Below are 248,234 nucleotides of genomic sequence, written 5' to 3' on the forward strand. Positions count from 1 at the left end.
TCAGGAAGGGGAGGCTTAGGTAGGCAAAACTAGAAAGCAGGGGTCCTAAAACTGGACAGACATACAGACAAGTGCGTGGTGTGCTGGGAGCGGTCTGGAGTCAGACAGCCCTGCATCCAGCTCCTGGCTCCTCCATGGCTGTGTGAGCCTTGACAGTCACATTAACCATTGATGCCCATCTGGGAAAGGAGAGTGAGGTGCTGGTCACATGGCAGTGGGTGAAGAGAAGACTTGGCTCCAGGACACTGGAAAGGGTGTCACGGGCTGGAGCCTCTCACCTGGCCTCTCCCGGTCCCCAGCCCCACAGGCCCCTCCCCCAGGGAAAGCCTTCTTGTGCCCTTGGCCTGAGAGGAGGAACAGATGCAGCACCTGGTCCTCCACCTGGGGAGCCCTCAGTTGGGGTTTTCCAGTTTGGGTTGGGGACCAGTCTACCCTCTCCCGGCCTTATCCCAAACCTTGGAGACCAGCAAGGGAGAGGGCTGAGGCAGAGGTACCAGTGAGGATGGGGTTTAGAATTAGAGCTGTAGGTTACATGTCGGGGAGCAGGTCTTGGCAATGTTGAGTGAGGGATGGAGCTGGAGTCAAGGTCAGATCTAAAATTGGGTCTAAGTGGTGGAACCCTGGGGTTTGGGGCTGGGAGAAGCCTAAAGAGAGCTGAGGCTGGAGATCAGGGCGAGGCAGGGGTTGAGGTTGGAGGTGAGGGGCTGAGGCTGCATGAGCCGATTATAAGGTTGGGCTACGGTCGTGGGTGGTGGTGGCCCTGGCACTGGGTTTCTATTAGGGTTAGGGGACTGCAGGGAGACAACAGTGGGATCCTAGTGTCAGAATCTTCCCTCTTTTCTTGCCGTTTTCTTTTGATTTGTACTCAGCTGCCAGCTGGGCAGAGGGCACAGAGAGCGTTGGGTGGAGAGGCCTGACGGGGGATAGCAGTGAGCTCAGGGCCTCCAGCCATCCCAGGAGGGAGTCTGCTCTGCCTTCCCTGGGCAGCAATCCCACGACACCCTCGGGGCCTGCTCTCCCAGCCCAGGGCCCAGCCCTCACAGAGGCCTGGCTGGGGGTGAGGGAGCACGCATCCTGCATCCCACTCTGACTCGGGGGGCCTGATCTGGGTCCCCATCCTGTCCTCAGTGTATCCACTGAATGGTCTGGGTGAAAGGGAGCCTGGGAGAAAGCTGGGGCTCTGGGCTTGTTCTGGAGGGGATGGCGGGGGAGGCTAAGCTGCACAGGAATGCTGCTGCAGCTCGGAGGTGCCTGGTGTGACCACCCCCTCCCATCTTGCGGCAGGAGGGCTCGGCCTTCTGCCTAGGGGAAGACAGCACCCACTGTGGGGTGAGGAGTGGGAGGGCAGCTGGGGAGAGGCCCTCTGGGCAGACAGACAGACATCTGTCTGTCCCTTGCATCTAGAATCCTATGAGTCTATGTCCTTTCAGAGAGGGACAGGGCCGTCCCACTCCCCTTAGCCCCCTCTGCAAGGTGCACCTTCCTGCCTTCTTACCCTGGAGTGGCCAAGCCTTGAGCACCCCCTCCACCTCTCCTGAGGCTAGAGTTGTGGGCAAGGCCACTGCCTTCAGGGCTGCCCTCCATGGGCTCGTCTTGGGGCAGGGAGAGGGTCTGTCTGCCCACCTCCCAGCTTCCTCTACCTTCGTCAGCTCTTGAACAAGGATACAAAATCTCCCTCAGGAAGCTGTGGCTGCCTCACAGGAAGGAGACTCAGGCCCTGTTCCCGTGGACCCCCAGCACACTGGAATTAACAAAATCAGTATCCTAGGGTTTACGGACCCACCCCTAGGTGCTCCTGTCCAATCCCCAACCCAAGCAACATTAGGATACCCTCAATACAATATCCCTTGCCTGTCTAGTAATTACAGCTGAGAGCAACCCTACAGGACAGAGCAGAGCTGCCACATAGGGTTTCCAAGAAGCAGCTGGCGGATTTGAACTGCCAACCTTTTGGTTAGCAGCCAAGCTCTTAACCACTGCGCCATTAGAATAGCACCTATTTTTAAAGGTGGGGGGGGGCAGCCAGGCCCTAGGCCTCGTGCAAGGAACTTCACACCCATAATCTCAGCCGCTCCTCCCACCAGTGGAGTGGGTATTACCATCCTCCTTTCCTAGATGAAGGAACTAAGGCTCAGACAAGTAACTTGCCCAAGGCCGCACAGCCGGGAAATAGCAGAGCCTGGGTTCAAACCCAGTCCTTTCTAAAGCCCAGGCTTTTCCCCCGACACCACGCTGCCTCTGTTTGCACACCTCCAACATCAGGGAGCTCACTCACTAACAAGGCAGTTCATTCCACCTTCAGACTTTAATGATTAGTTTTTCCTTTCCTTGAGCTTACGCCCATCTCCTCGCAACCACCATTCTTATTTCTAATTCCATCCCCCGGGGCTGCCAGGACCAGCAGGCCAACCTCTCTCTAACTCCAGCCCACAACAGATGTGGGGCAGATGTGGGGAGCCTCAGATCTTCCAGTCCATACACCAGAGGGCTCACCCTGGGGGCTCTGGCACTCATGCCGGGCTCCTCGGTTGTCCCCCCCAGGTTGCTGAATGAGAGCGATAAGCGCCCCTTTATTGAGGAGGCTGAGCGACTCCGCATGCAGCACAAGAAGGACCACCCGGACTACAAGTATCAGCCCCGGCGGCGGAAGAACGGGAAGGCGGCTCAGGGGGAGGCAGAGTGCCCAGGCGGGGAGGCCGAGCAGGGTGGGGCGGCCACCATCCAGGCCCACTACAAGAGTGCCCACCTGGACCACCGGCACCCGGGAGAGGGCTCCCCAATGTCAGATGGGAACCCTGAGCACCCCTCAGGTAAGCATGGCACGGGGGCTGGTGACAGGGCCCTGGAGGGAGGAGGGGGTGCATGGCTGGATACTTCACCGCCACTACTCTGGGTCCTGGGGAGAGCTCACCAGTGCCGGCAGGGCCCCAGCAGGGTTGTGGGGCCCCTGGGAGCTTAGTAGGCTCTCAGGTCCTGGGGGAGGCAGTCAGTAAGATGGCTCTGGCCAGGGTGCTACTGCTGGGTGAAGAGGGCCATATAAGGGGCTATGGGGCCCTGGGGTGGGAAGGGACTGGGGCGGTCACAACAAGGAGAGGGGGGACAGGATGATTTGAGAAATGGGGAGAAGGGCTCATTGCCTCTGGTTCACCACCCAGTCCGATGGGGGAGACGAGACATACGATGTCGAGCACATGCCGTGGGTGGGCAGACAGGCTATCTTGTTTAATTCTCATTAATGATAGTGACAGCTGACACAGCTGAGCCCTGCTGGGTGCCGGGCACTGTACCAGTGGCCATATGGGTATGAATGCATGCAATCCTAACAAAATGTGTGATGATGAGGGAGCTGCTGCCTCATTTTACAGATGAGGAGACTCAGAGTAACTCCCCACACAACTGAGCTCTGAGCCCAGGCAGTTTGGCTCCGGTACCTTTGCTTGGCGCCAGAGAGAGTGCTGAGCACGGGGCCTGGCCCACAGGGCTCCATGCCTTCAGAGGACACGTCTGGGCACCCGCTGAGGGCCAGGCCCTGGAGGAGACACTAGGAATATAAACTAGGGACGCCATGGTCCCTCCCTCAAGGAGCCCACAGTCTAGAGGGAAAAGCAGGAATGAAACAAGTGAACTGTAGTAGACAGGAAGTAACAAGTGCACAAGGTCCAGGGCGAGATCCCGAGGTGACATGACCATCTGTCCATCCACCCAGTCAGGCTCTCCAGAAATATCCAGCTGCCTGCCAAACTCTGGTCAAGGAGGGCTTCCAGAAGGAAGCCATGGCTAGTTGGTATTGTTTCTGTTTGATCTATAAGGAAACTGGTTAAGAGAAGACAGGGATTTGCCCAGGGTGACACAGAAGTGACAGAGCTGGGATTCAAACCCTGGCAGGTCTCTCAAAGTCCAAGGCCTTGACCAGTGCAGGACTCGGCACTGCCTCTGGTCTGATGGAGGAGGTGTAGGCCTGCCCTCAAGAAGCTCCTGGTGTCCTAAGACCATGCGCATGTGGTCTCCGTGAAGGGATACGCAGTCCAGACATCCTGCCCCCATAGCTTCAGAGATCCAGAGATAGGCACATACCAGAAGGCCATGTATGTACAAAACCACCACCTCAGAACAAAACTGGAGGCCTGGGCTTTTTCTCACCCTCAAGGCCCAGTTCACATACCCTTCACCTACAAGACCTTCCCCAAACCCCCAAGGCAGAATGGGTGTCACCTCCTCTGTCCCCGAGTCCTTGTAGAGCCGTCGTCACAGCCCTTTCGATGCCACACTTCAGTCATGTGGCTGTCTAGGTCACCCCATAAACCAGAAGCTTTTGAAGACAGGGATCCGCGTTATTTATCCTTATATCCCCAGCACCTGGCACAGTGCCTGGCGTTTAGCAGCGCCCCTGCATGTTTGCTGAATGAATAAGTGAATGAGAACCTGAGTGATGAAGGCACATGGGTGGAAGGCATCGCTTACCTAAGTGCTTCCCTGTGGGGGCCACACAGCAGTTACGGAGATGGAAACGATCAGTGGGGCTGGAGCGAGGGGGCGCCGGAGCCAAGCCTGGGGAGGAGGACCAGGGCTGATGGGCATGGCACTGTTTGGGGCCAGCCTGGGGAGTAGACCCAGGCAAGCCGGCAACAGTGAAACAGGCGGCCAGAATAAGGAGGGTGGGAGAGGCTCAGCGAGGACGCAGCAGGCAGAGGCTGGAGAGAGAGCGGCAGGGCGGGGCTTCGGCAGCTAGGGAGGACAGGGAGGGAAGCCGGCTTCAGGGGATGTGCGGAAGAACTTCCCAACCGGAAAGGCTCTTCGAAAAAGCAGCAGGCCTCTCTGGGAGATGCGTGACAGAAGGGATTCCAGCGCTGAGTGGGAGGAGGGACCCGTTCCTGAGATAGGGGGTTTTGTAAGCAACTAGGACCACTCCAAGACGATTCTATAAACAAATGCCAACTCATGCAGCCATAAACACTTACAACGTGGTGACCCAACCTGAAGGTGAGCCATCGGAATCCATTTGTGCCACGTGCCTTCTGACCTGTACCCCCCCTTCTCTCTCTCTCTCTCCTTTCCCTCTCTTCCACCCAGGCCAGAGCCACGGCCCACCGACCCCTCCAACCACCCCAAAGACAGAGCTGCAGTCGGGCAAGGCAGACTCCAAGCGGGATGGGCGCTCCCTGGGGGAGGGTGGGAAGCCTCACATCGACTTCGGCAATGTGGACATTGGTGAGATCAGCCACGAGGTAATGTCTAACATGGAGACCTTTGATGTGGCTGAGTTGGACCAGTACCTGCCGCCCAATGGGCACCCAGGCCACGTGGGCAGCTACTCGGCAGCTGGCTATGGGCTGGGCAGCGCCCTGGCTGTGGCCAGCGGACACTCTGCCTGGATCTCCAAGCCACCAGGTGTGGCTCTGCCCACAGTCTCACCACCTGGAGTGGATGCCAAAGCCCAGGTGAAGACGGAGACCGCGGGGCCCCAGGCACCCCCGCACTACACCGACCAGCCATCCACTTCTCAGATTGCCTACACCTCCCTCAGCCTGCCCCACTACGGCTCCGCCTTCCCCTCCATCTCCCGCCCCCAGTTCGACTATTCTGACCATCAGCCCTCAGGACCCTATTATGGCCACTCAGGCCAGGCCTCTGGCCTCTACTCGGCCTTCTCTTACATGGGGCCCTCGCAACGGCCCCTCTACACAGCCATCTCTGACCCCAGCCCCTCAGGGCCCCAGTCCCACAGCCCCACACACTGGGAGCAGCCAGTATACACGACGCTGTCCCGGCCTTAAAGGGGACCCTGTCACTACCACCCCCTGCCAGGCCCCTCCTGGGTACCACATCCCTTCCCCAATCTTTGCGCTCTGTTCCTTGCCCATCTGGGACCTGGTAGTGGCTGTGGAGGAGGCTGCGGAGGCTGACTGCCGACAGAAGGCTGGCCCTCGATGACCCCGCCCTGCCCATCCGGGCTCCAGCCTGGGCAAAGCCCTGGGGTGCTAGGCTGGGCTGAGGAGGAAGAGGTTGATTGGTGTCCCTAGACTGAAAGACGAGGGGCTGTGCCTTCCCCCAAGAATGACTGTTGACCCCAGAACCTGAGAAGGACCCGCTCACCCTCTGCAGAGAGAAGGGGCATGCAGGGTTGGACGAGAATTGGAGGCTCTGTGAGTGAGGGGCTTGACAGGACCCCATGCCACAGTGCCTAAGGGTCAGGCCAACCAGAGACCACATCAGTGCCTTCAGCCTGCTCTGTCTGCCACTCGGGGGCCAAGGACAGCTCGGAACAGCCTCATGGGGTGTTGGGGGGCTGAGGGCCCAGTGGGGGTTCTCCGTGTCCCCTCAATGCCCCTCCCCTCCTGAACACAGGAAGGAATTGGCACAGAGGCCCCCCAGATCTAATTCTGTGCCAATAACCTCACTCTTTGCCTAATGGAGAATGAGAGCCCCAGCCCTCCCCGAGGCCAGCCTCCCAGGCCTTGGGGCACATCCCAGGAGGTGAGGCAGGGGCTCCGGGAAAGCATTCAGAGACAATTCATGGAGCTTCCTCCCCGGGCTCCTGTCCAACGCCCTTCTTCCCTTTGCCAGGCTCTCTGGCCCCTGCTCTGTCAGCCCCAACTCCCTGGGCTCCCCAAGAGTTCTAGCTGCTCAGGCCCAAACTCTGGGCTCCGGGAGGAGGCACAGGCCCCAGCACCCAGGTGGCCGGCAGCAGGCTGAAGATGCTAAAATCCTGACATGTACTTTCTGCCCTCGCCTTTTGCCCTTTGCCTCCCAGTGGTATTTGAATAAAACATGTAGCTATATCTGCCCCTACTTTCCTGTTCTGCAGCCCCCATGATCCACATGTAACACATTACTGTCCCCCTCTTATTTATCTCAGTAGCCCCCTCCCCTCTTCCAGCTACTCCAGCCCCTATTAACTCCGCATTAAGAATTCCACATAATAAAAGTAAAGGTTCCAGTTACCTGCTTGGTGGGCCTGGCCTGGCCTGTCTCTTGGTCTCTTATCCCTGCACCTGTGTTTCCTCAAACACTTTCTGGAAGGAGCTAGGGGCGGGAGGCAAAGGATAGGCGATCTGAAGGTCTCCTTTTCTCCCCTAAGAAGGTGGGGGCAGTGGAGTGGGTTAGGACAAGCGGGGTCAGTCTGTTCTCAGGGACTGAAGTCGCAGATGGGTGCCTTTCCCCTGCCCAGTTGCACCAGCTCTGCAGATGGCCGCTCCACTCCTCACTGGCTCAAACTGGATCTCAGTGCGAGCACCCTCCAAGCAGCCCCACTGCTCACCCAGCAGAGAGGAGCTGGAAGAGAATTCAAGGGGCAGGTATTGGAAGAGGAAGTCCTGGGGTGGTGCAAACGGTTAACAAACTCAATTGCTAACTGAAAGGGTAGAGGTTCGAGTCCGCCCAGAGGTGCCTCGGAAGAAAAGCCTAGTTACCTACTTCTGAAAAACTCTGGAGCACAGTTCTACTCTGACTCGCGCCAACTGACTCGACAGCAACTGGGAAAAAAATTTAAAGAGAGGAGGTGGGTCAAGTCTGCCATCTTGTCTGGAGCCAGCAGGCCTGGTCTTCTCTTGCTATACTCCTCCACTGGCTGCCTCCCTCACATATCATTCCATTCAGGGTCTAGCTGAGTCCTGAGACACTGCCCATGTCTAAACCAAGGATGTCAGATCAGACACACAATCTACTCTTAAGTGCTTACTCCCCAAGAGCGCTTTCCTCAGCTCTTTCCAATCTGCCACTCCGCCTCACAAGCACACAGCCCCAGGGACAGGGGAAGTCCCGTCAGCATCTTGCTCCACTGATAGACAACCCTGCTGCTTGGAAGTTCTTCCTTACACCCAGCCAGTATCTGTTTGCTCCTAACAGTCGTAACTACCATTTACTGAGTGCGCCCCAGGCAAGCGGTTTGCCAAGTGCTTTTATGTCATTTAGGCCTACGACGGCATGGGCCCGATCATTTGTTCCCATTTTCCAGGTAGGGAAACTGGAGCTTTGAGAGCTCAATGCTAAGGACTGCTGGTGCCACAATCGGAACCTGGCTGACTGACTTGTGTTCTTACCTATCATGTCTTCCCCCTGCCAATCATTTGTGGGCCCTACTTCTACTTTTGGAGTCCCTGGGTGATGCAGTTAACACACTCAGCTGCTAACCTTTGGGTTAGTCTGAGACCACCCAGAGGCACCTCGGTAGAAAGGCCCAGTGATCTACTTCTGAAATACCAGCCATTGAAAACCCTATGGAGTGCAGTTCTACTCTGACACACATGGGGTCGCCAGGAGTCGGAATCCGTTTGATGGCAACTGTTTTTTTACTTCTGCTTTTAACCTGGACCAGGGCTTCTTTCACGGCATCAGAGCGGATGCTTCCCTAGCCTCTTACTGTTTCTCCCACCCATGGTCTCCAGCCCCTCACTGCCTATTCACGACCCAGGGGCCACCAAGAGCTAGTTCAGTCCTCCCAGGGTGGCCAAACTGCCTTGCTCTGGAAACTGGACCACATGAGCTCTTTGGACAACCTCCCCAAACCTGCTGGCTCCTGTCAAGCTTGGTGATAACTGCAGACCCCTGTCCTTTCACACAAAAAATATCTGCTGCCAAGTCAGACCACCTCGAACCATATAAAGCTGTCAATTGCTCTGCAGCGAAATGCAGGATCTTCTGTTGGTCTTTAACAAATGTCATCTTGTCAGATTTGACCCATTTTCCCACCTATATTAGATCTTTAGGAATTCTGGACCCAACTTATTAGATTGAAATGAAGAGGGATCTGTGCGCACCACTAAATACCTCTCTCCATCACCATTTCTATTATCACCACTCTTAGGGAAGACTTGTGTGATTAGTTCTGAATCCACCTAATTATATCACCACATAGTGCACGTTTCTCCATCACAGCCATGTGGAAAGATGACCCAATGTCTTGCTAAAATCAAGATACACTGTATCTGTGACATTCCCCTGATCTGCAAGACCAGTAGCCACCAAAAAAAGGAAATTCAGTTTATTTGGTGCTGTTGTTTCTTAGCAACCCTTGCTAGCTCCCAGGGGTCTCCTCTTTAGATCTAAGTGCTTCCAAATGTGTAACAGCCCATTCTAGAACTTTGCCAGAGATCAGTCAGTAGTAACCTGACAGATTCCTGACTTTTACACGCCACCCTTTCCACTTTACTGAAAAGCAGGGCATCTGTCCATTCCAGCCTGTTCACTGCTCCTGGTCTCGGCAGGACTGTGGAGGTGGCACTGGCAGCGAGTGGGGGGAGGGGGTGCATCAAGAAGGCACTGCCTGCCAGGACCCTGCAGCCTGTGACTGACACAGAGATCACTGGCGGTGTTGGAGGAGGGTACCAATGGCCCCAGGACAGTCAGAAGATCTGGGGTGCACTCATCACTGAGACCAAAGGTCCCGCATGTGCAGAGGCCACAGTAACCTAGCCTCCTCTCGTAAGGCGAGAAGGGGCCAGGTGTTTCTGGAAAGGATCGAAGAGACTATGCCCACACCCTAAGATACAGAACCAGTGGTGGTTGCAGGTGATTGTTGCCTCAAGAGAAGTCAAAACCCAGGCCTGGTCAGCTAAGTGTGAGGGGCTCCCTGAAAAAGAGCAGAAGGGCAAGTGGGAGGTGAGAGGAAAACACCCCTTTTCTCTGTCTCCCCTCCACCCTAGCCCTAAGGGTTAACCCCATTCCCTCTCTCCCTCTCTCCTCCCCTGCCCAAACCCCATCTCCCTTTAATCACATCTGATACTGAGCGGCCCAGCAGGAAACAAAGAGACCATTTAGAGAAATGGGGCCGAGAAAATGACCCCCGCACTCTGGGGCGGCTGCCTGGATGCCGGCACAAAGGCAGCATTTCAGAACTGAAATTTCAGCACCCAACTTGATTAAAGGATTCCACAGGCTTGGAGGGGGGTGGAAGGGGTGCAAGTCCACTGCTCCCTGAATTAACCCTTCTCCAGACCAACAAGCACCCCAGCTGCTCCTCCCTGTGGGTACTTCTTGCCCCCACCCTGTCCAGGGCACACCATCACCAAGCCCTGCCTCGGGCAGAGGCTACGCAAGCCCTGGAAGGGAAGCTGACCATGGAGGCCCAGGCTAGACTCTTCAGGGAGCCCGCTCTCCCTTCTAGCTGTTGGTGCTAGTGTCTGTGCTCTCCCTGTCCCTCTGAGGGAGGGAGGGAGGAGCCAATGTGACCTGTCTTAACTCAGGTAGGGTAAAGGGAATAAAAAACAGGACCCATTAGCACCTCAACAGTAGAAGGAGGGAGAGCTCCAGCTGATTTAATGTAGACCGTGACCCCTGGAGCCCTTCCCTGCCCACTGTCATCCTGGCACCCATCCCAGTCAAGGCCTCAGAGGACTGGGGGAAAGGCTGGGAGAAGAGGGTATGGGTGTGGCCAACCAGAGAGGTGGGCCCAGAGGACGGTATGTGGGCAGTGGCCTGAGCAGGAGTGGGGACAGAGGGGGCAGGCAGGTGCTCCGGCCCTGCTCCAGCTGTGGAATTGCCCAGGAGGGCTCTGCCTGGGGAGGCAGGAGATAGCTTCGTCCCCAAGCTTCCTGCTGGGGCTCTGCTCCTGAAAGGGGATCCGAGCCCATGATAAGAGGCTCGAGGCAGGTCCTTAGGAAACAATGGGTGGCTTGATGAGACCTGCTCTGTGATACTCCTGAGAAGGGAGAAGCCCCTGCAGCCAGTCCCCACTGGAAAGGAAATTGGGGGTTTCCGTGGCAACCAGCTCCCTGGGCACAAAGGCTCGTCTGTCTGCTGGGAAGGCAGCTGAGGTGTCTCCCCTGCAGCAGCCTTTGCTCTGGTGAACCACGGAGATGGTGGGAAGGATGGGGTACGGGGATAAGGGCCCCAAGTGGTTCTTAAGGAGCTGACAGTACGGGGCCACTAGGATAGGTGTGTGCTCTAGGCAATGACAGGAAAGAAGGGGTCACAGACAGCTGGACGTGAAAGGGCTGAAAGGCTGAAGACTTTATTATTTACATGTAGAAAAAGACAGGCGAGTAGAAACTGAGGACGGAGCAGGGGCAGGGAGGCGACCGGGCTCAGTCGGTGATGATGAGTTCGTCCACCCCCCAGTCTTCATAGCTCCCATCTGGCAGGTAGCGGCGAATGATGATGGGGATCTTCCGGGCCCTGTGGCGGGGGGAAGTCACAGTGCATGAGGCTGTGACCCCAGCTCCGCAGCAGAAGACAGGTCACATGGGGAATGGGAGAGAAGAGAAGTCTAAGGAGCGACGTGGAATTGCAATACAAAGGAAGCTCCTGCACCCACAAGTGTGGGACAGTGAGTCTGGGATGGAGGACTGCCATCCGATGCCAGCTGGAAGAGGGAGCCATTGGTCAGCGCCCCCGCAGCAGGGAACAGGTACATCTGACAGCCAGGGGAGGACGTGTCTCAGCAGCACCACCCCTTTGCCTGCCCCTTCTCCCTCCCTGCCCCGTTGGCTGATGCTGAATGAGCTCAGGATCCATGGAATGAGCACCACGCTTCCCTCCCTGGCCAGGACACGGAGGGCATGCAGGGAACCCCGAGACGCCTCCCAGGGCTCTGGAGCAGTGAACTACCACTGGGCGACTTACTTGAGTTCTTTCATGGCGATGAGCAAGGGGTCTGTCTCCCCCTCCAGCTCCACCATCACAGGGGCACACATCCTGTGGGTACAGAGACAGTTGTTGGGGAGACTGCAAACACTGGGAGAAGGCTCAGGAGGAAGCAAGGCTGGAGAAACTTCACTAATAGGGTGGGCATCCCAGTTGTCACCTGGAAAGGTCATTGCCTAGGAAGGCAGGCATGGTGGGGAGGGGCAGAGAGGCACTGTCACAGACCAGCCCCAGTGAGGGCACAAGGGTGGGGGACAGAACTCAATTTTCACTTTCAAGTCAATTAATTTCTCTCTCAATCTCAGCACCCTCATCTGAAAATGGAGGAAACAATCCCTGCCTTGCTGACTCAGTAGTGATGCTAAAATAATCATAGCTAACAAGCAAGTGCTAACTAGGTGTTCTAAGTACATACTTTCTCATTTGAGGAAGGTACTATTTTTATTTCTAAGGCACAGACAGGTTAGCAACTTGCTCAAGGTCACAGTCAGTAAGTGGTCACACAGTCAATGTCACAGTAAGTGGTCACACAGTCAGTGCCACAGTCAGTAAGTGGTCACACAGTCAGTAAGTGGTCAGTCAGTAAGTGGTCACACAGTCAATGTCACAGTCAGTAAGTGGTCACACAGTCAGTAAGTGGTCAGTCAGTAAGTGGTCACACAGTAAGTGGTCACACAGTCAGGGCCACAGTCAGTAAGTGGTCACACAGTCAGTAAGTGGTCACACAGTAAGTGGTCACACAGTCAGGGCCACAGTCAGTAAGTGGTCACACAGTAAGTGGTCAGTCAGTAAGTGGTCACACAGTAAGTGGTCACACAGTCAGGGCCACAGTCAGTAAGTGGTCACACAGTAAGTGGTCAGTCAGTAAGTGGTCACACAGTAAGTGGTCACACAGTCAGGGCCACAGTAAGTGGTCACACAGTCAGTAAGTGGTCACACAGTCAGTAAGTGGTCACACAGTCAGTAAGTGGTCACACAGTCAGTAAGTGGTCACACAGTCAGTATCACAGTCAGTAAGTGGTCACACAGTCAGGGCCACAGTCAGTAAGTGGAAAAGCCAAGATCTGACCCTCATGCACTCCTAACCACTTTTGCTTTAACTCCTCCCATTAAGGAGAAAGATATTATGAAAGTGACAAATGTCTGCTATCATCACTATGCCACATGACATCCATCATGTCAGCTCTCCTGCCAAGGCCCTTCCCCAGGGCCTATCACAGGCTCCAGAGCCCAGAGCCCAAGGCAGAGCATGCCAGGCAGAAGGGACAGCATGTGCAAAGGCACGCCATTCTGACCACTTGAATCCAAGCCCAGGAGCCAGGCCTCGGTGTCCAGCTCTCATTTCTCTCCTAGCTCATCGGAACAACCCCCTCGGTGGTCTCGCACTCCCAGCCTGGCCCCCTCCCCAGCCTCCCCAGAGCGCCTGTGACCATGGGGCACACCTGCTTATGATCCTTCCACAACGCCCATGGCCACCAGGCCACAGCCCAACCTGCTCCCTGCTTGCCTTCCTAGCATCTTCTCATGCTTCTCCGCTGCTCCTACCCCATGTTCCAGCCTCACCAAACTACATAGTTCCCCGGCCACGTCATGCCATTTCCCTACGTGTCTTCTTACAGACTCCTCCTCTCCACAAGCCTGGGACAGGCTCCAGTGTCTCCATTTTGGAAGCCACATGCTGGTCCTCAGGGTCCCGACTCACTCTGCAGACGCATCTCCTGGCACCAGTCTCACTGCACACTACCTAGCTGCTTGAAGTTTTCCACAGCAGACCACATGTGGCTCAAGGCTAGGCCCAGCCCGTAAACCCCTGCTTAGCCCACAGCAGAGGCTCCAGAAACAAGCAAGGAGATGGCGATTCTAGGCCATCTTGATTTTTCCAGCTCAAGTTCACACTAATGGAACCCAAACCTGGCTAGTCATCAGAATTACTAGGCATGTATGCTAAAAATACAGGTGAAGGGGCCTGAGAACCTGCATCTGCAAAGCTCCCCAGGTGATTCTGATAAGCCAGTCTAGTCTGAGAGGCGCTAGTTTACACCAAATAATTCATTAATTTTATTATCAAATATTTTGATTTCTGTTACTACCAAAAGCTTGAAAATTTTCAAAAGGCAGAGACCAAGTATTTAACTTTCCCTACATTCTTCCTCAATAACCACTTAAAACAGCCCCAAAATATAAACCTTCAAAGAGTGGGGTAAGATGCGCTCCTGATCTGCACAGACCATGAGTAACCTGAGGAGCACCCACTCACTCAGCACCTGTGTGCACGCAATGTGTTCTGGGTCTCCGTGACCAGGACCACCTCCTCCACCAGACTGTAAACACGTGGGGGCTGGGGGGTTAAGTCTCTAATCATGCTCATGTCCCCAACAAAACCCTTAAGTAATCTGTCAATTACCTGGGCCTGCACAAATAAAAAATTTTTTTTTTATTTTACGTTGTCAACGAGTGGGCTGATAAACATCAGCCACCAGGTGGTGATAATGACCCAGACTCAAACTTCAAACATAAGCCAAGAAATGCTTGTTCAGTGCATACTAAGTGCAGGGTCACCTGCCAGCTGCTTGTGGTATATAACACACAGTTCTAGCCATCCATGTGGTATGTAACACACGGCTCTAGCCGTCCACGTGGTAGGTAACACACGGCTCTAGCCGTCCACATGGTAGGTAACACACGGCTCTAGCCGTCCACGTGGTAGGTAACACACGGCTCTAGCCGTCCACGTGGTACGTAACACACGGCTCTAGCCGTCCACGTGGTACGTAACACACGGCTCTAGCCGTCCACGTGGTACGTAACACACGGCTCTAGCCGTCCACGTGGTACGTAACACACGGCTCTAGCCGTCCACGTGGTACGTAACACACGGCTCTAGCCGTCCACGTGGTACGTAACACACGGCTCTAGCCGTCCACGTGGTACGTAACACACGGCTCTAGCCGTCCACGTGGTACGTAACACACGGCTCTAGCCGTCCACGTGGTACGTAACACACGGCTCTAGCCGTCCACGTGGTACGTAACACACGGCTCTAGCCGTCCACGTGGTACGTAACACACGGCTCTAGCCGTCCACGTGGTACGTAACACACGGCTCTAGCCGTCCACGTGGTACGTAACACACGGCTCTAGCCGTCCACGTGGTACGTAACACACGGCTCTAGCCGTCCACGTGGTACCTAACACACGGCTCTAGCCGTCCACGTGGTACCTAACACACGGCTCTAGCCGTCCACGTGGTACCTAACACACGGCTCTAGCCGTCCACGTGGTACCTAACACACGGCTCTAGCCGTCCACGTGGTAGGTAACACACGGCTCTAGCCGTCCACGTGGTAGGTAACACACGGCTCTAGATGTCCACGTGGTACCTAACACAGGGCTCTAGATGTCCACGTGGTAACACACAGCTCTAGCCGTCCACGTGGTAACACACGGCTCTAGCTGTCCACGTGGTAGGTAACACACGACTCTAGATGTCCACGTGGTACCTAACACAGGACTCTAGATGTCCACGTGGTAACACACGGCTCTAGCCGTCCACGTGGTAGGTAACACACGGCTCTAGCTGTCCACAAGCTTACAGCCCGGCTGGGAGCCCCCAGACAGCTCCCAGCTCCGCCTTCTAGTTACATCTCTTAACCAGAGGGCATATCACAGAAGGATTTGGACCAAGCCTCACCCCCAAAGAAAGGAAACCCCCTTTTATTTATTAGTGGTTAAACGTCCTCCTCAAAAACGTTTAAGTGCTCCACCACAAAGTGAACTCTGACCTTCAGCACTTGTCACTCAAGGCTTTAGTGACATCTTTCCCAAGCTTGTAGCCCAAGCCACCTGCCATCCTCATCACAATCCACACTTGCTGCCTCCACCTGGGCCTTTGCGTCTGCGTTTCTGGCACCTGGAGTACCTTCAAAACCACCTCCCTTTCCCTGTCCCCGCTTGAATTCTGATTCCTTCATGGGGCTTTCCCAGGGGCCCTGGAATTAGGGTTCTGGGTTTTGGGGTTTTTTTTAATACCTTTCATAAAGCGCGACCCTCATCTCCCCCACAGACTGAACACCTGGAGGACTGGGGGATTAAGTCTTTAATCATCTTCACATCCCCAACAGGGGCCGGCAGAGTGTTTTACTCAGAGTGTTCAATGACTGTTAACTTAATACGACCAGCCTATTTGTTTGAAAAATCGTTTATGAATGAGTTTTTCCCTGCTGGGCCATTTTTAGCCTAGACCAGCACTGCCCAATAGAACACTGTGATGACAAATGCCCCATGTCTGCACTATCCAATGTGGCTAGTGTGACGGAGGAACTGAATATTCAACTTGATTCAATTTGACTTAATTTAAGTGGCCACATGTGGCTAGCAGCTGGCATATAAGACGGTGCGGACCTAGAGACTCCTTACCCCAGTGGTGCCAAATGTCATCATATGGAGTGTTGCTAATTTCACCCAGAACAGCAAGGAGTGCGACCAGGCTGGCAGACTTCTATGGCTGCAGAATGGGTGAGAAACACTGTGGCTGCCATAAAACCCTATACCGAGGTGGACACAGTTGTCATCGGTACGCCCCAGGACCGGAAGAGATAAAGTCTGATGCTGTTTGAAAACTAGGGATGGGATGCCTGCCAGGATTTGACATCACTGCTCCTCCAGCACTCGTGACCCCTCAGGTCTGTACCCCTCCCCCACATACCTGCCATTTCCCACCCCGGCTTATAAGAGCTTTGGGGTGGGGGCTCCTTTCCTCTGCCCTGTGCTTTCCGACAGAGGACCTACTATTAGCATAACACCGCTGCCCTCTCTCGGCCCCCTTACCTACTCCTCCCCAGGGAAGGAGGAGTATTTCACCTGCCAGGTGAGCCTGCGGAAAAACCAGCATCTGTAACCCAGTCTCTTCAGTCCCTGCTTTTTTCAAAGCCACCTGCCTGCAGGGAAGGTGCTTTCTGGTCTGTTCTCCACTGTGCCACGACGTTGACAGGCAGGCTCTGGCCTGGCGGTCGCAGCCTCTGACCAGGTGAGATGCCTCCTGTTCAAAGCCCACATTCTCTGAGCCTCAGACATTTGGACTTCCACCAGTCTATGGTCTATTTCCTGAATCATGTTATCCTTCAACTGGCTCCGGACTTGGGAGAGGACGGGGGTTTTGTATAGAATCCCCAGAACCCCACACTGCTCTGTGCTTCCCCATATCTAGTATCCCCTCTATGTGGCGTGCCCTCCCCACTCCTCTGGGCTGGCCAGAGTCCACCCAGAGTCAAGAAACACCAGAAGCCCAGTGGGAGCTGCCACCTGACTAACCCAGCCCACAATGGCTAGGGCTCTTCTTTTGCCTCATTAACCTGACAGGCAATCATGGAGTTCTGTGTATTTTTTGTGACTTTACTGTACTGTCATTTGACTTCTCAGAAGCCCAGGTGTCATTTCTTCTATAGATCTAAACTCCCTGAGGGCAGGGGTCCAGCACACAGCCTGGCACACAGGGACAGCAACATCCATGTTTAGAATCTGAGCACAGGGACAGTCTGTTTCCAGGGCCTGGCTGGGCAGGATCAGCAGAGGACAGAAAACACACTCACGCAATCTGGAGGGCTCGGGTGCCCAGCACGCGGGCTCGCTCGTACTTGGTCATGTACGGTGTGGTGATCCGCTTCTGGTTGGCCTGCGGTCGCTCCCCAGAGGGCAGGATCTCAACATTCTCCTGGCCCTCCTAGACACCCAGATAGAAAAGAGTGAAAATTAAGTAGCCCTGGTAGTGCAGTGATTAAGCACTTGACTGCTAACTGAAAGGTCAGTGGTTGGAACCTACCAGCTGCTCCGTGGGAGAAAGATGCAGCAGTCTGCTTCCATAAAGACTACAGTCTTGCAAACCCTATGGGGCAGTTCTACTCTGTCTTACAGGGTTGCTACGAGTTGGAATCGACTCAACATTAAAGGAGGTTATCTCCATAACATGGCACATAGTCGATACTTAAAAAAAAAAAGTGTTGAAAAGAGGGAAAATCTCAGGGTGCATGCTTTGGGGAAGGAAGGGAGGGTGATGACGACAATGACCATAGCCATCGCTACCACTATTATTAACGCTTATTACAGGCCGGGAACCCTGCGACTGCCTTGTTAACATCTTATTTAGCCTCACAATAACCTTATGAGGCAGGGATTACAGTCCCCATTTTAGAGGCTCAGAGAGCTAGCTAAATCGGCCAAAGTCTCCGACCTAGTAAAAGGCAGGAATCACAATCAGGATCCAGGCCCGGTGGAGTCCAGAGCCAACTGCCTCATCCATGAGCAAGAGAAGCAGAGGGCCCGGAGATGGGACGGTCCCAGAATGCTGGCCCTATAAAAAGACATCCTGGAGCACAGAAAACAAATCACCCCAAGCAGGAAGCTAGGGACATGCGCCCCAACTTCCAGATAGGGTACTGAATCACTAGGTCAAGTGGCTAGAAAAGTCAGAAGGCAGAATACTTCTGTACGGTAGTGACATATTTAACAATTATTTATTAGGTACAGTTTTATTTTCCTGCCCTGTGCCAGACACTGTCATAGGTGCTGAAAGGGAAAGAGCTTCCATTCTTAAAAAATTCATGGCCTAGCTGGGGAGACAAACAGAGTTTAATAGAAGAGCAGGTGCTATGAAGGCAGCACAGTGTGCGGCAAAGTTAACAAAACGGCGAGGAAACCCAACTCACACTGGAGGTCAGGAAGAGTGTGCAGAGATGAGACCTGAACTCTTCTAGAAGGTGAACAGGAGCTGCCAGGCCAACAAGGCAGGCGAAGGCATTCCAGGCAGACTGAATAGCTATGCAAAGGCACAGAGGAGGGAGAGAACACGCTCGGCTTGAAAAACTAAATGTGGGGTCTGATGCGAGCAAAAGGTGCACATAGCGTCGTAGGCAGGAGGATAAATTCTATAATAAATAAGGAACTAATTCAGCAAATATTTACTGAGAGTTTACCATATGTCGGTTAGTGTTCTAAATACTTGGAATAGAGCAGTGAGTAAGACAGATAAAAATTATTTTCCTTCGACCCCTCTGACAAGGGATCACAATACAGGTTTCCGGACAGAGCGGGAGAAAAATGCAGAACAAAATTCAAATTCACAGAAGAAGACCAGACTTACTGGTCTTACAGAGACTAGAGAAACCCTGAGAGTATGGCCACGGGACACCCTGCTAACCCAGAACTGAAGCCACTCCCAAAGTCCGCCTTTCAGCCAAAGATTAGACAGGCCCATAAAATAAACAATAACACACATGAAGGATGTGCTTCTTAGTTCAGTCAAGTATCCGAGACCTAATGGGTTACACCTGCCCAAAAGCAAAGACAAGAAGGCAGAAGGGACAGGAAACCTGGACAAACAGACGCGGGGACCTCAGGGTGTAAAAGAAGAGGAGGAGAGTGCTGACACACTGCGGGGATTGCAACCAATGTCACAAAACAATTTCTCTATAAATTTTTAAATGAGAAATTAATTTGCTCTGTAAACTTTTTACCTAAAACAAAATGGAATTGAAAACATTCTGCAAACCAACTGTTCAACAGCCATTGCTAAAAACTTACGATTAAATAAATTATATATATATTTTTAATTTCTTTCTCCTACAAAGCTTACATTGCAACGAGATAGGCAATGAACAATATATAGTATAAAAACAGAAAAAAGACGGGAGTGCCTGGGTGGGCAGGGAGTGAGGAGGGGAAAAATGCTGCATTTTTAAGTAGGATGGTCATAAAGGCCTCACTGAGGTGATATGTGGGTATCTAAGGGAACAGCATAAACCAAGGCCCTGAGCCAGGGTCCACCTGGCGTGGACAAGGAATGGCGAGGAGAGAGGTCAGAGAGGGAGCGGTGACCAGAGCATGAAAGACCCTGCGCGGTTTTTTGGCGTTTACAAGAGATGGAAAGACACTGGAGGGCAATTCTGAGCACAGGAGAAATACATTTGACTTAAAAGGACCACCCTGGGTGCTCTGTTGAGAACATTCTGTGAGGCAAGGACAGAAGCAGAGAGACCACTTAGGAAACCCAGAGTAACTGGTGATGTTTGCAGTTAGAAAGATGACTGGCGGCTGAGTGGAGCAAGAGCGAAGGCAGGAAACCAGCAGCGCATTTTCTACAGTAGTGCAAGCAAAAACCAATGAGCACTAAGCCAGCCTGGCGCCCTAGGGATGGAGAATCGGAGACAGGTCTGAGCTATCTCTAGGAGCCTGAATCAACAGGGCAGGGATGGGAACGGGATCGGAAGGATGGGGGACGTTTCTGACTCAAGCGATGGGTATTTGAGTGCCATGCACAGAGAAGAAACCCAGGAGGAGGGGCTTCAGCTCCCCAGTGGACAAAAGGGAGCAGCACTCTCCCTCTGCCAGTCACACAGGAAAAGCCCTGTTTTATTCGTGGAGCTAGGAAACCATCCACCTAGTTGCTGGTGGTAGTCATCCTTGTCATCGCCCACCTTCTCAAGCCCATATCCAACCCCCCAAAATCCCTCTTTCATCTGTCTTCTTCACATCACCTCACCACCAGACCCCAAGTCCACGCCACGGTTCTCTCACTGGAAGTCCAGAGTTCCCTAATTGGTCTGCTTTTACTCTTGTACCTCTCCAAGCCATTCCTTGCTCTGCAACCAGAAGGTTCTTTCTAAAATGTAAACTGGATCATGCCACCCCTCCCAGCTCAAACCCTGTCAGTGGCTTCCCATTGTGTTTAGGCTACCAAAACCCTGCCTGATGTGGGCCCTGCTGACCTCTCCCCGCTGTTGTCACACCCGACAAAGCACCTAGCACACAGTGAGCATTCAAGACTTTATTGAATGAAGGAAGGTGATGTTTTACCCATCAGTGAACTAACTGCCCCAGAAGTCATGGACTGTGGACCAGCTGGACAAAGGTCTTCAGGTCCACCACGCAGAGCTCCTCCACCACCCAGAACCAGTACGCTGCTCCTTCTAACTAGGGATGCTTGTGGCATGGGCCCCGACCACGAAGAAGAGGCAGATGTATTCAGGCACCTACCTATCACCTGCAGCCTCAGCTACAGAGGCGGGGGCCCGTGCTAAATACTGACCTCCTCGGCGTTCTCCAAGTCATCTAGCCCTTCGTCCTCCTCCACATCGTCAAAGTCGTCACCATCAAAGCTGTACAGGAAGAGGCCAGTTAGAGCGTCAGTTACTAGAATCAAAGACAACAGAGATCAGTGTCCTACCCAATGTCTAAGAGGTGCTCAGTAAGTGTCTACTTAATAAATCAATCACACTTCTGTTCAATTGTACTTCCTCCATCTTCCCACATCAGCCTCCAGATTTTGCTAGGACGCACTCATCATCAGTTTCCCTCTCCACGCGATCAGTCCCGTCAGCGTGTAAACACGTGCCTATTTCCCCATCTTAAAAAACAAAGCAAACCTCCTACTCTTTTCACTCCACGCAGGGCCCTATTTCCATGCTCCCCTTTGGAGAAAAATCCCTGAAACAGTTGTTCATCCTCAGTGGCTCCAATTCCTCTCTTCCCATTCTGTCGTAATCTCACTCCAATAAGACTTTCAGCACACCAACCCGCAGCTCCATCAAAAGGACTCCTTTTAAGTTCATTAATGACCTCCATGTTGCTAAATCCAACGGACAATCCTCATTCTCATTTACCTTGACCTGTCAGTTGGCCCATTAGACCACTCCCTCCCCATCGATACATCTCTTCGCTTGACCTCAAAGACACTTCACTCTCTTGTTCATGCACCTCACTGACTACTCCTTCTCACTCTCCTTTGCAGGTTTCTCCTCTTCCTTCTCACCACATATCTCTCAGTTTGTTGTACTGTAGTGGCTTGTGTGTTGCTGTGATATTAGAAGCTTTGCCATCAGTATGTCAAATATAAGCAGGGTCACCCCTGGTGGACAGGTTTCGGGGAGCTTCAGACTAAGGCAGACCAGGAAGAAGAACCTGGCAGTCTACTTCTGAAAAAACTGGCCAATGAAAACCTTATGAATAGCAGCAGAACATTGTCTGATATAGTGCCAGAAAATGGGCCCCTTAGGTTGGAAAGTACTCAGAATATACTGGGGAAGAGCAGCCTCCTCAAAGTAGAGTCAACCCTGCTGATGTGGACAGAGTCAAGCTTTCGGGACCTTTATTTGCTGACATCATGCTTGGTAAAGTAGAGGGTCAGAGAAAAAGAGGAAGACCCTCAATGAGATGGACCTACACGGTGGCTGCAACAATGGGCTCAAACACAGCAACGAATGTGAGGATGGCACAGGACCAGGGAGTGTTTTGTTCTGTTGTACACAGGGTCGCTGATTTGGAACCAACTCAATGGCACCTAACGACAACCTCTTCCTCCAAGCACTCATGTTTGGAAAGCTCTAACACTCAGTCACTGGCTGTATCCTCTCCTGACACCTACCCTCCTGGTGATCTCACCTATTTCTTAGCTTTGAATCATATATATTTGCAGACAACTCCCATATTTTTCTCTTCAGAATCCTCTTCTCTACCCCACACATTCAATCCATGACAAAATCCTCTTGGCTCTACCTTCAAAATACATCCAGAATTCAACCACTTCTCACCACCTCTACTATCACCCCAGTTCAAGCTACTACCTTTTCTCACCTAGATTACTGCAATAACTTCCCAACTAAACTCCCTGCTTCTATCTTCGACTCCCTACAGTCTATTACCAACACAGTAGCCAGAGTGATCCTTATGAAACCTAAAATCCTATCACTTCTCTGGTCACAACTTTTTGATGGCTCCCCATTTCAATCAGAGTTAGAGCCAAGTCCTGACAGTGGTCCACAAGTTTATATAATTTGGCCTCCTATCACTTCCCTGACCTCATCCTCTACCACCCTCCCCTTGCAGGAGCCACACTGCTGGCCTCCTGACTGTTCTGCACACACTCCAGGCATACTCCTACCTTAGAGCCTTTGCTCTAGCTGTCCCATCTGCCCAGTGGCTAACACCTTCACCTCCTTCAACTCTTTGTTCAAATGACATCATCTCCACAAAGCCTTCTCTCGAGTAACTTTCCTATTTAAAACTGAAACCTACAGTCCTGCCCCCAGCTCTCTATTTTTACCATACTACTTTCCACCTCCTAACACACATTTACTTACTTAGCCTGTTACCACCGTGCTTCGCCCACCCCTTCCCCAATTCATTCCAAGCTTCTGGAATAGAGCCTGACACATAAATATTTGTTTAATAAATAACCCAATTCAGTCAAATTCAATATGACATGGATAAAACAGACTTCGTGACCTCAGTCTCTCACATCTGCCCTCTTCACCACTATTCTTGATCTTGGGATCATCCTACCACACCCAAAGAAGATAATAACAATCCGCTCTTTCTTCCAGGTTCTCTATCATGGCTGGAAGAACCACCCCAGTTCCTCAAGCTAGAAAATGCTCAACCTCCATCTCTCCTTTGCACCCACATCCTATCACCAAGTCCTGTCAACTCCATCTCCTAAAATCTCTCTGCACCCTCCTCCCTATTCCATGGTCATAATCTAAATTCAGGTCTCCATCCTCTCCCAGTTTATAATTTTGCAACAACTTCCTAACTGGTCTTTCTTTTCCAATCCGACTCTCCAAATCCACTCATCACAATGTATGCAAAGTATCTCTTCTAAAAAGAAAACCTAACTGTGTCGCCCCACTGCTTAAAACAACTCAATGTCCCCTCCACCTCAAGGATCAAGAATAAAGTCTTTAAAAAGGCACAACCACCCTCAATCATCTGGTCTTTATTGTCTCTCAGCTGCCCCTTCCTGACATGTTTTGCTTTCAGAACACAAGCTGGTTTCCCAAATTCCCCCCACATCACACCTTGTCATGTCTCTGTTCTTTAGGATACATTGTTTTCTCTACTTGCAAGGCTCTCTGCCTTGTCCACCAGGCCAATTCTTAGTCACATTTCATAGCCCTTCACCACCTCTGTGAGGTCTCACCAGCCTCGCCCCTCCGGATTATTCCCTGCTACATACTTCTACTGCTACCCCATATTATCTCTTCATGGGCCAGTTTCATCTCCTAGAAAGCAGTCGCCTGCAGACAGGGACTGTGCCTAATTCACCTCATATTCCCAGTACAAGGCACAGAGCCCAACTCAGTGGCAGTCTGTTGAAAGACACCTTATTCACTGAATAAGGTCCCCCAAGCCTGGGCCTTTCTGTGTCTACCCTCCGGCCTGGTCTGTGCTCCTGGTTTTCGGCCCTTCCCTTCTGCAGCTCTGCCAATCCCTCAGTATCCCCTGTCCCCTCAGACACTGTCCCTAGACCCTAGCTCCTCAGTCTCTTCCAACTCAAGCCCCCAGTATCCCTGTCCCCTCAAACACTGTCCCTAGCCCCCAGGACCCCAATATCCCCATCCCCTCGGACACTGCCCCTAGCCCCCAGGGCCCCAGTATCCCCGTCCCCTCGGACACTGCCCCTAGCCCCCAGGGTCCCAGTATCCCCATCCCCTCGGACACTGCCCCTAGTCCTCAGGCCCCCAGTATCCCCGTCCCTTCAGACACTGCCCCTAGTCCCCAGGCCCCCAGTATCCCCGTCCCCTCGGACACTGCCCCTAGCCCCCAGACTTCTCAGTCTCTTCTGACCCATGCCTTCGCTTCCCCGTCCCTCCCTAGGTTCCCGCAAAGGCCACTCCGCTCCTGCACTCACTTGTCCTCGTTGTCTGACATAACGTCACCGCTGCACAGACCCCGCTCTGCACTCCACGGCCGCACGAGAACACACAAGCAGCGCGCCTCGGCCTCCCGCTGCCACCCGTACCCTGCGCCTGCGCCGTGACCCAGAGGCAATCACTTCCGGGAGGCTGGCCAGTGAGTCAATGCTCATGCGCCGAATGGCTTACGCACGTTACCATGGTAGCCAGAGCCGCTAGGTGCCGGCTCCAGTCGCAGAGATCGCAAAATATTTCTGGGGGGCTTCTGCGTCGGGTGCTGCTGCAGAGTCGTGGTGTCCGTCTCCGGGAGCTCACCCGCCGCTCTCAGCAGGGAGGGGGCACCCAGACACGTCTTCCTTTAGGGTGAGATTTCAACTGGCACATCACCCCATGGGTACTGCCGGGACCACGGCGATTTTAACGCTCCCTTTCTCCCGAGGGGACTTCCCTGCCACAGGCGCTGGGTCCCAATGAGGACTCTGTGTGTGTGTGTGTGTGTGTGTGTGTGTGTGTGTGTGTGTGTGTGTGTGTGTGTGTGTGTGTGTGTGTGTGTGTCAGGGTCGGGATCGGGCACTGTCGCGATATTTACTAGAGTCATCACGATTCTCCTGCCACCCAGATCCTCCACCTACTCTCCCAGACTTTGGGTGGGGTTGGGGGCAAGGAAACAGAGACTGGGACTAGGAGACAGGGGATGTGTTTCATTGTGTCTTTCCCTACTCAGGGCCCTCCCATGACTTCCCAGGAGAGGCTGGGGACAGTAACCAAAAGAACGGGGTTCTGGCGCTGCCCCCAGCCAGCCGCTTACACCCCGGGGACCTGCGAACTGCTCAGAGGTCAGTGTGTTGAAGGACACGAAGAGACAAGTGGTGGTAACTGTTAACCTCTGTAACTCAGTTCTCCCCTACATGACCTGTGGCTTAGTAATGGCGATTTTCATTTTACAGATGGGAAGTCTGCCCTACAGCTAGCCGGTAGCCAAAAGTCAAAGAGCTAAGAATTTTTGAGTAGGTAACTCCTGTGCATTCTTCAGATCACACTTGCAACTTCCTCAGGGAACCCCCCCCAATACCACCACAACAGAAGCACCTGTTACTGCCCTCACATCATCAAATACCTTTGTCTTCATTGTGCATAGCCCAACCTGTTGTCAGATATCTAGCTGTATCCGTTAGATTAATGTTCATCTCTCTCTAGATCATTACCTCCATCAGGGCAGGGATCGTGCCTGTTTCGGCTCACTGTTGGAGCTCCAGCTCCTGGCTTAATGGATACTTGCTCGTACATTCACTCAACAATTTTTTAAAGAGACCAAAATGTCGGCAGTTCGAATCCACCAGCCACTCCTTGGAAACCCTGTGGGGCAGTTCTGTTCTGTCCTATGGGGTCGCTGTGAGTCGAAATTGACTTGACGGCAATGGGTTTGGTACTGCGTGCTGTAGAAGTCCCTGAGTCGCACAAATAGTGAAGCACTTGATTACTAACCAAAAGGTAGGCAGTTCAAACCCACTCGGAGGTATCTCAGAAGAAAGGCCTGGCGATCTGCTTCCAAAAGCTGACAGATTCGAAAACCCTCTGGAGCCTAGTTCTCCTCTGCAGCTCATGAGTCAGAACAAACTTGATGGCAGCTGGGTTGTTTTTGGTTTATATGTGCTTTAGACACTGTTTTAGGCGCTGGGAATATGGCAGTTAACAAAATGGGGGAAAAACAACAAAAAGTCTTGTCCTAATGTAGCTAATCTAGCAAGAGGGTAACAACAAATCAATAAGTTAAGTATCTGGAGCTTAAATGGTGACAAGCGCCACCGAAAAGATGAAACAGGGAAGGGAGAGCAGAGTGTTCAGGTGCAGAATGGAGGAGGTACAAATTTTAATTTAAATAAGGTGGGGTGAAGGCATCTGCCTGCAGCCCAGTAGGCCTCATAGAGATGCTTTATCTTGCAGTGATGATGAAGGAATCCAAACTAACCAGCTTCCAACAGCGCCACATCATGGACACCATGAAAAGTAAGAGGTGGTCAGCAGAGGCCTCCTGGGCAGAGGGGTTTGGGGCCACATTTTATATGCTCTTCTATATTAAGGGTTGTCGTTGTTAGGTGCCGTCAAGTTGGTTTTGACTGATAGCGATCATGTGTACAACAGAACAAGACACTGTCTAGTCCTGTGCCGTCCTCATGATCGTTGCTATGCTTGGGTCCATTGTTGCAGCCACTGTGTCAGTCCATCTCATTGAGGGTCTTCCTCTTTTTCACTGACCTTCTACTTTACCAAGAATGATGCCCTTCTCCAGGGACTGATCCCTCCTGATAACATGGCCAAAGTATGTAGGAGTGAGGGACCTCATTTAAAAAGACAAAGACTATGTAAATATAAGTATAAATATATATATATATATATATATATTAGCATGGTATCTCTGATCCTTGCTTCTGTGGAACTGACCTTGTGGGGCCTTGGTCTTTTCCCTGGACATGGATGCTGGCAAAATGACAAATCTCCTGCAAGTCTGGCTCTAGCCGAGCTTCCCAAGGGGTCACAACCCAATGGAGACTTTCTGACCAGCCAAATAGTCTCAGCACCAACCAAACCCAAACCTGTTGCTGTCAAGTTGATTTTCATTTACTTCGTGCTGTTAGGTGCTGTCGAGTCAGCTCCGACTCACAGCAACCCTACATACAACAGAATGAAACACTGCCCGGTCCTGCGCCATCCTCACAATCGTTGCTATGTTTGAGCCCATTGTTGCAGCCACTGTGTCAATCCATCTTGTTGAGGGTCTTCCTCTTTTTCACTGACCCTCTACTTGACCAGGGTCTGGTCCCTCCTGATAACACATCCAAAGTACATGAGATGAAGTCTCACCATCCTTGCTTCTAAGGAGCACTCTGGCTGTACTTCTTCCAAGACAGATTTGTTCGTTCTTCTGGCAGTTCATGGTGTATTCAATATTCTTTGCCAACACCGTAATTCGAAGGCATTGACTTCTCTTCAGTCATCTTTAGTCATAGTGACCTTATAAAGCAGAATAGAACTACCCCATAGGGTTTCCTCTTTCTTCCTTGGAGTGGCTGGTGGGTTTGAACTACTGACCTTTCAGCCAGCAGAGAGTGCTAAACTAGGCTTAATTATGCTACTAGGGTGCCTCAGTCTCAACACAGGCATATCTGTAATCTGTCCCACCCTGTCACACACATACCATGTGAACTCTCCAAAGGACAGGACCAAGATGATTGGCTGATTCCCACTTAGGAAGAATACACCAAGCCTTCCCACAGCTCACCCCTCAACACAGAAAGCCCAAGCTTACTGGGTGTAACTTAGATCTGCTGGAAGCTATTGCCTTCTCTAAGGAAGGCATGTGCCTACTGGGAGGACACCTGATCAACCACAGAAATGTAGGGAGGGAGAGTCAGAGAGGCAAATACTGGCAGCATCTGCCTTGCACTGGCTATGGGAGGGAGGCTCCATCAGGCCAGTTCGGGGGTCAGATCTGCTTCTTCACCATGGACGAGGACATCTCGGGCCACCAGGGCCTGGTACCATCACTTATTTGAACCACATAATTCAGTAATCTACTAATAATGTGGTGTCAACTCTAGCATGACAAAGGAGCCCTGCTAGTGCAGTGGTTAAAGCGATTGACTGCTGACCAAAAGGTTGGTGGTTTGAAACCACCAGCAGCTCCGTGGGAGAAAGACATGGCAGTCTGCTTCCATAGAGATTTACAGCCTTGAAAATCCTGTGAAGTCGCTGTGAGTCAGAATCGACTTCATGGCAGTGTGCGGGTAGCATGACTACAGAGAGAGTGTGCTAGAAATTCCACTAAAAGTAAGTACTAAGGACTGGGTCTGCCCTGTTCACCACGGTAGCCCCAACACCTAAAACAGGTGCTCCGTATTTACTGCATTGGTGGTTAGCCCCACACCCAAGTACCTGGTTTGCCTGGTTTTATTCTCCTTAAAAAGTTTTCCTTTCCCCCCAGCCCTCTGTTTTTTATCGGAATAAAATATACACAACATAAAATTTGTCAAGAGTACCCAGGCCATGGTATTTTCAGTCGCAACATACGCATGCCAAAGCTGGACAATGAATAAGGAAGACCAAAGAAGAATTGACGCCTTTGAATTGTGGTGTTGGCAAACAATATTGGATATACCATGGACTGCAAACAGAGCAAACAAACCTGTCTTGGAAGAAGTACAACCAGAATGCTCCTTAGAAGCAGGGTTGGCGAGACTGCATCTTACATACTTTGGACATGTTGCCAGGAGGGATCAGTCCCTGGAAAAGGACATCATGCTTGGTAGAATAGAGGGTCAGAGGAAAAGAAGAAGACCCTGAATGAGATGGATTGACACAGTGGCTGCTCAGTGGGCTCAAGCATAACAGTAGTTGTGAGGATGGCACAGGACCGGGCAGTGTTTCATTCTGTGGTACACAGGGTTGCTATGAGTCAGAACCGACTGGAAGGCACCTAACAACAACAGTTCAGTGGCATTAATCACACTCATGGTGTTGTGCTATCATAACCAGTTTGTTTCCAAAACGTTCTCATCACCCTAAACAGGAACTCTGTAACCGTTAAGCAGTAACTCCCCATCCCCCCATCCATGGTAACTACTAACCTACTTTGCTGTATGCATTTGTCTATTTTAGATATTTCACATAAATGGGATCATACAATATTTGTCCTTTTGTGTCTGGCTAAATGTTCTTTGAAAACAATTTCTTCCAACCTTTGGTGTTGAAGTCGGGTCTCTTCTAGAATCCCCTCTCTAGATCTCTCCACTTAACCAAATCCTCCTGGTTGTTTTGTGGCTTAGCTCAGATTCTGTTGCAAGCCGCAAATCCCGCTCCTTCACCTGAACTCCCACAGTTACTCAGGCCATAATTATTTGCTGAAAGGCCCAGAGAAAGAGGTGGCATTTGGCACTGGACAGGAGAAACAGCGAGGGCATGGGAGGGACATTCTGGAAAGCACTGTATCTCTTCAGAGAAGAGAGAGAAATCCGCTCATGGCCTCGGTGGAGGGTGAGAGAAAAGGAAAGTAATGGCAGCTCCGTCCTTGACTCCCTTCCGTCCTGGACTCCTCTCTTTCTCCCAGACCCGGCATCTGGCTGGTCAGCATCCTGTCTGCTTCACCTTCACACCAGATCCTGACACTGCCCACCTCGCCCCACCCTCACTGCGACCACCCAGCCCAGGTCCTCATCGTCTCTCCCTGACAGGTCTTCAGTAGCCTCAGAACTGGTCTCTCCGCCTCTGCCTTTGGCCCCCTACACTGTGTTTCAGCACTCCCCTGTGCAAAACCCTCCAAGGGCTTCCTGAGTCACACACAGTAAAGGCCAGTCTTTCCAGAGGCTACAGGGCCGTGCACTGTGTTGCCCTCCATGCCCTCTGACCTCTGCCCCCACTGCGCTCCCCTGCCTTCTGGCTGCCCTCAGATGCCCCAGGCCCATTCCCACCTCAGGCTTTTGCTCTGGCTGTTCCCTCCATCCAGAGTGCTCTTCCCTCAGATACCTGCACAACTGGCCTCCTCACCACTGTGGGGTCTTTTCACAGATGCCACTCTTCGTGAGGCCTGCCCTGGCTACCTCATTTAAACTTGTAAACCCCGCTATGACACTCCCTCTGTGCCATCCCTGCACTGTCACCATCTACACAGATAAGTTAGCTGCCATCAAGTCAGCTCTGACTCATGACAACCTTACGTACACCAGAACAAAACATTGCCCTGTACTGCATCATCCTCACGATCATTGGCATGTTCAAGTCCATCGCTGCACCCACTGTGCCAGTCCATCTCACCGAGGGTCTCCCCTGCCCTCACTGGCCCTCTGCTTCACCAAACAGGATGTTCTCCTCCAGCGGTTGTTCCCTCCTGATGACCCGTCCAAAGCAAGTGAGTCAGGCAGTGTTCTGTTGTGATCTGTAAGATTTTCACTGGCTAATGTTTGGAAGTAGATCACCAGGCCTTTCTTCCTAGTCTATGTTAGTCTGGAAACACCACTGAAACCTGTCCAGCATGGGTGACCCTACTAGTATCTGAAATACTGGTGATAGGGCTTCCAGCATTGCAGCAACGCACAAGCCACCATAGTACGACACACTGACAGATAGGTGGTGGGTCACCATTTAACATATGATATGTTGTTATTGGGTGCTGTTGAGTCGATTTTCAACTCAGCGACCCCATGTGATGCAGCAGAACTACCCCGTAGGTTTTCCAGGCTGTAATCTTTACAGGAGCAGATCACCAGGTCCTTCCTCTGTAGAGCAGCAGGGTACATTCAAACCACCAGTCTTTCAGGTAGCAGATGAGCACTTAACCATTGCGCCACCAAGTCTCCTTAACATACTTGTAACATACATGTTGTACTTATTTTATCATCCTCGCCCCCTACCCCAGGGAGGGGCAGGACTTTGTCTTACTAACACTTCATTCCCATCGTGCTGAGTGGATGATAGGAGGCTGGAAAGGCAGACAGGGGCCAGATCAAAACAGTGGATCACGCTGCTCTGAGCTGGGCTTTACAGCGATTGAGAGGAAGGGACAGTCAACCAGATTTGAGGTGACACATCTGGCTGGCCTGGAGGAGGAGCATCAGGGGCTGCAGCGGTGGGGGTGGTCAGCAGGAGGGACAGGTGTCTGTCACCATCCAAACCGTCCCCCCCGCCCTGGGACCAAACAGGTTTCAGGAATCAATCCTGTAGAAATAAAAGCACCAGCATGAAGGCTTGATGAACAAGGATGTTTATTGCAGCATTGTTTGAAGTAGTAAAAAAAAAAAAAAACCTGGAAACAACCTGAATTTCTAAAAGTAGGAGACGAGTTGAATAAATAATATATGCATTCTAATGACTAATAGCTATAAAAAATAATAAAAAGATGGATTGATCTGGAAAGATGTCCCTGATAAATTAAGTGAAAACAGTCTAATATTGAATATAATATAGTATGATCTGGTGTTTGGGAAAAAACCATATAGTGCACATCTGTCTTTGACCATGTTTGTATAAGCATTGAAAAGCATGGAAAGGGACCACCAAATTGTTACCATTGCCACTAGGAGAAGGTGGGTTGCAAGAGAGCAGAGAAGACTCTTCAGTACTGTTTGACTTATTTTAAGACACAGGTGTAGTTTTTATAATTGAAACAAACAAAAAGAAGCCAGGCAGACCCCCCACCCGACTCTGCCTTCCCCAGGAGGAGACCCACTGCCTCTGCACTGCAGCCCGACATTCAGCCAGAGAGTGTCCCCCACCAAGCAGCCGACCTCAGTCATCTACCTGCCTCCCATCCTGACTACCCGGCCCCACCTCCGGCCTGCCAGCATGTGCCAAGCCAATGGGGCCTACACTCGGGAGCAGTTCAAGCCTCAAGGCACCCGTGAGTGAGGGCCGGGGGAGCCTCTCCGACCTCCCTCCTGGGTTGGAGGGGAGAGGAGAGGGCAGCAGCGGAGCAGGTATCTATGGAATCAAATTCCCAGGCTTTTTACACTAGTGCTTTGAGCCTTGGCACATTAGCTTGGGGTGCGCAGGGCCCAGGCGAGACAGTTGGGCGGTCTCGATCCTCTTTTCCCAGACCTCCCTGATGTACAGCCGGCCGTCAGGTCTTGCAGCCCACTGCTCTCAAGTGCACGTTGTCCCTCAAATCCAGAGCTCCTCTGCACTCCCGCCCACTTCACAGAGCTGTCCCTCTGCTTCCCACTTGGCACCTGACCTAACATTTGGCCCAGAGCCCCCTAACAACTTTCTGCAGCCCCTACATACAGGCCCCCACTACAGGCATCGCCGAAGCCCCACGCACCTGAGTGGTCTTGGCCTTGCTCTGCACCAAAGCCATGTGGAGGTTTTGACAAGGGTCTTTTCTGTTCTTTCAACCCCTTCCGATCTTGACATGACAAGCTCAGGTGCCCCAGGGTAGAAAGTGTTGAGTCCGAAGAAGCCCTACCCAGGTTACTCAGGCACCCTGGAGCCAGCATGCCCAGTTGGGAACAGACCATGAATGGGGCTGCTTCACGCCTTAACAAGGCCATTTCTGGGCCCTATAGGAGATCTGGAAAAGGAGAAGCGAAGACTCCAGAATATCTTTGCCACCGGGAAGGAGCCAGGGGAACGCAAAAGGAAGGCCCCTCCAGTGCACCAGGAGGAGCCAGCCCCTGACCTGGACCGGTTTGAAGAAGGTAAGCCTGTGGGGGGTACAAACAGGCTGGTGGAGGGAGCATGTGGAGGGGCCCAGAATCCGGTGGCAGGAGGTCTCTGTGGGTCACCGAGTGAGAAACACCATTTGACTACAGAGCCGCTTCCCCTCCCAGAGAGACCCCACTGCCCCCGCCACCCCCCACAGGAGCCTGTGAACACTGGTGGCCTTTCTCTTCTGTCCAGTGGTGAAGGAAATCCAGGAGAGGAAAGCATTCCTGACTGCCATGGAGGCCCTGGGGCAGGGCAGACAGTATCGGGGAATCATCCTTGCTGAAATTTCCCAGGTAGGAGAGACCACCAGGGCCGTGGGGAGTGGATGCGCCCACCACAAGTCAGGGCAGAGAGGAGGTGGGTGGAAATAAAGGGTCAGCAGTAGCCACAGGTTTCAGAGGTCATGCTTTAGGCTCAAACCTGCAGTGGCTTAAGTCCCTACCCCTGATGTCCAGCTTTCTGACACCCTTTGCAGAAACTACGGGAAATGGAAGATATTGACCAGAAGAGGAGCGAGGAGCTCAGGAAGGCTCTTACCACTGCTTCATCTGTCTCAGGAGACAAGAGCAGGGTCACTCCAACCTCGAGCACCAGAACCCACCCCTTGGCTGAACAGGCTCATCCCCCAGTCAGCCCCCCAAACTGGCCTTCAGCCATATTAAATGGTAGCATCGCACTCCCCTAGCCTAGGGTACCCTGGGCATATCCAGTAGCCTAGAAAATGGGCTACATCTCAAAAGAATGAGCGGACTCCTCTGACACTGGGATGTTGGGTCAGCTGCTGGAGCCTCCAAGAGACACATACGTACACATATTTAGTCTTTTCTAGAAGAGTCCTACACGTTGAAAGCCAGGCTAGCTTTCACCATCCTGGCCATGTGTCTAAGGACATTCCAGTGGGCCCTCTTCCCACCCCCAAGCCTCTGTGCGTCCTGCACATCAGTCTTCTGAACTCTGGAATAAATACTTCTTCCCTACTTGCCGTAGGACCTACTTAGTGGACTTCTTATAGTCTCGGGCAAATGTTTAACTACAACGATTAAATGGCCAATAAAACACGTTGAACATAGGTCATTACACACACCTCTGTTTTCAGAGGGATAAGGCATATTTGTTCAGGGAGTTGGAGTTTTTTAAGCACAGGTGGTCTCTGGCTACGTTTGCATGTATCAAGTGGAAATACCAACATGATTAAGCACCTCTGGGCACCTGGGCCAGGCTGTGGAAGACACTTTTGTTTTACTATCTCAATAAACCTCTTCATGGCTGGAAATTCCTGTGAGAACTCAAGCTCACCAAGACACTATGACCAAGGACCTACTTGGGATCAAAAATTGCTTCATGGCTTTCCTCTGAACCCCCTGCCCACAGAAAGAAACACAGAGGGGTCAAGGGATCAGACTGTCCTAGTTTCTGACACATACCTCTTCCAGTATTCTGTCATCTTCCTGTCCCCCAAACCACCAAGAGTTTGGAAATTCCAGCCACCCCTCCTGGACTGTCTCCTGCACCTGGAGGGCCTCCCATCAGGTGGGTCCCGTAACTCAGCCTAACCCAACTTTTAGTTGGCAGCCACCAACAGATGGGAGGGCCAGGTCAAGGGCTGTCTCAGGAACATTCCACAGACCCAGCAAGAACCTGAGGGCAGGGGGCGCAACAGGACGGGGTCAGCTGGCCTCCACCTTGAACACCCCTCCACATGGCCCAGAGACAGCAAACTGGAGAACTGAGGACAAATTCAGCCCACCCTTGACAACCCCATATCATCCTGCCCTTGATTTAATTTCAAATTTGTTGCTAGCACAAATTTCACACACAAAAACCTCGATTTCTGGCTTCTTTTGAAAAGTGGAAAGATCTGGTAACACTGGGCCCACACTCCCGTAGGCTACAGGTGACTTAAGCCAGGAACAACTTACCCCTTTGGTTGTAGCAAAGGTACTCCAGTTCACCCCAGTTCCCACCCGTTTTGTCTGCTGACACTGCGACAGCCTGTTGGACACCGTCCATCCAGTTACACCCAGTCGGTTCATGTATGTTGCCTGCCTGGCCTCTGGAAGGCCTTTGAGTTGGGACCCCAGCTCCAGGTCAATAGACACATTCAGAAGATCACCAGGGTCTACAGAGGTGCGGGAGCCCCCTCTCCCTGCAAAGAAGGGAGTCCTGCCCAGTGGCAGGCAGTGAGGGCTGAGGCCCTATCAGTAGACAGCCCCAACATGGCCCCAGACCCTCCTGGGCAACCAGAGATGCCCAGCCGCAAAGCGATACGAAGGCAGGAAAAGTCTGACCTGGCCGAGGGAAAAGCACCACGTGGCGCAGGCAGGGTGCTGGTAACAGCAGCTGTCTCCATTTATTGTTGGTGAGGAAAATCCTAGTGCATTAATACAGTACTGTCTTTTCCCAGAGGCCTATTGAGGGAAGGGGCCCTAGAGGTGTCCCAGAGATAGCTTATGACAACAGTGCATCTACCAAGGGCTACTGGGCACGTTCCCTGTGGGGAAAGGTGGTTGTCCGCATTGGCTCCTTCTCTCCTGCAGCCATCCCAGACGGGGGAGAGAACTGACAACAGAGGAGTGTGAGGAGACAGGCCAAGGATGGCCACGCAAGGGGAGGGGCCGCTATCCTAGACCTGGGGTGGTGGACCTCAATTAGGGACCAGACCACAACGTGTTAAAGAACCACGATTAGCACCTACTCGAAGCACGCCCTCCCTAAGCTGATGACCCGGGAACTGCAACTGGACCTCCTCCCTGAGGCCCTCCCTGATGGCCACAGCACTAGGGGGAGCCAGAGACGGCCCACCAGCTCCAGCATGGCCATCACAGCCCTGTGTCCCAAGAAGTGAGGTTTCCATGAGATAGAGGAGATGAGATAAGCATCTCCTAGGACTTTGAGGACAGAGGGAGGCATTTGCCTGTCAGGTCCATTCATGTGTGAAGACACAGCACAGATCCTCATAACCAACTCAACTCCATAAATAGAGCTCCCGAGTGAGAGAAACCCAGACTCGGGCTGGGGTCCCAAAGTCCTGCACTGGGAGGCACGATAGGGGCCGCCCAGTGCTGGGGCTGGGCAGGAACCAGCAGCCAGTGCATCCAAGAGGGCAGACCCCTAGAAGCGGAGACCCAGACCAGAGGGCAGGCATCAGGGTTGGGGGAAGGGCCTTCCGGTGCTGAATTTTGATGGCTGAGAATACCACCTGGTATGGAAGGAAAGAGGGACTAAGGGGCGCTTCTTCCACCTCAGCGGGGGCTGGGCAGAGCACGGGGTGGGCGTGGCCAGCCATTACCCCTCCCAGGACCCTGCTTGCTCTTCAGATCAGTCACAGCATCCAGAGTCCACGGAACCTACTGGGCAGGGTGGAGCCATAGCTGCCTGGGGCTCAAAGAAGAGGGAAGAACATTCTTTGGCCCAGACCAGCCAGAGGACCCTGAGGAGGGGGAGGCTATCGCCCAGAGGCTCCCTCCCCAGAATTCATCTTTCCTCTCAGCTGCTTCCCACAGCAGAGCCAGGGATGAGCCAGGAGGGTGGTGTCTGTCCCCAGCCACTCCCACGCTGTTAGCTCTTGTCCCCAGGGGACTTGCTCTTGGTATCACGCTTGTTTCCCAGCAGCTTCAGCATCTTCATGGTCTTGAACTTCCCCTTCTTCTTGCCTTCGGTCTCAGCCTCCTTCTGGAACTCTGCAAAAGAGAAAGAGGAGTGCTTAACAGGAGTGGGGGGCGGGGGAGTCCTTCCCAGGCAGGCCTGGGGACAAAGGCATGGGAGAAACCACCAATGACAGGGGCTCAGCCCAGCTCCACACCTCCTCTCAGAGGCGCCCTTGGCCAGTGACTCACAGCCTGTTTCTTCATCCACAGAATGGGGCCATACCCCATTCTGAGTTTTGGCAAGAACCAGGAGACAAACATAAATGACAGCACTCTGGGAACTCTGAAGCAGGGAGTAAGTGCATCTCTAAAAGGCGCCTGCTGCCCTGGACTGGTACTCACAGCTCTGTGTGTTGCTGAGGCCGAGCGAGTACCAACTGTCAGAGCTGGAAGAAACCTCTGGGGACCGTCTGTCCAAGCCTCTCATTTTATAGACAGAAAAAACATGGTTCTTTGAGATGGACTAGCGCCAGCTAAGTACTTTACATAGCTGATTGCAGGGCTCCTCTGCACACCTCAGGTGGCTGTTATCATTCCAATTTTGCAGGTAATGGCGGCGGGGGGGGCGGGGGGGAAGGGGCTGGCTCAAAGTCACCCAGCTCATAAGTGGCAGCACTGAACAGGAAATGGAGCAGCCTGACTCAAGTGTCCTGATTTAACCACAAGATCACGGAGTCACTGGTGGAGATGAGATGAAAACCCAGGGTTCCTGACACTCTTCAGTATCCCAGGCACTATTCATGCCCCTGCATGAGCCCAAGGACAGCTGCAGAGCTCAAGAGGGGTGCACAGCTTAAGGCAAACCCACCCTGGAAAAGGTCCCCCCACAGTCCTGTGGGTGTCAGGGCATCCCACACCCATCCTCGGTACCCAGCCACAGGCTTCCTGGCTATAGGCCGGCCTGCCTCCCACACACAGCCCACAGCAAAACACAGGCTCAGGTGCTTGGGCACCTCCATCCCTACAGCACCCACTCCAACCCTCTGTTCAACCCGCCCCCTCACCCTCCACGCCCAGGCTGAGCACACACACGGGTTCATGTGAGTCAGAGCCCCCTGGCACCAGCCTCGTCGCCAGGAGGGGCCTCACCTTTCTTCTTTTTTTTTTTTTTAATATATATATATTTTTTAATTTTTATTGTGCTTTAAGTGAAAGTTTACAAATCAAGTATGTTTCTCATACAAAAATTTATACACATCTTGCTATATACTCCTAGGTTGCTCTTCCCCTAATGAGGCGGCAGACTCCTTCCGCCTACTCTCTATTTTTGTGTCCATTCGGCCAGCTTCTGACCCTCTCTGCCCTCTCATCTCCCCGCCAGACAGGAGTTGCCCACATAGTCTCATGTGTCTATTTGATCTGAGAAGCTCATTCTTCACCAGTATCCTTTTCTATTCCATAGTCCAATCCAATCCCTGTCTGAAGAGTTGGCTTTGGGAATGGTTCCCGTCTTGGGCTAACAGAAGGTCTGGGAGCCATGACCTCCAGTGTCCTTCTAGTCTCAGTCAGACCATTAAATCTGGTCTTTTTATGAGAATTTGGGGTCTGCATCCCACTACTCTCCTGCTCCCTCCGGGATTCTCTGCTATGTTACCTGTCAGGGCAGTCATCAGTTGTAGCCAGGCACCATCTAGTTTTTCTGGTCTCAGGTTGATGAAGTCTCTGGTTTATGTGGCCCTTTCTGTCTCTTGGGCTCATAATTACCTTGTGTTTTTGGTGTTCTTCATCCTCCTTTGCTCCAGGTGGGTTGAGACTAATTGATGCATCTCAGATGGCCACTTGCTAGCATTTAAGACCCCAGATGGCACTCACCGAAGTGGGATACAGAATGTTTTCTTAATAGATTTTATTATGCCAATTGGCTTAAACGTCCGCTTAAACCATGATCCCCAAACCCCCGCCCCTGCTACGCTGGCCTTCGAAGTGTTCGGTTTATTCAGGAAACTTCATTTTTGGTTTAGTCCAGTTGTGCTAACCTCACCTGTATTGTGTGTTGTCTTTCCCTTCACCTAAAAATAGTTCTTATCTACCATCTAATCAGTGAAAACCCCTCTCTCTGTTTAAACTATTTCTCGAATTCTTATAACAGTATTCTCATACAATATTTGTCCTTTTGCAACTAACTAGTTTCACTGAGCATAATGCCTTCCAGATTCCTCCATGTTATGAAATGTTTCACGGAGTAATCATTGTTCTTTATCGATGCGTAGTATTCCGTTGTGTGAAAAGTACCATAACTTATTTATCCATTCATCCAACAAAGGGCACCTTGATTGCTTCCATCTTTTTACTACTGTAAACAATGCTGCAATGAACATGGGTGTGCATATATTTGTTTGTGTAAAGGCTCTTATTTCTTTAGGATATATTCCAAGGAGTGGGACTGCTGGATCATATGGTAGCTCTATTTCTAGTTTTTTAAGGAAGCGCCAAATTGATTTCCAGAGCAGTTGTACCATTTTACATTTCCACCTGCAGTGTGTAAGTGTTCTAGTCTCTCCACAACCTCTCCAACACTTAATATTTTGTATTTTTTTGGATTAATGTCAGCCTTGTTGGACTGAGATGGAATCACTGTAGCTTGATTTCCACTTTTCTAATGGCTAACGATCGTGAGCATTTCCTCATGTGTCTGTTCGCTGCCTGAATGTCTTCTTTAGTGAAGTGTCTGTTCATATCCTTTGCCCATTTTTTAATTTGGTTCTTTGTCTTTTTGTAGTTGAGTTTTTGAAATACGTAGATTTTAGAGATCAGATGCTGGTCGGAAACGTCATAGCTAAAAACTTTTTCCCAGTCTGTAGGTAATCTTTTTACTCTTTTGGTGAAGTCTTTGGATAAGCATAGGTGTTTGATTTTTAGGAGCTCCCAGTTATCTAGTTTCTCTTCTGCATTGTTAGTAATGTTTTATATACTGTTTATGCCATGTGTTAGGGCTCCTAGCGTTGTCCCTATTTTTTCTTCCATGATCTTTATCATTTTAGATTTTATATTTAGGTCTTTGATCCATTTTGAGTTAGTTTTTGTGCATGGAGTGAGGTATGGGTCTTGTTTCATTTTTTTTGCAGATGGGTATCCAATTATGCCAGCACCATTTGTTAAGCAGACTGTCTTTTCTCCATTTAACTGACTTTGGGCCTTTGTCAAATATCAGCTGCTCATATGTGGATGGATTTATGTCTGGATTCTCAATTCTGTTCCATTGGTCTATGTATCTGTTGTTTTAACAGTATGTAGTACAAGGCTGTTTTCACTACTGTGGCAGAATAACAGGTTCTAAAATCAGGTAATTTGAGGCCTCCCACTTTGCTGTTCTTTTTCAGTAATGCTTTACTTATCCAGGGTCTCTTTCCCTTCTATATGGAGTTGGTGATTTGTTTCTCCATCTCATTAAAAAATGTCATTGGAATTTGGATGGGAATTGCATTAAATCTATAGATTGCTTTCGGAAGAACATTTTTAAAATGTTGTCTTCCTATCCATGAGCAAGGTATGTTTTTCCACTTATGTAGGTCTCTTCTGGTTTCTTGCAGAAGTGTTTAGTAGTTTTCTTTGCATAAATCTTTTACATCTCTGGTAAGATTTATTCCTAAGTATTTTATCTTCTTGGGGGCTACTGTAAATGGCACTGATTGGTGATTTTCTCTTCGATGTTCTTTTTGTTGATGTAGAGGAATCCAGCTGATTTTTGTATGTTTATTTTGTATTGTGATACTCTCCTGAACTCTTCTATTAGCTTTAGTAGTTTTCTTGAGGATTCCTTAGGGTTTTCTGTGTATAAGATCATGTCATCTGCAAATAAAAATACTTTTACTTCTTCCTTACCAATCTGGGTGCCCTTTATTTCTTTAACTAGCCTAATTGCTTTGGCTAGGACTTCCAGCACAATGTTGAATAAGAGTGGTGATAAAGGGCATCCTCGTTTAGTTCCCAATCTCAAGGGGAATGCTTTCAGACTCTCTCCATTTAGGATGATGTTGGCTATTGGCTTTGTATAAAGGCCCTTTACTATGCTGAGGAATTTTCCTTCTATTCCTATTTTATTGAGAGTTTTTATCATGAATGGGTGTTCAGTTTTTTCAAATGCCTTTTCTGCATCAATTGATAAGATCATATAGTTCTTGTCTTTTGTTTTATTTATATGATGTATTACATTAATTATTTTTCTAATGTTGAACCATCCCTGCATACCTGGTATGAATCCCACTTGGTCAGGGTGAATTATTTTTTTGATATGTTGTTGAATTCTACTGGCTAGAATTTTGTTGATTTTGGTATCAGGGATATACTGGCTTCGTAGAATGAGTTTGGGAGTATTCCGTCCTTTTCTATGCTTTGAAATACCTTTAGTAGTAGTGCTGTTAACTCATCTCTGAAACTTTTGTAGAACTATGCAGTGAAGCCATCCAGGCCAGGGCTTTTTTTTGTTGGGAGTTTTTTGATTACCTTTTCAATCTCTTCTTTTGTTATGGGTTTATTTAGTTGTTCCACCTCTGTTTGTGTTAGTTTAGGTAGGCAGTGTGTTTCTAGAAATTCATCCATTTCTCTAGGTTTTCAAATTTGTTAGAGTACAATTTTTCATTGTAATCTGATAAGATTCTTTTCATTTCAGTTAGGCCTGTCGTAATATCACCCATCTCATTACTATTTCAGGTTATTTGCTTCCTCTCCTGTCTTTCTTTTGTCAGTTTGGCCAAGGGTTTATCAATTTTGTTAATTTTTTCAAAGAACCAGCTTTTGGTCTTGTTAACTCTTTCAATTGTTTTCCTGTTCTGTATTTCATTTAGTTCTGCTGTAATTTTTATTATTTGCTTTCTTCTGCTGCCTGAGGGTGTCTTTTGTTGCTCTCTTTTTATTTGTTCAAGTTGTAGGGACAATTCCTTGATTTTGGCCCTTTCTTCTTTTTGCATGTGCACATTTATTGACATAAATTGACCTCTGAGCACTGCTTTCGCTGTGTCCCAAAGGTTCTGATAGGAATTGTTTTCATTCTCATTGGATTCTATAAATTTCTTTATTCCATCCTTAACGTCTTCTATAACCCAGTTGTTTTTGAGCAGAGTATTGTTCAGTTTCCAAGGGTTTGATTTCTTTTCCCTGCATTTTCTGTTATTGATTTCTACTTTTATGGCCTTATGGTCAGAGAAGATGCTTTGTAATATTTCAATATTTTGGATTCTGCTAAGGCTTCCTTTATGACCTAATATGTGGTCTATTCTAGAGAATGTTCCATGTGCACTGGAAAAGAAAGTATACTTAGCTGCTGTTGGGTGGAGTGTTCTGTGTATGTCTATGAGGTCACGTTGGTTTATTGTGGCATTTTGATCTTCTGTGTCTTTATTGAGCTTCTTTCTGGATGTTCTGTCCTTCATCAAAAGTGGTATGTTGAAGTCTCCTACTATAATTGTGGAGCTGTCTATCTCACTTTTCAATGCTGTTAAGAGTTTGTTTTATGTATCTTGCAGCCCTGTCACTGGATGCATAAATATTTAATATGGTTATATCCTCCTGATATATTGTCCCTTAAAATCACTATATAGTGTCCTTCCTTATCCTTTGTGGTGGATTTAACTTTCAAGTGTATTTTATCAGAAATTAATATGGCCACTCCTGCTCTTTTTTGATTTTTGTTTGCTGCTTGATCTATTTTTTTTTCCATCCTTTGAGTTTTAGTTTGTGTCTCTAAGTCTAAAGTGTGTCTCTTGTAGGCAGCATATAGATGGATCGTGCTTTTTTATCCATTCTGCCACTGTCTGTCTCTTTATTGGTGCATTTAGTCCAATTTACATTCAGCGTAATTACAGATAGGTATGAGTTCAGTGCTGTCATTTTGATGTCTTTTTTTGTGTGTTGCTGATAGTTTCTTTTTCCCACTTAATTTTTTGTGCTGAGTAGTTTATCTTTATATATTGTCATTTCCTCTTATTCGTTGTTGTTGATTTTGATTCTGCTGAGTATTTTTTTCTTGTATTTTATTTTGATGAGTAGGATTGTTAGTCTCCATTGTGGTTACCTTAATATTCGCCCCTATTTTTCTAGGTGAAAACCTAACTTTTATTTCTTTATATCACCTTGTCTTCCTCTCCATATGAAAGATCTATTACTACATTTCTTAGTCCCCCTTTATTGCTTTAATGTTGTCTTCTTTTACATAATGACATCGCTGTTTCCCTGTTTTGAGTGTTTTTTTAATCTTGATTTATTTTAGTGATTTCCCTACCTGGGTTGACATCTGATTGGTCTGTCCAGTGTTCTAGTCCTGGGTTGATATCTGGTATTATTGATTTTCTAACCAGCGAGCTCCTTTTAGTATTTCTTGTAGTTTTGGTTTGGTTTTTACAAATTCCCTAAACTTCTGTTTATCTGGAAAGGTCCTAATTTTGCCTTCATATATGAGAGCCAGTTTTGCTGGATATAAGATTCTTGGCTGGCAATTTTTTTCCTTCAATGCTTTATATAAGTCATCCCATTGTCTCCTTGCCTGCGTGGTTTCTGCCGAGTAGTCCAAGCTTATTCTTATTGGCTCTCCTTTGTAGGTGACTTTTTGTTTATCCCTAGCTGCTCTTAAAATTCTCTCTTTATCTTTGGTTTTGGCAAGTTTGATTACAATATGTCTTGGTGACTTTCTTTTAAGATCTTCCTTATGTGGAGTTCGATGAACAACTTGGATATATATTTTCTCATCTTTCACAATATCAGGGAATTTTTCTGCCAACAAATCTTTAACAATTTTCTCTGTGTTTTCTGTTATCCCTCTCTGTTCTGGTACTCCAGTCATTCGTAGGTTATTTCTCTTGATAGAGGCTCACATGATTCTTAGGGTTTCTTCATTTTTTTTAATTATTTTATCTGATTTTTCTTCAAATATATTGGTGCCAAGTGTTTTATGTTCAATCTCACCAATTTTGCCTTCCACTTGCTCAGTTCTGCTCCTCTTTCTATTGAGTTGTCTAATTCTGTAATTTTATTGTTAATCTTCTGAATTTCTGATTGTTGTCTCTCTATGGATTCTTCTGGCTTATTAAATTTTTCATTATGTTCTTGAATAACCTTTTTAATTTCTTCACCTGCTTTATCTGTGTGTTCCTTGGCTTGTTCTACATATTGCCTGATCTCCCTCCTGATCTCGTTCCTGATGTCTTGAAGAATTCTGTATATTAATCTTTTATATTCTGCATCTGACAATTCCAGGAATACACCTTCATCCAGAAGATCCCTTGATTCTTTGAGAGCCTGCTGAAGCAATCATGGTCTGCTTCTTTATGTAATTTGATATTGACTGTTATCTCCAAGCCATCTATAAGTTATTATATTAATTTATGTTTGCTTACTGTATCCTAGTTTCTTGCTTTGTTTTGTTTTGATATGCCCAAATAAGTTGCTTGAGTGAGCTGGCTTGATTATTTTCACCTTTGAAGCCCTAACGTCCTGTCACCAGGTAGCTAGAGCTGTTATCAGGTATATCAGTCTAGGAGTCCATTCACTTTTCTTGTATGGATTCTGCTCAGGTGTATAGGTAGTTGGTCATCAAGTGCGTGGTACAGGCTCTGTCCTACAGTCTTAGAGGGGCAGGGGTGATTGGCATAGGTACCAGTATCTGGTTGCAGCAGGGGGTCTCACTCTGAACAAGTCAGGGGGCTGAGAATCGTCCCCCGAGTATCTCTGAGGAAAGTGTGTCCCTCTTCCCTATGGCGTACAGGTGGGTGGGTTCTGTAGACGGACCACGGGCACCCAATGCTTTCAGTTGTAAGGACTAGGATGTACCAGTTATCCATGGACCCCTGTCGTGGTTGGCTGGGTGACTGAGTGGAGCCACTCAGGTGAATACCCTGTTTAATAGGCAAAGCAGTGTCAAACATCAAACACCCACCTCTCCACCGCACAGCTGAAGCAGATGCGGTCTGCCAACAAGGGCCTATTCTCCACACAGGTCCATGTACGGGGGAAAGGTATTCATAGCCCACAGACCATTTATGCCTGGGCAGGTGCTGCTTCTGTCCTGAGCTCCCCAGGTTAGTGGAGCTGGCAGATTATCTTTTTCCCCAGTTGTGAATTTATTCCTTCTCCAAGGCCAGGAGAATGGCCCAGAGCACTCAGCAGGACCCAGGGAAATCAACAACCACCGAAGCCAGCTCGGGGGCTGGGGGCACAGTAAAACATACCCAAGTGCTTAGCTTTTGCTGAGAGTGCCGTTATTCTCTGGCTCTGGAGGTGTGAGTAGGCTGTGCAGCTGGCTGTTTCTCCCTGAGGAAACTGCAGCCAAATGCTACCATCAGCCTGCCGTCGCTCCCAGGAATGGTGCCTGAGGGGTCCCGGTGATTCAGGTCCAGCAATTCCTCTCCACTTTTGAACTGTCTCTCCCTCCCCCTGCCATTCAGTCCATTTTCTAACTTTGCCTTTGATGTTCAGGGGTCCTAGCTTGTCATAAATACAATCGTTTCACTTGTTTTTTCAGGTCTTTGTTGTAAGAGGGTTCACCAGAAGCATGTGACTACTCTACCGTCTTGGCCCCACCTCTTCTTCTTTTTTTAAATAATTTATTTTATTTTTTGATGTTGAGAATATACACAGCAAAAACATACACTAAATAGTTTCTACATGTATAATTCAGTGACATTGATTACATTCTTCAAGTTGTCCAACCGTTCTCACCTTCCTTTTCTGAGATGTTCCTCTCTCATTAACATAAATTCACTGCCTCCTAAGGTTCCTATCCAATCTTTTGAGTTGCTGTTGTCAATCTGACCCCATATAGTTCCTAAAAGAGCACAATGCTCAAGGCAGACATTCTGTACTAGTTAAGCTAAACTACTGTTGGTTTTAGGAAGACTTCAGGGCATATTTTTGGTTTAAGGTTTAAAGATTATTTCAGGGCAATAGTTTCGGGGGTTGATCCAGCCTACATGGGTCCAGAACTCACCTTTCTTCTTGATCATGGCTTCCAACATCTTGTCTTCCTCTTCCTCCCTGAAACAAGACAGGAAAGCTAAGCCTCCATAGGAGGAAGGAACAGATGATTTCCAAGTCCCCTCCTGCCTCCAGTTCTACCCAGAATCCAGCAAGGGCACACTGGGGCTGTTGGTGGGGCAGCAGGGCTGGCCTGGCCCTGAGTGGGAACCACGTCTTGGGTGCTGCCCAACCCTGACCCTTCCCAGGGAAGCGCCCCTGACTGGAGGTCCCCCTCCCTCAGCCATGTCACCTTTGCCGGTCCTCATCCAGGCAGTTGATGATGGCATTGCGCTGCTCGATAAGGGTCACAAGTTCTTGCATCAGCACCTTCTCCCGTCCCCGGTCCTCCTCTGTCCAGTCCTTTTCTGTCCAGGGAGTAAAGATGGGGGGCGTGAGTGGTGGGAAAATCCTCCTGCCTCCCCTAGGAGGCCAGGACCCACCACCTAAGAGAGAAGTGCAGGCTGTGGGCCAGGCCCGTGCTGGGTATTATAACGGCAGAAAGGAGGGGCTCCAAGGGAGGAGGTAACAAGTTCTTGGGGAAATGAAGGTCTTTATATAAAAGAGCAAGAATACTAGACTGTTACCAAACAACTCCCTCCTAGGGGGCCAGTGCCACACATGATCTGAGAACACAGGCCAGCGTGAGCTCAGGGTTCCCCTGTGTTCACCCGCCCATCCCACTAATGTTTGCTAGTGGTTTTTGCAGGGAGGCAGGAAGCGTGCCAGGTCACCAAGGGTCCCCAAAGGTGGTCTAGCCAGCAAAGCTGGGCCAGAGATGGGAGGTAACAGGGAGCCCCAGGGATCCCCACACAGGAGAAGTGATGTGACCCAAGAAGCATACTGGGACATTCGTCCAAGGCCATGGAAGAGCCCCCAACTGCCCAAAAGAGACCAGAGGGGATGCTGGGGACAGGGATCCCAGCCAGGCTTCCCTGATGTTGTATACACCTACTGCCCCTCCTCTCAAGGCCCCGGGGCCATCCCACAGGACCATCCTCAGGGCCTTCCCCCCCAACACCTGCAGCCTCCTAGAAGTTGGGTGCTGTCTTGGATTGAATTTCATCCCCAAAAAATATGTGCCAGCTTGGCTAGGCCATGATTCCCAACATTGTGTGGTTACTCCTATTTTGTGATCAGATTTTCCTCCATTTTGTGATGTGATTTAAATCATAGCCTCCATGCTTGTGGTTATGGCCCCATTTGGGAGTGAGCTGTCCATTATGTTAGTGACACAGGATCACCCTGTTGCCATTGAGTCAATTCTGACTCATAGCGACCCTATTGGACAGTGTAGAACTGCCCCATAGGGTTCCCAAGGAGTGGCTGGTGGATTCGGGCCAACCTTTTGGTTAGCAGCCAGCTCTTAAGCACTGCACCACCAGGACTCTTGAGGCAGGATTAAAAAAAAAAAAAAAAAACAAACTCAGAGCTGATCCTATAGGGCAAAATTAGGTCATGTTATAGAGGATTAGGTTGTTTGTTATGTTAGCAAGGCAGGATTAGGGTGGGATGTAACACACTTTTACAGGTTACAGCCCTGATCTGATGTAAAGGGAGTTTCCCTGGGGGTGTGGCCTGCATCACCTTTTATCTTACAAGAGATAAAAGGAGAGAAAAGCAAGCAGAGAGGGAGGGACCTACTACCACCAAGAAGAGCTCAAAGCAAAGTGCATCCATTGGACCCAGGGCCCCTGTGCTGAGAACCTCCTAAACCCAGGGGAAGATTGATGCCAAGACACACAGAGGTCTCCAAGGAACACCAGGCCCACAGATGTTGAAAGGAGACAAAGACCTTCCCCCAGAGCCGACAGAGAGAAAAAGCCTGCCTCTAGAGCTGCCACTCTGAATTCAGACTTCTACCCTCCGAAACTGTGAGAAAATAAATTTCTGTTTATTAAAGCCATCCACTTCTGGTATTTCTATTATAGCAGCACTAGACTACGAAGACAGGTGCCCACTCTCAGCCTGCCCTCCACAGCATCTTCCACCAAGGCCTCCCTGTCTCCAGGCCTTCTCGGCCACTGCCCCCACTTCCCTACGTCCCCACCCCTTGCCGAAACATGGAGCAGATGGCCCAGCAGAGACTTCAGAATCATCCACCCAAGTTCAAATCCCATTCTTCCACTTCCCAAATCTGAGACCTGGGTAAATTATTGTCCCCGATATGTTGTTTTTGTTAGGTGCTGCCAAGTCAGTTCCGACTCAAAACAACCCTATAGACAACAGAACGAAACACTGCCTGGTCCCAGACCATCCTCAAAATTGTTGTAATGTTGTAAGCCTATTGTTGCAGCCACTGTGTCAATCCATCTTTTTGAGGTTCTTCCTCTTTCGCTGACCTTTTACTTTACCAAGCATGATGTCCTTCTCCAGAGGCTGATCCCTTCTGATAACACGTCCAAAGTATGTGAGACAAAGTCTCACCAACCTCGCTTCTAAGGAGCATTCTGGCTGTACTTCTTCCAGGACAGATTTGTTATTCTTCTGGCAGCCCATGGTATATTCAACGTTCTTTGCCAACACCATAATTCAAAGGCATCAATGCTTCTTCTGTCTTCCTTATTCACTGTCCAGTTTTCATATGAATCTGAGGCAACTAAAAATGCCATGGCTTGGGTCAGGTGCACCTTAGTCTTCAAGGTGACATCTTTGCTTTTTAATACTTTTTTTTTTAATATAATTTTTATTGTGCTTTAAGTGAAAGTTTACAAATCAAGTCAGTCTCTCACATAAAAACTTATACACACCTTGTTACATACTCCAATTACTCTTCCCCCTAATGAGACAGCCCACTCTCTCCCTCCACTCTCTCTTTTTGTGTCCATTTTGCCAGCTTCTAACCCCCTCTACCCTCTCATCTACCATCCAGGCAGGAGATGCCAACATAGTCTCAAGTGTCCACCTGATCCAAGAAGCTCACTCCTCACTAGCATCCCTCTCCAACCCATTGTCCAGTCCAATCCATGTCTGAACAGTTGGCTTTGGGAATGGTTCCCGTCCTGGGCCAACAGAAGGTCTGGGGGCCATGACCACCAGGGTCCTTCTAGTCTCAGTCAGACCATTAAGTCTGGCCTTTTTATGAGAATTCAGGGTCTGCATTCCACTGCTCTCCTGCTCCCTCAGGGGTTTCTCTGTTGTATTCCCTGTCAGGGCAGTCATCCGTTGTAGCCGGGCACCATCTAGTTCTTCTGGTCTCAGGATGATGTAGTCTCCGGTTCACGTGGCCCTTTCTGTCTCTTGGGCTCATAATTACCTTGTGTCCTTGGTGTCCTTCATTCTCCTTTGATCCAGATGAGTTGAGACCAATTGACGCATCTTAGATGGCTGCTTGCTAGCGTTTAAGACCACAGACATCACTGTTCAAAGTGGGATGCAGAATGTTTTCTTAATAGATTTTATTACACCAATTGACTTAGATGTCCCGTGAAATCATGGTCCCCAAACCCCCTGCCCCTGCTACACTGGCCTTTGAAGCATTCAGTTTATTCCAGAAACTTCTTTGCTTTTGGTTTAGTCCAGTTGTGCTGACCTCTCCTGTACTGTGTGTTGTCTTTCCCTCCACCAAGTTCTGATCTACCATCCAATTAGTGAATACCCCTCTCCCACCCTTCCTCCCTCCCTCCTCTCGTAACCACAAAAGAATGTTTTCTTCCCAGTTTAAACTATTTCTCAAGTTCTTATAATAGTGGTCTTATACAATATTTGTCCTTTTGCAACTGACCGATTTCACTCAGCATAATGCCTTCCAGGTTCCTCCATGTTATGAAATGTTTCACAGATTCCTCACTGTTCTTTATCGATGTGTAGTATTCCATTGTGTGAATATACCATAATTAACTTACCCATTCATCTGTTCATGGACACCTTGGTTGCTTCCATCTTTTTGGTATTGTAAACAGTGCTGCAGTAAACATGGGTGTGCATATATCTGTTTGCGTAAAGGCTCTTATTTCTCTAGGATATATTCCGAGGAGTGGGATTGCTGGATCGTATGGTGGTTTTATTTCTAGCTTTTTAAGGAACCGTGCTTTTTAACACTTTAAAGAGGTCTTTTGCAGAAGATCTGCCCAATGCAATGCATAGTTTGATTTCTTGCCTGTGTTTCCACGGGCAATGACTGTGGGTCCAAGTAAAATGAAATCCTTGACAACTTAAATCTTTTCTTCATTTACCATGATGTCCCTTACTGGTCCAGTTGTGAGGATTCTTGTTTTCTCTATGTTATAATCCATACTGAAGGCTGTAGTCTTTGATCTTCATCAGTAAGTGCTTCAAATTCTCCTCGCTTTCAGGTTGTGTCATCTGCATATCACAAGTTGTTAATAAGTCTTCCTCCAATCCTGACACAGCATTCTTCTTCACATAGTCTAGCTTCTCAGATCATTTGCTCAGCATACAGATTGAATAAGTACGGTGAAAGGATACAACCCTGATGCATACTTTCCCTGATTTTAAACCACACAGTATTCCCTTGTTCTATCTGAACAACTGCCCCGTGGCCTACACATAGGTTTCTCACGAGCACAATTAAGTGTTCTGGAATTCCTGTCCTGTGCAGTGTTATCCATAATTTGTTATGATCCACACAGTTGAACACCTTTGCGTAGTCAATAAAATACAAGTAAACATCCTTCTGGTATTCTCTGCTTTCAGCGAGGATCCATCTGATATCAGCCATGGTATCCCTTATTCCACATCCTCTTCTGAATCTGGCTTGAATTTCTGGCAGTTCCCCGTTGATCTACCGCTACAGCCACTTTTGAATGATCTTCAGAAAATTTTACTTGCATGTAATATTAATGATATTGCTGGATAATTTCTGCATTCCCTTGAATCACCTTTCTTTGGAACGGGCACACATATGGATCTCTTCCAGTCGGTTGGCTAGGTAGCTGTCTTCCAAATTTCTTGGTATAGATGAGTGAGTGCTTCCAGCACTGCATCCATTTGTTGAAACATCTTAACTGATATTCCATCAATTCCTGGAGCCTTGTTTTTCAGCCACTGCCTTCAGTGCAGCTTGGACTTCTTCCTTCAGTACCATCAGTTCTTGATCATATGCTACCTCCTGAAATGAACATCGACCAATTCTTTTTGGTACAGTGACTATCCCTGATATACATGTGGGGAAACTGAGGCTCAAGGAGGCTAAGTCCTGGTCCAGTGTCACACTGCTAGCAATGGTGGAACAAGTATTTGATCCCAGGCAGCCTGACCCCTCCAAGCTTTGGCACTAATGGTGACTTTATAAGGCCTCTGCAGCCTTATAAACTGGTCCCGCCCTCCAAGAATGAAGTCTGGGGCAGGATGACAAGCCTGGGATATGCTGCCGCCACAGAAAGGGCTGCAGAAGCAATACAAAAAACCCAGGGCCAGGCTGGCCAGGGATGCACAGGTGCTATTCCCGCTCCGGCCACAGGATGTCGCTGAAGTTCCTGCAGAGAGGCTGCAACAACAATCCAGCCTCCTGGAGATGTGGGAGTGACTTACGGAAGGCAGTGGAGGCTGGGACACTTCCGTGGCTTCCTCAGGGACACTCCTGCCTCTGGACCTCATCCAGCCTCCCCAATTCCCCAGTCAATGAGAGGCAGAGCCACCACCTCAGCAGCTGGAAGGGCCGTGTGTCAGGAGATAGCCCAGCTCAGAGACCTGGATAGGAGCCCAATTCCACTACCAGTGGCAAGTCTGTTAAGCTCTCTGGCCCTCCAGCTCCTCCTGTTAAATAAGGAACAATGATTCCTGCCATCTAGGGTTGGCATGAGGCCAAAACAAGGGAAGCCATGTGGAGGCACGACCCTGGGCCACAGGGAGTGGTCAGAAACCCTGGCTCCCAGTCCTGGACATGCCATAGCCCTGTGGTCCCGCTTTGCCTGTAGCTGCGGCTCAGTTGGTGTCATGGCCCCAGGCATACAAGACCCCAATTCAGCTGCATAATAACCACCAACCCCTCAGGAGGCACAGAGCCCTTCCACATCCACCATCTCCTTGATCCCGAGCATGCCCTAGGAGGTGGTACCTCCATGCCCATCTCACACATGAAACCACTGAGGCTTGGTAAGGCCCAGGAACCTGCCTAGGGTCACTCAGAAAGTGGGTGGCAGAATCCAAGACTGTGAGAACCCACGTCCAATCCTCCCACTGCGCCCTCTCCCCTGGGCCCTGTTGCCCTTCCTGCCCCTCGCTGCTCTGACCTGCTGGCTGTGAGCCCAGTGCTGCCCCTCAACAGGCATCTGCTGCCGCCCACTCATCTGAGCCACCCTGGGCCTGAAGGCTGCAGCCTGGCTCTGTCCGTGACCCTGGGCCTGGAGGCTGCAGCCTGGCTCTGTCTGTGACCCTGGGCCTGGAGCCTGTAGCCCATCTCTGTCCATCCCCTTCCCCAGCCCCTCTTCCATGTCATCAGGGTCCAGCCCAGGGCAGTGCTGGCACGCATGGGGACTGGACTCACCCGGCTTGTTGAGAAGGCACCGAAGCTCATACTCCACGTCAGCCTGGCGCTGCTCCAGGTTTTGCTGCTTGAAGCTAAAGGGTGGGAATAAGCTGACCATTAGCAATTCTGCCTCGAGTTGGAGGCTGCCCTGCCCTGCCAGTGATGAGGAAGATCAGGAAGGTTCTCAATTCTAAGCTCCATGGATTCCGCAAGAGGAGCCCAGGGCCCAGGGAGGAGCGCGGACTCACACATAGATCAGCTCAGACTCCCGCCGCACCAGCAAGTGCTTCTCGTGGATAAGCTTGAACCAGTCCACCAGCATGTCGTCCTCGCGGCTCTCTGCAAACCAGACGCCCTCTGAGCCCAGGGCTCGCCAGCCCTTCCCACCTTTCCCCGGGACACAGGCTGCTGCCACCCCGCAATCCCTCACGGCAGGTCTCCTCACCATTCGCCCCACCACGCAGCTTCTCCTCCAGCAGGACGCCACGGTGTTCAAGGGCATCCAGTTGGCGCTCAATAGTGTCCATCTCTCCGTGGATATCTTCCTCGGGGATGTACTGGTCAGCCTGGACCTGCATAACAGCGCCCCAGTCACCTAAAGGACAGCTGACCCCTCCCCCTGCCTGCCCTCCTATGGCGCAGGCTATAGCCAGGAGCTTTGTCCCTTTGTCTGGCCACTACTGGCCACCATAGGTGTGGCCAACATGGGAATATGTGGGGAAGGAGCTGGTGGGGGGATGGCAGACACACCCAGAGAGAGACACACACAACTTCTTGTTCCCTCATGGACACTCCTCCCTCTTCTCCATCACTCTAGAAACGATGTCCCAGTGTGAATGCATGACCCTGTTACAGAGGTAAGTGGAGAACACTCTAGTATCTTTAAGTGGAAGTATATCATATGAGGAAACCCTGGTGGCGTAGTAGTTAAGTGATATGGCTGCTAACCAAAAAGTCAACAGTTTGAATCCACCAGGCACTCCTTGGAAACTCTATGGGGCAGTTCTACTCTGTCCTATAGGGTCGCTATGAGTTGGAATCGACTCGACAGCAACGGCTGTTTTTTGTTTTTTTTTTTAATATCAAATGAGTATGACCCCTATGGTACTTGAACTATTATCAGTAACAACTAAACGCACCTCCACTGCTTCTGGTTGAAAACGCCTGGTCTACTCTAGATCACCTGGTTGCAAATTAAACCCTCCAGTTGGGCACCCAAGACCCTCTTTAGGACACTGGAGGGCAGCCGTCTCTAGCCTAGACAGCCCATCCCCTCAAAGAACCCCATGGGAAGCCTGAGGGTGCCAGGCCCAGGCGGCTGGTCCCTGGGGTCTCCTGACTGGTACCTTGCGCTTGATGAGCGGGAAGCCATGTCCTGGGGCAGGCGGCCTTGCTGGCTTGGATCCCTTGGTGGCCTTCCTTGTCGCTGGGGAGGCCGTGGGTGATGCCTTTCGGTTAAAAGGGTTCTCCTTGCATGAAGACTGAAGGCAAGGAGACATGACAGAGAATAAGCCTGGGGAGGGGGCACTGAAGGCCTCAGCAGCCTGGAGAAGATGGCTCATGTGGGAATGAGGGAAGCCAGCCTGGACCCAGGGAGAGGAGGGCTTGCCTCTGGGGAGGGGGTCCAGGTAGAGAGGATCTGCCAGCACACAGTCTCCAATGCATTTGGTCATTCAGCGGACATTTCTGGAACATTCCACGTGCCAGTGCTGCAGTGGAAGCTTTTTCTACATCCTGGTTTAATTCTCACAACCACCCTACAAAGTAGGTATTGTAATGCCCATTATGTAGCTGAGTAAGCTCAAGTTCAGGGAGGTTAATAATTCTCTCAAGGTCACCCTTCCCAAGGGCCTGTGCTAAGGGGAAAAGCTGTCTGTTTCAGGGCTGGGGCAGCCATCTACCACTGGCAGGCAGTGGTCAGGCCGTAACTCAGCCAGGAAGTGGGAAAGCAGGATCGCACCTCCATGTGGCTGGCAGCTGAAGGAGAAAGGGAGTCCTTCCCTGCCTGTGAAAGACCCCCTCTCTGTGGACTTGGGAACTCGCAACAAGAAGTCTCACCGCACCACACACACACTTAGAGCCAGGCCTTCATCATCTTGTCCCTCTGAGCAGACTCTGGCCTTCTCTGTGGCCAGCCCTACCACTGGGCATGGCAGGGCACTGCCTGCCACACGGGCAACGTGAATGTTTTCCAACCACTTTTCTCAGCTTGTTGGAAATAGAGAAACCTCAACGGGCCCCCGAGAGAGGCCTCAGGTGGGGCTGTGGAGTGTTCTGTGGAGTGTTTACCCAGCTTTCTCCAGAGCTGGGGGGCGGGGGGAGCTGTTCACCTCACCCGCCAGCTCAGGAAGAGTCTTCCAGGTTGGTAGCTACTCTGGGCTTTCTGAAACATAGAAGGTGCCAAAGCCTGAGACCAGGCACAGCAGAGGGTTTGTTCCCACAAGGCTGCAGCTTCTCAATGAGCCCCTCCCTGTCTTCTGCTCCCACTGCCTCTGCGACACTCTCCTAATCTTGGGGTTAGGGTGGGGGATGGGGGTGCCCCAGGAGGAAGCCCCCTTTGGGCTCTGCCCTTCGCCACACACACCCCAGAGGGCCCCAGCAGAGCCAAAGAGCCTTCAGCCACCGCCAGGGTTTATAGCCTTGGCTTGGCCACAGAACTCCTGCTTCAGACCAAATCGTTCATGGCTCTGCAGTGCAGCAAACAGGTGCTTACCAGGGAGCTGCCTGAAGTGAGGTGGGGAGCCAAAGCTGACCCCCATCTCCCACCACCAGGGAGCCCTCAAAGCAGCTACTCTCAGCCCCTCACTCTCCCTGGGAGCCCAAGGCCCAGGATGAGCGGTGGGGGGGGGGGGGGGGGGCCTTCTCAAGGCCACACAGCAGGGGAGCAGAGCCGAAATTAGCCACAAGTGGCTGTGGCTGGGGGCCAGAAAAGGGTAAATGAAATGATGTTGGAAAAGTACACCTTCACTGCCTGGCACACAGGTAGGAGCCGGACCAACAGCGTCAGGCCACGAGAATGATGACAGCCACCCCATGTGAGCATTTCTGCCACTCTCTGCCGGAGGGGGGCAAGCCTTGGGGCATGCCCAGGGTTGCTGAGTACAGGCAAGTAGACAGACAGAACCAGATGGCACAGAGGGAGGCAAAAGAACCTTGTGAACTCTGTCCCCACCCTGGCGGCCTCCAGGTTCTTGGCACGGGGCTGACAAACAAGTGAGCAAACAGCCTAAAGGGACCATACAGAAAAAGAGCTCCCTGGGATGGAGGCCAGCCAGGCCCTTCTCACTCCCAACTCCACAGCAGACAGGATACAGCTCAGCAACGGTCTGGGTGAGGCCTGGTGTGGGAGCCCCGGAGTGCAGAGGGCTGGGTCTGCTCTCCTTTGTAAACAGCCCCCAACTGAGCACAGCACAGCACAGGAGCTCAATGAAGGTGTTTCTTAGCTCCTTCTGCCTGTTGGCGACTCACCCTTCCTGCAACAAACTCAGTATGCAGTGAAGACCTGGCTGCCAGCACCGTGAGGACAGGGACCACATCTGTATCACCCAGGAGCCCAGGGCCAGACCAGGCACGCAGGAGCTACTCAATGAATGCTGCCTGCCCCATTTTACTGGAGGGGAGACTGAGGTCTCAGGAGAAGAAAAATGACCCTAAGAAGAGAGTCAGCATCTCCCCTGTTCCCAAGACTCCTCTTGTGGCCCAGATGGCCTTGCAGGACGCTCATTTATGCCCCAGCAGATGGGGCCCCCAGGGGGCAAGGGCAGGGTCTCACTGCAGCTCTGCTGAGGGTCTGGCATAATGGAACAGAAGGTAGACATAGGACGGTGGACGGTGGGCAGGACTGGACCCAGCGGGTGGGTGCACAGAGGAGAGGCAGGTAAGCAGGTGTCTGGATTCATAAGTACATGCACCAGTGGGTCGCTAGAGGGGCCAGGTGGGTGGACAGATACATAGATGAACGAGAAGAAAGAGATCAATTTGTCCTTTGTTGAGGGTGGAAGGGACACTCACCTTTACCTGGAGCTGGGGTGATGAGGCTCCAGCGGAAGGTGCAGGGCTCCCGTCTCCAACCAGCAGGAGAGGGGTGGGGGTAGCACCACTACAGGGCTTGGCTGCCTGGGGATCCAGGCTGACCCTAGTATTGGTGGTGAGGCCAGGACTGGCTTGAGGCATCTGGTCTGCGTTGGGCTGCCCCAGCTCCCCCAAGGAGGACAGGGAGGAGTCGGCAGAGCGGGCAGCAGAGGTGCCAGGTGGACCAGGGGCGTGGACCACAGGTTCCGAGGAACTCTTAGGCACAGGCGGTGGTTCCAGAAGCTCCTGGCTGGTGGTCTGGCTGGAGCTCTCGGATGACAGGCTCTCCACACTGAGGGCAGGCGATGGGGTGGACGAGGGGGGCTCTGAGTGCGAGAGGCGGGAGGTGTGAAGCACTACACAAACGAGAAAGTGGGCACCATGTAAGGGGGCCCAGTTAGGGCTTCCAGCCCCACCTGACATGCTCCTCCCTCAACAGAGGTGCATGTGGCCCCAGAAACCCTACCCCTTCCATGTCCAGGTGGGGAACCTGAGGCCAAGAAAGCAGCAAACGCATGATACAACCAAGGTCATAACATGGGTCACAGTATCCTAGTGTTTCCAACACTCCTGGCGCCCGCCTGCACTGCATGGCACATTTATGGTCCTGGGTTTCCTCAGCACGTCTGCCACCTCCACGCCCCACAGTCCTACAGCTCCGCCATATCCAAGCCTCACCCAAAGTAAAGCCAAATTTAAAAGGCGAAGCTGTCAGGTGAGGGAGACGTGACTGTGGTGCAGTGGATGGCCAGAAAGAAGTGAGGCCAGCCTCCCTCTGCCACTGACCCTGCAGCAGAGGGGGAAGAGAGGTAGCCCTTGCAGTGGCCGCTCGGAGCCAGGCAATCCATGTGCCACTTTAACCCTCACAACACGCTTCAAGGTACTGTCACTGGCGTTTCCAGGTGAGGCAGCAGACTTAGAGAAGGAATGCACCCCAGCAAGGGTTGGGTCTGACACCAGAGCTGATCCATGTCCACTGTACCCTGCACCCACAGCTAGTGGGTCCCAGGGCTCCAGACAGGGGTTGGGTTGGGGCCCCCAGACCACCTGTGACTGGTCATCACTAACATGCTCTCAGCCCCAGTGTCTGAGGGGTCCCACTGAGGTCTTGGAGCAACCAGACCCCAGCCATGGGAAAAAGGTGATGAGCCCAGGGCCTACGAAGACTGCAAGAAGGTGAGAGGCAAAACACACAAGCCTGGACAAGGGAGGAGGCACAGGACAGACAGAGGCTCAGCACCCTAGAGCCAACCCAACACACCATTTTACAGATGGGGAGACTGAGGACAGACTCAGGGTAGGAACTGCTCCAAATCCCCATGCTCAAGTCACACATAGCCAGGTCAGAGCCCAGGTCGGCTGGCAACTGGAGTGAGAGTGATAGAGTTAGGCAGGATTAGAGGTATCTCCTACCAGGGCCTTCTCTGAGCCCAACACTGCCAAGCACTGTACCAGATCCACACTCAGTTCTCACGACAGCCCTGTGAGGTGGGACTGAAGGGCTATGCGTATGGAAGCTGGAGCCAGACTGCCTGTGTTCAAATCCTGCCTCCACCACTGAAGCACTTGGAGGCCTTGGGCAAATTACTCCCTCTATGCCTCTGTTTCTTCACCTGCAAAATGGGGGTAATGACACCTACCTCACAGGTTTGTTCTAGGATTAAGTGGGAGAATACATACATGTAAAACATGTGGCACCTGGCCCAGAGAGGCGCTGTGGTACCACACCCCCTTCCCCAGCCCTGTGCTGGCCCTCATTTACACCCCCGGTTCCAATGGTTAGGAGAACTCCCAGGGATGATACTCACCGAGTGGGGACGCGCTGGGCGCTCGAGGGGCGGGGCGCTTCTTTGTCTTGGGGCTACTTGTGGGGGTGATGCCATACCAGGGGTGCAGGGACTTGGCTGTGGACTCCAGGTGGGCCAGGGAAGGGCCAGTGGCCAGGCTGGATGCAGCCAGGGACTCCTCCTCCTCCTCCTCAAAGGGGTTATAAGGCTTGGGCTCCAGGGCGGCCACTGGGCTCTGCGGGGCTACCTCTTCCATGTTGCCATTCTCCCCCCGCCTGCGGCCTGGAGGCTCGGGGCTGCTGCTCGGGGGTGGAGGGGCTGGCTTCTTCTTTGGCTCTGCCTGCACCAGTGTGATCCATGGGGGGTCCTTTCTGGGAGCCGGAGGCCTGGAAGGAGGCAGGAAGAAAAAGAAACCACTGTGAGGGGTGAGGGCTCAGTTTCCTTCTCTCTGGACACTTCTATGTCTATTTCAAAGGGCACCCCCTTTGAGAAACTGCCCCCTGCCCCTCTCCCCACCAGCCCAGCAGGGCCAGTCTGGTCCATTCATATCCCAGCCAGGCCCCTTGGAGGTGAACCTTCAAGTCACACAGCCATAGCCACCCTAGCCAAGGAAAGGACTGACAAGGGGCTGTACCACTTACAACCTGTGTGAGTTGGGGAAAGTTACCTGGCATGTCTGTATATCAGTTTCCCCATCCATTAAATGGGGGTAATAATAACACCCACCTCACAGCGTTGTTATAAGGAGCCAATGAGAACCCGTGAAGCACTGGGCACAGTGCCTGGCACTGTGCTTATAAACATCACCTACTACTACAGCTATGGCCACTTCTCTCCCTCGGTGACCATGCAAGGGAACCACAGATCCCAAAGAACAGCTGCAAATGGCTGTCCTCCCTGTCTAGTGGGGTCCAGGGGTAGAGGGGCTAAGAGCCAGGTATAACAGCTGAGCATTCCGGGCCTTTCTATCCTCCACTGCTAATCCTCACAACTGTACAAGGGAGGCCCAGGTCTCCCATGTAACAGAAGACAACAAGGCTCAGAGAGGTGAAGTGATTCCAGAGGCCAGCTTCTCCCCAGGCTCTACTGCCCACAAGTGCAGGGACCTGGGGACAGGTGAGGCGGTGGCTGTGGGGAGCCCAGGGTGAGCCCCAAGGGAAGGGGCGTGGGTACAGCTGTCCCGCCCCACACAGAGATGTGCCTCCTGCCAGGCCCAGCCTCCCCATCCTCAGGGGGACGTGCTGGTGGGTCATTGCCCACAGGAAGCCTTCCCCCCAGGCCCAGGGGTTCCGAATTCTCACCACCAGAGACCAACGTACCTCTCAGACAACTTGGGTGTCCCTCTCGGCTTGGGGACAGGCGGCTCGTGCAGCCTTCCTAGATGGGAAAGGAAGGTGAGACAGGCCTCCATGGGCAGCCAGGCACCGGAGAGCAGAGTGGGGCAGCCAAGAAGCCAGCCAGAATCACCCTTGCCAAGGAGCACCTTCGTTCTTACCCGGCAGGTCATGGCAACGTCCCACTCACCCTCACACCCCGCCCCTAGCACTGGAGGAGATTAGATAAGCACAAAGGTGGCCGTGACAGAAAACAGTCAAGTTCAAGGCCAGGCCATGGGAGACCTTCTGTGCACTTCAGTTGGCAAGTGGGGCCCCAATCCCCTCCGACACTTCCCCTTCATCTTAGCAGATTCTACATTTGACTGAAATCCTCATGTCTCTGTCCCCCCTCGAGACTGGCCATGCCCTGAGGGCACAACTAGGCCTGGCCTCCAGGAGTGCTGACAGACTGAACAAAGAGAATGTTCTAGTTCAGGTCTCAGGGGAAGGCCCTGGGAGACTCTCTCCCCCACACCTCCAACGCCTTTGCCTTCCCTGACAGAAATGAGAAGTCTTCCCTGCACATCTCAGGTTACAAGGCGCCTTCATCTCCATGAGTTCATGGAAGATCAGGGAGGTCATCTGCGAAGGTCCTGAGATGAAGGGGCGGGGAGAGCAGGCCCACAGGGTAGGGCAGGGGTCTCCACTGCAGTTCTGACCAGCCTGCAGAGAGCCCTCAGGCCCCCTGACTAGGGATACGTCATCCCCTCCCCCTGCCCAAGCTCTCTCTGGCCAGACAAGGAGAAGCACATGGGCTGGGGCATGGGAGGTCACCGGGACTGTGCATGCAGATTGGCCAGGACACAAGGAACCACCAGTGTGCACAGAGTCCCAGAGACACACAGGCGCACGTGGGTGTATGCTCACTACACACCCTGAAACTGAAGCACACGAGATGGACACAGGAGGCCACAAACACCCCAGACACACAGAGAACGGTGCAGCCTGGGGGTGGGAATTTGCAACTGTTGTCTTAGTTGCATCCCAGCATCTACGACAGGCATGAGGGAGACCCAGGTTTGATTCCCGCCTGGCCAATGCACCTTAAGCACAGCCGATACCCGTCTGACGGTGGAAGCTTAAGCATTGCTATGAAGCTGAAGAGGTTTCAGCTAGAGCTTCCAGACTAAGACAGACTAGGAACAAAGGCCTGGTGATCTACTTCCAAAAATCAGCCAGTGAGAACCCTGGGGATCACAACGGTCAGATTCAGAACCAGTCATGGGGATGGCTCAGGACCAGGTGGCATTGGGTGCCACGGTGAACAGGGTTGCCATGAATCGGAGGCCAATCCGACAGCAGCTAACAACAAGAGAACGGGCACAGCACAGAGAGGCGCTCAGCCAGCGCCCGTAGCGTAAATTAACAACCTCAGGAACACGGCTAACCCCCGGCACACACACAGCACACACAGGTACAGACGGAGTAAACCAGTCGCCGCATCAGTTGCCACGGAGTCAGCTGTGACTCGTGACAGTCCACGTGTGTCAGAGTAGAGCTGTGCTCCACAGGGTTTTCAGGGGCTGATTCTTCAGAAGTAGACTGCCAGGTCTTTCTTCCGAGGCACCTCTGGGTGGACTTGAACCTCCAACCTTTGGATTAGCAGCCGAGCACATTAACCATGTGCACCGCCCGGGGAATAAAGAGTATCCTCACCAAAATTCTCAGATACACATAGACTTGCAAACCCATGTAGACACAGACACGCTCACACACCACACCCATCAAGCACTGCCCACACTGACTGAACCTTGCTCACCGTTCACGAGGCCGCCACTGCCACCCTGCTCCACCATGTTCTCATGCTGCAGACTGGACCGGGGTCGGGGCGTCGGGGGTGTCAGGGCCGTGCTCTCAGAGGCCTTCCTAGGGGCAGGTGTGGGGCGACTGGGCGGAGGGCTGGCCAGCTCCTGGGGTTTGCTGGGGACGCGGGGTTTGGTGGGTATGTGGGCTCGGGCCTCAGGGCCGGCCTTGGGCTCGTCAGCGTCAGCCACTGCCGCCACACGAGGGCCAGAGCAGCCTCCCTCAACATCCTTGGCTCCTTCTGCAAGTTGCGGCTGGTGCTGCGTCTTTGACTGTGAGAGGGACCCAGGCCTGGTCCCCAACCGGCCCCCTGGGCCCAGCCTGGCACAGCGCTCTGCACACACAAAGGTGCCCTCCTCGGGCCCACTCCTGTACGCCCCAGGGAGCAGGGTGCTGGAGCAGTGCCGACACCTGCAGACACAGAGAAGGGGCTCAGCTCAGCCAGGCGCTGGCTACCCACCACCAGCTGTCCAAGGAGACTCCTTCCCTCCTAACTGCCAGCCTGGATCCTAGATCAACACCCTGGACTTCCCAGAGGAGGAAAAAAAAAAAAAAATGTAACCGTTAGAAACATAGTGCCAAAACCAAACCCAGTGCCATCGAGTCAATTCCAACTCATAATGACCCTATAGGACAGAGTAGAACTGCCCCATTGAGTTTCCAAGAAGCACCTGGAGCTTAGTAGAACAATATAATCACCCGAAATCTGCAACATAAATTATGCAACACGCATTCAGTTTCTACAGCAAGAGGAAGCAAGGGTCTCACCCCCAAGAGTACTTTCCAGGGTGCCAATAGCCACCCATTCGTGGTTCAGGAAGTCAATTTAGTTAGTGGTTTTCAGCCAACCAGTTCTGTTGATTTTTTTTTTCTCCACCATTTGCACCACCCAGGGACTCCTTTAAAGCACTGTATATTTAAAAAAAAAAACTCATTGCCATCAAGTAGAATTCTGACTCATAGCGACCCTAAAGGACAGTAGAACTGCCCCCTAGGGTTTCCAAGGCTGTAACCCTTTGTGAAAGCAGACTGCCACATCTTTCTCTGAGGAGCCACTGGTGGGTTCAAATCACTGACCCTTTGGTTAGCAGCCAAGCACTTAACCACCGCACCACAACAACCAAAAAGAAAAAACCCATTGCTGTTGAGTCGATTCCTACTCATGGTGACCATACAGGGAGAGAAGAACTGCTCCAAAGGGTTTCCAAGGAGCAGCTAGCAGATTTGAACTGGTGACCTCTTGGTTAGCAGCCGTAGCTCTTAACCACTGCACCACCAGGGCTCCTTAATTCATCAGCAGATCATCTTCCTGAAAGAGCTTGGGCACTGGAGGCAGAATCTCTGAGCTCTATCCCCAACTCTGTCCCTAACTGAGTGTCTGAGCAAGCCCTCAACAAACTCAGCCTCAGTTTGTTCATCAGTAAAATGGGGCTAAGCAAGATGGCCTGGCATAAAGAGTTTAATAGATGCCTGGCACACTGTGGGTGCTGAATTCATATCAGCTCATTTCCTGGCATTGGGAGTCATGGAGGGCAAGTCCTCTGCACCCCCCCACCAAGCTCCTCCTAGCCACTCACCGGAAGCAGTGCCGGTGGTACAGCTTGCCCTCCGCCAGGTACCGCTGAACCAGGTGTACGTGCTGCTGGCAGGCGGCGCATGTGCTGCTGGGGGTCTGGTGGGTGCCCTGCTCCGACAGGCTGTCTGAGGAAAGCTCCTCGCCCTATAGGAAATAGGTAGGCAGATTGGGTAGGAACGGCCACCAGCCCTCCGGTTTCAAGAACACTACCCCGTCTTCTTCCTTTAAAGACCACTGTCCCTTAGGTGTGCACAAAGCTTCACAGCTGAAAGGGACAGTCGATTCTCACTATTCGAAGTAGTTATGTCCTATAAAGCTGCCACAAACTGAATTAGCGTATACTGTCCCATCGCTCCTAGTGGAGATACAAGGTTAGGTTCCTGCGAGACTCTGGTCACAACATTTTTGTTAACCGATCAATACGTAACCTTGCTTTATATGTTTCTGTTTAAACCCAAAATTCTTTGCCCTCAAGTCTATTCTAACTCATGGCGGCACTATAGGACAGGGTAGAACTGCCCCACAGGGTTTCCTAGGCTGATCTTTACGGGAGCAGATGGCCAGGTCTTTTGTCCCACGGAGCAATTGGCTGGTGGGTTTGAACTGCAGCCCTTTCGGTTAGCACCTGAGTGCTTAACCATTACGCCACCAGGGCTCCTTTGTTTTTGTTTAAAGATACCTTATTCAGTATATGGAGCCCTGGTGGCACAGTGATTAAGAGCTATGGCTGCTAACCAAAAAGTTGGCAGTTGGAATCTACCACACAGTCCTTGGAAACCCTATGGGGCAGCTCTGCTCTGTCCTATAGGGTCACTATGAGTCAGAATCAACACAAAGGCGCTGGGTTGGATTATTCAGTATACACTGTGAATTCGTTAACATTGAACAAGCACTGTAACTGATGCCTGAATGAAGCTTATAACTTATCTACCACCTGTATCTTCTCCGTAAGGCACAGAGGGACACTGGACAGCACTTTAGCACTAGGCCTGAGGGCCATCTTAAACGGGAAACCACCAACAAAAAGAAGAAAAACGTGAAAAATGTGGCACTACTTGTTTACAGTACCAGAGCTGAAACAAGAAGGCAGAACGTCGCCTCATTTCACCTCAGCTGGGAACGTAAGTGCCCCATGACTCAAATTTTTCACCGCTCTATGCGTGCCCACGACTGAGCACAAAGGCTCACAAATATTGATTTTGGGGGGTTACTAAAAAATTAAGGAGCCTAGTAGTGCAATGGTTAAGTGCTCAGCTGCTAACTGAAAGTCGGTGGTTCAAACCCACAATGGCTCTGTGGGAGAAAAGACCTGGGGATCTGCTTCCACAAAGATTAAAGCCTAGGAAACCATACGGGCCCATTCTACTGTGTCCAACAGGGCCGCTATGAGCGGAATCAATTCCAGGGCACACAACAACAAATTTCAGCCGGTAGGTGAATTTGCAAATGAGGAATCCACACGTATCTCCTCGGAGTTCTAGGCAGGGGCAGAGGATGGGAGATTGCCACTGTTTTGTAAACAAGGAAACTGAGGCCCTGAGAGCAGAAGAGACTGGCTCAAGGTCACTGACTTCCAGTTTCTAAGGCACCCTTCCCCTGGGCTGCTCTTGTCCTTCCCCTAAGCCTTAGGGTGAACCCTCTCTGCTGGTCACCAGGTCACTATCCTCTTAGACTTGCCGCTTCTGTCCTCCCCTCCTCCAGCTGTGGCTGGCTTACACCATTTCTCTACTTGTCTCTGGGCCTTGTTTCTACCTGCCCATCTCAGCCCCACCCATGATGACTGGGCACCCACCCAGGGCCTGGCTCCCCACCACTCCAGAGCCCTCCAGCAAGCAGCAGATGGCAGCAGGTGGGAAAAGCCCTTTACAAACTGTAAAGTGCTGTCCAGATGTGAAGGGTTGGTATCATCCCCTCTAAGCTCCTTGGAGCAGGTGTGACCCCAAATGACTAAACCTTCTTGAACCTCAGTTTCCTCATCTGCCTATCAGGACCTCCCAGGGCTGTTGAAAGGATTAAACAAAATCAGGGAAGTTAAAAGCTCTGCAAGGAGACTTCCGAGGAGAATTTAACTCCTGACATCCCATAAGGCAAAGTCAGGTTGTAACTACCCTCACCCTCTCTCCATTTCCCAGCCCTCGTATCACCTGACCCCACCTGAACACTGGAGGAAGAAATGGGGCTCCATAGAAATGGGTTGTCTGACCTATTCCCCCCATCTCCAGGGGCACCTGAGAACCCTATTTCCAAACCCCATGCAGCAAGGACAGAAAACGACCTCTGCACACCTCAGGTCCTCCCTCCCCACATAACAGTTTTGGCAATGGCAGCTGTCTGCTGACCCACCCAATCCACCCCCACCCCACCCTCCGCCCCAGGCCTCTACCTGAGCCTTGTCTCCTGGTTCCACTGGAGTGGCTGCTTCAGAAGGTGGGGAGGCGGGTGGCAAGCCCTTTCTGGGTGGTGACACACCAGCTGCCAAGAGATAGGAAAGGGGCCCTGAGGCACATAGAGATCCCAGGGTCCCAGGAGGCCCTTCCCCACCCTGGTGTAAGATCTGAGCCATTGCCATCGCCTTTGAGCAGACTGCCCAATGCAGTGAGACAAAAGTAGGACCAGGGGGATGCTCCCAGGGATAGTAATTCTTACTGCACAGGGGCAACAGGAATGGCAATGAAACAGCACAGTGACAGGCCCAGGAGGGTACTCAGCAAGTAGCAGAACGGGGAGCTCCCTCCCACAGGGCATGGGGGTTGAAGAGAAGGACAAGAAGTGGAACCACATGGTGCTGACCCAAAGGTTCTGGAAAATGGGCTGGTTCCCTGGGTGGAAAGAAGCTGCCCTGCCTATGCCCAAGTGGGTAGGGATAGCACAGAACCTAGTAAACTGTCATTAGCACCTACTATACTCAGTGATGAAAATAAAATCCAAAAACTCAAAAGAACTGTATACCACCTAAAAAAGTCAATTTTACTATATGATAGTAACATCTTTAAAAAATAAATTAAAATCCAAATTCCTTACCATGGTCTAAAATAGCATGTGCCAAACGTCAGGTCACAATCCAGAAAAACACTAGCGGAATGCAACCAGCACATTTTAAAAATGAAATAACCTACTGCAGTCGAGTCAATTCCGACTCATAGCAACCCTATAGGACAGAGTAGAGCTCCCCCATAGAGTTTCCAAGGAGCTCCTGGTGGATTTGAACTGCTGACCTCTTGGTTAGCAGCCGTAGCACTTAACCACTATGCAACCAGGGTTTCCAAAAAAATGAAATAGAAGAGAAAATATCTGCATGTATCACATGTTGTCAGGGGAAGAACCGTTTCCTGAAACAGTTTCAGTCACGTATGTGTGCATGAACTTAGAGCAGTGAACTTGGTGGGAAATGTATCTTACCATGAGTCATGGTCAAAAATTTTGGAAGCCAAGCCACCTAATCAAGTCCATGCATAATCCTCTCCCCCCCTCCCCATCCTCATCCTCCTTTCCTGCCCACATTCCCCCCTACCTCCCCTGCAGCACACAGGCCCCCCTGCTGCCCCTTTGCCTGGAACGTTCCTCCTCAGATCTTCAGCTGGCTTCCTCCTTCTCCCAGGTCAAGGCTCAGCTCAAGCTCCTCAAAGAGGCCTCCCTGACCGCCCACCTAAAGTAGACTTCCTTCCCCCATTGCTTTTTATCCCATTACTGTTTGGTTTCCTTCCTTGCACTTATCTGAAATTATCTTACTTACTGACTTTTTCCATCTCTCTCCCTCCCCATCCACTAGAATGCAAGCTCTATGAGAGTAGGGACCAAGTCTCTTTTCTCAGCTGTCTCCCCAGCACCTAGTAGAGAGCCTGACACATAGGAGGGGCTCAATAAGTATTTAAGTGAATGAATCAATGCTGGGGGCTGAGGCTACATGGCAGTGAACCAGTCAGAGATGGCCTACAGAGGAAGAGAGATGAGCAATGAAGGTCTTACAACCAGTCTCACGGGTTCACCATGGGGTAGGAGGCTACAAAAGCACCTGGAGTATCAGGGCAGGCTGCATGGAGGAGGCAAAATGTGAGCTGAAGATGAGAGATGAGAAAGGAAGAATCTGCCAGGGGGTGAGGAATGGAGCAGAAAAGTTTCTGGACAGGAGGGTCAGCAAGAGGAAAGGCTTAGCAGTGAAGGAATGTGATGTAGTCAAAGAAGTGCAAGAGATTCATTATGACTATAGGTGTGGTGGGGGTCTGATTTCCAGCCAACGCGCCTCATGGGCAGCCACCACTGTCAGTGAAGGCTGGCCTGTCACTGAACAGGTTTCAGTGGAGCCTCCAGACTAAGAGGGGCTAGGAAGAAAGGCCTGGTGATCCACGTCTGAAAATCAAACAGTGAGAACCCTGTGGATCACAAGAGTCCAGTCCACAACCGATCATGAAGATGGCACAGGACCGGGTGGGATTTCATTCCACTGTGCATGGGGTGGCCATGAGTTAGCGGTAGACTCAAGAGCAGCTAACCACAACAGCTGGGGGAGTAAGAGGCTCGATCTAAGGAGGGAGAAGCCAGCAGGGGCCACCCGAGTCCTTAAAAGCTACAAGAATGATGACACCTGCCCTCCCACCTTCTGGGGACAGGTACACTTCTTCCGAGTCCCCAAAATTGAGGGGCTTCCTTTGATCTCATCCCAGTTCCCCGACACGTTATCAGCCTGATGTGCCTGGGGTCACTGGCACCCATGGGGTCTGGTACCAGCTGAACACTCAGCACAGGCTTCTCAGCTGGATCAGGTTCCAAAGGTACCTACCCGCCCCCCTCCCATTGCCATCAAATCAATTCCGACTCAACAACCCTGTAGGACCGAGAGGAACTGCCCACAGGGCTTCCAAGGCTGGAATCTTTATGGAAGCTGACTGTTGCATCTTTCTACTGCGGAGCAGCTGGTGAATTTGAACCACCAACCTTTCAGTTAGCAGCTGAGTGCTTAACCACTATGCAACCAGGTCTCCTTTAAAGGCTCAGGCCAGTGAAAATCAAGGCTGGCCAAAGTCACTCTTGAGATCCCTCCATTCGCCCAGAAAATACAGGACAGGGGCATCTGGGCACCAGCTTTTCCTCCGGGATTGAAATACGGCGTGGTGTTTTCTTTGGTTGAGCAGCAGACGGAACAAAAATGGTTTGCATTTAGGGGCCAAGCTGTATGAATAGCTGAAACTGTACCTTTATAAGCTGGAACCCCTGCAGGGCAAAGGGGTGCTCCACCTAGTGTTACCCCCATCTGACCCTGGGGCACCCAGTGAGGGCCAGGGATGGGCTCAGGCACCACCCAGGTCCCAGAAACGGTGGCCCTGCAGAGAAGAGCTTAGGAGAGAGAGATCTGGGCTTGGCCAAGAGGAACCCTCAGGGAGGCAAGATGGAAGTGTGATTTAAGTAAGAAAGCTTAACTCCAAAGACATAAAGAAGTAATAATAATTCTAACATTGGGCCCTTGATAAAGGCCAGATGTTTATACATTTCCTTGTTTATTCCTCACATCAACCGTGTGAGGTGGACACCTGTCTTATCCCCATTGCATAGGGAAACTGAGGCAGAGGGGTTAAGTAACTGGCCCACGATCACCCAAACAGCAAACAGCAGAGCCAAAATTGAGTCCGTGTTCCTAACCCCCACCCTAGACTTCTCCCACCAAGACTCTGTGGTCCAGAAATACATTTTTTTAATTTCTATTAAAATGCATATAATCTTATTTGTTCAATTATAATATTAATCCCTAGTGTTGTATCAAGGGGGTGTAATAGGTTATTGTGATTTTTAATGGTTTTTTCCTATGTTCTAAATTTTCTGCAGAAGCATGTTTTACTCTCAGGAAGAAAACAAGACCGATTTCATAAAACACCTTTTTTAAGAGCTAGGCTGGTGTTGAGAGTAGAGGCAGGAAGTAGGGCTAAAAAGGGACAGGAGTAAGGCAAGTCTCCCACCCCCTCAGAACCTGTGGACAGCAGAGACCCAGGAGGGTCAGGACACTGGGATTCTTGTCCAAGCTGTTGAGCTTTTCTGCTGTGTGACCTTGGACTCCTTGCTTCCTCTCTCTGGGCCTCTCTTGCTTTCCTCTCTGCAGAATGAAAGGGGGAGGCCCAGCTGCCCCCAGGAAAGGTTCCTGCATCTGTCAGCTCCAGGTGGCTTTGGAGCCCCACCCATATCCCCTAGCCTGACAGTTCTCAGACTTGAAGGTCACATTCAAGGGAAGACAGCCCTACAGGGCCACTTCCCCACTGGAGGGCAAAAACCAGGGAAGTGTCTGCAAACAGGAAGTAAGGGTGGGTGCCAGGGAGATGAACTCACAGACAGCAGATGAACTGAACCTGTTTTATCTCCTCTGACCTTATCTTGTTCATTTAATGCTTTACGTGGTGTGTGTGTATGTGTGAAAATATATATAACAAAACATATGCCAACTCAACAATTTCTGTGTGTACAATCCAGTGACACTGATTACATTCTTCAAGTTGGGCAACCATTCTCACTATCCTTTTTCAAGCCGTTCCATCATTAACATAACCTCAGTGTGGCTCACATGTTTACCATCTGCTGCCCCTGGGAGACTCTGAGCACCATAAGGGCAGGGATGGTGGTCACAGCTGTATCTCGGCAGTCTAGCCCAGTACCCTGAACAAGACAGGCACTCCACAAATATCTCAATGGGTGAATCAATGGCTAAGTGAATGACTGATATGCTGCCTCCCCAGCTGCCTGTTTGTAGCTCAGAAAAAGAGTAGCAAACCTCCCAGAGCCTCCATCCCTGAAGGGCTAGGCACCCCTCACCTTGGCCAAGGCTGGAAAAGTGGTTGTAATACTGCGACACGTAGGTCATGATGCTGAGGCAGTCGGGGACTCTCATGGAGACCATGTCATTGGGGTCCAGAAGAGCAGGGATCCCCAGCTCCTTCTCGGCCACCTCGAAGGCCTGGTGCGAGAAGGTAGAGGGATGGGGATGGGGCAGAAACAACCACAGCAGGAAGAGGAGGAGGCAGTGTGAGTGGGTGCCCCCTGCTGAAGCCCAGCTCCCACCAGAAGGATGAGGGGGACCAGCGGCAGGGGCAACTATGGGCTCCCTCAGCTCTCACCCACCCTGAGCCCAACAAGATGGGCTGGGGGAGGAGGAGCCTGGAGCTCAAGGTGTGGGGGAGGGGCAGCCGGGGCTTTCTCCCAGCCCCCAGCCTGGTCACCTACAGGCAAGGGCAGCTCCCAGGGGTGCTGGGTCCAGCAGCCCCTGCCTCAGCAACTACCCTGCAGGACCCACACCTTGCACACACATGCGTGCGTGCGCACACACCCACCCTCCCACCCCCACACACACACACACCCTTTTGGGCTTCCATCTGTCAGGGGACTTACCAAGCGGTTATTCTCAAAAACATTGTCCTTGGAAAGTGAATCGAAATCTCTGCAAGAGGCAAAAGAGAGAAGGATAAGTCAGAAGGAGGACCTGTGAGCAGGGGCTGTGGCAGGGCTGTGGGGTCAGGACAGAGCACAATAGAGGTGGTATCAACCTGGCCAGCAGCAGCCTCAGCAGGGGGAGGGATCTGTGGGCGGCAAAGGAAGAAACTGAGGCAACAAGCACTTGCTCAAAACTGGGGCCACTTGCAGGAACAGGATGAGCTCATGGCCCCTGGAGGCATTCAAGCAGAGGGGGCGGAGCTCAAGCCTAAACTTTCAAGTTTAGACTCTAGGATTCTAGCTGCCTTTCCATGGAAGCCAGCGCCTGGGCTCTAGGTCAGTGGCAAACACAAAACTAAGCCCACGACTAACCCAGTGCCGTCCAGTCGATTACAACTCATAGCGACCCTATAGGACAGAGTAGAACTGCCCCGAAAAGCTTCCAAGGAGCGCCTGGCAGATTCGAACTGCCAATCCTTTGGTTAGCAGCAGTGGCACTTAACCACTACACCACCAGGGTTTCCACGCCCACGACTAGTGCTTGTAATAAGAGGGGCATCTGATTGTTGACCTCACATCGGGCACTGCTGAGCTCCTCTCCTGCATTCATTTTACTGTCACAGCAACTCTATTTACCCCATGTTACAGATGAGGACACTGAGGCCCAGGGAGGGGAAACCAGTCAGGCTGGGAACTGAAATTCTGGCCCTCCACTGCAGGTCACAGTCCCGGAGGAGCCGCGACGACTCAAAAAATCCCCAACAGAGCCCCGACCAGAGATGAATGTATTCCTTTTAATGGGGCCAGGAATAGAAGAACAAGTTTGAACCAGACTGGAACTCGTACATATTCCAGACTGCTGGCACTGAACGGCTGGCTGACCCCGCCGGTGACATCTTCCCTTGGGGGAGCAGGAAGGGGTTCTGGGATTCTAAGCCAGGACAGGTGAGAGGAGGCAGGGCCTGGAAAGGGGGGTTCCCTGGGGATGGGACAGCTGGCAGGCCTGCTGGCTTTATTTATCACCCTCCTCCCCCTCCCCACGCTAGGTTACTGGAGTGGCTGACACCAGCAGAGGCAGCCCAGCCTCCCTCCCAGCAGCCTCCAGGGTGCACGGCACAGCTTTGCCTTCTACGGCTAAAATCGTAGCCTCGACTGCCTAGGATGGGTGGGTCCAAAGCAGTAGCGGACAGTGTCTCCAAGGCCCAGGGCCCAGGCCCTGCTCTTCCTGGCTGGTATGACCTTGGGGAGGTCAGCGGTCCTTCCAGCCCTCTGTAAACTGGGGAAGGCACCAGTACCCCCTCCCAGACTGGTGGAGAGGACAGAGTTGAGGCCTCACAGATATGAGGACGTGGGGCAAGCACCACCCCCTCCTCCCAGCCTCTACCCCTAACATTTTCTCAGGCCGAGTCTCAGTACAATGAACCTTGGGCAAAGGCAGGCAAGGGCAGCCTGGGAACCTCTGAAGGAGTCTGGCATTGCAAGTCTGGGTGGACTGGGGAGACAGGAGGAGATGGAACTCTGTGTGAGTGTCAGCCCCCTTTTTGCCATACCTGGCCGAGCCCCTTTCTTCTCCCCCAGCAGCCTCACTGACTCCCCACTGAGCAGCCTAGGCCTGGACTACCCCAAGGCTGGCCTTGGCCCTCAGCAGTGAAAAGAGCCCGGACCCTTGACTCTAGCCACCCCAATTCCCCATCACCCCCGGCTGGATTTCTGTTTTACCTTCAACCCCGCCTCTCACCTCTGGTCCCCCACAGCTGTCCTGGGGAAGGAAGGATCATGGAAGGAGGTGCTGTTTAGAATGCACTCTGGGCCAGGCTGACTAGGTTCAAAGCCCTGCTTTGCCACTGAGAGTGTGACCCACAGCAAGTTATTTAACCTCTCCAAGCCTCAGGCTCCGGATCACGGGAGCTATGTGGGGGGAAGAGAAGAGGAAACACCAGCCCAGCCCCCAACAAAGGCTGGTTCTGAGCTTAAATGAGACAAAATCAACATATCTCTGCCCCTTTACTCCAGTCTCCCCAGCAGTGCTCCTAGACGGCCAGGGTCATATTTTGTTTGCCCTGTGCCCCTGGCACTCCACACAGTTCCTGGTACTTAGACAAAAACCAAAAACCCACTGCTGGAGAGTCGATTCCAACTCACAGCAACCCTAGAGGACAGAGCAGAACTGCCCCATAGGGTTTCCAAGGCTGTAATCTTTACAGAAGCAGACTGCCACATCTTTCTCCTGTGGGGCAGCTGGTGGGTTTGAACCACCAACCTTTTGGTTAGCAGCCAAGCGCTTTAACCACTGCACCACCAGGGCTCCTTAGTAGGCACTCCCTAAGTGTTTGCTGAATGAATAAATGTTGAAAACCATGTGAAAACTGCATAAGTCTCTGGGAAACTACAATTCGTTTTCCTCCAACTTCTTCCCCACCCCGACCTCAGTCCCTAAACAACATCTAGCCTTTGGTAGCTCACATTATTTTTTGAGAATTTTCAAAAGGAGGGAAGTTCTTTTTGGCTCTGGGGGAAATGAAAGACACAAAACAAAACCAACAAACTCCCTTTAAAAGAGCTGGAAGAGCACAGGGAGTCCTTGGGTGGCACAAATGGTTAACATGTTTGGCTGCTAACTGAAAGGTTGGAGGTTCGAGTCTATTCAGAGGAGCCTCAGAATAAAGGCCTGGTGATGTGTTTCCGAAAAATCAGCCATTGGAAACCCTATGGAGCACGGTTCTACTCTGACACACATGGGGTCCTCAGGAGTCGTAATCAACTCCTTGGCAACAGGTACTGGTAAAGGTCATACACATAGATACCAGGATATGCGGGGAGGAACATGGACCAGCCCCTCACCACCAAAGCAGGATATTCCCCAGCAGAGGCCTAGGCTACCACTGGGTTCAACTGTGCAGGGCCCACAGCTCCAGGAGCTTGAGAGGGGGTCTTGCTTGCCCCACTTTCATGGAGATCCTCTCCTACCCATCTGTAAGGCCCGCCCTATGCCTTATGGGAGACCTGGGCCTCAGTGGCTCTCCTGCACAATGAGCTGGCAGCCCAGGCGCTGCCCTGCCTTGCAATGAATGCCTGGACACGATTCTGGCTTTCCTCTCAGGAGGGGAGCCACACTTTCCTCCACGCCTCCTGTGGCCACACCGCTCCCTTGCTTAAAACCCACAGGGCTCCCTTGCAGTGAGTGGACATAGCCACCTCCTTGGTCAACAAAAAATGTCATGAGGAATCTGGCCAGCAGCACCTCCTGACCCTCCCTGCCTGGCGCAACCCACTCCAGCAGCACTGCCTGAGGCTCCACATACCTCACACCTCTGCACCTCTGCTCAGGTGGTCCCTCTGCCCAGAATGCCCCTCACCTAACCACTGCCGTATCATTGAAGACTCTGTTCTCCCTTGGGAAGCCTTCCCAGCCTGGCCCTCTGAGACAGCACTTATCACATGGAATTATCATCACTGTTGATGCACCTGCTTCCTCACCCAGACTGTGGGAGACTGTGTGGGGTTTCTGTCTGCTTGTTACCTTGGTGGGTATCTCCATTACCAGGCTCAGTGTCCAGCACAGAGTAGTAACTCTACAATAAATAGTTGTTGAATAAACAAAGAAACAAAACACTCTCATCACTCACCCCCTCTACTGCCTAATACTACTACTTAACAATAACTAATGCTAACTGAACACTTATTATTATCTCATTGAGTCCTCACAACAGCTCTTTGAGGTAGGTCTTATTGTGATCAACCCTACTCTACAGATGAGGAAACTGATGCCTGGAGGGACACAGTCATTTACCCAAGGTCACACACCTGGGATATGGAGAGGCTGAACACCAACCAGGCAGCCTGCACTATGATGCCAACAGGCTCAGGTACACCAAATGGCTCAGCTTGACACCCAAGTCCCTTCATACACTGGCCCTGTCCCCTGCCTCCTGCCTCACTGCCTGCTCCCCAGCCAAACCAAAGCCTCCTTGAGCCCTCCACTCCATTCCAACCCAAGGATCCAATCCCAGTACTCACACCCCTAAAACCTCCCTCAGGGCCCGACCCACACCACCCACAGCTATTGTACCAACCAAAAACAAAAACCAGCACCATCAAATCCCTGAGGCAATCCTTCCCGTCTGTCCCTCCTTTATCAAAGCCCTCCCCAGGCTGCTGTCTAGCAGGCAAAGACACAGACTCAGAGCCCTGGGAAGGGCATTCCAGACAGGGGCGCCGTCAGTAAGGGAGGCGAGGACCATGACTCCTGCCTCAATTTGCAGATGAGAGGCCTGAGGCCCAAGGAATGGTGGGCACCAGACAAGCATTCACTCAATTTTATAAAGGAATGAATGAATGAAAGGAAAAGGTTCCAGGGCCCAAGAGAGGAGCTGAGATAGATGCCACAAGTCAGCTGCTCTGGGCTCTGAATAAATTTTCTCAAGAGAACCTCAATGGGCAGTTCGAGGAGGAAAGAACAATTTCACAGTCTGAAGCAGCTGGTTGCAGTTTGTTCCCAAGGCCACTAAGCCCCATTTTTCTTCCCTGACACACCACCTTCCTGCCTCACTGAGAAGGGTTGGAGGCACACACCTGGGGAGGCGGGTCTGCGTCCTAATTTGAGGGGAGGGGGTGTACATTCATGCATCCAACAATTGTTAACTAGGGTCTCTGTCAAGTACCGTGCTCGTGTCCTGTAGACAACGATCTCCCTGGGAATCAGACGTGAGGGTTCACTGTAATCACAGAGCAAGGGGGTGCCCACAGAGTGAGCAGGCCTCAATGCCCCGGGGAGGGCCAGCAGCCCTAGGGGGAGCCTCGTGTCCCTGTTTGAGAGGAGAAGCTCAAGGAGTTGGGGGGCTGCGTTCCTGGGGCGGAAAGTCTCCTGTGGGCGGGGTCAGCGCCCCTAGGCTGAGGGCACCAGCAAGGGCTCCGGTGCAGAGTTCCAGCGGGCGGGGTCAGAGGCTTAGTGGGGCGGCGAGGGGGCCCTGGGTTGGGGGTCTCAGTGACCCGCGGGGCGTTCCGCGTCGGCCAGTAGGGTCGGCGTCTCCGTCTCCGTCTCCGTCTCCGTCTCCGGGGGGTGGTGCCTGTCACCGCCCGGCGCCGCGTCACTGAGAGGGGCGGGGGTCCCCAGCCCGGGCCCGCGCCGCCCGCCCGCCCTCGAGCACTCACAGCAGGTCAGGCCGGTGGCGGTGCAGGATGGCGCAGAAGGCCAGGCCGTCCCGGAAGGAGGTGCTCAGGTCGCGGATGTCCACGCCGCGGTAGCCCTCGCACTGGCGGCGGCACCAGGCCAGCAGCGCGCCCCGCGGCCCCGCCATGGCTGCGCGGGGCTCGGCCCGGCTCCGGGCGCCCCGGGCTCAGGCCTCGCGCGCGGGCTCCGGGCTCCGGGCTCGGGCTGCGGCTCCGCGCGGCGCTCAGGGCCGATTTCCGGCTGCGGCTCGGCGCGGCCCTGCCCGGCACGCTGGGAGCTCCGGGCGCCGACCTGCGGCCGTGGGAGAGGCGGGCGGAGGCGGGGCCGCGCTCGGGGCCCGGGCTCGCTCCCTGTGCGCCCGCCCGGACCTGCCCGAGCAGCCGCGGGCGGCCGCTTACTCACCGCCGCCCGCTCCCCTCATTGTGGGCCGGCCGTCGGCGCAGCGCGGGCAGCCCTCCAGCCGGCCGCCACGCCCGCGCGAGGCCCGCCCGCCGCCGCCGGGGAGCGGAGGGGGCGGTGACCTGGGCCCCACCCAGCGGTGGCTCCGCCCCTAGGCGCGGACCCCCACAAAGGGAATGACACCCACAGCCCCTCCCTCGAGGATCCCAGTCACCCCTTCCCCTCGATCATTCCCTTTCCCTTAAAGAACTCTGGGACTGCCCCTCCAGTCCCCTCACCCACCGCAAACTAGCCTCTCCCCGCATGACTTCCTCCACCCACACCACCTCCACCACCACCCTGCCCACCTGGAACTCTCCTCCCCTCGGAAAGAGGCACCTGCCTCTTTCTACCGTCCTGCCTCTTTCCTCTTCTTTGGCCTCAAACCAAACCCATTGCTGTCCAGCCGATTCTGACTCAAATCGACCCTAGAGGACAGAGCGTAACTGCCCATAGAGTTTCCAAGGCTGTAATCTTTAGGAGAGCCACATCTTCCTCCTGCGGAGCGGCTGGTGGGTGGTGGGTTTGAACCGCTGACCTTTTGGTTCGCTGCTGAACGTGTAACCGCTGTGCCACCCGGGCTCCCTGTTTGGCCTAAAAGGACCCGCGAATTCCCCATACTAACTTCTCTAATCGTCCCACACACACACACACACACACACACACACACACACACACACACACACCCCGCTGAGGCCTGAAGCTTTGGGGAGGCATTTTCCCTCACTTCAGGTACTTCCCCTGCAGAACCCCCTAGGGACGCCAGTTGGCCTCATTCTTTCTCACCTCTCCACAACACCCTGGTCGTTTCCTCTTCCACAGTCTCCTCCCCTCGTAGCCTGTCAGGGAGATTCTATGCCATCCCCTCCCTCCTAGCGTCAGTCCCTTGTCCACTCAGTGATGTATTCAGCATCTGCCATCACAAACCCTGACAACCACCAAGTCGTACAGAAATCTCCTCACACCGTGTGTAGCCTCAGGGAATTGCCCCCATCCCACTGAGGCCTTGGTCCCCTTAGGCCCTGACTAGAGTGGTGGTGGGTGGGGCTCCCCCAGGACCAATGGGAAGCAGACCCCAGTCTGGTGGAGGAGGGCACTGGGGGGCCTTAAACTGGCCTTGGAACCTACCCAGCCTAATTCTCTACAACCTTTCCCCTCACCCACACACACACCCCTTCCCTACCTCTCCACCAGAAGCCTATCCTGACTTTCCAGGCCGATGAATCAGCCTTCCACTCACTTCCATGGTGGTGACATCACTCTGACCAGCACAATAGTTGGGATGGGGCTGTTACCCATTCCCCAAGGGGAGGAACAGAGTCTTAGTCACCTTTATCAACCCTCAACACTTGAGAGAGTGGAAAGAATGCGGATTTTGGCGTCAGACTGACCCAGGCTTGAGTCCTGGCATCCCCACTCTCAGCCCTGTGATCCTGTGCCTCCCTGACCTCAGTTTCCACATCTTAAAAATGGGGCTAACTCCTGCCTGATAAGGTGGCTGAAAGGATTAAGGTCATCACTTATAGGTTCTAACTCTTGATATAGTACGTACCTGGTAAACGTGTGGGAAATTGGATTGAAAACGTTTGTACCCATCTTGTCATCTGGACCATTGTGGGTGAATTATGAAGGAGAGATGCTGGCTTGGGGATCCCAATCCCTCAAAGGTCCTCTGAGTCCCAGTCTACCGTACAATTATGACACAAGGCCTGGGGACCACAGTGTGTTAACCTGGGCCAGCCTCATGCCCCTGGGCATGTCTCAGGTTGAAAGGCCCTCATCTTGGCCCAGAATATGGACTCCCAGGTCATCTAGGAAGGAGCTTTCTGGCCAGCCCTCTTGGCCTCTTTCCAGCCCTGAGCTACCACCCCCTGCCCTATCCCTTGGCGAAAAGCAGCTCTAAGAAACCAGGGTTCTAGGTGCTCTCAGTAAATCAGGAACTTGGGCTCAGGATCCTGAGACCAACATTGACCTTGGCCTTTGGAAACCATCCAGGACTTTTTCATTAAAACTCAGGTGGGCTAATAACCCTATCCCACCAGCCTATGGGGCTCCCTTCAGGTCCCTGAAGATAGCTCCAGATCTGCCCTTGATTGCCATCCCATTGCCATAATAATAGCTTACCTGGCATGTCCCTCTAGGCCTCCATTAGCCCATCTGTGGGCTTTGTCCAGTCATTACCTGAGTCAGCTCTCAGCACGCTGTGAGGTAAGGACCTGCGTATCCACAGCTGCATGACCGCAGGTAGATGACTCACCCCTCTGAACTCCCATTTCCTACCCTGGAAAGTGGAGATAGTCATCTGTCCCGCCTGTGTCCCGGGCTTGTGGACTAGTCAAGTGAGCTAATGGATTAAGAATGCCCTGCAGACTGTAAATCCAGGTAGAAGGTGGGTCTTTGTTGACAGGTGAGGACAGAAGCCACAGACAAATAGGCGGTCTCAGCCACTTGCCCAAAATTACGCCATAATTTCAGGATTAGGACTGAGGGATTTGGGCCCCTGATTCAGTGGTGTTTTGTTTTCTTTTTAAACTATCAATTAAGAAGTGAATACACTCTCCTTACCAAAATTCAAAAATAAAATAAAGCTAAATGTTCTGCTTGACTCCCCCTCAATTCCAATCTTTTTCTAAGAGGTAGCGGCAGTTGATTTGAAATTTATTCTTCCAGACCTTGTTCATGCATTTACATCCGAGCATGGATTCAACAAATATTTATTGAGCATCTATTGTGGGCCAGGTGCTGGGGCTCCAGGGGACATAAGGGTAAACAGGACAAGGCCCCTGCCCTCATGCAACTAACATTCTAGTGGAAAAGAAGCAATGAGCAAGTAATCAAATCAACAAAGATAACTCCAGATGGTGAGAGGGACTAGGAAGAAAAGCAAGATGCTGTGATAGAGGATGATGGGGACAATCAGGGCAACCAGGGAAGGCCACATTTGAGCTGAAGGATAAGAAGGAGCCAGCTGTCAAAGATCTTGAGGCCGTACTTCCAGGGAGAGGAGACAGCCAAGACAAAGGCCCTAGGGGGGAAAGAGTCTGCTATTTTCAAGTACAACGAGGTGAACAGACTGGAGCTAAGTGAGGTCCAAGAGGTGGACGAAGAGGAATCCATGTAGGGACTTGTAGAGCTGGGAGATGGCTTTGCTCTCTGCTCAGCAGGAAGTCATTGTAGAGTCTTAGGGGAGTGACACAATCTAATATTTTATTAAAGGTTGTTTTGGGCAAATGGACCTTAGGGGGACAAGAGTGGACACAGGGACACCAGTCTGGAGGCCACTGTAGTCATCAAGGCAAGAGATGATGGAGGCCTGGACCAGGGCAGGGCAGTGGGGATGGCAGTGGATGGACTGGGAACGTGTTGTGGGTGAGGAACCACAGGTCTCGCTGATTGATTGAATGTAGGCATGAAGCAGGAGTCAAAGATGGCTACAAGGCTTTGGGCTTCAACAACTGGGTGGATGCTGGGGGCCATTAGGTGAGATGGAGGAGAGGGACGAGGCACAGGGTTGCAGGATGGGGAAATGATTCCTCTGTATTGACCATCTGCACTGTGTCAGGTTCAGATATGAAAGAGGCAGCCCCTGCCCTCAAGTTATCCATGGTCCATTGCGTGGACTTTTCAACTCTTAGCCTCCTTTGACATAAGCGACGAGTGAGGTTCCACAGGTGCTCGTGGTGCCTCGGTGCCACTAATAAACTAGGCCTCCGTTGAGGGCAATGCCCTGCTCCCTAACTGCAACTCCATACCTTCTCCCCACCCATCCTCCAAAAAGCAAGTTGAATGTAAGAGAGATGTCATTACAGGTAGAGCTCGAATCCTTTCAAATTTATTGCAAGATATATCATTCACACTTTTCTGTGCTTTAGCAAGATGATTGGAGCACATCCTGGTGAGGTACAAAGGCTCCAAGGAAACTCTGCATCCAGCATAAGAAACAAGAAAGTTCAGGAAACCACAAGAGTCCAGAGGAGGCCCCTGACCAGTCTGGGGTCAGACTACTGTGCCTTCGCTTACATTCTTCTTGCCAACATGCTGTGCGGGGAGGTGTAAAAGCAAGCTAAAAAAAAAAAAAAAAAAAAAAGAACTCATTGGAGGTGAAAGAAGCTAACATTTAATGAGCACTGGTGGGATAAATGAGTGAGTAAATGAACAAATAAATGATCAGGACCTATAGTTTACATTCCAGTCTCTGAAAAAGAACATCATATTTGGAAGAGGGTCAGCAAAAATGAGGGAAGCCGTCCATGAGACTGATTGACACAGTAACCACAACAATGGACTCAAATATACCAATGGTCGTGAAGATGGCGCAGGACCCAGCAACGCTTCACTTTCGTATACACAAGGTTGCCACGAGTAGGAGCCACCTGGATAGCAACCAACAACAACAACATAGTTTACATTTATTTCCCCACACAGATCTCAAGGTAAGTTTCAGAAAGATAAAAAGGGTGAGGTCCAAGGAAGGGGACCTAGAGAGGGCCTAGGAGAAAAGAATATCATCATGCCCTGGCAATGTTCCACCCAGGAACCTCTGGCTTTTGTCTCTGCCCAGCTCTGTACCTGTTTAGAGATTTGTGGGCTACTTCTTACAGAAGCCAGAAGTCTTCAAGGCGTGGAATATGCATGTGTGTGTGTGTTCCTGGTTGGGGGAGGAGATGTTTGGATGGCTCCATTTCACCCACCACCCACTCTCTTTGTCTTGCCGGAAGATCCTGGACAAGGATGGCACCTTCCAAAGTTCCATGTCAACATCCATAAAAGTTGAAAATTTGCTCACCCTCTGATGCAGCAGGCCTGTGTCTAGGATTCTATCCTCTGAAATACTGTCCCAGGGGCCCCAAGATATACAAAGATATGTATTGTCCGCTAATGGCAAAGCCCTGGGAAGAATCTACATATTCATCAGTAGGAGTCTGGAGAAATCAGTTACTGCCCAGCCAGACAACAGAAAGCCACACCACTGTTAAAACGAATGTTGTAGAAATACATCCTCAAAAGACGTGAAAATAGCATACTGAGTAATAACAGGTATAATAGAATTCCATTTTTGTAAAACAAAAATTTAATATATATGTTGTATGTGTTTATGTACCTAAACACTTACGTAAATGTATATGGCATTTTAAATGTCAGGAAGGAAGGATATCCACCCCAGTGCATGAGGCTGGGTGTGGCAGACCTGCTTTTTACAAGCCATTATTGCTTGAATTTCCAACAACTTGCAAGTATAACTTTTTCTTAACAACAGCTTTATTGAAATATCTTTCACATACCATATCATTCACTCTTTTAAAGCATGCAGTTCAGCATTTTGATAAAAGGTCCATAGAAGAATCCTGATCAAAAGGGGGAAATTTTAGAACAGAATTTCAAATTCTAACACACCATAGATTTTCTGGAGCTATGGAGAGCGGATGAACCCCTGTGCAGTGCAGGGAATTACTTATTATGGCCCTTGTAGTCTTTGTAACTCCCACCAAATGGCTAGGTGGGACTACGCAAATGAGGGCTTGTGGCCCACCAAGGGGGTTGGATAGCTTGCTAATGATATAAATAAGGTGCATGGCACCCTTGTGGGAGCTGGACCATGTAAATAAAGTGTATGGAACCCTAACGAGGGGCTTGGTCAGTTTTGCCATCCCACTAGGCTTAAAAGAGCCAATTCCAGAGCAGACGGGGACCTGTAGGACCTCACTACAACCAAGAAGAAAAGACAGGAGCAGGATATGTCCTTTAGGCCTGGGATCCCTGTACTGAAACCCTCACAGACTCAGGAGACAGAAACCCAAAGATGGCGAGAAGCAGCTGCAGAGAAACGGTGGCAGCAGAGGCAGGTGACCTGCAGGAGACCTGCGGGAGACAGTGTGTCTTCAGGCAGGAGGCTTGCTGTAGGAGTAGGGTCCCTCCAGGCCTTGGTGGAGCTGGGTTTGCCAATCCACGGAGCTAGAGCTGAGGGCCTTCAGGCAGAGGCTTACTGGCAGAGTGGGGTGCCTCTAGACACTTATCAGCAGAGCTAAAAGAACTTTGAAATACCCCAGCAGAGGAGAGGCCAAGGGGCCAGACAGAAGTGTGCCTGTGGGCACAGCTGAGAAGAGGCGGTCCTGATAGAATAAATGTATCTTTGGCATTCTTGAACCTGAATTGCAATCTATTACTTCTTTAATAAACCTCATAACTGTGAGTATTGCCTGTGAGTTCTGTGTGGCCATTGCAACGAATTATTGAACCCAGCAGAGGAGTAGAATGCCGTGGGAGGGAAGTTGGTAAAAAGGCTTGCAGGGTGGAGGCGTATCTGACCTCCACATCAAAGGAATCAGCCTTGGCTACTGATCTTGATTCTCCTTCCACCTTGTGAAGTTAGAGGAGAACAGATGCCCACTGCCACACCATTTTTACACCCTGAAACTATTGCCCTGAGAAAATGTTTAAACCTCAAACCGAAAATCTCCTTTGAAGTCTTCTTAAAACCGAACAATGGTTTAGCTTAACAGGTAAAAAAAAGGTCTGCCTTGAACTTATTATGCTCTTTTAAGAATTATCCATATGGAGTCAAATTGACAACATCTCAAAAGATTTGATAGGAACCTTAGGGGGCTGTAAGTTTATGTCAATGAGGGAGGAAGAACTCAGAAAAGGAGGGTGAGAATGGTTGCATAACTCAAAGAATGTAATTAGTGTCACTAAATTGTACATGTAGAAACTGTTGAGTTGGTCTTTGTTTTGCTGTGTATATGGAGCCCTGGTGGCATAGTGGTTAAATGCTCGGCTGCTAACCAAAAGGTTAGCAGTTCGAACCCACCAGTTGCTCTGCGGGAACAAGATGTGGCAGTCTGCTTCCGTAAAGATCACAGCCTTGGAAATCCTATGGGGCACTTCTACCCTGTCCTATAGGGTCACTAGGAGTCAAAATCAAAACTCAAAAGTGTTGGGTTTTGGGCTTTTTTTTTTTTTTTTTGCTGTGCGTATTCTCAACAACAACAAAATAAAATTTAAAGAAAAAAAGCGTGCATTTCTGTGGTTTTCAGTATAATCATAGAGTGATACAGTCATCACTATCATCTAATTTTAGAATCTTTTCATCACCCCAAAAAGAAACCCCATACCCATCAGCAGTAACCCTCCATTTTCCCCTTCCCCCAGCCCTGCCTCTGAACTGTGGTGATGGTGAAGAATACTGAATGTACCAAGGACTGCCAAAAGAACGAATAAATCTGTCTTGGAAGAAGTACAGCCAGAATGCTCCTCAGAAGCCAGGATGGTGAGACTTGGTCTCATGTACTTTGGACAGGTTATCGGGAGGGACTAGTCCCTGGAGAAGGACATCATGCTTGGTAAAGGGTCAGCAAAAGAGAAGAAGACCCTCACCTAGAGGGACTGACAACAGTGGCTGCAACAATGGGCTCAAGCATGACAACGATTGTGAGGATGGTGCAGAGCCGGGCAGTGTTTCATTCTGTTGTGCATAGGGTCGCTGTGAGTCAGAAATGGCACCTAACAATGGCCTAACAGCCAGCCCCTGGCAACCATTAAACTACTTTCTGTCTCTGTAGATTTGGCTGTTCTGGACATCTCATATAAATGGAATCCTAACACGTGGCCTTTTGTAACTGGCTTCTTTCACTTAGAATAATTAGCAAATATAACTCAAATAATTAAAAAAAAAAAAAAAAAAAACCGTTGCCGTGGAATCCATTCCAACTCGTGGCAACCACGTATGTTTCAGAGTAGAACTGTGCTCCATAGGGTTTTTAATGGCTGTGATCTTTCAGAAGTAGATTGCCAGGCCTTTCTTCCCAGGCACCTCTAGGTAGACTCGAACTCCAGCCTCTCAGTTAGTACCCCAGCATTTAACCATTTGCACCACCCGGGGACTTGTTACACAATTAAACAAATGAAGTAAAATGAGGATGTGGGGCCAAGTGAACTCAGCTATGCTCCCTCCTTAGTTCAGACAGTCTTGGACCACAGTACCTGTGGCCTTCTAATTCTAGGATCATGTTTTCTAAGCATCTGACTGTCGGATTCTAGGATTCTCCACGTTCCATGGCCCTGTTAGAAGAAGGCCTGATGGTGTTTTCTGTGGGTCTGACCACTGTGCTTTTCCCCCAGGCTACGCCCCAGGAATCAGAGGCCTGCCTGAGCCTTGGCTCTGATCTGAGCTGCTCTCCAGGGGACAGCCTGGCAGAACTGTGGACAATAGAAGCATTGTGGGCCTCAGAATTGGGGCCTGGGGAGGCTGGTGGGAGGCTCTGCGGTGGGAGTGGCAGCTGCTTCACCTCTCTCCTCTGTCCTCACTGGGCCAGGGACACGCCCTAAACATGCCAGGACAGGTTCCTGAGCTCCGCTCCGGCTGGCCACCTGGATGAGGCCTGGGCCCTCCAGAACCCCAGCGATGCCTGAGGATAGGCAGCTGTCCCAAGTCTCGTCCTCCACAGACTATCCCTACCCCCACATACACAACATTCTGGAAAATCGGCCTGGGACTAGGCCAGGGGGCTTGCGTCCTCTCTCCGAGACTGAGCAACCCTCCAGTTAACCCCTCCAGAACACAGAGGACCAAGAGCTGTCTGCAGTTGGGAGGGTGTTTTCCAAGCTGAGGCGTTCCTGGGTGGCGAAAACAGTTACACGCTTGACTACTCACTGAAAGGTTGGCAGTTCCAACACACCCAGAGGTGCCTTGGAAGAAAGTCCTCGTGATCTGCATTTGAAAAGTCACGTCCTTGAAAACCCTATGGAATCCAATTCTGCTTTGCATACATACATGGGGGTCACCATGAGTCTGAGTCAACTTGATGGCAACTGTTGTATTTTTTCTGAGCTAGGAAATGCTTACACTTTGCTATCTGCATCTGACCCAGGAAGGAAGGCAGGTCAAAGAAGCCATGGAAATATCCGACCCGGCACAACCCTCGGGAATTATCTAGCAAAGCCCCCTCAGTGTCCTCAGATAGGAAACTGGAGCCCAGAGAGGAGGTGTTTGTCCAGGGTCACAGAGGCAGTGACAGGCGAGGTGGGACTGAACCCAGTCTACGTGACCCCCAGTCTCTCTGTGCTACAGGCTGCTTGTGGAGGTCTCAGCCTGTCCCACCAGGCTGTCCTTGCTCCCAGATGGCCACCCTGAAATTCCTGTTGCTGTGGTTTCAAATCCTACACCAGCTTTAAGGCCCTGCTCAGGCATCACCTCCTCCTTGGAGCCTGCCCTGATGCCTCCGGTCAGAAGCCAGGCCTCTCCTGGTTTCTCACGACTCCAGGTTTCCCACAGAAGCCCACCCATAGAATTAGATGGGACTTAGAGGGCACATCCTCGAAGATCCCAGAGAGGAATTAAATCCATGTCCTTGCCCTGGAGGGACAAGCAGCCCAGTGTAAAAGACAGGTATGTGAACAGTCACAATAACTGTCCCAGGAAGACAAGGTGGGGGATGTGATGGAGAGATGGGCAAAGTGCTGCAGGGTTACTAGAAAGAGCCACTCATCTTCTGCCCCGGCACTGAGAGTACATCCCTGAAGGCTGCATGGAAGAGGCAGTGTTGGAACACTTGGCCACACCATGTGGCTTTTATTGTACAGATGTGTTTCTCCCCACTGGACCATGAGATCCTGAATAACACTGATAACTAACTAACCTTTACTGAGCACTATCCATATGCTAGAAAGTGTGTGTGTGTCATTGTTGTTGCTAACATCCATTGCCTCACGGGTTCCTCGTAACAATCCTATGAGCTAGGGACTATCACATTATCCCCACTTACCTTCAAGGACACTGAGACTCTGAGAGGTTAAAGAACCTGGTTGAGGCCTCACAGCTGTCAAGGGTGCAGTCAGGACTCAGCCTAGCTCCTCCTGACTTCACAAAGAACTTTCTTCACCAGAAAGGTATATCACAGGTATATCAAGAGCAGAGAGTGTACCCAGTTCTTCACTGTCAACTCATTCATTGGCTCTAACTGTGAGCTTGGTTAGCAAGAGTCCTCCCAGGGGCCCCAGCTCCAGAGCTTCTGGAGGCCCTGAACCCAAGGAGTCCCGGCTTGAAATGCTGAAGGCCAATCTTATACAGGAAGTCCCCCAGGTCTAGCTGCCTCGGAGGTCAGGCTTGAGCAACTTCCTGGCCTTCTTGGAACTTTCCATCTCACCTTCAACTACAATAAATACTGGGGATTCTTCCAGGAGGCTAGCAGGGTGGATGTTCGGGTACTGGTGTGGTATTCAATGCCCTGAGTCAGGCTCCTTTTGTTCCATAATATCTCTACAGGAGGCACTCGGGGCAGACGTTTGGCAAGGCAAGGGAGACTAGAAGGCCTGACTTGGGGTTGGGCCTCCAACCCAAACCCACTGTTAGTTAACTGTAGGTTTAGGGGGTGACTGAGGGTTATGGTAGAGATCATGGGGGTCTAGAGCCCTCCCAGCTGCCCCTCAGTATCAACCTAGCCAGCTCTGCTGGTCTAAGGGGGGCAGAGAGGGAAACGCTTTCTGAGCCTTCCTGACACAGGAAGGTCACCTCTCTTCTGAGGACTAACAACAGAAAAGGGGCCGTCAGGCTGGAGAGATTGAGATTAGCCAGAAGGTGGGACCACCTGACAAGGCACTGGGAAAGGACCGTTTGTGCCCGCTCACCTCAATGTCCACCCAGTTCAGTGAGCGAGACAGCTCTTCCTGTCAGAAACAGAGACTGCTCTGGCAGAAGCTTTTTCTTCTAAAGAGGAGCTTCGTGAGGGTGCGCCTCAGTCCCAGGTGATACCGCACAGCCTTATGGTTTTGTGTGTTGATACTTGTGAGGGCCCTGGGAGGCAGCTGGGGGAGAATTATTCTCCACATTTGATTGACAAGGAAGCAGAGATTCAGGGAAGTTAAGCAACGTGCCTAGAATCTTCCAGCTTTTAAGTGGAAGCATGAATCGAGCGAGGCAGGGATTGGAGAAGTCAGCCCTCCCAGGCTCCACTGCCCCGAGGAAAAAGTATGAGTGTGTGGACGTGAAGGTGAAGGCAGGAGGGAGGTAGCTTGATCCTGACTGAACAGTTGGATCCAGGCAGGGTGGGGCCAGAAGTGAGACAAAGGCAGGCTTTTCAGCTTCAGGCTTGACAGGAATGTGGAGCCACAGGAACCAAGACAATTTGCTGCTTCCCATACTCCCTTCCTTCCAGAAATCGGCAGGAAATGGCCGTTCAGGTTGCTTCCCTGTCGGCCTCTTCCTGACACCCTTTGCCGAACTGGAGGCTTCTCCTGACTCCGTGACTCCAAGCAGCCACACACTTCAGCCCATCTCCAGTCTGCGGGGCAGGCTGACGGTGGGGAGGAGAGGCCACTGTAAGCAGCGGCCAGCGCATGAAAGCCTTGACGGTCATTTGCAAAAGGTTGCGCTGGATTGTGCACGTGTTCATCATTTGTTCATTCTATGCCTCCACACTCCAGAAAGGATTTAAGGCACATTCGATCACTTATTCAGAAACCAGTTGCCACGGAGTTGCCTCCGACTCCTGGCAACCCCACGTGTGTCAGAGTAGAACTGTGCTCCACAGGATTTTCAATGGCTGATTTTGGGGGGAAATAGATCAAAAGGACTTTCTCCCGAGGTGCCTTTTGGTGGACACGAACTTCCAACATTCTGGTTAGCAACTCAATTTGTTAACCATTTGCACACCCAGGAACTCCCACTTATTCTTACCCTTGTATCATTTCATTTAACTCTCATTCACTCACTTCCTCGTTCATTCAACACATCCTCTGTGTCACAAGGGCCATTGCTCCCAAGTGCTGCCTCTCTCTTCTCAAGGGTTCACAGGCTCCTGGCCTGTTTAGACCCTAAGATGTCACACAGAATTCTAGAAAGGCAGGACTGCAGCCCTCAGAGAGCAGCTGACCCCACTGCCTCATTTTGCAGATGAGGAGGCAGTCAGGAGCCACCCAAATTCAAGGCTATGCTGGGAAGAAACCCTGGTGGCACAGTGGTTAGGTGCTACGGCTGCTAACCAAAAGGTCAGCAGTTCAAATCTGCCAGGCACTCCCTGGAAACTCTATGGGGTAGTTCTACTCTGTCCTATAGGGTCGCTATGAGTCGGAACTGACTTGATGGAACGGGTCCAGGATTTTTTTTTTGTTTTATTGGGAAGAGGACTCCCGTGCTGGGCTCCCAGTCCAGTCAGTGTCTGAGGAAGTCAGAGAGACAGACACTGAGAAGCTGGTAGTGGAGGAACCAGCCCTAAATTGGGAGTCTGAAGACGAGGGTTCCAGCCCCAGCTCTTCACTGCCTCTGCCCAAATAGTCCCACCCTGGGCATCTCCACCTGGATGTCCCACCAGCTTCTCAAACTCCTGTCTGAGTCCTGCTCTTTCCACCCACGTGTACTCCGCCCTTCCACTTTCAAGCCTGCTCCTACTCACTCACCTACCCCTATCTCAATGACTCCATTATTCATCAGCTGCAAAAGCCAGAGGACTGAGCACCCACACCCACACAAACACACACACAACATCCAGGCAACAATTGATCCTGTCCACAGTAACCTTCCAAATTTCTCTTGAATTCTCTCGCTCCTCTTCACACCTGCTGCCGCTACTCCATGACTAAAGCATCGCCTCCGTCTCTTTGTGAAGTGCCCTCCTTGTCTCTACACAGGACCCCATTGGTCCATGGAGGGATACAGAACGGAGAAGGCACTCGTTGGAGTCTGGAGGGCTGCCAGTCCCAGCTCCACCATGAAGGACCCACGCTATTGCACACGTGACCCTTCCGCCTCTGCAATCTATGCTTCTGTGATTCCCAAGGTCTCGGCCAGTAACAATGGGTCTAATAATAACAGCTCTCATTCCTCAATTACACACTATGGCCAGGCACTGTGCTAAGTATTTTCTATTGTTTAGTCAACAGAGTGATCCTGAGGCAGATGCTATCTCCGTTTTCCTATCCCCAGATGAGAAAAGTGAACCGTTGAGAAGTTAGGTAACTCGGCCCACAACCACAGAGCTGGTGAGAGCCAGGATTCAAACCCAGGTCTGAACAAGCCCGAGCCCACACACTTGGCTATAACAGCCTCCTCCTGCTGCTGCAGGAACTCCTGGTAACTGGCACCACCCAGCTCTCGTGTTTCCAGAGAATGAAACCCCTGCTCCCTTTATGCATGGGAGGATTGTGAACCTGCTTCCTCCACTCTGGACAAGCTGGAATAAAAATCTCCCAAGCTGGCCGCAGCTGCTGAACGCCCCGCGTTCCTTGGGCAGTGCCAGGCGGAGTTGAGCTGTGCCTGCCCCTCTCCCTCAAGGCTGCTGGCTGCCCTGCACCGCCACTGGACCTGCACCAAGTCACTGGGAGATGGCCCTGGGCCAGGCCTCACACTCACTGGGTTTGTGTGACCTTGGGCCCCTGAAATCAGCTGTCTCCCGGTGAGGCAAGAACAGTGCGGACAGCCCATGTCAGACACAGCATACTTTGACCCGGCACAATTTTCATGATGAACTGGGACATGAACTACGGAATTCTAGCCTTGAATTCAAAACAAGTTAACTCTGGGGTTATGGTGGGTCTGAATTGCTGAGCCACCATTGCCAAGCCCCAGGACCAGGGTAGATTCAGCATGAGAGATGGTGTTGGTCTAAACTGTTCTTTAGAAGGAATCAATGCAACCCACCCTCCCCATTGCCAGGGCACCAGGGAGCAGACAGGCAGTGGTGGGTAAGGAAACCTGGCTGGCTCTCTATTGTTCCACTTGTTAGGATCCAACGATGTAATGGATGAAGAGACTCCTGGAAGCAACCAAGACCTCTATAAGTGTGTCGACTTACAGCTATTACCTCAGAGGCTGTTTGTGTTTTTCTTCTTTGCAGATGGAGCTGGCATTGCAGATAGCACAGGCTTTAGAACTGGACTGACCTGAGTTCAAACACTAACTCCATCCTTTAGCTGTGGGCACTTGGTAAATTCTTAACCACTCAGAATCAAAGTTACCATCTAAACCAGATCAAACCTGGTGCCACTGAGTTGATTCTGACTCATGGTAACCCCATGTGTTAGAGCAGAAATGTTCATAGGGTTTTCTTGGCTATAATATTTATATAAGCAGATCGCCAGGCCTTTCTTCCACGTTGCCACTGAGTGGGTTTGAATTGCCAACCTTTAGGTTAGCATTCAAGTGCAAACCCTTTGTGCCACCCAGGGACCTTCCGCAAGGTCCTATATCTGATCATGCCAACCCCTATCTCTGGCCCTCTCCTCCTCCGTTCCCCTTACTCACTCTGCTCCAGCCACACCAGCCTTCTCATTAGTTTTTCAAGTACACAAAACATGCTCTGGCCTCAGGACCTTTGCACTTGCCGTTTCCTCTGCCTGGAATGCTCTTTCCCCAGGTATCTGTGATGTTTGCCTTTAGGTCTCTGCTCAAGTAGCACCAGTCAGTGTGTGATCTTCTCCAACTACCCTATTCAAAATAGTTTAACACCTATTCTTGCTTGATTTTTGTCCATAGCCCATACAGCCATCAAAACATAATAAATGTAGTCTATCATGTTTCTGACAACTAGAATTTAAGTCCCACGAGGACAGGGATTCAATTTTTCTTCACTTCTATTTTCCTCTTGCCTACAGTGTCTTGCTGGCTCACTTGCAGAGAAAGGATCCAACTGTGTACAAGATCGTACAATACACTAGATATGCCGCACTCAATACTACTTACTGAATTAATGGAAGTAGAGAGGAGCAAGAAAAGCTATGAACTCAAAGTGCCAGTCCAGTATTTTCTCGTTTATTCCTCTCAACTACCCAGCAAAGCAGGTTCTGCCATCCTCACTGCGTACGTAAGGAATCGGCCTCGAAAGTGAAATGATTTGTAAGTGGAAGCTTCCATGCCAAGAGCCACACTGGTGGCTGGTTTAGTGCTGACGCCAGGCAAGGAGGAAGTTATTCAGCTCAGCTCCAACAGCTGTCTGCCACCCGAAGCCCCCATGAGACAAGCCCCTACAGCAGCCCCAGCTCTGCTGACAGCAGACCTCACAGCCCTCCCAGGTGCTCTGCACATCAGCGTACAATACTGTATTTTCTCAATCATCTCATCCTTCCGTGAGGACACAGATCTTCACTTTCAGACCCAGCTACCAGCCCAAAGTCACAAATCAGTGGTAAAATTAAAACTTGAACCCAAGTCTCGCCCCTTCAACTCAGTGGTTCTTTCCATGTCCCCAAAACCCCTCATAACCAAAAAACTCAAAAGGAACCAACCCCATACAAGGTGACCAGAAGGCCCAGCTCAAGAATTCACAGCAACCAAATTCCCCTAAAAACTGTCTCTTGGGGCATCTGGGGTCTTAAACTCTACCAAGTGGCCACCTAAGATGCATCAGTTGGTCTCAACTCACCTGGAACAAGGAAGAATGAAGAACACCAAAGACACAAAATAATTATGAGCCTAAGAGGCAGAAAGGACCACATAAATCAGAGACTACATCAGCCTGAGACCAGAAGAGCTAGATGGTGCCCGGCCACAACTGACTGCCCTGACAGGCAACTCAACAGAGAAACCCTGAGGGAGCAGGAGAGCAGTGGGACGCAGAGCCCAAATTCTCGTAAAAAGATCAGACTTAATGGTCAGACTGGGACTGGAGGGACCCCAGACCTTCTGTTAGCCCAGGGCAGGAATCATTCCCAAAGCCAACTCTTCAGACAGGGACTGGACTGGAATAGGGGATGGGAAATGATACTGGCGAAGAACGAGCTTCTTGGACCAGATGAATGTGTGAGACTGTTGGCATCTCCTGTCAGGACGGGAGAGGGCAGAGGTGGCCAGAAGCTACCCAAATGGACACGAAGAGAGTGTGGAGGGAAGTACTGTGCTATCTCATTAGAGGGAGAAAAATTAGGGGTGTATAGCAAGGTGTATGTAAATTTTTGTATGAGAGACTGATATGTAAAATTTCACTTAAAGCACAAAAAAAACTTAAAAAAAAAAAAAACAACTCTCTCTTTTGGGCTAACACATGTCTATTTTTACAGGCTACCTCTTATTGTTTCACCTCTTGCTGCCAATCTGAAGGTAGGAATTTCTAAAGCAAAACTCAAGTTTGGGAAACAAATGGCCTGCCCTGACTACCTATTAACTTGACGTTGGGCAAGTTATTTAACTTAGGCGCCAAGCCTTCCTTCCCTCAACAATAAACCAGGATACCAAATCTATCTTTCTCCAGATGTGCTCAGGTCTCACTGACAGCTTGCTCCTGAATACAAAGATTCTAAAGCTCTAAAAATGTTCGATCTTTGTTGGGTAGGCCAGATGAAAGATGCTAAGACTAGCTTTAGTGAAGTTTTCAATTTTCTGTAGATCTGTGCTTTGTTAGAAAAGATGAGAAAACAGCTCTGATAAGCCCAGTGATAGCAGGCTGCTGGGTTTGGAGGTGCCAAGAAGCCCCGGTGTGACTGCTTAAGGGAAGGGTGGTAGGAAAAGAGATGGGAAACAGACAGTACTCTGTTGTGACTGCCTGGGAGGGTGCTGGCAGACAAGCAGTGGAGCTGAACTCACTGAGGCTACAAACAACATACACCAGGTTTTGTCAGCTCAGAAGCAGCAGGGTTGTCAAGAGAGCAGTGTTAAGAATCTGAATACCTGGGCAGCAAGAATAATAAACTAGTAGTCTGGAGCCAAATTTGGCTTTTTTTTTTTTTTTTTATAGCTATGTGGCCTTGATTAGGTCAATAACCCCTAGTCTGTTTTCTCATCAACAGAGATCATACCAAAACCAGAGCTGTAAGGGCTAAACAACTGTATGGACAGCCAGCCCTTGACACAGCTCCTGGCAGGAGATGTTCAATAAAGTTCCTCCCCCAGTCCCAGGGGCTCCACTAACATGCCATCCAAATGATGGCAGGTCATTAAAGACTCGAGATTCTGGGGAGGCTCAAATGAGACACTGGATGTGAAGGAGCCCTGTGAAGTGGAGTCTGCCATATGGACGACATAATTCAACCTGAATGCCGATAACTGATGCATCGGGAGAGACGATCACACACACGGGAAATTATGTACTGTTGCCCCAGTCCACAGATTCTCCCAGCAATGAGACGACAAATCTGGCTCCAAAGGCGATCCTTTACTGAGATCTGCTTAAAACATTTCAGTCCTTAATTCAAATAAATTTTGACTCAGTTGACAGCTGACAGCTCATCTGATAAAGGCTTCACGGTGGCAAACACACCCCACGTACAACGATCTCAGAATAGGGTCCTGACTAATCCAAGTGTGAGTACATTCAAGGCCTCTGTCCCATCTTCTTCAGGGTTCGATTGAGCTAGAAGAAAAGAAAAAGCCAAGTTAGTCATGAGGTTCCACTACACCTTTCCCTACAGTGTGCATGGTCACTAGGTCAGCGCCCTCCAAAGTCAGGGAAGGAGCCTGCGACGTGGGCGTGAGCGTCCACTATGAGTACAAAGCCCAGTTAGGTGCCCCGTCCTGACACCCACAAGGCTCTGCATCATTCATGCAGATTGTTCTACCTGCCCTTCACACACACAACACCTCCTCCCATACTGTTTACCAATTTTACGGATGAGGCCAGAGATTCATAGGGGCTCAATCTGCCAAGATTACTAGTCTAAATGGTGAAGAATCAGGACTTGAATTCAGATTTCTGGCTCCCTTTCACAGAATAGGATCCTTGAGAAGACAGCCCAGCCACCCCCGAGAGATGTATGTGGACAGCTCTGAAGCCCACGCGGCACTGGGGCTGTCTCATCCTCCCGCTGGATGAGCCTGGTGCACGCAGCAGAGAGAGCAGCGACCTCTCCTGGAGGACTCAGAGCTCCAGGCTGCGGCAGCTCCAGCTGTGGCCACACCTTGTCATGTTTGGCCTGACCCACACCTCTCCCAGGGTAAGACGCAGAGTGCATCAAGTCTGTCAAAACAGGGCTCCCTGTGCTCCTCCTGCAGGACTAGCCAGACCTGTCTAAGACGGAGAACAGCTGCCAAACAGGGAAGCTGGGAAGGAGAAGGCAGTGAATCCATCCCTATTAGGAAATAGCATGGTGGGAGAGAGGGCCACCCTCAGAGGGAGGTCTTGGAAAGACATGCTCCACAGACAGCTGACACAGCAACTCCTCTGGCCCAAGTCCTCTCCCCAAACCCCAAGCAGACAGCCAGTCTAGCTCAGAAATTTAACACCAATTTCAGGCTTTCCTGAAAACAGAGATGAGAAATAAGAGATTTAAGAAGTCCCCAGCCAACACACTGCTGCTCTCTCAGACCTCTTACCTCCTCAAATTTGTGGATCTGGCGGATGAAGAAATCCCCATAGCGCCTGGCAACCTTGGTGTCTGCGATGTGGATCATGTCCTGTGGGGAAAAGCAGAGTCAGCAGGCCAGCAAGGTGGAGGGTCAGGCCCACCAACCCAAAAGCCGCTATGAGCCGTGCAAATGGTAATGATGCTGAGTGCTCCATAATGCTTTTTAAAAGCAAAAGAAAACAACAAAACAAAACCAACCCCATGGAAGAGCATCACCAGTTAGTGGTACTTCTAGTTGGCTGATTTTTAATGTTCTTATTAACTAGTTTTATTTTCTAGTCTTTTTCAATGAACACGAATCTCTTAGAGATAAAAATAACACTTAAAACAGGGTTTCACTTCTCATATGCTGTTCACAGAATTGTAAATTAGGTCAGTCTTTAAAATTTCAACTCAAAAACATCTCCTGGAGCACCATTTTACTTGTAAAATATCTAGATGATCTAGGTTAAGGCCCAAGAACTTTCTGAAACTCTCTGAGAGGATTTTTCAAGTCAAGGATTAAAAGAAAAAAAAAACCCACAACCAAAAAGCAGTGTTTTGTCAAAAAAGAACCTGAACCAGTAATACAGAAACAATAATCCAAACAAAAACATGCAATTAACATTTTCTTTGATGCAGGGACTTTAACCATGTGACCCGACTGAATAAAAATAGATAAATGAATATGAATCACGAATTTCAAAAAGCTATCGTAGAGAAATCAAAAATTCTCCCACACATCATCTTACCACGTCAACTGAGTCCAACTCAGGAGCACGTGACTAATCTGACCCGAACATGACCTCATAGCAAAACTTTATCTGTAACAACCGAATGTTGATTCTTGGACAAAGTGTTTTATTAAAGACCATCCAAAGAGTTGGCACTATTCAGGCCTGGATAAGAAGAAAAATACCATGAAAATAACTAGGCCCCAACCTGGAGATCTTTTTCTTAAATGCCTTCTTGTTCTAAGGCCCATGGTTCCATGGGTTCATTTAAAAAACAAGAACTGAGTCACTGAGGGATGACAGAGGGATGTTGCTGGTGACTAATATTGCCAAAGAATGTGTACATGTCAGGCACTGAGAGTAAACTAGGAAAGGACTTTATGTAGTTGACGGGATACAAGGGGGTGGGGAGGGAGACAGTTTTGTTTGATTTTGAGAAGCATGACTTAAAAAAACACCGAAAAACTTCTGCTATTGATGTGTTTCTACGTTTGGTGAGCCTACTCATGTCAGGAATAGTGAAGTGCTGCCAAACACCAAGTCTTCCAAAAGCCATAAATTTTAATGAAAACAGTCAGTTTAGCGAGATAAGGTTTCAAAAACAAACTGTACCATATGACCCAGCAATTCCACTCCCAGGTGTACACTCAAGAGATCTGAAAATATACGTCCACAGATAAACCTGCCCATCATTGTTCACAGCAGCATTATTCACAGTAGCCAAAAACTGGAAACAAGTCAAACGTCCACCAACTGATAAATGGATATCTATAATGTAGTATATCTATACAATAGATTATTATTCAGCAAGAAAAAGAAATGAAGTACTGATGCATGCTACAACATGGATGAACCTTGAAAACATTATGTGAAAGTAAAAGAAGCCAGTCACGGAAGACCACACATTGTATACTTCCATTTATAGGAAACGTCCAGAATGGACAAATCCATAGAGACAGAAAGTAGATTAGTGGTTGCCAAGGGGATGGGGGAGGCGCGCACGCGTGTGAGAGGAGGGGCTGGAGACTGACTGCCTAGCGAGTAGGGAGGTTCTTGTTGGGGTGATGGAAATGTTGGCTGCACAACACTGTTAATATACTAAAAACCAATGAGTTGTACACTTTCAAATAGTGAAGTTTATGTTATGGGAGTTGTATTATTTTTTAAAAAAGAGTGGAGTTCTACTTCCAGTAATACTTTATTGCAGATCAACCCACTGTCTAAAAACAAGTAAAAACGTAGAATAAAAAAATATTTTTTTAATCTTTTTAAAGAACTAAAGAGCTGACGAGAGAATAAGGAAATATCTAAGCTGGAAAGCGAATAAACAACTATTTGAGGGAAAACAGTAACCAGGGGTGCTTCTGCCCCGAAGGCATTTGCTAACCCTAGAAAACCTGGGCTGACAAGACTAACCAAGGCCAGGGCCCCTCTAACAGAAGACCCTCCTTCTGATAAGCTGGGATCCTAATGGGTTACATCCTCAGGCTAAGTGTGAGCTAGATGTAAACTGCCATCCCACCCCCCACACCAAGCAGAGGATGCTAGTGGGGAGGAGAGGTATAGAAGAGACCCATCCATGAGTTGTTCCAGCCACACGGTGACTCTTCTGGGCTTGTCACCTGGGTGGTCTGGGGGACTTGAGACTGTGAACTCAGTTTATGTAGTCCTGGATGAAGGTCCCCAGGCACCTTGAAGAGGCAAATGCAATTCTTCTCTAGAGGAATGAACAGTTGTCCTTGGCCTCAAAGAATCCCAACAGTTTTTCAAAAACAACGAACCACAGGTAATGAAGATAACCAAACGCATAAGAAAATAAGCACTGTGAGTTAAAAAAAAAACAGAGGAAGTAAGGAACAGAGCTGCAGAGAGAAGTTAATGGGTATGACGATCAGTCAAAAATTTCCCAGCAGACAAAAAGACCATAAACAGGGACGAATTTAAGAGACATTGTAACAAGACAGTCAGAGTGAGGTCTATACATACACTAATTTCCATGACTGTTCCAGGAGGAGGAGAATGGAGCAGAAACTATCTGAAGTGGTTATAAGACTGAGAATGTCCTAGGGCAGATGAAAGAATCCAAAGACCTCACAGGCTGTCTTAAGTCGATGCCAGGGTTCCAAATATGCCTGAGTGGTTTCTGCCCTGGTAAGTGTATACACATGGAGGAGCAAAGAGGGTGGGTGATATTTAACAGAGAATAATTTCAGGAGTCTAGCTTATTAACTCAAAAAATTAACCCAAGAAAACAAAACAACTTAGTTCTTTTAAAAGCCTTGTTAGGATATTAAAATGTCCGGCTTCCCTTCCTGCTCCTCCACCTTCTTAGTCGTCACAGCAACCAACCTTCACTGGCCTCCCACCCGCTGAAGTACTTCCAGAAGTCTTGCTTCCTTTCCTCTCCACCCTCATCTCCTGGCACAGCCGCCCCGCTAAGGCCATTCCAGATATACCCCAGCTGTCCCTCACACACACTGGGCTCGCTCTGGCCCTGGGCCTCTGCTGTAGCTGGTCCCTCCACCTGGAATGCTCTTCCCCAGATATCTGCTTGGCCAACTCGCTCACCTTCACCTCCTTCAAGTCTTTGCTTAAATTTCACTTTCTCAACAAAGCCCAGCCTGAGAACCTTATTTAATACTGCCACTTGTGCTTCTCACCCCTTCCCACTTCCTGTAACACTTGACAACTTCTAACCTACTATTACAGTTTGCTTAGTTACAGTGCTTACTGCCTACTGTCTATTTTTCCTCACTAAAATGTAAGCAACGCAGAGCAGGGATCTTTGTTGATCTCGTTCATCGGTGTACTCACAAACGCTCAGAACAGTGCATGGAAGGCAGTGGGTGCTTAACAAATGTCTGCGGCTGAGTGGATGAGCAGAGTATCCCCAGAGAACCTAGCCCAGCAGTAACCATACCTTATCGATATAGAAGTCAACCTCAGAAGCTGACTGAAATTCACCATCTAGGGCAGAGATGCCACTGGTCCACACCAGGTTCTTCATTTTGTGCTTGAAGACCAGAAGCTGGATCCGGAACTCCTGCTCTGTGAGGTCCAGGAAGCCGGCCAGCTTGGCCACAGGCATGGTGGTGTAGAGCTTGAGGAAGCTGCGTATAGTTGAGAGCTGGGCCTGCTGCTGCACTTCATCAGAGAACACCTTCAGCTGCTGCAGGAAAGGCTCCTTGTGGTAGTTGGGGTGCACGTTGTCATAGTTGGGCACCACAGGTGACAGGAATTTGGGGCAGGAGTAGCTGAAGAGTTCCTCGTAGACCTGAGGGTCACCCTTCTGCATGCGCAGCATCTTGTCCCCGTATTTCTCCCGCAGCTGGAGGTGAATGCTCTCATCGATACGCATGGGGTACATGGTGAGGGCGATGGCCAGAAGTGCATGCATCTGCTCGTTCTGCTTGTTAATCTGGGGTGGAGAAGGGTGGAGAGAGGGGTCAAATTAAATGGATCTTCTGAGCTCCCTACTGACGAAGTGACCATACTGTCCTCCCAGGTATACTCTGTACGGATCTCTCACATCTCCTTTTCTTACACTAGTCAGTTAGCTTCCCCAAGCCCTCTTCCAAACCTCCCTCTGGCTCCACTGAACTTCTGCCCTAGCTCTAGGTCCTCCTCAGTTGTCTCCTGGCTTCTTTACTGGAACCTGTCTAGTTTCTCCAATGCACCCCATGTATCACTGAAAGGTCAACTCCCATGTTAGTTATGATCAAAGTCACCAAGAAACCTCTGAAGGTACCTCAATGTCTACAGGAAAAAAAAAAGTTTCAATGCCTTTGCTCATGCCATTCTCACTGCCTATAAAGTTCCTTCTCCCAGCTCTATACATGCCTGTCCCCGGTCCTCGATGGCAAACCACTTGAATGGAGTATCTACATCTAACGTTTTATAAACACCCTGTCACCTAGCGCATAACAAAAAAATAAGGCATTGAGCAGTGCTGGGGACCTAAAATGAAAGAAAAGATATTGCCTTTATTGTCATGGTTTTAATGATTTAAAGTAACAAGCATAATAACAAGAACTCTTAGAAACGGAACACCCATTAAAATAGGACAATTTGGCATGGGGTTGACCAAAAACTGTTGGCCTAGGTACCAAGGGGTGAGCGGATAAGAACAGCCACAGGCTGCAGACAGACGCCCCTTACCATCTCATACTTATACGTGGTCCTCTGGAACATGCTCTTGGTCCTCTGGATGTAGAGGAGGATGTTGGCAAAGACCCGGATGGCATCCTGGTAGCGGCGCATCATCAAGTACGCAAAACCAACATAGTAGTATGTGGTGACCTGGCATTCGGGCACCCGGGAATACATGCTCTGTGGAAGGAGGCAGAAGCAGCATCCATGAATCCCAAGGTCAGAGCATCCTAGACAGTACCTGAAAGTTGGCAGGGCCTATGGTCAGCATCCCCTGCAGAGGCCCTACACTACACAGGAAAGCCATGGCTCTGGAAGTCAGGGTATCTGAGTAGAGATCATACCGTTCGTTGGTTAAGCTACATTTGAGGCCTCCATTTTCTTAGCTATAATAGAAAAGTTCTGGACAAGATGGCCGCTGAAACCTCTCTCAGCTCTAACACTCTCTTCACTCAGTTTTGTACTCTTCCTTGCTTTCCACTCCCTGCATTTTCAAATAAACCTTACAAAGGAACCAAAAGACAGGTTCGCCAAAAGCCAAATAAAAAATACCTGTTTTTTGTGGTTCATACATACAACGGACTATCACTCAACCATAAGGAGAAATCAAGTCCTGATGAACCTTAAAACATTATGCTCAGTGAAATAAGTCAGTCACAGAAGGACAAATATAGTATGAATCCACTTATATGAAATATCTAGAATAGGAAAGTATATACAGACCAAAGTTTATTAATGATTACCAAGGTAGGGTGGAGAAGCCCTCGTGGCACAGTGGTTAAGTGTTTGGCTGCTCACCAAATGGTTGGCAGTTTGAATCCACCAGTCACTCCTTGGAAACCCTACAGGGCAGTTCTACTCTGTCCTATAGGGTCACAACAGTAATGGGTTAAGGTAGGGTAGAAGGGGAGGCAGGGATAAGGAAGACACAGGCTTAGGAGGCAACGAACTTCTGTTAAGGGTGATGGAAAATTCTGGAAACTGTTAAGGGTTATGGTTGAACAGCACAGTGAAAATAGTGTCACTGAATTAGACAAGTAAAGATCGCTGAAATGGCAATATTTTTAAAATTTTGTTTTGATGTTGAGAATATATACAGAACATACACCAATTCAACAATTTCTACATGTACAATTCAGCGATAATGATTACATTCGTCAAGATGTGCAACCATTCTGATGCTCCTTTTCTAAAGTGTTCCTCCCTCATTACCATCAACTCACTGCTCCGTATGTTTCCTATCTAATCTTCTAAGTTGCTGTTGTCAAACTGTTCAGTCTCACACACAGAGTTCTTCAAAAAGCACAATGCTCACGGCAGACATTCTTCACTAGTTAATCTGAGCTATTGTTTGGTTTTAAGATTTCAGGGGATACTTTTGGTTTCAGCTTTAAAGATTACCTCAGGGGAATAGTTTCAAGGGTTCATCCAGCCTCCACAGTTCCAGAAAGTCCGCATTCCATGAGAAGTTGAAATGCTGTTCTGTATTTCCCCTCTTTTTGATCAGGATTCTTCTATAGACTCTTTGATCAAAATATTCAGTAATGGTAGCCAGGCACCATTCAGTTCTGGTCTCATGGGAAAGGAGGCAGTTACTCATGGAGGCTATTAGCCACATATTCCATGAAATGGGAAATTTTTGGTTGTTTTGTTATATATTTACAACAACAACAACAAAAACTATTTCTCTCTGTGGCCAGGAAAAACCACCACAGCTCATCACATAACAATATCTATACCGTCTTAGAACAAAGTCTTTTTGTTCATTCTTTAAGACAGTGAATCTTAAATACCGAAAATCTGCCATGACTATTGTTTTGAAAACAGAATAAAGACACTGTCGAATATGTTAAAAGTCTTATTAAAGACTAAAGAAAAACCATGTCGTCCGGGCCCAGATTTTCAATGCAGTGGTTTCCCTACACTTTTATTTTCCACAGACCTGCAGGGGAAGGGTCATAAACCCTGGTGGCATAGTGGTTATGTGCTACGGCTGCTAACCAAAAGGTCAGCAGTTCGAATCCACCAGGCGCTCCTTGGAAGCCCTATGGGGCAGTTCTACTATGTCCTATAAGGTTGCTGTAAGTCAGAATTGGCTCGACAGCAATGGGTTTGGTGTTTTTGGAGGAAGGGTCCTCATTCCTTTTCCTGAAGTTGTCCTAATAGATCAATTTCTCTTGAAGGAGATGGACATTCTGGCTCTGGGAAGATGGGCTGAGGAAAACAGGCATTTACCTTTTTGTTCAGTTCAATATTCTCCAGCACCTTGATGGCCTGGTAGTAATCCCCCAACAGGGAGTGCAGGCGCAGAAGCCCCACCAGGCTAAAGTAGCCAAGCATCTTGTAGAGGGAATGCCGTCCATACTCCCCAGCCACACTCTCAGGGTCACCTGAAAGAGACAGACACTGTGACCACTCAGCAGGAAGCAGGGAAGGAAGGCAAGTCTGACCTCTGAATGTCACTCAGTGAGCTCTTCACCTGCTGTCACCCATTAAGGTTTCCATCAGCAGGGAGTACATAACTGCACTGAAAGGAGCACCAAGAAACAGTAAGCCCGCCATTATGCTAATCCTAGCTTTATGAATAGCTGCTTGGAGACTGGTAACTTTTTTTTCTGTTGTTATGGACTGAATTGTGTCCCCCTGCAAAATGTGCGTCAACTTGGCTAGGCCACGATTCCCAGTATTGGGTGACTGTCCACCATTTTGTCATCTGATATGATTTTCCTATGTGTTGTAAATCCTATCTCTATGATGTTAATGAGGCAGGATTAGAGACAGTTATGTTAATGAGGCAGAATGCAATATACAAGATTAGGTTGTATCTTAAGTCAATCTCTTCTGAGATACAAAAGAGAGAAGAGAGCACAGACGGGGATCTCAAGTCACCAAGCAAGAAGAGCCAGTACGTGCACATCCTTTGACCCAGTGTCTACGTGCTGAAAAGCTCCTACAGCAGGGGAAGATTGATGACACAGACCTTCCCTCAGAACCCAGAGAGAAAGCCTTCCCCTGGAGCTGGCACCCTGAATTTGGACTTCTAGCTTTCTGGACTCTGAGAAAATAAACTTCCGTTTGTTAAAGCAATACTTGTGATATTTCTGTTACAACAGCACTAGATAACTAAGACATCTGTTCCAACACACCTGAGAATATGAGAAGGCCCTTCTCATCAGTAAGTTACTCACCAAGGTCGCTCTCTTCTCAGGAAGCCCATGAGATCAGAGCCATCTTCCTAGGAACTCTAAGATGTTACTGCCTTTCCTACTGTGCTGACATATGCACTGACGATGCAAAAGCAAACAGTGTGTGAACCTGTGGACACCTCAGCACAAATCAGACAGTGACACCAAACCGTACTAGCAGTCACTGTACTCTTCACCACTGTGCACTTGCAATAAGAACTAGCCACTTTTTTTCATGGAATACCATTCTTACTTGGAAGAATGACTGACACATCAACCAAGGTTATTCAGGGGTGGGTATCCGGCAGACATTTTCTCAAAAACAAAGGGAGAGAGCCTGTCACGCTTTAAGGAAAACGGACAGTTTTTGTTGCCAATGAGAAAATCTGAGTTTTTAAGCCAAAATTAAAAATTTGTAAAGCTTTTATCTGCTACTGAGAGCTCAACAGGTTCCCAATAAAGACTTGTCTGATGAGGTAGGTGGTGAAAATAACAAGCGTGATGTCTCTTGTGTAATAAAATATATCATCACTTGGAAGACCTTTATAACTCACTGAACCAATATTTTCCAAATGACCAATACACGATGTCATAAAATTATGCACGGGTAAAAGATCATTCAAAATGCAGGACAGACCAATGAACTTTAATGTAACAAAATAGGAGTTCATTAATGCTTCAGATCCCACTATATGCCAACTACCACTTGTTGAGTTTGGTGTGGTATCAAAGAATAGCCACAGTATCTGAAAAGGCTATTAAAATATTTCTTCTTTTTTCCAACTAAATATCTGTGAGGCCAAATTTTCTTCATATACTTTCGCCAAATAGCATATTGCAACAGATTGAATGCAAAAGCAGAAATGAATCCAGCTATCTTCTCGTAAGTCAGCCACTAAAGAGATCTGTGAAAATGCCACTCTTCTCATTAAAAAAAATTTGAATATAAACAAAGTTCTTTGTGGTTCTCAATATTTTAGGTGTAAAGTTTGAGAGTGCTTAACTAAACAAAGGCCCTGGGGACACAGAAGTATTAGGAATGCAGATCTCAGTGAGAGCTGGTTCGGCCTTTCAGCCAACAGACTGCCTAGCCCAGCAGCCACAACATCAGCTTCAGCTAGTACTCATACCCAGCCACCAAAGAGCAGCAGCCCACTGCCTAAGAGACGGTGCCTCATCTCCTCTACCTGTGGCATCTCCTTACTTGGAACAGGGACGAGCAGCAGGACACTCCCATGGCCATCAGCCAGGCCTTACTCACCTCCACTTGTGTACACCTCCAACTGGCGGTTGATGTTGGATTTGTCCACCAGGGAATGAAGGACATTGAGGACACTGTGAACATTCCAGATTTTTGGATTGGAACGAAGGAAGTCAATCTCCTCCTCTGACTTCTTGGCGGTCTTACAGCGGTACTGACTAAATGACTGAAACTGATGAAGGAGGGAAAAGATTCAACAGTGGTAAAAAACCCAAAGCAAAAGACCAAAAGCACGTGCTGAAAGTGACGCGCTGCCAATGGTTCTGGATCGTGCCTTAGGGATCCCAGCTTTTAAATGCCTCTGGAGAAGGGGCACAAGACTGGGGAAAGGCGAGGGGAGACTACTACTTCTCATTCTAAACCACCATGTATATTAGTTGACTTTTGTTCATTACTGAATTTGTTACTTATTCTACATTTAAGTAAAAATCTCTAAGACTGAGCCATTAGAGAAATGCAAATCAAAACCACAATAAGATACCATCTCACCCAGGCACTACTGGCATGAATCAAAAAAATAACAAATGTTGGAGAGGCTGTGGGGAGATTGGAACTCTTATGCACTGTTGGTAGGAATGCAAAGTGGTACACCCATTTTAGAAAACGATACAGCTCTTCCTTAGAAAGCTAGAAACAGAAATACCATATGATCCAGCAATCCCACTCCTAGGAATATATCCTAGAGAAGTAAAAGCCGTCACACGAATAAACATATGCACACCCATATTCACTGCAGCATTGTTCACAGCAAAAAGATGGAAACTAACCTAGATTGCCCACCAACAGATGAATGGATAAACAAACTATGGTACAGGCACACAATGGAAAGCTGTGCAATGATAAAGAACAACAATGAATCTACCAAGCATCTCACAACATGAATGAATCTGGACGGCATCATGCTGAATGAAATAAATCAATCATAAAAGGACAAACACTGTATGAGACCACTACTACAAAAACTCATGAAAAGGTTTACATACAAAAAGAAACAATCCTTGATGGTTACGAGGGAGGGGAGGGGTGAGAAGGGAAAAACAGTAAACAATAGCTAAGCGGTAACTTTGGTGAAAGGTAAGGCAGTACACAATACTGGGGAAGCCTGCACAACTTGACCAAGGCAAAGTCACAGAAGCTTCAAAGACGCATCCAGACTCCAACGAAATGAATTACTGGGCTGAGGGCTGCGGGGACCATAGTCTCGGGGAATGTCTAGCTCGACTGGCATAACATAGTTCATAAAGAAAATGTTTTACATTCTACTTCGGTGAGTAGTGTCTGTGATCTTAAAAACTTGTGTGTGGCCATCTAAGATACTCCACTGGTCTCACCCCATCTGGAGCAAGGGAGAATGAAGAAAACCAAAGGCACAAGGAAAAGATTAGTCCAAAGGACTAATGGACCACAACTACCACAGCCTCCACCAGACTGAGTTCCATCACAACTAAATGGTGTCCAGCTACCACCACTGACTGCTCTGACAGGGATCACAATAGAGGATCCCAAACAGAGCTGGGGAAAAATGTAGAACAACATTCTAACTCACACAAAAAAAGATCAGACTGACTTGCCTCACAGAGACTGGAGAAACCCCACGAGTATGGCCCCCGGACACCCTTTTAGCTCAGTAATGAAGTCACTCCTGAGGTTCACCCTTCAGCCTAAGATTAGAGAGGCCCATAAAACAAAATGAGACTAAAGGTGCACACCACCCCAGGGGCAAGGATGAGAATGTAAGAGGGGACAAGAAAGCTAGTAATAGTGAACCCAAGGTCGAGAAGGGGAGAGTGCTAACATGTCATGGGGTTGGTAACCAGTGTCGCGTAACAATGTGTGCACTTTTTAATGAGAAGCTAGTTTGTTCTGTAAACCTTCATCTCAAGTACAATAAAGAGAAAAAAAGTGTAAAAAAAAAACCCTCTAAGATAGAGGTAGTTTGTGTAAAAAAATACATTCGATTTGGAGTCAGACACAATCTAAAGTGACTCCATCTCTCTGGGCTACACAATGCCGTTAACCTGGTCACCGGAATCACCATGAGCAAACTTGTGACAGTCCTATTCACAGTGGCTATAGGGTTGTCATGAGTCAGAATCAACTCAATGGCAACAGGTTTTTTTTTATTCTGCCATGCCAGGGTCAGAGTTACAAATGGTAATCCCCCCCGCCCCCAGGACAGGAACCCAGCCCAAGTCACCTCTGTACTAAGAAGAGAACCTGGCCAAGTGTAAGACACACACACAGGTGACACGCCACAGGCATTTGTCTGGGACAATGGTACTACCTGGGACCAGTGCTGGGCTGACTCCATCAGTTACCTGGAGAATAGCAGTTACCTGGAGACCTACCTACTCAGTGGAAAAACACTGAACAATAGCTAAGTGGTAACTTTGGTGAAGGGTAAGACAGGACACAATACTGGGGAAGCCAGCACAACTTGACCAAGACAAAGTCACAGAAGCTTCAAAGACACATCCAGACTCCAAGGAACTGAATTACTGGGCTGAGGGCTGCAGGGACCATAGTCTCAGGGAACGTCTAGCTCAACCAGAATCTCAGAAGACTCCCTGGTTGATTCTGGTGTGCACTCAGGTATGGAAACCAGTGACTAGTATCTAGGGCCTAAATGAGCTGCGATTGCTTTTCAACTCTAAAATATTACCTTCCTCTGAGAGTATAAGAGAAAGTTCCAAATTTATAAAAAAAACAAAGAATATCCAAAATGTGTAAGAACTTCCCGTAAGTATGTTTTTTAAAAAAGGGCAATCCATTAGAAAAACCGGCAAAGAACACTGACCACCACTTAGATTGTCAAATTTCACCAACTATTTTTTATAGAATATAAATTATGCCTACAAAGCCACTTTTAAAAAATTTAAAAAGCAAGTATCCTTCAACCAACAATTCTACTTCTAGATTGTGATCCCTAAAGGTATTCATAATAGTGAAAGCAGAAAACCCAAACGTTTATCCTCAGAGAAGTAGTACGCCCACATCGTGTACACTGCAGCCAAAGAACCTGCCTTGTTTTACATGTGTAGACACAGAAAGGGCTCCAAGTCATAGCAAACTGCGCTAAAAATGTAGCAAGATAGCATTTTTTAAACGATGTATTTCTGTATGTACACATTCATGTAAATGCCTGAGAAACATCAACGTGGTGCCTATCCTTCCAGTCAAGAACTGACATCTCTGCAAAGGCAAGGAAGGCAGGCACTTTCACTTTATCTGCAGGCAAAAAAAAATTAACAGCAGTTAACACATTCATATATTACTTGTATAAATAAAGATAAAAGGGGCAGGGAAGAGCCACTGGCCCAGAGTGGCATTTACCTGGCTGGGAAGAATCACACCAGGCATTCCCTGCTCCTCACTGGACAGTCTTTGTTAGAAGTAAAAAGCACTTAATTAAGCACCTTAAGAAGAGAACACCAGCTAGAAGTAGAAAGCACTTTATTTAATTAAGCACCTTAAGAAGAGAACACCAGCTAAGCTCAAAGCTCAGGGAATTACGATTTTCTTAAGGGGATGAAGAACCTCAGTACAGATGATCCTCCTCGACTTACTAGGAGTCAGGAGGACTGCCAACCACCTAAAATTACGCCAAGTAAGAGGCCCACGTAAGCCAAGGAGCTGGAGAGGGCAAACAAGGCCGGTGCGGTTTGTGGCCTTCACTGCAGAAAGGCACTGAAGTCTGATCTCGAACAGGAAGCCTCTTTCTCACAACTTATCATTAGCAGTCTGTACTCACAAAGTCTCTTTGGTCCACAGAGCTCAAATAACATATTTATTAAGAAGTCATTCTATGATAGAAAAATCTGGAAAAAGATAATAGTGATGACTACACAACATGATGCACACAATATCACTGAATTGTACATGTGAAGAATGAAAAAGGCCAGGAAGGGCAAGTGAGATGGGCATAGATGAAAGTCTGGCCATGAGGAAATGATAACTGTTTAAGGTGTGAGATGGGGCCACGGGGATTCGTCATATTATTCTACTTACATGTGTCTGAAAATTTCCAAAATAAACTCTTAAGAGATACTAGCGAATGTGTACACACTTATATTTTAAATTAAAATACCTCAATAACCCTCTCAACATTCTCTGTTTTAGAGATGAGGAAACCAAGGTACCGTGTAGTTAATTCGTCCAAGGTCCAGTAAATAGCAGAATTTGAGCTTTTACCCTTGCTGCTACACACCACTGATCTTTGCATCTGGCTCGGTTCGCAGAGGCACCTCAGCCATACGTTATTCTCAACCACAGGTTGAGGTAGGTAAATTGGTTTGGATAAAAACGTTCTATTTTATTCTGATCTTCTGGCATACAACAACTAACCACCACTACAATCAAGACATAAAATATTTGTTTTGCAGGTGAGGAAAGTGAGGCTCAAGGAGCTTAAACAACATGTCAGGGTTACAAAACTACCAGATGGCAGCCCCCAGAATAAAGCCCACTTTTCCCTGGCTTCAAAGCTTGTGAAGCCTGTGTCCTTCCTGCCAGACCACCTCCCAGGTAAGAGTTTGGGGGAAGTGAGAAAATCAGCTCTCCTGACTTCCAAGTTCTTATCTGGAGCTCGTGGGCCTCGCTGGCTCTTCAGAAAATCATTTACCATGGGAGTTCACTACCATGGGAAATTTTTACACTACAATGAGGATATTTTATACCATGCATTTTTTTAACAACACAAATAATGGAGGCAGCTGCCCCTTGCTTGGACCCGTTTTTCCAACCCAGGTACTTCACCTTAAGCTAAGGCTAACCAGATACCTGGTAGATGAACTCATCGATGATATCCCATAGCCACTGGTTGGGTAGTTCAAGAGGAGCAGGACCATCTGCATCTGTGCAGGAAGGACAGGTTTCACTTTACCCCAAATCACAGAAAAGTCAGATGTGAAGCAAGGATTCTGTCCATTCAGTAGGGCTGCAAGTTTATTTATAATTTCTCTCTTCAAAAGATCATGAATCATAAGACTCCCTTCCCCCTTAAAGTCCTGCTAAAAGAGCTGGAATCCAATATTCGTCCTCATCGAACCCTCACTTACTAATTTTTTTTTTTTCCCCTCACTCACTGATTTGCCCAAATTTCAGACTTACTAAGAATGTAGTTGAAGAGATTACAGTAGTTGTAATAGGATTCAAACCTCTGCTCCAAGGACGGTCCCCCCTGTAAAGAGAAAAGAGATAGCACAACACAAATATTTAACTTAAACGTGTCTTATTCCAGGAACCCTGGTGGCGCAGTAGTTAAAGGGCTTGGCTGCTAACAGAAAGGTTGGCGGTTCGAACCCACCTGCCACTCTGCCAGAGAAAGATGTGGCAGTCTGCTCCCATAAAATTACAGCCTTGGAAACTCTACAGGGCAGTCCTACTTTGTCCTATAGGGTAGCTATAAGTCGGGACCGACTCAACAGCAATGGGGTTTGGTGGTTTTGGGTGTCTTATCCATGGCCTACCACGAGCGCTGAAAACACACACAGGAGAATCAATGTCTGTCTTCTCCTTCCCAGTATACCAAGGAGCACTCATGTAAGAGGGAGACAGTAAGTGCTACAGCAATTCAAAAGAGGCACTGAGTACAAGAGGCCACATTGGTCAGGAGTTATGGAAACTGGCCTCGATAGGCCCTTAAAGAACAGGCATGCACATCTGGCAAAGTAAAGGAGAGGGGAAGGTGTTTCAGTGGAAAAAGCAGTACTAGTAAAGAGGTAAGACCATGGTGCTTGAAGGCTGGGGAGTAACAGGAGAAAACATAGCTACGTTGAGCCAGGATCGCAGAGATCTTTGAGTGCCAAACAAGAATCTAGACCAGGGGTCAGCCAACCAGGGCCCACGGGCCAAATCCAGCTTACCACCTGCTTTGGTAAATAAAAGTTTTACTGGCACACAGCCACGCCCATTCATTGTATCATTTCTATGACTGCTACACCGACAAGTTGAGTAGCTGCAGCAGAGACCATTATGGCTCTCAGAGCCTAAAATATTTACCTAGTAGTCCTTCAGAAAAAAACTTTGCTGACCCCTGATCTAGACTTTATGTTACCAGCGACTGAGAAGCACTGCAGGTGTCTGAACTGGGGAATGGTATGACGAACAATGTTGCTGTGACAGCGCAGAAAGAACACCTCCTTAGAGTCTCAGCCCCAATTTCACTAACTGTGGGGTTCTGACAAGTTATCTAGTCTCTCTGTGAAAAAGTGGATGAAAGCAGCTATTTGGCCTCATGACAATTAAATGTGATTATGCAGCTGAAGTGCTTAACACAGAAAATGCTCGTTCAGTGAAAAACCTTCACCAGGGTTTTAAATATGGTCAGGTATGGCAAAGCGTCTCATTTAGCACCTAGCAAAGAGGTTACACGGTCAATAAGCTTGCTCAATCTTCACCTCTGAAGGAGTCATATGTTTCAAAGACCAAACAGAAGGAAGACTAGCGGTGGTAAGATCAGCTAGAGCATCGCCAGATGAGGGTTCTGGCACCATGGTCTCCCCAAAGCAGCAGTATCATACACGCTGGCTAGATTCTCTGCTTGCTCACAAAGCCTAAGACTCTTTAGTTTCTACAAGATAAGAAGTCAGAGATCCCACCGGAATGCCACAAAGGCATGGCCTCCTGCATTCCTCTGGCAGTGCAAGCTCTTCCAGCTACTCCCACCGATGCAGGCGCCTGTGGTCACATGATCCTCTGAGAGGATGAGAGCTGGGTAACTGTGAGGAGCTAGGACCTCCTTAGGAGGAAATACTCCAAGTCTCAGTGCCAGTTTCCTTCATTTACGCGTGCACACAAGCACTCACACGCTCAGTAAGTCATTAACGTGTTACCATCATGAATCCAATGTAATCCTAGACACCAGATTTTAAAAGTGATCAAGACAAAGATTATGCCCTCGCAAAGTTTACCTTCTAGTGGGGAAGGGAACAAAACCCAAATAAACAAATAATATGATGTCAGCGAGCGACGAGTGCTCTGAAGTACCTTCGCGTACAGCTAGGAGCTCACAGTGGGAAGGAGAAAAGTTAACAGGAAATGAGACTACCAAGGAGTCAGGGGCCAGATCAAGTAGGGCCATGGCTAAGACTTGGGATTTTATTCTAAGCATGATGAGAAGTCAAGGGAAAATTGTGAGGAAGCGGGTGACTTGATGAGGCTTGTATTTCAAACAGATCATTCTGGTTACTATGATGAGAACAAACTCTAAGTGAACAGGAGTGGAAGGAGACATCAGCCTAGCAGCTACTGTAGTAGTTTAGACAAGACAGAGTAATGACTTAAATGAGGGTAGTAGCAGTGGTGGTGGTGAGAAGTGGTTGGTTTCGCAGAATATGTTGAAGACAGAGCTGGACAGGATTTGCTGTGAGGCTGGATATAGAGTGAGAGAAAACTCAAGAATGACGCCATGATTTCCAGCCTGAGTAACTAGGTGAATGGTGGTACCATTCACTGAGATGAACATGGGAAGAACAGGCTTAGAGTTCAGTTTTGGACATGTTAAGTTTGGAATGTCTATCAGACTGCCAACTGGAGATGTTCAGAAGGCAAATGGATATGTAAGTCTAGACTTCAGTGGAGAGACTGTGGCTAAAAACAGACTTAAGTCAACAATTTATAGATAGTATGGAAGGTATCTTAAGAGACTAGGAGCACTCTGAAATTTAGCACTAAGGAAGAGAAGAATCCAGTTAAGTGCCCCAAGTTGGGATAGTGTGGTAGAAAAACACTGATGTTACAAGAAGATAGCCCTAGGTTCAAGCTTTCTTCCTTACTTGTCATGTGAATTTGACGTGTAACTCTTTACACCTCAATCTGCCAACTTTGCAGGATCGTTGTGAGGATCAGAGATGCACAGATGTGTGCCACATGTCCAGCAAAGTGCTGGTATACGGTGACAGTTTTACATACATTTCAGGGGAATCGAAGCTCAGTGGCAATGCACTGAAGGGGAAAGGGAAGGGCTTTCCATGCAGAGGCAGAAGGGTTTGGGAACACCCTATTTGGATAGCAACCTGTAATCTAGTGCATAGTGATGAGTGCCAATCAAGAACGAGAGCACTGGGAAGGAGAAATTAAAAAGGAAGAACAGGTAAGATTATGCAGCATTACAGTTTGTTTAGAGCCGACTTAAGACTTCTTGGGTTCAATCATTCTGCCATTTCTTAAAAGAAAGCTCAGGAAGCTTGCTGACCACTCTTAGACACTGAACAACAGAATCTAGGGACTGTGTTCCAGGGGCACAACGGCATAGCTGAAAACATTGCGTGCAACACTCAGATACTCACACTGACTTTGGCGTATATGTGCCTGTAGTATAATTCTTTGTACAAAATCAGGAAGACAGCATCTGAAAGAGATGGCAGAGGGGTGCTTTAGTAATCCATAAAACATTACCCAGGGTCTTCTGGCAGTTTCATCCCTTGGGGAAGGGGAGGATGTAAAGGGATAAACATGACGTCAGAGACTAAGCAACATCTAAACTCTTCTCCTTATTCCCCAAGAATACATGCAATGAGAAAATGCATTTCTCATCCCACTCTTTCAACCTCATCTTAATCTCAGTACACTCTCCGTTCAGACTCACTTTCCTTCACCGTGTGGAGGCTTGTCAACCAACTGCCAAACAATCTTGAGAAAAGAACACAGCTGAGGATCCACACTTCCCAATTTCAAAACTCACTACAAAGCTACAGTTACCACCACACGACAGTGTGCTGCTGACATAAGGAGAAACAGATTTATGGGAAATTGAGAGTTCAGAAATAATGCTTCACATTTACAGTATCAATTGATTTGTGACAAGAGCATCCAGACAATTCAATGAGGAAAGAAGTCTTTGCAACAAGTGATGCCAAGATAACTGAATATCCACATGCAAAAGAATGAAGTTAGGCCCTCTACCTCACACCCTGTTCAAAGGATACCATGAAGAAAGTGAAAGAGAACCCAAACAATAGGACCAAATGTCTGCAAATAATACACCTGAATAGGAACTCATACCTATAATATATAAAGAACCCTTATGACCCAACAATAAAGAGACAAATAATCTAATTAAAACATGGGCAAAAGATTTGAACAGACATTTCCCCAAAAAAGATACACAAATGGCCAAAGAGCACATGCAAAGACCATCTATGTCATTAATTACTGTTGTTAACTGCTGTCGAGTCAATTCCAACTCATGGCGACTTCATGTGTGCTAAGTAGAACCACTCCATATTTAGCAAGTGATGCTGGCATTAACTGGAGGTCCATCTGTAAAAAAATCAAACAGGACCCCTACCTCACACCATACACAAAAACTAACTCTAAATGGATCAAAGACCTAAATGTAAACCCTAAAACAATAAAGATAATGGAAGAAAAAATAGGGACAACTCTAGGGGCCCTAACACGTGGCATAAACAGAATACAAACCATAACTAACAATGCACAAAGAGAAACTAGATAACTGCTATCTCCTAAAAATTAACTACTACGTTCAACAAAGGACTTCACTAAAGGAGTAAAAAGAGAACCTACAGACAGAGAAAATTTTTTGTCTACAACACAACCAACAAGGGTCTAATCTCCATAATCTATAAAATACTTCAACACCTCAGCAACAAAAAGACAATCCAATTGAAAATGGGCAAAGGATATGAATAGACACTGCACCAAAGAATACAGCCGGGCAGCTAGCAGACACATGAAGAAATGGGTGTGATCATTAGCCATTAGAGAAATGCAAATCAAAACCACAATGAGATACCATCTCACCCTGACCATACTGGCACCGAATTAAAAAACAGAAAATAACAAATGTTGCAGAGGTCACAGTGAAATTGGAACTCTTATGCACTGCTGGTGGGAATGTAAAATGGCACAACCACTATGGAAAGCAATATGGTGCCTCCTTAAAAAGCTAGAAATAGAAATACCATACGATCCAGCAATCCCACTGCTAGGAATATATCTTAGAGAAAAAACAGTCACACGAATAGACATATGCACACCCTTGTTCACTGCAGCATGGTTCACAACAGCAAAAAGATGGAAACTACCTAAGTGCCCATCAACAGATCAATAGAAAAACAAATTATGTAACAGACACAATGGAACTCTAGGCAACGATGAAGAACAAAGATGCACCCGTGAAACATCTCACAACATGGATGAATCTGGAGGGCATTATGCTGAGTGAAATAAGCCAATCACAAAAGAACAAATACTGTATGAGACTACTATCATAAAAACTCAAGAAAGGTTTACACACAGAAAAAAAAACATTCTTTGATGGTTACAAGGGTGGAAAGGGATGGGGAAGGCAAAACGCTAACTAGGTAGTAGACAAGTGTCAACTCTGGTGAAGGGAAACACAACACACAATACAGAAGTCAGCACAACTTGACAAAGGCAAAGTCACAGAAGTTTCCTAGACACATCCGAACACACTGAGAGACTGAGTTGCTGGGGCTCAGGACCATAGTAATCTTGGGAGACATTAAAGTCAACTGATGTAACATAATTCATAAGGAAAATGTTCTACTCCTACTTTGTTGAGTACCGTCTGGGGTCTTAAAAGCTTGCGAGTGGCCATCTAAGGTATATCTATTGGTCCCATCCCATCCAGAGCAAAGGACAATGAAGAAAACCAAAAACACAAGGAAAATATTAATCCAAATGACTAAAGGACCACGTCAACCACAGTGTACACCAGCCTGAACCCAGAAGAACTAGATGGTGTCCGGCTACCACCACCAACTGCTCTGACAGGGATCCAAATACAATCCTGGACACAGCAGGATAAAAATGTAGAAAAAAAATCAAATTCACAATAAAACCAGACTTACTGGTCTGACAAAGGCTGGAGGAACCCCTGAGACTATGGCCCCCGCGCATCCTGGTAACTCACAACCATAGGCACTCCTGAAGCCCATTTTTGAAGGAAAAATTAGTCAGGTCTATAAAGCAAACATAACTATCAAGCATACAAGGCCAAACGGGCAACTCCTGCCCAAAAGCAAGATGAGAAGGCAGGAAGGGACAGGAAAACTGCAGGAATGCGGTGGAAAGGGGGAGAGTGCGGGGACTGCAACTAATGTCACAAAACGGTATGTGTGTAGAATTTTGAATGAGAAACTACCTCAGGCTGTAAACTTTCATCTAAAGCACACACACAAAAAAAACTGTTCCATAGGGCTTTCAAGGCTGTGACCTTTCAGAAGCAGATCTCCAGGCCTGTCTTCTGAGGCATGTCTGATGCCTGGGTGAGTTCAAACTGCCAACCTTTCAGCTAGTATCCAAACACTTAATCTTTTGTACCACCCAGGGACTCCTCGTTAGTCATTGGAAAAATGCAAATCGAAATCACAATGAGATACCACTTCACATCTGTTAAGATGGCTATAATCAAAAAGATGGATAATAACTGCAACCTTCACCACTACTGCCCCCTCTGCTGGAAGTCTTATGATGGAATAATAAAACTGCAGAAAAGGCAGTTAATTTTAAGAATCAGAATTTAAGATGTCTTAGATAGATTTCTTAACATCCGCTGCAAAGGTGAAAGGTTCTATTCAGAAATACACAACTCCACTTGCTTCATCTGACACTCTTGGGCTAAGCACTGTAGGAATTCACGAATGAGAAACATCTGCTGTTAAGGACCTTTCCCAAAGTAGGAACACAAATATAATTACAACTTCTTTAGGTGAAAACAAAGTGCTGTAGGAATCAAAGGAAGAAGAAATTCCTTCCAGCTAGGGGCGAAGTTTGCAAGGAAGAAAAGTATTTTGCGGACAGTCTTGGAGAAGGCCTGTTCCTGGGCACACAGACAAGTAGAAAGAAAATAGAAGGTCCGTTCTACAGAGGCTGTGATGACCCTAAAAATTACAGAGAAAAATGGAAAAAGGACAAAGATTTCAGTTCTCGCCACATTATGAGGGATCTCTGACCTCCCCCCCTCCCCCCGTTTATTTATACAGTCTCATTGGGCAAGTATTTACCAAGGGCCTACTATGCACCAAGCCCTGGGAAAATAAAACGGTAAGAAAAACATACACACTCTCTCATGAGCTTTCTGTCCAATAGCCCTCGGTTAATGTCATTTTGTAATTTTCTATTCAGGCCCCAGAAAACTTGGATACCCTGTTTATTACCATCTAACATTCATTGGTTGATTCATTTCTGGCTTTCTAACTCTTCCAGAATGTAGGCCCCAGCCATAGGATCCCATCAAGCACACAGGACACAAACACACCACACCTACCGTTGCCAACCTGCGGTGCAATGGCTTCAGCCTCAGGCCAAGGTGTATTCTTGAAGAATCTTTCAGTCAGCTTGGTCCAGCTAAAAACCAAACAGAAAAATTGTAGAACTCTAAAACAAGGAACTGAGATACCCAACCCTCACATTTTACAGACTCAGAGAAGGGAAGATATCACAGAAACAGAGGCAGGGCCAGAGCTCCCCAAGTCTATAGCTTTCTACAACACAACTCTGTACTTCACATGGCCTTTCTTAATGCAGTCGAACATTCCTTTCGTCTCAGTTAAGCACCATCAAACTTTGCAGAATCATCTCCTGCCTGTATACCACGACTCTAGCCATTATTTAAGTGCTTGCTGTTCCCTAATATGAGACCCACTAGGCCTCTATAACCTTTAGCCTTGCTGTTCCCACTCCCTGGAGCACTGTGCCTCTTTCTCCCTCTCCAAACACAGAACCCAAATTACAGCCTGTTGCAGTCTGATGCCACAACAAACCTACAGCATCCAATCCAAACGCTGCTGCCCGCAACCCACCAAGGACCAGGTTTCTGTTCATTTTCCTTCTCTTGATCCTCTTAGCAGCTACTTCAACTCCTGCCCCACCCCATCCTCAAGACCCACCTCTCCCTCTTCTCACGCTCTTGGTTCAGCATATAAACACCCACAAGGTTGATACCCTCTAAGTCCCCTACACTTACCAACCCCTCTTTCTCACCCCCATTTCTTGCCGCACTAAAAATCACCTTGCTAAGGTTACCAAGGGCTCTCCAAGTTGCCAAATTCAACCACTGGCTTTCTCCTCTTGACCTCACTAGAACAAAAAAAAAAAAAAACCAAGCCCAGTGCTATCGAGTCGATTCTGACTCAACAGTGACCCCGTAGGACAGAGTAGAACTGCCCCCAAAGAGTTTCCAAAGAGCGCCTGGCAGATTTGAACTGCCAACCCTTTGGTTAGCAGCCGTAGCACTTAACCACTACGCCACCAGGGTTTCCAACCTCACTAGAGTACCTGACAGTTGCTGACCATTCCCCTTCCCTTCAGAGTCTCTTCTTTTTTTGGTTCCTGTGATGGTTCTCTCTGCCTTTCTGTTCTTTTTGTCTTCTTTACTGGCTCTCTTCCTCTGCCTGCCCCTAAAGCAACATATTTCCCAAGGTGCCAGCCAGTTTTCTCACCTCACATTCTCCTAGACAAGGGTCTACCACATGCTTGGTTTCAACTACCATCTGTATCTGCCTGCAATGTCCATTAGTACAACTGAGAAAGTGAATTTTAAATTTTAGTTAATTTCCTTTAAGTTTAGTAAGCGGTATTCAACTTTGGACTGGAAAACATTTATCTGAAACAAGTTGGGTGTGTCAATCTTTTTACTTTCATTGTAAGTTTACAAATAAGTCAGTCTCTCATACAAAATCTTATGCACACCTTGCTACGCACTCCTAGTTGCTCTCCCCGAGACAGCACGCTCCTCTCCACCCTGTATTCGCTGTGTCCATTCAGCCAACATCTGTCCCCCTCTGCCTTCTCATCTCCCCTCCAGACAGGAGTCACCCAAATAGTCTCATGTGTCTACTTATGTGAATCTTTTTCAATTGTAAATTTATCAAATCAAATATAGATCAAGTATTTCTGATGAAAACTTAGCACACAAATTGAGATGTGCTGTAAAGTACACACTGGATCTCAAAGACTTAGTAAACCAAACCCAGTGTCGTCAAGTCGATTCCGACTCATAGTGACCCTACAGGACAGAGTAGAACTGCCCCATAGAGTTTCCAAGGAGCGCCTGGCGGACTTGAACCGCTGACCCTTTGGTTAGCAGCCATAGCACTTAACCACTACACCACCAGGGTTTCCAAAGACTTAGTACAAAGGAAAAAAGTAAAGTACCCCATTAATTTTTCTTTACTGATTATATGTAGAAACACTTTAGATATAATAGACTAAATATTATAAAAATTAATTTCACCTATTTTTTCTTTAATGTAGCTACTGAAAATTTTTTTAAATTACATACACGGCTAGCATTGTTAGTTCTATGGGACGGTGCTGGTCTACGTGCCACTAACCAGAAAGGCCCGGGGGATGACAGAAACATGGTTCAGGGATTAAGGTACACCAAAAAAAAAAAATTAATTAATTTTATAATTAATTATCACTGACCCAGGAAACCCTCGTGGTGTAGTGGTTAAGTGCTACAGCTGCTAACCAAGAGGTCGGCAGTTCGAATCCGCCAGGCGCTCCTTGGAAACTCTATGGGGCAGTTCTACTCTGTCCTATAGGGTCGCTAAGTCAGAATCGACTCGACGGCAGTGCGTTTGGTTTTTGGTTTTTAATCATTGATCCTGTTAACACAGAGTCAACTCCAACTCACAGCCCTGGTGGTGCAATGGTTATGCACTCAGCTGCTAAACTAAAGGTTGCTGGTTCAAGCCCATCAGGCACTCCACAGGACAAAAGACCCGACAATCTGCTCCTGTAGATTACAGCCTAGAAAACCCTATGGGGCACTTCTCCTGTCTTATAGGGTCACTATAAGTCAGAATCAACTCAATGACAATGGGTTTGGGTTTTGATTTAAGTCACTAATACAATAGGTCTTTGACCATGGTGCTTTCTCCATCCATACTTCCAGGACTGGCTTAGATGCTGTTTTGTTGGTGACACCTTTCCTGATTACCCCAGCCTTGACTGACCTGTCTAATCTCTAAAGCCCATTACCCAAGGGCAAACCCACTGTCGTGGAGTTGATTCTGACTCATGTGACCCTACAGGACACAGGAGAACTGCCCCATAAGGTCTCCTAGGCTGTAATCTTTATGGAAACAGACTGCCACATCTTTCTCCTGTGAAGCAGCTGGTAGGTTCAAATCGCCAACTCCTCAGTTAGCATTTGAGCTCTTAATCACTGCGCCACCAGGGTTCCTTTACACAATGGCAATTAGCCTCAATACTGAAGAAACCACTCCAGAGTCTGGCTGGCTAACCCTAGTATGTACCGAGAGGTTGCACAGCACAGGGGTTTAGAAATCTGGCTTTGGTATCAGACTATACAGGTTAAAACTCAGCTCATCCACTTCACTAGCTATCTGACTTATGCTCGCTGTTTTGTTTCTGCAACTGTGAAATGAGGAAAACAATGGTACCTAACTTCATGGGATTACTGTGAAGGGTAAATGAATAAATACAGGAAGAGCACTTTGAACACTACCTAGTTCATACTGATACCACTACTGTAACAATAAATGATAATTGCTATTATAATCACTAATTTTGATATTATACAAGTTCCTGGGGAAGCAGGGTCCAACAAAATAACATGTCCCTATCTCCAAGAATATAGGGTCACTATAAGTTGGCAATGGGGTTGGCTTTTACAGAAACCCCTGATGGTATAGTGATTAAGAGCTACAGCTGCTAACCAAAAGGTCAGCAGTTTGAATCCACCAGGCGCTCCTTGGAAACTCCAACGGGCGATTCTACTTTGTCCCATAGGGTCGCTATGAGTCGGAATCAACTTAACGGCAACGGGCCTGGTTTTTTGTTTGTTTATCTCCAAGAAATCGTAGAGACCCCCTGAACATTCTTTTCACAGAAAAACTATTGAACATCACCCGTTCTGTAGGCCAGGCCCACTCAGAGAGAGGTCAATGTAGCCAGTAGCCCATACCTGTTTTCATAGATGTCCTGGATCTCATAGACCTTCTGGTCAATGACATCACTGGAGACACGACTGGCCTGTAGCTCATACACCTTCTGGTCGATCAAATCCGAGACGGTTTTGTGGAAATACTGGATGAAGTTTTTGATCACTTCAGGGATGACTTGGTAGGTCTGCTGTTCATACTGACGTTCATAAGCCAGGTCCTGCTTTGGATCTCCTAGAGGTTGGATAAAACACAAAGTGCTTCCAGACCCACATATGTGATGTAACAAAAGGCACGACCACCCCAAGTCATCCCAAACGAAACTCCAGCCCATGAAAAAATCTAGAGCTGCCATCAAATCACTCCAATTCATGGTGATCCCATGTGTCAGAGCAGAACTGTGCTCTGTAGAGTCTTCAATGGCTGATTTTTAGGACGCAGATTGCCGGGCCTTTCTTCCAAGAGGCCCCTGCGTGCACATGCACCTCTCTGGATAGCAGCTAGGCATGTTGATTTACACCACCCAGAGACTCCCAAGTCTATGATATCAGGTACAAACCTTTTAAACACTCTGATATAACCCCCACAAATCATCTCGACCCTATTGCCGTATTTCTTCAGAACAGTTATCGCTATCTAAAATTACTCATTTACCTATCATCTGTTTCCCCCACTAGAACCTAAAGTCTATGAGGGCAAGAACCTGGTCTGTCTTGCTCCCAGGTATACCCTCAGGGGCCAGAACAGTTGTGTATATCTGTTGGGGGGTGGAGGATGACAGGAGGTAGTAGGCACTTAATATTTTTTGAATGACTGAGTGACTGCCAGTACCTAACTATATCATGTCACCAAACCCTTAAGTGCTCCGTTTTCTCATCTGTAAAACGAAAACATTAATGCATGTACTTCACAGAACTATTTTAGGAATTAAATGAAACACTTCTCATAAAGTACTCAGAACAATTCATGTCAAGCCAAGTCACTCCAACATTTCAAGAACCCTCAAAGCCTCCCACCTTCCCCCCCTCAATTTTATTTTGGCATAGTTCTAATCACTTTAAACTTCACTTCAAGATTCTCTTTTTTTGCTAATAATTTAAACGGGGAAACCACAGCCAGTCAGTGGGGCTCTTCCTCTGAGACTTTGAAGTAGACCACAAACATGGCCCGGTTTATTAGGGTCCATACAACCTTCCCACTGAAAGCTAACAACTGACTCTAAACCTGGACCATCGACAAGCCCGTTTTTAACAGGTACCCGTCAGAGCTGTTCCAGGCCATTCAAAAACGCACGGGTCCACAGGAGAGCCCGCCTAGCCATACAGACCCGTGGTCTCACCTGTGTGCATATCATAGTCGCCTGGATAAGCATAGGGATCATATGCGGCCTAGAACGACAAAGGCACAGAAAAGGACAGTCACCAATCTGTGAATGCAAAATGTTCATTCCTGCCAAGTGCCAAGCAGGCTACTAATAGATACATAGCTGAATAAAACGCAGTCCCTGCCCTTAAGAAACTCACATTTCTGCAAGAAAACAGAGAACAGACAATGACAACGCAACGTCACCGGGGCAATAAGCTAGAGAAAACTACAGGGACGGTGGGAGCCAGCAGGGTTTGGCAAGACTGAACCCAGGCCCAGAAAAAGCGTTCAGTCCCAGAAAGAGAAGCCTGATAGGAATAGGGCGTAAGCGCCCTCCGGCCGCAGTCCTGGCAAACGGGAGGACGAGGGCACCGAACACACGAAGCGGGCGGGCAGACACAGGGCGGGTGAGGGGCCACGAGCTGTGGCTTCTAAGGGCCGCGCGGAGAGGCAAGCCGGAGCTGGCCGCGGCCCACGGGGGCTCGGGGAAAGGCCAAGACGCCGCTTCCCCGCGGGCCCCAGCATCCATAAAGGCCCTGCCAATGTCGCGGACCCTGCCACGCGCTTAGGCCCATCTTACCTCAGACTCGTAATCATCAGCGGGATACGACATGACTGCGGCGCTCGCGTAACACCGCCAAAAAGAGCGAAAAGACCAGCCCTCGCCGGCGTGATGACTCCGGAAGTTCTACCCCGCTTGGCCCTGCGGGGACCGGAAGCCTTTCTGAGGGCGCCGGCACCCTGAGACCGCCACGTTAAGAAGGGCAAAAATTACGAAACACCTAAATTTTTTCTTCCCTTTCCAAATAGAGACTTTGCAAGGGGAGACATTTTATATCACTTGCATAAATCAGAAATAGGGACGTGAACTATTTCATCATAAACAAACAATGGGCAAATTAAGGGAAACAAGAAGGAATGCCACACAAAAAATGGCTGACAGCTCCCTCGGGCTGCCTTCTCGCGTGAAGAAAAAGCCGGATGAACGGGGTCTGAATGCAGATTTAGTCGTCAACGGGTTGCCTGCGACCAGCAACGTTTTCAAACGTTCTGGTTTCAAATTTTACTGGGTGGAAAAGTTGAGCCTCGGTCCCATTGAGTGAGAGGTCATCATGAAAAGTTGCTCCCCAACTTTGGGCATTAAATTGGAGCAGGCAAAGATGAAGCCGGCTGTGGCGTGAGGCCCTGGGGCGAGTCCTGGGAGCTGTGCTGCGCCTGAGCGCCCAGTCTGTGTTTGGTGGTCGGGGAGGGGTCGTGGGGTGGATTCGAGTCGCTCGGAAACCCTCGAGTTAGGGATGGAGGTTATAAAACAAGGGAATCCCGGGTGGTGGGTTTATTTCTGTTTTCGGTCAAGGACCTTAGTTTAGCCATCGGCTCATTCACAACACACTAGTCAGGTGATCTGGGTTCCAATGTGACTTGCTGTGTGACCCGTAGCGTGTCGCACCCCTTCTGCCCCAGCCACCGCGTCCTGTAGTCACACTGCCTTCCTTGCTTTTCCCATCCAGAGACACTCCGCCTCGGGGCTTTTGCACTCACAGTTACCCGCCTCTAGACTCTAGAATGCAGCCCGCTCAGATACCGCACGGCTCGCTTTGTCTTCAAGTGTTTATTCTGAAGTTATCACTCAAGAGCATCCCATTTAGAATTACAACGCCCCGTCCCAACTACCTATGCCCTTTCCTGCTTTGTGTTTCCCCGTCGCACTATGGTCGAATTGCCACCATGGAACTAATGGAGGTTACGCTTTGGGACCCCTTCATTCCCAGAGTCCTTCCATGGCTCTGGGTAGCCCCTAACAATGTCCTCACGTGGTCATGTATTTTTGTAAAATTTACAAAATAGTATTTATTGCAATTGGTTGTTAGGACCAAACTATCTTTCCACTTGGATTCCCCTCTGTCGCACTTGCTCTTGTTGATCCAGCTAGAGGAAATCCAATGGGGGAACATTTGAATTAAGTACTTTGCCTCTTCTGTGCATAGTTGTCGTTGCTGGCCTTTCGTTTGTAGGAATACACCTAACCATCCACTGTGGTCAATGAGTGTCGTCAATTAAAGGAATATTTAAGATTAATCAGAGCCTAAGAAATCTTGAAATATGTGAGATCTTACAATTCATATATGACAAAAATTTCATACAGTTCTCTCCAAATTTGATAATTCCTCAAAATGTTAATAATACAGAGTTGTGAAATCAAAAGGATTTCTAAATGATAAATAATAAAATAAAAATTTGTTCTAATGAGGAAACACAAGCATTTTTCCATTCTCATTATGGAAAATGATGATACAAAATTGTTGTCATATAAAGAGGTTAGCCAACAAAAAAAACAAAAACTGTGGAGGTGTTTCCACCAATTAATGTTACTTTTCTGGATTTTGTGATTTTGTGGTATTTGTGAGCATATTAAAATTTGCAATTGCTTGATTTCTCACATAATTTGGGTTGTGAGTTCTCTTTCTAGACAAATATTCTCTTTCTAGTTTCATTTTTGTAATGTTCTATTCTTTATTCCTAATGAAAGCTTCGGGCCCCACAAAATTTGGATTACCTGTTTATAACCATCTATCATTCATTCTTCATTCATCTATTCACTCATTTATTTATGGTTTCCTAACTCTTCCAGGGAAACCCTGGTAGCGTAGTAGTTAAGAGCTACAGCTGCTAACCAAAAACTTCAGCAGTTCAAATCCACCAGGTGCTCCTTGGAAACTCTTTGGGCAGTTCAACTCTGTCCCACAGGGTCCTTATGAGTCGGAATTGACTCAAAGGCTGGTTTTTTTTTTTTTTTTTTTTTTTAACTCTTGCAGAACGTACCCTTTAATTTAGAGAATCACAATGCAAATTAGAATAGTAAAAGCTTCAAGAGGACCTTCCTCACTGGCTACTGGCTTCTCACTTTCTTTGTTGGCCCCTCTTCATCTCTACAATCACGAAATAGTAGATCACTCCCCGGGCTTGGTTCTTGGGTCTCTGCTCTTCTCTACCTTCATTTCCTGTCTCATCCAGTTCAGTAGGTTTAAATATCATCCATATGCCATTGACTCCTCACACGTATCTCTCCATCCCAGACCCTGCCCTGGAAGTGGGCCCATGACCCCTTGCCTAGTCACATTGCAACTTAAAACGTCCAAATTCAGTATCTGATCTCCTGGCTCAAACCTGCTCCTCCCATACTTTTCCCCACCTCAGTTAAGGCAACCATTTTAGGAAGTAACATATGATCAGGAACCTATGGTACCGAAGGAAGAAGTCCAAGCTGCACTGAAGGCATTGGCAAAAAACAAGGCTCCAGGAATTGACGGAATACCAATTGAGATGTTTCAACAAACTTGCAGCACTGGAAGTGCTCACTCATCTATGCCAAGAAATTTGGAAAACAGCCACCTGGCCAACAAACTGGAAAAGATCCATATTTACGCCTATACCCAAGAAAGGTGATCCAACCGAATGTGGAAAATATCAAACAATATCATTAATATTACATGCAAGCAAAATTTTGCTGAAGATCATTCAAAAGCGCCTGCAGCAGTATATCGACAGGGAACTGCCAGAAAGTCAAGCCGGATTTGGAAGAGGACATGGAACCAGGGATAACATTGCTGTTGTCAGATGGACCCTGGCTGAAAGCAGAGAATACCAGAAGGATGTTTACCTGTGTGTTGTTGACTATGCAAAGACATTCGACTGTGTGGATCATAACAAATTTTGGATAACATTGCAAAAAATGGGAATTGCAGAACACTTAATTCTGCTCATGAGGAATCTGTACGTGGACCAAGAGGCAGTCGTTTGAACAGAACAAGGGGATACTGCATGGTTTAAAGTGAGGAAAGGTGTACAGTGGTGTTGTATCTATTCACCATACCTATTCAACCTGTATGCTAAGCAAATAATCCAAGAAGCTGGACTATACGAAGAAGAATGGGGCATCAGAATTAAAGGAAGACTCATTAACAACATGCGTTATACAGATGACACAACCCTCCTTGCTGAAATTGAAGAGGACTTGAAACACTTACTGAAGAAGATCAAAGACCACAGCCTTCAGTATGGATTATACCTCAACATAAAGAAAACAAAAATCCTCACAACTGGACCAATAAGCAACATCATGATAAATGGAGAAAAGACTGAGGTTGTCAAGAATTTCATTTTACTTGGATCCACAATCAGTGCCCATGGAAGCAGCAGTCAAGAAATCAAAAGACGCATTGCAGTGGCCAAATTAGCTGCAAGAGATCTCTTTAAAGTGTTAAAAAGCAAAGATGTCACCTTGAGGACTAAAGTGTGCCTGACCCAAGCCAAGGTGTTTTCAATCGCCTCATATGCATGTGAAAGTTGGACAATGAATAAGGAAGACCAAAGAAGAATTGATGCCTTGGAATTGTGGTGTTGGTGAAGAATATTGGATATACCATGGACTGCCAAAAGAATGAACACATTTGTCTCAGAATAAGTGTAACCAGAGTGCTCCTTAGAAGTTAGGATAGCGAGACTATGTCTCACATACTTTGGACATTTTACCAGGAGGGGTCAGTCCCTGGAGAAGGACATCATGCTTGGTAAAGTAGAGGCTCAGCAAAAAAGAGGAAGACTCTCAAGGAGAGGGATTGACACAGTGGCTGCAACAATGGGCTCAAGCATAGCAACATTTGTGAAGATGATGCACGATGGGGCAGTGTTTTGTTCTGTTGTACATAGGGTCACTATAAGTTGGAACTGACTCAACAGCACCTAACAACAACAGTTAAGACAACTCTACTCCTTTAGTTGCTCAGCCCCAAATCTGCAGAACCATCTTTGACTCTTCTGTTTTTCTCACACCCTACATCCAATCCACTTACTGATGTTAAAAGTGGTGTGAGTGTCTGATCTCTCTAACGTCTCGATGGAGAGAGAATCACTATTAGCATCAGCCTAAAGCTGATTTACTGTGAGACAGAGGTCAAACATACCACCTCTCTCCAACCTTTTTAGCAATTCTGACATCAGCTGTCCCTCCCGCAGCACTCCACTTCTCTGCTGGGTTCTCACAATTATGGGGCTTATTCGGGAAGTAACAGGTTACAATTCACAGTCAGGAACAACTCAGGATATAGTTCTTCAATCTGGACAGCATCTTCTCAGCTGGGCCTGCAGTCAGGCCTCTTTTTGGCCCTTGGCTCTTCAGCCTCAGACTCTGCTCAAGCAAGTGTTACAAAGCTCTTTAGCTCTGTCAATAAGTACCTGGAGGCACCCCATTCCACCAGCAAGCCTCCTGCCCAAATGTGCTCAGCTTTCTCACTGTGTGAGCTAGGAAGCCCACTGCTTGATTTCCTGGTTCTGCTGCCTCTGCTGCCACCATTTCTCGGCCACTGCTTCTCACTGTCTACAGTATTACAGCTCTCTCTCTGTCTCTTGGGTCTAGGAAGTTCTCGACACAAGGACTCTGGGTCCAAAGGACGTGATACACTCCTAGCTTTTCTTTCTTGGTGGTAGTGAGGACGTGCCTTCTGCTCTGGGACTGGCTCTCTTTCAAGCATATCAGGATGGCAAAACTGGCCAATCTCCTCATAGAGGTTCCATAGACCTTATTGGCATGGTCCCAACCCCACAGGGGTGCCACACCCTTTACTTGCATTATTAGCAAGCTGTCTAATCCCTTTGGTGGGCCACAAGCACCTGATTTGCATAGTCCCACCCAGTCATTTGCTAGGAGTTACAAGGCTGTGGTGAGAAAGGCCACATAAAATCGATCCATCACACCACAGCAAATCTCATTGGCTCTACCTTCACAAACACTCCCAGATTCTTCCTTTCCCCATCTTGGTCTCTGTTATCCCTGCCCAAGCCACCATCATCTCGCGTATATTATTGTAATAGCCTCCTCTCTCTTTCTTCCACTTTCAATCCATATTTGTAGAATTGCATTTGAATTGGAACCTATTCCATTTCTTGGCAGCACGTTAAGCCTGCTCAGAAAAGGATCTTTGATCTAAAAGTGAATTCAACACCAACATAGACTATGAGATGTCTGAGCACAGGGTGTTTGATTTTGCAAAGCTTGCTTGTTGATAAAAAAGCAGTACGTCAAAGGGAAAGAAACTGTGAACAGACCAAAGCTCCTGGAATGATTTTACCTAGGAGAATTGCTGACAGAATTTGGCTGCTGAAAAGCTGCCGTATTTTCTCTTGATCTTCTTTTGCCTGGGGTTTGAAGCAGGAAATTCTCTGCCTCAGGATAGCCATTAGTCATGTTTTACAGTTGGCCTGGGCTCTTCTGCTGTATTCATTTCAAGCCCCACATCCCATTGCACCCTGGGGGTTGATATGTATTTCACTTACTATCCCGTTTGTTCCACTCCCCTGGGCGTGGTCTCAGGACTCCTTTCCACCTATGGCAATAGCACATGGGCCCTGGAAGAGCAGTAGCTGTTCTGCACAAATCAGAGCTAGAAGCATTCTTAGCATTTGGTATGAGGGTCACAAAGCAAAATCTAAACTGGGGCCGCTAGATATAACAAATGAGTGAAGTTTCCCGACCACATCTTAAGTTGGATCCTTTCTTTCATCATAGACATTTAAGACTGTTGTTTTTGTACACAAATGTTCACTCATTTTCCTGAAAACACAGAGCCCTCTCTCTATAGCCTAAAACGATAATTCTTATATTGTTAAAAATATAATTCTTATGTTCTATATCTTGATTGGGATGGTGGTTACATGAGTGTATACATTTGTCAAAAATCATCAACCTGTACAACCTGATTATCTGTCCAGTTGAGAAGATGACCCCAAAGGTTACAGTTTTATTGCCCTGTGGGACGTGAACTGGTTTGAATCTAACTTAGCGATCATATTTCAGCATTCCTTTGACATTAGCTATAAGCAAATTTTTTTCAAACCAGTTCTGTCTCGCCATCCTAACTTCGAAGGAGCACTCTGGCTATACTTCTTCCAAGACAGACTTGTTCATTCTTCTGGCAGTCCATGCTATATTCAATATTCTTTGCCAACACCATAATTCAAAAGCATCAATTCTTCTTCAGTCTTCTTTATTCATTGTCCAGCTTTCTCATGCATATGAGGCAATTGAAAAGGCCATGGCTTGGGTCAGGCACACATTAGTCTGCAAGGTGACATCTTTACTTTTGAACACTTTAAAGAGATTTCTTGCAGATTTGCCCAAAGTAATGCCTCTTTTGATTTCTTGACTGCTGCTCCCGTGGGTGTTGATTGTGGATCCAAGTAAAATAAAATCCTTGACAACGTCAATATTTTCTTCATTTATGATGATGTTGCCTACTGGTCCAGTTGTGAAGATTTTTGTTTTCTTTATGTTGAGGTATAATCCATACTTAAGGCTGTGGTCTTTGATCTTCATCAGTAAGTGCTTCAAGTCTTCACTTCCAGCAAGCAAGATGGTGTCATTGTATAATTCAGGTTGTTAATGAGTCTTCCTCCAATCCTGATGCCCTGTCCTTCTTCATATAGTTCAGCTTCTTGGATTATATGCTCAGCATATAATGTTGATCAATACTTTTGGTATAATGACTCTGTTTATTCCTTCTATGTTCTTTTGGTGCTTCCTGGGTTGTTCAATATTTTGCCAATACAATCCTTCAAAATTGTAACTTTAGGCTTGAATTTTTTCTTCTGTTCTCACAGCTTGAGAAATGCTGAGCATGTTCTTATCCTTTTAGTTTTCTAACTCCAGGTCTTTGGGCATTTCATTTCAATACTTTACTTTGTCTTCTCAAGCCACCCTTTGAAATCTTCTGCTCAGGTTTTTACTTCATCATTCCTTCCTTTCGCTTTAGCTATTCTACCTTCAAGAGCAAGTTGCAGAGTCTCTTCTGACATCCATTTTGGCCTTTTCTTTCCTATCTTTTTAATGACTTTTGCTTCCTTCATGTAAGATGTTCTTGATATGATCTCAAAGCCTCGATTTTGTAAAAAATTTATTTATTGTGCTTTAGGTGAAAATTTACAAATCAAGTCAGTCTCTCATACAAAAAGTCATACACACCCTGCTGTGCACTCCCAGTTGCTCCGTCCTTAAGTCCTTAATGAGACAGCACATTCCTCCTCTCCACCTTGTATTTGCTATGTCTGTTCAACAAGCTCCTGTATCCTTCTTCCTTCTCATGTCACCACCAGACAGGAGTTGCCAGCATAGTCTCACATGACTACTTGAGCCACGAAGTTCACTCCTCACCAGCATCATTGTCTATCTAATAGTCCAGGCCAATCCCTGTCTGCAGAGTTGGTTTTGGGAATGGTTCCAATCTTGGGTCAAAGCCTCAACTTCCTGACCTAAAAGTTAAGATCTTGGCTACTAACAAAGATGTCAGCAGTTTGAATCCACCAGCCGCTCCTTGGAAACCCTATGGGGCAGTTATACTCTGTGCTGTAGTGTCGCTATCTGTTGGAATCGACTTGTCGGCAATGGTTTTTTTTTTTTTAAGTGGGTATAATAATGCTTATCTGCTAATGCTGTGGTGAGGGAGAACTAAACGATATATATAAAGACCTTGGTACACGGTTGTTGTTGTTAACTGCCATTGAGTAGACCTCTGGCTCATGGAGACCCCCTGCACAATGTGATTGGTAAATCGTACACATTCAACAATGTGTGGTTCTTTCTTCTGTTCACTCTAACTACAAGTGGCGTTGGTGTATGTCCTTATCAGGGATGGGGAAGAGGTAGAGGAGGAGAGCTTAAACACAAACAGTATTTTTCTCCATGCAGTTAGCGGGTAGTACAATGACAGTCTTCATAATTGTTTTTTGCAGGCACTGCAAAACGTAGAAGTGCTTTTTCAACACTCAGACAAACATTTTAACTGGTGCAATGGAGTGGGAAGAGCCCTTGACTGGAACATAAGTCATGGGCATTGTCCCATAAAGCCTGGGCATCAGTTTAAGCGTCTTCTTTTTTTTAATGTATAAAATAGTGATAGTCCTCCTTACCGACCTTAGAGAAATATTTGCGGGGTACAGGGATGTGAGAATTCTTTCAAAACAGTGCATCTATGAGAAGTTAGTAAGTTTGTATTAACTAGCCAGACATTTTCTTTTTTCTGGGTCTGACTTCTCACCGGGGGAACGTGAGCATCTCAGTGGAACTGAGTCTGACCCTGTGTCCTGGGCGTTCCGGATCGGGCACAGAGAGATGTCTGGCTCAGTGACAGAATCCTGACTGAAGTGCCCTCTGGTGTTTGTTGTTGTCAGGTGCCCTCAAGTCTACTGACTCAAAGCGAAAGTGTAGAACTGCCCCAGAGGGTTTTCTAGGCTATAATGTTTACAGGAGCAGATCGCCAGGTCTTTCTGCCGTGGACCCACTGTGTGGGTTGGAACCGGCAACCTTTCAGTTAGCAGCAGAGCGCATAACTGTTAATTAAGAGATCTATCTCATTTAGGAGCTATTACCCTCCTATTAGGCAGCCGCGGTGACGCAATGGTTAAGTGTTCGGCGGCTAACCAAAAGGTGGGTGGCTTGAACCCATCAGACGCTCCAGGGAAGACTGCTTTCTTAAAGATTAAAACCCATTGTGGTGGGGGTGATTCCGACTCACAGCGACCCTACAGAATAGAGCAGAGCTGCGCCATAGGGCCGTACATATTTACGGCAGCAGACTATCACATCTTTCTCCCACATCTTCCTCCCGAGGAGCGGCTGGTGGATTCGAATCACTGGCCTTTTGGTTAGCCCTAAAGATTACAGCCTTGGAAACCCTATGGGACATTAGTCTTTTGGCTAAGTTGTTTTATTTATTTTTAAAGTTTATTGATTCAAAAAAATATTATACAGTATATATATTTTTGGCTTCTTCACTTTCTTTTCAGAGCGGCTCAGGTAACCTTAATGTGATTGGCTAAAGCACCTGCCCGTTATCTTTCCCATGATCCGACGGGGAAATTGGGAAAAAAAGTGTCTTAAACTCAGCTGTTTTATTGGCTCCGGTAGGGACGCACGGCAAAGACCGTGGGCACTTCTAATTTGTGATTAGTTTTTATGTCCGCCAGTCATGCTGCCGAAATTTCTGTCCAATCCTCTTACGCGTACTATGACCTGCTTGTCGGATTGGCTGGAGGGGTTTACGCTGGAAAGCTTTTCATTGGCCCCAAACTCCCCGGCTCCCGGCCCAAGCCCGCCCCCTGCTCGGTTGCCGTGGTTGCAGGCCCGGCCCTGCCCGCTCGCTCGCTGACAGCGAGAGTTAGGGCGGAGGGAAGTGGGTCCGTCGGTCGGCCGGGAACGAGGCTCCGCCAGCTAGGCCCGCGCGGAATCGTTGCCATGGCAGCCGCTGCCGGGGGCGCGGACGATGAGCCGCGTTCCGGCCGCTCGAGCTCTGATGGCGAGTGCGCGGTGGCGCCGGAGCCGCTGACGGGCCCCGAGGGCCTCTTCTCCTTCGCCAGCTTGGGGGCCGCGCTGGGCAGCGGCACGGACCTCCCCGGTCGGGCGTCCGACGGAGCCCAGTCCCCGCTGCGCTACCTCCACGTCTTGTGGCAGCAGGACGCCGAGCCCCGCGACGAGCTGCGTTGCAAGATCCCCTCCGGCCGGCTGCGGCGCGCCGCCAGGCCTCACCGCCGGCTCGGACCCACGGGCAAAGAGGTGCATGGTGAGGCGCGGGAGCGGTCGGCGGGCGCGGAGGGAGGCGGGTCGGCCGCGTGCGGCTCGGAGCCGGGGAGCCTGGGGCCAGGCTGCCGCCGTGCTGGGCCCCGTCATGGAGCCCCGGGCCCCGGACTTGTCCCCAGACCCCGAGCTAGGGGCCCAGGGTGACGCTGGAGTCTCCTTTCGATAATAATAATTATTATAGCAGCTAAGGGCCACGAATAAAAACAAAAAACACACCAAACAAAAAACTCCCTTCTCAGAACCAGTCACTCCTGACTTCTCACACTTGGCAATTCTGGAATAGAAACTTCATGACTCAGGATGTTCCACTGAGTCGATTCCAACTCATAGTGATCCCGTGTGACAGTAAAGTTGCCCGGTAGGATTTCCTGGCTGTGATTTTAGGGGAGCAGATTGCCAGACCTGTCTCCCACGGCGTTGGTGGGTGGGTTCAAACCACCAGCCTTTAGGTCAGCAGTCCATTGCTTGACCATTCCCACCACCAGGTCTCCTTTGGTGTTTATTTGTTGTTGTGTGCCACGGAGTCTTCTAAAACTCCTGCTGTGATATATGTCTACCATAATATCTTTTATAGTTTATGGATGACATGGAAACTGAGGCCCTGAAGAATTAGGAATGGGAGTTTTAAGAGTCCCTTCTAGCACCTTAGGGGCGTTGTGAAGATTAAATGAGTATTTGAAAGTGCCGTATAAACCATAAAGTTTATATGACTGTCAGTAATTGTTGCGTATCTTAGTTGCAGTTTTTGCCCATTTCTCTGATGACAAAGGCATTTTTTTCTGTTTGCCTCTAATATACAGATCACTGGAGGGGAAAAATGTTTCTGCTTAGGAATTACCAAGTTTAGGTAAATCATTTGGGAATGGCCTATCTTGAAGGAGAGTATAATAAGATAATCTGTGTAACCAGCTCACAAAGAGCTTCTATGTAAATCATCTCATTCATTCTTGGAACAACTCAGGGCTGGCAGGACAGAGCTTAACTTTGTTTTGCAGATGATGGACCTGAGGACCAAAGAGGTCAACCGACATACTCAAGGTCACTCAGCCACTACAAGTGGCAGGGCCCCAGATACAGAGGCCTTGGGGAATTTGCTACACAATGTAGCCTTTTCATTAATTGCGCTGCACTTCGTATTTCTCTTTGTTCCCAGGGTAGTATCTCTCAGATGCTGGCATCTTTCTCTCCCTCACTGTGGCTGACGACTGGGTTAACTAGAAAACCATTCACTTTCAGGTTCATCATGGCCGTTTTTTTTAAACTGACACTCTTACTTTCTTTACAGCTCTGAAGAGGCTGAGGGACTCGGCCAACGCTAACGACGTGGAAACAGGTGAGTGTGCACAGTGGGTCTAGCTCCAGGGACCCGAGGGCTGGCTGAGGGAGGAATAGTCTAGGTACCTGGGAAGAAGTTGTTTTAATTCAGCCTGCCAGCTCATCCCTGGGACCAGGCTCTCTTACTTATTGCGTAACTTTGCAGTAATCCTGTGGGAGGTAAGTCTGGCTTCAATGCTCGCCCTCCCTACGCTCTTCTGCCAACCGGAACATCCTAATGTCATAGCATTTATCACCCTAAGGGCTCCCTGATCCTGGGGACTCTGTCTGCTTTTGTATACCTGACACCCAGCAAAGTCCTCAGTAAAGAGTAGGTGCTCATTTTGCAATCTCTGGGTCATGGGAGTGAACACTCAACTTTAACTGCCAGGGGATCACCATGCTGATGCCACCCCCTTCAGCTGCTCACTGAGGCTTTGTGGTAGTTGGGTCAGTGGCTCTCAAACTTGTTTAGTTGACAGAGCACCTGAAAGGCATGGATGGCCTCCTAGCTGGATGTCACTCTGTCTATTTTTTGTTGTTACTCCCCAGGGTTCTCTAACTGAGAGAGTAATAGCAGCATCAAAGTTGCCAGGAAAATTTATAGGAAACATTTTTAAATTTTATCCACTTAATCCTTTCTGTGAATCAAGGAAAATTTTATCCACTTAATCCTTTCTGTGAATCAAGGAAAAGTAGTACGTTAGCTTTCAGTGGCTTCTCTAACAAATTACCACAGACTTAGTGCTTTGAAATAGCACAAATTTTTTATCTTACAGTTCCATGAATCAGAAGTCCAACATAGGACTCACCAGGCTAAAATCAGGGTGCCGGCAGAGATGCATTCCTTTCTGGAAGCTTTAAGAGGATAATCTGTTTCCTTGCCTTTTCCAACTGCTGGAGGCCACCGATGTCCCTTGGCTCATGGTCCCCTTCCTTTGTGTTCAGAGCCGGCAATGGTGGGTCAGGTCCTTCCCATGCTGCCATGTCTCTGATTCTTGCAGCAGGGAAAGGGTCTCTGATTTTAAGAACTCATGTGATTCGTTGGGTCTACTTGGATAATCCCGGATAATCTTCCCATCTCAAGGTTCTTAACCTTGGTGACATCTGGAAGGTCGTTTTTACCATGTACAGTAACATATTCACATGTTTCAGGGATTAGAGTGTGGACATCTTTGGGTGCCATTATTCTGCCTAGCACTAGTGGTAGAATGACATCTTGGTGGTGGGATCCTGTGGTCAGCAGCTGAAATGTGAGCATAGATGAAGGACTGAGGGTTAGGAGAGCCCACGTACACCGGGCATGGAGAGGTGGCCGACTTCCTCAGGGAGCTGGGGTGTTCCACCATGGGCCTCGAGATGGCTCACCATTCCTGACGTAACCACAGCGAACAGGCCTAGAAAGTGGAAGGTTTTTCACCAGTCTTCACTTTGGTGTCTTGCTCTTTAACTTTAATATTTTGGAATATTTAGGCAGCAACCTAGATAGCTTTTCAAGAAAAAATAAAGTAATAAGTCTTCTCTCTCTTTTTTTTTAACGTGGTGAAAATACACATAGCAAACACACAAATTCGACCATTTCACCTGTATAGTTCAGTGACATTGATCACGTTCTTCACGTTGTGTGACCATTGTCCCTGTCATTTTCCAAATGATTCCACCACCATTAATATAATAAACTCAGTGCACCTAAGCAAAAACTCTCATTTCCCTCTCCCTTCCACCCCTGGTGTCTTAGTTATTGTCATGGATTGAATTATGTCCCCCCAAAAATGTGTGTATCAATTGGGATAGGCCATGATTCCCAGTATTATGTGATTTTCCTTTATGTTTTAAATCCTGCCTCTATGATGTTAATGAGGGAAGATGGGCGGCAGTTGTGTTAGTGAGGCAGGACTCAACCTACAGGACTGGACTGTGTCTTGAGGCAATCTCTTGAGATATAAAAGAAAGAAGCGAGCAGAGAGATGAGGGGACCTTGTACCGCCAAGAAAGCAGCACCTGGAGCAGAGCGCATCTTTTAGACCCAGGGTTCCTGTGCAGAGAAGCTCCTAGTCCAAGGGAAGATTGACGAGAAAGACCTTCCTCCAGAGCCGACAGAGAGAGAACGCTTTCGCCTGGAGCTGACACCCTGAATTTGGACTTTTAGCCTGCTTTACTTTGAGGAAATAAACTTCTCTTTGTTAAAGCCATCCGCTTGTGGTATTTCTGTTACAGCAGCACTAGATGACTGAAACAGTTATCTAGTGCTGCTATAACAGAAATAGCACAAGCGGATGGTTTTAACAAAGAGAGATTTATTCTCTCACAATCTGGGAGGCTAGAAGTCCGAATTCAGGGTGCCAGCTCCAAGGGAAGGCTCTCTCTGTCAGTTCTGGGGGAAGGTCCTTGTTGTCATTTTTCCCCGCTCGAGGAACTTCTCAGCACAGGGAGGGTCCAAAGGACACACTATTCTTCTAGGTCTTGTTTCTTGATGTTCTGAGGTCCCCATGTCTCTCTGCTCTCTTCTCTTTTATATCTCAAAAGAGATTGACACAATCTAATTTTGTAGGTTGAGTCCTGCCTCATTAACACAACTGCACTAATCCCACCTGTTTAACGTCGTAGAGGTAGGATTCACAACGCAGGAAAATCACATCAGATGACAAAATGGTGGACAGTCACACAATAGTGGGAATCATGGACTTGCCAAGTTGACATACATTTTTTGGGAGCCACAATTCGATCAGCAATAGCTGGTTACCACTGATAATCTTTGGTTTCTATGTATTTGCGTAGTTCACATAAGTGAAATCATACAGTATTTGTCCTGTTGTGTCTGACTTTTTTCGCTCAGCATAATGTTTTCACGGTTCGTCCATGTTGTGGCACGTATCAGGACTTCATTTCTCTTTATGGCTGAGAGTATTCCGTTGTGTGTGTGTGTGTGTATATATGTATGTATGCCACATTATGTTTATCCATTCTTCTGGTGATGGACATTTCAGTTGTTTCCACCTTTTGGCAATTGTGAGAAGTGCCACAGTGTTCTCTTTTTTAATATCTCTCGTGTGTGGCCAAAGAATATTTTAATTGTACTCACCTTCCACAGAGAGTCCAGTTCATTTTGAATCGCTGTTCACATAGTGGTCTTATTATTTTGGTAGAAAGGCTGTAATTTTCCACACTCACCTTCAAACCTCAGTGGCTTTTAGTTGTGCCAGGTGCCCGCAGAGCCCTGCTGGTGAAGCTGGCTGTAGGATTAGCATCTTCCCTTGTGTGGCTAGCATTTTGTTTTCCTTCTATGCTGTTTGTTGCTTTTTTGTATAGTTTAGAGATTACAATGGACATAAAACTTATAGCCTGGTTTTGTTAGTTACCATTAAGTGCTTTTCTATCAATCCACAATCATGTACATATTTTACCTGTACAAATGATATATGCATTTAAAATGTTTTCAAAAACAGAGAAATATAGAAGAAAATTACCCATAATGTCAGCAAAGGAACTGGTCACTGTTAATATTTTGGGGAATTTCTTTTCAGTCTTTTTTCCTATCATAGGAATTTTCTTCATGGGCTTGCAAATTACTGTATACAAAGTTTTTAGCCTGCATAATTTTTTGCGTATTATAAGCATTTTTTTTTAATTTGATTGTGCTTTAGGTGAAAGTTTACAGCACAAATTAGTTTCTCATTCAAAAATTTATACGCAAATTATAACATTGGCTGCAGTCCCCAAGATGTAGCAGCACTCTCCCCCTTTCCTTTCCCACCCCATATTATGAGCATTTTTATAGTCTTTGTAACCATTTATTTTTTCAAAATGAAAATATCATTTTCCCCCATTTGTAGAGTGAATACATTGCTGTAAAAAGGCTTTTTTAAAGCTTACAAAATAGAAAGCAAAAATCATTTCTCACTTGTAACCACAATTTTTAATGGATGAGCACTATTCATTCCCTCAAAGTGACAAAGCGAGTGTTACTGAGTCATTTATTTCCATGCTGGCTTTTCATTTTGAAGCTAGTTTCCCAGGCATAGGATTATTACATCAAAGCATGTGCATATTTTGATGGCTCCCAAAATGCTGTCTCAGGTCTAAAACGCTAGCAGGCGGCCATCTAAGATGCACAAATTGATCTCAACCCACCTGGAGCAAAGGAGAATGAAGAACACCAAAGATACAAGGTAATTATGAGCCCAAGAGACAGAAAGGGTTACATAATCCCAAGACTCCATCAGCCTGAGACCAGAAGAACCAGATGGTGCCTGGCTATCACCGATGACTGCGCTGACAGGGAACACAACAGAGAGCCCCTGATGGAGCAGGAGAACAGTGGAATACAGATCTCAAATTCTCGCAAAAAGACCAGGCTTAATGGTCTGACTGAGACTGGAGGGACCCTGACAGTCATGGTCCACAGACCCTTTGATAGCCTAGGATTGGAACCATTCCCGAAACCAACTCCACAGACAGGATTGGCCTGGACTATAAGGTAGACAATGATGCTGTTGAGGAGTGAACTTCATGGCTCAAGTAGACACATGAGACTATGCGGGTGACTCCTGTCTGGTGGTGAGATGAGAAGGAAGAGGGGGACAGAAGCTGGTTGAATGGACACGGGGAGTACAGGGTGGAGAGGAGGAGTGTGCTGTCTCATTAAGGGGAGAGCAGCGGGGAGTGCATGGTGGGGTGGGTATGGCTTTTTGTATGAGAGACTGACTTGATCTGTAGACTTTCACCTAAAGCACAATAAATAAACTGGAAAAAAAAAAAACACAAACAAAAAAATATGCTTCTTGTAACAAGACCAGACGTACAGCAATCTGACTGAGACTAGAAGGACCCCAGAGGTCACGGTGCCCAGACCTTCTGTTGGCCCAAGACAGGAACCATTCCCAAAGCCAACTCTTCAGACAGGGATTGAACTGGACTAAGGGATAGAAAATGATGCTGGTGAAGAATGAGCTTCTTGGATCAAGTAGACACGTGAGACTATATGGGCAGCTCCTATCTGGAGGGAAGATGAGAAGGCGGAGGGGGTCAGAAACTGACCGAATAGACATGAAAAGAGAGAGTAGAGGGAAGGAGTGTGCTGTCTCATTAGGGGGAGAGGAACTGGGAGTATATAGCAAGGTGTATATAAATTTTTGTATGAGAGACTGATTTGATTTGTAAACTTTCACTTAAAGCACAATACAAATTTTAAAAAACCTAAAAAAAAAAACCCACAAAGTTGTAGCGTTGAAACAAAAAAAAAGATATGCTAAAATGCTTACCAAAAAGACTACAAAACCAAAAATAACCAAACCCGTTGCCATCAAGTCAATTCTGATTCATAGTGACCCTACAGAACGGAGTAGAACTGCCCCACAGGATTTCCAGGGAGCGACTGGTGGATTCAAACTGCCAACCTTTTGGTTAACAGCCATAGCTCTTGACCACTGTGCCACCAGGGCTCCTTTTTTTTTTTTTTGGTGCTGAAACCAGAATAAATCACAAAAATAAAACGGTATTTGAGCTATATTTTATCTTTTCAATACTTGCTGCATTTGGTGAATGTGCCCATAATCACTGAAGTGACCTGAAGCTCTTCTTTCTTCTCTACTCTCATCAGCCTTTTCCTACCCTCTTCATTCATTTATTCAGTCAGCAGTATTCATTGAGCAGATATTACTTGTGGGATACTACGCTTGATACAGGGACATAAAGATGAAACAAAAAACCTACAACATGTCGGAGAAGAAGAATATAAAATTAGACCATTTCCAAACTAAAACAGCAACAAAAACCCTGAAGTTTTGTGATTAGTTGGAGAGGTATAAGTTCAGGAGCCAAAGAAACCTGGGTGTGTATCCCAGCTTTGCCTTCCGTTAGCTGGGTGAATGTCACTTGGGTGCTTTACATAATCTCTCTGGGCCTGAGTCTTCCAGTCTGTAAAATGGGTGTGGTACCTGCTGGGTTGTGGAGGGATTAGCATTCAGCTACCTACACATGACTGCTACGCAGTGTATGGTAACTCAGTGTACAGCAGCAATGGCTCTAAAATAGCATAGGATGTCAGTATTACAAAAGCGGGATGAATAGGGCATTAAGGAGAGGCGAAAGGGGGAGTGACTAACTCAGCTTGAGGAGACAGGAAAGATTCGTGGAGGAGGAGATACCTGGGCTTTGTCCAGAAGCACTCAAGTCCTTGAGAGGTTTGTTTGGGGGACAAGAGATGAAAATATTGTCAGCAATGCCTACATTTCAGCTGACCACGTTACAGCATGTGGTAACAATGCCTTAGGTTTTATATTGCCTCCATGCTTTTCAAAGAAGGATTTTATATCCATTATTCTGACCGCAAGGGAGCCTGGTGGTGCAACGGTTAAGCACTCGGCTGCTAACTGAAAGATTGGTAATTTGAACTCACCCAGCGGCTCTGCAGGAGAAGACCTGGTGATCTGCTTCCATAAAGATTACATCCCAGAAAACCCTATGGGGCAGTTCTATTCTGTCACATGAGGTCATTGAGTTGAAAATGACTTGATAGCACCCAACAACAACATTCTAATCACAACAGCTCCAGAGATTGTTAGGGCGGAGAGTATTCCCATTTCGCAAATACGGAAACCGGAGCTCGAGAAACTTGCCTAACGATGCCTAAAAGGTTGATGGTGAACTGGGGCCCAAATCCAGGCCTTCGTTCTCCTAGCCCAGCTCTTGTCAGTGCCTCACACTGTTGACACTGTACTCCTTTCTTTATTTAGCTTAATCTAAGGCTTTGAACGTGCAGCCATGTCCCTCTGCCAGTGTAGCTAGCTGAAAAAACCTGGGAAGTAGGAAAGCCCTGTGAACCTGCTCAGGTGGAACGGGACAGTGATGATGACAATGACAGTGGCTAATGTTTGTTGAGCACTTGCTGAGTGCCAGGCACTATTGTAGCACTTTTCATGTAGTAGCTCGATTGCTCCTCACAACCGCCCTGTTAATTAGGGGCTTAGCCACATGTTTCTAGAGGAGGAAGTAGAGAAAGCAACTTATTTAAAGCCTCTCTGCCAAGATGCGAACCGAGCAGTGTGATGTACTTACTGTCGTTTTTTTTCTTTTTTAATTGTACTTAGGGCACTGGGTTTTCTGGGTTAGGTGAAAGTTTACAACTCAAGTTAATTTGTCATACAAAAATTTATACACATATTGTTTTGTGACATTAGTTGCAGTCCCAACAATGTGACAGCACACTCCCCCTTTCCACCCCAGGTTCCTTGTGTCCATTCAACTAGTTCCTGTCCCTTCCTGCCTTCTCATTCTACTTTTGGACAGGAGCTGCCCATTTGTTGTCATACATATGATTGAACTAAGAAGCACATTCCTCACGTGTATTATTTTTTGTTTTATAGTCCTGTTTAATCTTTGTCTGAAGAGTGGGCTTCAGGAATGTTTGAGCTCTGGGTTAATAGTACATCCGGGGGTCATAGTTTTGGGGGTTCCTCCAGGCTGTGTCAGACCATTAAGTCTGGTCTTTGTTTGAATTTGAGGTTTGTTCTACATTTTTCTCCTGCTCTATTGAGGACTCTTTGTTGTGTTCCCTGTCAGGGCAATCATTGTGGTGGCCGGGCACCATCTAGTTCTTCTGGCTCTCTGCCTCTTGACGTACTGAATGTGCGGTAAGTATTCTTTCAGCCTGGGTATGTTAGAAGAATCCCATCAAACAGAATTCCCTTTCTGAACCCTAGGAACCAGGCGATCATTTGTAGTCTCCTTAGTTTTGAGCCACGAAAGTTCCTGTGGGAGACTTTGATTTCAGGGTGTCTTATTTTCCTATGTTAGCTGCCATAACAACAACAACAAACACACAGTGGGTGGCTTTAAAGAACAGAAATTTATTTTCTCACAGTTCTGGAGGCCAGAAGTCTGAATTCAGGGCATCAGCAGAGCTGTGTTCTCTGTCTGTGGGCTCTGTGGGAAGAGCCTGCCTTGTCTGTTTCAGCTTCTGGCAGCCCTGGTGTTCTTTAGTATTTCTTGACTTGTAGATGATCCTCACATACTATGTGCGTGACTCGGTTTCCTATCTGCCTTTCTCTTTTATAAAACGCCACTCAGAAGGAATTAGGATTAGGACCCATCCTACTCTGGTATAACCTCATTAACCTAACTGGTAACATTTGCCAAGAAGAACCCATTTCCCCAAACAAAGACATTCACCAGTGGAGGCATTAGGACTTCAGCATATCTTTCTGGGGTGCACAACTCAACCCATAACACAGGGTGCCTTATCCGCCTCCCCCAGCCAGGAGGAAAGAAAAGGGAAGTTGTTGTCGTTAGGTGCTGTCGAGTCGGTTCCGACTCATAGTGACCTTGTGTATAACGTAATGAAACACTGCCTCGCCCCGCGCCATCCTCACAATCGTTGTTATGCTTGAGCCCATTGTTGTAACCACTGTGTAAACCCATCTCGTTGAGGAGCATCTTTTCACTCACCCTCTTTATCAAGCATCATGTCCTTCTCCAGAAACTCATGTCTCCTAATAACATGTCCAAAGTATGTGAGACAAATTCTTGCCATCCTCGCTTCTAAGGAGCATTCTGGCTATACTTCTTCCAAAACAGATTTGTTCCTTCTTTTGGCAGTTCATGGTATAGTCAGTGTTCTTCGACAACATGGTAATCCAAAGGCATCAATTCTTCAGTCTTCCTTATTCATTGTCCAGCTTTCAAATGCACAGGAGGCGATCGAAAACACCATGGCTTGGGTCAGGCTCACCTTAGCCTTTAAAGTGACATCTTTGCCTTTTAACACTTTAAAGAGGTCTTTTTTTTTTTTTTTTGCAGCAGATTTGCCCAGTGAAGTGTGTTGTTTGATTTCCTGACTGCTTCTTCCGCGATTGTTGATTGTGGATCCAAGTAAAATGAAATTCTTGACAACTTCAGTCTTTTCTCCGTTTATCATGATGTTGCTTATTGGTCCAGGATTGGTCCAGGTTTCTTACTGGTGAGGATTTTTGTTTTCTCTTTATGTTGAGGTGTAATCCACACTGACGGCTGTAATCTTTGATCTTCATCAAGTAAATGCTTCAAGTCCTCTTCACTTTCAGCAAGCAAGGTTGTGTCATCTGCATGTCGAAGGTTAATGAGTCTTTCTCCAATCCTAATGCCACAGTCTTCTTCATACAGTCCAGCTTCTCGGATTACTTGCTCAGCATACAGATTGAGTAAGTATGGTGAAAGAATACAACCCTGACGCACACCTTTCCTGACCTTAAACCACGAAGTAGCCGTTGTTCTGTTTGAACATCTGCCTTTTGATCTCTGTACAGGTTCTTCATGAGCACAATTAAGTGTTCTGAAATTCTCATTCTTCCCATAATTTGTTATGATCTACACAGCCAAATGCTTTTGCCTAGTCAGTGAAACACAGGTAAACATCTTTCTGGTATTCTCTATTTTCAACCACTTTCAATAACTGACGTGAGCAGTGATTTCCCTTGTTCTACATCCTCATCTGAATCTGGCCTGAATTTCTGGCAGTTCCCTGTCAATGTACTGCTGCAACTGCTTTTGAATGATCTTTGGCAAAATTTTACTTGACTGTGATATTAATGATATTGTTTGGTAATTTCCTCATTCGGTTGGATCACCTTTCTTTGAAATAGGCATAAATACGAATCTCTTTCAGTCGGTCGGCCAGGTAGCTGTCTTCTGCATTTCTTGTCAAAGACGAGTACTTCCTGTGCTGCATCTGCTCGTTGAAACATCTCAAGGTCATATTGTGGCTCTCATGGACTTGTTCTAATTGTCTTCGGCTTCAACTTGGACTTGCATATCAGTAAACTGGTCTGATGGTCTGTTCCACAGTCGGCCCCTGGCCTTGTTCTGACTGATGATACTGAGCTTTTCCATCATCTCTTTCCACAGATGTAGTCAGTTTGATTCCTATGTATTCCATCTGGTGAGGTCCACCTGTATAGTCGCCATATATGTTGTTGGAAAAAAACATTTGCGATGAAGTAGTCATTGATCTTGTAAAAGTCTATCATCTGATCGCCGGCATCGTTTCTGTCACCAAGGCCATGTTTTCCAACTAGTGAACCTTCTTTGTTTCCGACTTCCTCGTTCCAATCACCAGTAATTATCAATGCATCCGGATTACGTATTCGATCAATTTCAGACTGCAGAAGTTGGTAAAAATCTTCAATTTCTTCGTCTTTGGCCTTAGTGGTTGGTACATAAATTTGAATAATGGTGGTATTAACTGGCCTTCTTTGTAGGCATGTGGATACTATCCTATCACTGATAGTGTTGTAATTCAATATAGATCCTGAAATGTTCTTTTTGATGATGAATGCAACACCATTCCTCTTCAAGTTATCATTCCCGGCATTGTAGACATAGGATTGTCTGATTCATTAGGACCAATACCAGTCCATTTCAGCTCACTAATGGCTAGGATATCCATGTTTATGCATTCCATTTTATTTTTGACGATTTCCGATTTTCCTAGATTCATACTTCGTACATTCCACATCCTGATTATTAATGGGTGTTTGCAGCTATTTCTTCTCATTTTGAATTATACCACCTCAGCAAATTCAGGTCCCAAATGCTTGACTCCATCCACATCATTAAGGTCGACTCTACTTTGAGGCGGCAGCTCTTATGAAGCCATCTTTTGAGTGCCTTCCAACCTGGGGGGCTCATCTTCCGGCACTGTATCAGACAGTGTCCTCTGCTGTTCATAAGGTTTTCACTGGCCAATTCTTTTCAGAAGTAGACTGCCAAGTCCTTCTTCCTAGTCTGTCTTAGTCCGGAAGCTCAGCTGAAACCTGTCCACCATGGGTGACCCTGCCTTGTCTTCAGGGGCCCTGAGCATCCTTGTTTTCCCGGGACCGCCACTTGGCTCACACTCCACTCTCCCCTTCCTCCCTGTGTCCTGGTGGTGTCAGTGCAGCAGCTGCTGGAAGATGGCGTGGATCCCTGTGCAGCTGACGACAAGGGCCGCACAGCTCTGCACTTTGCCTCCTGCAATGGCAACGACCAGATCGGTGAGTCCTGGGTAGGGGGGAGGGCAGTGGGGCCAGGCCAGTCACACCTTTCCAGAGGCACTGGGGGAAGATCTGCGCTCTTCACAGCCATGGGGTACCAGGGGTGCTGGGTGTACGGAGTACCTGAGAAGATAATGCCTCACCCCTCTCACTCCTTAGTGTGTGCTTGAATCTGGGAAGGGGTAGACCTGGGGAAAGAATATGACTGACTCTGAGATTGAAGGGAAGCCTCCAATTAGGAACCATGGGCAGCCATTCTTCAATCAGTTCCATTTGCCCATTCAACAAATGTTTAGGGTGTGTTATGTTTTAGGTGTTGATAATAAAACTGTGAACCAAACATAGTCCCTTTTCTCATGGAGCCTTCTGGGACAGAGAGATAAATATGATAGATAAGCAGTTCTGCACCTCTGTCCAAGTGTTCATGTGTGTGTGTATTTGAAGGTAAATGAACATGATAATAATAGTAACTCTCATTTAATGAGCATTTACTAAGTGACAGGCATCTTACCCACATCTCTAATTCTTACAACAGCCCCACAAGGGAGGTGACATTTATCCCAGTTTTACAGATGAGGAAACCAGGGTTCAGTGGTTTGTTGTGAAGTTCTGACGGCACTGGGAGGTAGGCAGGATCTAATGAGAAAGGACTCCCGTGGTTAGTGTCTCCGTCAGAGCAGAAGCTCACACTCTCTCCCTCTCTTGCCTGCACTTGTGTCTGTCTGTGCCTGTGAGTCGCCTTCTCTGCCACCAGAGACAGACCTTCCCATGAGGTAGAAAAGATGCTACCAGCAGCCCAGGCCCACCTCCTGGACCCCGGGTCCAGCCCTGTGCCCAGGCCTGGGAGGGGTCCTGAGACTGGCAGCCTGCCAGAATCTCATGAGAAGGAAGAGGGGCAGCTTCCTGGTGGACAAGGGATGTTGTGTGGCAGAAACAATGTTGTGTTTATGAAAGGTAAACCTGTAACCTTCCTGTCCTAGCCCAGTTGTCCCCATAAAGGTTACTTTCAGTTTTCGTATTTGTTTATAAACATTTAAATTATTACTTTAAAGTGAATAAAACATCCTTTTGAATCCCCTCTCTTAACACATTTATCTCACTCCTACCATGTTGAATACCTCTTCATATGGTTGGCCATTTTTACAGTCTCCTGTGAAGGATCTCTTCAAGTCTTTTGCCCATTTTTAAACGGTTTGTCTTTTTATTCATTTGTAGGACTTCTTTACGTATTCTGGATACAAATCATTAATCAAATATAAATGACTTGCCATTTTCTGAGCTTACCTTTTTGTTCTCTGAAAATTGTGTCTTTTGATAAACCAAACCAAAAAAGCCAAACCCATTGCCATCGAGTCAATTCCAACTCATAGCGACCCTGTAGGACAGAGTAGAACTGCCCCATAGGGTTTCCAAGGAACAGCTAGCTGGTGGATTCGAACTGCCAGCCTCTTGGTTAGCAGCCAAACGCTTAACCATTGGCTCCACCAGGGCTCCAAACAGAAGTTCTTATTTTTATGAAATCTAATTTATCTTTTCTTTGTTATGGTTAGTGTTTTTGTTACTTAAGAAATTTTTGCCTATCCCGAGATCACGAAGATATTCTCCTGTGTTTTCTGCTAGAGTTTTGACTGTTTTAGCTTTCACATCTAGATCTATGATCCCTTTCAAATTAACTTTTGTATGTGCTGTGAGGTAGGGGCCAAGGTTCCTGCCTGCCATGGATATCCAACGTGGCCCAGCTCCACTTACTGAAAACGCCATTCTTTCCACACTGAATTTCAGTGGAGGGAGCTCTGTTTAGTAAACAGGAGTCAGAGAGGTCAAACTGGATTTGGGTACGTGAAGTAATTGAACCTTCCAGCCTGATTCATCAAGGAGAGGCAGGATGATAATGACCGTGATGATAAGTAACATTGTGGAGCATTTCCGGTGTGTCAGGGACTACTCGAAGTGCTTTCTAGGTAACGAATGTAATCCTAGGAGGTAAAAAAAAAAAAACTCCAATTTTACAGATGAAAAAACTGCAGCTCTTCAGAGGCTACCTGATAAAGCTATGCTGGTAAAAGGCAGGTGGTAAAGTGGTCAAGCCCGGATTGAGCTCAGGCAGTTTATTTTCTTTAATCGTACGTGTACATATTCAATGTAAATGATTTTTTTTAATGAAGAAAATGGAAAATGGTTATAATCCCTATGCGCACACTCTTAAAAGAGCGTCATCTCTAAAGATGACAGCCTGGGTTATTGACCCAGTCCTACCTGTTAACTTCGTGTATGCCCTTAGGCAAGTCATCTGTCTTTTCTGAGCCTGCGTCCTCATTCCCAAATGTGGCAAGAACCTGATTTGCTGGGTGGGTGGGCAGAGGCTCACAAGAACACATGGAGTCAAAAAGCGGCCATTTGGTGTTATTCAGGAAGCAAACAGTTTTCGTCTTCATTTGTCAGTGCAGCACAAGCTGTGTCAGGCCAACCTTTGCCTCACACACTGGGACTCAGCCCTGCCTCCCCTTACAATGTCCTGGACCCCTGTTAGCCCACCTGTGCATCCGTGTGGGTAATTGGCAAGCACTGGCGAGGTGGCCTGGAGACTCAGAGTGCTCAGCACCATATATTGGCCTAATTCCCACTATGGCACTTGGCTCTGGTGCAGCAGAAAATGCCCTTGAGAGCCTTCACTGCTGTTGGAAGAACTTCCCTCAACCCTTTAACTCCCAGTCCTACAACACCTGCATAGGCTACAAGCCATCCCGGAATCCTCAGTGTCTGGGCTTCCTCAGGGTGCTGTATGTGAGTCTATGGATGAGTGAATGAAGGAGTGGAACAACGAGGGGACCAGTTTGCACTTGGGGCTGCACACTTAAAGCCAGCCTCCCCACCTAGGGTAGGGCTTGGGGAGTACAGGTGTCACAGGAGGCCTCCGACAGCTTCTCTCGGGTGTTTGTGTTTCCAGTGCAGCTGCTCCTGGACCACGGGGCTGACCCCAACCAGCGAGATGGGCTGGGGAACACGCCTCTGCACCTGGGTAAGTGCCTGGAAAGCCACCCAGACATCCTTTTTCTGCAGCACAGACAGGCTCCTTTGATGGAGAGCCTGGGGTGTGCAGGCTCCCAGCATCCTGGGGAGAGTGTGACCCCCAGGGCCCCACTTCCCCCAGCCTGCATTCTGTGGACCTTCCTGTCACTCAGCAGTTGGCTGTGCTCTGGGCCGAGCTGATCAGCGACCTAGACCTGATCAGCTCTGCTGTGGGGGGACCTGATGTGAGCCCTGCTGCTGAGACTCACATGGCCGACAGCGAGGCAGATGCCGTCTCCAGGTCTCGGTTCTCTCAGCTATACAGGGAAGGCGTTGGACTTGACGATTGCCGAGTCCTGCCCAGCTGTTGCATCAGGGATGCCGTCTCGGGAGGTGTAGCCCTGGCACAGGCACACTGGAGCACAGTTCTGCTTCCTCTGGTGGGCACACAGGGCCAGGCCCTAGCGGTCCCTGGACCTCAAGTCCCTGTTCTTCTCCCTCAGCGGCCTGCACCAACCACGTTCCTGTTATCACCACACTGCTGCGAGGGGGTACGTGCTCCCTTCCCCTTCCCCTTCTCCTCCTCATCCCCTACCCCGCTGCCAGCATGCTCACTTCTGTCTACACCCACAGGTGCCCGTGTGGATGCCCTCGATCGAGCTGGGCGCACGCCCCTGCACCTGGCCAAGTCAAAGCTGAACATTCTGCAGGAGGGACACTCCCAGTGCCTGGAGGCTGTGCGACTGGAGGTGAAGCAGGTGAGCACCCCCTCCCCTGCTAGGCACCAGGCAAGCACTGCACAGGTGCTGCCGATCCCACAGACACACCTGCCCCTGGCACCAGCACGGCTGGGTCACTGCACACTGACCTCAGTTGGCACCTGCTACCTCTTGCCTCATGGCAGCAGCATCAGGCTCTCTGGGCCTCCTGGCTGGAATCCAGGCAGCTCAGCCCACCCTCGTTTCAGATCATCCAAATGCTGAGGGAGTACCTGGAGCGCCTGGGGCGGCACGAGCAACGGGAGCGGCTAGATGACCTCTGCACCCGCCTCCAGATGACCAGCACCAAAGAGCAGGTGGGTCACAGCCACAGGTCCAGGTCCAGGGTCCATCAGGAGCCCTAGGGCTAGTCCCTCTCTGCTCCAGTGCAGCCACACACCAGAAGAGGCTGTGCTGGGGGTTTACAGCTCACCGCGGCCCCAAAGCCTCTGTCCACTTCCTGCCTCTCGTTTGCCCGTGGTACTTTTCTCTGGGGCAGCCAGAGGCCACCTGGTGTCAAAGATTAACCCTTGGGCATCTGCTCCGTAGCCAGAGGGAAGGACAGCCACCACTCGCCCAGGAGGAGAGGCGGTGCCTGCACTCTGTGCCTTTGGTGTTGGGGAGGAGACCTGGGGGCTCAGCACCCAGTGACAGAGCCTCGGTTTTGTCCGGCAGGTAGATGAGGTGACCGACCTCCTGGCCAGCTTCACCTCTCTCAGCCTGCAGATGCAGGGCATAGAGAAGAGGTAGCAAGAGCGGCTCCCTGCCTTCCACTCTGCTGCCACCCCACCCCTGCCCCAGCCGCTCACTCGTTACACAGAAAAAGCCCGGCGTCTGGGGCTTTGGAGCTGCCCTTGCCTGGGGAGGACCTCCCCTCACCTCCTGATGCTGTGGGGCAGAGATGTTCTCGCCACGACCGCAGAGCCACTCTCACTGCAGTCTCCATCTCTGGGGGCTGGGACCGCGCCCCCCAGGTTCTTCTGGCTCCTGCAGCACCAGGCCAGCCTCTGTGGCCGCCTGTCCGCTTTGGCTGCCATGTGCTGCCCTAGCAGGCCTCACTCTCTTGGGGCCAGGGGGCCCAGCATTGGCCGGCCTCCCCGGAGCCCTCACAAGGCCCCAGACTCGTCTCTGTTTCCCCTCTTGACCATGGGCTTGTTCAGTCAGCGGGGTATGGGCTTAGGGCAAGTACACCCCAGCCCAGGAGGCTTTATCAGGGTCCTCTGGGCTGGCCCTGCTCCTCTCACCAGCACGTAGACTTGATACCTGACTTTCAAGGAGACACAGTATTGAGCTTCTCTGGCTGGATGGGGAGGGTTAGTGAAGCCCAAACCTTAAAAATATGAGGTTAGGAAGGACCCTGCTGAACCCAGAGTGGAAAATCCCTAACCCTTTTTCTTCCCAGGCATTGAGACTCCAGGGGGATGTAGCAGTTGTGGTAGATTGAAGCATGGCTCCCCACAGTGTCCACATTCTAATTCCAGGAGCCTGTGAGTGTTACTTTATATGACAAAAGGGATTTTGCGGATGTGATTAAGTTAAGCATCTTGAGATAGGGGGATTAGCCTGGATTATCAGGTGGGCCTGATGTAATCACAGAGTCCTTCTAAGAGGGAAACTGAAGAGCAGAGAGGAAGCAGGCGATGTAAGGATGGAAGCAAGAGGTTGGAGTGATGCAAGGAAGGGGTCTTGAGCCAAGGAGTGCAGGTGCCTCCGGAAGCTAGAGAAGGCAGGAAAATGGACCCTCCTCTCGGAGTCTCCCAAAGGAACCACCCTGCCAACCTTGATTTTAGCCCAGTGACACCAGTTTCAGATTCTGATCTCCAGAATTTAAGAGAATAAATTTGTCTTGTTTTAAGCTACTAAGTTTGCGGTATTTTGTTACAGCAGTAACAGAAAACTGATACTAGGAGGGAGTGGACCTCACACTCAGGTGGGTGCCTTCTCTTGGCTTAGCACCCTGAAGAGTTGAGGGTAGCTTGTTGAACCTCAGATCTGAGGAGTTTAATTAATAGGCCCTTAGAGAGATGTGAGAAGTCCCTGTGAGGTGCAAACGGGTTAATGCCCTTGACTGGCTGATGGTTGAAAGTTTTGAGTCCACAGACAGGATCCTTGAAAGAAAGCCTTCTGAATCATCAGTCCTTGAAAACACTATGGAACACAGTTCTACTTTGACACACATGGGGTCACCATGAGTTAGAGCTGACTTGATGGCAACAACAGCAACAAAAGACACGAACCTGCTGTAACAATGCAAGATTTTACGTGGAGGGTGCATGTGTGTGATTCTGAGAAAAGGGTCCATCCCACTGGGGTCTGTACTCAAAAAGGGTTAGGAACATATGCCACAGAGGTTTGGGGGGAAGAGTGATGGGGGCTTGCCATGGCGGCCTGGGGGCTGACAGGGCAGTTTGGGGCTGTTATCCCCTCAGGTGGACTGCTGTGCATTGCAGAGCCAAGGGGGTGGGGCGTGTAGACTTTGGGAAATTGCCCTGAGATGATGAAGGTGTGTGTTTCCAGGACAGCCTGACACAGGGCCTGATGACCAACTCCTAACAAGCCCTCCCTCTGGACCAAACCATCCCCACCTGGGAAGCAGGGGTGCATCCCCTACAGCATCCCCCATCCCTGCAGTGACCTGCCCACCCCACTCATGGCCCCATCCGTGTAGCAAATGAAGGATCTGTTGTTGACTCCCTCCAAGCTGTAAAGCAGTGAACAAAGGGCCTGACAGATGAGACGGCTTCTAGGTCCCAGCCAGGCGACCAGCCAATCTGCCTCACCCCGTTTCCAGCCAGGATTTTCCTGCAACCCGAAATCTGTCTGAAGAGCCAGCCAGATAAATTTGGCCACAGCTCCTGCAGTGAATTAGAAAGCCACAAGCGGGCCCTTTGCTTGCCGGGGCCAGGCAGGGGGCAGGATGGAAGAGCTTAGCAGAGGCTGCCTTACAGGGCTCCCCCTGGTGCTCCCAACTCCTTGAGTTACTCAGAGGCAGGCGGGGAGTGGGGGGAGGCAGGGAAGAGAAGATCCACACGTACTGGTTTCCCCTCCTGGGTGGGCCCTTGACTCACTTTAGAAACCCTTACTGAGCATGTGCTATGTGCTAGGCGATGCTCTAGGGAGTACAGAGTGAGTGAACAGGCAAAATCCCTGCCCTTGCCCACTCGGCAGATGGTCGTAAAATGCTTGGAGAAAGTCACTCACAAATTCTCACAAACCCCTTGGGAAATAACGCTCTATTGCTGCTTTTTATAGATGGGGAAACAGGTTTACCAGGGACACCCACCCAGGCTGCTGGGGCTGGAGCCTCGATCCACCCTCAAAGCTCAAGCATACCGTTGCCACCATGCCGAAAATGAGAGCACGCTCACAACCAAGGTGTCCTAAAAAGGAGAGCAGGGAGAGTTGCTGAGACCTACCATGTGCCAGCAGGCACTTTATACACCAGCCCTTTGGTTTAGTCTTTGCAGTCAAGTGTTAGATGGCCATGTTATTTATTGTTTCCTCTATTTTACAGATGTAGGACAGATAAAATCACTTACTTGAGGTTAGACAGCTGGTAAATGTTCCCACCGCAGCTCTGGTGTCCTCTCTGCCAAGGTTTCCCAAACATCAATGTATCCACTGTTCTGGGCAGGTCAGTTCCAAGAACTTGCTGAGTGAATGCCCGGGTCCTTGTGATTAGTTGGCATCCTCAGGCACTGGGGATGGGTCTTTCCTGGGGTGAGCACACAGTGGTCACCTGGGGAAAGAGAAGGGCCAGAACCAGGTGATGGGGCTGAGCTGGGCTCTGGAGTGGTCCTAGCTGATGATTGGTGGTTGCCCCAGCTATGAGAGGCCTTCTGAGGTGGACGGGCTGACCAGCTTTGGGGTGGTCAAGGTGATCTCCACCAAAGAGAGAGGAATTGAGCTGGGAGAGGCAGAGGGAGCAGCATGAGCCAGCCCTGGAGGCTGGAGGACGGGCACAGCTGGCTGCCCCGAGCTGAGTGCTGGGTCCCAGAGAGTGAGAGGCTGGCCAGAGAGAGGCTCCAGGGTCAGGAAGACTCGGAGGTCTGAAGATTTGCCTGGCAGGCAGGAACAGCCAAGGTGGGCTGTCACCTCCACTTTGGAGGCCAGATGTACCCTTGATCCAGAGCGGGAGCCAGGAGCTTGGCTCTGGGTGTGACCTCCGTCTGGGGAAAGCCCCTATTCCCACCAGGGCTGCCTGTTCCCCAGACCATTTGGATGCTGAACCCAAGCGAAGGTCAAGAAGCCAGGAAGCTGGAATGATGCCTGGGTAATCCCAACAAAGTCCCTGGGCCCAAGGGGAACTTACAGCCAAACCTCGCATGGTGACTTGTAAGCGAACAATGACAGCTCAGTGGGTACAAGGAGATGGAGCTCCTCAGCTCATTCTCAGATGACGAGTCAGGCCCCAGACCTGGGCTCAGCCCCGAATGTTCTCTCATTGCTGTGGGCGCAGAGGGCAGCAGACGCTTTGACTGACCCACCCCTACCACCCGGCATGGTGGTTTGCCCCTTCTGTGGAAAGCCCAAGAGGAGCTGTGTCTGAGAAGCACTCGGAAGTCAGCACACCCAGGGGTAGAGGGCGTGAGTTGGGATCCTCAACTGGATCGTGAAAGCTTTGGTGGAGACAGGGAGCTGCATGGGAAAGTCCTTGGTGCTCTGCGTCCTGTTGGCAGCAGAGGGTAAGCTTCCGGCCCTTCACCTCTAGATGGGGCCTTGAAGGGGACCTGCTCAGACAGCCCTCTGAATCTGCAGACGTTTGGAACGCAGATGCTGAGGGAAAGAGAGGTCATAGCTACTATGTGCTAGAGCCAGGATTCCCACCCAGCACTGTGGCTCCAGAGTCCATGCCTGAGCCCTGCCCTGGGTCACCTCTGAGGTGACCGAGCAGGCCCACCTGGTAGTCAGGCTGTACCCTCCCCAGCACCACAACTGACAAAAGCCGGGGAGGCTGGGGGGACCAGAGTACCTCCAGGTACTTCACTCTATTTCTGGCCCTCTTCCTCACCACCCTTCCTCCTGCTTCAGTCTCACCCCCGACACAGCACAGGCCACCAAAACAAGCTTGGCACCAAGCAGATGCCTCAATCAATCAGTCTAGTCCCCTTAAACCAGAAACGATCCACCCCTGCTCAGCCTGGCCCTCTGGCCTCGTGCCAACTTGGATCCAGCCAGCGGCTCACAAAATGAGCCCAGCAGCAGGCCTGAGCAACTGATGTTTGTTAATAGGAAACCTCAGAGTGGTTAATTGGTACTTATTTCCCCAGGTACACACCTCCGAGCTGATAGATGATGCTGTCCCTGCCAGCCTCAGGCAGAGGGAGGCTTGGTAAACGTGACTGTGCCAGGGCCCCCATCTCGCCTGCCCTCCCCATGACAGAGGGAAGGGGAGCCCCCTTCTTTCCACATTCAAGTTCCTTCCCCCCTCAACCCTCAACCATCCCTTCCTGCCTCATCTCCCACTGCTTCCACTTAAGATAAAAAGCCAAAGCCAAACCAACTGCCGTCCAGTCATTTCTGACTCATAGCGACTCTATAGGACAGAGCAGAACTGTCCCCTAGGTTTCCAAAGAGCAGCTGGTGGATTTGAACTGCGAACTTTTTGGTTAGCAGCCATAGCTCTTAACCACTGTGCCACCAGGTCTCCAAAGATAGTGGATCTGAAATGGGACAAACCAGAATTAAAACCTCAGCTCTGTTTTAGGCTAGTTCTGTGATCTTGGGCAAGTTCTTTTACCTCTCTGAGCCTCAGTTTCTCCGTTTTCTCCATCTGCAAACTCTAAAGCAGATGAAACACTTTCCAGGGCCAAGCACACAGCAGTTGATCAGTACATCACTACCCTGTGGACACTCCCCCAACGTGTCCCACAGGCCCCTCAGTCTCAATCTCGACGTCTCCCCTAAACTTGCCCCCCTCACTTGTCCTCAATGCCATCACCAGTCACCCAAGCCAGATGTGTGAATGTCATCTGGACACTTCTTTCTTCCTCACCCCCAATGTTCAGTCACCACATCCCAACAATTGTATCCCGTGAACAGTCGGCCCATCTGTCCACCTTGCCACCTGCTGCCAATGTCTTGGCTCTCTCCTTCTCTCTGGGTTCTCACACCAGCCTCCTAACTGCTCTCCCTCCCCACACAAGCCTGCCTTAGCAGCCCGAGGTTCTGAAGAGCGAAAATGATCAAGTCGCTCCTTTGTGTGAAATCTTTCAGTGGCTCCCCATTGCTCTTGGGACAAAGTACAATCTCAGCTTCGGACAAAGTACAATCTCAGCTTCGGATGCCTTTGGAACTGGTCCCCCTCATCTCCCACCCCATTTCCTGCTAGTCTCCCATATGCCATTTTCCAGCCCCTCGGGTGGCAAGCTGTACTTGACTACACGCTGCGCACCCGTCATTTCCATCTCTCTCTTCCCCTGTCCTACTTAACTTCAGGACTTGGCTTGGGTGTTACTCCCCAAGCTGAGTTAGGGGGTCTCCTCTGGGCTCCCACAATCCCCTTCTGGATCTTTCCTTCATGCAGAAGAGCCCTGTTCCTAGTGGTGCTCATATGTGAATGCCACAGGAGTATCCCTAAGAGGTTTGCACAAACAGAAGGGGGAGAGGGCTGCAGAATTCAGATCTCCCTCCAACCAAGATGGGCTCCTCCCTGGGCCCCCAGGCTGCCCCAGGCCCAGCCTTAGACCTTGCAGAGGGCTCAGCTCGGGTGAGTTCTCCTGGGCACTTAGGGGCAGCGGCCAGGGCTCATTCAGCCTCAGTTCCAGCCCCTGCTGCCTGCCTCTCTGGCTCTACCGGACACATGGCTCTCCCCTAACCAAATGACCAGGACCATCTGTTCCTCTGAGCCTTCCATTAGCCCCCTGAAGGAGTCCCAGGAGCCTCGGGGGCCAAGCTCAGGCCCTGCAGCAGGCCATCAATCTTCTTGGCAAAAATAATTTCCCTAGCCCTGGTCCAGGCCCTTGTTGGCTTTCCTGGCTAGGACCCACAGAGCAGCCTCTGGATTAATCTCCTCACTTCCAGCCTGGTCCTTCCACCTCAGCCTCTCCAAGCAGCCTGCCAGCCTTTCTGAGCTGCCCATCTCATGGGGCCTTTCCTCTCCTGAAAACCTTCCATGACAGCACCATCTGCCTGAAGGATGAAGTTTCTGTAGCTAGCATAGAAGGCCCTCATGATCTTACCCATCCCCACCCTGCTTCAGAGACAAGAATCCACGTATTTCTCCGAGTACCCTACCTTGGCACAGGCTGTTCTCTCACCTGGCATGCCCTTCCTCCACCTTTTTCTGGGGGAATACTTAATAAATGTCACCTTCTCTGGGCCTCCTGCCTAGATTGCCCTAGGAACTGTGTGTTCTTCTGTTATGGCCCCGTCACACAGTGCTGTCCTTTCTTCTTTTGGGTGTCTGTCTCTCCAGCTAGGCTGGGAGCTCCCTGAAGGCAGGCACCAGGTTTCATCATGCCGTCTTTGTCTTCCTCTCAAAGCCTCCCTTAGTGCAGGCACTCCAATGTTTTAGGGATAAAGGAAAGGACAGTAGGGTCTTGTCATCCCTTCCCTGGCACCTCTGTCCTCACATATTAAGTGTCAGTTGCTTGTCTATTATGTGTCAGGCTGTACCATCCTCCACTTGGCCAGGGAGACCTGCCTCAGAAGCAGGGGACTCCAGAGCTGCAGCCAGGGCCTGGGCTGGACAACTGCCCCTCGGCCAGTATACCAGAGTCCCGAGGTCCCAGGCCACTGTGGGGAGCTTGCAGTGACCAATCTCCTCCCCTCGGCCTAGGATTTTAGGCAGGCTCAAACTCTGGGTCTGCCACCTCCCCGTTGGATGACCTTGTCTCCTGCCCCACCCTGAAAGGAGGCTATTCTGAGTTGGTCACCGTTTATGCCCACAAAGGTGACTGTGAAGGAGCAGCAGCCCAGTTGGGTGACTAGACCCCAGATAAGCCACTTCCTGGAAGATTTTGGTCCCCACTTCTACTTTGGGGACACTTGTCATTTGTCGTGTAGTGAACCCTGTCAGATATGCTCAGCTGTTTTCCCAGTGCTGTGTGGGCTGCCCTGGGGCGTCATGCCTCAGACCCGGTTTGGAATCCCAGCTCTGTCACTAATTTGCCACTTAACTCTGGTCAAGTGACCTCACCTCCTGAGCCTCAGCTTCCTCTTCTGGAAACGGGAAGTTATATCTTGCCTGACAGTGTTGTTTTGAGGCACAGAAGGGACAGCGGAGGTGTGATTGAAGCCACAGGGATCTAGAGGCCACACTGGGTGCCGAGGAAGTGGGTGGCACCCACACCCACTGCCCTCCAGCAAAAACTCCCACCGCTGCGATGCAAGGCTCTGCTGGGAACCCTTGGCAGAGACATGGAAGAAGAAGCACTGGACCAGGTGTCAGGAGACTAAGGTTCTGGCCTTGACCTGTGTGTGCTCTTGAAGCAGTGGCTCCCCTATCTGGGGCTCAGCCTCCCCCTCTGCAGGGTGACCACCACTCTGGGCCTGTGGCAGGTGGCAGGCAGTGACAAAGGACTCAGCATCTGCCTCCTGTCTGGAGGGGACTCTCCAGGGTGCCCAGGCTTGCCCATAGCCTAGAGGGGCCCAGGGGAGACATGGAGGCCATAGGGTCTCAGGCCTCAACCCAGGACTAATAAAACATTACTGGCATGTGGCGAGGGAGGTCGGGAGGGAGGTGGCTCTGAAACCATCGAGACTGATTTATTGGTTAATTAGTGGGTTTCCACAGCCACAGACTTCCCAGCCGTATGAACGATGGGGAAGGAGGGGGCCACAAGGCAGCCAGGCCACTGGGAGGACAGCTGGGGCGCAAGTGTGTCTCAGTTCTCTGGTGGCTGAAAGAACATCATAAGGAGCTGGGACCAGGGAATGGGCTTGACAGCCGGGGGGAGGCCTTCTGGGCCTGCTGGCCTGAGTGCTTGAACAGAACTCTCTTCAGGAAGAGGACTGGGAGCCCTCTGAGAATTCTAGGAGGCGGGGAGTCTAGTTGGGTGTGAGGAACTCCAGGCTTGGGCAACAGGGCTGACGCAGAATCAGGGTAACTATGAAAACTGAAGGAAGAGGCATAAAAGACGGAGAAGGAGGGGAGAAGAGGCAGTGAGTAGACAGACAGCTATGGCTTTGAATCCAACCTCTGCCACATAATAGCTATGGGACTGGGAGTAAATCACTAAACGTCTCCCATCCTTGATGTCCACATGTATGCTATTGTGTGCTGTTGAGTCAATTTTCCACTCAAAGAGGCCCCATGTGACAGAGTAGAACTGCCCCTATAGGATTTTCTAGGCTGTAATCTTCTTGGAACCAGATGGCCAGGTCTTTCTCACACAGAGCCTCTGAGTGGCTTCAAACCCCCAAACTTTCATTTAGCAGTAGAGTGCTTAACTGTTGTGCCACCATGGCTCCATCCTACATCTATTAAAAAAAAAAAAAGTTGCCTTCCAGTCGATTCTGACTCATAAGTGGGCTAATCATAACTAATTTGCAATGCTGTTTTGATGATTAGATTGAAGAACATTACCCAGTGTGAGACACATAAATGTTTGCTCTATTAACTGCAGAGACCCTGGTGCCATAGTGGTTAAGAGCTAGGCTGCTAACCAAAAGGTTGGTAGTTCCAATCCACCAGGCACTCCTTGGAAACTCTATGGGGCAGTTCTACTCTGTCGTATAGGTCACTATGAGTTGCAGTCAACTGGACCACAGGTTTTTTTTTTTTTTTTCTATGAACTGTTTTTAAATCACCCAGGGCAGGACTTGGAACCAAGGGGCTTGGTACCGGGTGGTGGAGGAAGCAGAGCCTTGAAGGTGCTGACCTAGTTGGAGGGATGGGCAGAGGAACTGGCTATGCAGTCTGGGGACTGCCCTGTTAGGGGGGCTGCACCTGGCTGCGTTGAGCCGGAGGTGCCCATTGGGTTGGAGCCACAGTTCGGTCACAGCTCCACTGTGGAGCTTGGGTAGGTCGCTTTACCTATTTGAGTGCCCCTGGCCATGGCCCCATCCCCTACCCCGGTGGCATCTGCCTTCGGAGAAGAGGACGGACAGACAGACAGACTGACACCCTGCAGAGTCGGGAGCAAAGTTTATTCCTGTCCATGGTTAGAAAGGACTTGTCCGCGGCGGGCAGACTCCTTCCCAGGGCCCTCGCCCCAGCCGCCGTCCGCGGGCAGCCTCTCGCGAGCCCGGGCGTCGCCAGGGCAGCCGACGGGACCCAAGGAGGCCGGCTGGACTCGGCGGAGGGCGCGACGGGCGCGCGGGCGACAGCGGGCACGGTGGCGGCGACGGCTGCCACAGGGCCACAGACGGCGGAAGCGCGCGCGGAAGTGGCGCGAGGCGAGCGCGTAGACTAGTGGGTTGAGGCAGGAGTTGGCGTAGGCGAGGCAGTGTGAGGCGAGGCGGCAGGCGTAGGTGGCCGGGCTGAAGGCGAAGCGGCCGAACCAGAAGCAGAGGATGAGCGCGTGGTGCGGCCCCCAGCAGAGCGCGTAGAGCGCGGCCACCGCCAGCATGGCGCGCCCCGCTCGACCTGTGGCACGCCTCCGGGCCTCCGCCGCCACGGCGCCCGCGGGCCCCACGGCCGCCCACAGGAAGTGCAGCGTGCGGCCGTAGGCCAGGCTCACCACGGCCACGGGCAGCAGGTAGCCGGCGGCGAAGGTGGCCACGTCGAGGGCGCGCCGGCGGGCGTCCTCCCAGGCGGGTACGCAGAGCTCCAGCGCACCGTAGCGCACCGTGCCGTAGTAGCTGAGGTAGGGCGCGGAGAAGAGCGCCGCCAGCAGCCAGACGAGGCCCACGGCGGCTCGGGCATTGCGCGGCGTGCGCAGGGCCCGCGAGCGCAGCGGGTGCCGCACAGCCAGGTACCTGGAGGCGGACGCCGGGTCAGCGCGCTGGTGGCTGGGCGTCCTCCCCGCGGGGCCCCATCCACGCCCCCCCGCCCCACGCTTACACAGTGCGGGGACCTGTCAGCAGCTGTGCCTTGGCTTCCTTGTCTGAAAAATGGGGGTGACTGCACTGTCTCCCGGGGTAGTTACGTTGTAGTGAAGAGAAATGCCAAACACGTTGCTTTGGAGTCGATTCTGACTCACAGCGACCCTATAGGACAGGGTAGAGCTGCCCCATAGGGTTTCCGAGGAGCAGCTGGTGGATTCAAACTGCCAGCCTTTTGGTTAGCAGCCCTATCTTTTAACCACTGCACCACCATGGCTCCCCAGTAAAGATTAAAAAAAAAAAAAAACAGCCTGGAAAACCCTATGGGTCAGTTCTATTCTGTTACATGGGGGTCGCTATGAGTCCAGAATCGACTCCACAGCACCCAACATTTTCTATACAAGTAAAATGACACCCAGAGAGAAGTGACTTGCCCAAGCTCATGAAAGACCCTGGATTTGATCCCAAGCCATGGAAGCAGGTGTGATCACAGCCTGGGCCAGGCGTGGGCTGTAATAAAATACCTGATGAATTTGTTCATGTGTTCCTTTTGGCACTCGTTTCACATTTACAGAGCACCTACTGTGTGCTAGGCCTTGTGCTGATACTTGGGACACAGAGATGCCCTTGGGAGGCTCACGGTGGGGGGAGGGCAGGATGGTCTCCTCCAGCATGCCCTACAGGTGCCCAGAAATTGGATGAGGGGGTCAGAGAGCTGCTCCTTCCCTCCCTTTTGCTTTCTAAGGCCAATGAGCACTTGTTCAGATCCTCCCTCCCCAGCCTGGGCCCAGCCAGGCTCGGGGCCCAGCGCACCTGTCCACTGAGACCGCAGCCAAGGTGAAGCTGCTGGCGTACATGGTGAGGTAGATGAGCAGGTGCACGGCTTTACAGACGAGGGCCCCAAAGAGCCAGGCATCCAGCGTGTAGATGGTGGCCTGGAAGGGCACGCAGCACAGGATGAAGCACAGGTCGGCCACGGCCAGGTTGAGGATGAACAGGTCCGTGGTGCTGCCTGGCTCCTGCCAGGCTCCTGGGCTGGGCTGCAGCAGCACAGCCAGCACCAGCCCATTGCCCACTGTGCCCAACAGGAAGATGAGGGCAAAGACCACAGGCACTGCCACAGCCCCCACATTCCCCGCGTTGTCCAGCGAAATGTTCTGGGCATCGGACATCTCGCCATCAGATGGGCACCTGAGGAAGAGAAGCTGGGATCTCAGGTGGGAGCCCCCACCTCTAGTTACTCAGCCCAGGGATCTAGTTCCTGCAGCTCAGGTATCCTGGGCTAAATGCTGTGTGGGACAGGGGACAGGGCCAAATCATCACCAAGATCCACTGTGGGAGCCTCTGGAACAGGGCGGGGGGAGGGTCCTTGGTTTCCTAGGGTCAGATGTGTAGCCCAGGACTTGGAAGGTTGATTAGGTATTTGACGGACACCTCTACTCCGTGAAGCAGGTGAAGACACAGGCAGAGTGGGATGAAGACATGGTGGATGGGGGCGGGGGGCAGCCCCAACCCCAGGAGCTGGTATCTTTTCCTGACTTCTCAGTGAGGATCTGAAGCCCAGGGAGACCCTTGGATATGCGTTAAAACCTTCATGTGCTGTAGTCTCAGCAAAGCATGGATGACATCCCTGAGTCATTGAAGATGGTCCAGTGTCATGCGATCCCCACAATGGCTCAGGTGGGAGAACCATTCTGATCACTGCCTCCTTTTTGCCCAGAAGGAAACAGGCTCAGAGGGGGAACATGGGAGCCAAGGTCACCCTTTGAGTGGCAGATCTCGGGCTACCACCCTGGTATCCTAACTCCCAGGCTGGAGTGCTGAGCTGAGTCTGTAACAGGTGGTGTCTCTGACAACCTGCGTGTATCCGTGTGAGCACGCTGCGTCCATCCTCATCCCTGCCTCACCCTACAGCCCACATCAGCTACTACCTGTACGTCCTTCTCCTAGGTGTCTGGGACCTCCAGGGTGGTGGGACAAATTAGGAGCAATGGGAGGGGCAGGCATGGAGAAGGGAAGAAAGGTGGTATCCACCCCCACCCCAGCACTCAACATGCAGCCCCCAAAATCCAAATGGGCAACACCCACCTTGACCCTGGGCACTTGGCCCTTGCTTGATCCTGGGGGAAGTGGCCAGGCTGGGGGTCCTCCTGGGTCAGCTGCCGCCCCTTGGTGCCTCCCTGCAGGTACGGGGCTGCTCCTACTCCTCTCTTCTCCTTTAAGGCCCCTCCTCTCCTCTGCCCTCCTTTGCCGAGCTGGGTTTGGACACTCCCTTGGGAGTGGCCACTGGCCACCTCCTCCTCAGCCCCTGCTTTCCCAGGGATGGCATGCTCTTCTGCCTGGCTCCTCTCTGCGTTGCTGCTGCCTCACTCTCTTACTGCTGGGAGTAGCCCATTGATCCTGCTCTCTGAGATTCGCTTTGTAGTTAACCCCTCCATGCCCAGGGCCCAAACTATTCCTGGCACTCCACCTTCTGTGGCCCTGCCTGAGGACTCCACTCCCTCCCTGTCCCCCCTCCTGCTTCAAGGAGGGCTCTAATCCCATCTCTTCTAGAAAAGATTCATAGTCCTGGATGGGGTTTCCTAAGCTGGGAAATCAGATTGTGAGTCCCCTTTCTGCAGGCTTTGGGTAGTACCCCTCCGCCAGGCCCTGAGCATCCCCAGAGACCCATCTGCCCCCCTAAGTTTGTTCTAGGGGCTCAGCCTGGCTGGAGACCAGAGGGTCTGTGTGCCTGTCCAGAGTCTAACCCTAGTCTGAGGACAATGGGGAGCTGGTGAAGGCTCCAGAGCAGGGCCACGATATGCCCGCTTATTTAGTAGGAAGATTACTATGGGCTAGGGTTGCTGAGTCAGAATCGACTCCATGGCAATGGGTTTGGTTTTGGGGTGACCAGGATGAATGAGAAGGGGAGAGATTAGATGAATGACCCATTAGAGCCCCTTGTCTAGGCACGGGTCGAAGAGGTTGCCAGGTTTTGGTGAATGGCTGTGTGATTCGGTCATGGGTTTCTGGCTGGGACTCACTGGAGAAGGAATGGGCCACAGGGCCAAATGCTTCCAGAGGGTCAGAGAAGCCAGCATCTGGGTGCACCGGATTTAGTAACGAGGAGGTTGATAGTGAACTGGACAAGTGGAATGGGGCAAGAGCCAGTCTTCAGCCTGTGGTAACGAGGGTGAGAGAAAAGGTGGTAGGGACAGAATGCAGTCTTTCTAGAAGCTGAGCAACGGGAAGTATAAGAGAAGGGAAAGGTAAAAAAAAAGCGTGAGGGGTGGTGCTGAGCCAGAATTCGCATTCAAGGCCCTGAGGAACAGGAGAGACCCCTCAGAGCTAGCTCCTGGCAGCCCCCTGGGACTCTCATCTGTGCTCAGAGGGGCCTCCCAAAGTCTGATGTCACTCCATCCCCCAGACACAGAGTCCTTGAATGTTTGGAAGCAGGAACTCGCTGAAGAACGTAGGCATCAGATCTGGAGTCTCTGAACCTAAATTCCAGAACCATGAAAATTAAGGAATTAGAATCACTGCATTCTATGATAACTAAATGGCAGAACTGCATGACTCTAGACAAAGTAATGCATCTTTCGACTTCCAGAAGCCTGGACCCACGAGCGTGGCATTCCCGACTCCCCGCCCCCTTAACCCCCGTGGCCCTTCCTGGCCCCAGCAGGGTTGGGGCCGGGCTCGGTAGTACTAGGGCAGAGTTCCCTATAACAGCAGCTAGGCTGAGCTAACAGCAGAGGCACAGGGGAAGAGGGAGGGAGGGAGGGCGGCGGCAGCGCCCAGAGCCTGCTCTGGCGCAGACAGACGGACATACGCCCTGGCCGGTGTTTCAGTGTGTCTCTCTCCCCGCCTCCCATCTTGCTCCTGCTCCTAGCGGCCGCGGCTCTGAACCCCACGCAGAGGACACGGACGGCGCACTCTGGGAGTGGTCCCCGAAGCCTTGAGCCTCCCAGAAGGTGGAAGTGGGGCTGATAGGTGGCCCCTCGGCCTGTCGCGGGTGCCCGAGACAACTAGTGAGCGTCGAAGCCGAGACACGAGCGCCCGATGCTCCTGCTGTCCGCCGGGGAGGAGGGGCGCGCAAGGCCAGCGGCGGCGCCCGGGAGCCACCCGAAGGCGACGTGCTTGCTGCGCCGCTGGCTGTGGACTTCGCCTCATGCCAGCTCACGGCGACCTGGGTCCTAAGTGGTAGCCCCGCTGGGTCTGCCAAATCGCCTTTTGGTTGCTCGTGGCCGCCGGGCGTGAGTTGCCGGCCCGCGCAGGCCACACACCCAGCTGCTGGCCTGGCACTGCTGGTTGAGTCCCAGGCCAGCGGCAGGCCTTGCTCGTGCTTGGCGCCAGGTGCCCTGCCCTGCGGTGACGGCCTGCAAATGTTTCTGTCGCCCACGTGGCCACAGCTGCATCCTCCCAGGACCCCAGCCACAAGCTCCCCCTGAATCCCAGAACCCTGGGGGTAAGGCACCTGCACCCCAAAACGACCAGGCAAAAAGGCGGACAGGAAGTGCAGGGTGAGGGAGGTGCTAGTTCCTTGTGTTAATGAGGGCCCTTTCGTCCTCTTCCACCCCTGCAATTTCCGAGGTTCCAAGGACACAGCACGCCGAGGCTGGAGCTGCGGTGACTCAGAGTCCGCCCCACCCCAGGAGGCTGCGCGGGGAGGACGGCCGAGGGCCCCCTCCCGCGGCGCTGCCGAACGACCAAGGGCACAACTGGGGGCCGGAGGTTAGCGCCTCCAGCAGGGGAGCCGCGAGCCGTTGCCGGGCACGGGGGAAGCTAATCGGTCCGCCCGGCCTTGGCTGCCCAAGGCCGCGAGTCTGAAGCGGGTGGGGCGAGCGGGCCGCCACCGCGGCCAGAGCCCGAGCTCGCTACGCCCCCTGGCGGCTGATCACTGGGGTGAGCGAGTTGGAAGGGCACCAGATCGTGATTAACACCCGTTCTTCAGTTAGCGGGGAAACTGAGGCACATAGAGGGGACAGGACTTGCCCAAGGCCAGAGAGTCAGAGGCCTCTCCAGGGGCGATCCCCATTCTGGATTCCTGTTTCCTTTTCGGCCTGAATCCTCTCTCCCTCCTTCCAAACACGGGTTTTGGCCCCCAGTCCTTTCTTATCTAGGCAGCTGCAGGACGGCCTGTGGATGGGGAACAAGATGAAGTGTTCACCACGCTAGACTCAGGGGGGCTGCAGAGAAGGAGGGTGCCGTGGGAAAGGCTGCCCGCCCCCCCCCCCGCCCAGCAGCACAGGAGCCACCCGAGCCAAGCAGTGGCCCGTGCCCATCTCCCTGCTGCCTGGGCCCCATCTTAATGTGGGGAGGGATCAGCTCTGAGAGCCACTCAGGAGCCTGCATGCACAGCCCCAGCTCCTGCCCCAGTCTTCAGCCAGCCACAGGACTGGGCCTGCTGCAAGAGCATAGAGGAGAGGCATGCTTTCCAGCCGGTCTGCACACTGTTATTTCACACTTGAGGCCACAGTCGAGGCCTCATCCAAGTCTGGGCGATCAAAGTCGCTGTGGAGGGAGGGAGGGGACCTCGGCTCAGGGCAATGCCCCGTGCAGCCGCCCCACCTCCACGAAGGCCTGCATGCAGCGGTCTATGTCCTCCTCGCTGTGCACCGCCGAGATCTGGACCCAGATCTGGGCCTTGCCCTTGGGGACCACAGGGTAGCTGAACCCGATGATGAAGATGCCTGGAAGGGTAGAAAGTCAACCTGGGGCTCGCCAGAGCCAGACAGGTTTTGAGGATGTGACACCCAGCTCCCACCTTCCTGAGGCCCGCCGAGGGCAAGGAAGTCACAGGTCTGCTAGACCTGGGCTTACTCAGGGCCCAAGGTTTTCAAGCGTGAACAGCCAGCTGGTCTAAGGGGTAGTGGGGTGGGGGTGAGGGAGGTGTTTGCACTCCAGAGGTTCCCCTCCCTTTCTTCTTAGGGCCCCTCTCGTCCTGGTCTCTTTGGTCCCACTCAGCCACTGCGTCCCTTACCTCTCTTTAGCATGTCATCTGCCATGTGAGAGGCCAGCCCTGCATCCCCCAGCATCGCAGGGCAGATGGGGTGATTGGCTCCTGAGATGGTGAAGCCAGCAGCCTCCATCTTACTGCGGAACCTGTGGGCATGAGGCAGGTGTCACAGACAGCTGGAGGGCTGGGGGCTTTCACGCCTGCTCCTGATCTGTGCCAAAAATCTGTGGGCAAGTCTGCTAGAGGGACTGATGTAGACAGGCAGATCCAGAGAGGCAGAGAAGGCATCAGGTGGAGGAATAGGTGGGATAGCACAAGACAGGGAGACACAGTGACATGTGTAGAGAGAGGCGCAATGGAAAAGATGGACGGCGGAGGCAGAGACAGAGAAGAGGGAGTGGGCAAGCAGGTAGCCCTGGGCTGAGAGAGCTGAGGCCCGTGCAACCTTGCTGGGAGGTGGTGTGGGCAGAGGCATGGAGCTATGGGCCTGGGTAGGCCCTCACCATCCCCCTCACCCCAGCCTGTGCCATCCCTGCCAGGGGCCGCACCACTGGGTCTTGGCAGCCATGGACTAGATGATGGTGTTGCTCCTCATAAGCAGGTTCAGGGCCTTGGAGGCACAGCCGATGACGGCAGGTGGCAGACTGTTGGAGAAGAGGTAGGGCAGGGCACGCTGCCGTAGCAAGGACACCAGGGGCCCAGGCCCCGTCGTGTAGCCCCCTGAGAACGGAGTGGGGGTGGTCAGGGGCCAAGAGACAGATCCTACCCCAAGCCCCTCCTGAGAGTATAATCCATGCTACCCTCTTCTCTGTAGTTCCAAGTCTCCCCTCCCCACCTTCCCAGAGACCTCTCCATGGTCCTGCATGTGGGTTAGGGGAACCCAGGGGCACAACCCTGCAGTCACCTGATGCTCCACCCAGCGCCTTCCCCAGTGTGGAATTGATGATGGTGACTTGGTCCATCACACCCAGCAGCTCATCGGTGCCCCTGCAAGGGAAGCCACCAATGCTGCCACAGGCCGCCTAAGAGCCCAGGGATCATGGGTCAGGGGAGCGGTGGCTTTCTGGTTTCCCACCCACCCTCAGTAGCCCAACTCTGGACCTCAGGTGGCACATGCTCCCACCGTCCTGTGGCCCCCAAGAAGCCAGTGGCATGGCATTCATCCACGAAGACCAGGACACCATATTGAGAAGGCAGCAGATCTCCCGCAGGGGTGCAGGGGCGCAATGTCACCATCCATGGAGAAGGTCCCGTCAGTGGCCACCAGACGCAGCCAATGCTTCTGCAGGTGACACATGGGCATGGGGTGGCTGGCACTGCAAGAGGGGCCAAACCACCCTCCCCCTACACTGTTTTGAGCTCTAAGAGCCCACCTTGCCCAGTGCCCAGCACAGAGGTGGGAACTCCATTTGGGACTGGAACATTCCCTACCTTGTTTCTGACTCTGAGCCTGACTCACCTCTTCCAGGCCGACTGGAGCCACATTTAGCTCTGGGTAGTAAGAATGGTTTCGTTCTCCTGGGTAAACTACCAGAAGGCAGGGTGGGGTGGGGCCAGGTTCAGTCCATGTGCCCACCACCCCCTTATGCCTGGCACACATTAGATGCTTGCTAAAACTCAAGGCAGCATGGGTGCAATGGAATAAACAAAGCTGTGGGGTCTGAGGGATTTGGTTTTGAATCTTGGCTGTTCAAACTTCCAGGCTGTTTGTCTGTGAGTGAGCAGTTGGCTTCTCCAGGCCTCTCTTCTTTCACCAGCAGGGAGACCGAGGCTATGCCCAGTACTTGCCCCTGGGGCTCCTGGGTCTTGCCCACCTGGGCCTCTTGCAGCTTGGCCTCCAGGTCAGCCACATCCAGGTGGCGGTAGCAGTACCTGTGGGCCTTGCAGAGACGGATGCCATCGATAATGGACGCATGGTTCAGCTCATCCGACAGGACCGCATCCTCCGGGGTCAGCAGGGCCTGGAGGGAGGCAGTGTGGGCAGAACTCTCGCCTAACTGCCTTGAGGTTCTTCTTCCCCCGACTCCCTGAGTCGAAATTTCCCTGCCAACCAGCACACCCCCTGCACCTATCTGGGTCTCCAGAGCCCTACACTGTGCTGGACCAGAGGCCCTACTCTCACTGCATGCTTGGTGCTTGACTACTATTTGAGAGGTTGGGGGTTCGAATCCACCCAGAGGTGCCTCAGAAGACAGGCCTGGCGATCTGCTTCCAAAAGATCAGTCTTCAAAACCCTAAGGAGCAGTTCTACTCTGTACACATGGCAACTAACAACCCTGCCACTCCCAACCTCTAGCTGCCCCAAATGGAGGAAGGAGGCCTCCTTGTAAGCCCCAGGAGCACCTGGCCCAACCTTGACCTCTGTAAGAAATGGGCACTGGAGCCCCTAGGCATGGCACTGGCATCCTGCCAAATTCTCCTGACTGCCCATCCCCCAAATTTTCCAGGGCCTAGCAGATCCCACCCACTCCCACCCACAGCCTCCACATACCTCAAAAAGGCCAGCACTGGCGTCGAAACAGCTGGGATAAAGGATGGCGTCCTCCCGCTAGTGGAAGCAGGCTATTTTTGCTTCCAGATTCTTGTGGATGCTCTGAAGAAAGTGAGTGAGACAGGTGGTAATGCCTGCGGGGCCAGGTGAGACCAGTCCTGGGGGACTGAGGCTTAGAGGGCCACAAACAGAACCTGGTCTGCAGCCTCGGCCTCTCCCTGCTTTCTGCACAAGGGTTACCACTCCAGAGCTGACAAGAACCTGGCAGATGACTTCCATGAAGAATTGGGAACTGGCTAGGTTTCCTCTCCTTTCCCTTCTATTCATTTTGTACTAGAGGTCTAATGGGGGAATTTTGGGTACTGAAAGGAAAGAAGATGTATTTTTCTCCTGTTATCAAACCAAGTGCCTTTTTTGGTTGTTTAATGGCAAAGAAAAGGATTACATAAGTAATTTTGGTCCATTTGTGCCTCTTATTCTTAGGTTTGAAAGCTGTTCAGTCTAGGCGAGGGTTCTGTCGGAAAATATCCCAGGTGGGAGTCAGGAGTTCTGCCTCTGACATTCATTTCACCCCCACCATTCTGAGAGGACCGGTTGTGACAATCACAACGTAGTAGTCAACAGCACGGACTGTGGAGCCAGGCCACCTGGGCTCAAATCCCACCATGACAGGCCATGGTGCCCTTGGGCAGACCACTTAGCCTCTCTGGGCCTCAGGGTCCTCATCTCTAAAATGAGAATAAGAATAGCACCTACTACATAGGATTAATGAGTTATTATCTGTAATGAACATAAAACAGGACCTGAGAATATATCAAACATTATGTAAGCTTCACGTCAAAGAATATTTACAAAATAAGAATCAACATTTATTGAGCCCTACTACGTGCCAGGTACTGTCCTAAGCACTTCTATGTGTATTAAGTCTTTAATTTGTAACAATCCTATTATTCACAATTCTACCAATAAGAGGATTGAGGCACAGAGAGATTAAGAAACTTGCCCATAGTCACAGAGCTAATAAATGGCAAAGCTGGAAACCAAGCTCAGGAAGAAGAGTTCCAGAATCCTCAGTCCCAATTCTTCCCTTCTACCTTTCCTCTCACATAGGTCAAGTTTCTCACTCAAGGCCTCTTGGCAAAACAGAAGCCTAAGCCCAGCTTTCCCACCAGACAGCTCTGGGGCCAAGAATGGGCTCAGAGCCCCGGGACAAGCTGAGCATACTAAACCAGGCCTGCTGACTGTGAGACGCAGACAGCTGGGTCAGCAGCCAACCCTAGGGACAATGCCCCCATCCCTCTTTCTGTACCTGGGTCCCACAGATGAAGTGGACAGAGCTGAGGCCAGCTCCAAACTCCTCCAGGGCCCGCAGCCCTGCCTGGATCACCTCGGGTTGGCTGCTCAGGCCCAGGTAGTTGTTGGCACAGAAGTTAAGGATTCCTGAGGTGGAGAAGAGGAGGTGGGTACAGAGCTCAGGATAAGGAAGGGCCTGGAAAGCCGTCGGTGCCAGGCCCAAGGGGCTGGGAGAGGAAAGGGACCTGGATGCACCCTTGAGGAGGAAACAACCATTCAATATGATCTCTTTTGGGCAGAGGCCTAGACAGGAACTGGGAGCCCCGCATCCAGCTGCAACAGGAGAAGGGGCCTCTCTGTGCTTCACCTTGAAGGATGAGAAGATTAAACTCTGGCTTTGAGAAACTCAGCCCTTCCTCACAGGCTTCTCCTGCACCTGAAGACCACCATCAAGCCCTCATCTGGGCCTTGGTTTCCTCACGGGTAACGGAAGAGGGCTGACTCAGGTGCTCGCTATGGTCGTTAAACACCCCACAGTTTACTTTGCTGTCTGGCATAGAATCGCACCCCTAAAGGGGGACCTCTGGCCCTGGCCCCCGACAGGCCCTGAATTATACAGTCAAAAGTGAACACGGCTGGCCCAACGAGGAAACTGAGGCCAGAGGAGGGGAAAGGTCACACAGCTGGGAGAAGCGGACACAGGGTGAGAAACTGCATCTCCCAATTTCCCATCTTTTGACCCCCCCGTCCCACCCAGGAAAGCTGGGGCCTCAGAGGTTCCTGGGACCTCCATTTTACAGGTAAGGAACACATCAAGGCTGCTATGCCCATTTCCTGAGCAGAAAGCAGCTTGGTGGCCTGTTTCTAGCCAGCACCCACCTGAGGCCTGGCACAGACACAAGGGCACGGGTCACTGGTTCAGCGGACGTGAGGGAGACCTGGCCAGACAATACGGAAATATGATTTCTGCAGCAGCCCTCGAGCCCCTCGCTTGTTGTGACTCTGGCCAGCAAGTTGGCCTCTCTGGCAGTTAGGTGACCTTTCAGCGCCAAGATCCTAGAAGACCTAGACCAAAGCCAGCTCCACCTGGAGCTTGCTGAGGATTTTTGGGCAAAACTTCGCATCTCTGAGCTTCAGCTTCTTCGTTCGTAAAATGGGATTGTTTCTTCATTTGTAAAATGGGATTACTCATTCCTACCTTTAGAGATCTGCAGGACTCCACGTGCGGCAATTATCAGAGGGCTTTTTTTTTTTTTTTTTTTTTCCGCAAAGCAGCCTCTCAAAAAATGCGGGTTTTCTCGCTGCCGCTCCCCATCGCCCTTCCTTCAAGTGGCTCTCCTGGGACCAGCTGGGTCTCCCTCTCTTTACCTCACAGGCCTGGGCCTCAGTCCAGCCCGCTGCTCAAGGACAAATCGCCTCCCTCCCTGGAAACTGGTTTAACCAGGTCAAACAGCGGGAAGCCACAGCATCTGCCCGACGGCTGGGAAAGGGACCAGAAGCCACCTGTGCCGGTGCTGACCCTCCTCCCCGGCATTCAGGCCCCCTGCGGCAGCGCACGTCCCAGACGGGCCCTGGAAGGGGCCAGGTCCGCCGACCCCGGGCCGTGGTGTTACCTCCGGAGACGCCGTCCACGTGGATGTGCGGCCCCTGGCGGGACGTGGGGACGCGCTCGCTTTTCCAGGTGCCGGCCCCGCGGATCCCTTCCAGCTCCCGCTCCAGGACGCCGCGCAGCCGGGCCAGGGCTGACTGCGCCCGGCGGCCGCGGGGTCCCAGGAAGGGCAACGCGCGAGACGCGGCCGGCTCACCTCGCGCCCACCGCGCCGGAGCGCCCCGCTTCCCGCCCACCGCGCCCGAGCGCCCCGCTTCGCCTGAGAGCCGTGCGCACCTCGGCGCCCGCCCAGTCACGTGGCCGGGGGCCGGGCCCTGGCAGCCAATCAAAACGCGAGGGGCTGTTAAAGGGGCAAGGGAGGCGGGTCCTGGGGCCCGGCGGGACCTACTGAGGCCGCAAGTGGATTGGTTTGTAAGTTGAGGCTGGAGAGGTCCAGCGTCGGGGCGGGGGGGAGGGGAGAAGGGAGACCTGGCCTCCGGACTCCCTTTACTTCCATCCCCTTCTCTCCCTATACACCCTCCTCCCGGAAGGAAAGGGGTGCCCTCTCACCCCAAAGGCAGGCGCCTAGAAGCAGGCTGAGGTACACTGTGCACCCTTCAACCCTGAGGTTTCCCGCGTTTCTCTTGAGCTCTTGGAGCCCTTTCCCCATTCTCAGGTGCAAAGGCCCCCAATGTCCCCCACTGCCCACCGGCCCACTCCAGCTTTACAAATTAGAATACACACGCTCAGGTTTTTTCCTTTTCTAATTTTATTTTAAAGTCTTAAAATCATAAAGACAGCAAATTCTTCCCGGCACAAATAACACTTATCAAAAAAAAAATTTTTTTTCCTATTAAAAATAAAAGAAAAACAACTGTACAGGTTTTTTCTCCTAGCTCCCGAGTGTGAAATAGAAGTACTAGCACTAGATATGTGTACGTATACATACATACATACACACACACACACACATATATGCACACATACACGCACAGACCTAACTCTGTGAAACTACTTAGCAAATTCAAAATTGACTGTAGTATGTCTTACCGTCCACTGCTCCCCGCCCACTGCCTCCCTCCCCCATCTACAACTATGTATAAAAGACTCCGAAGTAAAAAGAGGTGGAGAGGTTTCCAAGCGTCTGATGGCAGGGCTGGAGAGCTCTACACCAGGGCTCCCCACCAGACCACCAAACAAAGCCACCTCTGGTGCAGACGGAACAACAACAACAACAAAAAAAAAAAAACAGGGGAAATGGGGGGAAAAATCCTCCTAGTATACATCAACCGTGTCAAAAAACCCAGGTTTCAACGGGGCATACTGAGGCACTTGGCTGACTGACTCCTCACCCTTCCTACAAAGTTTCCGCTCCCTTTTTAGGTGAGACTTTTCCACCCCCCTTCCCCCCACGTGACAAGGTCCTCACTAACAGAGAAGAGCCACAGCTTCTTCCACCAGCTGTCATTTCAGACTTGCCTCTTTTCCTTAAACAGGGAGGCCACAGGGCCAACTAAACAGAGGTGACAAGGAAACTGGTCTTGGACCCATTACTGCTTACCCGCCCCTTTGGCGTCCTGCTGCTGCCACCCATCTTCTCTCCCTGCCAAAGGTTTTGAACTTCTCACAAGGGGTGCCCAACTTCAAGAAAGCTCACCTGCCTTAAAGATACCCCTAACAAGCCTAACAATTTCCGGACTCCCTCTCATCTAGCCTGAAGAAGCTGCCTCACCCCTTCTCTCTTCCATCTACCTTTGTAGTAAACAAACTGTCCAACAAAACAAAAACACACAAGCCCACCAAAACCCCTAAAGCCATAAGTAGCCTAATAACAAGTTAACAAAATTAAGTACATTCTCATCATTAGAGATGAGATTTGTTGTTGCTGTCCTTGCATGATTGGTTAAAGAAAAAAAAAATCAATTCTTCTATATTTCTGAGGCATTCAAGTTCTGTCTCTTATAAAGTCACATAGAAAGGGGCAAAGAGTTAAGATGAGAATCAAAACAGAAGAAAGGTAAAAAGTAATTACAGAAAATAGGAGAACAGGGAGGAGGGTCCATGGAAAAAAGGCCTCAATGTCACTTCTTCTTGCCCGACCTCTTGGCACTGGACTTGGCTTTGGGCTTCACTGATTTGGCCTTCTTGGGCTTGGATGCCTTCACTGGCTTGGCTTTGACAGTCTTGGGTTTTTTGGCTTTCTTGGGTGTGGCAACCGGCTTCTTCTTGGCCTTCTTGGCTGGAGTGGCTTTGGGCTTCTTACCTGGGGCTTTGGAGGCAGCCTTCTTGGGCTTGGTTGCCTTCTTTGGTGTGGCCACCTTCTTGACTTCCTTCTTGGTCTTCTTGAAGGCCACTGACCTCTTGGGCTCATCGCTCTTGGCCAGCCGGAAGGACCCCGAGGCGCCCACTCCTTTGGTCTGCTTAAGAACACCGGTGGTGACCAGGCGCTTGATGGACAACTTGATCTGGGAGTCGGCGTTCTCACCCACCTTGTAGTGGCTCTTGATATACTTCTGGATGGACTGGCGCGAGGAGCCAGCCCGGTTCTTCTCCGCCTGGATGGCAGCCACGATCATGTCTGAATACTTGGGGTGGTCTGTGGACTTCTTGGAGGCCTTGGCCCTCTTGGGCTTGGCTGCAGGAGCAGAGGTGGAGTTCTCGGTCATGGTAGCCCGCCTGGTCCTGCTGTTGAAGAAAGCGCCTTCAATAGGACAAGCCCTCGTCGGAGGCTAAGGCAAGCCTGGCTCGGGATCTGCTCTCGGGCCCCTGAGCACCAGGCCTGCCCGGAGCCTGGCTCCCAGGGATGCAGGCGGAGTCGCTCCGTCTCCTCCCGGATCGGGTCGCGGGACAGCTCGTTGGGCCGAGTCTGCGTGGCCCAGCCCCGCTACTCCGTCGGTCGTTCTCTGCGCCTGGCTGTGCCTCCGCCAGCCCTGCCTCCCTTTTCCCAGCTCTGCGTCTGGCGCTCGGGCGGCGCATCCGGGTATTTAGCGGCGGCGGGCGGACCGCGGTGAGGACAGGGCTGCTGGCTGCCTGCTCCCGGCCCGGAATGGCGCCGCGCCGCCGCCATCTGTGTTTCTTCCGCCGAGCAAATCCGACCTTTCCCCCTGGCCCGGGCCTTCCCTCGCTCCGCCGCCGCCCGGGGACGCTGCCCGGGTCCTTGGGCTCCCCCGCCGGGTGTCCCGCGGGCCCGGCTGCCGCCCCCCGCGCCCGCCATGCGCCCCAAACGGCGCCGAGGACCGCTGGCGCGCCGGCACATTTCCCCTTTGCGGGGGGCTGGCCCTGCAGGGCTGAGGAGACCAGGTGCGGGGACCCCCCCGAAGCAAAGCCCCCTCCTGGGGCTAGCCGAGGACCCCACTCCTGGATCGCTGCGGGGTCCCCCAGCCGGGTGGAGCGGCTGGAAAGAGGCCCCAACTAACACACGCGGCCCCGAGCCGGGCGGCTCCCAGCCGGGACAAGCCGGGACAGGGGGGAGGGGTCGCTCCCCCAGGGACCGGTCACCTCTCGGGGGTCGCCCCGCCACCAGGCCCCTCGCACCTCTAGCCCTCCTCTGTCCTTGGGACCCCGAGCAAACTTTCCCTGGAAAAGTTGGAAGGGCACTTTCAAACTTTGTCCCTTCCCCCTCCTCTGTCGTTTTTACCCCAGTGTGCCCCCAGACCTCTATGTCGAGGCTCCCTTCTGGACCCTAACCCTCAGTGCTACCTGGGCCCCCTGAGGGGTGGAGAGGGGCCTGCGAGGTTGCCTCCTCTCCTCAAAGACCCCTACATCTTCTGTATATCCTAATTGAGAATTCATTTACATGCCTCCCTCAACCTGGGAGTTTTGGGGTGTCAGAGGCAGAGCTCGCTGCTCCCAACCCCTGAGGCCAAGCCTGGGGGTCTAGCCCCTCTCTCAAGGACCCTTGGAGGTAGAGTGGGAGGGGGGTCCCCAATGGAGGAGTAGCCCCAAGGGCTCTAACCTGAGACTGTCCTGGGGGCCCCTGGGATGAGGAGAGGCCATGAGTACTTTAGGGGTTGGGAAAGCGGGGCGCCGGGGGAATGGCCGAGGAGAGGGTCGCTTTCATTGGGTCCTGACTAATTCTTGGAAAGTGTGCAGTTCAGAGAGCTGTTGCGGGGACCACCGCCATTTTGCTGGGAGGATGCGGATGTCTTTGTTAAAATGTGTACATCTTTTTCCCTGCTGCTTGGCGGGTATAGGCGAGGCCGACAACCCCGCGGTGGGGCACCACCGTCTGAAGGCAGTCTTGAGGCTCTGAGGGGCTTTAGGGGTTCAGAGGCTAGCGGAAGGCTCCCTGGAGTTCCAGGGACCCCCTTGTCTACCGCTGACCTCCTACGCACGCGCCAGGTCCCGCTTGGTGTGGGGTCGGGATTCTGGGATGCTCGCTCCCTGAGTCCCTCGCCCCTCCTCCCCTAACACACCCGCTTTAGCCCCTAAGCCCAGAGTCACTCTTCACCTAAACAATATCCTGGGAGTAAGGTATCATAAAAATATATATATATATATATATATAAGAAGGTGGTGAAAATGATGAACGCATGTCCGGCACGGTCGGGGGCGGGGGGGGCCTTGGACAGATCCAGCGGCAGGCTGGGGAGGGAGCAGATCGGTGAGAGATTGGGGGTTCAGATGGGGATGAAGGGGTCGGAACCGGCGGTGGGGTGTTCCTCCTGGACCCTGGAGTCTCTGAGGCCAGGGCAAATTAGTGGGTTTGCCCCAAAACCGAGGGATGGATTAATCCAAAAGACTGGAAGAGGGAGCAGGGGAGAGGGCGGGGGAGGCCGGTGGCTCGGTGTCTGATACCTTCTCTCAGGGCTTATCTTGGTGGCACCGGCGGAGAACGAGAAAGCCCAGGTTAGTTCAGAAGGTCAAGGTTCTTGTCTGGATGGTGATTTGAAAACACAACATTCTGGTGGGTTTGATTTCGTTATTTTCAAAGACAATTTTCTGGATTCCCACTAAGAGGTGGTTGGAGAAATAGGCGTTCAAACAGCCACCGAGATAGGCGTCAGAGATGTCCCACTCCGTGTTCCCAGAGACATGTCGCCCCCACCTCCACCCATTTCCCGAGTGTCTCAGAATAAAGAGTGGATGAATCCACTGACACGATAAGACAATAATTTTATTTGCACAGCGCATTACTTTGCAAAGTGCTCTTCCCTGTTTCTATACCTTTTGCGCCTCCCTCCAGGGGAGGCAGGCAATGTGATCACTACCCCCAGTCACCCCCATTTTACCGCGGAGGATAACGGAGGTTGCCTGGGCTTGCAAGGACGGCTGGATGGGGTGGGGTGTGGGGGGGAGACTGAGTCTCAGCGACCCCAGCCTGCGTTTCCTTTTGTAGGATCCCGCACATCCCTCATCCCAGCCCATCCCAGCGACCAGGAATTCTCTCCCGAAACTGAAGCAGGAGTGGGGGGAGTGGGCGCCTCGGGTCGTGGGTGCGTTCTGCCGCCGACACCTTTTCTCCCGCCACGCGGCGAGATCGCGCCCCTCCCTCGGTCGGAAGATTGGCGCGGGCGGGGGATGACCAGGAGGGGTCCCCGGAATTGGGCGCAGAGTCCGGGCCAAAGGGGAAAGAGGAGGACAACGAACTGGCTTGGCCTCGTCCCACTGCCACTACAGTGGTCCGGGGGCTCCGGCCACCCCACCAGGGCACCCCTCCGGCCACTCTGGGGTCCCGATGGAGCGCAGACCAGCTTTCCGGCCGGCGGGCGGCGGAACTCCCCGCTCCCTTTCACGCGAGGCCCTGCAAAAACTCAGGAACCGCGGGGCTGCGGGCAACTCCTCCTGGGAAATGTAGTCTCAGCGCCTAGCCCCGCGCTGAGTCCCCGCCCGGGACCCTCGCGAGCCTCGGAACCGCCGGGTCACCCGGGTGTGGGGAGGGGGTCCGGTGGTGCGGGGAGGGCCTGTCGCTCTCCGGCCTCATTTTTTTTTTTTACTTGTTAAGAAGGCCCCCTACCTACCTACCTCTAGGGTTGGTGTGAGGGCGAGATGTATCCTGTGTGGGAAAGTGTACAGCAGGTTCGAATGCCAGAAAAAAAAATCATGTTTTTAGTCATGAAGGGTGAGCACGTGCGTGTGCGTGTTTGTGTGTATTAGCATTTATTGAGCCCTTATACATTTCCTAAGGAAGCTAAATGATTTATACAAGGTTGGTCAGCCTGGAGGAGGGTGACCACATCTGTCAGACTTCCAAGCCACTGCCCTTTCCACTGTACCGCGTGTCGCCTTGTGAGACCCTGACAAGACATCCACCCATTCTTGGTTTTAGAATACTAATGTATTCACTTAATATGTGCCATGCCCTGGTATAGACTCTGGGGATATAACCCTGAACAAAACAGAAAAGAACTCCCTGCCCTTGTGAAGCTGACCTTCTAGGGGGAAGACAGATAATAAGCAGTAGACTAAATACATTAAGTGGAAACCCTGGTGGCGTAGTGGTTAAGTGCTATGGCAGCTAACCAAAAGGTCAGCAGTTTGAATCCACCAGGTGCTACTTGGAAACTCTATGGGGCAGTTCTACTGTCCTGTAGGGTCCCTATGTGTCAGAATCTACTCCAAGGCAACAGGTTTTTTAATATGTAAGTAAGTTATATAGTATTTCGGAAAGGGATAATTGAGAAAAAAAAAATTAGAACAGGTAGAACTCAATTCTACTCCAGAACACATGGGGTTGCCATGAGTCAACATCAGCTTCACCGCAACTGGTTGGTTGGTTTTTGGAAAGGAAGTTATAGACCAGCGTGGGGCCTGACAGGAGGTAGTTTGCAATTTCAAGGAGTGGGGGAGGGAGCCACTCTTATGTTTGGAGGAAGAATGGTCCTACTGTTGGGAACAACCAGTGCAAAGGCCCTGAGGCAGGAGCACACAATGTGCCTGAATCAAGGAGGACATTGAGAAGAGATAAATTAAAAAGGGTAAGAGGAGAAAAATGTAAGCGGGCGGAGCAGGTCATTAGGGTTTTGTGAGCCATTGTAGGGGCTTTGGCTTTTACTCTGAGTGAGGTGGGAGCCATGGGAGGGTTTTGAGAAAAGGTGGGATGTGATCTGACCGCTGGTCAACAGGACCACTCTGGATGTTGTGTGGAGAAGAGGCGGCAGAGAGGCAAGGGCGGAAGCAGGACTATGAGGCTGTCGCATAACCCAGGTGAGAGATGAGAGTAGTTTGGCCCAGGTGGCAGCAGTGGAGGTGATGAGAAGTGATCAGGTCCCAGGCGTATATTAAAGGCAGCGCCCACAGTGTTTCCTGATGGACTAGATGTTGGGTGTGAGAGAGAAGTCAAAGGATGGCCCCAAAGGTTTAGGCCTGAACACCTAGAAGATGGGGGCTGCTGTGACCTGGAGAGGGGAAGCCTGAGGGTGAGCAGGTTGAGAGTTTTGGTGCATTAGGCTTGAGATGCTGAGAAGGCAGGGAAATGAGCCTGGAGTCGGGGGTGGGGGAGACTTTGGGGCTCAGATGCACATGTGGGAGCTGTCAATGAGAGCTGGATGTGATCGGATCACCAAGGGGTTGAGAGAGACAGGAAGAGGACGAGGACTGGACCTGGGGATGCTGGCATGAGAAGGTGGGAATGAAGAGAAGCAACCAGCAAAGGCAACAGGAAAGTGCTTCCAGTAAGGAAAGAGGAAAACAAGGAGAGGGGATGTCCTGGAGGCCAAGTGACGAAGGAGAGTGTATTAAGGAGGGGGAGGGAGTGGCCAGTCATGTCAAATACAGCTGACCAGGGCAGCAGGGACCATTGTCCGTCCCTGCAGGGCCATCTTTTGTCCCTGTGGAATGGCAGTTGCTCTCATCTAGAAAAAGAAGACGTTTGACCGGACGATTGTACGAGTCCTTCCAACACTTCGGGACCCACAAGCAGGGCTCTGGGGATCACAGGTTCAGCCCCTAGTGTTCAGGCATCTTCCCTCCAGGGACAGAGACCCCTTAATATCATCTGTGACCATCCTTCCTTCTCAGGGAAATACATTATAAATTATCACTATTGTTCTTAAGACAAAAACTAAACAAAACAAGAAAAGTTACTGCTGAGTCCACTGCAACTCACGGTGACTCCATGTGTGTCAGAGCAGAACTGTGCTCTATAGGGTTTTCAGTGGCTGATTTTTTGGGAAGTAGATCGCCAGGTCTTTCTTTTGAAGTGCCTCTGGGTAGACTCAAACCTCCAAGCTTTTGGTTAGCAGCCGAGCACATAAATTGTTTGTACCACTCAGGGACTCCAATAAAATTTTGTTGACTAAGTGAATGAATGTGTGTGTCTCTTCCTGGTGAATAATTGTACATGTTATCATAAGTGTAGAAAAATGTCCGCAAACTTGCTGTTTTAAGACTAGAAAACTTCTGTCCCCCCACCCCACCACTGTGTCCCGATGAGATCAGAGAGTGATGCCTAGGAGTCTTCATGGGTACTCAGCTTCTACCCTCAGGAAAGGTAGGAAAGGAATAAATTATTCAGTGTATTAGTTTCCTATTGCTGCTGTAACAAATTACCACAAACCTGGAGGCCTGAAATAACACAAATTTATTATCTTACAGTTCTGGAGGCCAAAAGTCCAAAGTGTGTCGTCCTGGGCTAACGTCAAGGTGCAGGCAGGGCGTTCCTTCTGGAGGCTCTAAGGAAGTGTCTGTTTTCTTGCCTTTTCCAGCTTCTAGAAGCTGCCTGCATTCCTTGGCTCTTGGCCCCTTTCCGTCCCCAAACCGGCAATGGCCCATCAAGTCTTTCCTTGATGCTATGATGCCATCTCCCTGTTGTTCTGACTTGTCTGCCTCTCTCTTCCCTATTTAAGGACCCTTGTGATCACATTAAGATCCCTGGGGGAAAGATCCCAGGGTAGGACAAAATGGTTTGCGATTGACTACTAACCTAAAGGTTGATGGTTCAAACCCACCCAGCAGCTCCACAGAAGAAAGGCCTGGCGATCTGCTTCTTTAAAGATTATAGCCAAGGAAACCTTACGGAGCAGCTTTACTCTGTAACACATGGGGTCGCCATGAATTGGAATCAACTCAAAGGCAATGGGGGTGTTTTTTTGGCTTTTAGTGATTACATTGGGTCCACCCAGATAATTCAGGATAGCCTCCCCATCTCAAAATCAGCTAATTAGCAACCTTAATTCCCCTTTGCCATGTAACATGACACAGTCACAGGTTCTCGGGATTCGGATGTGGACTTTTTTGGACAGAGGGGACATTATTCTGCCTCCATACCCGGTTACCCACATGTATAACTGGGAAGGACCTGGGGGTGCTGTGAGCAAAATCCCTCCGTGCCTACCCCAGCACCAGGTGAGGTCCCAGCTCTGGTCCACGGCTGTTCCGGTGTTCAGAGAAATTCCTCATTGGGCAGAGAGCTGGGGGCAGGGTGGGCACTGTCCAGCAGAGTGTCCGGTAAGGAAGGAGGAGACATTTGTAAACACTTGGCTGGAATCTGTGAGATTCCCGGTGGCCCCAGATGTCAGTCTCCTCAGTTTAAAGGTGGAGGGGGTGAGGGACAGCCCCTGTTTCTGGCAGGTCCCCAGACCAAGAGTAACCATATAACTGAGTCGGGAGAAGGGGGTCCAGCTCTCAAGAGTGCAGCGGCCCCCTCCTGAGTGAGGGACATCTGCAGGACTCTCTCCCTTATCCCTCATCCATTCATCTCCAGGTCCACTCCCTTCTCCCCGGAGCCTCTGTTCTCCCATCTGCCTCGTTCACCGAGCGTGAACCTCAGATCAGACTATTCACGTCAGAGTACCTTGGAAGCGTGGAGGCCCAGGTGGGCGTGAGCTGTTTCTTCACTTGCTGGGTGGTGAGCAGAACAGATACAGTGCTTGCCTCAGGGGCTCAGAGCCCAGGAGGGGAGATGAGCATCGATGTCATTGTAAATTGTGAATGTGACCAGTGCTAAGAAGGACGAGAACAAGGGGCTAGAGAGGGAGTGACAGGCGGGCTTATGTAGGTCAGAGAAGGCCGTGTAGCTGGAACAGGACCAAAAAGGGGAGCATGGTGTGAGGGAAGGGGTTTGGGAAGGAGTCCTAGTGGCACAGTGCTTAAGCACTCGGCTGCTAACCAAAAGGCCAGTGGTACAAACCCAAGAGAAAGAATTGACGGTCTGCTTCAGTAAAGATTACAGCCTTGGAAACCCTATGGGGCAGCTCTACTATGCCCTATAGGGTCACTAAACCAAAAAAGAAAAAACAAAAACCATTTGCTGTCGGGTCCAACTCATAGCAACACTATAGAACAGAGTAGAATTGCCCCATAGGGTTTCCAAGGAGCAGCTGGTGGATGGGAACTGCCAACCCTTTGGTTAGCAGCCAAGCGCTTAGCCACTATGCCAACAGGGCTCCATAGGGTCACTAGTGGTTAAAATTGACTCAATGACAATGGATTTAGTTTTTTTAAGGGGTTTGGATTTTGTTCGAAGTGCAGCGAACAGCCACTGCAGACTTTCAGGTTTAAAAATTCAAGCTTCTTAAAGTGATTATTAATCCCATTGTTTTAAAATACAAAATTTTAACTATGCAATACATCATTCATACAAGAGTACATAATATATGTACAACTCTAAAACTGATAATGAAATAAAGACCTGTGTGCCCATGACTCAACCTAAGAAGCATCACCAGTCCCTGGGAAACCTGCTTTGTACCCATCCCTGGTCACATCTCTGTGACCCCTACCCTGAAGTTATGTAAACAATCCCTTCTTTTTCTTTACGGTTTTGCAAGATATGTCCCTATCCTGATACTATATATAGCTTAGTTTTGCCTGTTTTTGGACAAATACAAATGGAATCATATTGTGGATTTTTTTGGTCACATGCTTCTTTCGTTCAATCCTTGGTCTTTGAAAGTCTTCCATTTATTTCTGTTGCTGTGGCCAGGGCGCATCCTGGTTTAGTAGAGCCTGAGGCTTATACAATTTAGGAGGTCCTCCTTAAGAAAAAAAAAAAAATACAATATTAGGTAGAAGGTGAATTTATATTTAGAAAAAGAACAATGAATTATGAAATTTAAGAAAGCTGACAAATACCACAATATCACAAAATCCAGAAACATAACAATATTTTTACCAATCGACTGTCTGACCCACATTGCTAGGGTCCTTCTCAGGGTCTTTCAAGGGGCTCAGGTGAGGGAGGGATCCTAAGACTTCAGCATGGTCAGTTTCACGGTGAGTCCGCCCCAGAACGTGGCAGGTTCCACTATGGGAAGAGATCAGTTTTTCTCCATTCTACTTGAGGTAGAAGATCCTTCGAACATGTCTCAGTCCTAATCACCAGGATCTGTGAATGTTTTATGTTACATCGCAAAAGGGAGATAAGGCTGCAGATGGAATTAAGGTTGCTAATCAGGCAAATTTGAGATGAGAAAACAGCCTTTATTTGTCCAGGTGGGCCCACTGTAATCATGGGAGTATTTAAATGAGGGAAGAGGGAGGCAGAAGGGTCAGGACCAGACAGATGGCATTGTGGGAAAGACTCCGCCAGCCATTGCTGGCTTTGGAGATGGAAGGAGGCCAAGAGCCGAGAAATGCAGGCAGCCCCTAGAAGGCAAGAAAGCAGATCCTCCCCTGGAGCCTCCAGAAAGGAATTCAGCCCTATGACACCTCGATTTTAGCCATGTTGGACTGCTGACCTCCAAAACTGCAGATAATAAATTTCTGTTGTTTAAAGCCTCCGAGTTTGTGGTAATTTATTACAGCAGTGTTATGGTTTGAAATGTGTTTTTTTGAATTGCGAAGGTATGTGTTGTGAATCCTAACCCCTATATCATTGGTTATAATACCATTTGGGAATGTGTTTTCGTTATTATGTTAATGAGACAGTATTTGTGTATGGTGTATATTAAATCAATCTCTTTTGAGATATGAAAGAGATTAACCAAGAAAGCAGAGATGGGGAAGATAGATGCCAAGCCACATGGAGATTGCCCAGGAGCTGAAGGGACGAGAACCTTCCTCCAGAGCCAACAAAGAGAGAAAGCCTTCCCTTTAGAGCTGGCACCCTGAATTCAGACTTCTAGCCTTCTAAACTGAGAAATAAATTTATGTTTGTTAAAGTCATCCACTTATGGTATTTCTGCTATAGCAGCGCTAGATAACCAAGACAAACAGCTGAAAGAAATTCATACACTGCTATTGATGGATATTTGGGTTGTTTCTAGTTTCTTTTTTTTTAATTGTGCTTTAGGTGAAGGTTTACAGAGCAAATTAGTTTCTCATTAAACGATTAATACACATATTGTTTTGTAACAGGCCCTGCGACCTGTCAACACTCTACCCTTCTCGACCTTGGGCTCTGCATTTCCATTAGTCCAGCTTTTCTGTCCCCTCCTGCCTTCTTGTCCTTGTCCTTGGGCTGGTGTGCCCATTTAGTCTCATATACATGGTTGAGGTACATGTATTATTGTTTGTTTTATGGGTCTGTCTAATCTTTGGGTAAACCTCAGAAGTGACTTGAGTATTAAGTTAAAAGAGTGTCTGGGGCCATTCTCTAAGGGTTTCTCGAGTCTCTGTCAGACCAGTAAGTCTGGCCTTTTTTTGTGTGTGTGAGTTTGAATTTTTTTCTACATTTTTCCCCAGCTCTGTTTGGGATCCTCTATTGTGATCCCTGTCAGAGCAGTCGGTGGTGGTAGCCAGGCACCATCTAGTTGTGCTGGACTCACTCTGGTGGAGGCTGTGGTAGTTGTGGTCCATTAGCCCTTTGGACTAATCTTCCCTTGTGTTTTCTTCATTCTCCCTTGCTCCACACAGGGTGAGGCCATTGGAGTATCTTAGATAACAAGCTCTTTTTTTTTTTTTTTAATTTTTATTGTGCTTTTTTTTTAAGTGAATGTTTAAAGCTAAGTCAGTTTCTCATACAAAAACTTACATACACACCTTGCTATATACTCCTAGTTGTTCTCCCTCTAATGAGACAGCACACTCCTTCTCTCCACTCTCTATTTTCATGTCCATTTGGCCAGCTTCTGACCCCCTCTGCCCTCTCACCTCCTCTCCAGACAGGAGCTGCCCACATAGTCTCATGTGTCTACTTGATCCAAGAAGCTTACTCTTTACCAGTATCATTTTCTATCCCATAGTCCAGTTCAATCCCTGTCTGAAGAGTTGGCTTTGGGAATGGTTCCTGTCTTGTGCTAACAGAAAGCCTAGGGACCATGACCTCTGGGGTCCTTCTAGTCTCAGTCAGACCATTAAGTCTGGTCTTTTTATGAGAATTTGAGGTCTGCATCCCATTGCTCTCCTGCTCCCTCAGGGGTTCTCTGTTTTGTTCCCTGTCAGGGCAGTCATCGCTTGAAGCTGGGCACCGTCTAGTTCTCCTGGTCTCAGGCTGATGTAGTCTCTGGTTTATGTGACCATTTCTGTCTCTTGGGCTCATAATTACCTTGTGTCTTTGGTGTTCTTCATTCTCCTTTGCTCCAGGTGGGTTGAGACCAATTGATGCATCTTAGATGGCCACTTGCTAGCGACTAACAAGCTTTTAAGACCCCAGAGGCTGCTCACCAGAGTAGAATGGAGAACATTTTCTTTATAAACTGTTATGCCAATTGAACTGGTTGTCCCCTGAGACCATGGTCCCTAGCCCTCAGTTCAGTAATTCAGTTCCTCAGAGAGTCTGGGTGTGTCTATGAAGCTTCTGTGACTTTGCCTTGGTCAAGTTGTTCTGACTTCCCCAGTATTGTGTACTGTCTTACCCTTCACCAAAGTTACCACCTATCTATTCTCTAGTTAGTGTTTTTCCCTGTCCACCCCCTCTCCCTTGTAACCACCAAAGATTGTTTCTTTCTGTGTGTAAACCTTTTCACGAGTTTTTATAACAGTGGTCTCATACAATATTTGTCCGTTTGTGATTGACTTATTTCACTCAGCAAAATGTCCTCCAGATTCATCCATGCTGTGAGATGTTTCACAGATTCATCATGCTTTATCACTGTGTGTATGTACCATAGTTTGTTCATTCATCTGTTGATGAACACTTCGGTTATTCCCATCTTTTTGCTATTGTGAATAATTCTGCAGTGAACACAGGCGTGAATATGTCTATTCGTGTGATGATTCTTATTTTTCCAGAATATATTCCTAGGGTGGGACTGCTGGATTGTATGGTATTTCTATTTCTAGCTTTTTAAAGAAGCGCCATATTGTTTTCCAAAATGGTTGTGCCATTTTGCATTCCCACCAGAGTGCATTAACAGTTCTAATCTCTCTGCAACCTCTCCAACGTTTGTTATTTTCTGTTTTTTTTAATTCATTACAGTAATGTTGGCGTGAGATGGTATCTCATTGCAGTTTTGATTTGCATTTCTCTAGTGGCTAGTGATTGCAAGCATTTCCTCATCATGTGTCTGTTAGCTACCTCAAATCTTCTTTGGTGAAGTGTCTGTTCATGTCCTTTGCCCATTTTTTAGGTGGATTATTTGCCTTTTTGTTGTAGAAGTATTGGTTTTTCCTATAGATCTTAGAGATTAGAACTTTGTTAGATATGACATAGCCAATTTTTTTTTCCCAGTCTGTAGGTGCCCTTTTTACTGTTTTGGTGAAGGCTTCTGATGAGCATAAGTGTTTAATTTTTAGAAGATCCTAGTTATCTAGCTTATCTTCTGGTGTTTGTGTGTTGTTAGTTATTGTTTGTATCCTATTTATTAGGGTCTCTAGCATTGTCCCTCTTTTTTCTTCTATGATCTTTATCGTTTTGAGTTTTATATTTAGGTCTTCCATCCATTTTGAATTAGTTTCTGCGTATGGTGTGAGGTATGGGTCCTGTTTCATTTTTTTGCAGATGAACATCCAGCGCCATTTATTAAAAAGACTGTCTTTTCCCCCATTTAATGGACTTTGGCCTTTGTCGAAGATCAGGTGACTGCAGGTGGATGGGTTTACATCTGGGTTCTTGATGCTGTCCCACCGCTCAATGTGTCTGTCATTGTACCAGTACTAGGCTGAATTGACTACCGTGGCTGTATAGTAGGTTCTGAGGTCAGGTAGTGCTGTTTGCAGTTTCTTCCTTTCCAACAACATTGCTGTAACTTTTTCAGGGTTTTGAACCTGTTCATTTGAACCCCTGCTGAGAATTTGCATTTGTACCCCAGATATACTGAATCAGAGTCTACATTTTAACAAGATTCCCAGGTGATTCTTATGTATAATAAATTTTGAGAACCACACTCTCCTAGTGGTTCTCAGAATTGGTCCCTAACCAGCAGTATTAGCAGAGCCTGGGGACTTGTTAGAAATGCAAATTCTCAGCAGGGGTTCCAGCTGGAACAAACTGGTTTGAAGCCCTGCTTTTCTTCAAGTTTCCTGGTGCAAATGGAAAGGAGTTGTAAGTCTGTGCAACTTCATCTTTGCCAGATTGCCCAAGCCTTAGCTGTGTTTACAAAAGCACCTCCCCTGTAACATGGACATTGGATTGGGGAAGGGCAGGATGAGGTGACCATTAGGGGCCGTCTCAGCCACCCAGGTAAGAGATGGCACCTTGAACTGAAGAGGTGGCAATGAAGATGGAAAGAAGGACCAAGTAAGAAATATTTAGGACAAGCCCATAAGACTTGCTGAAGGCTTGGTTGTTGGGGTGAAGGAGAACCTGGAAGAATTCCCAGGTGCCTGGCTGGAGCAGAAGCAAAGATGCGGCCAAGTCCAGAGATGGTGAGAGCAGGGAGTCCAGCTCCAGCTCCCTTCTTTTGGTAGGCTTACCATTTCCTGGCCTAACGGTTGGCTCTCCTGGTCCCTCACATCCTTTACAGCCTCACCCTGTGGGGCCTCACCTCTTACTCACTTCTTCCAAGTTAGAAAAACAGTTGCAGCTCATGTCAATTGAGTCAAATGATGAGCAGAAAGTCAAACACAGAGTCCTGGGACAAAAGAGTGAAAATGTAGGTGACGGTTTAAGAGTTAAACTTTAACTGATCTAACTGAACTAAACTTTAACTAAGTTCCTACATTTTTGGTGTGTGGTTTTTTTTGAGACGTGTTAAAGATTCTTTGTTTGATACATATACAAACCACACTGAAATGCCTTTTGTTAATTAAAAGACAACATTTCGGATACAGGGAATTTTAATTAGATTGACTAGTTAAGAGCAAAAAGATAAAGTGGCCATTGCTATCTATCTCCAGCCTTTTCGTTTAAACAGACTGATGAATATATATTGAAACATGGGTGAGTCTTGCTCTGTTCCATGAGACAGGTATTGACCCTGCAGAGATAGGTCGATTACCCACATGGACACCCATCCTTTGGAAGGCTCTTCGGCCCTTCACAGAGGGAGAGGAGACTGTACCTATAGACAGGAAAATGTCTGCAAGATACTAATAGAGAACGCTGAGTTAAGAAAAATATGCATTTTAAAAAATAGGAAAATTAGAGTGCTACATATGTTGTTGTTGTTGTTATTAGGTGCTGTCTAGCTGGTTCTGACTCATAGCAACCCTGTGTACAACAGAATGAAACACTGCCCGGTCCTGCACCATCCTCACAATCATTGTTACGCTTGAGCCCGTTGTTCCAGCCACTGTGTCAACCCACCTCGTTGAGGGTCTTCTTCTTTTTCGTTGACCCTATATTTTACCAAGCATGACATCTTTCTCCAGGGACTAGTTCCTCCTGATAGCATATCTGAAGTTGTGAGACAACATCTCGCCATCCTCTCTTCTAAGGAGCATTCTGGCTGTACTTCTTCCAAGCAGAGTTGTTAATTCTTCTGCCAGTCCATGGTATATTTTTTCTTCACCAACACCATAATTCAAAGGCATCAATTTTTCTTTGGTCTTCTGTGTTCATTGTCCAGCTTTCCCATGCATATGAAGAGGTTGGAAACTCCGTTGCTTGGGTCACGTACACCTTTGTCCTTAAAGTGACATTTTTGCTTTTTAACACTTAGATCTTTTGCAGTAGGTTTGCCCAATGCAATGTTTCATTTAATTTCTTGACTGCTGCTTCCATGGGCATTGATTTTAGATCCAAATAAAACGAAATCCTTGGCATCTTCAATCTTTTCTCCATTTATCATGATGTAGCTTATTGGTCCACCAGTGAGGATTTCTTTTTTCTTTATATTGAGGTGTAGTCCATACTGAAGGCTGTGGTCTTTGACCTTCATAAGTAAGTGCTTCAAGTCCTCTTCACTTTCAGCAAGCAATGTTGTGTCATTTGCATATTGCAGGTTGTTAATGAATCTTCCTCCAATCCTGGTGCCACATTCTTCTTCTTGTAGTCCAGCTTCTCAGATTATTTGCTCAGCATACAGATTAAATAAATATGGTGAAAGGATACAACCCTGACGCACACCTTTCCTAACTTCAAACCATGCATTATCTCCTTGTTCTGTTCGAACGACAGTCTCTTGATCTATGTACAGGTTCCTCATGAGCAAAATTAAGTGTTCTGGAATTCCCATTCCTTGCAATGTCATCCATAATTTGTTATGATCCACATAGTGGAATGTCTTTGCATAGTCAATAAAACACAGGTAAACATCCTTCTGGTATTCTCTGCTTTCAGCCAGGATCCATCTGACATCAGCAATGAGATCTCTTGTTCCACATCCTCTTCTGCATCTGGCTTCAATTTCTGATAGTTCACTGTCAATCTGTGGCTGCTTTTGAATGATCTTTAGCAAAATTTTCCTCGTGTATGATATAAATGATATTGTTCGATCATTTCCACATTCATTGCATCACCATTGTTTGGAATGGGTACAAATATGGATGTGTTCCAATCGGTTGGCCAGGTAGCTGTCTTCCAGATTTCTTGACATAGACGAGTGAGCACTTCCAGCATTGCATCCATTTGTGGAAATACCTCGATTGGTATTCCACCAATTCCTGGAACCTTGTTTTTTTGCCAACACTTTCAGTGTAGCTTGGACCTCTTCCTTAAGTACCATTGGCACTTGATCACATACTACCCCTGAAATGGTATATGTGTTCCCTCCATCTTTTTTTGATGCTTTCTGCGTCATTTAGTATTTTCCCTGTAGAATCCTTCAATATTGCAACTCAAGGTTTGAATTTTTTCTACATTTCTTTCAGCTTGAGAAATGTTGAGTGTCTTCTTCCCTTTTGGTTTTCTAACTCTAGGTCTTTGCACATCTCATTATAATACTTTATTTGTCTTCTTGAGCTGCCCTTGGAAATCTTCTGTTCGCCTCTTTTGCTTCATTTCTTCCTTTTGTTTTAGCTACTCTATGTTCGAGAGCCGCTTTCAGAGTCTCTTCTGACACCTATTTTGGTCTTTTCTTTCTTTCCTGTCTTTTTAATGACCTCTTGCTTTCTTCATGTATGATGTCCTTGATGTCATTCCACAACTCCTCTTTGTCTTCGGTCATTAGTGTTCAGTGCATCAAATATATTCTTGAGATGGTTTCTAAATTCAGGTGGGATATACTCAAGGTTATACTTTGGCTCTTGTGGACTTGTTCTAATTTTCTTCAGTTTCAACTTAAATTTGCATAGGAGTAATTGATGGTCTGATCTGCAGTTGGCCCCTGGCCTTGTTCTGACTGATGATATTGAGCTTTTCCATAATCTCTTTCCACAGATGTAGTCGATTTGATTCCTGTGTATTCCTTCTGGCAAGGTTCATGTGTATAATCATTTATGTTGTAGAAAAAAGGTATTTGCAAAGAAGAAGCTGTTGGTCTTGTAAAATTCTATCGTGGACTTTCCAGCGTTGTTTCTATCACCAAGGTCATATTTTCAACTACCAACCCTCCTTCTTTGCTTCCAACTTTTGCATTCCAATTGCCAGTAATTATCATGCATCTCAATGGCACATTTGGTCAATTTCAGACTGCAGAAGTTGGTAAAAATCTTGAATTTCTTCATCCTTAGCATTGGTGGTTGGTGGGTAAGTTTGAATAATGGCTCTATTAACTGGTTTTCCTTGTAGGCATATGGATATCATCCTATCATTGACAGTATTGTAACTCAGGAGAGGTCTTGGAATGTTCGTTTTGAGGATGAACATGACACCATTCCTCTTCAAGTTGTCATTCCCAGCGTAGTTGATCATACGATTGTCCAATTCAAAATGGCCAATACCAGTCCATTTCAGCTCACTGATGCCTAGGATATTGCTCTTTATGTGTTTCATTTCATTTTTGATGACTCCCAATTCTCCTAGATTCATACTTTGTACATTCCATGTTCTGATTATTAATGGATGTTTGCAGCTGTTTCTTCTCATTTTGAGTCTTGCCACAACAGCAGATGAAGATCCCAAAAGCTTGACTCCATCCATGTCATTAAGCTCGACTCTACTTTGAGGCGGCATCTCTTCCCCAGTCGTATTTTGACTGCCTTCCAACCTGAGGGGGCTCATCTTCTGGCACTATATCAGACAATGTTCTGCTACTATTCATAAGATTTTCACTGGCCAATTTTTTCAGTAGTAGACTGCCAGGTCCTTCTTCCTGGTCCTTCTTAGTCTGGAATCTCAGCTGAAACCTGTCTACCAGGGTAACCCTGCTGGTATTTGAAATCCCACCGACAAAACTTCCAGCATCATTTTTTTTTAAAATAGGAAAATTGGAGAGCTGCATATAGGTCTATAATAATAGCTCACGTTCATTGCGTAATTATTATGTGCCAAGCTTGGCACTAAATGCTCTCTTGATAGGTATTAATGTAAGGCGGGAGTCCCTGGGTAGTACAGACTGCTAAGTGCTTGACCACTAACCGAAAGATTGGCAGTTCAGATCCACCCAGAGCTGCCTCAAAAGAAAGGCCTGGCAATCTGCTGCCAAAAGTCACAGTCTTGAAAATCCTATGGAGTGCAGTTCTACCCTACACACATGGGGTCGCCATGAGTCAATGGCAGTGAGTTTTTGTTTTATTTTTTAAATGCAAAGAGGGCACTTTTGCTATTATCACTTCCTTTGACAGATGGGGAAGGAAATTACCCAAGGCAGTCTGCTTCTATTCTCTTAACCGACCCTCAAATCTGCTCCTCCCTTAACCTATCAGGATTTGGGCAAATTTGGGGCAGGCTTGGGGAGTCCCAGGAAAAATGAGATCTGGGCCCACCCCTTAATCAGGTCACTGAGATTAGTTGCCATCTGACCCATTGAGGTGTCCTGACCCAGGTCAGCTGGCAAACCGGAAACTGCCTTAACCCTATGGTAACACAATTTTTTTCTGTTTTGAACGTTTTGTGCGGAATCTTTGGGTGTGTCTGAATCTTTGGTAGGTAGTATGGATTTTTTTTCCTTGCCCCTTCCCACAAGCCTACCCTAAGTATTTAGTGGTACATATGAAGTACCACTGATTATACCCCAGAGTTGCCGTCAGGGTCTATTGGTACCTTTGTGTAACAGATAAAAATTTTCAAAATTTCTATTTTTCTATTGGAACTAATAGAATGATTCAGCAAAGCGGCAGGGCACAAGATCAACATACAAAAATCAGTTGGATTCCTCCACATTAATAAAGAAAACTCCAAAAAGGAAGTCAGGAAAACAATACCATTTACCGACCCCAGGACCCTTCTTTTGGCAGGCTTTTCCTTTCCTTTCCTGCCCTAATGTCTGGACCTCCTGGTTCCTAGCATCCTTTACAGTCTCACCCTGTGGGGCCGGGACCTCTCACATGCTTCTTTCAAGTAAGAAAAACTTCCAAGTTAAAAAAAAATAGCCCCTCAAAAGATCATATACTTAGGAATAAACCTAACCAGGGATGTGAAAGACTTATACGAAGAAAACTACAAAGCACTACTGTAAGAAATAAATGGAAGAACATGCCACACTCATGGACAGGAAGACTTAACATTGTGAAAATGTCTATACTACCCAAAACCATCTTTAGCTACAATGCAGTCCAGATCCAGATTCCATCAACATTCTTTAAAGAGGTGGCAAAACTAATCGCCAACTTTATATGGAAAGGAAAGAGACTCTGGATAAGCAAAGCACTACTGAAGAAGAAGAACAAAGGAGAAGGCCTCACACTTGCCGATCTCAAAGCCTACTATATAGCCATGGTAGTCAAGACAGCCTGGTACTAGTACAATGACAGACACATCAACCAATGCAACAGGATTGAGAATCCAGAAGTAAATTCATCTACCTATGGACAGCCGATCTTCAATAAAGGGCTAAAATCTATTAAATGGGAGAAGAGACGGTCTCTTTAATAACTGGTGCCGGCAAAACTGGATATCCATTTGCAGCAAAATGAAACAGAATCCCTATCTTACACCATATACAAAAACTAACTAAAGATGGATCAAAGACCTAAATGCAAAACCTAAAATTATAAAGGTCATGGAAGAAAAAATAGGGGCAAACATAGGGGCCCTAATTTATGGCATAAAAAGACTATCAAACCTAACTAAAAATGCACAAACAGTAGAAGATAAACCAGACGATTGTGACCTCATAAAAAGTAAATACTAAGTGCATCAAAAGACTTCTCCAAAAGAGTAAAAGGAGAGCCTAGAGAGTAGAAAAATAAAATTGGCAATGGCATATCTGACAAGGGACTAATCTCTAAAGTTTATAGAACTAAAAAATGGTCAAAAGACGTGAACACACACTTCACCAAAGAAGACATTCAAGTAGACAACAAATACATAAAGAGATGCTAGAGATCATTAGCCATTAGAGAGATACCATCTCACCCGGGAATAACAGCAATGATCAAAAACCCAGAAAACAACAAATGTTGGTGAGGGTGTGGGGAGATTGGAGCTCTCATACACTGCTGGTGGGATTGTAAAATGGTACCACCGCTGTGGAAAACAATGTTATGGCACTTCCTTCAAAAGCTAGGAATAGATACACCATATGATCTAGCATGTGCAAAGACCTGGAGATTGAAAACCAAAAGGGAATAAGACGCTCAGCATTTCTCAAGCTGAAAGAACTGAAGAAAAAATTCAAGCCTCGAGTTGCAATACTGAAGGATTCTACAGGGAAAATACTAAATGACGCAGGAAGCATCAAAAGAAGATGGAAGGAATACACAGAGTCACTATACCAAAAAGAATTGGTCGACTGTCAACCATTTCAGGAGGTAACCTATGATCAGGAACTGGTGGCACTGAAGGAAGGAGTCCAAGCTGCACTGAAGGCACTGGTGAAAAGCAAGGCTCCAGGAATTGACGGAACACCAACTGAGATGTTCCAACAAATAGAGGCAGCACTAGAAGTACTCGCTTGTCTTTGCCAAGAAATTTGGAAGACAGTTACTTGGCCAACTAAAGAGATCCATATTTATGCCTATTCCCAAGAAAGATAATCCAAAAAAAAATACAGAAATTATCAAACAATATCATTAACATCACACGCAAGGAAAATTTTGCTGAAAATCATTCAAAAGCAGCTGCAGCAGTATATCGACAGGGAACTGCCAGAAATTCAGGCCGGATTCAGAAGAGGATGTGGATATCATTGCTGATGTCAGATGGATCCTGGCTGAAGGCAGAGAATACCAGAAAGATGTTGGCCTGTGTTTTATTGACTATGACTGTGTGGATCATAACAAATTACGGATAACATTGCAAAGAATGGGAAATCCAAAATACTTAATTTTGCTCACGAGGAACCTGTACATAGATAAGGAAGCAGTTGTTAGAATAGAAACGAGGGGATTCTGCTTGGTTTAAAGTCAGGAAAGGTGTGTGTCAAGGTTGTATCCTTTCACCATAACTATTCAATATGTATGCTGAGCAAATAATCCGAGAAGCTGGACTACATGAAGAAGAACGGGGTATCAGAATTGGAGGAAGGCTCATTAACAACCTGCGTTATGCAGATGACATAACCTTGCTTGCTGAAAGTGAAGAGGACTTGAAGTACTTACTGATGAAGATCAAAGACTTCAGTATGGTTTATACCTCAACATAAAGAAAACAAAAATCCTCACAACTGGACCAATGGGCAACATCATGATGAACAGAGAAAAGATTAAAATTGTCAAGGATTTCGTTTTACTTGGATCCATAATCAACACCCACGGAAGCAGCAGTCAAGAAATTAAAAGATGGATTACGTTGGGCAAATCTGGTGCAAAAGACCTCTTTAAAGTGTTGAAAAGCAAAGAGGTCACCTTGAAGACTAAGGTGTGCCTGACCGAAGCCATGGTGTTTTCAACCGCCTCATATGCATGTGAAAACTGAACGATGAATATGGAAGAACTAACAAGAATTGATGCCTTGAATTGCTGTGTTGGAGAAGAACATTGAATATACCATGGACCCCTAAAAGAATGAACAAATCTGTCCTGGAAGAAGTATGACTAGAATGCTCCTTAGAGGCAAGGATGGCGAGACTTTGTTTCATGTACTTTGGACATGTTTTCAGAAGTGAACAGTCCCATGGAGAAGGACAACGTGTTTGGTAGAGGGTCAGTGAAAAAGAGGAAGACTCTCACCGAGATGGATTGACAGTGGCTGCAACAATGGACTCAAGCATGGTAACGATTTTAAGGGTGGTGCGGGACCGGGCAGTGATTCATTGTGTTGTACGTAGGGTTGCTATGAGTCAGAACTGACTGGACGACACCTAACAACAACAACAACAACATGATCTAGTAATCCCATGACTAGGTATAATCCTACAGAAATAAGAGCCATGACATGAATAGATATATGCACACCCCTCTATATCGCAGCACTATTCGCAGTAGCAAAAAGATGGAAACAATCTAAGTGCCCATCAGTTGTTGAATAGATAAACTATGGTACGTACCCACAACTGAACACTAACAGTCAATTCTCAAAACATCCCACAACATGGATAAACCTGGAGGACATTACGCTGAGTGAAATAATCATAAAAGGACAAATATTGTATGAGACCGCTATTATAAAAAGCCAAGAAAAGGTTTCCACACAGAAAAAAACATTCTTTGATGGTTACCAGGAATGGGGGAGGGGGGAGGGAAAATCACTAACTAGATAGTAGATACCTATTAACTTGGGTGAAGGGAAAGGCAATACACAATAAAGGGGACGTCAGCACAACATGACCAAGGCAAAGCAAGACACTGGGAAGTACGCAAGAGTAAAAGGCAACAGTGGTAAATAGCGTTCCATATACAAAACTGCGGTAACAGTAATACCAGTAATTACAAGTGGATACATAGGTAGATATGTAAGCTGAACAGTTGTGGAATGATGTATAGATTAAGATATTCATGTACATAGAGCACACAGAGGGCAAAGTTATGAAAACTCCTTAGCCATAACCAAACACCTTGAAGGACTGAGTTGCTGAGCTTGAGGGCTTAGGACCATAGTCTTGGGGGACATCTAGATCAATTGGCATAACACAGTCCATAAAGACAAGCTCTACATCCTACTTCGGTGAGTAGTGACTAGGATCTTAAAACCTTGGAGTGGCCATCTAAAATACAACTATTGGTCTCTTCCCATCCCAAGCAGAGTGAAGAAAATCAAAGACTCAAGGAAACAATTAGTCCACAGGACTAATGGACCACACGAACCACAGCCTCCACTAGCCTGAGACCAGAAGAACTTGATGGTACCTGCCTATCACTACCGACCGCTCTGATCAGGGTTACACTAGGAGGTCCTGGACAGAGTGGGAGAAAAATGTAGAACAAACTTCAAATTCGTGAAAAAGATCAGACTTACTGGTCTGATGGAGATTGGTAGAACCCCAGACACTATGGCCCTTAGGCACCCTTCAAACCTGGAGCTGAACCCACTCCTGGAGACTACATTTCAGCTAAATAATAGACAGGCCTATAAAGTGAACAGTAACACTCATGAGGAAAGTGCCTCTCAAAACAATCAGCCATACGAGACCAAAAAGGGCAGCATTTGCCTAAAAACAAAGTTCAGAAGGCAGGAAGGGGCAGGAAAGATGGACAAATGAAAATGGGAAACCCAGGGAGGAGTGGCTAGAGTGCTGTCGCATGGAGGGATTGCAGCTAAAGTCACAAAACGAAAAGTGTATAAATTGTTGAATGAGAAGCTAGTTCGCTCTGTAAACTTTCACCCAAACCACAATCAAATGTTAAAAAAAATTTTTTTTTTCTATTTTTCCTACCAAAAATTCAGACGCCTCATACAATACCCTATAAATTTGCAGTTCAAGCCTGTTTCTGCAGCTTCAAACAATCCTAAGGGCCCCTGCCTTGCAGCAGCACACACTAACAGTGCTATAGCACCTTCCCAATAAACCCCAGAGGCTGAAAAATTTCATGGTCACTGTATGTACTGCCAGGGTCTGGAGGTGGCCCATGCGCAGAGCCAGAGGCCGGGCATTGGCAAGCAGGGTGGACGCCATGTGTGCCTCAGGCTGGAAGCCCTACTGAACCCACCCACTCTGGCATCACTCCCACTTCAGGGAATGAGGGCTTAGCTCACGGGATGAGGACGGTAACCTTGGGGCCTATTGAATTAGAACTAGCCCCCTTTGGACTGAGTGAGCTCCTGTAAGTCTCAGACTATTCTGGAAGAGACCTCAAGAGGGAGACAGCAGGCTTCTTACCAATAAAGGTACATGAGAGATCGATTAAAAAATAACAACCACAATAACACCGTGACTGGGTCATTCTCCAAGCTGGTGAAGTGGACTGAGAGAGAATGTATGTGGTGCATATGTGAGAAACTCTCTGTGTGTGTGTGTGTGTGTGTATGTGTGCACGCTCACATTATTAGCGACAGCTTTCTCTGAGAAGTAGAATTGAATCATGAGTAAGGTGGACTTTTATTTTTTCCTTTATACTTTTCCATACTGTTTTAATTTTGCAAATTATCATGTATTACTTTGGTAATAAAAAAAGAAACTTTATTATATAAAAAGACAAGAACAGGCAAATGTTTAGAGACCAGTTTATTAGTGGTTACCAGGGGAGGGAGGGAGGAAGAAAAGGGGAGTTATTGCTTATGAAGTACTGAGTTTCAGTTTATGGTGATGGAAAAATTGCATTGATTAAGGGTAGGGCTACACAGCCAATTAATGTATTATATATCAGTAAAAAGTTGAATTGGCAAAAGTGTGTGATAGATATATTTACAACAATGACAAAAAAAAAGTAGCTGCTGAGGCTACCTATGTACAACCAAATATCTCTTGGGATTTGATTCTTTGATTTGGTGGTTTAGGGTCATGGTTTTGATTCCTTGATTTGGTGGTTTAGGGTCATGGTTTCATGGGACATCCCAGTTAACTGGCTTAGTAACATGTTTAGTGTTTCTGTACTACCTCCTAGTTTGTTGCCTAGTGGCTGAAATCTTAAAAGCTTGCAAGCCACCATTCAAGGCACAGCAATTGGTCTTTATTCACCTGGAGCAACAGAGGAAGAAGTAGAGTCAGGAACAGGAGGAGGAGACCATGAGACCAGAAGAACTGGATGGTGCCCGGCTACCATTACGGAACATTTTGATCAAAGATCCTGTAGAATAATCCCGATCAAAACAGGGAAAATATAGAACAGAATTTCAAATTCTCATGGACTCCAGACTTTCTAGAGCTGTGGAGGCTGGATGAACCCCTGAAACTATTGCCCTGAGATAATCTTTAAACCTTTAACCAAAAATATCCCCTGAAGTCTTCTTAAAATCAAACAATAGTTTAGATTAACTAGTAAAGAATGTCTGCCTTGAGCATTGTGCTCTTTTAAGATCTATCTATATGGGATCAATTTGACAACAGTAACTCAAAAGATTAGATAGGGTATACTTTTGGTTTAAGGTTTAAAGATTATCTCAGAGCAATAATTTCAGGGGTTCATCCAGCCTCCATGGTTCCAGAAAGTCTGGATTCCATGATAATTTGTAATTCGGTTGTGCATTTCCCCCCTTTTGATCAGGATTCTTCTAGAGAATCTTTGATAGGAACGTTTAGCAATGGTGGCTAGTACCATCCAAACAGATGATTTATAGACAAGTAAATACCAATAGTTAATTTAAGCTGGTAAGTAATTAAAGGTGGTGCACAGCTTTAAACAACAGCAATGCCATATTTCTCATCTTTCAGATTAACTAAGATTTTTAGAAATGATAATAATGTGAGCAAGAGTGGAATGAGACAGGCACTTCCATGCACTGCCTGCAGATGGGGATGTGAAGTTAACAGTTCTGGAAAACAATTTGCCACTAGGAATCAAGAGCCCTAAATTATTCGAACTCAACCTGGCTCCAATCATGAGAAAACAACTGGACAAACCCAAATTGAGGAACATTTTGCAAAATGACTGACCAGGATTCTCCAAAGACATTAATTAATGTCATGGAAGACTCTTGTCTTAGTTATCTAGTGCTGCTATAACAGAAATGCCACAAGTGGTTGGCTAACAAAGAGAAGTTTTTTCTCTCACAGTATAGGAGGCTAGAAGTCTGAATTCAGGATGCCAGCTCCAGGGGAAGGCTTCTTTCTCCGTCGGCTCTGGAGGAAGGTCCTTATCATCAGTCTTCCCCTGGTTTAGGTGCTTCTCAGTGCAGGGACTCCGGGTCCAAAACAAGCACTCTGCTCCCAGCACTACTTTCTTGGTGTTATGAGGTCTCCCGGTCTCTCTGGTCGCTTCTCTCTTTTATATCTCAAAAGAGATTGACTTAAAACACAACTTGTTCTTGTAGATTGAGTCCTGCCTCATTAACATCATAGAGATAGGATTTACAACATGTAGGAAAATCATATCAGATGACAAAATGGTGGATAGTCACACAATACTGGGAATCATGGTCTAGCCAAGTTGATGCATATTTTTGGGGGGGCGGGGCACAATTCAATCCATAACAACATGAAATGAAGGATATCATTACTGATGTCAGATGGATCCTGGCTGAAAGCAGAGAATACCAGAAAGATGTTTACCTGTGTTTTATTGACTATGGAAAGTCATTTCACTGTGTGGATCATAACAAATTATGGGTAACATTGTGTAGAATGGGAAATCCAGAATACTCAATTGGGCTCATGAGGAATCCGTATTTAGAGGCAGTCTTTCAAACAGAACAAGGGGATGCTGCATGGTTTAAAGTCAGGAAAGGTGTGTATCGGGGTTTTATCCTTTATGCTTACTCAATCTGTATGCTGAGCAAATAATCTGAGAAGCTGGACTATTTGAAGAATGGGGCATCAGGATTGGAGGAAGACTCACTAACATCCTGCGTTATGCAGATGACACAACCTGGCTTCACAGCCTTGCAACACAGCCTTCGGTATGGATTACACCTCAATATGAAGAAAACAAAAATCTTCACAACTGGATCAATAAGCAGTATCATGATAAACGGAGAAAATATTGAAGTTGTCAAGGATTTCATTTTACTTGGATCCATAATCAACAGCCAATGAAGCAGCAGTCAAAAAATCAAAGGACAGATTGCATTGGGCAAATCTGCTACAAAAGGCTTTTTTAAAGTGTTAAAGAGCAAAGACCTTTGTGCCTGACCCATGCCATGGTATTTTCAATCACCTCATATGTATGTGAAAGCTGGAAAGTGAATAAGAAGACTGAAGAAGAAGTGATGCCTTTGAATGGTGGTGTTGGTGAAGAATATTGAATGTACCATGGACTGCTAGAAGAATGAACAAATCTGTCTCAGAAGAAGTACAGCCAAAATGCTCCTTAGAAGCGAGGATGGCGAGACTGCATCTCACACACTTTGGATGTGTTACCAGGAGGGACCAGTCTCTGGAGAAGGACATCATATTTTGTAAATTAAAGGGTCAGGGGGAAAAAGGATGACCCTCAAAGAGATGGATTGACACAGTTTGCAACAATGGGCTCAAGCATAACGACGATCATGAGGATGGCGCGGGACCAGGCCGTTTCGTCCTGTTGTACACAGGGTCTCTGTGAGTCGGAATTGACTCGATGGCACCTAACAACAACAAGCAAGAACATATAATTACATATAACTAAGCATTAACATAGAGTTGGAAATATGAACATAAGGTATAATGATATCAATATGTCATTAATACATTATTAGAATACAAATATGCATATTAGAATTCTTAACACTGAACATTTTTTGAACAGTCACTATTCTCAGTACTTTCCAGGTACTATCTCAAGGAATCCTCACCACAGCTGTATGAGGCCGGTGCTGTTATGTTAGAGGCGAGGGAATTGAGGCACAGAGAGGTTAGGTGACTTGCCCAGGGTCACACAGGTAGTCAGCAGTCTGTCACGATCCTACACTCCTGACCCTCCTGCTGCCCTGCCCTCAGGCTCAGCTGTATCTGAGAGCAGAGGAGGAGCCCACAGGGTGGGGCAGGTGTTTCCACAGGTGTTCTTGACTGTCACATCTACAACTGCTGATGTGGAGTCGATACAGGTGTGTCCAGCGTGAGTTGTTTTTACACGAGTCTTGGCTGGGCCTGCTCTCCAAGACTGGAGGGCCCACCCTCCCCATTGCCTCCTGATCACACCTATTTATCTTTGAAGACTCAGCGCGGATGTCCCCTCTGCCGGGCAGCCTTCCTGTCTCCTCTGGCTGGGCCAGTTGCATCATCAGCTCTCCGCTGCATTGTCATGGCTGTCATCTCTGCTCTTGTTCTACAGCCGGGGGAGGGCAGGGAGGGGGCGTGTTCCTTCACATCTGGGTCACCGGGGTGCCTGGAACAGGCCTGATGGGGCATTGGGAGTAAGGATAACAGATGTCACTCTCGGGCCTGGCTGGCTGCAGGAGTTTGCCCAGAGCAATGCCCTCGTGACCTCACTTAATCCTGTTTGTTAATCCCATCTCAGATGAGGAAACGAGGTCTCAGAGAGGGTCAGTGACTGCAGCGGGTACGCGGCAGAACCAGAACGTGGACCGGAGTGTGGCTCCAACCCTGCCACCCCCTACCAAGCTCGACTGTCCGGGGCTGGCTTATTATTTTTTTTAATTTATTGTTTATTTTGGAATAGCTTTTTTTTTTTTTTATCACATGCACGTGGGAAACAATTCAGAATGTACGAGAACATTAGTTGTTGTTAATTGCTGTGGAGGAGATTCCAACTCATGGCGACCCCATGTGTTCAGGGTAGAACTGCTCCATAGGGTTTTCAAGGCTGTGACCTTTTGGAAGTAGGTTGCCAGGCCTGTCTTCTGTGGCACCTCTGGGTGAGTTAGAACCGCTAACCTTTCAGCTAGTAGTTGAGCACTTAACCGTCTGCAGCACCCAGGGACCCCTGTATGAAAGCATACCCCCTGCCATCCAGTTGATTCCGACTCATAGTGACCCTATAGGACAGAATAGAACTGCTCCCTAAGGTTCCCAAGGTGCTGCTGGTGGCTTCAGGCTGCTGACCTTTTGGTTAGCAGCCGAGCTCTTAACCACTGGGCCACCAGGGCCCCATATGTAAACATACGCAGTCTAAATGAGTAGTCCTCCTCCCCGTCCCCCAGATGTGTAGTCCCCTTCCTGAGTCCACCATTGTTCCCAGGTTCTTATATGTTCGGGGCTCCATTCACACTGGGTTCTGTCACTCTGGGGGTGTGTGTGCTTTGTGTTTGTGAGTGTGTATGCGTGTACATGTGTAGGAGTGTCTATACATATGGATGTGTGTATGTGTGCATGTGTGTACATGTGCATGCAAGTGTTGGTATGAGTGTGTGCGTGTGTGTATGTATGTGTGTGGCATGCATGTGAGTTTGTGTGAACCCTTCCAGAGAGGTTTCAGCACATACAAGCACACATGCAGTCAGTACATGGCATGTACTGACTTGTACACAAACAGCGGCACACCCACCCAAGGTTCTGCACCTTGCTTTCTCACTTCACAGCACATCCTGGAGATCTCTCACGTCACGTACGGAGAGCTCCCTCACTGCTTGGCATGCATGCAGGTGAAGTCATTTCAGCTCTCCCTATTTCCTATGCTGCGGTGAACGCTCTTGCACAGACGTAGACTTTTGTTGGATGAATGTATGAATGAAAGGGCGAGTGAAGAGGTGAGAGGACGCTCGAGGGCCTGGGTTGTGGTGAGGACCTTGGTCCTGGGACCAGAGGCTCCTATAAGCCTGTCTTCCAAAGGAAGCAGGAGCACGTGAGAATCTGCTGGAGTCCAGAGGGTCTCGGGTGCTAGGCCCCAAGAGAAGGTCTATCAGCAGTGCCCCCTTGGCTCACCTATGCAGAAACACCCCATTGGGTGGAGCATGTCCACCATTACTCACCTTTCAGGCTCACTTGGCTAGTGCAGCCAGCTGCCAGGCCCTAAGAAGGACACAGTCACGTGGAGGCGGCTAGGGCCTTGCTCTGGAGATGCCTCAGCTGAAGTCACAGGGCCAAGGGGTGGCCGCCCCAGGACTCAGGCGCAGGTGACCAACTCCTCCCTCTGCACGAATGGGGGAGATGGAGCCACAGAGACGGCCACCGGTTAGGTAGGGCCGTGACTTTGAGGAGCCTCAAGGGGGCCTGGAGAGAGCATGACCGACTGGGTCCAGAGCTAGCCAGATCTGGAAGGGTCTGGCGTGGGCCTGGAGGGAGTAGGGATGGAGTTCCAGGGGCTTGCATGAACAAAGTGCGGTTGGCACCCACCCTCCCATGATGCACAAGGTGAGGCTGGAGCTGAGAGGGAAAGAAGGGGGCAGCTAGCTAACAACCAAGGCACTCCCGAAGTACCCTCTGTTGTTTGGAGGTGTCTCCCGCCTTCCTGACCCTGTGGGTGGCAGCTCTTGCTCTGCTTTCCTAGGGAAACCAAGGCATGAGTGTGGAGGCGAACTCATCCAAGTCAGCCCAACCAGAGACGCACCCAGGCCTGCCCCAACCCTCTGCTCCAGGCTGGGGGCTGAAGCACCTGGGCTCCCGGCCACCTTTGATGAGAAGGCCTTGGTTGGCTCAGGAGGCCACGTGTGCTTTGAGACAGACACACCTGCTCTGGGACCAGGTAGGTCATTGCACTGTTCCGAGTCCCCGTCTCCTCCCCGTAAAATGGGGATAATCATGCCACCTCACTCACTGAGCTGGTCTGGGGATTACAAGAGATAATGAACGACGTTTATGTTATTACAGGGCTTGGACGCAGTAAGTGCACCACAAAACGTTGAGCACTACCATTATTACTCCTGAGCAAGGAGAAGATTTGGGCTCTGGAGCCAGACACGCCCAGCGTGAGTCACTGAAGTATTGGACTTAGGTGAGGTACATCTGCTCTCTGAGCCTCAGTTTCCTCCTCTGTAAAGTGAGGCCATCACAGGCACTTCAAAGGGTTGTTGAGAGCATGAAAAGGAATGCTGCCCATCAAGTTTTTACTTGCAGGAAGGAGGCCCATCAAAGTAAGTGCCTCCCTATCTGGCCCTCAGAGCCTCAGGGCCCTTGTCAAGTCCAGATGGGACGCTGGGATGACAGGGATGACTCATAGTTACAGCCACCCAGCCCTTTCATGTGCTGGAAGCCGCCACCAGTCCCCAGGCCCTTGGCCTGGCCGCTGGGCTTCCCAGCTAGTTTATGGGGAGGCCCGGCCCCTTGCCATCTGGTGTGGGGCGGGGCTGAGTCTGTGGCTGTGTCGTGTCTGAGAGGGTGCCTAGCTACAGTCACTCACTCTCAGGCAGTTCATCAGTCAGTCAACAAACACTCATCTGGCTGAGACTCCATGTGCCCTGGGCTGGGTGCTGGGGACACAGAAGTGAATCGGAGCCAGTCTCTGGCCTCAGGGGACTCACAGTCTGGGGGAACCATATGGAAGCAACACGTCAAGTGGAGGAACTGTGGGAGCCCAGAGCACACACCTGGCTTTGTCTGGGGAGATCTGGGAGGGCTCCCTGGAGGTGGCAGATGATGCCTGATCTGAGTCCCGAGGTGTGGGCTCTCTCCTCTGGAGGGGACAGCGATGGAGGGAGGCTATCTGGGAGGAGAGCGGTGGGGACAGATGAGTGCATGCTGGGCACCCTCAGGGAACTGCAGATAGCTTCAGGCCATGGAAGCCTGAGTCAGGGAGCCTGGTGGGGCAGGGAGAGAGGAGGCTGGGCAGGCCAGGGACTCACGTGCCAGGGCTCCATCCTAAGGGCAACAGGGACCAGGGCATATTTCACGGAGCGCAATGCAGCCGGCTCTCTGTTTTAGAAAGACTGGACTGCTGGTGGGAGGAGGGTGGGTGAAGAGAGCCGAAAAAGCAGAGGCTGGGGACCCTGGAAAGAGCCCTAGTGGCGCAGTGATGAAAGCACTAGGCTGCTAACTGAAAGGTCAGCAGTTGAAAGCCACCAGCCATTCTAAGGGAGAAAGATGTGGCTGCCTGCTGCTGTAAAGATTACCATAGAGTTTCCAAGGAGCGCTTGGTGGATTCGAACTGCTGATGCTTATGACTTAGCAGCCATAGCATTTAGCCACTACGCTACCAGGGTTTCCTCCGTAAAGATTACAGCCTTGGAAATTCCACGGGGCAGCTCTACTCTGTCCTATAGGTCTGCTATGAGCTGGAATCGACTCGACAGCAATGGGTTTGGGGACCCGGGAAGAGGCTGAACCAGGCCATGGCTGTGGGAATCAGCGACTAAACCTGGGAGAGGCACCGGGCTCACCAGCCAGGGCAGTAGGGGTAGGAGGAGTTGGGCAGTGCCCAGCCGCCAGGCCGAGGTCCTTCCAGACAGCCAGGGACCCCTGCTGCCAGGGGTAGAGATGCCACAAAAGTAAAATGTAGAGACCTCCTTGAAAAATAGGACACTTGGCAAGAGGAGTTTTTGCAGAACCACCAGAGTGCTGGCTTTGTGCCTGGCGATGCCTGCAGCCTCGAGAGAAAGGAAGTCTTAGGAAGCTCTTTCGGAAACTGCCAAGGTGTGTGGGGGAGGGGAGGGTCTGGACCCTCATAGCCACGGACCTGGGGTTTGGACCAAGTTTGACTAGATCTCCTGGGGATGGCGGGCGGATCCAGCTGACTTCTGCCTAAGGATAGTAACAGCATAGCTCCTGTTTGTTGAAATACATTGTCGTTTATTTGCAGCAGTTATGTTCTATAAAGTCACACTGAATTAGCGAATACTGACCCATTGCTCCCGGGGGAAATATAGTTAGGCTCCTGCAGCCTCTGGTCACAATATTTTCATCAACCGATCAGTTTGTAACCTTGTTTTATATGTGTTTTGGTATAAAGACACCTTGTTTAATACATATTATAATTAATTCACATTGAACTCACAGGCAACAGTGCTATGACTCGTGTCTGAAGGAAGCTGATCTACGACACGTAGCGTCTCCTTCAGGCACGTCGCAGCCCTCCTGTGCTTAGGAACACTAGACAGCACTTTAGCAAAATTCTGTAATACTGAAATCACCAACAAAGAGCACAAAAAATGGAAAAAACGTGGCGCTACAAAAACCGTGAAAAGGACACATGTTTACAATATGAGAGCTGAGACAAGAAGGCAGAGTGTCATCTGGTTCGACCTCAGCTGGGAACAGCCGCGCTGGGCAACGCAGATATCTTGCTGCCCTTCACATGCCTGTGAATGCCCGTGAAAGCCCCCAACTACTGAATTAGGGGGCTATGGATAAACTTGAGCCAGTAGGCAAATTCACGAGTACATAATCCTTGAATCATGAGGACTGACTGTACTTATTTGGATTGACAATCAACGCCCACGGAAGCAGCAGTCAAGAAATCAGATGACATATTGCATTGGGCAAATCTGCTGCAAAAGACCTCTTTAAAGTGTTAAAAAACAAAGATGTCACTTTGAGGACTAAAGTGCACCTGACCCAAGCTATGGTACTTTCAATAGCCTTATATGCACGTGAAAGCTGGACAGTGAATAAGGAAGGCCAAAGAATTGATGCCTTCGAATTATGTGCTGACGAAGAATATTGAATATACACACCATGGACTGCCAAAAGAAGGAACAAATCTGTCTTGAAAGAAGTACAGCCAGAACGCTCCTTAGAAACAAGGGTGGCAAGACTTCATCTCACATACTTTGGACGTTTTATCAGGAGGAGGGACCAGTCCCTGGAGAAGGGCATCGTGCTTGATAACGTAGAAGGCCAGGAGAAAGAGGAAGACCCTCCAGGAGACGGACTGACACAGTGACTGCAACAATGGGCTCAAACATAGAACGACTGTGAGGATGGTGCAGGACCAGGCAAGGTTTTATTCCATTGTACATAGCGTCGCTATGAGTCAGAACCGACTTATGTCACCTTACAACACTAAATTCCACTCCTGCCCTCCCATGCATTTTACATACATTGTTTCCTTTAACCCTCACAATGCCCAGAACAATAACAAGCACCACCACAGTGATAATAATAGCTTGACCTTACTAGGGACCAGGAACTCTTCAAAGCATTTTACATGTATTAGCTCATTTTTAAGGAGCCGTGGTGGAGCAAACAGTTAAGTGCTCGGCTGTTAACTGAAAAGCCGACGGTTCAACCCCCCCCAGTGGCTCTGTGGGAGAAAGAGCTGGTGATCTGCGTCTGGAAAGACTGCTGTTGTTATTCTTGTGTGCCATCTAGTCGACTCATCATAGCGCTGCCCCGTAGGGTTTCCTCAGCTGTAATCTTTACGGGAGCAGATTGCCAGGTCTTTTCTCCTGTGAAGAAGAGGCTGGTGGGTTTCGACTGCTGACTTTTCTCAATTAGCAGCCGAGCACTTAATCACTGTACCACCAGGGCTCCTTCCATAAAGGTTATAGCCAAGGAAACCCTACAGAGCAGTTCTACTGTCTCATGAGGTCATTATGAGTTGGAATCTACTCGATGGCACTTAAGAACAACAGCTTATTTTTAATCTTCATAACACTTCTGTGTTGTAGGTACCACTAGCCCTGTTTTACAGATGAGGAAACCGAGGCACAGAGGGGTTGCATAGCTGGGAGCAGGGATACAGATGGAGGGTTGTCTGACTCCAGGACCTGAGCTCTTACCCTTTTGTCATTCTGGCTCCCAGAGTTGGCTGGGTGAGGGGTGTGTCCAGGGTCAGAGGACAGGGGCAGTGGGCATAAAGGAGGGCAGCTGGAAGGAGGAAGGGATGAGTGTAGCAGGGTGGGGTCCGCATCAGCAGTGCTATCTGAGGGGGAGTCGCTGTGGAGTGACAGTGCCCCAGGGGAGCTGCAGGTCCCTGGAGTCGAGAGTGGGTGGGTAGTCCCGAAGCCCCTGGATGACGTATCCTGGAGTGCCTGGAGCTCTGGGCCTTGGAAGAGGGAGGGGAGTGGAGTCAGCCTTGTTGGTGACAAGGAAGTGCAGGCAGGAGAAGAGCAAGAGCTTCCAAATATGGATGGGAACGCTGGGTGGTGGTGGTGGTGGCTGTCTGGGAGCAGCCCCAGGACACTGAGACACAGGGGGCATTGGAGTAGTCTTGTCAACACACCAACCCTTCCTCTCCCTGACCGCACTGGGCTCTGTTCTCTCCTCACGGCCCAGCTCCTCCAGGGGGAGGCCCATGGCTCTCTACCCTATGTGGCCGCACGAAATTCAGTGGACTCCTACAGGGCATTTTCTTCCTGCCCCATTGGCCACTCCCTTCTTGATGCATTCACGTGCTCTCGTGAACCTACCTCTTCGTTTTCCACATCCTTGCTGAATACAGGTTCTATTTGCTTTGTGGGGTTCTGCTCTTCCTTGGGTTCTGTCCTCTTCTCTCCCTCCTCTACACACCACCCCTTGCACCATCTCGGGACCTTCAATAACCCCCACGTGCTGATAACACACAAATTCCCATCTTAATCCAGACCTCTGTCCTGAGGCAGAGCACTGCCTGCCTGTAACTCCCCAAGGGCTCCTCTCTGGGTTAAGCATGAAGCTGGAGCTAGGACACATGACCCTTACCGTGCTTGCAGAACTGGGTCCCAGCTCTGGCCTTCCTCCCAGCCTCATCTTGGATCCCTCTACTCTGCCAGCTCCAGTCACACTCAGCTGCTCAGAGTGCCTGACTTTCCCATCTCAGGGCCTTTGAACACGATGTTCACTCGGCCTGGAACACACTCTCTCCCTCCTAGCCTGTCTCGGTCGGGCATCCTCTCTCCTAAGAAACCTTTTCTGACATCCCAGACTGGGTCGGCTACATCCCCTGTGCTGACTGTGGCTTCTTGGAATTGCCTGATTCAAATTTTGCCTCTTTCCAGATTGAGAGAGCCTGAGGACAGGAATAGTTCTTGGTTCAAGGCTGTGGCTCTAAGACCTAATTCAGAGACCATCTCATGGGGTGAACATACACTGAGGCGGAGCAGGTTGGAAGGAAGACGAGGCCTTGACAGTGGCCTTGAGTCCGAGGTATATCCAGACCCATATCAATAAGATAGCTGGCTGTCTAGGTCTGGAGTTCTGGAGAAAGGCACAGGCTGGAGACTGATCTGGGTGGTTAGCACAGATGGTAAGAAAAGCCAAGAGTGAGGGGTCAAGATCATCACAGAAGAGCACACAGAACGAGATGACGGGAGAGCTGAGGATAAACCATGGGAAACCCCAACATTACAGGGCTGGGCAGAAGACGAAAATTCCACAAAGGAGACTGAGAAGACACAGCTGGAGAGGTAGGTGGAGAAGCAGAAGCTCAGAGTCCTGGTAGCCAAAGAAGAAAGAGGATCCTCGATGAGTCACACAGCCTGTATTCACTCCCTGGTGTTGTCCCCTTTTCTGGAATCTGGACTGGCCCTGTGACCTGCTTTTGACTAACGTGGCGGAAGTGATGCCACAGCACTTCCAAAGCTAAGTCATAAGAAGACTTGTAGTTTCCACCTGGGTCTCTTGGAACTCTATTTCTCAGCTAAGTCAGCCACGTAAGAAGCCAGGCTACAGACTACCCTGAGGCCACCATGCTGCGAGGACGCCTAAGCTAGCTACATGGAGGGGCCACAAGGAGAAAGAGAGATGTCCAGCGTCGTCTGCTGTTCCAGACATCCCAGCACCAGACATATGAGTGAAGAATCCATCTTGGACACTCAGTCCAGTCAAGGCTTCAGATGACTCCAGCCTCAGGTGCCATATGACTGCAACTACAAAAGAGGTATTAAGAGAACTGCCCAGTTGAGTCCATTCAACCCATAGGACCACAAATGATAATAAAAAACTGTTGTTCTAAGTTATTGAGCTTGTGGTGGTGAAGCTACACAGCACTAGATCATCAAAATAGTCGGTAATTTAATACCTACACGGCCCTCCGAGGTTGGCATTATAGTCCCCATTTAACACATGAGGAAATGAAGCCCAGAGAGGCAGTGTGCCTCGGCCAGGTTCACGTAGGCAGCTGGAGGCAGCTCTTGGGATTTGTCTAATGCCCCAGTCTACACTCTTTCCAGAGCATACACCTGGTGGCCCAAGGCAGGTGGCTAGACCTTGCAGGCCAAACCATGTGGCACTGGCTGAATTCCCTGTGTGATTCAGGTGACTGGGGTTTTCTCCAGTTGGTTCGCCTGGGCACTTGCTAACACTGGCTATTTTTTGTTTGTTTGTTTTTAATTGAGATGCAATTCACACAGTAAAATGCACAAATCGTGTGTTCAATCTGATGACTTTTTCCATGCGTATACACCCATGTGACCACCACCCAGATCAAGATATAGAAACATTCTGGCACCCCAGAAAGTTCTCTTGTGCCCATTACCAGTTTATACCCTTGCCCTCACGGCCCAAAGGTACCCACTCGTTATGGATTGGAGTTGTTGTTGTTGCTGTTAGGTACCATCAAATCGGTTCTGACTCATAGCGACACTATGTACAAAAGAATGAAACACTGCCCAGTCCTGAGCCATCCTCGCAATCTTTATGCTTGAGCCCATTGTTGCAGCCACTGTATCAATCCATCTCGTGAAGGGTCTTCCTCTCTTTCACTGCCCCTCTACTCTACCAAGCATGATGTCCTTCTCCAGGGATTGGTCCCTCCTGATAACACGTCCATTGTATGTGAGGTGAGGTCTCGCCATCCTTGCTTCTAAGAAGCATTCTGGCTGTACTTCTTCCAAGACGGATTTGTTCCTTCTTTTGGCAGTCCGTGGTATGTTCAATATTCTTCGTCAACATCGTAATTCAAAGGCATCAATTCTTCTTTGGTCTTCCTTACTCATTGTCCAGCTTTTGCATGCACGTGAGGATTGAAAACACTGTGGCTTGGGTCAGGCGCACCTTAAAGTGACATCTTTGCTTTTTAACACTTTAAAGAGATCTTTTGCAGCAGATTTGTCCAATGCAACACATCCTTTCATTTCTTGACTGCTGCTTCCATGGGCTTTGATTGTGGATCCAAGTAAAATGAAATCCTTGACAACTTCAGATAGATTGAATGATGTCCCAAAAACATACGTGTAGTAAATCCTAACACCTGTAACCGTGGATGTAATCCTGCTTGGGAATAGGGTCTTCTTTGTTATGTTAACGAGGCCACATCAGTGTCGCGTGTGTCCAGAACTCATCACTTTTGAGATGTAAAAGGGGTAGGTTAGGTAGAGAAGCAAGCGAATACAAACAAGGGAAAGCTAGATCCAACGTGGAGGTCTCCAAGCAAGGCTGAGAGAAAGCTACGGAAGCTGAGATAAGGACTTTCCCCCAGAGCAGGTGAAGAGAGCCTTCCTCTAGAGATGGTACCCTGAATTTGGACTTCTAGCCCCTCAACTGTAAGAAAATAAATTTGTTAAAGCCACCCACTTGTATTTCTGTTACAGCAGCATGAGATAACTGAGTCAACACTGTTCTGCTATCACCATGTATCAGTTTTGCCTGCTCTTGAACTTCATATAAATGGAGTCATCTAGCAAGTGCTCTTTTGTGCCTGGCTTCTCTGGCTCAACATTATGTCTTGGAGGCTCATCCATGTTTTTGCATGTATGGATTCTTTTTTATTGCCATATAGTATTCTAGTGTATGAATATAACACAATTTATTTATTCATTCATTTATATTGTTTCCAGATTTGGGCTACTATGAATAAGACTGATAGAAGCATTGTTATACTACAGTAGTCTTTTGTGAATTTAAACATTCATTTCTCTTGGCTGTATACTCAGAAGTGCAAATGTGAGGACACAGACTAGATGCTTAATTTTAAAAGAAACTGCCAGCTTCCCACAGGGGTTGTACACGCCACACGCTCACCAGCAGTGCGGGAGAGTTCTAGCTCTCCACATTCTCACCAATACTTGGTGTTGTCAGTCTTTTTCATTTGAGCTATTCTGGTGGAGATGATATCCTATCTTTTATCATTTGCATGCCCTGACGATTCATGGTGTCACGAACTTTTTCATATGTTGGCTGGTTTTTGGCTCAGCCAGGCAACCCTGGGGGGGGCATTGGTATAAGCATGGAGGAGGGAGTCCAGTGAGGCGGATGTCACCATAGCCCAGGTGAGAGACAGGGAGCCCAAGGTGGGCAGAGGCAGTAATGGAGGCAGAGGACAGACAGTAGGCAATGAACAGGGCATAGTGGGCTAGGGCCAGGGCTTGGCTCACACTACCTGGCTGTTGTGGCTGCTGGTCACAGACACCCCAAATCCGAGTGGCTTAAAGATGCTTCTTATCTCATAAGACAAGAGGCAGGGCAGCGCCGTGATTGGGTAATTTGATGGCTCAGAGGTCTTGGTTCTTTCCGCCATTTTCAGCACATTAGCAACTTCCCTCAGGGTCGCAAGATGGTGGCAACACAAAAACTTCAACACTGTCCAAAGGCCGTGAAAGAGAGGCCTCCCTTCTAAGAGCGAGGAAGACCTTCCCAAATAACCCCATCCCACCCAAAGCTTGCCTTTGCATCTCATTGGTTGGAATTGCATCTGACAGTTCCTAAATCAATCACTGGCAAGGGGTTGGGACACGCACGCACGCATGCAGTCACTTTCCTGCTGTTTCATTTCCTGAATCCACCAGGGGTGTTCACAGGGTGTATGCTCCTGCTGTCCCCTCTGCCTGTAATGCCCATGACAACCCATGCTGCTGGTGTCATAGACCCTTATTTCAAAGGCGGCCCCCAAAGCTCTCTCTGACCTTCAGGCTGTGTGGGGATCTCCTCTGGCTTCTCACAGCCTCCTGGGACCCACCCCCTGTGGATATGGCCTGTCTGCATGGCCTTGGTGGGAGCAGGGCTAGTTCTTGTTCATCTCGGCACCCCACTGCCCAGTCCAGGGGAGGTGCCCAAGGGTTGATAAGACAGCCCAGCCCAAGTTGACCTCTCCCATCCCTATCCCCACCCGCAGCCCTGCAAACGTCATGCTAGGCTAGGCCTGCAAGTGGCTCAGGAACGAGACTTCTTCCCAGCCCTGCACGTGGCCATTGTCAGCACAGCAGCTGTGACCAGGCCTTCCAGCTGAGAGGTCCTCCCGATGCTGTTTGCCCCATGGAACTGGATTCTGGGCTCCCCTAAGAAGTCCACACGCCACCCCTCCAGGAAGGGAAGCCACTGAAAAAGCCCCCATCTCCATGTCCCACCCTCCAGCCATCTAGGATACCAGAGCTATTGGAACATTTTATTAAGTTAAGAAGGTTTGGGGAGCAGGAGAGAAATGTCTTTATGGGGCGGCTCCAACGGTTCCATGCCCAGCACCCCCTCAGAGAAGGAGGCCATGGGACAGCTGCCCACTCCCTCTGTCCATCTGTCCCTCTGTTCAGAGCCCCAGGGTATGGGTCTACCCAGGGCAGGAAGTAGTTAGTAGGAGGTGGGGTAGGGAGAGAGGATGGCTGGCTCCCTGCCTCTCCCCATGGAGTTCACTGCCATGGTCACTGCCTGGGCCTCCACTAGACCCTTGGCGCAGGGCCATGGGCCCAGAAACTCAAGTGGGGGGCTGCTGGAGACAGAGGGGGAGCCAGTGCTGGAGGCACAGATACCAGCAATTGTTTTTTTAAAACGTATAAAGTGTTTTGGGAAAAAAAGGAACAAAATCTATATAAAAATCTCTTCACATATAAAATCCTGAAGAAGGTGCAAGGTAAGACCCAGTGCGAGGGGCGCTCAGATATGCAGTGTGTGTCTGTGTGTGTGTATGTATGTGTATGTGTGTGCACATGTGTGTATACATGCAAGTGTGTAGTGTGTTTACATGTGTGCATGTGCGTGTGCGTGCGTGTATGTGCACACATCATGTATGTCTGCGCATATGTGTGGGGTGTGTGTGTGTGGTGGGTGTGAGTGCACGTGCGGCCCACAGAGGGTGGGAGAAAGCTTGGCTTCTGGCTTCCATCCAGCAGGGAAGGAGGGAGGCTGGTCCCTTGGGCTGAAGGGTCTCCAGCTGGCCTGGCCCAAGAGGACCTGGAAGACAAGTGGGGTGGAGGTAAGGGCCAGTGAAGCCTCTCAGCCTGGGCCCTGGGCCCCCAGCCTCGCTAAAGCCAGGCAAGGGCGGTGAGTAGGTCCTTCCACCACCTCCCAGGCCCTCTGGACTTCTCCCTGAACAGCCCAGCCCCCATGCTGGCCTCTCCCTCATGCCTCAGGAAGCTCACAAGGACTGTCAGGAGGATGAAGCTCCAGGTGGACATGGTGTTAAGATAGGCACAGTAAGAACATTCCAAACTATGCTAAATCAAGAATGACTGTGAGACTAAATGGGACACAGTGTGTGCAGGCATTGATTTATGATGTCTGCTGAGTGATGCTCAGTGGAGGAATGCTGGGATTGATTAGTGATGTGTGGCATGCTGCTGGGTCTGAAAGTAGGGGCAAGCATGCTGGATCTGCCACCCCAGGCTTATAGGCAGATCAGGCTGCGGGTGTGGCACTGTAATGAGAAGTGCTGCTATCAAGGGAGGGGAAGTAACAATAGTCAGATCCTTAACTGTACTTCCTGAAAGGCCCTATGTTTACAAAGTGCCCTCTGGCTGAATCTGACTGGATCCCCATGACAACCCCACATTGCTGGTGTTGCTGTCTCATTGTTCCCATTTTACAGAGGGGGAAATGAAGACCAAGAGATGGGAAGCGCCCTGGCCAAAGTGACAGCCAATCAGGGGTATGCGTGAGCCTGGAGTTCACACCTCCAGGCCCGATGCCCCACCCAGCCTCACGCCCCCCACCTCTACTCGGCCAGGCTGTTGCGCATAGACTCCTTCTCCTGTAGGGCAGCCATCGCGAGGCGGAGGTGCTCCTTCAGCTGCTCGATCTCGCGCTCCGACCGTGTCTTGATGTGGTTCAGCTCCACATACACATCCTGGTATTTTCCCGAGGTGAAGCGCTTGTCCTGGGGGTCAGGGAGGGGCCGTGAGGCGCAAAGCCCTCCCTCCTGGCACATACCCCCTCGGCTCCCTGCTGGCCAGCACGAGCAGCCAGGCCCTCCACAGCCCCCATGGCCTGGTCCCTCCAGGTGGCCATCCACCCTGGGCACCCCTCCCAGCACGACTTGTTTGAGAGAGAAGAGCTGAGGTTTAGAGAGGTGAAGAAGCTCCTGCCCAAGACCACGCAGCAGTGAGTGGCAGGGCTGGGATAAGAACCAGGTCACCGGGCCCAGTGCTGGGCCCTTCCATGAATTCATGCTGCCTGTTTTTTTTTTTTGTTCTAAAAGTGTAGCAAACACAAGTCTGGCTCACGCATGCTCAGACACGTCCACCTCTGACCCCACACTGACAGAGGGTGTCAGAGGCACAGGGACACAGTAGCAAATGCCTGACTCCCAGACACGGACCCCAGTCCTGGCCCTCCCAACTCCTAGCAATGGGGCTTATTCCTCACTGGAGTGTGCACCAGGAGGACAGAGGTTTGGGCCTATTTTGTTCACAGCTGTATCTCAGCACTTAGCACAGCGCCTGGCACATAGGAGACGCTTGCTTGGTAAATATGTGCTGAATAAATGAGAGCCGGTGTGGACCTGGGCAAGCCACCTACCCTCTCTGAACCTCAGCTTCTTCATCTGCACATGGGGATAATGACACCCACTTGGGAGGAGTCCCCCCCGCCCCCCCTCCCCAGCTCTGCCCCAGAGCTTGAGGCAAGGAGAGGGCCTGGTACAGAAGAGTGGTCACAGGTGGATGAAGCATCCAGGTGGACCCACAGGCTCCTCCGCCCCACTGACCCCACCCCAGCCACCTGGGGCCTACCTTCTGCATCATCTGGAGCTCATCCCGGAGGCACTGCACCTCCTTCTTCAGGTACTGAAGTTCGTTCTCCTTCACCCGCAGCAGCACCTGGGGTCATGGGCGCCTGGCTGACCCACGGCCAGAGGCCAGAGCTCCCTTGCTACACAGTTCCCTGCTGCCCAGCTTCTCCCTGCTCGGGCCCTCCCATACCGACCAAGACCCACCACAGGGGCAGGCTAGGGGCAGGTTCCTCCAGGAAGCACTCTCTGATTTCTCCTGCTTTCCTTCACCTTGATCTATCCCCACACTGCCCATACCATGAGAGTGGGCGGAGGCTCCTCCAGGAAGCCCTCTCTGATTTCTCCTGCTTTTTCTCACCATGCTCCCTCTTATCCTGCCCATACCATGCGAGTGGGTGGCAGGCCCTTCCAGGAAGCCCGCTCTGATTTCTCCTGCTTTCCTTCACCTTGATCTATCCCCACACTGCCCATACCATGAGAGTGGGCAGAGGCTCCTCCAGGAAGCCCTCTCTGATTTCTCCTGCTTTTCCTCACCTTGTTCTGTCTCCCCCTGTCCTTACTATGTGAGTGGCTATCCCATAGTCACCTCTGCTATGGCCTCAACTGGAGGGGGAAAAGTGCAAGTGGAAGCCATATTGTGGCCCTACTGTGAACCTGAGATGGCTGGGTATCCCTACATGCCATTTCGCTAATCCCTCCCCAAACCCACGAAGCAGGTGTTGCTGTCCTGACTTGACCAAGGAGGAGACTGGGGTGCAGCCAGTAGTGGTGGTCGGGGCAGGCGGGTGAGTGATTAAAAGTATAGACTCTGCAGCCAGATGGTCTGGTTCAAACCCCACCTCCCCTACTGACTAGCCAAGGTCCTTGACCTCCCCATGTCTCAGTTTCCTCAACTGTAAAATGGGGGGACAGTAACAGTGTCTATCAGAGCACTGTGTGAGAATAAGATGGCTTAACAGATAGATGTAAAGGGCTTAGAGAAGCTCCAGACACAGAGTGAAGTCTTATGTAAGTATTTGTTAAATAAAGTGAAACAAAATACTAGGGTGATCCTGAGATCACACACATTTTTTCACCCCAAATTCTCCCAGTAAAGAAGACTAGGGGGTTTGAACCCACGCAGTAGTGCCATAGAAGAAAGCCCTGCCAATCTGCTTCTGTAAAGATTCAGCCAAGAAGACCCTTGGGAGCAGTTCTACCCTGTCACACATGGGGTTGCTATGAGTCAGAATAGACTCAATGGCACAGGTTTTGTTTTTTGCTTTTTCTCCCAGTAAGGGAGATGCTAGCCCCATTTTACAGATGAGCTACTAGGGCTCAGAGAGGAGAGGTGACTTGCCATGGTCACACAGCTGGTAGGCGGCTTTCACCCCAGCTCAGTAGTGCCAAGTGCACAGTAGGTGGTCTATCTTAGCTGTGCTGGCCTCTCCCAGCTGGGGCCCAGCTGCTCTGGGGTATGGTGCTCCAGCTGCAGGGAGCTCTCCCCACACACCCCCCACCCTGAGAACCAGCTGGGCGCCTGGCACAGGGGTGGGCGCTCACCTCCAGCTCGCAGGAACTCCGCTCACTGCTGCGCCCACAGCCGTTGCCTGTGCCCTGCGAAGCGATGAAGCTACGCAGCCGGTCGATCTCCTCCGACAGGTGAGTGTGCAGCTCCTGGGGGGAGGGACAGTCAGTGCAGAGGTGCCGGGGACCACCCACTCCCAGCCCTACTGGGGGCCAGGCCAACCTGGTTGTGGCGCAGCAGCTCCTGGCCCTCCTGCTGGCAGCGCCGCAGTGTGTGCTCACGCTCCTCGGCCTGCCGTGTCAGGGCCCCGATCTCCAGGCACTTCTGGGAGTACTGCTCCGATAGCACCTGCAGCTCCCGCTTCAGTGCCTCCACGTCTGACCTGCCCAGGGTGGAGGGGCAGAGATGGCAAGGGCTCAGCTCTCCTGTCCTCTGCCAAACCTGGAGTCAGGTCACGGCAGACTCAAAGTGCCTCAAACTCCTGGCTTTCCTCCTTAGTTCTACCTGCTGTTTGCTGTGATGCTGTGAACGGGCAGATGGGCCTCTCTGGGCTGTAGGTACCTCCTCTATGAGAGGGTGGGTCAGAGGAGCCCAGCTCTAAAGGTCCTACAGCCCAAACATTCCAGGACTGCACTCTGTGGCGGGGAGGGACACCTACTGGCCGATGGCTATACTGCAGCCCAGCTCTACAGGACACTAAAGAGGGTAAGAGAAGGATGGAGGCCCAGACTGACCAAGACAGGAAGGGGCCTGAAGAACTATCTATGGCACTAGTGTGAAGGTCTGCCTGAGGCCCCACTGCTTTTGTTCCCTGTGTCCACGTGACTGGCATAGACACCTCAGCTCAGAGCAAATTGATGTGCCCTCTGCTAAGGGATCTCGGTAAAGTTCCCTGACTCATAACCACCAGAGTGGGCATCTGGGCACCTGGCTCAGAAGGGAGGCCCAGCCCACAGAGCCCAGAGCCTAGATGCCATCTTACTGATGCTGCTTCCGGAGGCCATCTGGGCCTTGCTGGAGACTCCGTGTCTTGTTCAGCTCCCGGCTCAGCTCCTCCTGGTAGGCTTTCTTCATGGCTTCGATGGCTGGGAAGCGGGGCAGAGAGGTAGAGAAAAGATGGGAGAGGGGCCAACATCACCAAGTTCCACCCACTCTGGATTGCTACATGTGCCCCTGGAGACAGGAGCAAAGAGTGGTGTGCAAAGAGCACTGGGCCAGGAGTCCAGAGCAGGGCAGGCCGTGTCATGAACTGCCTGGTCTTGGGCAAACTCTTCAGCATCTCTGAGTCTGTCTGTCAAGGAAGGATAATAATCCCTTCTGACAAACCCAGCTGGGGAGACGCCTCAGTGTCTGACCACTGGTACCTCTTATTGTTACTGATTGCTGGGTAAGACCCCACACAGCCTGCTATTCCTGCAGAGCCTAGAAGGTTCTTCGAAAGGCCTGCCCATCTTGCCCAGACTAGTGGTCAAAAGCTCAGGCTGTATGGTCAACAGGAGTCAAAGTTCCTCCACTCACAGAGTTTGACTTTGGGCAGGTGACTTAACCCTCTGTGCCGCAGGTTCCTGATCTATAATATGAGGATAACAAAAGCAGCTTCTCTTCGTGGGTTATCGGAAGCCGTGCGCGCGGCATTTAGAACAGCGCATTGGAAGGGTAAGTGCCCAAACACTTGCTCCCGCTGCTTTTGTTTTTCAGACTTCGAGCTCCCAAGGCCTGTGGCTTTTTCACCTCCACGCAGGGTTGTGGTAAGGATTAAACAAGACCTCGATCTCTTATCTGTAATTCCAAAATCCCAAAAGCTCTAAACACTTGGTGGCAATCCTTGACCTGAATGAACCTGAGGCTATTATGGTCTTTATTATCCCGCTTACACGTGACTCTCATAGACTTCACTGCAGAAATAGTAGAATGCTGGATTAGAGGGCGAAGCCCAGGTCCTGCTGGGGGCGGGTGGGGGGAGTTTCTAGTATATGGTACATGCACTGGGTTATCTCTCCACAATGCAGAGCACACCTGGCTCCAAGGCTTGGGATGAGGGACTGGGGGCTGGTATAAGCAAAGCACTTGGCCTGGCCCCAGTGTGCTGGAGAGGTGCCAGGATGTACTGGGCACACAGAGCAGATGTGCGGTAGGCAGAGGGAGGGGGAGAGCTGTCCAATGTCTCAGGTGTTTCCTGTTTCTGGCCTGAGCTGTTCATCTCCCTAGGGCAAGCAGAGCGTGGGTTCAGAGTGCTCTGAGCTGCAACCCCAGTTCTGCCACCTCCAAGCTGTGCCATCTGGGCCCCGGTTTCCTCATATGTGGAATGGAGTCAATCCCTCTGGCACTGAGAGAATGAGAGGCACTTATGTGGGTTACACGGGGGGCACAGAGCCTGCCCCATATGCCCAGTGAGATGGCACTTCTATGAGAACAGGGTCTGTGGCTGGCCAATCTCTTTCCCCTTGGCACACAGCCTGGGCATGGAGCTGGTCTCAGCGGGTGTCTTGACGGTATTGGGGGGAAACACTCAGTGGCTGCAGGCCCCAAGGCAGAGAAGTCACAACCCATGGGGGTGGGGTGTCTTTTACTGCCTCAGTTTCCCTTTTCCAAGTAGGGTCAGAGGCCAGTTCTGGCAGCTTCAATCCCTCTGGATTCCCTGCCAAGTCTGGGTACCTAGGCCCCCACCTCTTGTTTAAAACTGCTGCCATCGAGTTGATTCCGACTCAAAGCAGCCCTACAGAATGGAGTAGAACTGTCCCATAGGGTTTCCAAGGCTCTAATCTTTACGAAAGCAGACTGCCACATCTTTCTCCCACAGGGTGGTTGGTGGGTTTAAGCTGCTGACCTTCAGGTAAGCAGATGAGCGTTTAACCCCGTGCCACCAGGGCTCCTCCCCTCTTGTTTAAAAACCAAACCCATTGCCACAGAGTCGATTCCGACCCACGGCAACCCTACAGGACAGAGTAGAACTGACCCATAGGGTTTCCAAGGAGCAGTTGGTGGATTTGAACCACCGATCTATTGGTAAGCAGGTGCACGCTTAACCACAGTGCCAGCAGGGCTCCTTCCTCTTAGTTAAAGGCCTTCCTAATTTGGTCAGGAAGAGCCACAGCCTGGAGGTGATGGGGCCCTGACCACTGTGCTGCCCTGCCCCTGGGTGCTGACCTGAAGCGGTAGCTGCCGTCTCCTCGGCCAGGAGCCATTCCTTCTCCTGCTGCAGCCGCTGCAGCTCCCGCTCGTGGTGCCGCTGCAACTCCTCCATCACCTGCTGGTGCGAGGACTCCATCTCGGCCAGGCTGCGCTCGCATGCCTCCTGTGGGCAGGGACCAGACCGGCGGGCTCAGGAGATCATGGGGCTGGGGTCCTTCCCCAGCGTCCAGATGAGAAGCTCAGGGGCACACCTGCCCTGGTCGAGGCTTCCCCACCTCTCACTGGACTCTGGTACCAGCAGCCTGGCACCTGCTACCACTCCCACCCCCTCAACCCCACCCCTCCTCTGCAAACCTCACCCCGTCATCCCCTGCTTCAAACCTTTCTGTGGCTCCCCATCCTGCAGGACCAAGCCCTGCTTCTGCTGGACCCTTGTGGCCTCACCCCCTGCCAAGCAACCTCATGGCCATTAAAAATGATTCATGGCACATTCACACCTCTGCGCTTTAAAAACAAAAAACACCCAGCTCCAACTGATGACTGCCCTGACAGGGAACACAACAGAGAACCCCTGATGGAGCAGGAGAACAGTGGGATGCAGACCTCAAATTTTCATAAAAAGACCAGGCTTAATGGTCTGACTGAGACGGGAAAGACCCCAGAGGTCATGGTCCCCGGACCTTCTGTTAGTCCAACACAGGAACCATTCCCAAAGCCAACTCTTCAGACAGGGATTGGACTGGACTATAAGATAGTAAATGATACTGGTGAGGAGTGAGCTTCTTGGCTCAAGCAGACACATGACACTATGTGGGCAGCTCCTGTTGGAAGCAAGGTGAGAAGGCAGAGGGGGACAGAAGCTGGCTGAATGGACATGGGGAATACAGGTTAGAGAGAATGGGTGTGCTATCTCATTAGGGGGAGAGAAACTGGGAGTTATATAGCAAGGTGTATAAAAGTTTTTGTATGAGAAACTGACTTGATTTGTAAACTTTTGCTTAAAGCACAATAGAAAAATAAAAGTTAAATTAAAAAAAAAGTTGCTATTGAGTCGATTCTGACTCATGGCGACCCCATGTGTTTCACGGTAGAACTGTGCTCCACAGGGTTTGAAATGGCTGTGATCTTTCGAAAGCAGATTGCCAAGGCTTTCTTCCAAGGTGCCTCTGGGTAGATGTGAACCGTCACTTTTGGAAGTAGCCAAACGCTTAACTGTTTGAACCACCCAGCTTTAGCTCACACTACTCCCACTGCCTGCAAAGTTCTTTCACAACTTTCTCGTGGGTCACTGACTCTCTCTGCTCTGTCTCTCCCAGCTCTGTCTCTGGGCAGCCTCTCCCCTGCCTCCAGAGCCCTGCCTCTGCCAGGCCATACATTCCCTGGACAGGAAATGTCTGGTCCATCTTGGAGTACCAAGTCCAGACCAGGCCTGACATGTGGCAGGTGTTCAATAAATGGGCTGACACCAATGACTTAACACAAAATGGGGCTTTGTGACAAGATTGGCAAATATCTACAAGATGCATAATACCCACTGCTGGCAAGGATATGGTGAAACGGGCACTATAGGCAGGAGTGCCAACTACAGCAGGGTAGGTGGGCAGCACCATCACCATTTGGACACTCCCATCCCTTGACTGAGCAGGTCTACTTCTAGGAACGAACCCTACAAAGACTCCTGAACAAGGGTACTAACACAGAGGAACTATTAAATAAATTATGGAATCAAGCCATACAAAGGACCCCAGGCAGCTATTAAAAGACGAAGCTGCCTGTGGGTTGCTATGGATGGGTGTCACTAAAGTTAGGTGATGAAAGCCAGTTTCTGACAAGACATACGGTATGACCCCTTCACAGAAACTAAACACATGGATCTACATGTCGGGCACATGCATGTAAACACACAGAAAAAGGTATGGAAGGATAGTGTGGTAGGCAGAACGATTCCCCTCCACAGTGTCCACATCCTAACCCCCAGGATCTGTGAATACGTTACAGTTACATGGCAAAGAGAATTAAGGTTGCTAATCAGCTGACCTTAAAAGAGGGAGATTATCCTGGATTATCCACTGGGTGCAATGTAATCACAAGGATCCTTAAATGTGGAAGAGGGAAGCAGAAAAATAAGTCAGAAGAGATGTGACTACGAAAGACAAAGGTCAGAGTGAGGTGAGGACTCGACTCTCCTTTGCAAGCCCTGAGGATGGAGGAAGGGGGCCATAAGGCAAGAAATGCGGGCGGCCTCTAGAAATCGAAAAAAGCAAGGAAGCAGCTCCTACCCACGGCTTACAGAAGGAAACGCAGTCCTGCCAGTGCCTTGACTTAGCCCAGTGAGACCCACGTTAGGCTTCTACCCTACAGAACTGTAAAATAGATTTGTGTTAGTTAAGCCATTCTGTTTGTGGTGGCTTGTTACAGCAGCAAGATGAAACTAATACAGATATGTTCCAATGGTAACTCAGGTGACTTCTGGGGTGGGAAGTTATCTGGGTTAATTTCTAACCCTTTGATTTGTAAACATGTTTCTTATATGATAAAAAAGTACTTAAAACCATTAAAAAAGGAAAGAGGACAGCCAGAGAAGAAACTGAGGTACAAGGGGTCCCTAACAAAATGGTATTCTCCCCTGATGGACATGCTTAGCCTGGGCACCTCACTGGCGTGGAGCTGACTCACATTCCCCACCTCTTCAGCAGCCACACCTTCCAGCAGGCCAGTTTGGGGGAGGGGAAAGGGCCGGGCCCCTGGATCCAGGGTTCCAGTAGGGGGTAGGGGAGGTCTGCGCTGGGCCCTTGCACCTGCACTGTGCATATCCGCCAGTTAGGACAAGAGAACGTAGCTCTGGAATTCCAGACTGGGTCCTAATCCTGGCCCCACCACCGAGGTAACCTGAACAAGTCCCTCCCGCTCTCTGAGCCTCAGTCTCAGGTCCCACAAGGGACCAAGGGTCCTGATGTGTGGAAGGGTAAGGAAAGCCAGCACCCACCAGTGGAGATCACCTGCCCAAGGTGCCACCATCCCTGATACTACCTCAGAGGGGTGTGGGGGTGGAGAGTGTCTTTAAAGGGCCAGCCAGGCAGACAGACACTGTGGCTAACAGGGAGTTTGGAGGCTGAGGTCAGGGGGTGGGAAGGGCCCAGGAGGAGGAGCTCCTAGGAGGCTGGGTGCTGCTCTCTCGCCTACCTACCTGAGTGGACTGAGGTGTCCCGACACTGGTAGGGCACCCAGGTAGATACAGAAGTGCCTGTTTCCACCCCCCAACAGGGGGGAGGTTTCCCTTTGCCAGAGGAGCCACTGAAGCCCCAGCAGGTGCAACCCCAGACCCCCCAACTGCTACCCTGTGGTGGCAAGTCCCCAGCCCTGTAAGTGGGGTACCCACCCAGCCCAGATGCCAGGCTTGGGGTCCCTCCCTACTGTCACCTCCGAATTTCCAGCCTGCTGAACTTCCAGCCGCCTCCTCCTAGGCCTGAGGGAGCCACAGATGACTCAGCTCCTCTTCTCTGCAAGCTTCCGCATCTGGGGCCACTCCTTCACCCATCTTCTGCTCTCTGCTTTCCAACTGCACCTTCTCACCTCCCCCCTCCAATTCCACCAGCTCTCCCTGCCCACCCCAACCTAACAGGATGAAATGCCAGCAGCCCTTGGAGCGTCCAAAAGGCACCTGGAGACCAGGAAGCCCACATTCCAGACACGGGTCTGCCTCCAGCCCCGTCTCTGGGCCTCAGTTTCGCCATCTGTAAGCTAAGAAGCAGATCTTTGCAAACTTCATTTCAGTGGCAGAAACCTTTTCCAAATGAAATCTAATGCAGTTTCTAACAGAAAAATGGGCAAAGATGGAGCTATTCAGATCACACGTGAGTGGAATGGAACCTCCAGCCCCACCCACCCACCCAGAAAGACAGTCCTCTTGGGGTTTCCAGGAACTCTATTGTGCATAGGTTGAAGGCCCTGGGTTGGAGTCTCTGCTCAACTGGAGATGCCCCATCCAACTCCTTCCCCACCTCAAGTGAGCCATTGACGACCCAGGCCCCTTTCCTTCCCTCTGCAGTGCCCAGGTGACCCTTAGGCCAGCCCTTCACCTCCACGTCAGGCTCCCAACTCCTCCTGCCCCTGGCCTCCCTCAGATGAACAACCCACCAACCACTCAGCCCCCAGATGGTCCCCTGCCCCAGTACAGCAGCTCCAGCCTCAGGGTCCTTGTGGGACTCTCCTCCCTTCAGGCACCCTCCCTCGGTCACTGTACTAGCTCCTCCTACCTGAGCCTTGTCCCGTACCCCCTCTTCCAAGACCCTGTCTTCTCCAATGCCAGTTTCCAATGTCACTGCCAGACCTCAAACCTCCTAAGGTCTGTGAACAAGATTCTAACTTCTTAGCTTGGCCCTGGAGGCCTCCACAGTGGGCACCACTGATCCACCTCACGCCACACTCCATGCCCTCCACCCACACACCAGTGCCATCACAGCACCCGCCCCTCAGGAAGCCTTCCTGACCACCTCAGTCACCACCCCGTCAGAGGCTCTGAGAGGCTCCTCCTGCCCAGGGCCTGGGGTTCCGGCACGCTTTTCTTCTTCACGCCACGCTATACTGACTGGCAACGGCCAACAGTCAAAATCTTTTAGGAATTCTGTACGCCAGTTCTTACGCACAACCGTTACTAAAAATTAAATTATATGCACTTATAATTAGATTATCTTACAGACAAAGGTAATAGATGCTCAAAACTCGTCACTTCCTAGTCATCTCACTACATTTTATTATTGTCTGTGCTTTGAGGTTATTTACATCTATTGCATCTGTGCGGTAGAAATGCTACATTACAGCGTGTAGATCTCTTCCCAACTCCAGGCTCGGGGGCTTCACGTTGGTAGCTTGACGTCAGCCACAGTGGGAGTACTTACACCATGGAAACTGGTAAATGTTACAATTCAGGCCTTGATTTATTGTTTATTTTCTAGACTTAAACAAGAGATGAGAAAGATGCTAATAACGGAGATTAAACCTAAAAGTACGTCACGTCTGTAGCAGTTACGTTGTGAATGGGGCAGAAACTGAGGAAGAGTCTCAAACATTCTGAGTAGACAACTATGACCCACTTCAGCAAAGAAGTCGTCACTGTGACACTGACTGAAGTTTCAACTTAGGTCTTCTCGCCTGACTCAGGGACAGAAGGAGCCAAAACATCAACCGGTGTTCACGTGAGAGCGACACTGGTTCGTCAGTCAGTCATGGATGTCGGAGTTGAGATACAAGAGTTTGGTAAAAATCAATGAAAGCATTCTGCAAAGAGTCAATTTGCTATATGGAACTTGCAATGACAAGTATTACATATTTTTTATTTGTAAACTGTGTACTGAACACCCCAGATAAAGGAAAATTTATAACACACTTAAATATCGAAGTGCCTGTACACGTGCACACGCGCACGCACACGCACACACGTACATATTTTTCGTGGAGAGCCAGTTGTTAAACATTTGCCCACATTCCCTTGTCTTCAGGCCTAACTCTTAGGCCAGGGTTTCTCAACCTCAGCACTAGTGACACTTGTGCCAGATGACTCTTTGCTGAGGAGAGCTCACCTGTGCACTGTAGGCTGCTCACCTGTGCGTGCATCACTGGAGTCTATCTACTAGATGCCAGCAGCACTCCCCCACCGCCGGTCATGACAACCAGAGATATCTCCAGACATGGCCAGATGTCCTCTGGGGGACAAAACTGCCGGGTTGAGAACCACTGTTCTAAGTATACCGTGTGCTCCCCAAGGGCCACTGGAGGCTCCTATGTCCCCTAGACCATACTGTGCAGGGCCTTCCGTCCTCTGCTGGACCCTCACTCCCCAGGATGGTGCAGGGGAAGGGGAGGAAGTCACCAAGCGCGGACTGTCACGCAGGGGCTCACACAGGGCTCTGCAGTCAGCTGGACCCAAGCTCAAATCCCACCTCTGACAACCGCAGGCCGGTGACCTCGGGCAAGTCAAGTAACCTCTCAGAGCTCAGTGGCCTGGTCTGTAAAATGGGCACAGTGATCACACCCATGGAGACTGATTTTTACTGCTGTGGGGAAATTAAATGAGATGATGCATGTCAGATGCCTCGCACAGGTCCCAGTACACAGGAAGTGCTCCAAAGACATTAGCCGTTTTTTCATAACATGGTAACCAAGAGCTGCCCCCTCCCCGCAAAACACTTCCTCAGCCTCACCTGGGAGATGTAGCCCGGGGGGATGTGGCCGTCCTCCTGGGACCTGGGTGCGTCCTGAGGCGCCTCCCCTCGGAGACGCCACGCCTCCAGCTGGGCACGAAGACACTGGACCTGCCAGGGGAGGAGGCAAGGTCAGTGGAGCCTCAGAAGAGGAAGCAGCCATGCCGTAGAGATGCATGCAAAGGGGATGTCCCGACTGTTTCCTGGATGGCCAGATCAATGACCCGGAAGAGCTTTGGCCCAGAGAAGGCCAGACAGGGCTGGGAGCAGGACACAGTGGTCACACATGTTTATCACATGACAAAGGTGGCAGGGGCAACATCTTTGAGCCTCAGTTCCCCTGTCAGTAAAGCTGTGATAAGCCCTACCCTGCAGGATCATAAACTGCTGAGAATTATGGGTAAATGTAGGTGAAGGGAGCCCAGAACAAGGTGAGCCCGTAGAAGATAATAAAACGGTCTCTCCCCTCCCTTCCCTCTTCCCTTCTCTGCAGTTGCTGAGGGTGGAATCAGGATACAAAAATTCAAGGTCCATCCAGAGAAAAAGATTCCAATTCACAAGCAGTCTGATGTGTCGGACTGGATCAAGGGTGAGCTCCCCATCATTGTAAGTATGTGAGATAAATGCCATAGTGTGAATGCAAGGATTAGAGGGAGGTTGGTGGGGTGCAGGGCTCCCACAGAGGCCAGCTGTGATGCCTACCTCCTTTTCCAGGGCCTCATGGCTGTCGTTCGAGGGCCCTCGGCGCTCGCTGCGGCTTTGGTTGAGCAGGGCAGTAAGCGGCACCCGTTTGTTCTCCCGCAGTGGCAGCTTCTCCAGCTCTTGCCACTTCTTCTCAATCTCCTCGCTGAGCCGGTTCTGCTGGTCCTCCGTCAGGGGGGCGCCCAGTGTCCGGCGTGGTCCTTCGCCAGACGGCGTCTCTATGGCCCTGCTGTCCGTGGCCTCGAACCACTTGCGCCGCTCCTCGGAGCGCTGGGCCAGGTCCCGCTCCAGCTCTTCACGCTTGGCTGGGCGGTCGGGAGCGCGGGCCAGCGGGCGGGCCCGCTGCGGGGAGCTCTGAGTCAGCGGCGAGAGCTCCACGTAGTCCGGGGACTGCCGCTGCCCTTCTGCCTTCCGTGGGCCACCCCGGCCGATGACCTCAGAGCCTGCCCGCTGCTCCCCTGCCTTCAGCGAGCCCTTCTGGGTGCCATAGCTGTGCAGTGCATTCTCCTTGTTGTAGTCCGAGAGCCTAGGGTGCCAGCAGAGCTACATCAGGTGGGGCCTTGCCCACTCAGGCCCATGATGAGCATCTCTGGAGTGCCACCCACGTGCCAGGGGCTGGGGATAGACTTCCGTGCAGGAAGTAGCCTGATCTAGAGGTTCAGAACTCGAGTTTCATCATTAACAGGCCCTGGCAACCATCCACTCTACCACACACCAGGCTTCCCCTCTGTGCACCCCAGATACCTCATCTGTAATACGGGACAACGATGCCTCTCACAGACATGAGGACTGGGTGAGTGACTGCATATAAAGCAACCAAGAAGCCCTTTACAAATGGCGAAACAAAGGGTGAGACAAGGTCCTAGATCTGGAATCAGGGAAACGCCATGGTCACTGTTGATGAGGTGAAAACAGTGACCTCAGGATGCATGGAGCCCAGTTGCTGAGTCTTTTAACAACCACGAATACATGGTCACCCAGCAGATGACACTTCACAGCGTCTCTTGCAGCTATGTGTGGCCATGTGATTAAATTCTGTCCAACAGGATGTGAGAGGTGGCATGTCTAATCCCGTCACCACTGGCCCAGGGCTGGCCACAGAGCTGCCCCAACAGGCCTCCACTGCACACCTCTGGATTGTTCCAGAGACAGAAATAACGATCCTGTTTAAGTCGCTGTGTTTTATGGTCTCTCTACTACAGTCAATGAGGTTATACGTGTGCTCGCTGTGAACTAAAATTCTGGTACCGTCCACCCAGAGGCACCTCAGAAGAAAGGCCTGGTGATCCACCTCCAAACAATGAGCCCCCGGAAACCCTACGGAGCACAGTTCTGCTCTGACACACGCGGGGCCTCTGTGAGTCAGAATCGGCTCAGCGGCAACTGGTTTGGTTTGGTTTTGGTTTTGTTACGGCAGCTGAGCCTACATCCTAAATAATACCCCCGCTGCACAGTGCTTCAGAGTTTACAAAGGGCCTCCATGTACATCCTCACACAAATCAGACGCGACATCACGACAGATGGGGGATCTGAAACCCAGACAGGAAAGTCACTGGTCGGAGACTGAACAGCCAGGGTGTGGCCCGGCAGGGGGCTTTCTGCTCAGCCCCCTTCAAGCCCACACTCCACCGTAACTGCTGAGCAGACATGAGCCCCAGCCCCCGTGGGTGTCTTGGGTTTAGACTGTGTGGGGTCTCTGGTAACTTACCCTTCTGCCCCTCCATCCACGACAGCCTCTGAGGGGGTGAGCTCTCTGTCCCGAGGTGTGAACAGAGGCAAAACCCCTTCCCACCCTCTCAGGATGTGGGGGACAAAAGGGTGGGAGCTTAAACTTCAAACCCTCAGTGTACTTCCGGACAACTATCAAGAATGCTCATCGCCCTCTCCCCATTTTCCTGGTAGAGAATTGAGGCCCAGAAGTCACAGCCACAGGGCCATCGGGTGGGCACCCAAATCCCCACTCAGGGACACAGAGGTAAGTGCCTCCCTCAAAACCCCAGTCCACCTGGCACGTACTTGGTGACATCTGGGGCTGAAGTTGGTCGCACGGTCTTCCTCAGAGCTTCAATCCAGTTCCGTCGGATGCCCGAGGTCATGGCCGACAAGGTGTAGACGGCGTCTTTGGTCTGCAAGTCCACCCTGTGAGTAGGCTGTCACGTGGCCAGCACTGTTGCTCCCTCCCTCCCGCCAGGTGGGTATCTAGCTAAGGTCCTGAGCCTGGAGGCGAGCAGAGGGTGCTAACCCTCTCCTCCAGACCAGGTGGCAGAGCTGGCTCAGGATGAACCCTGCTGGCTCCAAGACCTCCCAGCATCCTAACCTCCCCGGCCAAGGATACCCAGGGTCTCCCAGATATGCTGAGCGTAGGAATCAGAGCTTCTGAGTGGAGGACAGTGAGTGAGTGATGGGAGCCAGTCTTTGGTGGCCAGCCATGTTCAGTATCCTTAGGGGGCCTCAGTTATGCTGCAGGCCGCCCCGGCCGATGACCTCGGAGCCCGCCCGCTGCTCCCCTGCCTTCAGCGAGCCCTGCCCAGGCCCCACACCAGCCTCACGTGGATCTGGAAGCCATAGTTGCGCTGCACCGCGTACTCCGTGACGTCTGTGCAGGAGCGCAGGTCAATCTCACCATCCAGCTCATCTGCCTGGAGCAGGGAGGTCTCAGTGATTTAGGCAGGAGGGCCCTCGGGTGGCCCATTCTGCTGATCCCACCCCAGCCCACCCCAAGCCCCTTCCAGGGGTCCATCTGCACCTGGTGGGGAGAGGGAGCCCCCCACCCTGCTGTCTCACCTCCTCGGCGGTAGAGTCCCGGTAATACTTCAGGCTGGAATCTGTCAGCACAAACCAATGCTTCTTCCACTGTGAAGAGGAGGCAATGGTGAGTGAGGCAGGGGGACTGGAGTACAGGTGAGTCTGTGCGTGCGAGGACGCGTGGGTGCATGTGTGTAATTCTGCAGGTGTCCTGGGCTGGGAGGCCACCAGTCACTCATTCTGCTCACAGTTGGGGCCCAGCATCCTCATCGGCCCTGCTGAGGGGTAGGGTGGGGGTGCAGCTCACAGTTAAAACACAGATTTAGAGCTGGGCCTTAAGCCAAGCAAGCCACCTCAGGGCAGCATGTGTGAAATGGGTTGGATTTCCTGGTAAATACCCACCTCATTCTTCTGTGGAGCCCTCCTCTAACTCACTGACACTCCCACACCCTCCATAGCCTTCAACCACGATTCCCAAGGCTCCTACAAGCAAACTCCCACCCCTAGTGGAGACCAGGGAGGGGTCATGACTATGCAAGGTCACTTGCCTAGCATGTCAGGGACCAAGTGGGCCCAGAACTTTGCAAATCCTTATCCACATGTCCTATGGTCACCTCCATGGCCAAGGACCAAAGTGTTCCAGAGTAGAACTGGAAAGGAGTGGGAGCAGAGGGCAGGGGGAAGCGTCCCCGCACTGGCCGTGTTGTCTCTTGAGCTGGGTGCTGCTGTTACCTACATGCTCAGGTTGTGAGGATGCGTACCTTTCTATGCCTATATTTACACACACACGCACATGCACAAACACACACACACGAAGGCTTACAATGGAATGGGGGAGAACTCCTGGGGCGTGACCGTAGGGTATCAGGGAATTAAATCTAAGGAGCCAGGACTATCTGGGCCAATTTCAGAGAACCCCTCACCAGTGCCTCTCTGCGTGCTGGCCTGGGTTCAGGTGGCCTGGGGACATTTAGGAGAGGGGTGTGGCCACAGAACAACCCAATATTAAATGTGCCAAGCTCAGCCCACCTCCAGGCCTCTGGTCATTCCACTGGAATGCTAGTCCAGAGCCACCCACTGCCAGGGTCAGTGCATGCCACCGGCCTCCCAGCCCTCCAGGCCTCCTGGGCTCCCCCATATCACCAAGCCCTAGCCACATGGTCTGCTGTTACAAGTACTTAGCTTTCTTTCCTCAGAAAGATAAGTTTTCAAGGGTGTACATGGACAACACGTTCTACTTCCTTCCACGCTGCCTCCCCTAAGAACTGGGGATTTGGCATCCAAGAGACCTGGGTAACAACTCATTTGATCCCTTGCTAGCTGTGTGCTTTTGGGCAAGTGTCTTGACCTTTCTGAGCCTCAGTCTTCTGAACTGTGAAGCGGCGCTACAGGGAAGTAGCTGTGAGGTGACAAGTACCTAGCCCTCCCTTGCGTGTTTCTAGTTGCACAGGGTGAGGTACGAGACTGCTGGGGGCTCTTCCAGGAGGCTGGCCCTCCCAGAACCGCCCCGATGAGTGGCCTAGTTGCTGTCGGGCCCTCAGGTGCCCCTCTGTCAAGCGGGGCAGGCTTCTGTACCAAATGCTCTTTTTGGCCCTCCCTGGCTCAATCTCTGACTGTCTGAGACGGAACCTCCAGCGGGCCTCCAGCACCCCAAGCTCGAGGCCCAGGCCAGCCTAAGGTGCTGTGAGACTGGAACAGATCAAAGCCCCACAGGCCTATCTCCTGCCTGTGTACTGAGGGGCTGGGCTGGCTCAACTCCCCAGGCCCTTCCCACTCGGACATTCCAAAACCCTGCGACAGAAGATGAGTAACGGCTAGTTCTGGGTGGGGCCCGTGATCCCTCTGCCCTCCGGGGACCCTGGGTGGGGAGGCCTGGATGGGGTCGCTGGCAAGGCACCAGGCCTTGTGTGAGCCTGGCAAACAGCCACCAGGGCCAGGCAGGCAGACAGGCAGCGGGTGCGGAAGGTTGTGGGCTGGAGGGAGCCAAACATGCGGGCAGGAAACACAATGAAATTCCCGTTGGCCCCGCGCCCTCCCCGGCATGTGGGCTGCACGCAGACCCAGAGCCCCGGGCGCATGCAGGGCAGGGCTGGGGAGCCGTCTCCTTCCAGGCCAGATGGGCAAGGTGCCAGCTCCAGCTCCCAGGCTCCAGCCGGGCAGCCAAAAGGGCAGAGCTGGTGAAACAGCCACTGTCCTTTCTGGTTCTTAGGACAGACAAGTTAGAGGAAGAGAAGAGTCACTCGCTGAGTCCCTCTAAGGCACCAGGGCCCTTTACATGCTCGTAGGACCCTCTTACCCACCCCAGAAGGAGTCATCCACTTCCTTTATGCCCATTTCACAGACAAGGATGCTGAAGCCCAGAGGGGGCTTTGGCTCCACCCATTGAGCCCAGGTTGATGAGACCACAGAGCTGGTGCTCGCTCTGCCCACACCTGGCTGGGCTGCTGCCTGGCTGGGTCTTTGGGAACCTATACGAGGCTCAGGCCAGGGAGCCAGAAAAGTAGGGCATCAAGTAAAAGCCCCAGCACAGGGAGGCAAGTCCATCTCCCAGCTTGTCTTAGCTGGGGAAGACACAAGAGTCGTGAAAGGACCAGGCAGAGCAGGGACAAGAATGTGGGTCTCTCAGCAAAGCATGGTGAGAGGGGCCACAGCCTGGGAGGGTGGAGCCCCTGTCTCCTTGCCCTGCTCCTGGACCTCAGGTGGCCTTGGATTCCCCATTTTTAAATGTGGGGATTAGGCTAGATGACCTCCATGAGCCCTTCTATCCCAGATCCTCGATTCCCGGCCAGGACCAGGGGGAGGCCCAGGGGCTCTTGGTGAGAGGAGGCAGGCCGTGGGGGTGGAGGATAAAAGGCCTCCACCGTGAGACTTTTACACACCACAGACATGCCTGGCAGACCTGCCCCAGGAGGCAAAGAGATGTCAAAGCTGCCTCTGCCCCTCCAGCCCCCGCAGTTCAAGGCCCTCTTCCTCACTGGACAAGAAATGTCCCACCCCCAGAGGCCAGGGTCTCTGGAAGGCTGGTCAGGCCGGAGCTGCAGCTCAGCTCCTGGGTCACCCCTCGGGGCCCTTTCAGGACTCAGCGGCACCCCAGCCAACCTCCGCCCCCTCCTGCCACAGCCCTCCTACCTCTCCAGGCTCGTCCAAGATTGACATCCATCCCTTCTTGAAGTTGAGCAGATCGGGCTGTGGGGAGATGAGGAGGCAGATGGGTCAGGCCCAGGGGTGGGGGGTAGGGGCAACTGGTGCTGGGGGGGGGGAAGGGGTGGGGCAAAGGGGGCAGGGGATGCTATGCACTTTGTGCCCCAGAGATCCGCAAGGCTGAGGTCCTGGGAAGCCAGGAGAGAGGGCTGAGGGTCCGGGTAACCCAGATCCAGGCAGGCTCCCCAGCCAATGAGGCAGCCTCGGCCCCTTTCCCCAGCATCCGGCATTCTCAGAGCTAAGAGGCAGCCAGGGCTGGCACGCGCACTGCAGATGTCCCAGCTCCCCTCCCACCAGGCTCTTCCTCATCTGAGGGTGGAGAGAGGGGCCTGGGAGCACCCCCTGCCTCTGAAAAGAGACCCCGAGAGCTGAGAAAAGAGCCCTACCAGCAGGGTGAGTGAACTGTCCTATCTCTGTCCCTGAAAGGCCCAGCAGCCTACCAGGAAAATGGCCTGATGCTCCTGCCCACCCCTTACCTCCTGTGGTCCAACCAGACCTGCCCTTCCCTCGACTCCTGGGGACCCTGAAAGGTGGAGCCAGTCTCTACTGGGCTCAGAGCCCCCCTCCCCAGCCCCTTCTAGATCTTTGGGAGAGGCAGGTGATGGAGTTTCAGTCCTGGCAAGCCCTACCTGCTGGGTGCTGGCCAGAGGGGCACAGCTCTGGGGCCTGGGGGCTCCCAGCTGCAGCATGCTCCACGGGGGCCCGGGAGCTCGGCACCCCATCCAGGCCAGGGGTGGACAGGGACTCTAGGTGAGGGTGATGCTCACCCTGGCATCTCATGCCTACCTGGGGGGTACCAGCCACCAGGCCCTCCCTGCCCAGTGGGGAAGCCTCTCTTCACTGGGTCCTAGTCCTTCTGCAGTCTGGGCTCCTGCTCCCTGGCAGAGAGGAGAGTAGGGCAGGCCAGGCTGGTGGAACGGAGGATGCGGCCACCTGTTGTCATGGCTGTAAGCCCACCTATCAGCGCCTGCATCGAAGCCTCACCAGGCCAAGGTGTCTGGTTGCGTGGAGGAGCCAGTGGCATGGCTCGGTGGGATGGGTGGCAAAGCGGCAGCTAGAAACCAGAGCCACCTGACCTGGCCACCTCCTCTGGCCCACCCTCCTCCCAGGGAGCCCCACTCTCCTCTGCCTCCTCAGGTGGTGGAAGTAGCCCGAGAGGGGCTTAAGCCAGCAGCTTGGCCAGTCAGAGCCCCCCACGACCACAGTCCTTGGATGAGGGCCTCTGGACCTCAGCAGGCCACAGCTCCACCCTACGCAGCTGCATCCCACCCCCTCCCTGAGGGAGGAGACACAGGCTGTGCTCAGAGCTGGGGACCCCTGGGGTAGTGTTCACCCCATCTGCTCTCCCTTCTTTCCTACCCTGCCCCCACCCGGGAGGGACCTACTCAGGGTGGTCCCAAGCTAAGACTGCAGACCAGCAGAGGGCCACTGCCCAGCTCCAGAGCCTGCTCGCCTGGGTCCCCCTCCCTTCAGACTGTGACCTCTGTGGCCCCAAGGCCAGACATGTGCCTAGCCACAGCAGGCCTCTGGGAAAACTTGCTGAATAAATATCCACCCTCTTCCGCCTGCCTCTCTGTCTAAATCCCCTCACCGTCCCCCTGGCCCTGAGGAGCTAGGATCGCTGAGCTACTCCAGGAGAGAGTCCCCGGGAGGCCCCCAGCTGGAATGATGGCTGGGACGCTGAGGGCAGCCTGGGACATGGAGTCGTGACCTTTCTAAGCCACGTGATGGCCCTGAGTCCTGGCTGCTTGATGTGGCAAGTGGTGGGGCCTCCTTCCCCAGCTGCCCACCAGGACTGAACTGCTGCCTGTGGAGAAGCCCCACGACCCTCCCTCCAGAGGTGGTACACACGCACTGGGCGTCACTCAGCCCCGGGAGGACAGGAGGTGCCAACACGTGTTTTTAACCGGCTGGCAACAGCAAAGTGGCAGTCATCCAGGAACCCACGCCCGGGGTCAGAAAGCATGACTGCCGAAAGCTGTCACACCACACCTCTCACACACCGCTCCCCAGGCCCAGCCACCTTCCACTTCCCTCCACCTGCAGTTTCTCCTTTTTCCTGTCAGAAGCACCAACCAACCAACTCTCATGGCCTGCCTCCTCTCCTCACCAGGGCCTCAGCCACCGGTTAGCACTGCCACCTGCCTGGACCATCGCAGCAGACCAAGCACACTTTGGCCAGGAGGACCCTCTCAGAAAGACCCAGTGTCACAAACCTGCTTAAAACCCCCAGAGACCCCTGGTGGTTTTCGAACAATGTCTAGTCACCTCCAGATGATACAAAAACCTCAATCTCCCTTCTAGCTTGGTGCCTCCTTGCTTAGGGGGCCCCACACTTATATAACCCCAAACTTCTCTCTGATCCCCCAACATTATCAGGCCTTTGGACCCTTCATTTGTGCCTGTCCCTCGGCCTAAAATATCATGCTTCCTCCTCTTCTGCTGACCAGGCAAACTCCTATTCATGCTTCAAGACCCAGCTTCACTCCTGCCTCTGAAGCCCCATTCCCAGTACGTACCACACACAGCAGATGGCCACCTGCCCCCTCCGCTGCCCTTCCAGCTTTCTTCAGAAACGCCTCTATTGCACCCCTGATTATACTGAAGCCAACACGTCACGAGAAAAGACCAATCACAAGAAAGGGACGTCATGGTTGGTCATCGAAAACAAGGGAAACTCTTCATGAAATAAACTGACACAACAAACACAACAACATAGGATCAAACATACAAAGCGCCATGAAGATGACACAGGTCCGGGAGTTTCATTCCGCTGCAGGTAAGGCCGCCGTGAGTCAGAGCCGATTCGATGACAGCGAACAACAGCATAGGCTAGATTAGAAGCAACTCGCAGTCAGGCACACACACTGCTCACCACCACTCCGCGCCAACCAAGAAGAGGCAAGGGGATCAAGAATTGTTTGTGGAAATTATTTTTAAAGAACCAAGCATTGTTCTAGGCCAGGAACTCAGCAGTGAACCCAGAGACATGGCCCCTGTCCTGGTGGAACTTAGAGAGAGGCAGACAATAAACAAGCGAACAAGTATATAATTTGATGCCAGGCAGTGGCTGGAGAATGAGGCTCTGGGGGCAAAGCTGCACCAAGGCTACGCACAAGGAGACAGGAGAACATCCTGGCCCCGAACCCAGTCGCAGAATCACCCTGAGTCCTCTAAGCATCGACCCAGGCATAGCACCTTTGCCACTTGCTCTGTACTGATCCCGGAGCTCAGGGTATGGGGGGAGGGGGCCACACGGCAGGATGGGGTCAAATAGATGGGGGTCAGAAGAAAGGAAGAGGGTTTGAGAAAGGTAAAGGAGGGACAGAGTCTCTAGGTGGTGCAAACGGTTAAGCATTTGGTGGCTGGTGGTTCAGATCCCCCCAGACATGTCTCAGAAGAAAGGCCTGGTGATATGCTTCTGAAAAATCAATGACTGAAAACCTCACGGAGCACTGTTCTACTCTGACACGCCTGGGGGCGCCATGAGTCAGAATGGACTCAAGGACACCTGGTATAGGAGAGGCACCAGCTTGGAGCAGGTGGATGGAGGCATCCAAGATGAACCCAATGCATAGTCAATGACGCTCATGACCCCCTTCCCTTCTCTAAAACCTTCCAAGGCTCCCCCTTGCTTCTGACCAAATCTCAAACTGCTTTTCCTGGCTTTTGAGGCCCTCCTTCCCAGGACCCTTCTCTATGCTCTTGTCCTCGCCCCAACATGACCACCAGCCTTTGTGCGTAACGCTCCTTCCCCATGACAAGCCACGCAAGACCTCTCCCTCAGGAGCCCCCCTCCCTCCAGCAGGGCTGTGCTGTCCCTCCTCCAAGCACCCCCACGAGCTGCTTCCCGCAACCTTACCCTTGCTTGGCATGTGTTGACCCCGGAGAGGCAATTGTGTACATTTCTTATCTCTTCCGGGAGAGAAAACTGGGACAGACCTGGATACAAATTCTGGCTCAGCCAGGGCCCAGCTTCATGACTGGGGCATGTTACTCCGCCTCTCTATGCCTCAGTTTCCCCATCTGTTAGATGGGTATGGTAGCACCACTCTCGAAAGGAGCAAATCTGGTGAAAGCGCCAGATCAGCATCCAACAGGCACCCAGTGGTCAGCGCAACCACCCTCCCCCCAGGCCTAGGGAGCCCACAGATGACCTGGGACTACTGACTCAGCTCCTCCTCCCATACCCCCCCTGCTCCCTGCCAGGGAAGGGGAGGCTGCTGACAACAGGAAGGGCCAGCAGGGAGGTGGCAGGATGTGTGGAGGCCGAGGAAGTCCAGGCAACAGCGGGTCATCACATTCAGGGAGCAGGAGCCCTGTGTGCCACACCCCCCAAGCACCCCGGCCCACTCACCAGGGTCTCCACTCATTTGAGAAGGGGGACATAACACATGTACCTACACACCGTGTTCATCCTCCCCAGGGAAGGCCATCAGGCTATCGGAGCCTCCCTAAGACACTGGCCTGACACCAAAAGCTGCCCAGCCTCTCCCTTCTAGAACATCACGCTCAGTGGGCCAGGATGACCTGGAAAGAGGCTACTCTTACACTCAGGGTGACCTCGGACAAGCCACCAACTCCCCCGCCAAACCTCACTTTATTCCACTGGGAAGTGGGGATATCAGGGACCTCAGTTGTGAGGTTCAATGTGATCATTAAGCCACAGCTATCGACGCAGCTTGTGTAACGCTCATCACAAAGACAAAGGCAAATCCCTACACCTAGGCCGTCATACCATTGCCCTCCTCCCCACCACACCCTGCCCCGGCCACCCTTGCCCCACCCAGGCCCCCAGCGCCGCTGCAAAGTGGCAAGCCGAGGAGAGCACGGTATCCCGTCGCTTCGGCAGTCCTAGGGTGGGCTCCCAAGCAGGGTGGGGCAGGCCGGCCCCTTCTCACCCACTTACCCCCCGGCCTAGCGCCCACAGGGGTGGCCAGCCTCCCCAGGCCCAGGTCAGCGCGGTCCCGCCGGGCCGGGGACTGCCTCCACGCAGCCTCGGACGAGACCCCCCCAGCCCAGGCCCATCTCTGCTCCTCCCCCGGCCCGGAGTCCTGGGAGCCCCTACGGCTCTGGCAGTTTGGGGCGATCCTACTGAGTAGGAAGCGCCACCTCGATCCGTCTATGACTGGCCCCCGCAAAAGTGAGGAGGGGCTGTCCCGGACGGGAGTTCCTCTCTCCCAGGGGTCTCCCGGGAAGCTGAGGCAGAGGCTCCGGGGAGGTAGGGCAAGTCTGCCCGGCCCTGGCCTTTGGGGTCGCCCTGCGTGCCGACCGAGACCTACTCTCGCCTCCGGGGAGCGAGGAGGGGGCTGTCTCGGCTCAGCCTCGGGTCGCCGCTCTCATACCGGCCGGAGGGCGCGGAGGGCCTGTCCCCGGGGGGCACTCACCGTCATGGCGGCGCCCCGGGGCGGCGGGACAGGAGGCAGGAAGGCGGAGGGGCTCTCGGGCCGGGCTCAGCGGCGCGGGAATCCCGCCGCCGCCGCCGCCGCCACTCCTCCGGCCCTTCCCTTCCCCGGCACTGCCCGGGCCCCTTCCATCCGCCCATAAAACTTTTTTTTTTTTTTTTTTTTCAAACTTCCTGGGAGGACCCGGGCCGGCCAATGGGCGGCGGGGAGCCACGACGAACAGCGGCGGGGCCGCAGCCGGGCCAATGGGAGCGCGGGACGGGCCCGGGACGGGGCGGCCGCGACGGCGGGGGCGGGCGGATGGGGCGCAGGGACTGGCGGCGGGCAGGCCGGGGGGCGGGCTCCGCTGGGGCCGCGGGCGCGCTGGGAGGAAGGAAGGGCCGGCGCGCAGGTGACCCGTCCGGCCAGGCGCGGGGCGGGGCGGCCGGGCGTGGTCCCCTCGGCCTCCCCGCTGCGGCTCCCCGGCCTGGCCCGGAGCCGCCGACTGGGCGCCGGGCCCACGGGTGCTCAGGGACCTGGCAAAGCGCCGGGTATTAACAGCTCGGTGGAGTCCCGCTCGCTACCTGCGCAATCCAAGTTCATCCTCCCCTCAGACCTCAGAGGAGATCATGTTGTCCCCATTTTACACATGGAAACAAGGTTCAGAGCGGTGAGTCCACTTGCCCAAGGTCACACAGTAAGGAGAGACGGGATGGGATCCCTAGCACATAAACTGCGCACAAAGTGGGTTCTACTTGAATGGTAGTTGTTGTCAGTTGCCTCGAGTCCATTCCGACTCTGGCGACCCCATGTGTACAGAGCAGAACTGCTCCGTAGTTTTCGAGGTTGTGACCTTTTGGAAGCAGATCTCCAGGCCTTACTTCCGAGGCGCCTCTGGGTGGGTTTGACCTGCCAGCCTTTTGGTTAGTAGTACAACACTTGACCATTTGCGCCACCCAGGGACTCCTTAGTCTCCTCACAACCAGTCTTGTTTGCGCTTTAGAACCTCGTTTGGAGCTCTTGAGTATGGAAATACACAGGTTCGTCATTCCTTCACAGAGCACTTAGCAGTTTGTAAGAGACCTTTAGATCATCTAAGCCGTGAGGCAGTGGAGTTTGTTGCTAAATGCATGTGTGATTCAAATCACACAGTGATTCAAACCTTGTTTCTTTCACTGTGCTACTTTGAGCAAGGTACTTAACCTGTGCCTCAACTTCCCCCTCTGTGAAACCTCATGGGGTTGCTGGAAGGAGTAAGTGTTAATTAAGGCAAAATACCCTTGAGTGAGAGGGCAGAGGGGATTGGAATAATTGTCATTTCAGCTATTTTGTCATCTCAGTTTGGGACTCAAAATTTATTGCTATCATTGCTATAATTATTATCCCCATTTCACAGATAAAGAAATGGAGACTCAGGTCACTGAAGTCCTGTGCCTGCATTTCCCAGTGGGAGTCTCTCTACCCTGAGGAATGATGCCAAGGTTAAGTCCATCTTCCTCTAGACACTGGCTCTGTAGCATCTTGTGCTGAGTTTTCCACCCTTCTGCATCTCAATCAGGCACCTGGTCCTTAGGAGAATGAGTGAACAAATAGAAGACCTCACCTGCCACCACCACATGGCCCAGTGGCCTGGGCGCCTGAGAACACCAGCTCCTCATTGGTTTTCAGGCTTTGGGACTCCCCTTCTAGCACCCTCAACCAGTGACCACAGTGCTCCCTTGCTCGAGGTTCTTCAGTAATTCTCCAGTGCTAATCCATCAGCTGTCCGTTCTCGTCCATGAGAATCTGGCCTCCGCCTGCCTGTTCGCCATCACACACACACACCTTACAGCCTAGGGATGCACAATGCTGGATGGCTGAGAAGTCCTCAGTAAGGTCTTCCTGTACCTCCCTGACTGCACGTGTTGTTCTCTGCCATGTCTGGAACACTTCCCTTCCTGTCCTCTGTGCCCCACAACACACACACACACTTTCTCTCTCTCTCTCTCCCTCCTCCCCTTCCTCCAAATATTTGTTTGCCTGGAAAATTCCTCTTCAAGCTTCAAGTCCCAGTCCAAAGGAAGCCAAAGTGCCCCCAGCATACTTAGAAACTTCTTGAGTAGTGCTCCCTGCATCTACTACCTTGTCTAGTTCTCCCCTGTATCTGACTCCTTGTGCAGTACTCCTTGCTTCTGATTCCTTGTCTATTGCTCCCCTGCATCTGACTCCTTGCCTGGTGCTCCCTGCATCTGACTCCTTGTTCCTTGCTCCCTGCATCAGACTCATTGTTCAGTGCTCCCTGCATCAGACTCCTTGTCTAGTGCTCCCTGTATCCGTACATTCCCCACTAAAGTGATGACCATGCTGTGCTCTAAGCAGTTACATGCCAGTGCCCTCACTGCAGTATGAGCTCCTGCAGCCAAGGATGGACTGTGTTTTGTCTGTATCTCAGAGACCAGCCCAGGGCCATTGGCCCACATGGGTCCTGGCCCACAGTAGGCCCTCAGTAAGCGGCTGAATGAATGAATGAATGTACAACTAGCCCCACAGGCCAGAGATGGCACAGCCTAGGGGACCCAGGAGTGAGTTAGCAAACTGGCAAAGACCAGAGCCACCAAACTTTGGGGTTAGCCAGTCTCAAACCATGTCTACTGAGGATAATAAGGTGAGGTAGAGAGGGGAGGCAATGGCCCAAACACACCTAGTGGCCAGGGTGGAATTCAGATTGGCCTTCTGGCTCTTGACCTCGGGCAATTTTACTTTTTCTCCAGCCTACAAAATTTCCATCCCTCAGCCCCTGATTTTCCTCATTCCCAGATGAAAATATGGCTGCAGCCAACTCACCAAGCCTCAGTTGCCACATTGGTCAAATGGGGAGACTCTCAGGGCTGCAAGGAGGGCTTGAAGAGAGCTGAGGAGATTGAGAACTCCTGGCTCTGAGGTCAGCCAGGGCAGGGTTTGCATTTCAGCTCTGCCCCCTCACCCCCTCTGTGACCTGGAACATGGAACAAGTGACTTTTCCCCTCTGAGTTTCATGTCCTCATCTATAAAAGGGACAATACGAGTTGTATTGGGCATGCCAGGCACTGAGCACAGAACTGGGCACACAATAGGTGCTTGATAAATGCTGAACACCTTCACGATCCCTGAGTCCTTTTCCCCGCTTCTCTCCCCCTTCCCTCCACCCAGAGACTTACCTGCCCCTCCTGCCAGGCCTGCTGTGTGTTGGTGACCTTTAGTTAGTCTGATAAGGTAATTCCATCTAGGGCTCCATGTCCCACCCTGCCCAGATAACCATGTTTACCTGATCACCCTTACCCTCTGAAGAGCAAGAGGAAATTATGAAGCAGGTGGCGAACGAAGTTTGAGTTTGGAGGGGGCTTTTTTTGACATCCCTCCTATCATTTACTTTGCAGCAAGGCGGGGGGGTGTTCCTGAACACCCCAGTTGTGTGACCTGAGACAGCATCTCACCTCCCTGAGCCCCAGTCCTTTAATCTGTAAAATGGGTATATTGTCTCTAAGGGGAGCCCTGGTGGCACAGTGGTTGAGAGCTGGGCTGCTAACCAAAAGGTCGATCGTTCAAATCTACCACCTGCTTCTTGGAAACTCTATAGGACAGTTCTACTCTGTCCTGTAGGGGTCGCTATGAGTTGGAATCAACTCTACAGCAACCGTCTCTTTTTGGTTTTGTCTCTAAGGTGCTCAGCCTAGTGCTGAACGCAGAGCCAACCATAGTGAGTACAGGAGTCAGCCCATTGCTGAGAACAGAGAACCCAAAAGCCAGCCTGTGGCCCCTGGAGATGGCTAGGCCCCTTCTCTCCCTACCCTTGAGGCAATTCTGGACCTGAGGCCTGAGTGTTTACAGCACTCTCTGGGCAGGCAACGGTTACGTAACACCAGATGTTTACCAAACTGGCCCAGGCCCAGGTCTGAGACACTGTGCAATCCCAGAGCCCCTTACAGCTCCTCCCTCCCCTCACCCGCATCTGGCTCCCCTTGGCCCAGGGGCTGGTGAGAAGTAAGTTGCTGATGGGGCCTGTTCAGCTGTGTGGGTTTTTCCATCCCCCCACACCCTAAAGCTGAAAACAGCCCCCAGCCCTGCTGTGGAAGTGGGAAGACCCTCTCTCTTGCAGGGACTACAGGGAGCTTAGGAGCTTGACTTCCATCTTCCTTTCTGGTGGGATGGGGGGGATCCCCGAATCCCTCCTTCTCAGTTCCTCAGGCTCCCTTCTCTACCTAACACCAACCTCCTCCCTTCCCTCCCCCACTCTACCCCCTTGCCCCTCACACCCACCCTGGAGCCAGCCTACCCTTTGCCACTTGAGGACCCCCAGGGACAGCAGGAACGGATTGAACAGCGTAAGCCGGTCCCCAGGCATCCGCCATGAGGTCACCAGTCGGCCCTTAAGTGGGCTCCCAGCCTTGCCCTCTGCTGGCCTCTTGTCTGCCTGTCAAACAGGGTCCAGTGTTGGGATGGGGGTGCCCCTGGCTGCAGCCTCCCCTGCCCACTCTGCCTTGACCATCATCTTTCTCCTCTCCCCAGCTGCCAAGAAAAGAGCTTGTTAACTCCTCTGACACTGAGCTTGACTGACAGGGCTCCTCAGGCTGAACCCCTGAGGGCTGTGCGCTGCCACCATCCTGAAGTCAAGACATAGGTTGCAAAGGGGACGGGAGTACGGACCACAGTGGCGCGTGCTCCGGCCCCATGGGGTTTTCAAGTGGTTATGAATTAGGTTCAAATGTTCAATAACCAAGAGATTTCACATACAAATACGTATTTCCAGCTTCTCTGGAAATATCTAAAGGTGTGGAAACTCTAGGCCCATCTTCCGCATGGAAGCCAAGGGCTCACATAGGCGCCTCCACTCACCTCTGCTGCCTGTCTGGCCTTGAGGGTAGTAGGTTTGTGACCCCTGCTTTAAAGAAAGAAGTAAGTCACGGACTCCTAGAGCCACCCCTGGCAAAGCACCTTGGCGTCATCTCGGGAAGGAAACTGAGGCCCCAGCAAAGCAGAGGGTTTCCCAAAGTCACAGAGCAGACAGAGCTAAGACAAAAAGGAATCCGGAGATGGTCTGCAGGCGGAACTTGAAGCATCTAGCATAGGTTGGGGAGGGCTTTGGGGGAAGGCATGCCCCGCCACCCTACCACCACATCCTCCATTACAGCCCTGACCACCCGATATGTAACCATCCCCCTAGACTTAGTTCCGTGGTAGCATTCAACTCACTTCTGACCATAGCCAGGCACACCAAAGCTGTACATTAAGTGTATGTACGTGAATGAATGAATGAATGAATGAATGAATGAATGAGTGAATGGTGCAGTTATCAATTCTGCCCATCGAGGCTGCCTGCGGGGAGGGAGGATTGAGAGGCTTTCTGTGTTGCTGGCATCAGCCTGTTTTTGTGGAGACCAGAGGGGGACCCCTGTGTGGCTATTTCCTCTTTGTTCACAAAACTCCGGCTCCAGGAAGTGTGAAGAAATAACCCAGAAAAACGAAAAGCAAAGTTGCCAGAGGCCCTGAGGGCTAGGAGCCATGTTAGCGATCAGAGTCCCTGATCCCTTTCCCATTTCACAGATGGGAAGACCGACCACTGAGCAAGGGGCAGGGCAGAGCCAGGAAGCAGGGTGGTAGGGAGCAGAGAGAACACTGGCTGGAGTCCCAAGCCCTGGATTCAAATTTGAGCCCAGCCATGGGCTGGCTGTGTGACCTGGGGCAGCTCCCTGTCCCATTTCCTCTCTGGACAGCTCTGACTCAGGGTTAGACAGGGCTAGACGAGGGCTCCAGGCCTCCTGACAGATGCTTGCCCCATCATACCTGGTTTCAGGAGGTGGCACGGGGTATAGCAAGACAAGGAAAACACAGCCCCAAATAGCCTGTTTGGGTCTCCCCTGCTTCCCGTGGCCCGCAGCCCTCAGCTCTGACCTCACCTCTCTGGAGGCTGAGAGTGATGAGAACAGTCTGTTTGGCAGGTCCTGGGTGGGGAGGAGCAGAGCCAGTGTGGCCCAGCTGCAGCCAGGCCTCGGAGCAGCCTCAGTGGGTCCCACCTCCTGCACACAGCCCGGGCCTGGCACTTCCTCAGCCCTTTTGGATGCTTTTCTGGCTCTGGCTCCTGGAAGCCCTACTGTTTCTCCTGGCCTGGCCTAGCCCTCCAGAATCGGAAGGACTGTGTCCTCAGAGACCATTTGGGCCAAATCATCATTTGGCAGCCAGGGGTCAAAGGCCAGGGAAAGACAGTGACCTTCTTAGTGTAGCTCGGCAAGTTAGAGATAGAGCCCTGAGGTTCTGTCTCCAAGGATCATCTGGCCACCTAGGCCCCCAAACCAGAAGGTGGATCTGATCTGCTGAGCAGCCCCTCTTCTCAAGGCCTCACCATGCACACAGATGACCCCGTGGCAGAGCCATCCTTGGTCTGGATGACTCCAGAGCTCATCTGAGGAACTCACCCCACCTCCAACCTGATTTCCTTTCCCTTCCCCTCCGCGCATGCCCATGCCCCAACTACCGAGTCTGCCTGCTTTTGGTCAGTCAGTGAGTCTTGGCCTCTGCTTCGTTCTGACTCTTCAGGCTCCTCTGATTGGAACTGGAGATAAGAAAGGACACAGCTTAGCCCAGGTCTATCCATCTAGCTACATTCTCATCAATTCATCATCCATCCAGCTAACATCCATCCGACATCCAGGCTTCAGTAGACCCATGCATCCATCCAACCAGTCAACATCCATCCCACATTCATCCACCCACCCATCTATCCAACATTCATCATCTATCACCATTCATACATCCATCCTCTATTTATCATCTGTTTATCCAGTATCCATGTGTCCTTCTTCCATCCATCCAACATCCACTCATCTATCATCCATCTACCCATCCTTCCAACATTTATCCATCCATGCAACTTTCATACTTCTATATTCCACCCAATGTTAATCCATCCATTTGTTCATCATTATCAACCCATCCATCATCTAAGCAATAACCATCTATCCAACATCTAACATCTGTCCATCATCCATTAATCACCAATCTATCAATCATCCGCCCATCCGTAATCCATTCATCATTCATCCAAATCCATCATCCATCACCAACCCACTGACCCACCCACCCTTCATCTGCTTCTTGCTTGCACCCAAGCATCCACCTGTTCACTGATTAACATGCCCTGAACTGAGCCCTTCCTCTGTGCCAGGCCCCGGACCAAAGTAGTCACACAGTGGGCACAGCCCCTGCCCCCATGGAGCTCATGTTTCTTATGGGAAAATGACATCCCAGTGTGAGCAGATGGAGGGAAGCAGAATCGCCAAGCCCAGAGGGAGAACATCACCAGCCTGGGGTAGGGTGAGCATTCAGGGAAGTCTTCTTAGACAGGGACACCTGATCTAAGACTTGAACGGTGAATAGGAGTTGGGTGGGTGAAGGGAGGGGAAGAGCATCCTAGGCAGTGAGAACAGCACGTGCAAAGGCAGGGAGATGGGCGCACGGAGCCCTGCAGCCAGACGGAGCCCTGCAGCCAGCTAGGCAGAACTAAAGGGCAAAGCTGGGTGAAAGGGCAGTAGAAGGCCTTGAATACCATGCCAAGGATGTTCCCAGAGGGTAAGCAGCTGGAGTCTGGCCAGGACCTGGAGAACGCCAGCTGCAGTTTGCCTTGTGTTTTGGTTCAGCCTCCGTTTTGTCATCTGTGAAATGCCCTTAAGCACCTGGTGTTCCCACCCCTTCCCAGTCACCAGCTCCTAAACTCCCAGGGTTCCCTGGACCCCCATGGAGTAACTTCAGCTGAAGAGTCTCTCTAGTCCCCTCCTTTTCCTGAGGCCAGTCTGTGGCTTTCCAGCGTCCATAGAACATAGCCTCGTGCCCTCCCTGAGCTGTTTGTGGCCCACCTGCCTCCTCAACAAGCCTGCCAGCAACTGCAGAGCAGGACCATGCTGGTTCTGCCCTGCATCTCCTTGTGTCTCCTGTATCTGTGCTCTGAACTGATCAGAGGCTAAGGTGAGAAGAGCCACAGGACAGGTAGGAGGAAGGAGCCCTGGTGGTGCACTGGTTACATGCTCGGCTGCTAACTGAAAGGTTGGTGTTTCGAACCCACCAGCCGCTCCACAGGAAAAAGATGTGGAAGTCTGCTTCCATAAAGATTACAGCCTTGGAAACCCTGTGGGGCAGTTCTGCTCTGTCCTATAGGTCAGAATCGACTCAACGACAACGGGTAATGTAGGGGAGGGGAGTGTTCTCCAATCCTGTCGTGGGATCCAGGGCTTCAGAATGTGGGGGTTAAAAGCAGGGGCTTTGGAGTCAGCGCTGTCATCTCATTTCTCAGAACTAACGGATGTCTAGTGAGTCTGAGCCTCAGTTTCCTCATCTAGAAAATGACGATAATGGTAACTACCTCATTTCCATATGAGGCACGTATGGCAAAGCCCCAGTCCTGGCACACAGTACACCCTGATGCCTGGAGGCTCTTGTCATCTGAGGAGCAGGTGGCATTAGACTGGGCATTGAGGAGATGAGGACTTTGGGTGAACAAAGAGGCACCTTTGCGTCACCTCCCTGGGGCCTGTCAGGGAAGCAGATGGTCCTATCTTACAGAGGGAGACTGAGGCCAAAAGAGGCAGGTGTCCAACATCACGTGCTGTGTCCCAGTGAGGCTGGGCCCCACCCCACCCTTTCAGAGAGCTGCTCTGAGTTCTGAGGCATCACCCAAGTACCACTGACCTGGGGATATTGCCTCCTGGCCAGAGGTTCCCCCACTGTGCTGAGGAGGCAGGGGCAAGGGCTTGGCAACCATCCACTCTGTGCCAGGCCCTGGGCCGACTCTGCCCTGTGCCTTCGCTGGAACAGCCTGTCTCAGTGGCCCACTTAGCCCAGGGGGCATTTGTATAGCCCCCTCTCTGTGCTGAAAACCCTGGCTGTGTAGTAGTTAAGAGCTATGGCTGCTAACTAAACGGTTGGCGGTTCGAATCTACCAGGCACTTCTTGGAACTCTATGAGGCAGTTCTACTCTGTCCTATAGGGTTGCTATGAGTCGGAATCGACGGCGGTGGGTTTTTTTTTCTCTGTGCCATTAAGGAGCTGCAGGGGACAGGAGGCGGAAGCAAGGAGCTGCAGGGGACAGGAGGCGGAAGCAAGGAGCTGCAGGGGACAGGAGGCGGAAGTGAGGCTGTCTTGGCCCTTGAGGAAATTGGAATACACCACATTGGCTGCAGTCCCAGGCAGGGCCTGGTACCAGCCACCAGAGACAGCATAAGCCAGGCATTGTGGGGCCCAGAAGGGAGAAGGCCCTGGCCAAAACAGAGTGCTTGAGGCCTCGGAGTGATCACTTGCACAGAGCTGACCTGGCCTCTACCCCTGCTCCAGCTCTGACTAGCTGTGTGATCTTGGGCAGGTGGCTTAACCTCTCTGCATCTCAGTTTATCTATAAATAAACAATGCCTTTCTCATCAGGTTGCTATGGAGGTTGTGTTGTTGTTAGGTGCCATACAATCAATTCTGACTCATAGTGACCCCATGCAACAGAGCAGAACTCCCCCATAGGGTTTTCTCGGCTGTAATCTTTAAGGGAGCAGATAGCCAGGTCTTTCTCCCGTGGAGCTGCTGAATGGGTTTGAACTGCCAACCTTTCAGTTAGCAGGCAAGCACTTAACCCACTGCGCCACCAGGGCTCCTTGCAATGGAGATTAAATGGGGAAAATACACATAAGACATTCAGACCAGGGCTTGGTGCACGTGAAACGATCAAAAAAGTGGTGCTAGTTATCACTAGGCTGCCTCTTGGGGTCAGGCAGGGTTTCAGGAAGGAGGGAAGATCCAGTCTGGCCTTGGCGTGTGTGCAGGGCCTTAGGAAGTTACATCCACAGGGGAGCCCTTTTCAAGGAGCCTCATCTGGAATGGGACATATTTTCTGGCTGCCCCTCAGAGGGGGGCTGGCTTACCTCCTGCTTTGGTGAGCTGGGGCCCTCTGCGGAGCTCCCCAACCGGCCTGGCTCTTCCAGACCAGCCGTTGTCCAGCTCTCTGGTCCACTCCTCACTTTGGTCTTTGGCCACTGGGTCTGGGTGGAGGTGCAGGTAGGACTGGGCAGCTGGGCCAGGCTCTGGGACCACTGCCCAGGGCTGTGACCATTGACTAGAGTGGCCTCGGCCCGGGCTTCAGGCTGGCTGTGTTGCTCTGGCTCTGGGGCACCCTTTGTGCCTAGGGGACCCAGCTCTGTTCCTGAAGACTTGGCTGGGCCACCCCAGTGTCTGGCTGGGTCCCTGTGGGGCAGCTGAGCCTGCAGGAGCTCCAGGAGGCCTTCGCAGGCCAGCCTCGGCAAGTGGGCTGCAAGCGGCAGCTCCCCTGTGTGGGCCCAGGCCCCCTCACCGGGCCCCTGGAAAAGGCTTGTGAGGTCCCTCCACGAGAGCTCAGGCCGGCTCTCAGGGCTGCGTGGGTGCGGGAATGCTCCCTCTACCCCCCAGCCTGTAGCACTAGATGTCTCAGGCTGCCAGAATTGCGACTCTGTAGGGCCTACCCGTGAGTCCTCTGGGGGGCTTATTGGTGGACAGGGACTGGACAGCTCCTGTAGGCTGCCCCAGCCCCTCTGGGCTGACCTCTCAGGGGGTTCTTGCAGCCCATTACTGGGGGGCTCCTCCCAGGCCTCTGACCGCTGCCCCCAGCTCTCCTCAGACCCCCTGGGAGGGCCCCTCCATATACCCTCAGGGGCTCTGGTGGCCCCCTGGCTGGATTCCCTAAGTCTTTGCCAGCCCGGAGCCTCCTCTTGGCTACTCCGGTCCCTCTCCAGGTGTCCGTGAGGGTCCCAGGACTTTGGAGGCTCCTCTTGATTCGGCTGCCCTCCCAGAGGCTGTCTTGGGCCCTCTCGGCCACTCTCCGCAGGTCTGTCTGTCCGCCGATCCCTCTCTGAGGTCCTGGCTGTTGTCCTGGGGGGCTGCGAGGATGCCTGGAGCCGCCGGTCCCCCTCAGGGTGCCTCTCGGGGCTCCTGGCGTGAGGGGCCTCTGCTGGGCTGCACCGGGCTGGTTCTGCCTGCTTCAGAGGGGGCTTGGTCACCTGAGGATGAGGTGAGGGGCTGGGTGAGGCTCCAGGCCCAGGCCCAGATGGTCACTGTTTGGGAGGGTGGGGACCAGAGTCTCATCCAGGCTCCATGAGAGGCCAGCCTTTGCCCTCACTGCATCCTGGGTTAAAGTAGGTGGAAAAGCACACAGGGTCCCTGGGATCCCCTTGGAGGGGCCCCATCTTCCCTCTCATTCACTTTTCTCAGTCCCAGAAACAGATCTGCAAAGAGCTGCTCCCTTTCTGGGCTTCCCCCACCCCTCAAGAGATTGATTCCAACCTGGGGTATCAGGTGCCTGAATTTCTACCACTAATACCCCATCCCACTGGGCTGGGCCTTGTCCTCCAAGAGCTTCTTTAAAAATCCAAATTCCCACTCTGGAAAAGACAGCCCCAGAGCTGGATCAGTAAGGCTTTTCCTGAAAACGGCTTAGGCTGGCAGGTACCTCCTGGAGAAACGGCCAGCACAGAGGGGCTATCTTCAAAGGGATGATTTGGGACCCTCACAATTTTGCCAAGAGCTGCTGGCCCGTGGGGAGGCAGGTAGCTGAACATCCATTATTCGGGCTTAAGACTGTGTCATAAAGGACCTCCCTTCCCAGGACCCCACAGGCCCCTGGGGGAGGGAAGAAGCCATGGCCTGCCCCTTGGGGGAGTGTATGGGGGGCCTGGCACTGCTCACCTCCCTGCTGAGGGCAGGGCTGGACTGTCCTCGGAGAAGGTGACTCTGATCTTGGCCAGGCCTCTTCAACCGCCCCTCGTCCCGGGCCTGGAAGGCCACCGGTGCCTCGGACTTCCTATGAGCAAATGCAGCTGCCCCTCTGAGGGCCCTCGGGATTGCTCCCCCACCTCCCAGCACCCAAGCTTCTCTGCTCCCACCCCAACCGGAGGAGATGTGGGAGATCCAAGGGCCCATCATGCTGTGGAAGGGCCCTATGTGAGCGATAACCCTCTCAAGGCCTCAGTTTCCCCTTCTGAAAAATGGGGATGGTCAACACCACTCTCCTTGCCTCATGATGAAATGAGAAAAGGGGTGAGCAAAGGCGGGGGGGGTCCAGCCTTGGCCATGGCTGCCTCCTGTCTACACAGCACTTCCTGCTACTGACCACCACCCCACCAGCCACCCACCACTCACCCCCCAGACAAAGGATAGACTGGTCTTTGTGGGAATTAAGATTTATTGAGCACCTACTGTATACCTGGCACTGCGCACACATAAGCAAACAGCAAACATTTATTGAGCACTTCCTATATTCCAGACACCAAGTACGTTGTATGTGTTATCTTACTTCATCCTTTCATGACCTGTGAGGTGGGAACAGGAGGTGCAGCATATCATGTGCCCCCGTGTTCCATTCTTTCTGCCCTTTTCCTGGCCGTATGGAAAGTTCTGGACTTGTCAGACCTAACTTTTCCCCCCTCCTCAGTGCTAACTGACAGAATTCCAGCACTTAGCCTTGAAAGCTCCAGGCCATCTAGTTGGTAAAAGAGCTCTTAGCAAGATCAGAAGGAAGAAACGTTCTCTCTTCCTCCGCAACCTCAGAAAGCCCAGGACTGCCCATGCAAACGTCACTTCTAAGACAGCCGGACTTCAGGCCTTGTTGCCACATCTGACAAAGGTAACTTCTA

General features: G+C 50.3%; 10 protein-coding genes across 13 annotated transcripts in view; 3 read left to right on the forward strand and 7 right to left on the reverse strand.

The window, feature by feature from the left end:
- Positions 1–5,826, forward strand: part of SOX10 (SRY-box transcription factor 10) — an 8,427-nt gene extending 2,601 nt beyond the window's left edge. The window contains exons 2-3 of the mRNA XM_023559927.2: positions 2,542–2,810; positions 5,071–5,826. Coding sequence (XP_023415695.1) covers positions 2,542–2,810; positions 5,071–5,774 — 973 coding nt within the window. The 3' untranslated portion in view covers positions 5,775–5,826. The remainder of the gene's footprint in view (positions 1–2,541; positions 2,811–5,070) is intronic.
- Positions 5,827–10,923: 5,097 nt separating this feature from the next.
- Positions 10,924–24,390, reverse strand: POLR2F (RNA polymerase II, I and III subunit F). Its single transcript, XM_003419770.4, has 5 exons — positions 24,259–24,390; positions 20,659–20,728; positions 17,168–17,298; positions 11,560–11,631; positions 10,924–11,112 (listed from the first exon to the last, which is right to left on the reverse strand). The coding sequence occupies exons 1-5, from the start codon at positions 24,276–24,278 to the stop codon at positions 11,022–11,024; spliced, it is 384 nt and encodes a 127-aa protein (XP_003419818.1). The 5' UTR covers positions 24,279–24,390; the 3' UTR covers positions 10,924–11,021.
- A 439-nt stretch (positions 24,391–24,829) lies between these two features.
- C4H22orf23 (chromosome 4 C22orf23 homolog) lies at positions 24,830–33,698 on the forward strand. The gene is made up of 6 exons (XM_023559928.2): positions 24,830–25,098; positions 26,207–26,269; positions 31,470–31,652; positions 32,317–32,448; positions 32,651–32,751; positions 32,934–33,698. The coding sequence occupies exons 1-6, from the start codon at positions 24,957–24,959 to the stop codon at positions 33,141–33,143; spliced, it is 831 nt and encodes a 276-aa protein (XP_023415696.1). The 5' UTR covers positions 24,830–24,956; the 3' UTR covers positions 33,144–33,698.
- Positions 33,699–33,720: 22 nt separating this feature from the next.
- MICALL1 (MICAL like 1) lies at positions 33,721–74,795 on the reverse strand. Of its 2 annotated transcripts, none has more exons than XM_064283556.1 (16): positions 74,650–74,795; positions 69,457–69,505; positions 68,884–69,025; positions 64,475–64,563; positions 62,093–62,235; positions 60,472–60,926; positions 58,656–58,713; positions 57,358–57,722; positions 55,490–55,875; positions 52,825–52,959; positions 51,924–52,050; positions 51,727–51,817; positions 51,497–51,570; positions 45,302–45,416; positions 45,023–45,069; positions 33,721–36,138 (listed from the first exon to the last, which is right to left on the reverse strand). In XM_064283556.1, the coding sequence occupies exons 1-16, from the start codon at positions 74,793–74,795 to the stop codon at positions 36,017–36,019; spliced, it is 2,544 nt and encodes an 847-aa protein (XP_064139626.1). In that variant the 3' UTR covers positions 33,721–36,016. The 2 variants fall into 2 exon arrangements, with proteins under 2 accessions (XP_064139626.1, XP_064139625.1); XM_064283555.1 differs by having other exon boundaries at positions 55,490–55,905.
- Positions 74,796–92,160: 17,365 nt separating this feature from the next.
- Positions 92,161–120,652, reverse strand: EIF3L (eukaryotic translation initiation factor 3 subunit L). Of its 2 annotated transcripts, XM_010599333.3 has the most exons (13): positions 120,526–120,652; positions 119,920–119,968; positions 118,604–118,814; positions 114,935–115,014; positions 110,967–111,028; positions 107,788–107,857; positions 107,458–107,531; positions 102,679–102,850; positions 100,468–100,622; positions 98,242–98,412; positions 97,004–97,501; positions 93,339–93,419; positions 92,161–92,379 (listed from the first exon to the last, which is right to left on the reverse strand). In XM_010599333.3, the coding sequence occupies exons 1-13, from the start codon at positions 120,556–120,558 to the stop codon at positions 92,341–92,343; spliced, it is 1,695 nt and encodes a 564-aa protein (XP_010597635.1). In that variant the 5' UTR covers positions 120,559–120,652; the 3' UTR covers positions 92,161–92,340. The 2 variants fall into 2 exon arrangements, with proteins under 2 accessions (XP_010597635.1, XP_064139629.1); XM_064283559.1 differs by lacking the exons at positions 114,935–115,014; positions 119,920–119,968; positions 120,526–120,652 and having other exon boundaries at positions 118,604–118,802.
- A 9,457-nt stretch (positions 120,653–130,109) lies between these two features.
- ANKRD54 (ankyrin repeat domain 54) lies at positions 130,110–156,822 on the forward strand. 2 transcript variants are annotated; one of them, XM_064283560.1, is made up of 8 exons: positions 130,110–130,552; positions 131,855–131,902; positions 142,791–142,889; positions 145,837–145,908; positions 146,402–146,449; positions 146,532–146,656; positions 146,866–146,973; positions 151,927–156,822. In XM_064283560.1, exons 1-8 carry the CDS (start codon positions 130,228–130,230, stop codon positions 151,990–151,992), a joined length of 891 nt encoding a protein of 296 aa, XP_064139630.1. In that variant the 5' UTR covers positions 130,110–130,227; the 3' UTR covers positions 151,993–156,822. The 2 variants fall into 2 exon arrangements, with proteins under 2 accessions (XP_064139630.1, XP_003419820.3); XM_003419772.4 differs by lacking the exon at positions 151,927–156,822 and adding an exon at positions 147,332–148,515 and having other exon boundaries at positions 130,116–130,552.
- GALR3 (galanin receptor 3) lies at positions 156,748–161,663 on the reverse strand. Its single transcript, XM_003419840.4, has 3 exons — positions 159,674–161,663; positions 158,399–158,776; positions 156,748–157,519 (listed from the first exon to the last, which is right to left on the reverse strand). The coding sequence occupies exons 2-3, from the start codon at positions 158,755–158,757 to the stop codon at positions 156,748–156,750; spliced, it is 1,131 nt and encodes a 376-aa protein (XP_003419888.1). The 5' UTR covers positions 158,758–158,776; positions 159,674–161,663.
- Positions 161,664–163,004: 1,341 nt separating this feature from the next.
- GCAT (glycine C-acetyltransferase) lies at positions 163,005–169,565 on the reverse strand. Its single transcript, XM_064285114.1, is given in 11 exon segments — positions 163,005–163,257; positions 163,548–163,669; positions 164,072–164,243; positions 164,428–164,510; positions 164,647–164,723; positions 164,725–164,805; positions 165,338–165,484; positions 166,015–166,116; positions 167,324–167,454; positions 168,921–169,256; positions 169,466–169,565. Coding segments are annotated over 11 exon segments (1,503 nt in total). The 3' UTR covers positions 163,005–163,105.
- A 1,295-nt stretch (positions 169,566–170,860) lies between these two features.
- Positions 170,861–171,856, reverse strand: LOC100668293 (histone H1.0). Its single transcript, XM_010599334.2, has one exon. It carries the CDS (start codon positions 171,559–171,561, stop codon positions 170,977–170,979), a length of 585 nt encoding a protein of 194 aa, XP_010597636.1. The 5' UTR covers positions 171,562–171,856; the 3' UTR covers positions 170,861–170,976.
- A 38,289-nt stretch (positions 171,857–210,145) lies between these two features.
- TRIOBP (TRIO and F-actin binding protein) lies at positions 210,146–235,745 on the reverse strand. Its single transcript, XM_064283571.1, is given in 16 exon segments — positions 210,146–210,939; positions 211,698–211,861; positions 212,715–212,801; positions 214,256–214,369; positions 214,443–214,602; positions 215,203–215,305; positions 217,368–217,515; positions 223,553–223,663; positions 224,255–224,780; positions 226,271–226,380; positions 226,804–226,893; positions 227,039–227,107; positions 230,129–230,185; positions 235,588–235,615; positions 235,617–235,697; positions 235,699–235,745. Coding segments are annotated over 15 exon segments (1,893 nt in total). The 3' UTR covers positions 210,146–210,939; positions 211,698–211,699.
- Positions 235,746–248,234: the final 12,489 nt, after the last annotated feature.

The sequence above is a fragment of the Loxodonta africana genome, chromosome 4 (assembly GCF_030014295.1).
Source record: "Loxodonta africana isolate mLoxAfr1 chromosome 4, mLoxAfr1.hap2, whole genome shotgun sequence".
Taxonomy (NCBI): Eukaryota; Metazoa; Chordata; class Mammalia; order Proboscidea; family Elephantidae; genus Loxodonta; species Loxodonta africana.

Bases quoted from the DNA above. Each gene is read 5' to 3' on its own strand.
- POLR2F (XM_003419770.4), bottom strand. From the start codon at position 24,278: ATGTCAGACAACGAGGACAA. The intron at 20,729-24,258 runs GTGAGTGCAGGA...CTTCCTGTACAG, and splicing joins ATGTCAGACAACGAGGACAA to CTTTGATGGTGACGACTTTG. The intron at 11,632-17,167 runs GTGAGTGTGTTT...CTGTACCCACAG, and splicing joins ACCCGAGCCCTCCAGATTGC to GATGTGTGCCCCTGTGATGG.
- C4H22orf23 (XM_023559928.2), top strand. From the start codon at position 24,957: ATGTGTTTCATTGTGTCTTTCCCTACTCAGGGCCCTCCCATGACTTCC. The intron at 31,653-32,316 runs GTGAGTGAGGGC...TGGGCCCTATAG, and splicing joins GTTCAAGCCTCAAGGCACCC to GAGATCTGGAAAAGGAGAAG. The intron at 32,449-32,650 runs GTAAGCCTGTGG...TCTTCTGTCCAG, and splicing joins CCTGGACCGGTTTGAAGAAG to TGGTGAAGGAAATCCAGGAG.
- MICALL1 (XM_064283555.1), bottom strand. From the start codon at position 74,795: ATGGCGGGGCCGCGGGGCGCGCTGCTGGCCTGGTGCCGCCGCCAGTGC. The intron at 69,506-74,649 runs GTGAGTGCTCGA...TGCCTCTTGCAG, and splicing joins CGCCACCGGCCTGACCTGCT to AGATTTCGATTCACTTTCCA. The intron at 57,723-58,655 runs GTACGTTGGTCT...GCCTCCTTCCAG, and splicing joins ACACCCAAGTTGTCTGAGAG to GCCTCCGGCTCCCAGAAAGG.
- EIF3L (XM_010599333.3), bottom strand. From the start codon at position 120,558: ATGTCGTATCCCGCTGATGATTACGAGTCTGAG. The intron at 107,532-107,787 runs GTAAGTCTGAAA...CTTCCTGCACAG, and splicing joins TCTCTTCAACTACATTCTTA to ATGCAGATGGTCCTGCTCCT. The intron at 98,413-100,467 runs GTAAATGCCTGT...CTCCTTCCACAG, and splicing joins ATATTGAACTGAACAAAAAG to AGCATGTATTCCCGGGTGCC.
- ANKRD54 (XM_003419772.4), top strand. From the start codon at position 130,228: ATGGCAGCCGCTGCCGGGGGCGCGGACGATGAGCCGCGTTCCGGCCGC. The intron at 130,553-131,854 runs GTGAGGCGCGGG...CTTTCTTTACAG, and splicing joins CACGGGCAAAGAGGTGCATG to CTCTGAAGAGGCTGAGGGAC. The intron at 145,909-146,401 runs GTAAGTGCCTGG...CTTCTCCCTCAG, and splicing joins GAACACGCCTCTGCACCTGG to CGGCCTGCACCAACCACGTT.
- GALR3 (XM_003419840.4), bottom strand. From the start codon at position 158,757: ATGTCCGATGCCCAGAACATTTCGCTGGACAACGCGGGGAATGTGGGG. The intron at 157,520-158,398 runs GTGCGCTGGGCC...GTCCGCCTCCAG, and splicing joins GCTGCGGTCTCAGTGGACAG to GTACCTGGCTGTGCGGCACC.
- LOC100668293 (XM_010599334.2), bottom strand. From the start codon at position 171,561: ATGACCGAGAACTCCACCTCTGCTCCTGCAGCCAAGCCCAAGAGGGCC.